The sequence below is a fragment of the Canis lupus genome, chromosome X, assembly GCF_011100685.1.
Source record: "Canis lupus familiaris isolate Mischka breed German Shepherd chromosome X, alternate assembly UU_Cfam_GSD_1.0, whole genome shotgun sequence".
Classification (NCBI taxonomy): Eukaryota; Metazoa; Chordata; class Mammalia; order Carnivora; family Canidae; genus Canis; species Canis lupus.
This window is the reverse complement of record NC_049260.1, coordinates 65,053,718-65,297,510: the sequence shown is the minus strand read 5'-3', so window position 1 is coordinate 65,297,510 and position 243,793 is coordinate 65,053,718. Positions and strand designations below refer to the sequence as shown.

The following is a 243,793-nucleotide window of genomic DNA, read 5'->3' as shown; positions in this document are numbered from 1 at the left end:
TCAGGGAAATAAATAAACAAATATCGACCATATGTTGATTGTTGTTATGAAGAAAAAAGCAGGGCGAAGTTAGAGTTATGGGGATGGTGTTTTAGAAAGGACAGTCATAGAAACACTCTGAAGGAACATTTATTTGAACAGCAAACTAGGTGGATGGTGGAGGTCATTAATTGCCTGGAGAAGTCCAGACAAGGAAAACCTTGGTTGAGGTTGAATCAAGAATTCGGTTTTGAGTAGATTAAGTTTGAGATACCTATTAGGTATTTAAGTAAAATAGGCAGTTGTGTATACAAGTCTTGACTTCGAGAAAGAGTTTGAGGCTGGAGATAAACTTTGAAAGGTCTCAGCATACAGATGAGATTTAAAGCCATGGAACTGGATGTGCTATGGAAATACCTAGGATATTGGGAAACATAGGGGTGGAGAATATAATACTGAAATTTCTACTTTTAGAAACTGGGAAAATGAGGGGTTGTCCTGCAAAGGGAACTGAGAAGAAATGGCCAGTGTTGTAGGAGGAAAATGAACAAACAGTTTTGTTCTGGAGGCCAAACAAGAAAATGTTTAAATAAAGAGGGAATCATAAAAAAAAAGAAGGAAAGACGAAAGAAAGAAAGAAAGAAAGAAGAAAGAAAGAAAGAAAGAAAGAAAGAAAGAAAGAAAGAAAGAAAGAAAGAAGAAAGAAAGAAAGAAAGGAGAAAAGAGTCCTGAACTGCATCAAACACTAATGAGTGGCTCAGCAAGTTAAGGTCAGTAACTATGCATTTTTGCGGATGGGAAAGGTCCAGTAGAGGAAAAAAACAAAAAACAAAACCATGATGCTAAGGGGAGTGGTGATGGAGAATTGCAGAAAACAAAGCTGAGTAGCAAGAAGGGATGAGATCCAATGCTCAAAATGATGGGTCTTTTTTTTTAAATATATGTTTTAAAGATTTTATTTGTTTATTCATGAGACACACACACACAGAGAGAGAGAGAGAGAGAGAGAGAGGCAGAGACACAGGCAGAGGGAGAAGCAGGCTCCATGCCCATGCTCCATTCAGGGAGTCCAGGATCAGGCCCTGGGCTGAAGGCGGTGCTAAACCGCTGAGCCACCCGGGCTGCCCAAAATGATGGGGCTTATTTAAGAACACTGCCAGTTCAGCCAAACAGGAATTCATGCAACTGTGTGCATGTGCACATTTTCACTGTTTATAGCTCCATGCACCCACTACCTGGAAAGTTTTCACTTTTACAAAATCATATTTTGTAAAGCTCACTTTTCCCCTGGGATTGTAAGCAGTGGAGGTGGGAGGGCACCATTAGTGATCTTTGTTTGCAATTCAATGCCAACCTCTGTGGCTTGCTTTTTACTTCCACAGTGCTGCACGCCAGATGGTGAAATAAATGGAGGGCATACTTCAGTGTTTTCCTCAAGCGCAACACCGCAGCCTTGGGTGTAGTATTGGGGAAAGGGTGCTTGCGTTTTATATTGATCCTTAGAAACCTCTCCAAGGTACTGAGCCTCCTTGTTGCTGTTACCTTTGCTATTTTAAGTCTCTTTGAAGTGTCAAAGGTGGAATCACTTTTTTTACGATGGGTTCTGAAGTGTTTCAATAAGGAGCTCATTGATCATCCCCGTGTGGTTTATTTACGTGTTATATTGCTGGCTCCTAGTACAGAGCAGAGTAGCAGACCGGTAAAGGTTTGATTAGAAGAAGACAGAAAAATGATTATTACTTTCACTACAGGTCTAATACCTTTAGAGCAGGGTAGGGGTTGAGATTAGCTTCCAACATTCTGCCTTCAATGCCACAAGTAGGGTCCAATAAGTGGCATATTTATGTGCACGTGTGTATGAACCCTAGAAATACTGTGTGCCATCAATACTATAAGGGCAACCAGAGGGAAGTGCTGAGAGGGACTGGGGTGGGGGGTGGAGGAGTTTGGGAGCATAGGTGTACTAATTTATTTTAAATGCATTTTCTTCCTGCCTCCTGCTTCTAGAGGCCCATTGTATACTGTACTAAATCCCCGCTCTACTATTCATCACTATACAAAAATGGGTGTGGTTCGGTGTATAGGACACCCGCTTTTGTGAGCCCTGCAAGCAGATATTCCTGGAGTCCTCCCCAGACACTAACTGCTCCAATGCTCCAGAGCATCTCCCTGTTTCTACATTCATTTTGGGAATCCTCCCGCCTGCAAGCCGCCTTCGTAGACTTGAGAGGGCCTGCTGAGCATGTGTGAACAGAGACGCGCATGCTCCATGAAGTGGGCAGGTTTACTGCAGCGCTAGCAGTGGCTTTTACTACTCTTCTCCTGCCTCCTAGCCCTGCGCGTCCTCCTCCCCTCTTACCCACCCCCAACCACGCGGTCCTCGGTATTCACCCCAGCTCTTCTTTCCCACCTCCTCTTCACCTGGGGCTGGGGAATCTCCATTGACGTTCGAGTGACGCTACTGTGCTGCTGCAGCCGCGGGGGAGGGGGGCGGGGGGTGGGGTCCAGGAGCTGCACAGGTGAAGCCGCCGCTGCCGCCATATTGACAGAGCTGGGTACGGGGAGGAGGCCCTAGGAAGCGGGGTGGGCGACAGAGTCAACGCCGAACGACCGTCGTGGTGGCGGCAGTGGTGAGCACAAGCCGAGGGGAACTCTCCGTGAGGCAGCATAGAGTTTTCTTGTCTATGGGGAGCAGCTGCCTGTGGAGACGGTCCTCCGCTCACAGCCTCTGAGGGGACCCTGAAGCTAGGGCAGCGGTCGCTGAAGGAGGGGCTAGGGTTTTCGCTGGTGGTGGCGGCGGCTGGCAAGCTCAAACGACGCGATGCGCGGTTGCGCCAGCGGTTGGCAGCTCCTGCCCAAGTGCTCCTGAAGGGGCTATGCTACCGTTCGCTCCTCAGGACGAGCTTTTGAACCAAGAAATGGAGGTTTTCGGAGGCGGCGCGAGCAGCGGCAAGGTTAGTTATGGTGGCCAAGGGCTGGAGCCATCCCCCTTCCTCTCAGGACCCTGGCTAGAGGCCCAAGAGAGAAGGTCTTGGGGCTAGGGAGCGGGGTGCCCAGGCAAGCCCCGTTGAGGCTGCGGGACAGCGAAGCATGCTCTGCTTCAACTGTGCTTTCGCTCGGGAGATGACGGGCTAGGGCTAGGGCTTGGGGAGTGAGCAGCCCAGATCTGGGCTCTGTCTCAGAAGGAGCTCCTGCCTCTCGGGCTGTGCTGGAGTTGTGACTAAGTTTCTTCACTTTGCGACCTGAAGTGGGACTGGGGAACGCGCCAGGTACAGCGCCCCGCTCAGCACTTTCCTCTTTCTCTGCTGCGCCAGGTTTGCTCTCTGGGGTCACTTTGAGGGACAGCTGCTGACTCCAGCTAGCTGTTTAATCCCGGATACTTTTAGGAACCCAGCGCAACAAAAACATACCTAGATGACAGAATAACTCTGGGGACATTTGCTCGTAGGAATGTGTACTCCTTACTTGGCTTTCTAGTTTCTCCATGGCATGTTGTGGTTTTTGTAAGAACCCATTTGGAGATTAATTGGCGGCTGGGTTTCATGATTTACTATGTGATGTTCTGTATTCTCCTCAATTCTACCACCCTCTTCCTCCTTTTTTCTTTCCCCAACTGCTGCCCCCGCTCTATTGGTCGGTAAAAGAAAACACAAAGTAAACCCTAGGCCTTATAAGATGAATCTTTGGAAGACTACGAGGTTCAACCAGAATATTTTTGCTTCTCCTCTCTTCCCGCTCTTCTGAAACTGTTCTGATTGGACTTAGGTCAGCTGTGCAGTGAAAACTTACATGTGCACAGGTACTCTATTTTTAGTGTTGTGGCTAGTAACGGGCAGCATTTAAACTCTAAAAACAAGACTTTGGGGATAGAAAGTCAGATCCTTTTCTGACAACTTAATAGATTGACAGCTTAATACTCCAGTAGAGGCCACAGTAGACCTCATAAAAAGTACTGAAGACCAAATTGATTCACAGTAGGATATTTTGCGGTAGGATTGGCAATCACAGTTCTCCACATCTCAAGATGCTAATTTGTCTTCAAGTACTTGCTCCATCCTTAAAAATACACTTTGGACTGTTCTCTGTTTAATTCATTCTTTTTTCTTTTTCACTTTTCCAAATAAATTGATGTTAAAATTCTGTGCCAGGATAACATTGAACAAGAAGTATAATAGAAATAAATTCAGAAGGAGTCTAAAGTTGAACCTTTTCCACTATAGTTAATATTTTACTAGTAAACTGAGCAGTTCCAAAATACATTTTAATATTCTACATCTCTTAACAGAATAAATGAAGAAAGGTAAATTTCTTCTTGGACTATGGCAATGTTTCATACTTGCAACAATTTTCTAGCAAGACTGTTCAAAGGGAGAGGGATGTTATTTTATTCACATATGTAATCAGTTGACTTACAGTTCCAGGTATCTGGTTTAGAAAAAGTTAAATGTTTGTATATAAGGATGGGGTGGGGGATGGAGAGCCTTTTGCATGCCTGCTATTTTATAATTTTTGTTAAATTTGAATTGAGAAATGTTTTGAATCATAATTACCATATAATGTTTGTCCTTCTCTGATTGACTTATTTCACTCAGCATAACACCCTCCAGTTCCATCCATGTCAAAGCAAATGGTGGGTATTTGTCGTTTCTAGTGGCTGAGTAATATTCCATTATATACATATACCACATCTTCTTTATCCATTCATCTTTTTTTTAATTTTTTTTATTTATTTATGATAGTCACAGAGAGAGGGAGAGAAAGAGAGACAGGCAGAGGGAGAAGCAGGCTCCATGCACCGGGAGCCCAATGTGGGATTCGATCCCAGATCTCCAGGATCGCGCCCTGGGCCAAAGGCAGGCGCCAAACCGCTGCGCCACCCAGGGATCCCTCCATTCATCTTTGATGAACACTGAGGCTCCTTCCACAGTTTGACTATTGTGGACATTGGTGCTGTAAACATTGGGGTGCAGGTGTTCTGGTGTTTCACTGTATCTGTATCTTTGGGTTAAATCCCCGGCAGTGCAATTGCTGGGTCGTAGGGCAGATCTATTTTTAACTGTTTGAGGAACCTCCACACAGTTCTCTGGAGTGTCTGCACCAGTTCACATTCCCACCAACAGTGCAAGAGGGTTCCTCTTTCTCCACATCCTCTCCAACATTTGTTGTTTCCTGATTTGTTAATTTTCGCCATTCTCACTGGGGTGAGGTGGTATCTCATTGTGGTTTTGATTTGGATTTCCTTGATGGCAAGTGATGCGGAGCATTTTCTCATGAGCTTATTGGCCGTATCTATGTCTTCCTCTGTGAGATTTCTGTTCATGTCTTTTGCCCATTTCATGATTGGATTGTTTGTTTCTTTGCTGTTGAGTTTACTAGGTTCTTTATTGATCTTGGATACAAGCCCTTTATCAGATAGGTCATTTGCAAATATCTTGTCCCATTCTGTAGGTTGTCTTTGAGTTTTGTTGACTGTTTCTTTTGCTGTGCAGAAGCTTTTGATCTTGATGAAGTCCCAATAATTCATTTTTGCTTTTGTTTCTCTTGCCTGCATGGATATATCTTGCAAGAAATTGCCGTGTCCAAGTTCAAAAAAGGTGTTGCCTGTGCTCTCCTCTAGGATTTTGATGGAATCTTGTCTCACATTTAGATCTTTAAGCCATTTTGAGTTTTTCTTTGTGTATGGTGTAAGAGAATGGTACAGTTTCATTCTTCTGCATGTGGATGTCCAATTTTCCCAGCACCATTTATTGAAGAGACTTTTTTTCCAGTGCATAGTCTTTCCTGCTTTGTCGAATATTAGTTGACCATAGAGTTGAGAGTCCATTCTGAGTTCTGTATTCTGTTTCATTGATCTATGTGTCTGTTTTTGTGCCAGTACCACACTGTCTTGATGACCACAGCTTTGTAGTACAACCTGAAATCTGGCATTGTGATGCGCCCAGATATGGTTTTCTTTTTCAATATTCCCCTGGCTATTCGGGGTCTTTTCTGATTCCACACAAATCTTAAGATGATTTGTTCCAACTCTCTGAAAAAAGTTCATGGTATTTTGATAGGGATTGCATTAAATGTGTAAATTGCCCTGGGTAACATTGACAATTTCAATATTAATTCTTCCAATCCATGAGCATGGAATATTTTTCCATCTCTTTGTGTCTTCCTCAATTTCTTTCAGAAGTGGTCTGTAGTTTTTAGGGTATAGATCCTTTACCTGTTTGGTTAGGTTTATTCCTAGGTATCTTATGCTTTTGGATGCAATTGTCAATGGGATTGACTCCTTAATTTCTCTTTCTTCAGTCTCATTGTTAGTGTATACAATTTTAGCTCTTTTTTTTTTTTTTCAATTTTAGCTCTTGAGTGGATTTTGTCAGGATGAAGAAGTGTTACCTAAGGTGTGATTGGATATTGGGCGCTCCTGGGTAAGGATTATAAAGAATAGCTTGATTTGGTAAAGTTTTCATGAGTTAGTGCTATGTACATTACAGTATGCATTTAACTGTTTTTTTTTTTTGTGAAAGTGTTTGCTTTCTGAAGAAGGAATTGATCATAGTTTTCAAATTGCATATTATATCATATTATATTGTATTGTAATTGCTACTTGTATTTATTTTTCTCCCAAGTTTTTATTTTAATTCCATTTACTTGACATACAATGTAATATTAGTTTCAGGTGTAGAATTTAGTGATTCAACCCTTACATACCACACCCTTACTCATTTCAAGTGCCCTCCTTAATACCCATCACCTATTTAACCCATTGTTCCACTCACCTCCCCTCTGGTAACCATCAGTTTGTTCTCTATAGGTAAGATTCCATTTCTTGGTTTTCCTCTCTTTTTTACCCCCATATTTGTTTTGTTTCTTAAATTCTACATATGAGTGAAATCATATGGTATTTTTCTTTCTTTCACTGACTTATTTCACTTAGCATAATACTCACTAGCTCGAGCCATACCCTTGCAAATTCTTTTTATAGCTGAGTAATATTTCTCCATATACATACACACACAGATATATGGAAAGTTTGAGTTCTTTGGATGCCTTTTTATTTCTTTTTGCTACTGTGGATAGGACTTCTAGTAACATGTTAAATAACATTGGTAAGAGTAGAAATCCCTGTCTTGTTCCTGACCACGGAGGAAAAGCTCTCAGTTTTTCATACATGAACTTTATTATGTTGATGTATGTACCCTCTAACCCTAATTTTTTGAGGGTTCTTATCATGAGGGTTAGATGTACAGATACTTTTTCTTTATCTACTAAATGGGTCATTTGTTTCTTATCCTTTCTTTTATAAGTGTGGTATCTCACATTGATTATTTTGTGATTATTGAACCACTCTTGTAGCCCAGGAGTAAATCCCACTTGATTGTGGTGAATGATTCTTTTAATATACTGTTCGTTTAGATTTGGTAGTATTTTATTGGGCATTTTTGCAACCATTTTCATTAGGGATATTGTCCTGTAGTTCTCTTTCATAGTGGAATCTTTGATCTTGGAATCAGGATAATGCTGGCTTCATAAAATGAGTTCGGAAGTTTTCCTTCTATTTCTATTTTTTAAGACAGTTTGAGAAGAATAGGAATTAACTCTTCTTTAAGTGTTTGATAGAATACTCCTGTGAAGGTATCTGGCCCTGGATTTTTGTTTGTTGGGAGATGTTTTTTATTATTGATGGAGTTTTTTGCTGATTCTTGGTCTATTCAATTTTTTTTTAATTCAAGTTTTCTATTTCTTCCTGTTTCAGTTTTGGTAATTTATATGTTTCTAGGAATTCATCCATTTCTTCCAGGTGGTCCAGATTTGGCATATAATTTTTTATTATATTCTTTTGTAATTGTTCGTATTTCTGTGGTATTGGTTGTTATTTATCTTCTGTAATTTGTTTTTTTTTAATTTATTTTTTATTGGTGTTCAATTTACTAACATACAGAATAACCCCCAGTGCCCGTCACCCGTTCACTCCCACCCCCCGCCCTCCTCCCCTTCTACCACCCCTAGTTCGTTTCCCAGAGTTAGCAGTCTTTACGTTCTGTCTCCCTTTCTGATATTTCCCACACATTTCTTCTCCCTTCCCTTATATTCCCTTTCACTATTATTTATATTCCCCAAATGAATGAGACCATATAATGTTTGTCCTTCTCCGACTGACTTACTTCACTCAGCATAATACCCTCCAGTTCCATCCACTTTGAAGCAAATGGTGGGTATTTGTCATTTCCAATAGCTGAGTAATATTCCATTGTATACATAAACCACATCTTCTTTATCCATTCATCTTTCGTTGGACACCGAGGCTCCTTCCACAGTTTGGCTATCGTGGCCATTGCTGCTAGAAACATCGGGGTGCAGGTGTCCCGGCGTTTCATTGCATTTGTATCTTTGGGGTAAATCCCCAACAGTGCAATTGCTGGGTCGTAGGGAAGGTCTATTTTTAACTGTTTGAGGAACCTCCACACAGTTTTCCAGAGTGGCTGCACCAGTTCACATTCCCACCAACAGTGTAAGAGGGTTCCCTTTTCTCCGCATCCTCTCCAACATTTGTGGTTTCCTGCCTTGTTAATGTTCCCCATTCTCACTGGTGTGAGGTGGTATCTCATTGTGGTTTTGATTTGTATTTCCCTGATGGCAAGTGATGCGGAGCATTTTCTCATATGCATGTTGGCCATGTCTATGTCTTCCTCTGTGAGATTTCTGTTCATGTCTTTTGCCCATTTCATGATTGGATTGTTTGTTTCTTTGGTGTTGAGTTTAATAAGTTCTTTATAGATCTTGGAAACTAGCCCTTTATCTGATATGTCATTTGCAAATATCTTGTCCCATTCTGTAGGTTGTCTTTGAGTTTTGTTGACTGTATCCTTTGCTGTGCAAAAGCTTCTTATCTTGATGAAGTCCCAATAGTTCATTTTTGCTTTTGTTTCTTTTGCCTTCGTGGATGTATCTTGCAAGAAGGTACTATGGCCGAGTTCAAAAAGGGTGTTGCCTGTGTTCTTCTCTAGGATTTTGATGGAATCTTGTCTCACATTTAGATCTTTCATCCATTTTGAGTTTATCTTTGTGTATGGTGAAAGAGAGTGGTCTAGTTTCATTCTTCTGCATGTGGATGTCCAATTTTCCCAGCACCATTTATTGAAGAGACTGTCTTTCTTCCAATGGATAGTCTTTCCTCCTTTATCGAATATTAGTTGCCCATAAAGTTCAGGGTCCACTTCTGGATTCTCTATTCTGTTCCACTGATCTATGTGTCTGTTTCTGTGAGCAGATCAGCGGCCCCGCCCCGGAGCCTCCAGGCCCTGCAGACGGAGTTCCTGCTGGAGCTGAATCCAGGTTTCCAGAGCTGCCCCGCCACTGGGGCTATTCCTCCTGTGGCCTCACGGGGTAAACAACCCCCACTGAGCCCTGCACCTGGCAGGGGCACAGCAGCTCCCCCAACTGCTAACACCTGAAAATCAGCACAACAGGCCCCTCCCCCAGAACACCAGCTAGACTGACTGACAACTTCCAGGAGAAGCCAAGGGACTTAAAGTACACAGAATCAGAAGATACTCCCCCGTGGTTCTTTTTTTTTTTTTTTTTTTTTTTTTTTTTGCTTTTTGATTTGTTTTCTCTTCTGTAATTTGTGATTTTATTTATCTGGTTCCTTTCTCTGTACTTTTTGATAAGTCTGGCTCAATGTTTATCAATTTTATTAATTTTTTCAATGAACCAGTTCCTGATTTCATTGATCTGTTTTATTGTTTTCTTCGTTTCTATATAATTTATTTCTGCTCTATTCTTTATTGCCCTTCTTCTGCTGGCTTTGGGCTTCATTAGTTTTACTTTTTTTCTAGCTCCTTTATATGTAATGTTAGGTTGTCTACTTTAGAATTTTTTTCTTCTTGACATAGGCCTGACCGGTTTTGCTGCATCCCAAAGGTTTGGACCATTGTGTATTCATTTTCATTTGTTTCCGTGCATTTTTTTGTTCTTTGATTTCCTGGTTCATCCATTCATTCTTTAGTAGCATGATGTTTGACCTCCATGTATTTGTGGTCTTTCCAAATTTTTTCTTGTGATTGACTTCCAGGATCATAGTGTTGTGGTCAGAAAACATGCATACTATGATCTCATTCATTTTGCACTTTTTGAGGTCTGTTTGTGACATCATATGTGATTTAGTCTATAGAATGTCCCATGAGCACTTGAAGAGAATGTGTGCCTTGCTGTTTTAGGGTGGAACGTTCTGTTAATATCTGTTAAGTCCATCTGGTCCAGTTTGTCTTTCATTTTTTTAAAAGATTTTTAATTTATTCACGAGAGACATAGAAAGACAGGCAGAGACATAGGCAGAGGGACTCCATCTCAGGACCTCAGGATCACTCCTTGAGCCTAAGGTAGACACTCCCTGAGCCACCCGAGTGTCCCCAGTTTGTCTTTCAAAGCCATTTTCTCCTTGTTGATTTTCTGCTTAGATGATTGATGTAAATGGAGTGTTAAAGTCTTTGACTATTATATTATTATTATCAATGAATTCCTTTAAGCTTGTTATTAATTATTTTATATATTTGGCTTGCTCTCATGTTTGGGGCATAAATATTTAAAACTGTTAGATTTTCTTGCTGGATAGTTCCCTTTATTATGATACAGTGCTTGTCCTCATCTTTGATTGTAGTCTTTGGTTTAAAATCTAGTTTTTCAGATATAAGTTTGTTACTCCAGCTTTCTTTTGACATCCATTTGCATGATAAATATTTTTCCATTCCCTCACTTTCAATCTGCAGGTATCTTTAGGTCTAAAATGCATCTCTTGTAAGCAGCATATAGATGTCTCTAGCTATCTTTTTTCACATCTGTTCTGACACCTTATGTCTTTTGATTGGAGCATTTAGTTTACTTGCATTCAACGATTATTGATAGATATGTATTAAGTGCTATTTTAGTATTTGTTTTGTCATTGTTTCTGGAGATTTTCTCTGTTCCTTTCTTGTCCTTGTCACTTTTGGTCTTTTCCAATCAAAGAGTCCCCTTTAATATTTCTTGCAGGGCTGGTTTAATGATTATGAACTCCTTTTGTTTTTGTTTTCTGAGTAACCCTTTATCTCTCCTATTTTGAATGATAGCCTTGCTGGATAGAGTATTCTTGGCTACAGATTTTTCTCATTCAGCACTTTAAATATATTATGCCACTCCCTTCTGACTTCCAAAGGTTCTTTTGAGAGATCTGTAACTAGACTTATGGGTCTTCCTTTGTAAAGTAGACACTGCTTTTGTTTTGCTGCTTTTAGGATTTTTTCTTTATCATTATATTTTGTAAATTTAATTACAATGTGTTTTGGTGTTGGCCTGTTTTTGATTTTGATGGGAGTTCTCGTACCTCCTGGATCTGAGTATTTGTTTCCTTCCCCACATTAGAGAAGTTTTCAGCCATTATTTCCTGAAATTAATTTCCTGTCCCTTTTTAACTCTTCTTTTTCTGGGATTCCTATGATACAAATGTAATTATGTTTCATGCAGTCACTGGGTTCCCTAAGTCTATTCTCACGTTCTGTAATTCTTCTTTCTTTTGCTCAGCTTCATTATTTTCTTTTATCCCTTATTCATTCCTTTACTTCTTCGATCTTTGTGTTCTCTGCATCCTGTCTATTTAAGATCTCAGTTACTGCATTTTCATTTCTTTTTGAAAAAAAATATTATTTATTTATTTTAGAGAGAGAGAGAGAGAGAGAGAAGAGAAGAAAAGAGAGAGAAAGAAAGGCAGAGACATGGGCAGAGGAAGAAACAGGCTCTATGTGGGGAGCTGATGTGTGACTCAATCTCAGGACCCTGGGATCACAATCTGAGCCAAAGGCAGATGCTCAACCACTGAGAAATGCACATGCCCTGCATTTTTCATTTCTGACTGTTTTTTTGACTCTTTTATCTCTACAGAAGGACATCCCTGAAGTCTACCATTCTTTTCTCAATCCCAGCGAGTATCCTTATGATTGTTGCTTTAAATTCTCTATCAGGCATGTTACATGTATCTGTTTCACTTAGATCTTTTGTTGTGACCTTATTTTGTTCTTTCATTTGGAATAAATTTTTCCATTTTGTCCTTTTGTCTAAGTCTCCATCTTCTTCTATATGTTAGAAATGCCTGTTATGTTTCCTGATCCTGAGAATAATGGCTTTATGCAGAAGTGGTCCTATAATGTCCAGGATCTGGTGCTTTAGGAAGTATCTTGGTGTGTGCTGTTTGTGCTTTTCTGTTTTAATTTGCTTGCTCTAGCCTTCAGACCTGTCTGCAGAGGCTCTCCTTACCTGCAGTGGGTGGTGTTTGGCCCTTGGCTAGAGTGTGATGAGTTTTAACTAGCTGTGCTCTGGTCTGCTTGATAAATGAGTCCTGATGCTACTGCCACTAGAACTGAAGCCTTGCAGATCTCTCTGTTTGGGAGATGTGGTGTGGGAAGAGATTTCTGCTGGTCTTCTGGGGGAAGAGGCCTCCTGCAACGGGACAGAGGCATACTTGACCTAATAGCTCTAAACCAGCACAGTACAGGGATGCTGAACCTCGTGTAAACAGGTTAGGCCACCAGTATTGGTGGTATGGTGCTGAGGGTGGTCCTGTGTTTATGCTGAGGGGTAGGGGAAGGAAATGGCCAACACATTTGTCCCTGGAGTGAGGTCTCTGTGCTTTCTGCTTTCGGGGAAGTACCCCAGGAAGAGCAAACAGTCTCCCTGCTGTGTGTCCATTTTCCCCCCACCTCCCATTGCTGTCTGTATGCTGTCTGTTTTGGGACTGTTTTACTGCCTTCTCTCCAGAAGTAGTGCAATACCCTCTAAGTTCTTTCCCAGCCAACCCTGGGGACATTCAGAACTCAATGCTCTAGTGGGTCTTGTCATCAGCAGCCTGTGCCAGTCCTCTGGCATCCATTTGGATGGAGACAGTTTCAATGTGCTGGGATTGAGGGAGGCTTGACCTGGAAGCACAGTTGTACCAGAGCACAGGGATGTGGGACCCAGAATAAGCAGGCTACACAGCTAATGTGGGGGCTGAGCTGCCCTTAGCAGGTGGCTCTGTGTTTATGCTGAGAGGTGGGGGAGGAAAATGGAGAGGCATGTCTGTGAATGCTATCTCTCATGGAGGAGCTCCCAGAAGAGTTAGTAATCTCCAGTCTGTGACCCAGGCAGTTCCTCAGATCCTCAGGTCACTCTTTCCATTCTGTCTGCACCTGGTGGTGTTTGCCTGCCTCTCTCTAGGAGTAGTGCAGCATCCTCAGGGTTTTGTCCCAGACTAGCTTGCTGACTTTTAAAACTCCATCCTTCAAGCCCTGCTGGTTGCAAAAACTCATGAAAATCAGCCCCTGTCATTTTTCTAGCCAGTGGCTACAGGGAACTGTTATCCTTATGAGTCCCCTGTATGCTTCTCTCTCTCTCTCTCTCTTTCTCTCTCTCTCTCTCTCTTATTATTTAAAGAAATTAATTTTGAGAGTAATAAAGTTCACTGATAAAAACAGTTTGGGATTAAAGGCACAGACTTGGGCAGCCCAGGTGGCTCATCGGTTGGGCACCATCTTCAGTCCAGGGCCTGATCCTGGAGACCCAGGATCAAGTCCCGCGTCCGGCTCCCTACATGGAGCCTGCTTCTCCCTCTGCCTGTGTCTCTGCTTCTCTCTTTCTCTCTCTCTCTGTTTCTCATGAATAAATAAATAAAATCTTTAAAAAATAAAATAAAGGCACAGACTTTAAATATTTAACCAGAATTTCTAATATATGGCAGATTAGGAAAAAAGTGCTAGTTTTAATTCAATGAGACCCTGTAGTAATAGAGGAAAGAACATGGGATTTGGTGGCTTAATCTGGGTTCTAATCTCACCACCAAGTCATACTAGATATGTGACCCAGTGCAAGTCACCTAACTTCTCTGAGACTGAGTTTCTTCATCTGTAAATGGGGGAAAAAATCTTTAAGCACTGTGTGTAAACAAATTCATTAATTACTGGGTGTAATACACTTATCAAGGTGTTTTGAAAACAAAACAAGATGAAATTATTTTTCAGTACCAACATGAAGGCATATGTTACAATGCAATTGTTTTAAGGAAGGGGGGAAAATCAATTCAATCTTACTTCAGGTCTACCAGCAAATTTTGTTTTTAGCTTGTTATAGCAGTATTATGCATAAATAATTAGACTTTTGATGCTTTGGGTTGTTTGTTCAGATGAGAGTGTGTAGGAGAGCAACAGAAATTTGTCTAGCTTAATTTCTTGGACAAGATACTCTGTTTCATTACAAAATGCTGGGGGTTGTTTTATAGATAGTGAATATAGTTTGACTGAAAAGGGTGTAATCTCATCAAATTAAACCATGGCTACTTTTGTTTAGAAAACCCAAAACTAAAGGTAACAATAAATAAAAGGTGCTTTGCATATAGTAGGTCTCTAATACACAGTAGTTTCTTCTGTTCTCTCATAGTCGTCATAATTCCACTTTCCTTGCCCTTAAACTCTGAATAATTGTCACCTATATTAAAACCTGGGGATTTAGATCACCTTGGTCATGGCCCCCAGCTTTCCCTGTTATGAGCAGTTTTTCTTAAGACTTCTTTCCTATATCTGAACATTTTATTGAAGTATAGTAATCACATCTGTAATCACAGATAAGGTGATTCAGGGATAAAATATTAACTTAGGAGCACTATGGGGAATATGAGACAATTCCATTTGCTGTAACTGGCTATTGAGGTGTTTCACTGACATTTACTTTTTACTTTTGTCATGGTGGGAATTGGTTCAGTTCATCAAGTGTTTATAGGGTACAAGGCAGTGTAGTACATAGTACTGTAATATGAAATGTCTGAAGATATTACCACCCTGAGTCTCACGCCAATCCCATGGGTTTACATTTAGGTGGACAAGGTAGGCATGTGTAGAAATTTATATTAATCACAAGACCATCAACAATGAGATGGTTGTGGTCATGGTTTAGGGATAGATCTGTTAATGCCTTGTTAAGGAGGTGGAATGTGAGCAGGGCATTAGAGAGGATAATATTTTCACAGACAGATATGGAAAGGAATAAGTTTCTGGTGGATGGGGACAATGTAAGCAAACACATGAAGACGTTCTTGGAGAAAGGAAGAATCTAATATGGTTAGGGTATAAGTCTGTGATGTGAAAATGAAGATATACTGTGAGATGAGGTAGGGGACATACTGAAGGTAGGCTAGGCCCTGATTGTATGGGATTTTAAAAGCCAGTTTAAGGGTTTGGTGTTAATTTGTAAAGGACAGCTGATAAAGGTTGTTGAGGACATGGGTAATATGACCAGATCTGTGCTTTGAAAAATAACTGACGTCAGTGTGTAGGATGAGTTAGAGTGAGGAAGGACTGAAGATGGGGAATACCAGCTAGAAGGGTATTATATTAGTGGAAGTAGTAGTGGAATTTTTGAACTAGAGAAAAAGGGGAAGAAAAGAGAGAACTGATGGGATAGAAATTGCAGATGAAATAGTTAGAATTTGGCAACTGATTAAAAGTAAGAGGGAAGAATAAAAAACAACAGATATTAGCAGTATTTTGATAGGACTTAATTTAACAGATATTTAATGCATGCCAGCCAATTTAAGTGTTTATGTTAGCCACTGAACTAATACCAAGTTAAGTATATCTTTACAGCATAGGGAGATAGAAAGCTAAAATGAACTTTCCCCCTCTTTCATATTGTCTTGAACAAGAGTGATACAAATATCACAAATATGATGATTTCTTAGTATGTTTAAAATTTTTACTACTATAGGCAAATTAATTACTTAGCTAAAGAAAAACAACTTTTCATGCTTTTTAAATGATCTTTGGATCTGTAATTCTTGCTTCATCAATATTCATATTAAATAGTCAGCAGCCTCTGGGTGTAGAGGGCTGTTCTGAAAATAGTGGTCAGTGCTACTTCCTTGAATGTAGAAAGAGAAGAGGGACATATGTATTTCTTAGGTGCTTTCACCAGGTTTATTTGGAATAGGAAGGGTGAAGGGCCAATAGGGTCCTGTTCTCTGCACCGCAGATATCAGTTTTCTCCCAAACTATTTTCCTTTAAACCAGTCTGATCTGGGAGTATTCCAGTCAGTTCCTTTAGGAAAGGACATCTGTATTTCCCTACCTTGATTATTTCATCAAGATAATTAATCATTATCTTACTATTCCATAATAAGCTCTGACTTTTGCTGTTGCTATTGTGGGCCATATTTTTACAGTATCACCCCTCTTATAGTCTCTTTCATCTCTAATGTTGAGAAGGAAATACAATATTTTTTCCCTTCCTGAAAACTTCTTTATTGGTGGATGCTGTCATTATCTTTAGTAGCAGTTCTGAAGATATGGTAAGCACTAGGAATATTGAGGTAAACTTTTTAGTACTTTGTCAGAATTTGGTATATAACGTTTTCACATACATGTTATTTTCAAAGATTATTTACTATTCTTGATGATAGTTTTGTTTATTTGTGTATTTTGTTTTCTTTTGGTTTGTTTTTAGGTGAGAAGTGGAAAAGGAGTTGGAAGTGGGAGAGATTTAGAGCTAAGCTTAATCAGGTCTTTGTAGATAATAGAAATGTTTTCTGAATTGCCCTGGAGACATTCTTTTTTTTTTAAATAATAAATTTATATTTTATTGGTGTTCAATTTGCCAACATACAGAATAGCACCCAGTGCTCATCCCGTCAAGTGCCCCCCCAGTGCCCGTCACCCATTCACCCCCACCCCCCGCCCTGCTCCCCTTCTACCACTCCTAGTTCTTTCCCCAGACTTAGGAGTCTTCATGTTCTGTCTCCCTTTCTGATAATTCCTACCCATTTCTTCTCCCTTCCCTTATATTCCCTTTCACTATTATTTATATTCCCCAAATGAATGAGACCATATAATGTTTGTCCTTCTCCGATTGACTTCTTTCACTCAGCATAATACCCTCCAGTTCCATCCACGTTGAAGCAAATGGTGGGAATTTGTAATTTCTAATGGCTAATATTCCAGTGTATACATAAACCACATCTTCTTTATCCATTCATCTTTCGATGGACACCGAGGCTCCTTCCACAGTTTGGCTATTGTGACATTGCTGCTAAAAACATTGCGGTGCAGGTGTCCCGGCATTTCATTGCATCTGTATCTTTGGGGTAAATCCCAAACAGTGCAATTGCTGGGTCGTAAGGCAGATCTATTTTAACTCTTTGAGGAACCTCCACACAGTTTTCCAGAGTGGCTGCACCAGTTCACATTCCCACCAACGGTGTAAGAGGGTTCCCTTTTCTCCGCATCCTCTCCAACATTTGTTGTTTTCTGCCTTGTTAATTTTCCCCATTCTCACTGGTGTGAGGTGGTATCTCATTGTGGTTTTGATTTGCATTTCCCTGATGGCAAGTGATGCAGAGCATTTTCTCATGTGCGTGTTGGCCATGTCTATGTCTTCCTCTGTGAAATTTCTCTTCATGTCTTTTGCCCATTTCATGATTGGATTGTTTGTTCCTTTGGTGTTGAGTTTAATAAGTTCTTTATAGATTTTGGAAACTAGCCCTTTATCTGATAGGTCATTTGCAAATATCTTCTCCCATTCTGTAGGTTGTCTTTAGTTTTGTTGACTGTATCCTTTGCTGTGCAAAAGCTTCTTATCTTGATGAAGTCCCAATAGTTCATTTATGCTTTTGTTTCTTTTGCCTTTGTGGATGTATCTTGCAAGAAGTTACTGTGGCCGAGTTCAAAAAGGGTGTTGCCTGTGTTCTTCTCTAGGATTTTGATGGCATCATGTCTCACATTTAGATCTTTCATCCATTTTGAGTTTCTCTTTGTGTATGGTGGAAGAGAGTGGTCTTGTTTCATTCTTCTGCATGTGGATGTCCAATTTTCCCAGCACCATTTAGAAGAGACTGTCTTTTTTGCAGTGGATAGTCTTTCCTCCTTTATCAAATATTAGTTGACCATAAACTTGAGGGTCCACTTCTGGATTCTCTATTGTGTTCCATTGATCTATGTGTCTGTTTTTGTGCCAGTACCACACTGTCTTGATGACCACAGCCTTGTAGTACAACCTGAAATCTGGCATTGTGATGCCCCCAGCTATGGTTTTCTTTTTCAATATTCCCCTGGCCATTTGGGGTCTTTTCTGATTCCACACAAATCTTAAAATAATTTGTTCTAACTCTCTGAAGAAAGTCCACGGTATTTTGATAGGGATTGCATTAAAGGTGTAAATTGCCCTGGGTAACATTGACATTTTCACCATACTAATTCTTCCAATGCATGAGCATGGAATATTTTTCCATCTCTTTGTGTCTTCCTCAATTTCCTTCAGAAGTGTTCTATAGTTTTCAGGGTATAGATCCTTTACCCCTTTGGTTAGGTTTATTCCTAGGTATCTTTTGCTTTTGGGTGCAATTGTCAATGGGATTGACTCCTTAATTTCTCTTTCTTCAGTCTCATTGTTAGTGTATAGAAATGCCACTGACTTCTGGGCATTGATTTTGTATCCTGCCACACTGCCAAATTGCTGTATGAGTTCTAGCAATCCTGGGGTGGAGTCTTTTGGGTTTTCTAAGTAAATGTATCAGGTCATCGGTGAAAAGGGAGAGGTTGACTTCTTCTTTGCCAATTTGAATGCCTTTTATTTCTTTTTGTTGTCTGATTGCTGAGGCTAGGACTTCCAGTACTATGTTGAATAGCGGTGGTGAGAGGGGACATCAGTGTCTTGTTCCTGATCTTAGGGGAAAGGCTCCCAGTGTTTCCCCATTGAGAATGATATTTACTGTGGGCTTTTCATAGATGGCTTTTAAGATCTTGAGGAATGTTCCGTCTGTCCCTACACTCTGAAGAGTTTTGATCAGGAATGGATGCTGTATTTTGTCAAATGCTTTCTCTGCATCTATTGAGAGGATCCTATGGTTCTTGTTTTTTCTCTTGATGATATGATGAATAACATTGATTGTTTTATGAGTGTTGAACCAGCCTTGTGTCCCGGCAATAAATCCTACTTGGTCATGGTGAATAATTTTCTTAATGTACTCTTGGGTCCTATTGGCTAGTATCTTGATGAGAATTTTTGCATTCATGTTCATCAGGGATATTGGTCTATAATTCTCCTTTTTGGTGGGGTCTATTTCTGGTTTTGTAATTAAGGTGATGCTGGCCTCATAGAACGAATTTGGAAGTACTCCATCTCTTTCTATCTTTCCAAAGAGCTTTAGTAGAATAGGAATGGTTTCTTCTTTAAACGTTTGATAGAATTCCCCTGGTAAGCCATTTGGCCCTGGACTTTTGTGTCTTGGGAGTTTTTTGATGACTGCTTCAATTTCCTCCCTGGTTATTGGCCTGTTCAGGTTTTCTATTTCTTCCTGTTCCAGTTTTGTTAGTTTGTGGCTTTCCAGGAATGCGTCCATTTCTTCTAGATTGCCTAATTTATTGGCGTATAGCTGTCATAATATGTTTTTAAAATCATTTGTATTTCCTTGGTGTTGGTAGTGATCTCTCCTTTCTCATTTATGGTTTTATTAATTTGAGTCTTCTCTCTCTTCTTTTTAATAAGGCTGGCTAATGGTTTATCTATCTCATTAATTCTTTCAAAGAACCAACTCCTGGTTCTGTTGATCTGTTCCACAGTTCTTCTGATCTCGATTTTGTTGAGTTCTGCTCATATCTTTATTAACTCTCTTCTGCTGGGTGTAGGATTTATTTGCTGTTTTTTCTCTAGCTCCTTTAGGTGTAAGGTTAGCTTTTGTACTTGAGTTCTTTCCAGGTTTTGGATGGATGCTTGTGTTGCGATATATTTCCAACTCAGGACTGCTTTTGCTGCATCCCAAAGATTTTGAACAGTTGTATCTTCATTCTCATTACTTTCCATGAATCTTTTTAATTCTTCCTTAATTTCCTGGTTGACCCTTTCATCTTTTAGCAAGATGGTCCTTAACCTCCACGTGTTTGAAGTACTTCGAAACGTCTTCTTGTGATTTAGTTCTAATTTCAAGGCATTATGGTCTGAGAATACGCAGGGGACAATTCCAATCTTTTGGTATTGGTTCAGACCCAATTTGTGACCCAGTATGTGATCTATTCTGGAGAAAGTTCCATGTGCACTTGAGAAAAATGTGTATTCAGTTGAGTTTGGATGTAACGTTCTGTAGATATCTGTGAAATCCATCTGATCCAGTGTATCATTTAGAGCTCTCGTTTCTTTGGAGATGTTGTGCGTAGAAGACCTATCGAGTGTAGAAAGCGCTAGATTGAAGTCAGCAAGTATAAGTGTATTATTATCTAAGTATGTCTTAACTTTGGTTAATAATTGATTGGTATATTTGGCAGCTCCCACATTTGGGGAATATAAATGAGGATTGTTAAATCCTCTTGTTGGATAGGTCCTTTAAGTATGATATAGTGTCCCTCTTCATCTCTCACTACAGTCTTCAGGGTAAATTTTAGTTTATCTGATATAAGGCTTGCTACCCCTGCTTTCTTTTGAGGATCATTTGAATGGTAAATGGTTCTCAAACCTTTTATTTTCAGGCTGTAGGTGTCCTTCTGTCTAAAATGAATCTCTTGTAGACAGCAAATAGATGGGTCCTGCTTTTTTATCCAGTCTGACACCCTGCACCTTTTGATGGGGTCATTAAGCCCGTTCACGCTCAGAGTTACTATTGAAAGATATTTTAGTGTCATCACGATACCTATTCAGTCCCTGTTTTTGTGTATTGTTCCATTGGACTTCTTCTTAAAGGGGAATTTTAAGAGTCCCCTTAAAATTTCTTGCAGAGCTGGTTTGGAGGTCACATATTCTTTCAGTTCCTGCCAGTTTTGGAAACTCATTATCTCTCCTTCCATTCTGAATGAGAACTTTGCTGGATAAAGTATTCTTGGTTGCATGTTTTTCTCATTTAGGACCCTGAATATATCCTGCCAGCCCTTTCTGGCCTGCCTGGTCTCTGTGGAGAGGTCTTCTGTTAACGTAATACTCCTCACCATGAAATCAGGGAATTCTTGTCTCTTGCTGCTTTAAGGATCTTCTCTTTGTCTTTGGAATTTGCAAGCTTCACTATTAAATGTCGAGGTGTTGAACGGTTTTTATTGATTATAGGGGGGAATCTCTCTATTTCCTGGATCTGAATTCCTGTTTCCCTTCCCAGATTAGGAAAGTTTTCAGCTATGATTTGTTCAAATACATGTTCTGGCCCTCTGTCCGTTTCGGTGCCCTCAGGAACCCCAATTAAACGTAGGTTATTCTTCCTCAGCTGTCATTTATCTCCCTTAATCTATCAGGGTCTTTCAATTGTTTCTCTCTTTTTTCCTCAGTTTCCCTCTTTGCCATCAACTTGTCTTCTATGTCACTCACTCGTTCTTCCACCTCGTTAACCCTCGTCGTTAGGACTTCTAGTTTGGATTGCATCTCATTCAATTGATTTTTAATTTCTGCCTGATTAGATCTAAGTTCTGCAGTCATGAAGTCTCTTGAGTCCTTTATGCTTTTTTCTAGAGCCACCAGTAGCTTTATAATAGTGCTTCTCAATTGGCTTTCTGACATTGAATTGTAATCCAAATTGTGTAACTCTGTGGGAGCGAGGACTGTTTCTGATTTTTTCTTTTGAGGTGAGGTTTTCCTTCTAGTCATTTTGCTCAGTGTAGAGTCGCCAAAAACAAGTTCTTTTGGGAAAAGGAGAAAGAGAAGAGAAAGAATGAAAGAAAAGAAAAAAAGAAAAAAGGAAAAAGGAAAACGGAAGAAAAAAAGAAAGAGAAGAAAAAGAGAAAAGAAAGAAAGGGTAAAAAGGGGTGGGGGAAACAAACAGAAATTAAAAAGCAAAAAAAAAAAAGAAAAAGAAAAGAAAAAAACAATAAAAAACAAAGGGGAGTATCCTCTGATTCTGTATACTGTCAGTCCCTTGACTTCCCCTGGAACTTTCCAGTGCTGCTTGGTCAATAATTTGTTTTTCCCCTGTCTGTCTAGCTGGTCTTCTGGGGCAGGGCCTGCTGTGCTGATTTTGAGGTGTTAACACTTGGGGGAGCTGCTCTTCCCCCTGCCTGGTGCAGGCTCAGTGAGTAATGTTTATCTTGTTTATCCTGTGAGGCCCCAGGAGGAACAGCTATAGGGGCGGCAACCAGCTCCCCAGCCCTGGAATCGGCTCCTGCAGTAACTACAGAGCTCTCAGTCTGCAGGTACCTGGATGCTCCAGGGGCGCGCGGCTGATCTGCTCACCTTAGGGCAGGAGCGTCCTTGCTGTCATGTGCCCTCCTGGCCTCTGCCTGTCCCCGGTGGAGGCGGGGTCCTAGGCTATGTGCCCGGTGCCTGTACTCCCGGGCCTGTGCTGTTGAATTAATGCTCTGGGCCGTGCATCCCCCTCCGCGCAGAGCCTCCACCCGAGCCCCTCGGAGCTGCTCCAGGGTCCAGCCGTGGGCGCTGCAGCCCTTTAGGGCGTTCAGCTGCTGGGTGTTGGGAACTCTCCCCAGGGCACAGGTATCTGTTAGTGTCCCAGGGAGCCTGAGGGCAACCCCGCCCTCCTGGGATCCTGCTCTAACTCCCTGTGAGCACCTTTCTGCCCGGGAAGATTGGTAAATCTCCTGCTTCTCCTGGACGGGGCTTTCCTGTCTGGGGACACTCGCCCTAGCCTTAGCCTGGCTGCTCGCGTCGCCCCTCCCCCTTGGATGCCTTTTGTTTCTTTATTTCTTTTTTCCGTCTTCCTACCTTGATAGAAGCATGAACTCTTCTCATTGTAGCATTCCAGCTGTTCTCTCTTTAAATCTCAGGCCGGATTCGTAGATTTTCAGGATGATTTGAAGGTTATTTAGGTAATTTGGTGGGGACAGGTGACATGGGGACACTACTCTTCCCCCATCTTGCCCCTCCCTCCCCTGGAGACTTTCTATATAACTGAATTTGCTGCTAGATTTCAACCTGTATACATTTGAATTAGGTCATGGTGTGTGTATGTGTGTGCATGAGTGAAAGAGAGAGCATTTTCATTAAACCTTACTTTATTTCATAAAATCTTTGAGATAGTTTATAGGAAATAACAAAACTATTTTGATAGGATAACGAAAAACATAAAGTAGGAGATCTATAGAAAGAATGGAGAATGGGGTTAGAGAGTGAAATAGAACATAAGTAAGCAGGATCTAAGGGTCTACTACACACTTAAAATATAGTTGAATTGCAAATGTGGCTTTGCATTTCCTTGGGGTGGTAGTACTCAACTCTGTATAGTTTATATACCTGAGAGGTTTTTTTAATGATTTATTTATTTATTTATGATAGACATAGAGAGAGAGAGGCAGAGACACAGGAGGAGGGCGAAGCAGGCTCCATGCAGGGAGCCCGACATGAGACTTGATCCCAGGTCCCCAGGATCACACCCTGGGCTGCAGACGGTACTTAACTGCTGCGCCACCGGGGCTGCCCTATACCTGAGAGTTTTAAAACCATTGCCCCATACTAGTGCCTCACAGAAATTGATATTTTGCTAATCTGATGGGGGCCTGGGCATCATTCCCCAAATGATTATGGTGTACAGCCAAGGATAAAGAACCACAGCTCTAGGCCAAAGTAAAAAGAGAAATAGTCATATAGTTCTCATTATCCAACAACAACAACAATAAGCATATCAGTTAAAAGCTAGCAGTTACCTCTAAAATAAATTTTCTGTGAACTCTAAGGTTTTTCCTCATGTTTCATTTTGTTGTTGTGTAGAAAATGGCTGGGATATTGAGAGTAATTGAGCTGTCATGTCTGCTCTTGCTGTGTAGTTTTGAGGAACATGTTTTCCCATAGAGTAAAAAAAAATATAAATGTCCTAGCTGATTTTTATATTGCCTTGATTTGGAGGTTAAATTATCTGTGTTCCTTATTACCAGCTAAGGAAATAGTGACTCAATTTTCAATAAAATATCCCAGCAAATATTCTAACAAATATTTCAAAGGCATTGGATAATTACTCTTACTTTAGGACTTACCTTCCTCTCCTATAAAGTGATTGGAGACAGATTTTAAGAAGGAATATAGTAATTCTAACACCTAATGCAATTTTTTTTTTACCTGAAAAGACATTGGAATCCATTCCATCTTAAGTATTTCTAAACTTAAGGGAGAAAGATATGACATTTATTGAGCATGTATTCTCTCTTCGGTTTTATTTACTCTTCAAAATCACTTGGTAAGTAAAAGGTGTGTCTTTTTAACAGAGGAGAAAAAGCCATAAATTAATAAGAGACATATTTCAAATTCGAGCTGGATCATTGTAATAATTCCATGCTCTTTCCTCTATGCATTGTTGTCTCCCTCCACCATAAAGACAATATTAAAGATAAGGAGGGGATATAGACAAATTGTTGGTAACCATATCAGATCAGTAAATCAGATCTATTGATTTAATAGCCATATCTACTCAAAATTATATAGGACCTAGAATATCTAAAACAATTTTGAAAATGAAGACTAAAATGCAAGGAATCACTCCGAAGGATTTTAAGGATTACTATATTACTGCAAGTAATTAAGACAGTATTGATGGAAGTATAGGTGCATAGATGAATGGAACATAATGGGAAACCCAGAAGTAGATCCACACAAATATGCTTAACTGATATCTGAGAAAAGTAAAGAAACAAATAAAGGTCTTCAGTTTCCTCATATGTAAGATGGAAAGTAATGTGTTTCTGATTATTTTGAGAAGTAAGACAGTTGTGCTTTGTGCATAATGTTTGAGAAGAGTAATAAAATTTTGTTGTTTTAACAAATGACTCTAAAATTTAAGTGTTCTAGACAAATTACTTTTTTATCCTAATAAATAAAGCAATGGACATTTAAACTTACTTCACAGTTTCCAAGTCAGTATTTTAGTGAAATTACGTGGACCTCATATCTCTAAGAGGGTATTACAATGAGAAGAATTACTACCAAAGAATGCCATGTTATGAACAAAGACTTTCCAGAGCTTGTGTGGCAGCTCATTTGAGATAGGCCAGATGGCCAGTATCTTGGCATTGGGAATACTTTGGAGCTACATTAATGTCATTAGCTCTGATTTCAAATTCCTGCCTGAAAAGTAACCAGGGAAGCTTCTTCTCTGTCACTGAACCAAAGTTTTAAAAACTCAAATGTTCCACAGATAATGTGTATATAATATTGATATGCTTAGTTCAATTAATAATGTAATTTGCAGAACTTACAGCATGGTGATATTGAGATTGGTTTTAATTGGTTCTAAATATTATTTTGCATGCATTTATTCAGATTATTTTAAATGCCTGTTTATGTGTAAGGTGTTATGTTAGTTACTAGATATAGATCATTTGGTTAATGCTCTAGGTTTCTACTAAAACCCAATTAACTGTATACATCCATACTTCCATAGTCACAAGGAAATATATGAAAGAACAATATATTATGTCAGAAAGACTATCAAATTAAGACTTTTCTTAAATATAATTTTTCTGGAGCATTAATACTTTAATTCTATACACTTGTGGTATTACTACTTGCAGATTACCTGGTAGTTCCTTTCTACTCTTTTCATTAAAAAAAAATATTGATAGTTTATGGTGCCTGGGTGTCTCAGTCAGTTAAGCATCTGCTGTCAGCTCAAGTCCTGATCCCAGGGACCTAGGATCAAACCCTGCATTGGGCTCTCTGCTCTGCGGGGAGCCTGCTTCTCTCTCTCCCTCTACACCTCACACACTGCTTGTGCACATGCTCTCTCAGTCATATAAACAAAATCTTTAAAAAATATATCGAGGAACCTCCACACAGTTTTCCAGAGTGGCTGCCCCAGTTCACATTCCCACCGAAAGTGCAACAGGGTTCCCCTTTCTCCACATCCTCTCCAACATTTGTAGTTTCCTGCCTTGTGAATTTTCCCCATTCTCACTGGTGTGAGGTGGTATCTCATTGTGGTTTTGATTTGTATTTCCCTGATGGCCAGTGATGTGGAGCATTTTCTCATGTGCTTGTTGGCCATGTCTATGTCTTCCTCTGTGAGATATCTGTTCATGTCTTTTGCCCATTTCATGATTGGATTCTTTGTTTTTCTACTGTTGAGTTTTATAAGTTCTTTATAGATCTTGGATACTAGTCCTTCATCTGATAGGTCATTTGCAAATATCTTTTCCCATTCTGTACGTTGTCTTTTAGTTTTGTTGACTATTTCTTTTGCCGTGGAAAAGCTTCTTATCTTGATGAAGTCCCAAGAGTTCATTTTTGCTTTTGTTTCTCTTGCCTTCATGGATGTATGTTGCAAGAAGTTACTGTGTCCAAGTTCAAAAAGGGTGTTGCCTGTGTTCTCCTCTAGGATTTTGATGGAATCTTGTCTCACATTTAGATCTTTCATTCATTTTGAGTTTATCTTTCTGTATGGTGTAAGAGAATGGTCCATCAAAAGGTGAATGAATAAAGAAGATGTGGTATATGTATACAATGGAATATTACTCAGCCATTAGAAACGACAAATATCCACCATTTGCTTCGACATGGATGGAACTGGAGGGTATTATGCTGAGTGAAATAAGTCAATCCGAGAAGGACAAACATTATATGGTCTCATTCATTTGGGGAATGTTAAAAATAGTGAAAGGGAATAAAGGGGAAAGGAGAAAAAATGAGTGGGAAATATCAGAAAGGGAGACAGAACATGAGAGACTCCTAACTCTGGGAAATGAACAAGGGGTGTTGGAAAGGGAGTGGGCGGGGGGTGGGGGTGACTGGATGATGGGCACTGAGGGGGGCACTTGATGGGATGAGCACTGTGTGTTATGCCTTATGTTGGCAAATTGAACTCCAATTAAAAATATGTAAATAAAAAATATATATTGATAGTTTAAAATTAAAAAAAATATTTTTTATTCATTTGACAGAGAGATAGGGCAAGAGAGCACAAGCAGGGGGAGGGGAAGAAGGAGAGAGAGAAGCAGACTCCCTGCTGAGCATGGAGCCTGATGCACAGCTCAATCCCAGCACCCTAGGATCATGACCTGAGCTGAAGGCAGAAGCTTAACCGACTGAACCACCTAGGTGCTGTGATAGTTAAACAAAAAATTAATAGATTTCCTTTTGTTTAAACGAGCTATCAAGAATGATTGTATGATAATTCAATTTGTGTCCTGTTCTTTTTTAAGTACTATTTTTTTAAAGATTTTATTTATTTATTTGTTTATTTATTTATTTATTTAAGAGAGAGAGAGAGCATGCACTAGCATAGGGAAGAGGTAGAACGAGAGGGAGAAGCAGACTCCCTGCGCAGGGAGTCCGATGCAGGACATGATCCCAGGACCCCAGGATTATGACCTGAGTTGAAGGGAGACCGACTGAGCCACCCAGGCACCCTTACTCCTGGCTTTTGATTATGGCAGTTGGAGAGGATTGTTATATTGATCGTATGTCCCTCTTGCTTTAATTTAATGTTCTTCTACAATCATTTTTGCTACATGGGAAAGAAGACTTACTTTTACTAATAGATTGTGTTTGAATTTGGATTTCTAAGTTCTTTGAACTTGCTGCATTGATGTTGAAATAATGAAGTTTCTAGAGGTTGCTTTTCTTGGTTATCAAGTCACCCTTCAAGTTGCCAGGGATATTTCTCAATTCAGTGATATTTGATTTTGTATATTTCATCTCCAACTTGCTTATATGTATGCTAAAATATGGAAGAAAGCATAAATTCCTATTCTAGTCATAATAGTAAAATTTTAAAATTAGGCTTATTCTCATTTTCACTGAGATTGTTTAAAATAGCAGGATAAATAATAGCTTATGTGACACATTTTAACAGATACATATTTATGGTTCCTGTGAAACTTAGGTTTGGCTAGATAATTTAAGACTGACTTTAGCACTTTTATTTAAAGTATCAGGTTCTGTGTTGCAGAAAGATTATTAAGAGGGCCATGGCATGGCTATTTTTATTTTTTTTCTAGAAAGAACATGTCTGAGGAGAGTGGTCTTGAATTAGGGTGTTGTTTTGGAGACTTATCCCAATGGGATAAATTTGTAACTTTAGATTCATTATCTCTTTAATTTGAGAGAAACAAAGTGTCATCATTTCAGTTTTTACATTCTTAGATTCTACATTTTTCAAAAAGCAGTGTGTTTGACTTTGTTTTAAAACTCTGTAGCATTTAGTATGGCAAAAGTAAAATATTGGAAGTTATTTAGCTTAATTAAGCAGGTTCCAAAAAGTGAACTAAATATATGTATGCAAAAAACAAACAAACAAAATATATGTATGCATAGGCTCTTTTTAAGACTATCTGCTTCTAAAATCTAATCTAATTCTTCCTGCCTTCAGGGAGGTGTTTTTCATAAGTTTCTGTCCATAAAGTTCTTGGTTTCAGAAAGCATAAAAAATAAGAATAAATTTTGTTGGCTTTTTAAAAAATTTACTGCAGTAAAATTCATTTGGATATACAGGTTAAAAAAGTTAAAAAGAAAATACAGGTTGACAAGGAGGTCCACACCAAGACACATAGGGCTTAAAGTGGTAATAATAGTGGTAATTAAATAAATTTAGGGCAGCCCGGGTGGCTCAGCGGTTTAGTGCCACCTTCAGCCCAGGGTGTGATCCTGGAGACCAAAGATCCAGTCCCACATCGGGCTCCCTGCATGGAGCCTGCTTCTCCCTCTGCCTGTGTCTCTGCCTCTCTCTGTGTGTGTCTCTCATAAATAAATAAATAAAATCTTTAAAAAAATAAAGAATTTTAAAGGTTGCAAGAGAAAAAAGAGTTACATACACAAGAAACACCATAAGGATATCAGCAGATTTTTCTTCTTTTTTAAAGATTTTTTATTTATTCATGAGAGACACAGAAAGAGAGAGACAGAAGGAGAGAGAGGCAGAGACACAGGCAGAGGGATAAACAGACTCCATGCAGGGAGCCTGATGTGGGACTCGATCCCAGGACTGGAGGATCACGTCCTGGGCTGAAGGCAGGTGCTCAATCGCTGAGCCACCCAGGGATCCTCTATCAGCAGATTTTTCAAAGCAACTTGGCTGGCTAGAGGAGTGGTGCAATATATACAAAGTGATGAAAAGGAAAAAATCTGCAGCCAAGAATACTACTCTGTCTAGCAAGGCTATCATTTAGAATATAAGGAGAGATAAAAAGATTCTCAGAGCAACAAAAATTAAAGGAATTTATGAACACTAAATCAGCCTTACAAGAAATATTAAAGGGGACTCTTTGAGGCGCGGAGGGGGCTGTGCAGCCCTAGGCACACCATTACAGCCATGCAGGACCCAGAGCCCAAGGCGCTGGGGTACACAGCCCAGGATCCGGCACTCACCTTGGGACAGGCGGAGGCCAGGAGGACATAGGACAGCTTGGATGCTCTTGGCCGCTGGACGGCCTCAAACTGTGCAAATCAATGCCCCCCACCCCTGGAGCATCCAGGCTCCTGTGGACTGCGAGACTACAGTTATTACTGCTGGAGCTGACTCCAAGGCTGGAGAGCTGGCCGCCACCGCTGTTGTTCTTGTTCCTCCTGGTGTCACCTTATGCCTGGGACAGAGCGGGTCCACCAGGGAGCAGGGCCCTCACAAGATAAACAGCTCCCACTGAACCCTGCACTTAACAGGGGGCGAGGCAGCTTCCCCAGGTGCACACACCCGAGAATCAACACAGCAGGCCCCTCCACCAGAAGACCAGCTGGAAGGACAGGGGAAGAGCAAGTTATTAACCAAGCAGTGCTGGAAAGCTACAGGGGAAGTCTAGGGACTTACAGTATATAGAATCAGAAGATACCCCTCCTTTTTTTTTTGTTTTTTCTTTCTTTTCCCCTTTTTCCCCCTTTTTCCTTCATTTTTTTCAGTACAACTTGTTTTTAGCTACTCTGAACTGAGCAAAACGACTAGAAAAAAGAACTCAACGCAAAAGAATCAGAAACAGTACTCTTTCCACAGAGTTACAGAATTGGGATTATAATTCCATGTCAGAAAGCCAATTCAGAGGCACAATTATAAAGCTACTGGTGGCTCTGGAAAAAAAAGCATAAAGAAATCAAGAGACTTCATGACTGCAGAATTTATATCTAATCAGGCCGAAATTAAAAATCAGTTAAATGACATGCAATCCAAACTGGAGGTCCCAATGATGAGGGTTAATGAGGTAGAAGAACGAGTGAGTGACATAGAAGACAGGTTGATGGCAGGGAAGGAAGCTGAGGAAAAAAGAGGAAAACAATTAAAAGATCATGAGGACAGGTTAAGGAAAATATATGACAGCCTCAGAAGGAAAAATCTACGTTTAATTGGAGTTCCAGAGGACGCCGAAAGGGATGGAGGACCAAAAAGTGTATTTGAACAAATCATAGCGGAGGACTGCCCTAACTTGGGGAGAGAAACAGGCATTCAGATCCAGGAGATAAAGAGATCCACCCCCTAAAAATCAATAAAAACTCTTCAACGCCCTGACATTTCCTAGTGAAAATTGGAAATTCCAAAGATAAAGATCCTTAAAGCAGCAAGAGACAAGAAATCCCTAACCTTTATGGAGAGAAGTATAAGGTTAACAGCAGACCTCTCCCCAGAGACCTGGCAAGACAAAAAGGGCTGGCAGGATATATTCAGGGACCTAAATGAGAAGAACATGCAGCCAAGAATACTTTATCCAGCAAGGATCTCATTCAGAATAGAGGGTGAGATAAAGAGCTTCTAGATAGGCAGAAATTGAAAGAATATGTGATCACTAAACCAGCTCTGTGAGAAATATTGAAGGGGTCTCTGTAAAATAAAGAGGAAATCCAAGGAAACAATCCACAAAAACAGGGACTGAATAAGTATTATGATGACACTAAATTCATATCTTTCAATAGTAACTCTGAACGTGAATGGGCTTAATGATCCCACCAAAAGGTGCAGGGTTTCAGACTGTATAAAAAAGCAAGACCCATATATTTGCTGTCTAAAAGAGACTCATTTTAGACCTAAGGACAGCTCCAGCCTGAAAATGAAAGGGTGGAGAACCATTTACCATTCACATGGTCCTCAAAAGAAAGCAGAGGTAACCATCTCTATATCAGGTAAATTAAAGTTTATCCCAAAGACTGTTGTAAGAGACGAAGAGGGACACTATATCATACTTAAAGGATCTATCCAACAAGAGGACCTAAAAATCATGAATATTTATGCCCCTATTGTGGGAGCTGCGAAGTATATCAATCAATTAATAATCGAAGTTAAGACATACTTAGATAATAATACACTTATACTTGGTGACTTGAATATAGTGCTTTCTACAATCAACAGATCTTCTAAGCACAACATCTCCAAAGAAAGAAGAGCTTGAAATGATATAACAGACCAAATAGATTTCACGGATATTTACAGAACTTTACATCCAAACGCAACTAAATACACATTCTTCTCAAGTGCACAGGGAACTTTCTCCAGAATAGAGACCACATACTGGGTCACAAATCAGTTCTTCACTGATACCAAAATGTTGGGATCGTCCCCTGCATATTTTTAGACCATAATGCTTTGAATCTTGAGCTAAATCACAATAAGAAATTTGGAAGGAATTCAAACACGTGGAGGTTAAAGACCATCCTACTAAAAGATGAAAGGGTCAACCAGGAAATTAGAGAAGAATTAAAATATTCATGGAAACTAATGAGAATGAAGATACAACCGTTCAAAATCTTTGGGATACAGCAAAAGCAGTCCTGAGGGTGAAATACATCACAATGCAGGCATCCGTCCAAAAACTGGAAAGAACTCAAATACAAAAGATAACCTTGCACCTAAAAGAACTGGAGAAAGAAGAGCAAATAAAACCTACACCCAGCAGAAGAAGAGAATTAGTAAAGATTCGAGCAGAACTCAATGAAATAGAGACCAGAAGAACCGTGGAACAGATCAACAAAATCAGGAGTTGGTTCTTTGAAAGAATTAATAAGAAAGATAAACCATTAGCCAGCCTTATTAAAAAAAGAAAAGACTCAAGTTAATAAAATCATGAATGGAAAATAAGAGATCACCACCAATACCAGGGAAATACAAATGATTTTAAATACTTATTATGAGCAGCTAAATGCCAATAAATTAGGCAATCTAGAAGACATGGATGCATTTCTGAAAAACCACCAACTACCAAAACTGGAGCAGTAGAAATAGAAAACCTGAACAGGCCAGTTACCAGGGAGGAAATTGAAGCAGTTATCCAAACCACCCAAGACACAAAAGTCCAGGGCCAGATGGCTTCCCAGGGGAATTGTACCAAACATGTACAAAAGAAACAATATCTATTCTTCTAAAGCTGTTTGGAAAGACGGAAAGGAATGGAATACTTCCAAACTCGTTCTATGAGGCTAGCATCACCTTAATTCCAAAATCAGAAAAAGACCACACCAAAAAGGAGAATTATACACCAATATCCTTGATGAACACAGATATAAAAATTCTCAACAAGATACTAGCCAACAGGATCCAACAGTACATTAAGAAGACTATTCTCAATGACCAAGTGAAATTTTCCCCACGGAATTCAAGGCTAGTTCAACACTCATAACGCAATCGATGTGATAGATCATGTCAACAAGAGAAAAACCAAGAACCATATGATTCTCTCAGTAGATGCAGAGAAAGCATTTGACAAAATACAGCATCCATTTCTGATCAAAACTCTTCAGAGTGTAGGGATAGAGGGAACATTCCTCACAATCTTAAAAGCCATTTGCGAATATCCCACAGCAAATATCATTGTCAATGGAGAAACACTGGGATCCTTTCTCCTAAGATCATGAATGCTACAGGGATGTGCACTCTAACTACTGCTATTCAACATAGTCCTCAAAGCCCTTGCCTCAGCAATCAGGCAACAAATAGAAATAAAAGGCATTCAAACCAGCAAAGAAGAAGTCAAACTCTTCCTCTTTGCAGATGACATGATAGTGTATAGATAAAACCCAAAAGACACCACCCCAAGATTGCTAGAACTCACACAGCAATTCGGCAGTGTGGCAGGATACAAAATTAATGCCCAGAAGTCAGTGGTATTTCTCTACACTAACAATGAATCTGAAAAAAGAGACATTAAGGAGTCAATCCCATTTAAATTGCACCCAAAATCATAAGATACCTAGGAATAAACCTAATCAAAGGGGTAAAAGTTCTATACCCTAAAAACTACAGAACACTTCTGAAAGACATTGAGGAAGACACAGAGATGGAAACATATTCATGCTCATGGATTGGAAGAATTAATATTGTGAAAATGTCAATGATATGCTGGACAATTTACACATTTAATGGAATTCCTATCAAAATACCATGGACTTTCTTCAGAGAGTTGGAACAAATCATCTTAAAATTTGTGTGGAATCAGAAAAATCCCCGAATAGCCAGGGGAATATTGAAAAATAAAACCAGAGCGGAAGGCATCACAATGACAGATTTCAGGTTGTATTATAAAGCTGTGATCATCAAGACAGTGTGGTACTTGTACAAAAACAGACATATAGATCAATGGACCCGAATAGAGAATTCAGGAGTGGACCCTCAACTCTATGGTCATCTTATGTTCGATAAAGCAGGAAAGACTATTTACTGGAAAAAAGACAGTCTCTTCAATAAATGTTGCTGGGAAAATTGGACATCCACATGCAGAACAATGAAACTAGACCATCTTCTTCCACCATACACAAAGATAAACTCAAAATGGATGAAAGATCTAAATGTGAGACAAGATTCCATCAAAATCCAGAGGAGAGCACAGGCAACACCTTTTTTGAACTTGGCCACAGCAACTTCTTGCAACATACATCCATGAAGGCAAGAGAAACAAAATAAAAAATGAATATTGGGACTTCATCAAGATAAGATGCTTTTGCACAGCAAAAGTAACAGTCAACAAAACTAAAAGACAACCTACAGAATGAGAGAAGATATTTGTAAATGACCTATTAGATAAAGGACTAGTAACCAAGATCTATAAAGAACTTATTAAACTCAGCAGCAAAGAAACAAACAATCCAATCATGAAATGGGCAAAAGACATGAACAGAAATCTCACAGATTAAGACATAGACATGGCCAACACACACATGAGAAAATGCTCTGTATCACTTGCCATCAGGGAAATACAAATAAAAACCACAATGAGATACCCCCTCACACCAGTGAGAATGGGGAAAATTCACAAGACACGAAATAACAAATGTTGGAGAGGATGTGGAGAAAGGGGAACCCTCTTGCATTATTGGTGGGAATGTGAACTGGTGCAGCCACTCTGGAAAACCGTGTGGAGGTTCCTCAATAGTTAAAAGTATATCTGCCCTACAACCCAGCAATTGCACTCTTGGAGCTTTACTCCAAAGATACAGATGCAGTGAAATGCCAGGAGACCTGCACCTCAATGTTTATGGCAGCCATGTACACAATAGCCAAACTGTGGAAGGACCCTTAGTGTCCATCGAAAGATGAATGGATAAAGAAGATGTGGTATGTGTATACATGGGATATTACTCAGCCATTAGAAACTACAAATACCACCATTTGCTTCAACGTGGATGGAACTGGGGTATTATGGTATTATGCTGGGTGAAGGAAGTTAATTGGAGAAGGACAATCATATGGTCTCATTCATTTGGGGAATATAAAAATAGTGAAAGGGAATAAAGAGGAAAGGAGAGAAAATGAGTGAAAATATCAGTGAGGGTGAGAAAACATGAGAGATACCTAATCTGGGAAAGGAACAAGGGATATTGGAAATGGAGGTGGGCGGGTTTGGGGTAACTGGGTGATTGGCACTGAGGGGGGCACTTTTTGTGTTGAGCACTGTGTGTTATGCTGTATGTTGGCAAATTGAACTCTAATAAAAGAAGAATCTAACTGAAAAAGAATAACCCTTTGAAATAATTTGTATGCAAAATATGAAATATCAAGCATTTATAACATCTAAAAATCATATGAATGACTCAACTATGTATTTTTAAAATGATTTTGAAAGAGCTGAATTTTTGTTGTCTCTTAGAATTTAAAATTAAGAGTTAAAAATGATAAGCAAAATGACTTACCAGAAATATTTTATGATTAAGTTTTAAAGTTTATTTTATATATTTCAATTAAGAAAATAAATTCTAAGGTAAGCCTATCACAGTTGTTTTTGAAGTTGTTTTTACATTGAAATCATTTATTTTTTATTTTTTTAATGATTTTATATATTCATGAGAGACACAGAGACAGAAACAGAGAGACAGGCAGAAGGCGGAGAAGCAGGCTCCATGCAAGGAGCCCGAAATGAGACCATTGTATCTAGGATCAGGCCCTCGGCTAAAGGTAGATGCTCAACCGTTCAGCCACTCAGGTGTCCCAAAAATAGGGACCTCTGATAACGTTTTAAAAATATTTTATTTATTTATTCATGAGAGACACACACAGAGAGAGGCAGAGGCATAGGCAGAGAGAGAAGCAGGCCCCATGTAGAGCGCCCGATGTGGGACTTGATCCCACGACTCCAGGATCATGCCCTGGGCCGAAGGCAGATGCTCAACTGCTGTGCCACCCAGGCATTCCTACATTGAGTTCATTTAGATTACAAATTCATTTATTCCATTCCAGATATATTATTCCATGATCTACTGTGTTTTAGACAATATCCTATATCCTGGGTTTAGTGAGGAGTTGTATTCCATGAGCCATTTCCTCAGGGAGCTTAAAGTATGATAGAGGGATGAAACAGATAGTAAGAAGACAGTATTTATAGATAGACGTTTACCTCTGGTAAGGTGGAAGGAAAAAGGGATGGTGTGACATTGAGTCTTGATGAGTTGATATTTGAAAGCACAGGTAACCCAAAATGGGAAACACTTCAAAGATCATTCACATTTAAATTTGGACTATTTCTATGCTTTATCAGCGTATGCATTTCATACTAGAACCTTATAATTGTTTTTAAATACTTAGAGGCGGGATCCCTGGGTGGTGCAGTGGTTTGGCACCTGCCTTTGGCTCAGGGCGCGATCCTGGAGACCCGGGATCGAATCCCACATCGGGCTCCCGGTGCATGGAGCCTGCTTCTCCCTCTGCCTGTGTCTCTGCCTCTCTCTCTCTCTCTGACTATCATAAATAAAAAAAAATAAAAAAAAATTAAAAAAAATACTTAGAGGCATAATAGCTTGGAGTTGGTAAACTCTCGGCCATCCTGAGACTCTTTAAAAGACAAGTCTTTCAGATTGATTTGGGATCCCTGGGTGGCGCAGCGGTTTAGCGCCTGCCTTTGGCCCAGGGCGCGATCCTGGAGACCCGGGATCGAATCCCACGTCAGGCTCCCGGTGCATGGAGCCTGCTTCTCCCTCTGCCTATGTCTCTGCCTCTCTCTCTCTCTGTGTGACTATCATAAATAAATGAAAAAAAAAATAAAAAAAATAAAAGACAAGTCTTTCAGATTGATTTGAAGTAGAATTATTGTTTTTCAAGTTGTCTTGAAGCAGTGACAGTGGTAGTGTGGGTCTTTCAAAGGACAAACTATTGGAATAAAAACAACATGAATATGGTATAAATAGAAAACCAGGATAGATTCAGCCGATCATTTTAGATGAATATTGTAGATGCTATCAAAGTTTCCACAAGTAGTATGTTGACTATAAAATTCCATCTAAAAGATTAAAAAGATAGTCTACTGGATAAATGGCTATAACACTTTTTATGGCTGCAACTATTTTTTTTTGGCTGTAACTATTAATGCAGGTTTCAAAATATTTAGTAGTTTAAATCTCAGTATGTAAGTGAAACCTTCCATGTGGACTTGAAAACAAAAAGACCTTTATTCTTTGAAATGCCCAACTAGGGATCCCTGGGTGGCGCAGCGGTTTGGTGCCTGCCTTTGGCCCAGGGCGCGATCCTGGAGACCCGGGGTCGAATCCCACGTCGGGCTCCCGGTGCATGGAGCCTGCTTCTCCCTCTGCCTGTGTCTCTGCGCCTCTCTCTCTCTCTCTCTCTCTGTGACTATCATAAATAAATAAAAATTAAAAAAAAAATGAAATGCCCAACTAACCGACTTAGTGAAATTGATAAAATGTGTTACAGAAAAAAATACAAAGATACTTTTCACTTCTAATTTATGATTCTTATAGCAAGGTGTATATTCATGATGCCTACATAGGTATCTTTATGGTTTAGAAGATTCTTTCCAAGCTGAACAAAAATGATTCCATCATTATTTTAAAAGTAATCTTCCCTGAAATGTGTGACATGTTTAGACTAAAACTATTAAATCAATAGCATATCATGTTGTAGTAGAAAGTTTTCATTCAGAAATGTTTTATTTTGCTTATAGGTAGCATCATTCATCCTTGGAAAATTATTATTTAAAATGTTTCCTCTATATGTTGCTTTTCTTTTTGGCAGGAAAACAATTACACATCAGGCATTTATTGAGCACATGTCAGAGAATGCTAGCTGTTTTATGTAAATTCTTAAAACCCTAAATTGCTTATTTTACAGATGAAGAAATTGAGACTTAGAAAGTTTAAGAAACTTTCTCAAGGCAGTAAAAGTAGAGTTTTAGAATTGGAATCTAGATTTGTTTGACATTACAACATTGCTCTTTTCATGATACTACTACTATGCCTCTCTCATGAATAAAACACAGTATCTGCCCTCACAAATCTTCATCCAGATAAATATGGCAAGAAATTTATCTGACAGATTGGAATTATTATTGTATTATTATTAAAGATTGTTTATTTTAGAGATTGATAGAGTGTGCACAAGCAGGAGTGTGGTCAAAGGGAGAGGGCAAGAGAGAATCCTCAAGCAAACTTCCAGCTAAGTGCAGAGCCCAACATGCGGCTCGATCCCAGGACCCTGAGATCATGACCTGAGCTGAAATCAAGAGTTGGTTGCTAACCAACAGAGCCACATAAGCACTCCTATTTTATTATTATTTTTATAGTATTTCAAAATTGTTACTCAACAGAAAATTTGCCATCTTAGCCAATTTTAAGTGTACAGTTCAGTAGTGTTAAGTACATTCACATTGTTGTACCATTAATCTTCAGAAATCCTCATCTTGTAAAACTGAAACTCTTTAATCATTAATTATCCCCCATTGTACCCTCTTCCCCACCCCAAGCAACCACCAATTCTCATTTCTGTCTCTGAATTTGACTACTTTAGATATCTTATATAAATGCAAGCATACAGTATTGGTCTTTTTGTGATTGGCTAATTTCATGTAGCATAAAATCTTGAAGATTCATCCATGTTGTAGCATATGTCAGAATTTACTTCCTTTGTAGAGGTGAGTAACATTCCATTGTATGTATGTACCAAGTTTTATTTATTCATTCATCTTTTGGTAGACACTTCTGTTGCTTGCATCTTTTGGTTTCTGTGATTAATGTTGCTTTTAACATGATATAGAAATATCTCTTTGAGATCCTGCTTTCAGTCCTTTTGGGTATATACTCAGATGTGTGGTTGCTTGATAATATAGTCATTTCATTTTTATTTTTTTAGGAACTACTATATTGTTTTTCAAGGGAGCTGTACCATTTTACATTGCCATTAATAGTGCTCAGAGGTTCCAATTTCTCCATATTCTCACCTGTGGTGGAATTATTTTGAAAAAGAAAATCCAAGAATATTTTCTGGGCTCATTGCATTTGTATTTTGGTAACTTATTTCATAGCAACAAAGCTGCATTTTTGATAATTCTTATTCTAAGGGATAGCTACTCATACACTGAAATATGCATGATTATTAAAGAAATATGACTTTATGTTCTCTATACTGTACTTATTAAGTAAGTAATTGATTTTTCGGAAAGCAGGTTTAGAAGACAAAAATATAACTGTTCAATCTTAAGTTAACTAAAACCCAGATTAATTAGGTCATGTTCTACTAACAAAAATTTGGCTTGCTTGATTATTTTTCCTAGGTCATTTACTAGCATGTAATTCATAGTGTTGTGTCTACCAAATGAGAAGACATGAATTTAATAAGTAACAATATAGTCTAAAAGTATTAAATAGTAAATGTTTTCTCCAGAAAGTTTTAGGAGGGAATTTTAAACCATATAGACTTTTGTCCAATAGTTTCTTTATTACATGTCCATTGTTGCTTGACAAATTCCCATAAACTTTGTAGCTTAAACCAAGACACATTTATTATTTTACAGTTTATATGGGCCAGATATCCAGGCATTGCTTAGCTAGGTCTTCTCCTTAGGGTCCCAAACATCTGAGTTGAAGTTTTCAGTTGTCCTATATTGTTATCTGGAGGCCTAACTGGGGAAGAACCTATTTCTAAACTCTCTCAGATTATTGGCAGAATCCCTTTCCTTGGAGTTGTAGGAATAAGGACCGTGGCTTCTTCCTGCATATTAACTGGAGGCTGCTCTCAGCTCCTAGAGGCTGCCATGTTTTATGGGCTTCCTCAGCATGATGACTTAGTTCATTCAAGTCAGCAAAGAAAATCTCTAGAGTCTTAAATAATGCAACAGAAGTGAAATCCCATCAAGTTTGCCATATTATGTTGATTGGAAGTAAGCACAGGTCCTGTCTACTCTCAAGGAGAAAGGGGTTAGACAAGGGCGTGAACACCAAGAGGCAAGGATCATGGGCCCCATTTTAAATTCTGTCTGCCACATTAATTAATTGGGAGGATTTGTTTTTGTTTTATTATGCCATGGGCTTAATTAAATATATAGACAACTTTATTCTAGGCAGATATGGCTACCTCTAAGTTTAGATATAATTTACTGGAGTTATGTAAATGAAGTGAAAAAATGAAAGAATTCTTTCCAAATCATTCAGTGCTTAACCTGTAAAAGTGAAGCTTATTTAAGGGAAAAAATTTTCTTTAGATGTGAACTTCTTAAATTTTAACATTAGGTATCACATAAATGAAATCCTTTCATTCACTATGTGGAATTGGGGGATCCTGAAGACTACTTGAAAGTTTATAATACTATCAAGTTTGTTGTGAAGACTGGTGCCCCGTGTATATTTTGTAAAACATTTACATCACCCATATTTCTTCTCACTTTGTAACTTGTTCTTCCTTACTTGTTTACCTCTCCACTTCCTTTTTGGTATATCTTTGAAAATTGAGCCATGAATTCTGTTAATTAGTCCTGAATTTAACACTGTGAAACAGGTATATGCTTAATAGGGTTATCATGGCTGGATAATAACTCTTTTACAAAACTATCTGTACCAATATGTTCGTTTTCCCACACTACCTCCAATTTTAAGGATCTGAACGGCCTTAAGAAAATATATTTTTCTCAGTTCAGTTTTCCATAACATGCTTTTGTTGCTAGTTTTAAGAAATCATTGGTTTAAGATGGGCCATATGATTTTCTGAAATCAGGTGAGTATTGCAACTCAGTTTAATATTCCTGTTTACCCAGAATCTTTTTTTCTCCAGAATCTTTTAAAATGATCTGTTCATTTTCCGAGAAAATGAAAATAGTTTTAAAGAATTGTTCACTTGGCTCTGATATAAGATTCTGTTTACTTGAGTTTTAGAATATCTGAATAAGTTATTACCTTATTGTTGCCAAGCTTTCCAGAATTTCTATAGAAACCGGTTTCTTCCCCTTTGGCCCTTAGTTGGTAGAAACAGCATGTCTGCTTGTCTTTTCAAATAACAAAGTTTATTTTTGATATAAAGATTTACTGTTCCAAAGAATTCTGAAAATATTTTTGTTTTCATACATGTCGAAAGGACTTAAATTTTAGTAAATCTTAATGAATGCTGAGGTCTTCTGTAGGCATGAATATTCTTATATTGAAAACTTGGTATTTTGTTGAAGGTAGATGAGGTGAGAGTAGTGGAATGTTATCTTATTAAAGATTTTTATAGACTGAAATGATTTTTTAGTATGCAGTGATTTCTTTGACTCAATCAGATTATGTTTTTAGTTTTTTTCATACCTACAAGTTCATGGTAAATTTGTTACAAGATGGTTTGAATAGGAAGTAACAAGTAACTAAGGTAAAAGAGGGAAGCAGTATTGCCTTTTCTCTGGATAATCCTGAGACTCGTTTGTAATAAAATTTCAGTTCTCAGGCTTCTGCCTTTTCTTTTTTTAATAGGCTTCTGCCTTAATATTGGTTTGTTACCTTTCTGGTTACTGTGCTTCTTTCTGTATGTTAATGATGAATCTGTCACAGGTTTTTTCTTTTTTTTTTTTATCCCCCATAGTATTATATGTGCCTTTGAGATAAGATAGTAGGTGGTGGTACTATTTATTGAAATTGAGAGCCCTGAAATAAAGCAGAGTTTTGCATGTTTTGTGTGAGGGTATCCTCAATTCTTTTTTTTTTGTATTAATTATTTTTGAGAGACTTGAGATAAGTAAGTGGAAATGTCAAGTAAGTTGTTGGAAATGTGGATCAGGAGTTCAGGAGAATAGTCTCTGAGTAAATGTGAATCATGTCAGTAAATAAGCTGTCTGGGGAAAGAGTGTAGAGTGAGATTAGAAGGTGACCCAAATCCATTTCCTAAGGATCTACAATGTTTCCTGGATAGTGAAAAAAAAAAAAACAAAGAAATTACAGTAAAAAAATAATAAAAGTGTGACATAACAGGATCTATAGACTCAGATAGAAAACAGTGGTCAACTGCAACATGCTGTAGCAGCATCAAGTAAGATAAGGACTGATGGATCTATTAGCAAAATAGACATCATTGGTGACTTTATTTGGACTCATTCAGTTGTTTTAGAAGAAAGGTGCTATGTCCAGGGTTCCTGGGTGGCTTAGTTGGTTAAGTGTCTGACTTCGGCTCAGGTTATGGTCTTAGGGTCCTGGGATCAAGCCCAACATCAGGCTCCTCACTCACCAGGGTGTCTGCTTGTTCCTCTCCCTCTACCCCTCCCCACTGCTCACGCTCACTTTCTCTCTCTCAAATAAATAAAATCTTTAAGAAAAGAAAAACAAGTAACAATAACAACAACAACAAAAAGAAAGGTGCTGTGTCTAGTTTAAGATGGCAATGAAAGAAAATCCTTATATTACCTCTTCCCATTGACACACTAAATTTGTAATAATACATGGAATAATTCCCACTAAAAAAGAACTGAAAACTAGCTGAAAAGCCTCCTCTATAATGAGAGGTAAAAGAGCCACATTGAGACAAATAGAGAGGTAGAGATGGAGTCTGGCCAAAAAAAAAAAAAAACCATCACTGGTACAGTAACAAACAATAGTGAGGAGTCTCACAGGCCCAGAGCCTCTCCCTGGGGAGTGAGGGCTTTGTGTCCCACATTGAGCATCCCAGCCTTGGGACATGCAGCAGAGAGACAATCCCCCAGGAACATCTGGCTTTGGGAACCAATGGCATTTACACCCAGGAGACCAAGGAGTCTATGGGGATCTGAGATACTCCTTTAAAGGGGCTTCCTCATAGACTCATTTGTCCTAAGAACCAACACAAAGCAGTTTGAGAGGTGAGTTGATTGTATGTGAAGGCGATTCAGTTGCTAATCTTAAAAAAGTCTGCTGGAGGGTCAGGGGTTTGTTGGGATTTTCCTCCAGGATAGAAAAGCTGAAGTGAATGATTTTTTTTGCATTCTTCTATTACTTCGTATAGGTGGTATGTGGATACAACCTTGCTAAAGCTAAGGACATGCCCTACTGCCAATGTTCCTTTCCAGCATTGCTGAACAGTGCACATCCCCCACTACTATTTCTCTTTTCCTGCCTTGCTAAATCTATGGGGAGCCCTATCTGCATGATATTTTATACCATCACTAAAATTGTAGGCATGCCCTGCCCCCAACACTCTTTCTTAACTTCAGTTAAGCCATAGTCATGCTTCCCCTACTCCCCCAGTGCTCCTCTCAAGACTTCCTAAAACCATGGACATGCCCCACCACTAGGTTCTCTTTTCTAGCATTCTAAAGCTGTGGGCATGCCCTGTTCCCAACACTCTTTCCTGGCCTCACTAAAGGCATGAACATACCCTGACCCCAATACTCTCTTGTAACCTTGCGAAAGCTAGTAAGTGAGTGTAGTCCACACGGAGGATCATCTTGATTTCCTGGCTCTGGAGGTCAGAGGAGATTGCACTCCTGTGTCCTGCAGCATTATAACAATCAGAAAGATAGTTCTTGGCAGGATACCACCCCAGGGTAATATACCGACAGTAGACTGAAACATACCTCCAGTTTGCACATGAAAAAGGCCCATTTCATTGTCCTGATACTTCAACCTGAGGGGTAGGCTTCAGGTTTGCCACAAATGTAAAGGCTACAGAAGCACTCTCAAGGAATACAGACAAGGAGACACCATCTGTATGCCCTCTTTTATTCTTGTCACAGCTCACTGATACCTCCCAGAAAGGAACTTATATACTCCTCTGAAGCCCTGGTTCTTGCAACATTGACCCAGGGACAAATCCAGAACTACTTGTCTGGAGGTGAGCAGGGTCTATGAGTGTGGTCTGACTGTATATATTTGCATACATTTAAATGCTTCCGTCTGAGGGACTGGCTTTCAATCAGCCTGAATCTAAGAGTTGAATGAAATCACTCCTTTTTAGACACTGCCAGTTTTTTTTCCTATTAAGGTAAATAAGGCTACTTAGATAATCACAATGGTTGAAAGATAGTTGAGAGTTAGGGCAAGATTGAATGACAAGTTTCACCTTCTATGCAAAGACACTCCTTCAAAACTGGGAGAAGTAGCTGTTTTGCCTAATGCATAAACACAAAGTCAAGCAAAATAAGGAAATTAAATGTGTTCCAAACAAAAGAACAACACAAAGCCTCAGAAAAACACCTTAATGAAATGGAAGTAAGTAATCTTCCTGATGAAGTGTTCAAAGTAATGGTCATGAAGATACTGAATTTGAGAGAAGAGTGGATGGATACAGTAAGAACTTCAATAAAGAGAAAACATAAGAAAGTATCAAGTTACAGAGTTTAAGAATACAATGACTGTACTGAAAAATACATGAGAGGGGTTCAATGGCAGACAGGATAAAGTAGAAGAATAAATCAGTGGCTTGGAAGATAGGGCAGCAGAAGTAACCCAACTAGAGCAACAACAACCAAAAAAGTCAGATAGTTGAAGAACTCCATAGGACAAGAAGTGGAATAATATTTACATCATAGGGGTTCCATAAAAAGGAGAGAAATTTACCTGAAGAAATAGAGGCTGAAAACTTTCCTAACCTAGAGAAGGAAACAGACATCCAGGTCCAGGAAGCCCAGAGAGTTCCAAATATAATGAACCCAGAGAGGTTTGCAGAGATACGATATAATTAAATGTCAAAAGTTAAAGAAAAAGTATCTTTTTTTAAAAAAGGTTTTATTTATTTATTCCTGAGAGACAGAGAGAGAAAGGCAGAGACACAGGCAGAGGGAGAAGCAAGCGCTTTAAGGGGAGCCTGATGTGGGACTCGATCCCAGCACTCAGGGACCACACACTGAACTGAAGGCAGATGCTTAACCACTGAGCCACCCAGGCACCCCAAAGAAAAAGTATCTTAAAAGCAGCAAGAGAAAAATAAGTTGTTAGGTGCAAGGGAACTTCCATAATTCTGTGCCCTGATTTTTGCACAGAACCCAGCAGACCAGAAGGGAGTGGCATGATAAATTCAAAGTGCTAAAAGGAGAAAACTTCCAGCCAGGAATACTCTATTTGGCAAGGCTATCACTCAGAACTGAATGAGAGAGAAAACATTTTCCAGAAAAGGAACTGCTAAAGCAGATCACCACCAATGAACTGGTCTTACAACTTTTTCTCTAAGTTGAAAATAAAAGACACTAATAACAATAAAACATGAAAAAAACAACCTCCTTGGTAAAGGCATATATATAGTAAGGTAGTGGATTAACCACTTATAAGCTAGTATGAAGGTCAAAAGATAAGAGTGGTATGGATGGATTAAAACACAAGATTCATCTCTATATTGCCACAGGATATTCGTTTAAGTTCTAATGACACATACAGTCCTAAAGTGAAGAGATGGAAAAAAGAGATAAAAATGGAAATGAAAAGAAAGCTGGTGTAACTATATTCATGAGACAAAAAAGTCTTGAGACAAAGACTAATAAAAGTCAAAGAAGTACATTACATAATGATGAAAGGGTCAATCCAACAAGAGATATAACATTTGTAAATATTTATGCACCCACATTAGGAGTATGTAAATATAAAAAGCAAATACTGACAGACCTAAAGGGAGAATCACAGCACACAATAATAGTAGGGGACTCTAATACCCTACTTCAAAGGATAGATTATCTAGACAGAAACCGCAATGAATAAACAATACTCTTAAAAGAACCATTAAACTGAATTGATTTAATAGATATATATGCCACATACCGTCCAAAAGCAGTAGAATACACTTTGTTCTCAAGTGCATATGTTCTTCAGGATAGATCACATGTTAGGCCACAAAACAAGTTCCAATATACTCAAGAAGACTTGAAATTATAGTAAACATATTTATGACCAGAATGGTAGAAACTAGAACTCAATTAAAGAAAATCACAAATATGTGGACATTATGCTACTGAACAACCAATGGGTCACTGAATACATTTAAGGGGAAAAATTGAACAAATGAAAATGGAAATACAACTTATCAAAATCTATGAGAAATAGTAAAAGCATTTCTAGAAATTCATAGTGATGGAAAAAGAAAAATCTCAAGTTAATAATTTAACTTTCACCTAAAGGAAATAGAAAAAGAGCAAACAAAGCAGAAGTTAGGAATGAAATAATAAAGACTAGAATGGAAATAAATGAGATACAGACAAAAGAACAATAGAAAAGTTCTAGGAACAGAGATCTTCACTGTTAATTCTACCAAACATTCAAAGATGATTGCAACCTATGTTAAAACCTATCCTCAAGTAAAACTGGTTCCAGGGATGCAACTAAGTTCACCAGGGATATTGACTTCAACAGTACACTGAAAGAATCATGTGATCTTCTCAATAGATACAGAACTTTTTTTTTTTTAATTCAACATTTATGTATGAGAAAAACTAAATACTGTGGATATACAGGGAATGTACCTCAACACGATAAAGGCCATATGTGGTGTCAAAACCATTGCAAGCGTCATACTCAGTGATGAAAAGCTAAAAGCTTTTCCATTAAGATCAGGAACAAGGCAAGTATACACACTTCCATCACTTTTATTAACAAAATGTTGGGAGTTTGGACATGGCTGTTAGGTAAGAAAAGAGAAAGAAATGGTATAGAAGTTGAAGGGGAGAATTAAAACTGTCACTATTTGATAGTGACAGCATGATGCTATCTATAGAAGACCTCAGGGCAGCCCGGGTGGCTCAGCAGTTTAGCGCCTGCCTTCAGCCCAGGGCGTGAGTCTGGAGACCCGGGATCAAGTCCCACGTGGGGCTCCCTGCATGGAGCCTCCTTATCCCTCTGCCTGTGTCTCCCTCTCTCTCTCTCTCTCTCTCTCTCTCTCTGTCTCTCATGAATAAATAAAATCTTAAAGAAAACCCTAAAGACTCCACCAAAAAATTATTAGAACTAATAAATAAATTCAGTAAAATTGCAGGATACAAGAGCAATATGCAGAAATTTGTTGTGTTTCTATACACTAATAACTGCCAGAAAGAAAAATTAAGAAAACAATCCAATTTACATTGGCATTAAAGGGAATAAAATACCTAGGAATAAATTTTTCCAAGGAGGTGAAAGACCTGTACACTGCAAACTATAAGACAGTGATGAAAGAAATTGAAAACAAAGATAAATGGGAATATAATTTGTGCTTATGGACTGGAAGAATTAATATTGTTAAGTGTCCATATAAGTCTACAAACTCAGTGCAATCCTTATCAAAATTCAATTGTATTGCCACCAAACTCGAACAAATACTATTAAAATTTATATGGAACCACAAAAGACCCCATGTAGTCAAAGCAATCTTGAGAAAGAACAAAGCTGGAGGAATCTCATTTTTTTTACTTCAAACTATATTATAAAATTATAGTAATCAAATCAATGTCTTATTACCATAAAAATGGACAATAGATGCAACAGAATAGGGAGCTGTTATATAGACCTACACATATATGGTCAATTAATTTGTGAAAAAGGAGCCAAGAATATACAATGGTGCAAGGACAATCTCTTCAATAAATGGTTTTGAGAAAACTGGACAGCCATATGTAAAAGAATGAAACAAGACTTCTGTCTGCCACCATACACAAAATTTAACTCAAGATGGATTAACATCTTCAGTATATGACCAAAAATCATAAAACTCCTAGGAGAAAACAGGGGGCAAGCTCCATGACTTTGCTCCTGGAGATATTTATTTGGATCTGCACAGTGAAGGAAAACATCAACAAAAAAAGGGTAAGTTTCTGAATGGGAGAAAATATTTGCAAATCATATATCCAGTAAGGGGCTAATATCCAAAATATATAAAGAATTCATAAAACTCAATAACAAGAAAAAATTTGTTTAAAACTGGGCAGAGGATCTGAACAATTACCAAAGAATGCATACATATGGCCGACAGGCCCATGAAAAGATGCTCGACATTACTAATCATCAGGGAAATGCACATCAGAACCACAATGAGATATAATCTCATACCTGTCAGAATGGCAATTATCAAAAAGATGATACAACATGCATTGGAGAGATAATGTTGATAAGGTAATCTCATATATTCTTGGTGGAAATGTAGATTTGTGTAGTCACTATGAAAAGCAGTATGGAGCTTCCTCAAATTAAAAATAAAATTACCATATTATTCCACTATTCCACGTCTGGGTATTTATTTAAAGAAAACAAGTACTAATACAAAAAGATACATGCACCCCTATGTTCATTGCAGTGTTATTTATAGTAGCCAAGATACCAAATCAACCTAAGTGTCATCTATGGGTGAATGGATAAAGATGAATGGATAAGTGTCACCTATGGATGACCTGAATATGGCTGTCCAGTTTTCTCAAAACCATTTATTGAAGAGATTGTCCTATACATATATATACCTTGAAATACCGATTAGTCATAAAAATTAAGGAAATCTTATAATTTGTGACAACATGGATAGCCATTGATGGTATCATAATAAGTAAAATAAGTAAAAGACAAATCCCATGTGATCTCACTTATATGTGGAACCTATAAAACAAATTAGTGAACCAAAATTCATAGACATAGACAGATTGTAGATTATCAAAGGGGAGGGGAGTTGGAGTGTAGGCAAAAAAGTATGAGGAAGGTCAATTATATGGTGATGGATGGGAGCTAAACTTATTTTGGTGATCATTTTTATAGTGTATGCAAATATCAAATATATTTGGTGTATACCTGAAACTAATAGACTGTTATATACCAATTTTACCTGGTTAAAAGAGAGGAAAAAATAAAATGAGCATGAGTTGTCACAGCATCCTCCAGTTCCCAGCCTGAATCCTATGTGTGTATTCACAAAGACTCTCTGAATTGTTGAAGCCTGTAGGTGCCTGAAGACATGTTTCCAACATTTACCTTCTGAAGCCTGAAATATGCCCCACCCACTGTATTCTTTAGCTGCATTGCTAAAGCCAGTAGGAGCATGCAGTCCACACAGGGATCAGCAATTCATTGCCTGGCCCTGGTGGCCAAGAGGGTTGGAATTTGAGAGCTTCATGGAACTGTAACAATTGGAAAGAGCATTTAGCAGGCCTCAGGGTACTATACATAGAGCAGACTGAAACATAGCCCCGGTTTTCCTGTATAAGGGCTCATTTATCTAGCCTGGAGCTTCAGCGTAAGGACAAGTTTTCTGGTTACCCACATATCTATAGGCTAAGAGGACACACCCAAGAAATATAAGCAGGAAAGTAGCATCTTGCACACCCCCTTGGCTTTGCTACAGCTTAATAAGACTTCCTAGAAAAGAGCTTATACACTCACCTGGAGCCCTGATTACAACTGTCATCCAAGGGACACCTCCAGATCTCCTGGTCCAGAAGCCAACAGGGATTTATGGTTATGGCTCCAGACAACTGTATATATTTGCACACATTAAAAGCTGCTACTTGAGGATCTGGCTTCCAGCCATCCTGAAACTAGGTGCTAAATGAGGTTCATCCACTTAGATTATTGGCACGTCTTGACATACTCTCAGTGATGGGGCATATAAAGATTAAATCAGGTGGTTTAGACCATCATAGAGGTTCAAGAGACAACTGAAGAACTAGGGAAGATTGAACAAGAAGGATTGTCACCTACTCAAGGCCACGTCTTCGAGGCTGAGAGAACTGGATGTTATATAGAAATGCATACATTAATTAATTTTAATTTTAATTTTAAAAATGAAAATCATTAATTTTTAATTAATTTTAAATTTCATTAAAATGAAAATACAGAGAAATATGTTCCAAATGAAAAAAGGACAAAGCCTCAAAAAAGACTAATAATATGGAGATAAGGTACCTACATGATAAAGAATTCAAAGTAATGTTCACAAAGGAGCACACTGTTCTTTGGAGAAGAATGGATGTACACAGAACTTCAGCAAAGAGATAGAAAACAAAATACCAAACAGAAGTCACAGAACTGAAGAATAACTGCACTTAAAAATATACGAGAGTGGTGCAACAGCAGACTAGATAAAATAGAAGTACAGATCAGTGAGCTGGAAGGTGAAGCAATGGAACTCACCTGGACAGAGCAGGAATTAGAAAACACAATAACAATAAATATGAAGATAGCTTAAGAGACTTCTGACAGAATATCAAGCAGCATAACATTCACATTATAGAGGTCTCAGAAGGGAAGAGAGATAGAAAGGGGGGCAGAAAACTTATTTGTAGAAATAATGGCTAAAAATTTCCCTAATGTAGGGAAGGAAACAGACATCAGGTCCAGGAATCCCAGAGAATTCCGAATAGAATGAACCTAAAGAGTGCCACACCAAGATGCATTATAATTAAAGTGTCAAAAGTTAAATATAAAGAGAAAAATCTTAAAAGCAGCAAGAGAAAACAATATGTTACATACAAAGGCTATCTCATAAGGTTATCAGTAGATTTCTCAATGGAAACATTGAAAGCCAGAAAGTTTCAAAGTAACATTTTCAAAGTACTGAAAGGAAAAAAAAGTCCAAGTAAGAATGTATTACCCAGGAAGATTATCATTGCAGCACTTTGAAGGAAAGATAAAGAGGGTTCCAGATGAGCAAAAGCTAGAGGATTTCATCATTGCTAAATCAGCCTTATTAGAAATATCAAAGGGGTTTCTGTACTCTGAAAAGAAATGGCAGTAGTTAACAACAAGAAAACATACAAAAGTAAAAATCTCACTAACAAATATATAAAGATAATGGTTAAGTCACATAAACTTATGAAGATTAGGAGGAAAACATAGTTAATTAAAACTACAATCATTAGTTATGGGGTATAGAGGATAAAAAGATGTAAAAAGTTACATCAAAACCATAAAATGTGGAGTGGGGACTAAAAATGGAGTTATGTTTTTAAGTAAAAGTTGCTAATAACTTAAAATAGATGGTTATATACACAGGATCATATATATGAACCTCATGATAACCATATTGCAAAATCTGATAAAAGAAGTTTTCACCTTTTAATGTTTGTGATCTCTGGCCCTAGGCTCCCACAGAAGCTATACTTTGTTACCAAGGTCAAAATGATTTGGCAAAACCTCAAAGCCTGGGTTCTGTTTCTGGCCCAAGCACATATCTGCTGCATTAAAAAAAATAACCAAACGGGAGCATTCTGAACACAAAAGATAAGAAAAGGTGAGAAACATCCCTGGTTTCCACAAGATTAAAGTCATATAGCCCAGCCTATACTAGAAACTAAAGGTCTACAACTTTCTGAAAAGTTCTTTGTGTAATAATTTGTAACTGTTTATGTAAAAAAATATATATAATCCTATACCAAATGTTCCCTTACTGAAGTACTCTCTCCTTTGTGAAGAAGATTGTGTATACCAGACAGTCCTAACTGGAGGTTGAATAAAACTCTTACTTTTTTAAAATAAAAATTCTAAAAGGGTTGTTCATTTTGTGTCAATAAACACAAAAAAGTAGTGTAGGAGTAAAAATGTAGAGTTGTGGAACATGTTCCAATGTAAATTGCTGTCAACTTAAAATAGACTTATTTATGTAGAATCATATATGTGAACCTCCTGATAACCACAATGCAAAATCATATAGCAAATACTAAAGAAAATGGGAAAGGAATCTACACATTAACACTAAAGAATGCCATCAAACCACAAGGAAAGAAGGAGAAAAAGAAGAAAGGAACATAGGGGAACCTATGGCTTGGCTCAGTGGTTTAGCGCCGCCTTGGCCCAGGGTGTGATCCTGGAGACTCAGGATCGAGTCCCGTGTTGGGCTTCCTGCATGGAGCCTGCTTCTCCCTCTGCCTGTGTCTCTGCCTCTCTGTGTATGTGTCTCTCATGGATAAATGAATAAAATCTTTAAACAAACAAAGATTGTAGTGAACAACAAAGAGAGGCTCTACATAATGATAAAGGTGTCTATCCAGCAAGAAGATCTAATACTTATATATGCACCCAAGTTAGGAGCCCCTAAATATGTAAATGTTAAGAGGGATAAATTATTAAATGAAGAAATTGACAGCAATATAATAATAGGGATTTTAACATGCCAGTTACGTCAATGGATAGATCATATCCAGACATATGTGAAACCTTGTTTCAGTAAGACTACATTGTTCTTCAATGATCATTAGACTAATACATTTAATACATTAGACTAGATAATTTAATATATATATAGAACATTCCATCCAAAAGCAGCAGAATACACATTCTTCTGAAGTGCACATGAAACATTCTCCAGGTGGATTATGTATTAGGCTACAAAACACGTCTCAATAAATTTAAGAAGAACAGAATAATTTGAAGCATCTTTTTTGACCACAGTGGTATAGATCTAAAAATCAATTACCAGAGGAAAACTGGGAAAACTACAATACATGGAGATTAAACAACATACTGCTGGACAACTACAAAGTCATAGGAAAAAAATCAAAGGGAAATAAAGTACCTAGAGATAAATGAAAACAGCATTCAAAGAATACTTACTACCTACCCTCAAACCCTTCCAAAAATTAATGCAGTGGGAAAGCTTCCTTATTCATTTTCCAAGAACAGTTTTAACCTGATACCAACACCAGACACATAGACTTAAAAAAAATATAGGTCAATATCCCTAATGAAATGAATGCCAAAACTCTTAACAAAATATTTGAAACTGAATTCAGCAATACATTAAAAGGATTATATGAGGTGCCTGAGTGGCACTGTCAGTTGTGTTTCTGGCTCCTGATTTTGGCTCACGTTGTGATCTTGAGGTCATGAGATTGAGCCCTGCATCTCGCTCAGCACTCAGTGCAGAATCTACTTGAGAATCTCTCTCCCTCTCCATCTGCTCCTCCTTCACATGTACTTTCTCCCTCTTAAATAAATCTTAAAAAAATTAATAAAGGTGGTGCCTGGGTGGCCACATTGGTTAAGCATATGCCTTTGGCTCAGTTCATGATCTTGGGGTCCTAATATCAAGTCTCATATGGATTCCCCACTTAGAGGCATCTGCTGGTTCCTCTACCCCTCCATCCGTCATGCTTTCTCTTTCTCAAATAAATAAAATCTTTTTTAAAAAGGATTATACATCATGACCATGTGGTGCAAGGATGCATGGATAATCCAACATCTACAAATAAATCAACATGATACATTGCATTAACATAATGAAAGATAAAAATCACATAATCCTATCAGTAGATGCAGAAAAAGCATTTGACAATATTGAACATTCATTTATGATAACTGTCAATAAAGTAGGTATTGAGGTAATGTGAGCCAATACAATAAAGGCCATATATAACCAACTCAGTGCTAATATTCAATAGTGAAAAGTTGAAAGATTTTCCTTTAAGATCAGGAACAAGAAAAGGATGACTATTATCCTTACTTTTATTTAACATAGTATTGGGAGTTCTAACCACAGCAAGTAGGCAAGTAGAAGAAATAAAATCATTCATATTGGAAAGAAAGAAGTGAAATTGTCACTATTTGCAGATGACATGATGCTATATATAGAAGACCCTAAGGACTCCATCACAAAACTATCAGAGCTAATAAGAAATCAAGAAAACAACTCCATTTTCAATAGCATCAAATGAGTAAAATAGAAATAAATTTAACCAAGGAGGTGAAGACCTGTATACTGGAAAATATTGAGCATTGATGAAAGAAATTGAAGAAGAAACAAGTGGAAAGATATTCTCTGTTCATGGATTGGAAGAATTAATATTATTAAACTGTCCAAACTATGCCAAATAAACTATAGATTTGATGTAGTCCCTATTAAAATTAAACTGAAATTTTTTTTTTTTTAAACTGAAATTTTTTACAGAACTAAACAAATAATTCTAAGATTTGTATAGGTCCTCCCCCCCCCAAAAAAAAAACCTGAAAAGCCAAAAACAGTGTTGAGAAAGAACAAAGCTGGAGGTATCATGCACCCTGAATTTATTTATTTATGTATTTTATTTGTTTTTAAAAAATTAGCTATGAGAGAGAGAGAGACCTAGAGAGAGAGAGAGAGAGAGAGAAAGTAGAGAGAAAGTGGTGGGGAGGGGCAGAGGGAGAGAGAGAAGCAGACTCCTGACTGAACAGGAAGCCTAGCATGGGGCTTGATCCTAGGACCTGGAGATCATGACCTGAGCCAAAGGCAGATGATTAACCAACTAAGCCACCCAAGGGCCCCCTTGCACCCTGATTTTAAACTGTATTGCAAAACTATAGTAATCAAAACAGTATGGTAATGGTGTAAAAATAGACACATTGATCAATGGAACAGTGATTCCAGAAGTAAAACCACCACGATATAGTCAATTTATTTATGACAAAGGTGGCAAGAATATACAATGGAGAAAATGCAATCTCTTAATAAATGATGTTGGGAAAACTTGACAGTTACCTGCAAGGAATGAAAGTGGAACACTCTTACACTATATACAAAATTTACTCAAAATGGAATAAAGACTTGACTGTAAGACAAGACACCATAATCCTAGAAGAAAACTTCGATGGTAATCTCTGTGATATCAGTTTTAGCGATATGTTTTTGGGATCTGACTCCAAAGGCAAGGGAAGCAAAAATAAACAGATGGGACTAATTCAAATTAAAAAGCTTCCACACAGCAAAGGAAACCATCAAAGAATGAATAAAGCAATGTAGTGAAAGGACAATGTAGTTCCAAATCATATATCTGATAAGGGATTAATATCCAAAATATAGAAAGAACTCATACAAGTCAATTACAAGAAACTAACAAAACAAAACAATTTAAAAAATTGGCAGATGGGGCACCTGGCTAGCTTGGTCAGTAAAGCATGCACTCTTAATCTTGGGGTTGTAAGTACAAGCCCCATGTTGGGTATAGAGATTACTTAAATAACATCTTGAAAATAATTTACAATATTTTTCAGGTGAATGGTCTTCAAATGGTTGATGAGCCAATGGAAGAGGAAGAAGTAGATTCTTGCCAAGTAAGTACTTTGATTAACTCATTATGCTACATTTTTAAAATATAAGGAAGAGAATAATGGGAAAGGAGAAAATAATCTGTCAATTAAAAAATTTATTGAGGTAAGTTAGTAATAAGCAAATTCAATTATAAAAAATAGCATTTAAAAATATAGTTTTTCTTGTCAGAAAATTTTACATGTGAAGTTTAAGACAAATGTATTGAAGCATAATTTACATGCCATGAAGTTCCCCCATTTTAAGGGTAATGAATGAAAATTCTACTTACTAGTATATAAGTAACTGGGTTGCTTAAATACAGAATCATCTAAATTAAAATAAGATTACCTTCAACTTTATGGTAGAAAAGAGATCTAATGTAGTAATATTTAACCTGAGTTCATTTAAAATCCATTTCCTGGCTTTGAAAAATTATTACATCTAAATTGTTTCAGAATTTTCTAACTAGTTTTAAAGACCACTCAGCTGGGCCACCCTGGCCCCGGCCACCGAGGCGGCCCAGCAGTTTAGCGCTGCCTTCAGCCCAGGATGTGATCCTGGAGACCCGGAATTGAGTCCCATATCGGGCTCCCTGCATGGAGCCTGCTTCTCCCTCTGCCCATGTCTCTCTGCCTCTCTCTCTCTATCTGTGTCTGTCATGAATAAATAAATAAAAAAATCTTTTTAAAAAATACATAAAGACCACTCAGCTATTGGGCCATTCTATGCTAGGCCTATGTACTAGTCCCTCACTGTACAAGATCTAGTTTTACAAAACAGTGTTCTTAAGATTTCAAGAAGGATCTAAGATGAACATTCACATTTATTTTATTTTATAATTGTCATTTAAATGGACTTTTTCACAAAATTATAGGTTGTTTAAGCTGGAAGGAGCCTCAGAGATAATATTTTGAATAATCTCATTGTATAGGTAAGTCTTTTGAAACCTCGAGAGGTTGTGATTTATACAAGGTCATCAAAATAACAAGTAGCAGAAGTAAGACTTATGGCCCAGTGTACCTCATGTTAAGTCATCTGTGTATTGTGTAGACTAAAAGATGTGGAAAATAAGGAAGACATCATTCTTTTCTTATTTAGTTATGTATAAAATCAACCTTGATGTCCTCTTTTCCCTCCAAGCTGGTTTATAAGAGGACTTTTTTCAGATAGGACCAGGAGAGATATTTAAATTGGGTTTGTCCAAGATTCTTCTTTGAAGTATTCTATGTAAAAATTCACTGTCTCTGTAGACTGTGATAATATAACAATAACCTTAGTTCTGATTAACAAGAGATAAAATGTCATTATGGCTTTTGCAATTTGCTTAATATTAACTTAATAATAACTTAAATTTGAGTACAACTAAATGTAAATTTCCATCAAAATCATCTAAAGCTTTATCTACAGACCATATGTACTAGGAAGTATGGTACTTATGTTACTAGTTTATAGAAGGTAAAGTATAACTGGAAAATACAAAAGGCAATAGGGAAAGGTAAATTTGAGAATTAATAATTTCACAGGGAAATACCATGCTCCACACCACAAGAGGCAGGAAAAAGCATATGTGTGTGCAAGTGGACATATATACATATATAGCCAACATAAACACATAGATGTATATATAGAGATATTATCAAATATTTACCTTCCAATTTTTAAAAAGGAAGAATCAAGAGGTATACTTCTAATGGAAAGACAATAAAAATATACAGTGATTGATGATCTAAATTAGACAGTCACCTTTCTAGCCAGAAAGGGAAATCTGAAGTTTTGGAGAATTAGAGACCTAGAATCAGTTATAAGGATTTGATTTAGTTTTTAAGAAAGATTTTATTTATTTATTTATTTATTTATTCATTCATTCATTCATTCATTGAGAGGAAGAGAGGAACAAACAAGCAGGGGGAATAGCAGGCAGAGGGAGAGGGAGAGGCAGGCTCCTGGCTGAGCAGAGAGGAAGGGAGGACCTGAACTGACGATGCTTAACCAACTGAGCCACCCAGAAGCCCCAGAATTTGATTTAGTTTATATTCTGAGTTATCTAAATTTTTTTTTATTAGAGTGGTATCTAAACTTTTAAAATAATGTATGTTTACTGTGTGATGGTTCAGGTACTCATTTGGTATCAGTTAAATCATATGAGTGATAAGAAACATTAACCCTATAAATTTATCTCTTTGTTTAATGTTTTCATATATAGGATTTTTGGGGATATGTATGCCTGTTCCAGTGTGATGCTGAGAACTGTGTTTTTTTTCTGGTTGTCCCTTTTTTAATTTTAATTTTTTTTAATAATGAAGGGTTGTAGAAATTGCCCTGTGATGCATAAAATCTTTAAACAGTATTCTTTAAATCTGAACTTAGGTATTGCCTATGTTGCCTGATGCTGTTTTGTTATTGACTGTTTTAGGCAACTAATCCACTTCATCTCACTTATAGCTTTGGACTTTCATGGTCTTCTGACCCTTTTTTTCAGTTAAAACTCTCTGTCTCATATATACATATATAAGAGATATGGGAAGCAATTTACTTAATTTATATAATGTATATATTATCGCCATCTGATTAACAAAACTATAGTTTGTATAATTTTAATATGTCCAGATTATTATAATGAATTTTTCCATTTCTCAATACAGTATTCATATTTGGTAAGTATTAAGTTGCAGGTCAGTGATAGAAGATATTTGATATTATATTTCAGTATCTAGTTCCCTATTTCTCCCAGTAATGTCCAGGATAGAAAAAATAGATGTTATTATTCTTCTTTAGTAGATTATTAACATGAATTATTTTATGTTGTCAAAATAATTAGAGATATATTTGGTAGTTTATGATCCACTCATATTTACTATTAAAGTTTGTATGGAATGGTTATGACTTCCTCAAGTTAATTAAATATTTTAATGCTACCAATGTTTTAGGAATTTCAAAAGAAGAATCATTTAACAGATTTATGTTAATTTGATTTTCACAACATCAGAATTATGTTTTGTCTCTAAATTGAAAGATATTTTTATTACCCAGAAATATAAAGGTTACATTTAACTGAAAATGTACATAAAAAACTGATTTCCTGATACTTTGAGGCCCTACATTTCTAATTTTAGAAACCGTTCTTGACATACATCTCTGTTAAGGATCCTTTAAGAAATATTATTTTACAAGTGTACTTGACTTAAACTCATGTGTAGCTATAAGTAGGAAATCCTTTAAGTTGGGGGGCTGATTCTTTTAGGGTAGATTTTTTCCCTCCTTTATTTCTCTTTCCATTCTAGACATTTATCCTTGATGCTCTTCAATATTTTTTCCCCTTGCAAAATTGGTTTTTACTACTGCTTTGTATTCATTTAGCATTTAAAAATAATTTGACCCTTTGCGAGTTGAGATGGCAGAGTAGTAGGGGTACCCCAGGCTTGCCTTATCTGAAAAACACAGCTAGATAATTATCAAATCCTTCTGAACATACAGGAAATTGATCTGAGGACTGAGAGAAAAAACCTGAGTAAATAAAAGGAGAAAAGACGCCACATTGTGGAGGGTAGGAAATGTGCAGATGTCATTTGAGGGACAAAAAAATCAGGATGATGCATAGGGAAGGGAGACCTGATCAAGGAGGGGGAGAGAGAGAGAGAGAGAGAGAGAGAGAGAGAGAGAGAGAGAGAGAGAGTAGGCTCAAGGCATTGTGCAAAAAACACTCTCCCCCACCAAACAATTGACAAGAAAAACAAGAGGGGCTGATTATCACAAGTTTTTACAAGCAGTGTTGCTCAATGTCTGAGGTTTTAGAAGTCTGCCATCACTAGTGTGGAGCCTGGTGGGCATAGAGGTGCTCCTGTGGAGAAAGAAGGGAGAGACCCAGGAGTGGCCATTGCAGTTTGAGGAGCTGAGAATCTCACTGGGAGAGGCAGTTCTCCTTCTTTAAGTGCATTTGGGAGAGTGGCACTGCCTCTAACAGGGACAAAAGAGCACGTGAGCACCACACCACTGAGCTAGCCTGTTTATTAGTATAGGAACTGAGGCTCCCACTGAGAGCAGCTACCCTGGATGCTGACTTTTTGCTGTGTTTTTACCATAAATTCCAAGCCCCTACATGTTCCTGTCACTGACCTTCTGGAAAAAAACCTACACCAGCTAGTGCACTGAGACCCTCTCCTGGAGGATCATTGAGGGTCTGTGAAGTGCCAGGTCCCTAAAATTTGGAATTTTGAAACCAAACTGGCATACCTGAGATAAAATACAGGAGCATTGTGCCACCAAATTGGCAGAAGGCTCAGACAAAGACAGGGTAAAGGCAGGGATCTGAGGGATGCATGGCACAAACTAGGGGAGATTGTTTGTTCTTCTGAGAGGGCTTCCTGAATAGCTGTTAGCATGAAATCCCCTCTTCAGAAATGAGAAAGCTGGTTGATGCCATTTTTATCTATGCCCATCAGGAAGGATGTACTTCAGTGAGCAGCACATCAACCATAGTGGAGGTTTGAACCACTTACATCAAGCCCACTCCCCTGCACTATGCAGGCACTTTTTTTAACTAGGGCAAATGTGCCTCAAACTCAGAGCATCAGTGGACCCTGCTGCCAGAAGACCAGCAAAATTGCCCACTTACACCAGTCTACTGACAATAAAGTGCTAAAAAAGCTGTAGGGGAAAAAGGATCTAGGAGAAATAGGAACTAGCCTCTTTTAACAAGCAGACTGAAACACACCTAGTTAAAACTTGCCACTCACTGGAGAAGGGACAAGCATTCCCCACTTGGGGGAAATGAGAAAGACAAAGAGAAACTCTGTAGGGCAATGACTTGAGGGAAAGAGCAGCCAAAACACAATAGTAGAGTGCACACAGAATACACCAGAAATATTTCCTGAAGCATGAGGCCCTGAGCAGTATAGGACCTCTTCTTCATAGAGCTACTACTTTTAGGAGCAGGAAACAGAATAGGCTTTCCTAAGACACAGAAGACAGAGAACTAGACAAAATGTCAAGATGGAGGAATTCATCCCAAAAGAAAGAACAAGAAGTCATGGATAGGGATCTCATCAAAACAGATGTAATAAACATGCCAGAACCAGAATTTAAAACAAGAATCACAAAGATACTAGGTGGGTTTGAGAAAAGCATAGAAGACATCAGGGAGTCCATTTCTGCAGAGATAAAAGACCTAAAGTCTAGCCCAGCTAAAATAAAAAATGCTATAACAGAGATGTGAAACTGACAGGATATAATGACTACAAGGAGGGAACAAGTAGAAGAATAAATAAGTGATAAAGAAGATTAAATTGTGGAAAATACTGAAGCAGAAGAGGGAAAGAAAAAATATTGGGTCATAAATCTAGAATTAGGGAGCTCAGCAACTATATGAAGCATAATAACATACATACCATAGGCGTCCCAGCAGAAGAGAGGGAAAAAAAGGGGGCAGAAGATTTATTTGAGGAAATCATAGCTGAAAACTTCCCTAATCTGGGGAAGGAAACAGACATCCAAATCCAGGAGGTTGAGAGAACGCCCATCAAGATCAACAAAATAAAAAAACCAACATCAAGATATATCATAGTTAAATTTGCAAAATATAGGGATAAAGGTAAAATCCTAAAAGGAGCAAGGCAAAAGAGGTCCCTAACTTACAAGGAAAGAAAAATGAGGTTAGCAGCAGATCTCTACACAGAAATGTGGCATATCTTCAACATGTTGAATGGGAAAAATATGCATCCAAGAATAATTTATCCAGCAAGACTGTCATTCAGAATAGAAGGCGATATAAACAGTTTTCCAGACAAAAACTAAAGGAGTTCATAACAACTAAACCAGCTCTGCAAGAAATATTAAAAGAGACTCTTTGAGTGGGAAAGTAAGACCAAAAGCAAGAAAGACTAGAAAGGAACAGAGGAAATCTCCAGAAACACTGACTTTACAGGCAATACAATGGCACTAATTTCCTATCAATAGTCGCTTTCAATGTAAATGAACTAAATTCTACAATCAAAAGTTATAGGGTATCAGATTGGATAAAACAAAACAAAACAAAACAAGACCCATCTATAAGCTGCCTAAAAGAGTCTCATTTTAGACCTAAGGACACCTGCAGATTGAAAGTGAGGGGACGGAGAATCATTTATCATGGTGATGGACATCAAATGAAAATAAAAATAACCATACTTATATCAGACAAACTAGATTTTAAACCAAATATCATAACAAGAGATGAAGGGCAGTATATCAATATAAAGGGGTTATCTAACAAGATCTAACAATTGTAAATATGCCCCAACTTTGGAGCACTGAAATATGTAAATCAATGAATAACAAACATAAGAAAACACATTGACAATAATACATTAATAGTAGGAGACTTCAATACCCTACATATATCAATGGACAGATTATCTAATCAGAAAATCATCAAGGAAATAATAGCTTTGAAGGACATGCTGGACCAGATCAACTTAATGGATATATTCAGAACATTTCATCCTAAAGCAGTGGAATACACAGTATCTTGGAGTGCACATGCAACATTCTGCAGGATAGATCACATACTGGGTCACAAATCAGCCCTCAACAATTTCCACAAAGCTATGAAACTAGAAGTCAACCACAAGAAAAAGATCGGAAAGACCATGAAAACATGGAAGTTAAAGAACATCTTACTGGAGTACGAATTGGTTAACCAGCAAATTAATGAAGACATAAAAATACATGGAAGCAAATGAAAATGAGAACAGGACAGTCCAACACATTTGGGATGCAGCAAAAGCAGTTAAAAGAGGGAAATATACAGTAATACAAGCCTACCCTCAAGAAGAAAAGTGTCAAATACACAACCTAGCCTTATACCTAAAAAAGGTAGAAAAACAACAGAAAGTGAAACTTAAAATCCGTAGAAGAAGAATAAAGATCAGAGCAGAAATAAACAATAGAGAAGCAAACAAAAATATAGACCATATCAATGAGACTATGTTCTCTGAAAGAATTAGTAAAATTGATTATTTTTACAATAGAAAGACTGGACACTAGCCCTTTATCTGATAGGTCATTGGCAAATATCTTCTCCCATTCTGTAGGTTGTCTTTTAGTTTTCTTGACTATTTCTTTTGCTGTGAAGAAGCTTTTTATGTTGATGAAGTCCCAATAATTCATTTTTGCTTTTGTTTCCCTTGCCTTTATGGGTGTATCTTGCAGGAAGTTGCTGTGGCCAAGTTCCAAAAGGGTGTTGCCTGCGTTCTCCTCTAGTATTCTGATGGATTCTTGTCTCACATTTAGATCTTTTGGTGTCTATCGAAAGATGAATGGATAAAGAAAATGTGGTATATGTATACAATGGAATATTACTCAGCCATTAGAAACGACAAATACCAACAATTTGCATCGACGTGGATGGAACTGGAGGGTGTTATGCTGAGTGAAATAAATCAAAGGGAAAAGTACAAACATTGTATGCTCTCATTCATTTGGGGAATATAAAAAATAGTGAAAGGGAATAAAGGGGAAAGGAGAGAAAATGAGTGAAAATATCAGTGAGGGTGACAAAACATGAGAGACACCTAACTTTAGGAAATTAACAAGGGGTAGTGGAAAGGGAGGTGGGCAGGGTATTGGGATGACTGGGTGATGGGTACTGAGGGGGGCACTTGGCAGGATGAGCACTGGGTGTTATGCTATATGTTGGCAAATTGAACTCCAATAAAAAAAGAACAAAAAAAAAGAATAAAAAAGGAAGACTGGCTCTTTGAAATAATTAATGAAATTGATGAATCCCTAGCCAGATTTATCACAAAGAAAAGAGAAAGTACCCAAATAATATCACAAATGAGAAAGAAGAGATCATGACCAATACCAGAAAAATACAAATAATTGTAAGAGAATATTATAAAACATAACATGCCAACAAATTTGGCAATCATGAAGAAATAGATAAATTCCAAAAACATACGAAATATCAAAAAAGAAACAGAGAAATACAAAACTTGAGCAGGCCAATAACCAGCAAAGAAACTGAATCACTAATCAAAAATCTACCAAGCATAAGTTCATGGCCAGATGGCTTCCCAGGGGAATTCTACCAGTTAGTTATTTAAAGAGGAGTTAATACCTATTCTTCTGAAACTTTCAAAAATAGAAATGGAAGGAAAATTTCCAAACCCATTCTATAAGGCCAGCACTACCTTGATTCCAAAACGAGACAAAGACACCACCTAAAAGGAGCAGGCTAATATCTCTGATGAACATAGTTGCAAAATTTCTCAACAAAATACTAACAAATTAAATTCAACAGTACATTAAAGGAATCATTCAACAACATGAAGTGGGATTTATTCCTGGGCTGGAAGGGTGGTTCCATATTCACAATTCAATCAACGTGTTATGCCACATTAACAAACAAAAGGAGGGATCCCTGGGTGGCGCAGCGGTTTGGCGCCTGCCTTTGGCCCTGGGCGCGATCCTGGAGACCCGGGATCGAATCCCACATCGGGCTCCCGGTGCATGGAGCCTGCTTCTCCCTCTGCCTATGTCTCTGCCTCTCTCTCTTTGTCTCTGTGTGACTATCATAAATTAAAAAAAAAGGGATAAGAACCTTAATGATCCTGTCAATAGATGGAGAAAAAGCATTTGGCAAAGTACAGCATCCACTTTTGATAAAAACCCTTGAAAAAGTGAGGATAGAAGGAACATATCTCAACATAGTAAAGGCCATATATGAAAACATCCACAGGTAAAATCATCCTTAATGGAGAAAAACAGCACTTACAAAACAGGGATGTCCACTCTCACTTCTGTTATTTAACACAGTACTAGAAGTCCTAACCTCAGGAATCAGACAACAAAAAGAAATAAAATGCATCCAAACTGGCAAGAAAGAAGTCAAACTTTCACTACTTGCAGATGACATAATACTTTGTAGTAAACTCAAAAGACGGGATGCCTGTGTGTCTCAGTGGTTGAGCGTCTGCCTTTGGCCCATGGCGTGATCCTGGAGTCCTGGGATCAAGTCCCACATCAGGCTCCCTGCATGGAGCTTGCTTCTCTCTCTGCTTATGTCTCTGCCTCTCTCTCATGAATAAATAAAATATTTAAATAAAATAAACTCAAAATTCTCCAAAAAAATTGCTCAAACTGATAAAAGAATTCAGTAAGTTTGCAGGACATAAAATCAAGGTACTCAAATTTGTTGCATTTCTGTACATAAGTAATGAAGCAGTAGAAAAAGAAATGAAGGAATCTATCCCACTTACAACCATAAGAAACCTAGGAATAATTTGAAGGTTTTCTAGGTAATTTGGTGGAGACAGGTGATTTGGATGTTTATAGCAGCAATGGCCACGATAGCCAAACTGTGGAAGGAGTCTCGGTGTCCAACGAAAGATGAATGGATAAAGAAGATGTGGTTTATGTATACAATGGAATATTACTCAGCTATTAGAAATGACAAATACCCACCATTTGCTTCAACGTGGATGGAACTGGAGGGTATTATGCTGAGTGAAGTAAGTCAGTCGGAGAAGGACAAACATTATATGTTCTCATTCATTTGGGGAATATAAATAATAGTGAAAGGGAATATAAGGGAAGGGAGAAGAAATGTGTGGGAAATATCAGAAAGGGAGACAGAATGTAAAGACTGCTAACTCTGGGAAACGAACGGGGTGATAGAAGGGGAGGAGGGCGGGGGGTGGGAGTGAATGGGTGACACGCACTGGGGGTTATTCTGTATGTTAGTAAATTGAACACCAATAAAAATAAATTAAAAAAAAGAAACCTAGGAATAAACCTAATCAAGGAGATAAAATATATGTATTCCGAGAAAAATAGTATAGCAATGCAGGAATACCTCAAGAAGCAAGAATAATCTGAAGTATATAACCTAACAGTACACCTAAAGCAGTCAGAAAAAGAAGAGTGTATAAAACCTAAATCCTGTAGAAGAAGGGAAATAATAAAGATTAGAGCAAAAATACATGATACAGGAATAAAAAAACAGCAGCATAGATTAATGTAACTAGGAGCCTATTCTTTGAAAGAATTACTACAATGGATAAACCTGTAGCAAGACTTATCAAAAAGAAAGTACCCAGATAAAATCATTAATGAAAGAGGACCGATCAAAACCAGCACCACTGAAATACAATTATAAGAGAATATTATGAAGAAGCATGCATCCAAAAATTGGGCACCTGGAGGAAATGGATAAATTCCTAGAAACATATAAACTACCAACATTGAAACAGGACAAAATAGAAAATTTGAGCAAATTCATAACCAGAAAAGAAATTGAATCAGTAATCAAAAAACCCACAAGAAAGAAGAGTCTATGGTCATTTGGGTTCGCAAGAGTATTCTACCAATCATTTAAAGAAGAGTTAATAACTCTTCTTCTCCAACTATTCAAAAAAATAGAATTGGAAGGAAAACTTTTAAACTATTTCTTTGAGACTAGCATTATCTTGGTTTCAAAACTACACGAAGATCCCACTACAAATCAGCCAAGATGCCTGATGTACATGGTTGCAAAAATTCTCAACAAGAGACTAACAAATTAAATCCAACAGTTCTTTAAAAAATATTCACTGTGATCTGGTCATGTTTAACCTGGCTTCAAGCATGGTTTAGTATTCACAAATCCATCAACGTGATATAACACATTAATCAAAGAAAGGACAAGAACCATATGATCCTCTCAATAGATATAGAAAATGCATTGATAAAATACAGCATCCGTTGTTGAAAAACTTCAACAAAGTAGGGGAATTGGTAACATACCCCAATATCATAAAACCCATATATTAAAGGCCCATATATATGGTCAGGAACAACACAGGGATTTCCACTGTCACCATTGTGACTTAACAAAGTACTGTAAGTCCTAGTCCCAGCAATCAGACAACAAAAAGAAATAAAAGGCATCCAAATCAGCAGAGTAGTAGTCAAATTTCCACTCATCGCAGACGACATGACACTCTAAGTAGAAAACCCTGAAGACTATACCAAAAATAGTTAGAACTGGAGGGGAAAGATGGCGGAAGAGTAGGGTCACCAAGTCACCTGTCCCCACCAAATTACCTAGATAACAAAATAATCCTGAAAATCTACGAATTTGGCCTGAGATTTAAAGAATCAACAGCTGGAATGCTACAGTGAGAAGAGATCACGCTTCTATCAAAGTAGAAAGAGGGGGAAAAAAGAAATAAAGAAACAAAAGGCATGCAAGAGGGAGGGGCCCCGCGAGGAGCCAGGCTAAGGCCCAGTCGAGTTTCCCCAAGACAGGAAAGCCCTGCCTGGAGAAGCAGGAGATTCGCCAATCTTCCTGGACAGAAAAGCGCCAGAAAGGGATGGCAGGATATATTTAGGGTCCTAAATGAGAAAAACATGCAGCCAAGAATACTTTATCCAGCAAGGCTCTCATTCAGAATAGAAGGAGAGATAAAGAGCTTCCAAGACAGGCAAAACTGAAAGAATATGTGACCACCAAATCAGCTCTGCAAGATATAATAAGGGGGAATCTTAAAATTCTTCTTTAATAAGATGTACATTGGAACAATCCACAAAAACAGGGACTGAATAGGTATCATGATAACACCAAACTCATATCTTTCAATAGTAACTCTGAATGTAAATGGACTTTATGACCCAATTAAAAGGCGCAGAGTTTCAGACTGGATAAAAAAGCAGGACCCATCTATTTACTGCCTACAAGAGACTCATTTTAGACATAAGGACACCTACAGCCTGAAAATAAAAGGTTGGAGAACCATTTACCATTCAAATGGTCCTCAAAAGAAAGCAGGGGTAGCCATCCTTATATCAGATAAACTAAAATTTTTCCCGAAGACTGTAGTGAGTGATGAAGAGGGACACTATATCATACTTAAAAGATCTATCCAAGAAGAGGACTTAACAATCCTCAATATATATGCCCCGAATGTGGGAGCTGCCAAATATTTAAACCAATTAATAACCAAAGTGAAGAAATACTTAGATAATAATACACTTATACTTGGTGACTTCAATCTAGCTCTTTCTACCCTCGATAGGTCCTCTAAGCACAACATCTCCAAAGCAACGAGAGCTTTAAATGATACACTGGACCAGATAGATTTCACAGATATCTACAGAACTTACATCCAAACTCCACTCACTACACATTCTTCTCAAGTGCACATGGAACTTTCTCCCGAATAGACCAATACTGAGTCACAAATCGGGTCTGAAACGATACAAAAGATTGGGATCGTCCCCTGCATATTCTCAGACCATAATGCCTTGAAATTAGAACTAAATCACAACAAGAAGTTTGGAAGGATCTCAAACACGTGGAGGTTAAGGACCATCCTGCTAAAAGATGAAAGGGTCAACCAGGAAATTAAGGAAGAATATAAAAGATTCATGGAAACTAATGAGAATGAAGATACAACTGTTCAAAATCTTTGGGATGCAGCAAAAGCAGTACTAAGGAGGAAATACATCGGAATACAAGCATCCATTCAAAAACTGGAAAGAGGGATCCCTGGGAGGCGCAGCGGTTTGGCGCCTGCCTTTGGCCCAGGGCGCGATCCTGGAGACCCGGGATCGAATCCCACGTCGGGCTCCCGGTGCATGGAGCCTGCCTCTCCCTCTGCCTGTGTCTCTGCCTCTCTCTCTCTCTGTGTGACTATCATAAATAAATAAAAAATTAAAAAAAAAACTGGAAAGAACTCAAATACAAAAGCTAACCTTACACATAAAGGAGCTAGAGAAAAAACAGCAGATGTACCCTACACCCAGCAGAAGAAGAGACTTAATTAAAATTCGAGCAGAACTCAACGAAATCGAGACCCGAAGAACTGTGGAACAGATCACCAAAACCAGGAGTTGGTTCTTTGAAAGAATTAATAAGATAGATAAACCATTAGCCAGCCTTATTAAAAAGAAGAGAGAGAAGACTCAAATTAATAAAATCATGAATGAGAAAGGAGAGATCACTACCAACACCAAGGAAATACAAATGATTTTAAAAACATATTATGACAGCTATACGCCAATAAATTAGGCAATCTAGAAGAAATGGACGCATTCCTGGAAAGCCACAAACTAACAAAACTGGAACAGGAAGAAATAGAAAACCTGAACAGGCCAATAATCAGGGAGGAAATTGAAGCAGTCATCAAAAACCTCCCAAGACACAAAAGTCCAGGGCCAGATGGCTTACCAGGGGAATTCTATCAAACGTTTAAAGAAGAAACCATACCTATTCTACTAAAGCTGTTTGGAAAGATAGAAAGAGATGGAGTACTTCCAAATTCGTTCTATGAGGCCAGCATCACCTTAATTCCAAAACCAGACAAAGACCCCACCAAAAAGGAGAATTACAGACCAATATCCCTGATGAACATGGATGCAAAAATTCTCAACAAGATACTAGCCAATAGGAATCAACAGTACATTAAGAAAATTATTCACCAAGACCAAGTAGGATTTATCCCCGGACTCAAGGCTGGTTCAACACTTGTAAAACAATCAATGTGATTCATCATATCAGCAAGAGAAAAATCAAGAACCATATGATCCTCTCATTAGATGCAGAGAAAGCATTTGACAAAATACAGCATCCATTCCTGATCAAAACTCTTCAGAGTTTAGGGATAGAGGGAACTTTCCTCAACATCTTAAAAGTCATCTACGAAAAGCCCACAGCAAATAACATTCTCAATGGGGAAGCACTGGGAGTCTTTCCCCTAAGATCAGGAACAAGACAGGGATGTCCACTCTCACCACTGCTATTCAACATAGTACTGGAAGTCCTAGCCTCAGCAATCAGACAGCAAAAAGACATTAAAGGCATTGAAATTGGCAAAGAATAAGTCAAACTCTCCCTCCTTGTCGATGACATGATATTCTGAATAGAAAATCCAAAAGCCTCCACCCCAAGATTGCTAGAACTCATACAGCAATTTGGCAGTGTGACTGGATACAAAGACAATGCCCCGACGTCAGTGGCATTTCTCTACACTAACAATGAGACTGAAGAAAGAGAAATTAAGGAGTCAATCCCATTTACATTTGCACCCAAAAGCATAAGATACCTAGGAATAAACCTAACCAAAGAGGTGAAGGATCTATACCCTAAAAACTATATAGAACACTTCTGAAAGAAATTGAGAAAGACACAAAGAGATGGAAAAATATTCCTCGCTCATGGATGGGAAGAATTAATATAGTGAAAATGTCAATGTTACCCAGGGCAATTTACCCTTTTAATGCAATCCCTATGAAAATACCATGGACTTTCTTCAGAGAGTTGGAACAAATAATTTTAAGATTTGTGTGGAATCAAGAAAGACCTCGAATAGCCAGGGGAATTTAAAAAAAAGAAAACCATAGCCGGGGGCATCACAATGCCAGATTTCAGGTTGTACTACAATGCTGTGGTCATCAAGACAGCGTGGTACTGGCAGAAAAACAGACATCTAGATTATTGGGACAGAATAGAGAATCCAGAAGTGGACCCTCAACTTTATGGTGAACTAATATTCGACAAAGGAGGAAAGACTCTCCACTGGGAAAAAGACAGTCTCTTCAATAAATGGTGCTGGGAAAATTGGACATCCACATGCAGAAGAAAGAATGAAACTACACCACTTTCACCATACACAAGGATAAAATCAAAATGGATGAAAGATCTAAATGTGAGACAAGATTCCATCAAAATCCTAGAGGAGAACACAGGCAACACCCTTTTTGAACTTGGCCACAGCAACTTCTTGCAAGATACATCCAAGAAGGCAAAAGAAACAAAAGCAAAAATGAACTATTGGGATTTCATCAAGTCAAGAAGCTTTTGCACAGCAAAGGATACAGTTAATAAAACTAAAAGACAACCTACAGAATGGGAGAAGATATTTGCAAATGACCTGTCAGATAAAGGGCTAGTTTCCAAGATCTATAAAGAACCTATTATACTCAACAGCAAAGAAACAAGCAATCCAATCCTGAAATGGGCAAAAGATATGAACAGAAATCTCACAGAGGACGACATCGACATGGCCAACAAGCACATGAGAAAATGCTCTGCATCACTTGCTATCAGAGAAATGCAAATCAAAACCACAATGAGATACCACCTCACACCAGTGAGAATGGGGAAAATTAACAAGGCAGGAAACCACAAATGTTGGAGAGGATTTGGAGAAAAGGAAACCCTCTTACACTGTTGGTGGGAAGGTGAACTGGTGCAGCCACTCTGGAAAACTGTGTGGAGGTTCCTCAAAGAGTTAAACATAGACCTGCCCTATGACCCAGCAATTGCACTGCTGTGGTTTTACCCCAAGGATACAGATGCAGTGAAACGCCGGACACCTGCACCCCAATGTTTAAAGCAGCTATGTCCACAAGAGCCAAACTGTGGAAGGAGCCTCGGTGTCCATCGAAAGATGAATGGATAAAGAAGATGTGGTATATGTATACAATGGAATATTGCTCAGCCATTAGAAATGACAAAATCCCACCCTTTTCTTTGAGGTGGATGTAACTGGAGTGTATTATGCTGAGTGAAATAAGTCAATTGGAGAAGGACAAACAATATATGTTCTCATTCATTTGGGGAATATAAAAAATAGTGAAAGGGAATAAAGGAGAAAGGAGAAAAATGAATGGGAAATATCAGAAAGGGAGAGAGAAAATTAAAGACTTGTAACTCTGGGAAACGAACTAGGGGTGGTGGAAGGGGAGTTGGGCGGGGGGGTGGGGGTGACTGTGTGTCGGGCACTCTTGTGGGCACTTGATGGGATGAGCACTGGGTGTTATTCTATATGTTGGCAAATTGAACACCAATAAAAATAAATTTTTTAAAAATTGTTAGAACTGATTTATGAATTCAACAAAATCACAGGATACAAAATCAAGTACATTTGCCTTTCTCTACACTAATAATGAAGAAGCAGAAAGAAAAATCAAGGAATCGATTCCCATTTACAATTGAACCAAAAAGCATAAGATACCAAGGAATAAACCTAACCAAGGAGGTAAAAGAAAGGCATTCTGAATACTATAAAACCCTGATGAAAGAATTTGAAGATGACACGAAGAAATGAAAAGACACTCTAGCCTTATTCATTGGAAGAATAAACCTTTTTAAAAGGTTTTTACTACCCAAATCAATCTACATATTTAATGCAGTCTTTTCAAAATACCACCATTTTTCACAGATCTAGAACAATATTAACATTTGTATGAAACCACAAAAGACCTCAAGTGGCCATAACAATCTTGAAAAAGTAAAGTGAAGCTGGAGGAAACACAATTCTGGATTTAAAGCTATATTACAAAACTGTAGTCATGAAGACAGTATGGTAATGGCACAAAAACAGACACATAGATCAATGGAACAGAATACAGAACCCAGAAGTGGACCCACAATGATACCAATTCATGTTCAACAAACTGGGAAAAAATATCCAATGGAAAAATGACAGTCTTTTCAGCAAATGACATTGCGAAAACTGGATGGCCCCATGCAGAAGAATGAATCTGGGCCACTTTCTTATACCATACACAAAAATAAATTCAAAATGGTTGAAAGACCTAAATCTGAGACAGGAAACCATAAAAATCCTGAAGAATAACACAGGTAGTAACCACTTTGACATTGGCTACAAAGACTTCTTACTGGACATTCTCTTGAGGCAAGGGAAACAAAAGCGAAAATGAACTATTGATTTAAAAAAATGAACTATTGGGGGGATCCCTGGGTGGCTCAGTGGTTTAGCGCCTGCCTTTGGCCCAGGGCGTGATCCTGTAGTTCTGGGATCGAGTCCCACGTTGGGATCCCAGCCTGGAACCTGCTTCTCCCTCCTTCTGTGTCTCTGCCTCTCTCTCTCTCTCCCTTTGTCTATCATAAATAAATAAATAAATAAATAAATAAATAAATAAATAAATAAATCTTAAAAAAATGAACTATTGGGGCTTCATCACAATAAAACTTCGGCACAGTGAAAGAAACAATCAACAAAACTAAAAGGCCACCTGCAGAATTGGGGAAGATATTTGCAAATGACATATCTGATAAAGCGTTATCCAAAATCTGTAAAGACATTATCACACTCAACACCCAAAAAGCAAATAATCCAGTTAAGAAATGGGCAGTACACATTAATAGACTTTTTTCCAAAGAAGACTACAGATGGCTAATAACACATGAAACGATGCTCAGCATCAGTCATCATCACGGAAAGACAAATCAAAACAACGAGATACCAACTTATCCCTGTCAGAATGGCTAAAATTAATAATATAGGAAACAAATTTTGGTGAGAATATGTAGAAAGGGAAACCCTTTCATACTGTTGGTGGGATTGCAAAGTGGTGTAGCCACTCTGGAAAATAGCATGGTGGTTCCTCAAAAAGTTAAAAATATAACTGCCACTAGACCAGCAATCACACTAATAGGTATTTATGCAATGGATACAAAAATACTATTTCAATGGGGCACGTGTATCCTGATTTTTATAGCAGCATTGTGAACAATAGGTAAGTTATGGAAAGATCCTGTGTGTCCATCAACTGATGATAGATAAAGAGGATGTCAGCTATAAAATGAACGATACTTGCCATTTGCTGTGATTTGGATGGTGGTAGAGTGTATTATGCTAAGTGAAAACAAAGAAAGATAAATATCATATAAAAAAAATAAAAAAAATATCATATGATTTCACTCACACGTGGAATTTAAGAAACAAAACAGATGAAATAGAAGTAGAAGAAAAAAACAGGGAGGCACGCCATAAGAGACTTAACTAGAGAAAGCAAACTGCGGATTGATGAAGACAGGTGGGCTGGGGAATGGGCTAAATAGTTGGTTATTAAGAAGGGTACTCGTGATCAGCACTTGGTGTTATATGTAAGTGATGAATAATTAAATTCTATTCCTGAAACCGTTATTACAATATGTGTTGACTAACTAGAATTTAAAGAAAAACTTGAAAAAAATATAATGCACTATAAAAAACTACAGCTAATATGATAAAGGGAAAAGTTTTGCAATAGAAAAATAATTTCATAAAAAAAAAAAAAGAAAAATAATTTCAAACCCTTGTACTATAGATATGCAAAACTCTTTGATAAACAATTACTGTTCATCTAAATATTGATGCCTAGTCAATAGTAGGTGCAGTTGTATGCTATGCCAGAAGCAATGCAAAGATAAATAGAATAAACAATTCAATAACTTCAATTTTATAGACATACTGTGTTTTTCTCAGTTCTCAGCTGACTCTGTCATGCAGGTCTGAAATAGATAGGGCAAATTTTATTGCCATTTTATAGATGAGGGAACTAAAGAGCTGATCCTAGTAAATAGAGTAATCCAAGCCAAGAGGGAACTAGTTTGCCACCCTTGTTTGGTTTTCAGTCAATACAAATTTATACTATTTTCCTAGCCTAAATATTCTGTAATTACTTTCCAATAAGTACATTATTTGAGGTGTTTCGTTCACCCTGGTGGTGTTTTGACATTTACATTATTATTACTGTTAGCCTTCTTTCAAAGTAAGCTGATACTTAGCTTGGTTTTCCTTGACCCTGGATTATTCACTGCATGTGAAGAGTACATCAAGCTGCTTTCCCAGATCTCTGCATGTACATTTTAATAAATCTATAACTAAATGCTTTTGGAATTTCTCGGTGATCAAACTGTCCTATCTACCCAGAAATATAGCAAATATTTGAACAGATGGATATTGCAATAATGTATAAAACCCATAAAATAATGCTGTAAAAATCTGTCTTCTTTATTTTCACTTTTTAGTTTTAATTCCAGTATAGTTAACATGCAGTGTTATATTAGGTTCAGGTGTACAATATAGTGACTTAACAATTCCATACATCACCCCTTGCTCATCATGACAAGTACACTCTATGTCCATCATCTATTTCACCTATCCCCTACCACCTTCCCTCTGATAACCATCAGTTTGTTCTTAATAATTAAGAGTCTGTTTATTGGCATATCTCTTTCTTTTTTCCCCCTTTACTCATTTATTTTGTTTCTTAAATTCCACATATGGGTGAATCATATGATATTTGTCTTTCTCTGACTTACTTCTCTTAGCATTATACTCTCTTGGTCCATCCCTCTTGTTTTGACCTGTTTTCTGGAGGTATCTATGCTTATAGGAAGCAGTCATAATAATATCATATAGTATGATTTCCTAATAAATTGTCTTCAGTTTCTTTTTCTCATTAACAGGTGATTTCAAGTCAGTTGTCAAAAGATTGGGGCAGTAGTGTACTTTGCATTTTGTTTTATATTCTATCAGTATATTTTTCCAGTATTAACAGCATTGTTGGCTCCTTGAATTAAAAAGATGATCACAGATTGTAGAGGTCAGAACATACTGTTTTGGTTGTGATTGAGCCTTCATAATTTTTGTATTTATTAACAATTACTATGATATTCCAACAAAAAACTAACTCACCTTCATTCTCGCCTGAGATTTGTCATGTTGTTTTGGAAAGAACAGTGGTTCCTATTTCAAAGTTATTAAATCTTAATTTCACACTATTAGCTTTCTTTACAGATATCAACTATGATTAGGTACTATGTATAAGTTTGTTAGGGCTGCCATAACTAAGTATCACAGACCAAGTAACTTATACAACAAATATATTTTCTCACAATTCTGGAGGCTAGAAGTTCAAGAGCAAATTGTTGGCAAAGTTAATTTCTTCTGAGGTCTGTTTCCTTGGCTTATAGATGTCAGTCTTCTCCCTGTGCTTTTATATGCTTTTTCTTCTGTGTGTGTCTATGTCTTAATCTTCTCTTCTTTTTTTTTTTTAATCTTCTCTTCTTAAAGGAACACTAGTCATATTTGATAAGGGTTCATCCTAATGACCTTATTTTTTTAACACCCTGTCTCCAAATAGTCACATTCTGAGGTACTGGGGGTTAAGACTTCAGCACATGAATTTTGAGGGGAAACGATTCAGCCCATAACATACTGTATATCTTTTTGTTTCATTAAGGGATGTGACATATCTGACAAAATTTGTTATCCTCAAGTCTACATTTTATCTCTGTATCCCAAGTAGGTAGCACAGTGTATGATACATAGCATGTGCTCCATGAATGTTGTTGATTTTTCTGAATGAGTGAGTAATTAAAGATAAAAGGCTGTGTGTATGGGAAGATTATGTAATACATCATGACTTTATTATACCAGGATAGAGAAAAGTATTTGAAGATGATTCACTCTTAGGAGAAAACAAATGGATTGTTGATAGGTACATTACTACCTTATTTCAGGCTAGAACACTACAAGTCTCAAGATTTTTGGAATGGTGCAGAACCAGAAGAAAGTGAAGTAGAAGAAGGAAAGAGGGCTACAGATGACACAAAAATAATGTTTTAGTATTAAACATCAATAAATATAGCCTTGGAGATGCTAAGAAATGTTAGGCAGTAGACAAGAATGGGTTGGGGAGGAGATGAAATAAGAAAGATGAATATTGGAAATGATGACATAGAGAGTATCAGAGAATTTGACAGTAAAAAAAGAGGTAGCACATGCAAATTATAAAACACTTGTATAATAAGTAACCATGTGTATGTATGTGTGTATATATGTGTATGACTATCTATATTTATATATCTATGTACCTGTATCTTAGAAGCACCTAAATACTACTTTTCAATACTGAGCATGTATCAGAATCATCTGGGAGGTTTTAAAAAATACTAGGTCTCACTCTAGTTCTACTGAACCATAATCTTTGAGGATGGAACTCAAACATGTGTATTAAATAAATATTTATTTTACTAGTGATTTTTATTTGCAGCTAAGGAATTATAAGCTACTCTTTACTTAAATGCAACCTAGCTATAATTTAGTAACATAGTACATAGTAGTTGTTTGCTTAGGAACATATGTGTGTTTATTAGAGAAGACAGATGGCCAATCAGTAAGTTAATGTCAGCATTTTTTAAAAAGTACAGATTCTGGAGTCATTGTGCCTTTCATTTATATTGAGTACAACACAGTGTAATAAAAGTACTGACCATGGATAATCTTGAAAAATGTTTATTTATATTCCTCACACTCTGAAGAAAAAATGCTTATTTCATTAAATTTAGATATAAAATCAGTTCTGTTCAAAACTGACACAATTCCATTATATAGGATGAATTTCATATTTCCTTATTTCCTTTGTATATTAAAAAATTAACTCTGGGGGAAGCCTGGGTGGCTCACAGGTTTAGCTCCTGCCTTCAGCCCAGGGCATGATCCTGGAGACCCGGGACTGAGTCCGGCATTGAGCTCCCTGCATGGAGCTTGCTTCTCCCTCTGTGTCCCTGCCTCTCTCTCTCTCTCTCTGTGTGTGTGTGTGTTTCTCATGAATAAATAAATTAAAATCTTTTAAAAAATTAACTCTGGATACCTATTTTCAGTTTTTCTTAAAGACATTTAAAAATAATTTTACGTGTTTTTTTTACTATTTATCTTGAAAATCTTTCTTTTTACAAGTGAGAATAAGCTGATGATTGCCAGAGGGGAGGGAAGCTGGAGGATGGGTAAAATGAGTGAAGTGAAGTGGGAGATACAGGCTTCCAGTTGAGGAATGAGTAAGTCATGGGAATAGGAGCTACAGCATTAAGAAGTATAGTCAATGGTAAAGTAATAGCATTGTATGGTGACAGTAGTTATACTTGTAGTGAGCATAGGATATCATATAGAATGGTTGAACCAATACCTTGTGTACCTGAAAGTAATGTAACATTGTGTGTCAACTATACACGAAATATAATAAATATTATATATTAAAATATATATTGTATATAATACTATCTATCCATATAAATTAAAACAACTTTTTCTTCATTCTCTAGTTATGAAATTGTGTGGATTTCCGTGGCTGTCTGCTTCCATAAAATCAAACAAGTATTATGCAAAGCCTTAGGAATGCAGAGATGAATGTGATAATATCTGCATTCAGGAAGCTCACAGTCTAGTGAAAGAGAAAGACAATGTGATTTATTAGGACACACAGTAACAATATTTTATGGTGGCTATCCCCTGGGAAAAGTGATCTTTTTCTAATCTAGTAGCATTTCTCATGTTGGAAACTTTTTATGGTAATGCTGCCAAAAAATGAAAGACATATTACATTTTTAAAGGCTGGGCATCTGGATTTTATTTTATTTTTTTTTATTTTTTATTTTTTTTGGCATCTGGATTTTAATTAAGAAAAGAGACATTGGGCAGACACTTTAATTTAGAAGACATTCTTAGCTTTGGTGAAACTAACTAGAGTATAATTGTTTCCTTGGTGACAGTAACTAGTACAGTACAGTTGTTTCCTAGCTCTGAACATTTTTTAAAAACTAATGTCATTATGACCCATGTTTATAATGATGGTCTTAAATGTCAGATACTAAAATACTTAGGCATAAAAATGCTGTATTGTGTTCAACATAGAATCACAGACCTATGGGGAACCTTAAAGACCCATGTAATGTAACCTGTTTGTCATGTGAGAACAGTGAAGTAGAGTAGTTTGTGATTTGGCTAAGGCCACTTGTCTTATGCATGGCAGAGCTAGGAGCAAATCTTAGTCTACTGACTCTTCTACCAGTGTTCTTTCAGGTGGAGAAGAATCCTAATACATGTTTTTATTATATGCTCTAAAGACCAGTAGTACATTCCTGGTATGTAGTGAAAACTCAGTTAACCATAATATTTAGAGTATACAGTCTGATGTTGCTTTTGGTATACACATATTCTATTGCAAAGGTGCATATAGATAAACCATATAGAATGGTAGCTGCAAAGCATATGTATTTGCATTAAAAAGTTTTTCTTAAAAGATTTTATTTATTTATTCATGAGAGACATACAGTGAGAGGCAGAGACACAGACCAGAGGGAGAAGCAGGCTCCTTGCAGGGAACACGATGTGGGACTCGATCCAGGGACTGGGATCACACCCTAAGCCAGAGGCAGACCCTCAACCACTGAGCCACCCAGGCATCCCTAAAAACAGTTTTTGACTTTTTGGGGGAAATTAACTCTCATAGCCACTTACAAGTCTGTTGAAATACCATCTTGATGTATAGCAAACAGCCATAGACATACTTTTAGAGCTGATTCTTCATTTCTGGCTGATTAGTGGTTACTGATACCTAAAGCTAAAATTACTCTCCTACCCTCATGACAGAGTGAATGTTTGACTAATTGTGTAACATGGAAGTTATTTTAGCTGCGAAGGAGTCTGGTTTACTTGGGATTATGCTTATGCCCACTTTGACCATAGTCAATATTTATTAATCAATCAATAAATGCATGACTTGACTGAGAATATTCTTGGTATCCAGACCAGAATTTGAGAATGCTCAACTGACTGGGCCAGTCAGGCACCCCTCCAGTGAGGGTCTTAAAACTATTATTAGTTGTTGATTTTTTTCTTCTATCACTACTAGTTGGAAGGGAAACCTGAAGCATAGATTTTATGTGCTTATGTTTATGTGTAATTATATAATAGAGGTGGTGGTGGTGGTTGATCTCTGTGTGAGAAAATAGGGAATTGAAATATACCAGTAGCCCATAAAACTCTGTGCTAAGGTGAAGGAGTTGGATAGTCAGTTATTTTCTGGTGTGATTTCTGGATCTAAATGGAGCTAATCATTAGATGTTGCAACTAGTTTTGAGAATTGTTTAGATTTTTTTTTTACAGGATGAAGGAGTTGTTAAAGAAATCCCTATTACTCATCATGTTAAGGAAGGATATGAGAAGGCAGATCCTGCACAGTTCGAGTTGCTCAAGGTGCTTGGTCAGGGATCCTTTGGAAAGGTAATAAATGCCTTATTCCACATTTTTTTTCTCTTTTAAACATTTAACAGAAAAAGTGTACACATAGAAATTTGGAAAATGTGCCATTTATAAATTTGTAAAAGAATACACATAAAGTTAACTCTCTAATTTTACTCCTTTTATTTCTGTGGTACTTTTAGTTCTATTTCTTGATATTTATCTATAATAAACAATGTTTTCCGGTACTGTGGGCTCACTCATTTCTTTGGAACAAAATAGAACATGCTGTTTATTAGTTGCCTATGTCAAAGTAGTTTGATTTTTTAAAAAACGTTTTCCTTTTAAAAATGCTGGCATAATCCACAGCTTGTTCTTTCTGAGTGATTTTAGCTATATTTTATTTTATCTATATTTATCTATATTTCTTAGCCCTATCACAAAAGTAATAATTATACACCAATTCATATATGAGTGCATGAATTCACCTATTATCATTAAAGAAGTGTGTGTACCTTACAGCAGGGATAGGGACTGGGTGACGTATGGATGATGTGAAACTCCTAAGCTCTAAGGAGCTTAAGTTTCAAGATAGAAACACTGAGAAATTCATGATTAATTCCATTATCAAAATAATGAAATTAATTATTAAATCTGTTTATTAAGTGCTTAATGGTATGATTCTTAGAAGTTTGTAGGTCTGGTTCTTGACTTTTGTACATCTAACATCTAAGAAGTGAAAGTTGAAAGTTACTATACACACAACAATAGATAACAGCCTTTAAGGAAACAATAGCAACAATTTAATGGGAGAAAGATAAGGAGAAACTACTAATTTGAGGTGACTGAGATTTAGTTTAAAGGGAGAAAAGTAGGGCAACTGAGCAGTGACTTTTATGACCTGAATCATTTTTTGTATATATATTTTTAAATAATTTATTTATTTATTCATGAGAGAGCGAGAGAGAGCGAGAGAGAGAGAGAGAGACAGAGGCAGAGACACAGGCAGAGGGAGAAGCAGGCTCTCTGCAGGAGCTCGATGTGGGATTCGATCCCATATCTCAGAATCACACCCTGAGCCAAAAGCAGATGCTCTACCGCTGAGCCACCCAGGCATCCCTTTATTGTATATTTTTTATTGGAATTCAATTAGCCAACATATAGTATAACACCCAGTCCTCATCATGTCCAGTGCCCCCGTCAGGGCCCGATACCCAGTTACCCCATTCCCCCACCCACTTCCCCTTCCACTACCACTTGTTCATTTCCCAGAGATACGAGTCTTTCATGCTCTGTCACCCTTTCTGATTTTTCCCACTCATTTTCTCTCTTTTCCCCTATAATCCCTTTGACTATTTTTTATATTCCCCGTAGAAGTGAAACCATATGTTTGTCCTTCTCCAATTGACTTACTTCACTCAGCATAATACCCTCCAGTTCCATCCACATTGAAGCAAATGGTGGGTATTTGTTGTTTCTAATGGCTGAGTAATAATCCATTGTATACATATACCACATCTTCTTTATCCATTCACCTTTCAATGGACATTGAAGCTCCTTCCACAGTTTGGCTATTGTGGACATTGCAGCTATAAACATTGGGGTGCAGGTGTCTCAGCTTTTCACTGCATCTGTATCTTTTGGGTAAATCCCCAGTAGAGCAATTGCTGGGTCATAGGGGTAGCTCTATTTTTAACTCTTTGAGGAACCTCCACACAGTTTTCCAGAGTGGCTGCACCAGTTCACATTCCCACCAACATCCCCTTCTTCCACATCCTCTCCAACATTTGTTGTTTCCCGTCTTGTAAGTTTTCACCATTCTTACTGGTGTGAGGTGGTATCTCATTGTGGTTTGATTTGTATTTCCCTGATGGCCAGTGATGTGGAGCATTTTCTCATGCGTTTGTCGGCTATGTCTATGTCTTCCTTGGCGAAATTACTGTTCATGTCTTTTGACCATTTCATGATTAGATTGCTTTTTTCTTGGGTGTTGAGTCTAATAAATTCTTTATAGCTCTTGGATACTAGCCCTTTATCTGATTTGAAAATATCTTGTCCCATTCTGTAGGTTGTCATTGAGTTTTGTTGACTGTTTCTTTTGCTGTGCAGAAGCTTTTTATCTTTATGAATTCCCAATCGTTCATTTTTGCTTTTGTTTCCCTTGCCTTCATAGATGTATCTTGCAAGAAGTTGCTGTGGCCGAGTTCAAAAAGAGTGTTGCCTGTGTTCTCCTCTAGGATTTTGATGGAATCTTGTCTCACATTTAGATCTTTCATCCATTTTGAGTTTATCTCTATGTATAGTGTAAGAGAATGAATGGTCTAGTTTCATTCTTCTGCATGTGGCTGTCCAATTTTCCCAGCACCATTTATTGAAGAGACTGTCTTTTTTTCCAGTGGATAGTCTTTCCTGCTTTGTCAAATTTTAGTTGGCCATAGAGTTGAGTGTTGTGCCCAAGATTAGGTATCCAAGAAACCACCAAAAAGCCGACACCAATGCAAATCCACGAGGGTTTATTTACAAGCTCGAGCTTGGGTCCAAGTATACCCGACACAGTGGAGCAGGGACTTGGACTCCGAGGTGGGTTTCAGCTTAGTTTTATGGGCTGGTCTAGGGGACCTCCAGAAGTGGTTGAGGAATTTCTCAAGTTCTGTTTACATTCTGATATGGGGCTTTCAAGGGCATTGAGCTCTGTTCTCATTCTAATATGGGACTTTCAAGGGCATTAAGCTGTAAATTTCAGCTCTTATTCACAGGGGCCTGGGATGGCTGTACTTGTGATAATGCTGAACTTAAAGTGGAATGGCCTTAATTTTCTCGGCCTCCACATTGAGGGCCCATTTCTGGGTTCTCTACTCTGTTCCATTGATCAATGTGTCTGTTTTAGTGCCAGTACCACACTGTCTTGATGATCACAGCTTTGTAGTACAACTTGAAATCCGGGTTTATGATGCCTCCGGCTCTGGTTTTCTTTTTCAACGTTCCCCTGGCTATTCGAGGTCTTTTCTGATTCCACACAAATCTTAAGATGATTTGTTCCAACTCTCTGAAGAAAGTCCATGGTATTTTGATAGGGATTGAATTAAATGTGTAAATTGCCCTTGGTAGCATGGACATTTTCACAATATTAATTCTGCCAATCCATGAGCATGGGATATTTTTCCATCTCTTTGTGTCTTTCTCTATTTCTTTCAGAAGTGTTCCGTAGTTTTTAGGGTATAGATCCTTTACCTCTTTGGTTAGGTTTGTTCCTAGGTATCTTATGCTTTTGGGTGCAATAGTCAATGGGATTGACTCCTTAATTTCTCTTTCTTCAGTCTCATTTTTAGTGTATAAAAATGCCACTGATTTCTTGGCATTGATTTTGTATCCTGCCACACTGCCAAATTGCTGTATGAGTTCTAGCAATCTTGGGGTGGAGTCTTTTGGGTTTTCTATGAACATTCTCATGTCATCAGTGAAGAGGGAGAGTTTGAATTCTTCTTTGCCCATTTGAATGGCTTTAATTTCTTTTTTGTTGTCTGGTTGCTGAGGCCAGGACTTCTAGTACTATGTTGAATAGCAGTGGTGAGAGTGGACATCCCTTTTGTATTCCTGATTTTAGGGGAAAGGCTCTCAGTTTTTCCCCATTAAGAATGATATTTGCTGTGGGCTTTTTGAACATGGCTTTTAAGATGCTGAGGAATGTTCCTTCTATCCCTACTCTCTGAAGAGTTTTGATCAGGAATGGATGCTGTAGTTTCTCAAAGGCTTTCTCTGCATCTATTGAGAAGATGATATGGTTCTTCTTTTTTCTCTTGTTGATGTGTTCTGTCAACAAAGGTACAAGGTGAAACAAGAAGTAAAAACAACATTGGTGGTGGCTGGATTTCCAGCTCTGTAATCAGTTCCCTACTAGTAACTAATGCAGTCTCCCAGTCCACACTGGCCTAGATGCTCCTGGGTCAGGTGAGGGTGTGCTGATCTGCACAGCTTGCAGGGTGCCCAGTGGAAGGAGAGTCCTCCCTGGCCTGTGCCCTCCCCACCTCTGCCTGTCCCAGAGGGAGTGCGGGATCCTTGGCTTTGTCCACTTAGATCCCTGGAATATGGCACCCTGTGCCGCTGGAATCGTGCTCTGGGGAGTCCTGGCTCCTGAAGGCAGTAGGGCGCAAACACCTCCATCCAGATCCGCCCACCTAACCAACCAGCTTCTTCCAAATTCCCTGCTGGCTGCATGCTCTAGCCCTTACAGAGATCAGTCCACAGTTTGTGATGCGCCTTCCTCTGGGTGCACTTCTTCTATTAGTGACTCTGGGAAACTGGAGGCTTCACTGCCCCTCCTGTGATTCTGCTTGATTTCCCAGCTAAGTGCTTTTCCATTTGGGAAGAATCCGCTGTGGATTTTCAATGTTCCCACTTCTCTGGGGCTGGGCTTTCCTGTACCTGAAGGTTTCACCAACTGGCTTTACCCTGGCTCCTTGGCAGTGCCCCTCCCCCACTTCATTCTTTTTTTTTTCCCCACTTTCCTACCTTGTTAGAAGTGAAAACCCTTCTCTCTGTAGGGTTTTGGCTATTCTGTCTTTAAATCTCAGGTCGAATTTATAGGTGTTCAGGATGATTTGAATGTTATCTAGGTAAGTTGATGGGACCAAGTGAGTTGAGGACTCCTACTCCTCTGCCATCTTGCCCTGCCCTATCGTGACCTGAATCATTTAAAAGAAAAAAAATATTTATTGAACGTCTAGTGTATACACTTATAAAAGCAGTATTAGTGGACATAAAATTGACATTGTCTTAAAGTAACCTGATGTCTACATGGTAAAGGATGTAACGTGAAATACAGAGAAATTTTTCTCAAGACACAGTAAAAACTAAGGTAGATTATAGTTTGACAGTAATTTGCTATAAGAAGTATATGAAAATAAGGAGATAGGACTTGAATATTTGTGCTGGGGAGAGTAAAAGTATAGGGAGCTTTTAATAGATTCTGTGTGGGGCAAGTGCTTATAAAACTGACGTATAGGGAAGGCATGTGCATTCTGCATACCTGTATTTTTAAAAATATATAGAAGTGCAATATTCTCTTAATTATTTTACATCGTATTTTTATGATGTTAATTTTAGAGGAACAGAGATTAATTTTTTATATCTCATATGTATACATGCTTAAATATCAACTTGGATAAAATTTCACCAGGTATTTTACCCCAAAGATACAAATGTAGTGATCTGAAGGGGCACCTACACCCCAATTTTTATAGCAGCAATGTCTACAATAACCAGACTGTGGAAAGAGCTAAGATGTCCATGAACAGACAAATGGGTAAAGATGTTGTATGTATATATACAATGGAATACTACTTAGCCATTAGAAAGAATAAATATTTTCCATTTACATCAATGTGGATGAAACTGGAGGATATTACACTGAGCAAAAATACTCATCAGAGAAGAATTATCATATGGTTTTACTCATGTGTGGAATATAAGGAACAGTGTAGAGGATCATAGGGGAAGGGAGGGAAAACTGAATGGGAAGTCATGAGAGAGGGAGAAAAATCTTGAGAGACTCTTAACTATAGGAATCAAACAGGGTTGTTGGAGGGGAGGTGAGTGGGGGGACGGAGTAATTGAGAGATGGACATTAAGGAGGGCATGCGATATGGTGAGCACTGGGTGTTATACGCAACTCATAAATTATTGCATAGTAAATCTGAAACTAGTAATGTACTGTATGTTGGCTAATTGAATTTAAAAATTTTAAAAAGTTCACCAGGCAAACATTTCAAGCCATTAAAAGTCATTGTTTTTCATTTGATGTATATATTTATTCCTATGTATGTTTATTTATATCCAGATTTGCTCCAGACAGGATTTACTATATTCATAAATGAATACCAAGTAAAATAAAAATAAGTAGAGAAAACGATTAGAGTAGGAAAGATTAGATGAAGCCAGTACTGCATTTTTGTTGTTTACAAATGCATGACATAAAAGCCTATGTGTTCTAGAAGGGGGAACAAAATGATGACTTAAAATTTCTGGCAGCCATTATAAAGAAGTTGATACATTTAATTGCAGGATTATTGGCAGTATCTGTAAGGTTGTAAACAGATCTAACAGACCAGAAAAAATTTTTCTCATGGGACTTCATAAAGAGAATACAGTATAACAAAATGTAATGTCTTTCATAACATCTTCATATCAAATATAGAAACATGTGGACAAGTCAATATAGTCCTTAAATTCAGGAAATACTCAGCTTTGTGCAGGAACTTCAGTTTAACAAGGATAACATAGAAGCCTTTTTAAAAATTTGTAATACTGGGAGGCAGGGCAAGATGGCGGAAGAGTAGGGTCCCCAAGTCAGCTGTCCCTAGCAACTTACCTAGATAACTTTCAAATCATCCTGAAAAACTATGAATTCGGCCTGAGATTTAAAGAGAGAAGAGTTGGAATGCTACAGTGAGGAGAATTCACGCTTCTATCAAGGTAGGAAGACGGAAAAAAAATAAAGAAATAAAAAACCATCCAAGGGGGAGGGGCCCCCACAAGGAGCCGAGATACGGCCAGGCCAGGAGTGCCTCCAGGACAGGAAAGCCCCCTCGCAGAGAAGCAGGAATTTTACCAATCTTCCTGGATGGAAAGGCGCCTGCAGGGAGCTCAGGCAGGATCCCAGGAGGGGTAGTGATGCCCTCAGGCTTCCAGGGTCACTAACAGAGGAAGTGTGCCCCAGGGGAGAGCGCCCCACACACCCTAGGCTGAGCTCCCCAAAGGGCTAAGGCATGCGCCCGGTGGGGCCTTGGGAGCAGCTCAGGCAGCAGCTCCACAGGGGGGCTGCTTGGCTCCAAAAGCAGGATTCCAGCAGCTCAGGCCCCGGAGCACAGGGCCCCAGGGGACACAGCCTAAGATCCAGCGTTCCCCCCGGAACAGGCAGAGGCCGGGAGGACACAGGGCAGCGAGGATGCTCCTACCACCAGGCAGCCCCGAACTGTGCAGATCAGCGCCCCCTGCCCTCGGAGCATCCAGGCCCCTGTGGATTGGGAGACTGTGGTAGTTACTGTGGGAGCTGACTCCAGAGTTGGATAGCTGGCCACCGCCACTGTTGTTGTTCCTCATAGTGTCACCTTGTTCTTGGGACTGAGCAGGACCACCAGGGAGCAGGGGCCTCACAGGATAAACAGCTCCCACTGAGCCGTGCACACACCTGAGAATCAGCACAGGAGGCCCCAACGCCAGAAGACCAGCTGGAAGGACAGGAGAAGAGCAAGTTCTTAACAAAGCAGCACTGGAAAGCTCAAGGAGAAGTCCAGGGACTTACAGTATATAGAATCAGAGGATACCCCTCTTTGTTTTTGGTTTGTTCCCCCTCCCTTTTTTTCTCTTTTCCTCCTTTTTCCAGTAAAACTTGATTGAGCCACTCTACATTGAGCAAAATGATTAGACGGAAGAACTCTCCACAAAGAAAGAATCAGAAACAGTCCTCTCTCCCAAAGAGTTACAGAATTTGGATTAAAATACAATGTCAGAAAACCAATGCATAAGAACAATTATAAAGCTACTGGTGGCTCTATAAAAAAGCATAACAGATTCAAGAGACTTCATGACTGCAGAATTTAGATCTAATGAGGCCGAAATTAAAAATCAATTAAATGAGATGCAATCCAAACTGGAGGTCCTAATGATGAGGGTTAACGAGGTAGAAGAATGAGTGAGTGACATAGAAGACAAGTTGATGGCAAGGAAGGAAGCTGAGGAAAAAAGAGAAAAACAAAAGATCATGAGGATAGGTTAAGGGAAATAAATGACAGCCTCAGAAGGAAAAATCGACCTTTAATTGGGGTTCCAGAGGGCGCCCAAGGGACAGAAAACCAGAAAGTGTATTTGAACAAATCATAGATGAGAACTTCCCTAACTTGGGAAGGGAAACAGGCATTTAGATCCAGGAGATAGACAGATGCCTCCCTGAAATTAAGAAAGACCATTCAACACCCGACATTTCATAGTGAAACTTCCAAATTCCAAAGATAAAGAGAAGATCCTTAGCAGTGAGAGACAAGAGATTCTTAACTTATATGGGGAGGAATATGAGATGATCAGCAGAGCTCTCCACAAAGACCTGGCAGGCCAAAAAGCTGGCAGGATATATATTCAGGGTCCTAAATGAGAAGAACCTGCAGCCAAGAATACTCTACCAGCAAGGCTCTCATTCAGAACAGGAAGAGAGATAAAAAGCTTCTAAGATAGGCAGAAACTGAAAGACTATGTGACCACAAAACGAGCTTTGCAAGAAATATTAAGGGGGACTCTGTAAAAGAAAGAGGACGTCCAGGGAAGCAATCCACAAAAACAGAGACTGGATAGGTATCATGACGACACCAAATTCATATCTTTCAATAGTAACTCTGAACATGAATGGAAATCATGACTCCATCAAAAGGCGCAGGGTTTCAGACTGGAAAAAAAGCAAGACCCATCTATTTGCTATCTACAAGAGACTCATTCGAGACATAAGGACACCTACAGCCTGAAAAAAAAAAGATTTGAAAACCATGTACCATTTAAATGGCCCTCAAAAGAAAGCAGGGGTAGCCATCCTTATATCAGACAAACTAAGTTTATCCGGAGACGGTACTAAGAGATGAAGAGGGACACTATATCATACTTAAAAGGTCTATCCAACACGAGGACTTAATAATCATCAATATTTATGCACCGAATGTGGGAGCTGTCAAATATATCATCAATTTATAACAAAAGTTAAGGGGATCCCTGGGTGGTGCAGTGGTTTAGCGCCCGCCTTTGGTGCAGGGCGCGATCCTGGAGACCCGGGATCGAATCCCACATCGGGCTCCCGGTGCATGGAGCCTGCTTCTCCCTCTGCCTGTGTCTCTGCCTCTCTCTCTCTCTCTCTCTCTCTCTCTGTGTGACTATCATAAATAAATAAAAATTAAAAAAAAACAAATAAAAAACAAAAGTTAAGACATACTTAGATAATAAAATACTTATACTTGGTGACTTGAATGTAGCGCTTTCTACAATCGACAGGTCGTCAAAGCACAACATCTCCAAAGAAACAAGAGCTTTAAATGATACACTGGACCAGATGGATTTCACAGATATTTACAGAACTTTACATCCAAACGCAAGGGAATACACATTCTTCTCAAGTGCACATGGAACTTTCTCCAGAATATACCACATACTGGGTCACAAAGCTGGTCTTAACCGATACCAAAAGATTGGGATCGTCCCCTGCATATTTTCAGACCATAATGCTTTGAAATTTCAATCACAAGAAGAAGTTTGGAAGGATTTCAAGCACGTGGAGATTAAGAACCATCCTGCTAAAATATGAAAGGGTCAACCAGGAAATTAGAGAAGAATTAAAAAGATTCATGGACACTAATGAGAATGAAGATACAACCATTCAAAATCTTTGGGATACAGCAAAAGCAGGCCTGAGGGGAAAATATATTGCAACACAAGCATCCATCCAAAAACTGGAAAGAACTCAAACACAAGAGCTAACCTTTCACCTAAAGTAGCTGGAGAAAAGAGAGCAAATAGATCCTAAAGCCAGCAGAAGACAGTTAATAAATATTTGAGCAGAACTCAGTTAAATAGAGACCAGAAGAACTGTGGAACTGTGGAACCAACAGGAGTTGGTTCTTTGAAAGAATTAATAAGATAGATAAACCATTAGCCAGCCTTATTAAAAAGAAGAGAGAGAAGACTCAAATTAATAAAATCATGAATGAGAAAGGAGAGATCACTACCAACACCAAGGAAATACAAAAGATTTTAAAAACATATTATGAACAGCTATACGCCAATAAATTAGGCAATGTAGAAGAAATGGACGCATTCCTGGAAAGCCACAAACTACCAAAACTGGAACAGGAAGAAATAGAAAACCTGAACAGGTCAATAACCAGGGAGGAAATTGAAGCAGTCATCAAAAACCTCCCAAGACACAAGAGTCCAGGGCCAGATGGCTTCCCAGGGGAATTCTATCAAACGTTTAAAGAAGAAACCATACCTATTCTCCTAAAGCTGTTTGGAAAGATAGAAAGAGATGGAGTACTTCCAAACTCATTCTATGAGACCAGCATCACCTTAATTCCAAAACCAGACAAAGACCCCACCAAAAAGGAGAATTACAGACCAATATCCCTGATGAACATGGATGCAAAAATTCTCAACAAGATACTAGCCAATAAGATGCAACAATACATTAAGAAGATTATTCTCTGTGACCAAGTAGGATTTATCCCCGGGATGCAAAGCTGGTTCAACACTCGTAAAACAATCAATGTGATTGATCATATCAGCAAAATAAAAAACAAGAACCATATGATCCTCTCAATAGATGCAGAGAAAGCATCTGACAAATACAGCATCCATTCCTGATCAAAACTCTTCAGACTAGGAACGAGGGAACATTCCTCAGTGTCTTAAAAGCCATCTATGAAATGCCCACAGCAAATATCATTCTCAATGGGGAAACACCGAGAGCCTTTCCTCTAAGATCAGGAACACCAAAGAGATGTCTACTTTCACAACTGCTATTCAACATGGTATTAGAAGTCCTAGCCTCAGCAATCAGGCAACAACAAAAAGAAATAAAGGGCATTCAAATTGGCAAAGAAGTCAAACTCTCCCTCTTCACCAATGACATGATACTCTACATAGAAAACCCAAAAGACTCCACCCCAAGATTGCTAGAACTCATACAGCAATTTGGCAGTGTGGCAGGATACAAAATCAGTGCCCAGAAATCAGTGGCATTTCTATACACTAACAATGAGACTGAAGAATGAGAAATGAAGGAGTCCATCCCATTTACAGTTGCACCCAAAAGCATAAGATACCTAGGAAAAAAACTAACCAAAGAGGTAAAAGTATCTATACCCTCAAAACTATAGAACACTTCTGAACGAAATTGAGGAAGACACAAAGAGATGGAAAAATATTCCAAGCTCATGGATTGGAAGAATTAATATTGTGAAATTGTCAATGTTACCCACGGCAATTAACACATTTAATGCAATCGCTATGAAAATACTATGGACTTCTTCAGAGAGTTGGAACAAATCATCTTAAGATTTGTGTGGAATCAGAAAAGACCCCGAATAGCCAGGGGAATATTGAAAAAGAAAACCAGTCCCGAAGGCATCACAATGCCAGATTTCAGGTTGTATTATAAAGGTGTGGTCATGAAGACAGTGTGGTACTGGCACAAAAAGAGACACATAGGTCAATGGAACAGAATAAAGAATCCAGAATGGACCCTCAACTTTATGGTCAACTGATATTCAACAAAGCAGGAAAGACTATCCACTAGAAAAAGGACAGTGTCTTCTATAAATGGTGCTGGGAAATTTGGACATCCACATGCAGAAAAATAAAAATAGACTATTCTCTTACAGCATACACAAAGATAAACTCAAAATGTATGAAAGATCTAACTGTGAGACAAGATTCCATCCAAATCCTAGAGGAGAACACAGGCAACACCGTTTTTGAACATGACCACAGGAACTTCTTGCACGATACATCCATGCAGGCAAGAGAAACAGAAACAAAAATGAACTATTGGGACTTAATCAAGATCAAAAGCTTCTGCATAGCAAAAGTAACAATCAACAAAACTCAAAGACAACCTAAAGAATGGGAGAATATATTTGCAAATGACCTGATAAAGGGCTAATATCCAAGATCTATAAAGAACTTATTAAACTCAACACCAAAGAAACAAACAATCCAATCATGAAATGGGCAAAAGACATGAAAATAAATTTCACCAAGAAGATATAGACATAGCCAACAAGCACATGAGAATATGCTCCTCATCACTGGCTATCATGGAAATACAAATCAAAACCACAATCAGATACCACCTCACACCAATGAGAATGGTGAAAATTAAGACAGGAATCAACAAATGTTCGAGAGGATGTGGAGAAAGGGGAACCCTCTTGCACTGTTGGTTGGAATTTGAACTGGTGCAGCCACTCTGGAAAACTGTGTGTTGGTTCCTCAAAGGTAAAAACAGATTTGCCCTACAATCCAGAAATTGCACTGCTGGGGATTTACCGCAAAGATACTGATGTAGTGAAACGCTGCAACACCTGCACCCCAATGTTTATAGAAGCAATGTCCACAATAGCCAAATTGTGGAGGGAGCCTCAGTGCTCATCAAAAGATGAATAGAAAAAGAAGATGTGGTCTATGTATACAATGGAATATTACTCAGCCATTAGAAACGACAAATACCCACCATTTGCTTCAACGTGGATGGAACTGGAGGGTGTTATGCTGAGTGCAATAATTCAGTCGGAGAAGGACAAACATTACATGGTTTCATTCATTTGGGGAATATAAAAATTAGTGAAAGGGAATAAAGGGAAAGGACAGAAAATGAGTGAAAATATCAGTGAGGGTGACAAAACATGAGAGATACCTAACTCGTTCATTTCTGGGAAACAAACAAGGTGTAGTGGAAAGGGAGGTAGTTGGGTCGGGGGTTGTCATGACTTGGTGTTGGGCATTGAGGCGGACACTTGCCGGGATGAGCACTGGGTGTTATGCTATATGTTGGTAAATTGAACTCCAATAAAAGAAATTAAAAAAATAAAGTTCTTTTAAAAAATAAAAAAACAATAGAAATTTGTAATATTAAAATACAAAGTATTGATCTTCATATATTTTATCAACCAAAGAAATATTAAGGAGTTCGCTTATTTTTTCCCCTAGGTTGTTAACCTACTTGCTTGTCAGTATTACATCATTTACATGGGCATTGGGTAGATGTGACTTGTTATATGCTGAATCTATGCAGTAATTTGGCCAAGCCTGTGAATCAGAGAAGCATGGGAGAAAATTGAAGAAACTTTGAGCTGTGGTGTTATTTAGTTGTCTGTAAAAGTTCCATTGTTAAAATGCAATAAATGGAATTTTGGGCTATGTAAAACATTGCAACTAGATATCTTTGTAAGATAATTAATAGGGGAAAAACACTACTAAAACCATTTGTAAGATTGTACTTTAAAGAAATTTGTATTATCATGTCTGTACTGGACAGCAAATATGATGTCTGTACTGGACACCAAATATGATGCTATTAATGATCACTAATGTATGGATTGAAATTTAGTGTACAAAACAACTTATATTACTCATTTTAAAACGCAAATAAATACATGAAAACATGCCTTAAATTGTCAGAATACCTTTCCTTTATTTCACACGCCAAGTAATATTTTTGCAAAGCATACATTTTAAAATTCATGGATTATAAATTTTCTTTACTTACATGATAGTAAAGTATATGACTTAAAAATGAATTTTAAAAAAGATTTAATTTTTATCTGAGAGCACACGTGTGTGCAAGTGGGGGGAGGTGCAGTGGGAGAGAATCTCAAGCAGACTCCTTGAGTGCAGAGCCAAATACTGGACTTGATCTCCCCACCCATGAGATCATGATCTGAGCTGAAATCAAAAGTCAGGTGCTTGGGGCTCCTGGGTGGCTCAATATGTTAAGCATCTGCCTTCAATTCAGATCATAATCTCAGGTTCCTGGGATCAAGCTCCATGTCCGGCTCCCTGCTCATCAGGGAGTCTGCTTCTCTCTCTCTCTCCCTACCCCCATCTCATGTTGTCTCTCTCAAACTAATAAATAAAATCTTTAAAATTTTTTTTAAAAAGTCAGATGCTCAACTGGTTGAGCCATCAAGCTGCCCCCAAAAATGGGTTTTTGAAAATATTAAATCCTTGCCTTCTTATATAATTATTGGCATACTTTTCAAAATATATGTTTACACCTTAGAATTTATTAGACTTTTTTTTCTCTTCAATCAGTATTAAAGCTGGCTCATCTTTCAGTTCTCTTTAACAGATACTGAGTACTTTTTTAATGGAAAATATAAAAGTCCATATGACCCAAAGAGGTATGTTGGAGTAACTCACTCACCCATTTCTTCTCTGAACTGCTTCCAAGAATTGGATTAATGTGACTGAAAGGAAACCTCTTTGATCATGCTAAATATGTTTTTAGCTACAGTAGTTTTTTTTAGTTTTTATTTATTCATTCATGAGAAACAGAGACACAGACAGAGACAGGCAGAGACACAGGCAGAGGGAGAAGCAGGCTCCTTACAGTGAGCCCGACATGCGACTTGATCCTGGGTCTCCAGGTTCACACCCTGAGCTGAAGGTGGTGCTAAACCGCTATGCCACCCAGGCTGCCCTAGATACAGTAGTTTGAAGCCATGCAACTTCTCTAGTTGACCATTGGAAGAGAGCAGAGTGAGAAGACATTTTCTTATGATAGTTTAGTCCATCTAAGATCTGAAAAGAACAAATCAGTTGATGAACAAATAATTATTTCTCTAGACTATAAATGATGGCTTCTATTAGATGCCATATTAGGAGTAGAGTGGAGTAGAGTGTTAGAAGAGCTAGGGAAAAAGTGACTACTTTGTGCAAGTGTCTTCCTGAAAGTCTGGACCATTTTTTTCTTGTTTCCTTGCTTCTTTTTGCTCTCTATATTCCATTCTTTCCATCCTTACTAAGGGCTGTGCTTTAGAACAGTGGTTCTCAGTGTATAGTCTGTCCATTCCTGGGCATCCATAAGACATGTTCAGGGGGTCCTCAAGGTCAAAATTATTTTATAATTCTAAGATACTGTTCTAAAACTTCTGGCACCCTGGCACAACTGCAGCAGTGACTACAAATTATGTCAGTAGTCATTGTATTCACTGCTAAATACTTGGCAGTTTAAAAAACGCGAGTTTTACTTCAGAATGTCTTTGATGATGTGCTATTATTTTTAAAAAGATTTTATTTATTTATTCATGAGAGACAGTGGGAGAGGCAGAGACATAGGCGGAGGGAGAAGCAGACTTCTCACAGGGAGCCTGATGTGGAACTTGATCCCAGAACCCCAGGATCACACCCTGAGCCAAAGACAGATGCTCAACCACTGAGCCACCCAGGCATCCCTTGATGATGAAATGTTATTATTAAACTTCTCAAATCTCAACCCTTGAGTGCACTTCAGTTTACCATTGTGTGATGAAATGAGAAGTATAGATAAAGCACTTTAACTGTATACCAGATGTTGCATACCATTAAGGCAGAGCAGTTGTTTGATTTTTGAGTTGTAAACTGAACTAGCCACTTTTTCCATAAAACACCATTTTTACTTGAAAGAATGATTGACAAACAATGATTACTTAAACTTCATATTTTTGGTACATGTTTCCACAAGAATGGAAATGATCCTCTTATATTATGGAAAACAACTTGCAACATCTTTGTTGGTGATAAACTTTGGGCTGTTGAGCAAAAAATTAGTTTTGGAAAATTTTTATTTGATGCTATGAACTTGACATCTTAATACTCAAATTTTTCTGATGAAATCACTGCTGTTCAACATTTGAAAGATTTGCATATCTCAGTAAAGCAATATTTTTGAGATGACCAACACATGGTATTATCAAATCAGATACTAGTACAAAGTCCATTAAAAGTGTTAGGTAGACCAATGGATTATTATGTAATGGAATATGGACAGTTAATTGATATGGTTTCAGATTGTTGTACCTAAATTTTAAGAAACTGCCACTTTCTAAGTTCTTGTGACATATCAAAGAAGAATAAGCACAATTATATGAAAAAGCTATTATAATACTCCTCCCTTTTCTACATACATGTCTGTGTGAGGCCTGACTTAATTACAACAGATTGAATGTAGAATCAGATACAAAAATCTGATTCTTTTCTGTTAAGTCAGATATTAGAGATTTGCAAAAACATTTATTAATGTCACTCCTCAATTTTTTTGCTTTGGAAAATATAGTTACCTTTATAAAAATATTTATGCTCACATGTAATAAGTTTATTATTTCTTAATGAATCAATACAAAGTTGTTTTTCTCTGTTTTAATTTCTAATATGGTAAGTATCAATAGATAGGACCCACATTAAAAAAAACACTTTGGAGTTTTCACTAATTTTTAAGATTGTAAAGGATTCCTGAGACCAAATGGATTGAGAACTGCTTTCCTTCAAGAGACTGATAAAAATGGTTCTCCTTGGGCACCTGAGTGGCATCTGCCTTTGTCTTAGGTCATGATCCTAGGTCCTGGGATCAAGCCCCAAATGGGGCTCCCTGCACAGTGATGAGTGGGCTTCTGCCTCTGCTCCTCCCCTCTGCTCTATACTTTCTGTTCCTGGAATTCTCTTACTTGCTCTCTCAAATACATAAAATCTTTTAAAAAATAGTTCTTTTTGATGTGGAGTCATCATTCATGAAATGACTTGATTCCCTTGTTATTATATTGGTCATGTGGATATTAGGAAAAAGGAAACTGGGTATCTGAAACCTTTGAATCCAGTGCTTAGGGTTAATGCTATTTGTTTAGCTGAAGCATGTGTGCACGTGTGTGTGTGTGTGTGTGTGTGTGTGTTGTGGCAATTAAATTAATCTGTTTTTTTTTCTTTTTTTAAGTTTTTATTTTGATTCCAGCTAGTTAAAATAAAATATAGTGTAATATTAGATTCTGGTGTACAATACAGTAATTTATCACTCCCTTACAATACCTGATGCTCATTACAAGTGCACTCCTTAATTCCCATCAAACTATTTCACCCATCCCCCCACCCACTTCCCCTCTGGTAACCATCAGTTTGTTCTCTGTAGTTAAGAGTTTGCTTCTTAGTTTGCCTCTCTGTTTTTTTTCACTTGCTCATTTATGTTGTTTCTTAAATTCCACCTATATTTGAAATCATATGGTATTTGTCTTTATCTGAGTCTCTAATTTTGCTTAGAATACTACTCTCTAGCTCCATCCATGTCCTTGCAAATGGCAAGATTTCTTTCTTTTTAATGGCTATGTAATATTCCATTTTGTGTATCAAATTGTATATATATATTCCACCAGAGACCTCTCCAGAGAGATAAGTTTAGGGTTAAGGCTAGGGTATAGTTAGGGTTGGGGGTTAGGATTTGTGGTTGGGTTAGGATTAGGTCTTCACTTAGTATAATACTCTTTACCTTGATCCGTGTCTTTGCAAATAGCAAGATTTCATTTTTATGGCTGAGTATTGTTCCATCGTGTGTGTATGTGTGTGTGTGTGTGTGTGTGTTCCCCAAATCTTCTTTTTCCTGAGATGAAGGATTAGGGTTCAGTGTAAGACTAATATTAGGGCTAGGGTTAGAGTTAGGGCCAGGGTGAGTGAATGTGCCTATTTTCCTGCAGTTTAGAGACCTCTTCTCAGCAATCCATTTAGAATTAGAGTTAGAGTTGGGGGTTAGTCGTTAACAGTTAGGTGTTAGGGTTAGGATTAGGTTTAGAGCTAGGGATAGGGTTAGAATCAATCTATGTCCCTCATGTCCTGCAGTTCAGAGACCTCTCCAGAGGTTAGGTTTAGGGTCTGAATTCAGTTTAGAGGTAGAGTTTAGTAGTTATTGGTAAGGAATAGGGTTAGGTATAGGGACAAGGTTAAGATTAGGGTAAGGATTAGTGTTTGTGCTTGTGCTTGGCATCCTGCAGTTCAGAGACCTCTCCAGAGACAAACCTCAAGCTTCTTTTGGGGTGAGAATAAATAAGGCAGCCATCCATGGAGCTGAGGTACCGAGGGGACTTGGTGCTCTAGATACTCTTGGAGTGGAAATTCAATTGGTCATTCTGTTTCTGTTTCTTTTTGGTCTTTTTTACTTCCTTTTTTATTTAAATTCCTCTTAGTTAACATACAGTGTGATATTACTTTCAGGAGTAGAATTTACCAATTCAGTACTTACATACAATAGCCAGTGCTTAGCTCAATGAATGCCCTCCTTAGTTCCCATCACTTATTTAACCTATTCTGCTGCCCACCTCCACTCTGGTAATCAGCAGTTTGTTCTCTATTATTTAAGAGTGTGTTTCTTGGTTTTTATCTCATATTTTCCCCTCTATGTACATTTGTTTTGTTTCTTAAATTCTACCTCTGAGTGAAATCATATGGTATTTATTTTTCTCTGACTTATTTTGCTTAGCATAATACTTTCTAGATTCATTCACATTGCTGTGAATGGCAAGATTCCATTTGGTTTTATTGCTGAGTAATAACCCATTGTATGTGTATACCAACTCTTCTTTATCATTCATCAGTCAATGGATGTTTGGGCTCTTTCCATAATTTGGCTATTGTTGATAGTCCTGCTATAAATATTTGGGTACATGTATTACTTCAAATCAGCACTTTGTATCCTTTAGGTAAATACCCAGTAGTAAATTCAGCAATTGCTGGATCATTCTATTTTTAACTTTTAACTGGTAGTTCTATTTTTAACTTTTTGATGGACCTCCTTAATAATGTTTCTGAGTGACTGCACCAGTTTGCATTCCCGCCAACAGTGTAAGAGAGTTTCCCGTTCTCCAAATCCTTGCCAACACAGTTATTTCCTGTGTTGTTAATTTTAGCCATTCTGACTGGTGTGAGAGTATGTCTCATTGTAGTATTGATTTATATTTCTCTGATGATGAGTGATATTGAGCATTTTTCATGTTTCTCTTGGCCATCTAGATATGTTCTTTGAAAAAATGTTATTCATGTCTTCTGCCCATTTGTTAACCAGGTTATTTTTTTGGGTGTTGATTTTTATAAGTTGGTTATGTAATTTGGATACTGCCCCTTTATCAGATATGTCATTTGCAAATATCTCCTCCCTTTTATATGTTACCTTTTAGTTTTGTTTGTTGTTTCCTTTGCTATACAGAATCTTTTTATGTTGATGAAGTCTTAACAGTTAATTTTTGCTTTTGCTTCCCTTGCCTCAGAAGACATATCTAGTAAGAAGTTGCTATGGCTGATGTCAAAGAGGTTACTGTCTGTGTTCTCCTTTAGGATCTTGATGGTTTCTGGTCTCATATTTCCTTCTTTCATCCATTTTGAATTTATTTTTGTATATGGTATAAGAAAGTGGTCCAATTTCATTCTTTTGCATGCTACTGTCCAATTTTCCCAACACCATATGTTGAAGAGACTATCGTTTTCCATTGGATATTCTTTCCTGGTTTGTGGAATATTAATTGATCATATAGAGTTGTGGATTCATTTCTGGATTTTCTATTCTGTTCTATTGATCTATTTGTCCTTTTTTTTGTCCCAGTGCCATACAGTCTTGATCATTACAGCTTTCTAACATAACTTGATTGCCTTTGGTAATATAGACATTTTAACAATATTTGTTCTCCCAATCCATGAGCATGAAATATTTTTCCCAATTCTTTACTTTCTTTCATCAATGTTTCATAGTTTTCATAACCTCTTTGGTTATATTTATTTCTAGGTATCTTATGGTTTTTGATACAATTGTAAATGAGACTGATTTCTTGATTTCTTTTTGAGGATGACATTAGCTGTGGGTTTTTCATATATGGTTTTATGATATTGAGGTATGTTCCTTCTAATCCTACTTTGTTGGGGATTTGTTATGAATGGATATTGTATTTGATCAAATGCTCTGCATCACTTGAGATGATCATATTTTTTATCCTTTCTTTAATTAATGCTTTATATAATGCTGATTATGAATATTGAACCACCCTTGCAATCCAGGAATAAATCCCACTTGGTCGTAGTAAAAGTTTTTTTTTTTTTCATTTTAGGTTAATTTTTAAGTAATCTCTCTACCAAATGTGGGGCTCAAACTCACAACTCTGAAATCAAGGGTCACATGCTCTACTAACTGAGCAGGCCAGGAACTCCTGTTTTTTTTTTTTATTATTATCTTTTGTGGATTAGGTTTGCTAGTAGTTCAGTGAGAATTTTTGCATCTGTATTCATTTGTAATATTGGCCTGTAGTTCTCTTTTTAGTGGTGTCTTTGATTTTGGTATCAGAGTAATGCTTCCTCATAGAATGAATTTGGAAGTTTTCCTTTCTTTTCTATTTTTTGGAATAGTTTGAAAAGCATACATATACATATTAACTCTTCTTTAAAGACTTTGAATTTGCCTGTGAAGCCATCTGGTCCTGGATGTTGGGTTGTTGGCAGTTTTTTAAATGATTCAATTTCATTCAATTTCATTCCTGGTAATTGTTCTGTTCAAATTCAAATTTTCTATTTCTTCTTGTTTCAGTTTGTGTAATCTATATGTTTCTAGGAATTTTTTCATTTCCTCCAAGTTGTCTAAACTTTTGGCATAGTTTTTCATCATATTCTGTTATGATTGTTTATATCTCTGTAATGTTGTTATTTCTCTTCTGTTATTTGTGATTTTATTTATTTCAGTCATTTTTCTTTTTGATAAGTCTGGCTAGAGGTTTATCAATTTTATTAATTTTTTTCAGGAATGCAGCTCCTGGTTTCAGCTCCTTTTGTTTGTTTTAGTTTCTATATAATTTATTTCAAAGCAGTGTATAACTTTTGCTAGTTTTTAAAAATGAAACAGCCCTTTACTGATAAATAACTGCTATTAAATTTTAATCTATTCATATTTATTTTCATAACTGAAGCTTTTAAAAAATTAGCTTTTAATGAGTCATAATCTTAGTTTGAAAATATGAAGTAGTATTATCTTAAGCTTGCTCAGTAATCTTAAAGATTTTAATTTTAATTTGTTTATTGTGATAGTTTGCCATCTTGATTCTTCAGCCTGGCAGAATGGTATCATTTTCTCTGTTCTTTCTTCTTAGAAAACAAAATGCCTGGTAACTTCCAAAATGGACCAATAAGGCAGTAGAAATGAAGTTATCAAATTAATAGTCATCACATTTCTTTGGTCTTTATTAAGGTGCTTGGGTCTTGAAAGTAGTTCCCTTAGATCAAATTGCCTCTCACTATATTGCTTATCTCATATATCACAAACTTTTTAAAGTCCATGATCATGTCATCTATTTTAAAATTTTTCTTTCCTATGTATGTATGTATGATAGTATGATTTACTAAATGAATTAAAATGAGCAAAACTTGAGTGTAATTTATAGAGAAAAATATATCTTTATAAAATTAGAGAAAATGCATGGACATATATATGTGCTAACGTGTGTATAGCAAGAATGTCTTGAAACATGATTTTTACTTTTTAAAAAAATTCCTCTATTAGGTTTTTCTTGTTCGAAAGAAGACTGGTCCTGATGCTGGGCAGCTCTATGCAATGAAAGTGTTAAAAAAAGCTTCTTTAAAAGGTAGAAAATTACAAACCTTATTAAAATAGAATTTGAAAAAAATAGAATTTGATAAAGCTTGTTTTAAGACACATGCTGTGTATTGCTTGTATAAGTTGAATAGACTCAGTTTCCTTTAAACATTAGTAATTGTTACAGTTTTCTAACCTGTAAGTGATATTTCTAGGTTTGATATTGGCATATGCTTTAATTTAATGATACTGTACCCTGGTAAAAAAAATCATATAAAAAGTGACACATTTTATTTAATATTTAATATATTTAATATAAAGTAAACTTAGTAGGCTATATTCTTTTATTTCAAAATTCATATTTTTTCTCTTCACCTGTGCTGGTTTTGTATACTGAAAAATCACAACCACCTGGATAGAATTACATACACCATCTTCTAGGATGTGATAGCAATAACACTGTGCTCAGTTTTTATCAGAAAGTCATTTGAACAATTGGAGACCAATACATAATAAATACATGCTAGCCAAATACTTATTCATGTCACTTTAATCCATCTAGATCTAAACTGAATTTGATGACTTTCTGAGAATATGGTAATTACTGTCTAGGAATATATAGATTGCAAATTTAGGCACTTATAAAGTTATATTTTCATACTTTTATTTGGTGAATTATTGATGAGACTTCTACTGAAATTTTATATAGAGTAATATATTCTACCCTTCTATAATTTTTAGTTCGAGACAGAGTTCGGACAAAAATGGAAAGGGATATACTGGTGGAAGTAAATCATCCATTTATTGTTAAATTACACTATGGTATGTAATTTTTTTAATTTATGGAATTAGAGAATATTTCCTTTCAAACAGTAATATAACAAAATAAATACTTCAAATTATTTAATACATTTAACTATGTAAAATATATTTATCTGAAATAAGAATAAGAATAGCTTGCTTTGAATTGTATTTTCTGAATCTGTTGGTTAATTTGTCTAAGGTAATAAGATAGTATCTTCTGATTACTTGTCTGGTAATATTTCTTTACTCTGCTAGGCTATACCTTTAATGATCTTAGGCCCTAAACTGTGATAATTTATTCAAAACATCTGAAGTTTGGATGTGTTCCTCTTACATGTTCATAATGAGCATATTATTTTATTTCCTAGCTCTACTGAAGAGTACCATATAGTTATATTAGTCCCTTTGAGTTATTCTTTCTTATATTTGGGGGAGGAGGAATACCTGTAAGAAGCAGTAAATATAATGGCAAGAACATGAATTTGGAGTCAGACAGTTCTGAGTTTGAATCATGGCTCCATTGATAATTTAATGCATGTGTGAGATTGTGAAATTTGGCTTTTCTGGATAATTCAAAGGTATATGCATAATTAAATCACTTATACATTCTGTGATGTCACTTTAAGTTTTCAAGATTTAAAAAACTAGCAGCTATTGATTTTATTCTTAAGTAATTTTGAAAAATAATGTGTTAAGGTATATACTAAATTATTTTTATAGAAAGCCCTCAAGAAATTTCCATTCATTATTCTTTCACTCTCTGTTACCCTAAATCGAAAGTAGTAGTATCTAAAGTCCCCCTTCCTTGAATCACCAGGATGTCATTACATTAATAACTAAATACCAACTGTATGCAAAACAGTATTGAATGCAGTAGGCTCTAGAGGTGAAACAATCTCTGATCTTAAAAAACTTATAATCTCTTGGAACAAAGACAAATTAATTTTGTATAATTTAATTGTACAAATCAAAATGGAGTAAGTTCCATAGAGAGACATAAATAAAGAACAATGAAATCTCAAAAGTAGTAAGTAATTATTATTGAGAAGAGGATAAGGATGCTATAAAATGTGAAAAGAGAGAAATCTTAAACAGAGGAAAATTTAATGTAGGAGGTGGAATTTTTGTTGAGCTTGAAAGAATTAGTAGACTTTCGGTAGATAGGGAGGTAGAGTACAGGCAGTTTGCAATAGAACGTAATACTCCATAAATAAGGAAAATGACAGTAGAAGTCTCTGAGTAAAACCATATGTAAAGCTGATTATGTTCTAGGAAGGGGTTTATAACTATTTTAACACTAAATTCAATTTTGAGATAATGTTATACAATACTATTGAGCCATGTGAATAAATGCTTAATTCCTTTATAGTATTTAATGATAAAACTCTAAACATACATATTAATTAAAAATTATACTAAGCCTGTTAAGCCTTTAAGATTGTTCTGTTACTACATTCTAATTTATAATTAGCCTTTCAGACTGAAGGGAAGCTGTATTTAATACTGGATTTTCTCAGGGGAGGAGATGTCTTCACAAGATTATCCAAAGAGGTGGGTATCTGTTTGTAAATTTTTACTATATTTTATTGAAACAAAACTAAGAAAAATCATTTGTGTTCTGCTAATTAATTTTTCTATACAAATTTTAAATACTTATTCTGTTTGCTTCACTGCAAATATGTTAATGGCATTCTCTGTCTGCCTGTCATTTAGATCATTTCAATGTGCTTCTCATGATTTTATTAGACACAAGATCAATAAAATAAATGGATGAAGTAGATAGGGGCAAGCCTAGGATTTTGGCTACTCAAGCTACCAAAATACCTCTGGGAGTAGTTTTTAATTTATTCTAAAACAGCTTTATGGAGATATAATTGACATACAATGAATTGCATCTATTAGAGTATGTACTTTGATAGAATTTGACATTTGTATATATCTGTGAAATCATCATCACAAGATAATAAACTTATCCATCATTCCCAACCATTTTCTTGCACTCATTTGTAATGCCTCCTTCTGCCCTTCCTCTACTGAATCTGCTTTCTGTCACTGTTTGGTTTACATTTTCTAGGACTTTATATAAATGGAATTATATAGTGTCTATTCTTTTTGACTAGCTTATTTAACTAAGAATAATTATTGTGAGATTTAGCCATGGTGTTTTATGTATCAGTGGTTCATTCACTTTCATTGCTGAGTGGTATTCCACTGTATGGATATACCACGATTTGTTTATGCATGAACATATGATGGATATTTGGGTTTGCAATTTTTGGATATTACTAATAAAACTGCTATAAACATTAATGTTCAAATGTTTGTATGGACATATGTTTTTATTTTCATGGTTAAATACCTAGGAGAATAATGACTGGGCTATTTGGTAGGTGTATGTTTTAACTTATTTTAAAGACACTATCAAATTTTTTTCTAAGGTAGGATTATAATTTTTACAATCCCACCAGCAGCATATGAGAGTTTCAGTTGCTCCACATCATTGCCAACCCTTGATATGGTCAGTAGTCTTGTTTTTATTTTGGACATAAGTGTGTAGTGGTACCTTATTGTGGTTTTGAATTGCATAATCCTAATGACTAATGATGATGAGCATCTCTACATGCACTTATTTGGCATCTATTTATCTTCTTTGATAGCATGTCTGTTTAAATCTTTGGCTCATTTTTTATTAAGTTGTATTATTTATGAGTTTTAGGAGTCTTTATATATTTTGGATGGTAAGTCCTTTTATCATGTATGTTGTCTGCAAATATTTTCTTCTGGTCCATGGTTTGTCTTTTCATTCTCTTAACAGTGTCTTTCAAAAATCAGAAGTTCTTAACTTTGATGAAGCCCAACTTATAATTTTTTCTTTAATAAATTTGGTGTCCTATTTTAAGAATATTTGCCTAATCTCAGGTCACATAGGTTTTCTATGTTTTCTAGACATTTTGTAATTTTAGGTTTTACATTTAAGTTTATAATCCGTTTTGAGTTTATTTTAGCGTATGTCAAGGGGTATGCGTTGAAGTTGTAGTTCTTTTTTCTTTTTGCATATACATAGCCCATTGTTCTAGCATCGTGATTAGCAAAGTCTGCTTTCTTCATTGAATGATGTTGCATTTTGTTGAAAAATCAATTGACCATATATGTGAAAGTCTATTTCTGGACATTCTATTTTTTTCCATCAATCTATCTTTGTTTCACTACCACTTGATTTTTTAATTGCTGTACCCTTATAATATGTCGTAAAGTAAGGTAGAGTAAATCCTTGAGTTTTGCTCTTCTCTTTCAAAGTGGTTTTGGGTCTTCTGGGTCCTTTGTATTTCCGTATCAATTTTATTTATTTATTTTTTAATAAATTTATTTTTTATTGGTGTTCAATTTGTCAACATACAGAATAACACCCAGTGCTCATCCCGTCAAGTGCCCATCTCAGTACCCGCCACCCAGTCAACCCCACCCCCCCCAGCCCACCTCCCCTTCCACCACCCCTAGTTCGTTTCCCAGAGTTAGGACTCTTTCATGTTCTGTCTCCCCCGTATCAATTTTAAAATCAGCCTTTCACTTTCTACAAAAATCTTGCTGGGATTTTGACTGGGATTGCATTGAATCTATAGGTCAATGTGCAGATAATTGACATTTTGACAATATTGAATCTTCAATCCATGAATATAATATTTTTTCTCCAGCTTTTGAGTCTCCTTTAATTCCTCTCAGCAATTTCTTGTCATTTTCAGTGTATAGGTCTTGCACATTTTTAATCAGATTTATCTTTATGTATTTCCTTTTTAAAAATGCTATTGCAAATAGAGTTGCTTTCTTATTCATTTCATTTTTAAGTTGGATGGAAATACAGCTGACTTTTTTGCACATTGAACTTGTATTCCACAATTTAATTGAACTTACTTATTATATCTAACAGCTTTTGTGGGTAGATTCCATAGAATTTTCTACTTATAACCTACAAATAAGGAGATTTTGTTTTTTGTTTTTTGTTTTTTCCATTATGGGCATCATGTATTTCTTTTATTTGTCTTTGTTGCACTGGCTTGACCCTCCAGTTCAGTGTTCTGTAAAATTGATGAGCAGATATTCTTGCCTTATTTCTGATCATAGGGGAAAAGCATAATTTTAGCATAAGTTACAAAGTTCAGTATAGGTCTTTAACATGTTCTTTATGAGATTGTGAAAGTTCTCTTCTGTTACTAGATTGTTGAATTTTTATCAGGTATGTACATTCGATTTTGTAATATTCTTTCACATCAATTATTGAGATAATACTCATTTGAGTGTTAGACCTGTTACATTTAATGTGATTATTGATATGGCTGTGTTTAAATATCCAATTTTGCTGTTTGTGTGGAGTTTTTTTTTTGTCCCATCCATTCTTTATTTTTCCCTCTTTTTCTGCATTATTTTGTGTTAGTTTTGATGTACAACACAATGATTTGACACTTGTATACAATTCAAATTGATCACCACCATACTCTAGTTATTATCTGTCACCACAAAAAGTTACAAATTTTTTTCTTGTGATGAGAAATTTCAAGATCTATTCTCGTGGCATCTGTAAATATGCACTAAAATACCATTGTCTATAGCCACCATGCTGCCCACCACCTACCCATGACCTATTCATTTATCACAACAAAAATTTGTACCTACTAATCCCCCTTATCCATTTCCCTGACCCACCAGACATCCTTTCCCAGGCAGCCACCACTCTGTTCTCCATATCCATAACTTTTATTTAATTTTTATAATACACATATAAGTGAGATAAAACGGTATTTTTACTGGGGCACCTGGGTGGCTCAGTGGTTGAGTATCTGCCTTTGGCTCGGGTCATGATTCCAGGGTCCTGGGATCAAGTCCTGGATTGAGCTCCTGGCAGGGAACTTGCTTCTCCCTCTGCCTATGTCTGTCTCTCTCTGTGTGTCTCTCATGAATGAATAAATAAAGTCATTTTAAAATGGTATTTGTCACTCTGACTTATTTTACTTAGCATAACACATGGAGGGTCCACCCATGTTGTTATGAATGGCAAGATTTCCTTCTTTTATATGGCTAAATAACAATCCATTGTATATATACACTACATCTTCTTTATCCATTCATACATCATTGGGCATACATGATTTCTGTATATTGGCTCTTTGAAAGAATACTCCAGGGAACATAGGGGTGGACATATCTTTTCAAATTGGTGTTTTTATTTTGCTTCAATAAATGTCCAGTCCCAGAATTGCTAAATCATATGATATTTCTATTTTTGCTTTTTGAAGGAAACTTCATATATTGTTTTGCATATTTGCTATACCAATTTACATTAATACCTATAGTGCACAAGTGTTCCATTTTCTCTGCTTCCTCCTCAACACTTGTTATTTTTGATGATAGCTGTTCACTTTTGATGATAGCTGTTCTAACAGGTATGAGGTGATAATTCATTGTGGGTTTGATTTGTATTTCCCTGATGATTAGTGATATCTTCTTCAAAAATATGTCTATTCAGATCCTCTGCTCATTTTTTAAATTGAATTATTTAGGGTTTTTTTGGTGATGAGTTGCAGGAGTTCTTTGTATATTTTGAATAGTAATAACTTATCAAATTTGTGACTTGAAAATATTTTCTTCCATTTAGTACGTTGCCTTTTCATTTCATAGATGTGTTTCATTGCTGTGCAGAGGCTTTTTACTTTCATGTGGTTCCACTTGTTTATTATTGTTTTTGTTACCATTACTTTAGGAATCAGTTAAAAAGAAAAAGGCTTATGGCAAGTTTACTTCCTAAGTTTTCTTCCAGGAGATTTATGGTTTCAGATCCTACGTTTAACTCTTTAGTCCATTTTGGTTATTTTTTTGTGTATGGTATAAGAGAGTAGTCTAGTTTCGTTCTTTTCATGTGACTGTCCAGTTCTCCCATACCATTTATTAAGTAGACTATCTTTTCCCCCTTATATATATTTACCACATTTATAATAAAATAATTGACCATATTTAAGTGAGTTAATTTCTGTGCTCTTCTTTCTGTTCTATTGAGGCATATGTTTGTTTTTATGCCAATACCATATTGTTTTGATTACTATAGCTCTATAATATAGTTTTAAATCAGGGAGCTTGATGACAATTTTTATTTTTTCTTTATCAAGATCGCTTTGGCTATTTGGGGTCTTTTATGATTCCAAACAAATTTTATAATTGTTCATTCTATTCTTTTTTGAATAATGCCATTGGAATTTGGTACAGATTGCATTGAATTTGTCCATTTTTTGGCATTATGGACATTTTAAAAATATTAATTCTTCCAATACATAAGTATGGAATTATATTTCTATTTATTTGTGCCTTCAATTTTTTTCATCATTGTTTTATAGTTTTCAATGTAGAGATTTTTCACTTCTTTGGTTAAGTTTGTATCTAGATATTTTATTCTTTTTGATATAATGTAAATGGATATTTTTCTTAATTTATCTTTCTGAGAGTTCATTATTAGTTTGTAAAAATATAACAGAGTTTTGCATGTTGGTTTTGTACCTGCATTTTACTGACTTTGTTCATTAGTTCTAACATTTTCTAAATGGAGTTTTCTGTATTTTCTATGTACAAACTGATGCTGTCTGCAAATAGTGACAGTTCTACTTCTTTCCAGCTTGGATGACTTTTTTATTTCCTTTTCTTGCCTAATTGCTCTGGCTAGGATTTCTAATGCCTATGTGGAATAAAAGTGGAGATAGTGGACATGCTTGTATTGTTTCTGATCTTAGGAAGCTTTTCACAGTTGAATATGATGTTAGCTGTAGAATTATTATGTTGAAGTATGTTCCCTATACACCAACATTTTTGAGAGGTTTTATCCAAATGGATATTGAATTTTGTCACTTTTTCTGCATCTAGTGATATGATCATATAAATTTTATCTTTTATTCTGTTAATGTTGTATATCATGTTGATTGATTTGTGGAAGTAGAAGCATTGTTATATCCCTATAATAAATCACCTTCGATCATGATACATGATCTTTTTAATATATTTTTGAATTTGTTTGCTAATATTTTGTTGAGAATTTTTGTATCTATGTTTATTAGGGATATTGGCTGCCATTTTCTATGTTTTTCTATGTCTTTCTTTTTCTCCCTTTCCATTTTTAGTGTTCTGTGTGGTTTTGTTACCAGGATGAAATAATTTTGAAAACTTCACTTCCACTTCAATTTTTGAAATGGATCTAGGATAGTTATTATCTCTTCTTTAAGTGTTTGGTAAAATTCCCCTGTGAAGGTGTCTGGCTTTTGTTTGTCTATATTTTTTAATATAAAAGATTCAATTTTACTACTACTTAATTGGTTAGTTCAGATTTTCTTTTTTTCTTGATATAGTCTTGGGTTATTACAGGATTATAGGAATTTATCTTTTCTTCTAAGTAGTCCAAAATGTTGGCTTGTAATTGTTCATAGCAGCCTCTTATAATGTTCTATATTTCTGTGATAACGGTTGTAATTTCTCTTTCATTTCCCTTTTTTGGTTTTGTATTTTTAAAATGTTATTGTATTTAAATTCAATTAATTAACATGTAGTGTATCATTAGTTTGAGAGTTAGATTTCAGTAATTAATCAGTTGCATATACCACTCAGTGCTCATAACGTGATATCACGTACCATCCTTAATACCCATCACCCAGTTACCCAATCCTTTCACCCCCTGCCCCTTCAGCAACTCTCAGTTTGTTTCTTATAATTAAGAGTCTCTTATGTTTTGTCTCCCTCTCTGATTTTGTTTTATCTTATTTCTCCCTCCCTTCCTCTATGATCCTCTCTGTTCTTTTCTTTAAATTCCACATATAAGTGAAATCATTTGATAACTGTCTTTGTGTTATTAACATATTTAGCTTACCATAATACTTTCTAGTTCCATCCACATTATTGCAAATGGTAAGATTTATTTTTCTAGATATCTGAATAGTATTCCAGTGTGTGTGTGTGTGTGTGTGTGTGTGTGTGTATGAATCTCATCTTCTTTGTGCATTTATCCATTGAGAAACATCTGGGCTCTTTTGATAGGTTGGCTATTGTGGAAATTGCTGCTATAAACATTGGAGTACAGGTACCCCTTAAGATCACTATGTTCATATGCTTTTGATAAATAGATAATAGTGAAATTCCTGGGTCATACAGTAGCTCTATTTTTTAACTATTTGAGGAAACTCCATACTGAGAGTGTCTATGCTAGCTTACATTCCCACCAACAGTGTAAAAGGGTTTCCCTTACCCTGCATCATTGCTAGCATCTGTTGTTTCCTGACTTGTTAATTTTAGCCATTCTGACTGGTGTGAGGTGGTGTCTCATTGTGGTTTGGATTTGTATTTCCCTAATGCCAAGTAGTGTGGAGCATTTTTTCATGCTTCTGTTGGCCATTTGTATGCCTTCTTTGAAGAAATGACTGTTCATGTCTTCTGCCCATTTGTAGACTGTATTATTCGTTTTGTGGGTGTTGAGTTTGATAAGTTCTTTATAGATAGATGCAAGCCCTTTATCTGATGAGATATTTGCAAATATATTTTCCTATTCTGTAGGTTGTCTTTTGGCTTTGTTGGCTATTTAATTTGCTCTGCAAGAGTGTCTTATTTTTTTTATGAAGTCCCAATAGTTTATTTTTGCTTTTGCTTCCCTCGCCTTTGGTGAAGTATCTAGCAAGAAATTGCTGTGTCCTAGGTCAAAGAGCATGCTGCCTGTGTTCTCCACTAGAATTTTGATGGATTTCTGTCTCATATTTAGATTTTTCATCCATGTTCAGTTTACCTTTGCATATGGTGTAACATAAAGGTCAACTTATTTATCTACTTGTGCCTGTCCAATTTTCTCAACACCATTTGTTTGAAAACACTTTTTATCTAATGGATATTCTTTCCTGCTTTGTTGATGATTGGTTGACCATAGAGAGTTGAGGGTCCATTTTGGGATTCTCTCTTCTGTTCCATCGATCTATGTGTCTGCTTTTGTGCCAGGACCACACTGTCTTGATGATTACAGCCTTGTATGTAATATAGCTTGAAGTCAGTAATTGTTATGCTATGAGGTTTGGATTTCTTTTTTAATATTACTCTGGCTATTTGGGGTCTTTTATAGTTCCATACAAATTTTAGAATTATTTTTCCCAGGTCTGTGAAAAATCTTGATGGAATTGGTATTTTGATAGGGTAAATGATATATGTAGATTGCTCTGGGTAGCATAGACATTTTAACAATATTTGGTCTTCCAATCCATGAGTATGGAATGTTTTCCTATTTCTTTGTGTCTTCCTCTATTTCTTTCATAAGTGTTCTATCATTTTCAGAGTACAGATCCTTTACCTCTTTGGTTAGGTTTATTCCTAGGTATTGTATGGTGTTTGGTAAAATTGTAAATGGGGTCAATTTCTTAAGTTCTATTTTTTTTGCCTCCCTATTAGTGTGTAAAAATGCAACTAATTTCTGTGATTGATTTTATATCCTGCCACTATGCTGAATTCCTGTGTGACATCTAGCAATTTTGGGGCAGAGTCTTTCAGGTGTTCCATGTAGTTTGTCATGTCATTGCGAAGAATGAGAGTTTGACTTCTTTGCCAATGTGGATGTATTTTATTTCTTTTTGTTATCTGATTGTTGAAGCTAGGACTTCCAGTACAATGTTGTACAACAGTGGTGGGAATGGTCATCCCTGTCATGTTCCCGGCATTATGGGAAAAGCTCTCAGTTTTTCCCAGTTGAGAATCATATTTGCTGTAGGCTTCTCATACATGGCTATTATGATATTCAGTTATGTTCCCTCTATCCATACACTGGAGAGTTTTAATCAAGAAAAGATGCTATATTTTGTCAACTGCTTTTTCTGTATCTATTGAGAGAATCATATGATTCTTGTCCTTTCTTTTATTAATGTGTTGAATTGCATTCATTGATTTGTGAATCTAAAACCACCCTTGCAGCCCAGGAATAAATCCCACATGGTCGTGGTGAAGAATCCTTTTATTGTATTGTTGCATCTTACTGGCTAGTAACTTGGTTGAGAATTTAGGCATCCATGTTTATCAGGGATACTGGTTTGTAATTTTCCTTTTTGGTGAGGTCGTTGTTTTGGGGATCAAGGTAATGGTATCCTCATAGAATGAATTTGTGAGTTGTCCTTTCATTTCTATTCTTTGAAACAAGTTCAGAAGAATAGGTATTATTTCTTCTTTATCTTTTAAAGGTTTTATTTATTTATTCTTGACAGACACACACACACACACACACACACACACACACACACAGAGAGAGAGAGAGAGAGAGAGACAGGCAGAGAGAGAAACAGGCTCCATGCAGGAAGCCCGACATGGGACTCAATCCCCAGTCTCCAGGATTACACCTTGGGCTGAAGGTGGTGCTAAACCACTGAGCCACCGGGGGTGCCCTAATTCTTCTTTAAATGCTTGGTAGAATTCCCCTGGGAAGCAATTCCATCCTCAACTCTTATTTGTTTGGAAATTTTTAATTACTATATCAATTTCCTTCTGGTTATGAGTGTGCTCAGGTTTTCTATTTCTTCTTGTTTCGTTATTGGCAGTTGATATGTTTCTAGGAATCCATCCATTTCTTCCAGATTACCTAATTTGCTGGCATATAGTTGTTCATAATATATTCTTCTAATTGTTTGCATTTCTCTGGTATTGGTTGTGATGTTTCCTTTTTCATTTAAGATTTTATTAATTGGGTTCCTTTCTCTTTTTTTGATGTTTGGCCAGGAGTTTATCAATCTTCTTAATTCTTTCAACAAACCAGTTCCTAGTTTTGTTTATCTGTTCTACTGTTCATTTAGTTTCTATTTCATTAATTTCTGCTCTAATATTTATGATTTCGCCTCTTTTCCTGAGATTAGCCTTTATTTGCTATTCTGTTTCCAGCTCCTTTAGGTGTAAGGTTAAGTTGTATATTTGAGACTATCTTATTCTTGAGAAAGGCCTCTATTGTTCCATTCTTCCCTCTTAGGACCTTCTTTGCTGCATTCCAAAGATTCTGAAATGCTATGAGAAAAATAGGCCAATACTGCTGCTTTATTATTTGTGTGTAGGAATGAAACACGTTTCTTCACATGTATTTCATATCCTGCAACTTCACTGACGTTGTTTATCAGTTATAGTGTTTTTCTGGTGGAGGCTTTCTGATTTTCATCTGATAGAGTATCATCTCAACTGCAAATACTGAAAGTTTTATGTCTTCCTTGATGATTTATATTCATTTTATTTCTTTTTGTTTTCTGATTATTGTGTCTAGGACTTCCAGTAATATACTGAATAAAAGTGGTAAGAGTGGACATACTTTTCTTATTCCTGATTTTAGGGGAAAAGTTCTCAGGTTTTCCCCATTGAGTATTATGTTTGCTGTGAGTTTTACATATAAACCCTTTATTATGTTCCAGTATGCCTCCTCTAGACCTAGTATGTTGAAATTTTTTTTTTTTTATCAAGAATGGACATTGTAAGAGGCGAGGCAAGATGGCGGAAGAGTAGGATCCACAAGTCACCTGTCCCCACCAACTTACCTAGATAACTTTCAAATCATTCTGAAAACCTACGAATTCAGCCTGAGATTTAAAGAGAACAGCTGGAATGCTACGTGAGAAGAGTTACCGCTTCTATCAAGGTAGCAAAAGGGAGGAAAATAAACAAATAAAAAAGCATCCAAGGGGGTGGGGCCCCCATGAGGACCGGGCTAATAAGGCTGGGTGGCGAGAGCCTCCAGGACAGGAAAGCCCAGTCCCGGAGAAGCAGGAACTTTACCAATCTTCCTGGATGAAAGGCGCTCGCAGGGAACTCGGGCAGGATCCCAGGAGGAGCAGTGGAGCCCCCAGGTTCCCGGGATCACTAACAGAGGAAGTGTGCCCCTGGGGAGAGCCCGCCACACACCACGGGCGAGCTCCCTAAAGGGCTGGCGGATGCACCCGGAGGGGCCCTGGAAATAGCTCCGGGAGCAGCCCAGGCAGCAGCTCAGGCAGTGGCTCCCCTTGGAGGGGGCTGCATGGCCCCAGGAGCAGCTCAGGCGGCAGCTCAGGTGGATGATCTGCACAGAGGGGCCTGTGGAGTCCCAGCAGTGCAATTCCAGTGGCGCAGGCCCTGTAGCACAAGGCGCCAGGGGACACAGCCCAGGATCCAGTGCTCCCCTTGGGACAGACAGAGGCTGTGAGGACATAGGACAGTGAGGATGTTCCTGCTGCCAGGCGGCCCCGAGCTGTGCAGATCAGCGCCCCTCGCCCCTGGAGCATCCAGGCCCCTGTGGACTGGGAGACTACGGTAGTTACTCCTGGAGCTGACTCTAGAGCTGGAGAGCTGGCAGCCACCACTGTTGTTCCTCCTGCTGTCACCATGTGCATGGGAATGAGCTTGGCAACCAAGGAGCAGGGGCATCACAGGATAAACAGTTCTCACTGAACCATGCATCTGGCAGGGGGCGGGGCAGCTCCCCTAGGTGCACACACCTGAGAATCAGCACAGCAGGCCCCTCCCCCAGAAACCAGCTGGGAGGACAGGGGAAGAACAAGTTCTTAACCAAGCAGTGCTGGAAAGCTCCAGGGGAATTCCAGGGACTTGCAATATATAGATTCACAGGATACCCCTCCTTGTTTTTTGTTTTTGTTTGTTTGTCCCCCCTTTTTTTTCTTCCCTTTTCCAGTACAACTTGTTTTTAGCTACTCTGAACTAAGCAAAATGACTAGAAGGAATAACTCACCAAAGGAAAGAATCGGAGTACTCTCTCCCACAGAATTACAGAAGTTAGATTACAATTCGATGTCAGAAAGCCAATTCAGAAGCACAATTATAAAGCTGCTGGTGGCTCTGGAAAAAAGCATAAAGGATTCAAGAGACTTTATGACTGCAGAATTTAGATCTAAACAGGCCAAAATTAAAAATCAATTAAATTAGATGCAATCCAAACTAGAGGTCCTAAACGATGAGGGTTAATGAGGTGGCAGAAAGAGTGAGTGACATAGAAGACAAGTTGATGGCAAGGAAGGAAGCTGAGGAAAAAAGAGAAAAACAAATAAAAGACCATGAGAAAGGTTAAGGGAAACAAATGACAGTCTCAGAAGGAAAAATCTACGTTTAATAATTGGGATTCCAGAGGGCGCCAAAAGGGACAGTGGACCAGAAAGTGTATTTGAACAAATCATAGCTGAGAACTTCCCTATCTTGTGGAGGGAAACAGGCATTCAGATCCAGGAGAGAGATGCCTCCCTAAAATCAATAAAAACCATTCAACACCCCGACATTTCCTAGTGCAACTTGCAAATTCCAAAGATAAAGAGAAGATCCTTAAAGCAGCAAGAGAAATAAATCCCTAAACGTTATGGGTAGAAGTATTAGGTTAACAGCAGGCCTCTCCACAGAGACCTGGCAGGCCAAAAGGGACTGGCAGGATATATTCAGGGTCCTAAATGAAAAGAACATGCAGCCACGAATATTCTATCCAGCAAGGCTCTCATTCAGAATATAAGGAGAGGTAAAGAGCTTCCAAGATAGGCAGAAATTGAAAGACTATGCGACCACAAAACCAGCTCTGCAAGAAATATTAAGGGGGACTCTGTAAAAGAAAGAGGAAGTCCAAGGAAACAATCCACAAAAACAGAGACTGAATAGGTATTATGATGACACTAAATTCATATCTTTAAATAGTAACTCTGAACGTGAATGGGCTTAATGACCCCATCAAAAGGCGCAGGGTTTCAGACTGGATAAAAAAGCAAGACCCATCTATTTGCTGTTTACAAGAGACTCATTTTAGACCTAAGGACACCTCCAGCCTAAAAATAAAAGTTTGGAGAATCATTTAACATTCAAATGGTCCTCAAAAGAAAGCAGAGGTAGCCATCCTCATATCAGTTAAATTAAAGTATATCCCGAAGACTGTAGTAAGATCTGAAGAGGGACACTCTATCATACTTAAAGGATCTATCCAACAAGAGGACCTAACAATCATTAATATTTATGCCCCTAATGTGGGAGCTGCCAAGTATATCAATCAATTAATAACCAATGTTAAGACATACTTAGATAAAAATACACTTATACTGGGAGACTTTGGGATAACGTTTAATTTATCTGATATGAGGATTGCTACCCCTGCTTTCTTTTGAGGACCATTTGAATGGTAAATGGTCTCTCTTTTACAGAGACCCCATTAATATTTATTGCAGAGCTGCTTTGGTGGTCACATATTCTTTCAGTTTCTGCCTATCTTGGAAGCTCTTTACCTCTCCTTATATTCTGAATGAGAGCTTTGCTGGATAGAGTATTCTTGGCTACATGTTCTTCTCACTTAGGATCCTGAATATATCCTGCCAGCCCCTTTTGGCCTGCCAGGTCTCTGTGGAGAGGCCTGCTGTTAACCTAATACTTCTACCCATATAAGTTAGGGATCTCTTGTCTCTTACTGCTTTAAGGATTTTCTTTATCTTTGGAATTTGCAAGTTTCACTATTAAGTATTGAGGTGTTGAATGGTTTTTATTGATTTTAAGGGGTATCTCTCTATCTCCTGGATATGAATGCCTGTTCCCTCCCCACGTTAGGGAAGTTCTTGGCTTTGATTTGTTCAAATACACTTTCTGGTCCACTGTCCCTTTCGGTGCCCTCTGGAATCCCAATTATTAAACGTAGATTTTTCCTTCTGAGACTGTCATTTGTTTCTCTTAACCTTTCTCGTGGTCTTTTAATTGTTTTTCTCTTTTTTCCTCAGCTTCCTTCCTTGCCATCATCTTGTCTTCTATGTCACTCACTCTTTCTGCCACCTCATTAACCCTCATCGTGTAGGACCTCTAGTTTGGATTGCATCTAATTTAATTGATTTTTAATTTTGGCCTGTTTAGATCTAAATTCTGCAGTCATGAAGTCTCTTGAATCCTTTATGCTTTTTTCAGAGCCACCATTAGGTATAATTGTGCTTCTGAATTAGCTTTCTGACATCGAATTGCAATCCAAATTCTGTAACTCTCTGGGAAAGAGTATGGTTTCTGATTCTTTTTTTTTTTTTTCGTGCGTTCTTTCTAGCCATTTTGCTCAGTCCAGTGTGGTTAAGAACGAGTTGTAATGGAAAAAGGAAGAAAAAAAAAAAAAACAAGAGAGAAAAATTAAAAACAAACAAAAAAACAAGGAGGGGTATCCTGTGATTCTGTATACTGTAAGTCCCTCGACTTCCCCTGGAGCTTTCCAGCTCTGCTCAGTCAAGAATGTGCTCTTTCCCTGTCATTCCAGCTGGTCTTCTGGGGGAGGGTTCTGCCATACTGATTCTCAGGTATGTGCACCTGGGGGAGCTGCCCCACCCCCTGTTAGGAGCACGGCTCAGTGGGAGTTTTTAATCCTGTGAGGCCCCTGTTTTCTGGTTGCTCCCTTTTGTCCCAGGCAGAGGGTGACACTAGGAGGAACAATTCCACTAGCAGCGGCCAGCTCTCCAGATCTGGAGTCAGCTCCCGCAGTAACTACAGCAGCTCCCAGTCCACACTGTCTTGGATGCTCCCAGGGACAGGGGTCACTGAGCTGCACAGCTTGGGGTCGCCCAGTGTTGGCGGAATCCTCCTTGCTGTCCTGTGCCCTCCCAGCCTCCGTCTGTCCCGAGGGGAGTGCACGATCCTGGGCTGTGTCCCCTGGCACACTGAAATCAGGGACCTGCACCGCTGGAATTGCGCTCCCAGGGCCGTGCAACCCCGTCCACCTGGAGCCGCTGCCTGAGCTGCTCCCGAGGCCTCGCTGTGTGCATGCTCCAGGCCTTTACCAAGATCGGCCTACCGTCTGTGGTGCAGTCTCCCCCGGGGCGTGCTTCCTCTGTTAGTGACCCCGGAACCTGGAGGCTCCACTGCCCCTCCTTGGATCCTGCCCAAGTTGTCTGTGAGCGCCTTTCCTACCGGGAAGAATCTGGTGCGGATTTTAAAAGTTCCTGCTTCTCCGGGACTGGGCTTTCCTGTCCCGGAGGCGTTCACAGTCAGGCTTTAGCCTGGTTCCTCGCAGGGGCCCCTCCCTCACTTGATCCTTTTTTACTTTTTTCCCCACCTTCCTACCTTGTTAGGAGAGCAAACTCTTCTCTCTGTAGCATTCCAGCTGTTCTCAGGCTGAATTCATATGTTTTCAGTATGATTTGAAAGTTATCTAGGTAAGTTGGTGGGGACACATGACTTGGGGACCCTACTCTTCCGCCATCTTGCCTCGCCCCGTTTTTATGTTTAAAGTGAGTCTCTTGTTGGCAACATATAGGTGGGTCTTGTGGTGTTTCTTTTTTAAATCCATTCTGACACTGTACACCTTTTGATTCAAGTTTTAATCCAATTACATTCATCATAATTATTTATAGATATGTACTTAGTGCCATTTTATCGCTTGTTTTCTCATTGTTTCTAGAGATTTTTTTCTGTTTCATTCTTGCCTTTTTGACTTTGGTTTTCTTTCCACTCAAAGAGCTGCCTTTATTATGTCTCATAGAGCTGGTTTAGTCATCACAGTGTCCTTTAGTTTTTGTCTAGGAAACTCTTTATCTCTCCCTCTATTTTTAGTGATAGCCTGGAAGGATATTCTTGACTGCATATTTTTCCCACTCACTACTTTGAATATATCATGCCTCTTTCTTCTGGCTTGCCATGTTTCTGTTGAAAGATCTGCAGCTAGTTTTATGAGTCTTGTGAGTTGGGGACTGTTTTTGTCTTGCTACTTTTAAGATTTTTTTCTTTGTCACTATATTTTGCAAATGTAACTACAGTATTGTTGATGTTGGCCTACTTTTGTTGAATTTGATGGGAGATCTCTGCCTTCTGGACCTAGATGTCTGTTTCTTTCACCATATTAGTGATGTTTTTAGCTATTATTTCATGAAATAATTTTTCTATCCCCTTTTCTCTCTCTTCTTTCCTTGGGACTCCTGTGATATAAATGCAATTATGTTTGATGGAGTCCCTAAGTTCCCAAAGTCTCTACTTGTGTTCTATAATTTTTTTCCTCTGTTTTGCTCAGTTTCATAGTTTTCCATGCTTTTATCTTCTGTAAAAAAGATGCTTTTTCATGCTTGTTTTCATTGCATCTAGTCTATTCCAAATCTCGGTTGTTGCATTTTTCATTTCTGAGAATTGTTTTTGGCTCTTTTACATCTGCAAGAAGAAACTCATGAAGTCCTACATTCTTTCCTCAAATCCAGCTCACATCCTTAGTTTGTTGCTTTAAATTCACCGTCAGGCATGTTACTTCTATCTGTTTCACTGAGGTCTCTATGACCTTTTCTTACTGTTTCATTGGGATGATGGCACCTTCTGGATCCTTTGTCTCTGGAGATGTATCTTCTTGAATACTACCTATCAGAGACATGCTCTAAGATGAGCGAATAATCTCCCTACTCTTGGTTTCAGAAGTTCCTTAGATTGTTCCATCTGCCCCCTGGCTCTGATTGTTTGTCTGATTTCTCTCCAGGAGTAGGGCAGTACCCTCAGGGCTCTATCCTAGCCAAGCCCACAGACCTTTAAAACTCCAGTTTTCAAGCCTCCTGGTTCCAAAAACTCAAGAAAATAAACCCCTCTCATTTACCCAGCCAGTGGCTTTAAGAAAGTGTTCTACTTGAGCACTGTGTGCTCATGTCTATCTCCCCTTTCTATTATTTTTCCCCATTTTCATAGTACTCTCTTAAAATTGTTTTTATTTGTGTGATTTGGGATGTTATTTCTCCTCTTTCATTTGTAATTTTTTTATTTTAATTTTTTTTATTTTTTGATGAGCCTGGCTAGAAGTTTATCAATTTTCTTGACCTCAGGGAACCAAATCCTGATTTCATTTATCTGTTGTATTGCTTTTTTTGCTTTCTATGTCATGTATTTCTGCTCAAGTATTTATTATTTTCTTCCTTCTACTAGTTTTGGTTTTTGTTTGTTCTCTTTTTCTGGCTGTTTAAGGTATAAGGTTAGGTTGTTTATTGGTGATTTTTCTTGCTTCTTGCAGTTGGCCTTTATTGCTATTACCTTCCCTCTTATACATGCTTTTGCTGCATCTAAAAGATTTTGGATCATTGTTTTCCCTTTTATTTGTTTCCCCATAATTTTTGAAATCTTCTTGAATTTTTTGGTTGACACATTCGTTATTTAGTAGCATGTCATTTAACCTTAATGTTTTCATGCTCTTTCCAGATTTTTCTTGTGGTCGATTTCTAGTTTCATAGTGTTATAGTCAGAAAAGATGTATGGTATGACTGTAATATTTTTCAATTTGTTAATATTTGTTTTGTTGCCTAATATGTGATCTGTTCTGGAAAATATTTCATGTGTACTTGAAAAGAATGTGTAGTATGCTGTTTTATTTTGGAATGTTCTGAATATATTTGTTATATCTGTCTGAATCTGTGTGTCATTCAAAGCTACTATTTCCTTCTTGGTTTTGTTTAGAATATTTGTCAGTCAATGTCAGTGGGGCGTTAAAGTCCACTACTGTTGTATTACTATCAATGTGTTTCTCTTAAGTTTGTTAACTATTTTATGTATTTGGGTGTTCCCATCTTCAGTGCATAAATATTTGCAGTTATTACATCTTCTTGGTGGATTTTCTTCTTTATTACTATATAGTTTCTTTGTTGTTATCCACTGTTTTAAAGTCTTTTTGTTTGATATAAATATTTCTATCCCAGCTTTCTTTTGGCATCCATTTGTATGGTGTTTCTCCGTCCTCACACTTTCAACATTTAGGTTTCAAATGAGTCTTTTAGGGAGTTTATAGATCGTTTTTTTTTATTCCCTCTGTCACCCTATACCTTTTTATTTGAGCATTTAGTCCATTTATATTCAAAGTAATTTTTGGTAGGTATGTATTTATTGCCATTTTGTTATTTGTCCATGCCTTCACTTTTAGTCTGTGTATACTTACCCTGTGTGTGTGTCCTTAGGTTTAAAATGAGTCTCTTGTAGACAGCATATAGATGGGTCTTGTTTTATATTTATTCAGCCACTCTGTGTCCTTTGATTAAAAAAATCCATTTATATTTAAATAATTATCGATAAGTATGGTACGTACTGCCATTTTGTTAATTATTTTCTAGCTCTTTTATGGTTTCTCTCTTTTTCTTCTTCTTCTCTTTTCCTTTGTGGTTTGATGATTTTCCTCAGTGTAACACATACATGCCTTTGTTAGTATCTTTTTTATCTACTATAAGTTTTTGCTTTTTGGTTACCATGGGGCTCACATATAAAAGCCTTTCTCTGTTTCCCTCTTTCTCCCTTTCTTCCTTTTTCTCCTTCTCTCTTCTTCTTTCTCCCTCTCTCTTTCTCCCTCTCTTTATACATATGTATTTTATAATGTTTTACTCCTTATGCCACATTTTATGTTTTTGATGTAACATTTTACATCCTTTTATTTTGTATATCACTTAACTGATTATTGTATTTATCTTTATTTTTACTACTTGTGTCCTTTATTTTTACAAAGGTAAACAATTAATCCCCTACCCTTATTATATACAGTCCCTCATTATCTGCAATTTCTTTTCTTTGTTTGGTTTCATTTACCCATGGTCCAGAGGCAGATAATCCTACTTAAGACATATCCTCAGAAGGTCAATATTAGGTTAATGCTATGGCATAATGCCTATATTATTCCATTTAATTCATCTAACATCACTAGGCATTTTATCATCTCAGATCATCACAAGAAAAAAGGGTGAGTGCAGTACAGTAATTATTTTGAGAGATACAGAGACTGCATTCATGTAACTTTTGTTATAGCATAATGTTTGAATTGTTCTTGTTTCATTATGTTATTGTTGCTCATCTCTTACTATGCTAAAATTAAGTTAAACTTTATCATAGATTTGTATGCATTGAAAAAATATAGTATATACAAGGTTTGGTACTACTTTTAGCCTCAGGACTATGTTGAAACATATCTCTTGCCAAAAAGGGTGGGGGACTCCTCTATTTACTTTTACTAGTGAGAGTTAAAATTTCACATATTTTCTTGTTAGTAATTAACACATATGTTTTTTTTCTACTTAAAGAAATCTCTTGTCATTTTTTATAAGGCCAATTTAGTGGTGATGAACTCTTTGGCTTTTTCTTGTCTGGAAAACTCTTTATTTTTTCTTCAATTCTAAATGCTGATCTTACCGGATAGAGTATTCTTGTAAGGTTTTTGTTTTCCTTTCAGGCTTTTGAGTATATTGTGCTACTCTCTTCTGGCCTGCAAATTTTCTGTTGAAAAAATCTATTGATAGTCCTATAAGGGTCCCTTGGTGTAATAAGTCATTTTTCTCTTGATGATTTTAAGATTTTCTCTTTATTTTTAACTTTTGAAATTTTATTTATGTGTCTTTTGGTCGATCTTTTTTGGGTTTTTCTTATTTGGAACTCCGTGAGCTTCCTTTATCCAGATGTTTCCTTCCCCAGGTTACAGAAGTTTTCAGCTGTTGTTTCTTCAGATAAATTTTCTGCCATTTTCTCTCTCTCTTTCTCTCTCTCTCTCTTTCTCTCTCTGTCTCTCCTCCCTCCCTCCCTCTTCCTCCTCCTCCTCCTTCTCTTTCTGGGACCCCTATAATGTGTTGTCCATAGAACACAAAAGCTATCTTCACTTTTTTTTTAATTCTTTTTTTTCCTTTTCTGCTCTTTTTGAATGAGTTCACTTGTCCTATCATCTAAATAACTATTTCTTCTGCTTCATCTAGTCAGCTGTTGAACCCCTCTAGTATATTTTTCAATTTAGTTCTTTTGTTCTTCAGCTCTATGATCTTTGTTTGGTACTTTCTTATTTTTTCTTTCTCTTGAAGTTTTCACTGTGTTTCCATTTTTCTCTATAGTTTGGTGACCATCTTTATAATTATTACTTTAAACTCCTTATTAGGTAAATTACTTATCTATGTTACATTGAGGTTTTTTCCTGAGTTTTTATCTTGTTCTTTCATTTGGAGCATATTCTTCTATTTCCCCATTTTGTGTGGCTTTCTGTGTTTTATGTATGGGGTGAAACATATACTTCTCTCAGTCTTGAAGAAGTGCTCTTGTGTAAGAGATGAATCTTATCTTTCAACCGTACCCTAGTGCATGCTTGTCTCCTAAACCTTCATGATTACTTTGGGCACCTGTGTGGCTCAGTTAATTAGGCATCTGACTCTCAATTTTGGCTCAAGTCATAATTTGCAGTTTTGAAGTCAAGCTCCACATCAGGATCTGCATTCAGCATGAAGTATGCTTGTGATTCTTCTCTCTCTATCCCTCATTTCTCTCTCTCTCTCTCTCTCTCAGTAAATAAATAAAATCTTTAAAAAAATTCATTATTGTCAAAGCAGCCTGATTTATACTTGATAGGTCCCATTTATTGAGGATGTGCCAAAACCTGTGAGGGTTCCAAGTAGAAAGATCTCAGTCAGTACCTAGTTTCAGTCTGATTGAAAGCCAGATCTTCAGGCAGGAGTTTTAAAGCATGCCAATATATACACTCCTTAGGGCTACAATTGTAAACCCTGCTAGCCTTCAGACCAGGCAATTTGGAGGGGGTTCCCTGAGCTATAGTTGCAAAAATCAGAGCTTTATATGATCGTATAAATTCCTTTCTGTAAGGTACCAATAAGCTGTAGCAAGACTAAGAGAGAGCACAAAGATGGTATCCCCTGGCCTAATTTCCTCAGCCCACTTCTATAGCCACTAAGTGTATGGGCCTTTTGCCATTTCTCATGAAGAATATGTTTAGCTAGTTTTCAGGTATTTTTCATAGGGAACTTTTCCATATGTAGCCATAGATTTTGTGTGTCCACAGGAGGAGATTAGTTCTGGATCTTCCAATGGCAATATCTTGGACCACCATTCCCCTTTTATTGCCTTATTTTTAATTGAACTGTTATTTCCTTATTTTTAATTTAACCGTTTTTATCTATAACACTTTTTGTGTTACTTTAGTAGTTGTTTTAGTGTTTATCATATAAATCTATAAATCAGGAGTCTGGAATCTGTGGTCTCAGGCCAAATGTGGCTAGTTGCCCATTTCTGTAAATACAGTTTTATTGGAACACAGCCATACCCATTGGTATAAATACTGTCTATGACTGCTTTCATGTTTCAATAGCAGTGAAATTGCATTAATTTTTTTATTGGATGTTAGGTCTTACTGAATTTATTTTTCTTGTATTCTGGATACTATTGTTTTCTTATAAGTAGTATTTAGCTTTGTTCTTGGATGCAGTTAACCTTTTGAATCTTGCTTTTAAGCTTTATTATGTGAGACCAGAGCAGAATTTAGTCCAAAATTAATTTTTCCCAATACTGAAGCATGACCCTTCTTAGTATTCTAAACTAATACCCTGTGAATTATAAAGTTTTTCACTCTCACTTTTGAGAACAGGACCAATCCTGTTACTTGTGAATTCTGTGGATTCTTGTTTTTAATCCTTTAGGATTAACTGGGCTCAGGTAGTTTCCTCAGATGCATGATTGGCAATTTTTTATTGGATGGCAGACTTTCTGAAATTTATCTTGTCAGGTGATCAAATTTTTGTATCTTTATAAAAATTGAGAATTGTTCTGGAATATAAAACTAATTTGATTTTTTTAGGTTGTTAAACTGGACCAGAGCAGCATTTCATCAGGGACTAATTTTGCACCACTCTGAAGCAAAACACTTTGGATTACTCTTTCTAATACCCTGTGAATTATGAATTTTTCGGCTCTGGTTGGAGGTAACAGGAAGTATTCCTGGCCCTGTGTAAGTTCCATAGAATAGTCCCTTTAATCCTTTCATTGATTGTTTCCTAGCTCAGGATAATTTCCTCACTCCTATGTTCTAAGCATTTCTCTGCTAAATATTTGAAGGAGACCTCTACATAACTCTATACTTCTCTCTTTCCCTGGAATTATCCTTTCTATATCTTATAAAGTCCATCCTTCTTGTCTCCCCCGCCTCTCATTAATTCAGGGAGTCTTATAGGCTCTGCATGACTTGGCCTCCCTGCACTGCTTCTTAGAAACTCTTTCTAGATAGCAAGGTAGGACAGCTCTAGGACTTACTTTGTTTCCCATTTTTTAATATCCTTTGTTGACGATGGCTAATATCTTGAAAAGTGTTATTTCATAGATTTTGTACTGTGTTTTGTTTCAGGCAGGAAATGTATCCTGTCTTTGTCTACTTCATTGTGTCTTAAAGTGGTGGTCTGGAAATAGCATTTTAATTGGGTGATAGTGTATCAACATCTCACTTCCAGAATTAAGATGTTGAGTATGGGAGATCTATTATAGATTCCCAGAACTCTGGAACTTGCTATGAAAAAAGAATAGTATGCTAGCCAGTGCTTAAGTGGCTAAGGTCTCTGACTTGTATCTGTCTATATCCAGTGCAGAACATGCCATGCATGAATATACATTATTATCTTGGCATATTGTTTATTATAGAACAGAATTCAGTTTATGGTAGGGTCTATTTAGAACCCCATTCCAAGGAGGGTTTTTAAAGGACCTTGTTAAAAGCTGGTCTCAAGACACAGAATGGCAACAGTGAAACAAGACCCGAGTCCATGATTTTTTGTGTTATAGTGTAGAAGTTGCAAGAATGTGTTTGAGAAATTTTTACTTGTAGTCATTTCTAATTTTCTTTTAAGCTCTTGAGACCTTCATTCTAGATGTGGGGCTATCTAAACCCATACTTGCACAGAGATGCAGTCAGTAAGTTTTGATTCCTAAGTCTGGAGTATTAGGTAAGAGCAAGCATTTTAAATGCATTTCCAAAAAGGCAATAAATTAGTATATTCATTGAACAGGCTTTTAGAAAATGATTTATTACTTCTATAGATAGCTTAATAATAATAAAAGTTTTTTTATTATACTTCACTTGTGTATACAATAAAACTGTTACATCATCTAAAGTGAGGTCATATAATTTATGCCTTGTAAGAGACTTTAAAAAGTATATTTTTGTATGTGTTAAAGAATATATAATATATATCATATATATTTTTTAAATGGAAAAGTACCCCCCAAATTTCTCTCCCCTGAAAACTACTTACCCCCCACACATAGACAAACACACAAAACCCTTAGGTCATGTTTACATTGCTAATATTAAGAAAATATATTTGGATGAATGGCTGATAATTGTAAAGATCCCAATTTTTCCAGAATTAATTTATAGGTTTAAAAATTTTTTTCAGGGCACCTGGGGTGGCTTAGGGGCTGAGCATCTGCCTTCGGTTCAGGTCATGATCCTAGGGTCTTGGGATCGAGTCCCACATCAGGCTCCCCACAGGGAGCCTGCTTCTCCCTATCTATGTCTCTGCCCTCCCCCCATGTCTCTCATGAATAAATAAGTAAATTATTTAATAAACAAATAAATGAATAATATTTTTTTTCAAACAGAGCCCCAATAGGAATTTTTGTTTGTTTTAAAGTGACAGAATAATTTTACTAGCCTATCTAGAAAAGTAAAGAAATGGAAAAAAACTAAAACATTTTGATAATAGCACCCCCTTCTTACCTTACCTCTTGTTTAAAACCTTATAAAGCTACTGCTTTAAGCAGAACAGCATATCAATGCAAGTTTAGACACATACTGTATAACCCAAAAATATTCTGATATATACGATTTACCACATGTTTCTATGATAAAGGATGAATCACAAGTTAATGGCAAAGGGATTGATTGTTCAGTAAATACTATATGATAAATCAGTTAGATATTTCAGAAAAAGTTCATTTTAAATTCTCATCTCTACCACATACAAAGATGAATTTTACTTAAAGAGTTAAATCAAGAAAAACAATTGTCTTAAAAGAAAATGCAGCCAAATTTGTAGTTTACCATTTAATGGAGGTTACTGCTTAATCATTAAAATAATGAAGGAAAATCATACAGAAAAGATATATAAATTTGACTACATAAAGTTAAGAATTCCTGAATGTCAAAAACAAGCACAGAATGGCAAAAATATTTACAAGTAATGTGATAGGGAACTGACATTTTTAACACTTAAAGGGCTTATATACCTTATGGAAAAAAACAGTAAGTAAATAATGAAAAAGAGACAAATTTATTACTGATAATTCACTTACAAAATAGAAAGGCCTAAAGACATGGAAAGAATGTTTAGCCTAGGGATCAAAACTTAAGTTAAAACAATTGGTGGCGGTTTTGTGTATCAAATTAAAAAGAATATTTTTTGAAGAGCAATATTCAGTACTCTTGTGGATGTGGTAAGATGAATGCTTTCATAAATTTCTGATGGGAGGAGAAATTTTTGTAAACTTTTTGGAAAATAAGTTTATTCTATATGTCAACATCTTAGATTATTTATTTTCACAGACCCAGTATTTCCTGTTTTATTTCTTAGGAATCCTTTTTGGGGAAATAATCATAAATGTAAAAGATATATATGCATATTACAAAGTTACTTAAAAAATGAAAAGCTGGAAATAATCCAAATGAACATTTAGGTAAATTATAGTAAATTTGTATGTTGATATTGTGCAGATGTTGAAAACTATAAATTAATTTTAAAGATATGGGAAAATGCTTATGTTATTAAGTGGGGAAAAAGGAAGCCACTAAATAGTATAAGTGTGATCTTAAATATGTTAAAACACACATGCACTCATACATACACAACAATTTGAAAAGCAGACAACAAAAAACTAGCAGTGCTTACCTCAGGGTGCTAGGGTTTAGATGATTTTCTTTCAGGTTCATTTGTGATAGGATGATTAGTGAATATGGAAGCATTAATGGTGGGAGTGAAACTAAAACCAAATTGAAACAGCGTATGGCAGAAGTAGGGGAAGAGGCAGTTATTAGAAATAAGTATTCCTGAATTCAAATTGTGGACCTGCTTCTTCCTAGCTATGTTATTCTAGCTATTCTGATTCTGAGTCTCTTTTTTCCAGATGTAAGGTGGTGATAATACCTACCACATAGGGTTGTTTGAGAGGTTGTAATAACATAATAAATGCAAAGTTACTCACATATAATTGCTACTTAGTAAGTTTCTTACTTGTGTCTATCATGAGGCTTTTAACAGAGACAGCTTCATGACAAAATAAAATGCTTGTCATAAAACTATAACCTGGGCAAAGCTTCTTCCTGAGAGTTTGAAAGATTTTTGTTTAGGGTTTTCTTATGTATTAGGTTTAAATGAAAATTTTGATTAGCCATCCTGAGAAGTTAAATAAAAAATATTTTCATTCTTAATAATGTATCAAGTGAAAATTATTTTTATAATTTTACCATTATAATATTCAAATGAACTACCTGAAACTTTGATAATTCATAATCTTTGTTTTTTTATTTCTAATAGGTTTTTTAAGGTTTTTATTTATTTATTCATGAGAGACACACACACAGAGAGAGAGAGAGACAGAGAGAGAGAGGCAGAGACACAGGCAGAGGGAGAAGCAGGCTCCATGCAGGGAGCCTGACGTGGGACTCGATCCCGGGACCCCAGGATCACGCCTTGAGCTGAAGGCAGTGCTAAACCGCTGAGCCACCCAGGCTGCCCAATCTTTGTTTTTCTATAGATCATTTTAAAAAGTAGGTAGAGTTTCAAAATTTATCTTTAACTGCTCATTCTCTGCAATTTTACTAGTAACCTGAGTCTGTATTACATAATTCAGTATCCATAATTCCAAATGGGCAAGTCAGTTATAAGATTTAATGATGTGTCATTCAAATTTTGAGTTTTCTTAATAATCCAGTGATTTTTTGTAATGAAAATAACCAATTTCTAGACAAGTTACTTGTTTTGCCAATCAGAAACCTTTGATAAATTTTGAAAATTACACCTAATGAAAAAAAATACATCTAATGATTGAGTAGGACCTAATTTTTTGTATAAATTTAACACTCATGAATAATATAGATGTAAACCTATAATAATTATGTCTCATGGTTACACACATAGCATTTTATAATTTACAAAGCTTTTTTCCACATAAACTAATTTGATTCTTAAAACAACCTTATTAGGTAGATATAGCAAGTGTTATTATCCTTATTTTACAGCTTTAGAAACTAAAGCCCAATGGCTAAGTGACATGTCAAACGTTACACTGTTAATTCTAATTACAGTACTCTTTTCACTTCACCATGGCAACTCTATTCCCAGGCACAAAATGATTGAGAAATAAAATGTCATTAAACTTAAGTACTTTACTAGCAGAAGACGCCTGGAAGTACCCTTTAAGTCAGAGATTGGGTTTAAAACTGTGTTTTGGAATGCCTGGGTGGCTCAGTGGTGGAGCATCTGCCTTTGGCTCAGGGCGTGATCCCGAGATGCAAGATCGATTCCCAAATCGGGCTCCTTGCGAAGAGCCTGCTTCTCCCTCTGCCTGGGTCTCTGCCTCTCTCTCTGTGTCTCTCATGAATAAATAAATAAAATCTTTAAAAGAAAACCTGTGTTTTGTTTAATATAGGAGTTAGTAATTTAACATCTTGTGTTGGTATATTAGAAGCTTTGGGTTATTAGAGCTGCTAAAAGCAAAATACCTGGGAAGTGATAGTAGACAGTGAAACAGAATATGTAGAAATAGTGGAATTACCAATGGTAGACCAAAATATCTTATATACTGCAGAGATCCCGAGAATATGACCATATTGTAGTAGTTTACTAAAATTAATAATTGTACTGCCACGCTATAGTGTTAACAGGTACATCCTGTGCAGTATATTCAGTGTAGAAGATACATAAACTCCCTAATATATTTTAGGAAGATTTACATTAAAACAGTTAATATCGAAGAGAATTCTTAGAGGGTTTACGTTCATCTATTTACATTTTTTATGTACCTAGATTTGTCTATTTATTGGTTTTTAATGAAGTAAATTTTAAAAATTCAATATTGAAAGAAGGATCAAATGGTAAATTGTTGTATTCTAGGTACTGTTTACAGAGGAAGATGTGAAATTCTACCTTGCAGAACTGGCCCTTGCTTTGGATCATCTGCACCAATTAGGAATTGTATATAGAGACCTGAAGCCAGAAAAGTAAAGCTATATTCTCCTTATGAATCCCTGTAACCAGTATTTCTATAACTATTTTTTTCTCCATTAAGTCTCTTATCTATTTTATTTTATTTAAATATTATATGAAAAAATATATGAATTATACAATTATATGAAACTTATAAAAAGTAGTCTTTATGAGATACCATTGATTTTATTTTTCCCGTGGGTTTTAAATTAATAATTTAAATATTTTCTAGTACATGAAATATATTTTAAAATTTATGAACATTTTTATGTAAATGTTATATATAAAAATATTTTATTCTATTTTGTTGAATGTGATTTTTGATTTACAGCATTCTGCTTGATGAAATAGGACATATCAAATTAACAGGTATGCGAATGTTCTTATTTTGCCCTAAGCCCATTTTATAGTTTTCTATATTCTAATATATATATTTGTCTCAGCCTGTTTTCTTTTTCCTTGACTTGTATTTTATTCATCTCTTTAGTGAACTCAAATTCATTTAAAAGGTAGATAAGATAGCTCTCAATATGTTCTAATGTTATACCAAAAAATATGCAATAGAGTTACTGTCCTAATTAACAAATGGCATTTGGCTTTCTAGGTAAAAACACATCATCTTAGTTTTATTCTAGACTGAAAAATTTACCCTAAGTAGTTATCACCCTGAAATGTAGTGAATTATAAACTTTTAAACCAAGTGTTTCAGAATCAGAGGTTCAATTTTTTCTGTATTTATAAAGACATTTTATTTTTCTTTATTTTGAATATTGAGGGTTTATTATAACACCAGATGCTAATCCTCACAGGATTCTTAAGTATAAAATATCTTTATTACACCATTTTTAAAAACTTTTATTTTTAAATAATTTTGGACTCACGGTATGTTGCAAAAATAATATTGAAAGGTCCTGTGTACTAATAACCCAGTTTCCCTCAATGGTGACATCTTATAAAACTGCAGTGTATTATCAACCCACAGAAATTGATTTGTATAATACAACTCACTGGACTCTATACTTTATTTGGATTTCACTAGATTTTGCATGAATTTATTTTTGTTTGTATATAATTCTATGACTTTTTATCACATGCACAGATTTGAATACCACCACCACAATCAATATGCAAAATTGTTCTACAACTACAAAAAAACTCTCTTGTGCTGCCCATTTACAATTATACCCTCCTTCCCCCTACCCAAACTCCTGGCAACCACTTATCTATTCTACATATCTGGTTTTGTTATGTTGAGAATATGATATAAATAGAACCATACAGTACCCATCCTGGGCATTTGTCCTAAAGAAATAAAAACTTATGTCCACATAGAACCCTATACATGAATTTTCATAGCAGCTCTATTTATAATAGCCCAAGACTGGAAATGTCCCAAATGTCCTTCAAAGAATGAATGGATAAACAAACTGTGATACAACCATACAATGGAATACTACCCAGCAGTAAAAAGGAAAGAATTCTTGATATATGCAACAACTTGGATGGACTCAAGGGCATTATGCTGAGTGAGCCAATCTCAAAAGGTCACTTATGTTATAAATAGATAGTAAAATCTTTATTTAATTATCAGAATGTTAAAATGAAGATGTGGTCTTTACAGAGAATTTTGGACCAGTACACTTTAAAGGTAAGTTGCTTTAAATTCTTAAGTATACTGCTTCAGTGTAAAACTAAAGTATAACAAAGCTGTTAACTTGAAAGCTCAGGCAGTTGTGATAAAGTTCAAATAAAGTTTAGTAAATCTTTCTTAGTCATAACCTGATTCTCTTTTTCATATATAAAAGAAGAAAAGTTGATTTAAAGGGATTTAAAGAGGAAAAGGAAAGAAAAATAATAGAACAGTAGAGTTTTTTAAGATTTTATATATTGCATAATTTTTTATACCAATCAACTTTTGTTGCAAAGCTAATTAGAATTTAATTCTTTTCAATTTTTTTAAATAAATTATGCCTGTTTTGTCAGGGGTTGAGGAAGTTAAGTGGGATAAAAGTAGAATAAATCCTACCTATATCTCTTTTCTACATTATGATTAATTGGTGAATAATGATGTCAAATTGTTTTATATTTAGTCTTGTAATGTGAATTCTGCTTTTATAGCTTTTGGACTTAAATTGGCTGTGGAGAAAGGAATAGTTAGAATAAATGCAAACTTATAAACAAAGGACAAAGCTTATAAAAATATAAAATGATTTATATATATTTTTTAACAATTCAGTCTATTTTCTTTAAAATGGCATAAATATTTCTTTAAAGAAAGTAGACAATAACAAATATTAGATAATTTATACTGTTTTATAATTACAGCCTAATTCAGAGTTTTTTAATGAGTAATAAACATATGGGTTTAACCTTACAACATTCCAGTAAGGTTGGTTAAAGTATGACCATTCACAGCAAATATTCTAATACTTTACTTTTTTTTCATTATTTCCTTTAACTTATTTTCCTTCTTTCCTTCCTTCCTTCCTTCTTTCTTTCTTCCTTCCTTCCTTCCTTCCTTCCTTCCTTCCTTCCTTCCTTCCTTCTTCTTTCTTTCTTTCTTTCTTTCTTTCTTTCTTTCTTTCTTTCTTTCTTTTTCTTTCTTCTTTCTTCTTTCTTTCTTTTTTCTTTTTCTTTTTCTTTTTCTTTTTCTTCCTTTCTTGCTTTCTTACCTTTTGTGTGTCTTTTCTTCCCTCTTCCTCTCCCTCTTTTCCTCTTGTCCTTCCTATCTTCTTCCTTCCATTTTGAATATTACAGTCAAAAATACCAGATTGATTGCTGTTTACATTGAAACCAGTGGGCTCTAATGATTTAGGAATGTCTCATATAACAGAGTCTTTCTCAACATTGTTTCTTCTTAGGCTTAGGAGGAAGAATTAGGTTTTCCTTAATCATAAGAGAGGGACAATATCTTTCTTTTTACCAGTCCATTTAAAAAATTCTCTGAATAAAAGGAATAGATGCAATGTTTAACAAATTACTCTAGAATGGCAGTGAACTATACAAAGGTTCCCTGATATGACTATGGTTTGAGCCTAATTGACCTCATACCAAGAGTATGATTGCATAGCAAAAGACCAATAGAATGAGAATAGCCCCAAAATATCTGCATAAATGTCAATATATTATTTATATTGTTTGTTGTGTCTCATTTTTTTCTGTAATACCCCACCTCATAGTCTATATAAAAACTAAATAATATGATTTACCTGGTTCATAAAAAAATGTTTATTCATAATATTCCATTAAAAGCTTTAAATTGAACATACAATTGATTTCAACTGTCTCTGGTTACTATAATGTGTTTTTGGAGGGACAAAATTCAGGGTAATTTCTATAAAGAGAAGGGAGAAAAATATACAGTGTCAGAAATTTATATCACACAGTACTTGATTGGATATTTAAGAGAGAATGTATACATAAAATTAATTTTAATAATTTTATGGTTATGCAAATTATTCACTGAGATTACTTTTACTCATAGTAAATATTTATGAAATCATTGTCTCTAGGCACATTTTGAAAATTTGAAGTCAGAGTCATTTAAGTGTACAAAGATATACTGACCTCCTCCTCAAAAAAAAAGCTCTTATAAAGCTGCTTTCTGTATTTTGTTTTCAAATTAGTGGCTTGGAAAAATCACTGCTTAACTTATATATCTTATTTAATCTTGTAGCTAACTCTTATTGTAAAACTTTTTGTCAATTGATTACTGAGCAAATTCTAGTGTTAAATGTCAGTTTTGTCAGACAAGTACAGCAGAGGACCTGTATGGAGTGGTATAAATCTGTGAAAGGTAATGGAGGATAAGAAAATTCTCTTCCCTTTCTCCTCCTCTCTGGAATGGCCAAAGAAGCCAGTGTTCTTCTCTTACAAGGTATGTTGTTATATTCAGCTGAACTGACCTCAAACACTAGCTTTCATTACATTTAATCTTTGAAATGGAATGCACAAGAGTTTAAACATGGTTAGAAAATTAATTTTGAGGGACCCTAAAATTAATTACTCATGTTGATATTTTATTTTAAGAGAGCAATTTAGGACTTAAAGATTTATTTTCCTTTATAGAATTAAGGTATAATTTACGCAGGGTAAAACTCATTCTTTGGATCCTTGTGGTGATGGAATTTTCCTGTATCTTGACTACACCCTTCTCAATACTGTGGTTGTGATATTGTAATATAGTTTTGTAAGATTTTACCATGGGGGAAACTGGGTAAAAGGTAAATAGGATGTCTTATAGTATTTCACATGCATATGTGAATTTGCAATGGTCTCAAAATACAAGGTTTACTTTTTAGAAATCACTTTTTAATCTATACTTTTGCAAACTTTGACAAATACATTTATTTTATTTCTACCACCAACGTAGAGATAAGAAACAATTCTATCACCCTCCAAAATTTCCCCATTACAAGTCGATACTCCTTTTTATCTTAGACAAATATCAGTCGGCTTTCGGTCCCTAAGGTTTTACCTTTTCCATGATGTAATGTAAACAGAGGCATAGGAGTAAATTGCCTTTTGAGTCTGGCTTCATTTACTTAATATACTGCATTTGAGATTAATCTATATTGTGTGTTTTATTTTTTATTGCTGAATGGTGTTCCATTTTATGATGATGCCATGGTTTGTCTAATCCCCAAGTAAGGGGTATTTGGCTTGTTTCCAGTTTTTGGCAGTGATGAATAAAGCCACTGTAAATATTCATGTGCAGGTTTTATCTGAACATAATTTTTTTTTATTTCACTTGAGTAAATACCAAAGGAGTGGGATTGCTTGGTCATATGGTAAGTGTATTTTTAACTTAGTGAGAAACCTGTAAACTGTCTTCCAAGTGGTTGCACCATTTTGCATACCCATCAGCAGCATATGAGACTAGTTGCTCTGCATCCTTGCCATTACTTAGTATTGTCAGTTTATTTAGCTCTACTGATAGATATATAGTGGTATTCTTTGGGGTTTTAATTAGAATTCCCCTAATAACTGATGAGAGTGAGCATCTTTTTATTTCTTTGGAGAAGTATCTGTTCAGATCTTTTGCCCTTTTAAAAAGAGTGGGTTTTTTGTTTTCTTATTATTGAATTTTGAGTTTTTAAAATATATTCTGAATATAAGAGCTTTATCATATATGCAGTTTGCAAATATTTTCTGCAGTCTATAACTTCTTTTTTTCTTCTCTGAACAGTATCTTCTGAAGAGTTTTGATGCTGGTAAAGTCCAGTTATCAACTTTTTTCTTTTATGAATTATACTTATGATGTTGTATCTCAGAAATACAAGATCACAAAGATTTTATTCTTTTGGAAATTTTAAAGTTTTAGGTTTTACATTTTCTGTGATTCATTTTTGGTTAATATTTATGTTACAAGGATTTTTTATATTAATATCCTATTGTTCTGGAACCATTTGTTGAAAAGAACTTAACTTTCTTCAGGGAATTGCTTTTACTCCTTTATCTATATCTATCTATCTATCTATCTATCTATCTATCTATCTATCTATCTATCGTCAGATGTAATGCAGCACATATGATCTTAAAAAATCACTCCACTTTGAATAATTACATAATAAAATGCAAATGACTTAATGGGGAAACTGACGTTAGAGGTTTAACATTCAGATATATAATGAGACCACAAAAGAAAGACAGCAAGTTGACAAAAATGACAGCATTACTTTACACTTCTAAATGTGTAAGAATATATAAACACTACAATAAGTAGGAAACTTACCTCGAAAATATCCTGAAATTTGCTTGTAGAATTGTTTTCAGAAAGGTTACAGTTTGTTTAGTTATTGTGAAGTAGTAGAAGATAGATTATCGGGAATTGTGAGGAAGGTTGTAACACTACAGGTAGATAAGAATGACTCATAATACACCTGGTGAGCTGAAATAGCTGGCAGATGTTTGGGGTATGTGCATGTGTCTATTTCTACTTGGTTGCTTCAGCTAGGTGCAGCTACAAAACAGCTAGTGTTTTCTTGTAGACAAAATTGCAGGTAAACCACACATTAGCCAACCCCATTTGAAACTTATGTTATGCTCAAATTGTTTCCTAATGTATCAATCATATTGTAACAAATTTACATTTTCAAAACAAGCATTATAGTAGACCTATATGTTTTCTATTCTTGGACTTAGTCTACTCACTGTCCTTTTGCATTGATATATATCAACATGTATATCAATATATATTGTCATGTATGTATGACATATCTATGTCTATACTTTCTCCAATGCCAAACTGTCTTGATTACTATAGCATTATAGTAAGTATTGAAGTGAGGTAGTATTAGTCCTCAGTGTTTTTCTTCTTCAAAATTATTTTGGCTAATGTATTTCCTATAGTCTTTTTTATAAATTTTAAATTTAGTTTTTTGATTTTTATAAAAGATATCTTGCTGGAAGTTTCATTGACTCTGGATATTGGCTTTTAGTAGAATTGATATATTTAACAATATTGAATCTCCCAAACCATGCGTACAATATGTTTCTCCATTTATTTAGATTTACTTTGATTTCTTTCATCAGTGTTTCTAGTTTGCAGTATACATATCTTACATATACTTTGTATATTTATACCTGTGGATTTCATGTGTGGATTTTTTGGTGGTATTATAAATGCTACTTTGTGAATTTCAGCTAACAATTTTTCATTGCTATTACATAGGAATAAGATTGATTTTTATATATTGGTACCTTTAGCTCTTGAAAGCGTTAAACAAATGGAAGCTTACCAAAGCCAAAGCATAATTGGTTTTTTAGTGTTTTAAAAAAATGTAAGTTACTCTCTTCTTTTTGTCTTAGTCTGTTTTAAAACTTAGATCACTATGAAAGCTTTGATTTAATTATTGACCTCTTGGAGGAGGGGCAAGATGGCGGAAGAGTAGGGTCTCCAAATCACCTATCCCCACCAAATTACCTAGAAAACCTTCAAATTATCCTGAAAATCTATGAAATCGGCCTGAGAATTAAAGAGAGAACACCTGGAATGCTACAGTGAGAAGAGTTCGCGCTTCTATCAAGGTAGGAAGACGGGGGAAAAAAGAAATAAACAAACAAAAGGCATCCAAGGAGGAGGGGCCCTGCGAGGAGCCAGGCTAAGGCCGGGGCGAGTGCCCCCAGGACAGGAAAGCTCCGACCTGGAGAAGCAGGAGCTGCACCAACCTTCCCGGGCGGAAAGGGGCTCCCAGGGAGTTGGAGCAGGACCTCAGGAGGGCGGGGATGCCCTCGGGCTCCCTGGGACACTAACAGAGCAACTGCGTGCCCAGGAGAGTGCTCCGAGCTCCCTAAGGGCTGCAGCGCACACGGCGGGACCGGAGCAGCTCGGAGGGGCTCGGGCTGCGGCTCCACAGAGGCGGCTGCGCGGCTCCGGGAGCAGCTCCGAGGGGCTTGGGCAGAGGAAGAGGCTCCCTGCGGTGGGGGCTGCGCAGCACCGGGAGCAGCTCGGGGGTGCTCGGTCGGCGGCAACGCGGAGGGGGCTGCGGGCTTGGAGCGAGAATCCAAGAGCCCAGGCCCCGGAACACAGGGCGCCAGGACACAGCCCAAGATCCGGCCTCCCCCCGGGACAGGCAGAGGACGGGAGGGCCCAGAACAGCAAGGACGCTCCTGCCCCAGCTGAGCAGATCAGCGTCCCCCGCCCCAGCTTCCAGGCCCTGCAGACGGAGAGCTCCGGAGTTACTGCGAGGGCTGAATCCAGGTTTCCAGAGCAGGCCCCGCCACTGGGGCTGTTCCTCCTGGTGCCTCACGGGGCAAACAACCCCCACTGAGCCCTGCACCAGGCAGGGGGCAGAGCAGCTCCCCCAAGTGTTAACACCTGAAAATCAGCACAACAGGCCCCTCCCCCAGAAGACCAGCTAGTAGGACAAGTTCCAGAGGAAGTCAAGGGACTTAAAGTATACAGAATCAGAAGATACTCCCCCGTGGTTTTTTTTTGTTTGTTTGTTTGTTTTGTTTTGTTTTGTTTTGTTTTGCTTTTTGATTGGTTTCCTTCCCCCACCTTTTTTTTCTTTCTTTCTTTTTCTTTCTCTTTTTCTTCTTTTTTCTTTTTTTCTTCCTTTTTTTCTCTTTCTTTTTTCTTTCATTCTTTCTCTCCTCCCTTTTTCTCCTTTTCCCAATACAGCTTGCTTTTGGCCACTCTGCACTGAGCAAAATGACTAGAAGGAAAACCTCACCTCAAAAGAAAGAATCAGAAACAGTCCTCTCTCCCACAGAGTTACAAAATCTGGATTACAATTCAGTGTCAGAAAGCCAATTCAGAAGCACTATTATACAGCTACTGGTGGCTCTAGAAAAAAGCATAAAGGACTCAAGAGACTTCATGACTGCAGAATTTAGAACTAATCAGGCAGAAATTAAAAATCAATTGAATGAGATGCAATCCAAACTAGAAGTCCTAACAAGGGTTAATGAGGTGGAAGAATGAGTGAGTGACATAGAAGACAAGTTGATGGCAAAGAGGGAAACTGAGGAAAAAAGACAGACAACTAAAAGACCATGAAGACACATTAAGGGAAATAAACGACGGCCTGAGGAAGAAAAACCTACGTTTACTTGGGGTTCTTGAGGGCACCGAAAGGGACAGAGGGCCAGAATATGTATTTGAACAAATCCTAGCTGAAAACTTTCCTAATCTGGGAAGGGAAACAGGCATTCAGATCCAGGAAATAGAGAGATCCCCCCTAAAATCAATAAAAAACAATCAACACGTCGACATCTAATAGTGAAGCTTGTAAATTCCAAAGATAAAGAGAAGATCCTTAAAGCAGCAAGAGACAAGAAATCCCTGACTTTTATGGGGAGGAGTATTAGGGTAACAGCAGACCTCTCCACAGAGACCTGGCAGGCCAGAAAGGGCTGGAAGGATATACTCAGGGTCCTAAATGAGAAGAACATGCAACCAAGAATACTTTATCCATCAAGGCTCTCATTCAAAATGGAAGGAGAGACAGAAGAGCTTCCAAGACAGGCAGGAACTGAAAGAATATGTGACCTCCAAACCAGCTCTGCAAGAAATATCATGATGACACTAAACTCATATCTCTCAATAGTAACTCTGAATGTGAACGGGCTTAATGACCCCATCAAAAGGCGCAGGGTTTCAGACTGGATAAAAAAGCAGGACCCATCAATTTGCTGTCTACAAGAGACTCATTTTAGACAGAAGGACACCTACAGCCTGAAAATAAAAGGTTGGAGAACCATTTACCATTCGAATGGTCAGCAAAAGAAAGCAGGGGTAGCCATCCTTATATCAGATAAACTAAAATTTACCCCAAAGACTGTAGTGAGAGATGAAGAGGGACACTATATCATACTTAAAGGATCTACCCAACAAGAGGACTTAACAATCCTCAATATATATGCCCCGAATGTGGGAGCTGCCAAATATACCAATCAATTAATAACCAAAGTGAAGAAATACTTAGATAATAATACACTTATACTTGGTGACTTCAATCTAGCGCTTTCTATACTTGATAGGTCTTCTAAACACAACATCTCCAAAGAAACGAGAGCTTTAAATGATACACTGGACCAGATGGATTTCACAGATATCTACAGAACTTTACATCCAAACTCAACTGAATACACATTCTTCTCAAGTGCACATGGAATTTTCTCCAGAATAGACCACATACTGGGTCACAAATCGGGTCTGAACCGATACCAAAGATTGGGATCGTCCCCTGCATATTCTCAGACCATAATGCCTTGAAATTAGAACTAAATCACAACAAGAAGTTTGGAAGGACCTCAAACACGTGGAGGTTAAGGGTCATCCTGCTAAAAGATGAAAGGGTCAACCAGGAAATTAAGGAAGAATTAAAAAGATTCATGGAAACTAATGAGAATGAAGATACAACCGTTCAAAATTATTGGGATGCAGCAAAAGCAGTCCTAAGGGGGAAATACATCGCAATAAAAGCATCCATTCAAAAACTGGAAAGAACTCAAATACAAAAGCTAACCTTACACCTAAAGGAACGAGAGAAAAAACAGCAAATAGATCCTACACCCAGGACAAGAAGAGAATTAATAAAGATTTGAGCAGAACTCAACGAAATCGAGACCAGAAGAACTGTGGAACAGATCAACAGAACCAGGAGTTGGTTCTTTGAAAGAATTAATAAGATAGATAAACCATTAGCCAGCCTTATTAAAAAGAAGAGAGAGAAGACTCAAATTAATAAAATCATGAATGAGAAAGGAGAGATCACTACCAACACCAAGGAAATACAAACGATTTTAAAAACATATTATGAACAGCTATATGCCAATAAATTAGGCAATGTAGAAGAAATGGACGCATTCCTGGAAAGCCACAAACTACCAAAACTGGAACAGGAAGAAATAGAAAACCTGAACAGGTCAATAACCAGGGAGGATATTGAAGCAGTCATCAAAAACCTCCCAAGACACAAGAGTCCAAGGCCAGATGGCTTCCCAGGGGAATTCTATCAAACGTTTAAAGAAGAAACAATACCTATTCTCCTAAAGCTGTTTTGAAAGACAGAAAGAGATGGAGTACTTCCAAATTCGTTCTATGAGGCCAGCATCACCTTAATTCCAAAACCAGACAAAGACCCCACCAAAAAGGAGAATTACAGACCAATATCCCTGATGAACATGGATGCCAAAATTCTCAACAAGATACTAGCCAATAGGATCCAACAGTACATTAAGAAAATTATTCACCATGACCAAGTTGGATTTATCTCTGGGACACAAAGCTTGTTCAACACCCATAAAATAATCAATGTGATTCATCATATCAGCAAGAGAAAAACCAAGAACCATATGATCCTCTCCTTAGATGCAGAGAAAGCATTTGACAAAATACAGCATCCATTCCTGATCAAAACTCTTCGGAGTGTAGGGATAGAGGGAACATTCCTCAACATCTTAAAAGCCATCTACGGAAAGCCCACAGCAAATATCATTCTCAATGGGGAAACACTGGGAGCCTTTCCCCTAAGATCAGGAACAAGACAGGGATGTCCACTCTCACCACTGCTATTCAACATAGTACTGGAAGTCCTAGCCTCAGCAATCAGACAACAAAAAGACATTAAAGGCGTTCAAATTGGAAAAGAAGAAGTCAAACTCTCCCTCTTCGCCGATGACATGATACTCTACGTAGAAAACCCAAAAGCCTCCACCCCAAGATTGCTAGAACTCATACAGCAATTTGGTAGCGTGGCAGGATACAAAAATCAATGCCCAGAAATCAGTGGTATTTCTATACACTAACAATGAGACTGAAGAAAGAGAAATTAAGGAGTCAATCCCATTTACAATTGCACCCAAAAGCATAAAATACCTAAGAATAAACCTAACCAAAGATGTAAAGGATCTGTACCCTAAAAACTATAGAACACTTCTGAAAGAAATTGAGGAAGACACAAAGAGATGGAAAATTATTCCATGCTCATGGATTGGAAGAATTAATATTGTGAAAATGTCAATGTTACCCAGGGAAATATACACGTTTAATGCAATCCCTATCAAAATACCATGGACTTTCTTCAGAGAGTTAGAACAAATTATTTTAAGATTTGTGTGGAATCAGAAAAGACCCTGAATAGCCAGGGGAATTTTAAAAAAGAAAACCATATCTGGGGGCATCACAATGCCAGATTTCAGGATGTACTACAAAGCTGTGGTCATCAAGACAGTGTGGTACTGGCACAAAAACAGACACATAGATCAATGGAACAGAATAGAGAACCCAGAAGTGGACCCTCATCTTTATGGTCAACTAATATTCGATAAAGGAGGAAAGACTATCCATTGGAAGAAAGACGGTCTCTTCAATAAATGGTGCTGGGAAAATTGGACATCCACATGCAGAAGAATGAAACTAGACCACTCTCTTTCACCATACACAAAGTTAAACTCAAAATGGATGAAAGATCTAAATGTGAGACAAGATTCTATTCAAAATCCTAGAGAAGAACACAGGCAACACCCTTTTTGAACTTGGCCACAGTAACTTCTTGCAAGATACATCCACGAAGGCAAAAGAAACAAAAACAAAAATGAACTATTGGGACTTCATGAAGATAAGAAGCTTTTGCACAGCAAAGGATACAGTCAACAAAACTAAAAGACAACCTACAGAATGGGAGAAGATATTTGCAAATGACCTATCAGATAAAGGGCTAGTTTCCAAGATCTATAAAGAACTTCTTAAACTCAACACCAAAGAAACAAACAATCCAATCATGAAATGGGCAAAAGACATGAAGAGAAATCTCACAGAGGAAGACATAGACATGGCCACCATGCACATGAGAAAATGCTCTGCATCACTTGCCATCAGGGAAATACAAATCAAAACCACAATGAGATACCACCTCACACCAGTCAGAATGGGGAAAATTAACAAGGCAGGAAACCACAAATGTTGGGGAGGATGCGGAGAAAAGGGAACCCTCTTATACTGTTGGTGGGAATTTGAACTGGTGCAGCCACTCTGGAAAACTGTGTGGAGGTTCCTCAAAGAGTTAAAAATAGACCTGCCCTACGACCCAGCCATTGCACTGTTGCGGATTTACCCCAAAGATACAGATGCAATGAAACGCAGGGACACCTGCACCCCGATATTATAGCAGCAATGTCCACAATAGCCAAACTGTGGAAGGAGCCTCGGTGTCCATCGAAAGATGAGTGGATAAAGAAGATGTGGTATACAATGGAATATTACTCAGCTATTAGAAATGACAAATACCCACCGTTTGCTTCAACGTGGATGGAACTGGAGGGTATTATGCTCAGTGAAGTAAGTCAGTCGGAGAAGGACAAACATATGTTCTCATTCATTTGGGGAATATAAATAATAGTGAAAGGGAATATAAGGGAAGGGAGAAGAAATGTGTGGGAAATATCAGAAAGGGAGACAGAACGTAAAGACTGCTAACTCCGGAAACGAACTAGTGGTGGTAGTAGGGGAGGAGTGCGGGGGCTGGTGTGAATGGTTGACGGGCATTTGGTGTTATTCTGTATGTTGGTAAATTGAACACCAATAAAAAAAAATTAAAAAAATAAAAAAATAATAATTATTGACCTCTCAGAATTGCTGAATGATATTTTAGTATAGATATGAAAACATGTATTTTGATGATGAAATGAAAGTAATCTTTAAATGCTCTTAAAGTGTATCTTTATGAAATATTGGCTGCATTCCATTATTTGTCTCACAAGAGAGCTTTCTTAAGAGTAATTATAGGCCATCCATGAATTGTTTTAAGGTCTAACATATAATTTTATTTCTTTTGGTATATTCTATTTTCTGAATATCTTTAGATATATTTTTGTGACACATTGTTATTACAGATTTTGGTCTCAGCAAGGAATCAGTTGATCAAGAAAAGAAGGCTTACTCATTTTGTGGTACAGTGGAGTATATGGCTCCTGAAGTAGTAAATAGGAGAGGCCATTCCCAGAGTGCTGATTGGTGGTCATATGGTGTACTTATGGTAAGTACTGTTATTTTTAAAAATTTTCCCAATATAAAGTTAATATTATTTAAAATGTTAATAAATTTTGCAATATGTCAGGAGAGAATAGAGTTTTTATAATTTATGATTACTAAAAAACTTGTGACTGGCTAGGTGTTATACAGTAAGAATTGAGGATTTAGTATTCTGATTTCTTTAAAGTTCCTAGATTAAAAGGTAAAATGGCAGCATTCTTTTATAAGCCATTCAAATATAAAAGTTAGAAAAAGGCTTACCAGTTTTTAGATTTCAGAATACTATGTTTAATTCTCGCATGGTATTTTTATTAGATATCACAGAATTTATCACTTTACCATAAAGTGTCTTACTGTCTAATTGTTCCATGCATGTCCCTAGAAAGATTGTAAACTTCTTGAGGAGAGCAATCATATTTCATACTACTTTTCATCTCCCATGATACCTAGCATAGTCAATATACAAACTGACTAATCTGGTATAAATTAAGAATAGAGGGCACCCGAGTGGCTCAGCTGTTTAGTGCCGCCTTCAGCCCAGGGCCTGATCCTGGAGACCTGGGATGGAGTCCCACATCAGGCTCCCTTCATGGAGCCTGCTTCTCCCTCTGCCTGTGTCTCTCCTCCCGCCACGCCCACCCCATGTCTCTCATGAATAAATAAATAACATCTTAAAATAAAGAGCTTGTGACCTTTTAAAAAAAAAGAATAGAATTTGCAGTATTAAGTAGGGTGATAAATGAATAGCTATTGAATCAATTTGCCTGTATAATCCATCTTGCTGATAATCTATTTTGATGATAATCCATTTTCCCTATTTACTACTAAATGACATACTATATATTAAAAAAATAAATGACATACTATATAACACATCAATATATTAAGGCCTATTATAAACCTGGCATTGGGGAGGGCAGTGGAGTAGGAATAAACTGGCAGTACAGTACTTGATGTTTTTCATCACCTAAGAAAGCATACAATCTGGCTGGGGAAACAATTGGAACAGCTAAATAAACTGTCTGACAGTATACCTTAGGAATTCAGGCAAGAAATCATATAAGTTGATTTAGGAAAAGCGGAAGAAGTGGAACTTAAATTAAGAAGTATGGAGTGCCCCTGGGTGGCTCACTGGTTGAGCGTCTGCCTTCAATTCAGGTCATGATCCCGGGGTCCTGGAATCCAGTCCCACATTGGGCTCCCTGCAGGGAGCCTGCTTCTCCCTCAGCCTGTGTCTCTGTCACTCTCTGTGTCTCTCATGAATAAATAAAATCTTAAAAAAAAAGAAGCATGGATAAAATTTAAATATCTCCAATTCAAGAAGGATAGTATTGTGATCATATTAGCAAAGAACTGTAGAACCAATTAGAATATTAGAATAGTAGTGGAAAATGAGGGTCATGGTGGAGGAAATGAGACGATAAGCCTATCAACATATGTATGCAATTCTCTGAGTAGTAGGAAACTTTTGTAGATTCTTTAACGAGATGGTAATTAGAGAAAATGTATTTTAGGAAGGAAGAAGTGACTGATTTTAATACCTGATTTAATGTTACAGATGAAGGAGAAGGAAAGGGTCAAAGATAATGAAACCTTTACAATTTATGAACTTTAAGGAATTGAAAGAATAAAAGTTCAGTAGAAAAGAGATAGTTAGGATGGAGAGCTGGTTTTAGAAGTGGAGAAATAATTAATCTATAACATGTTGCATAGGTTATTATAGGTTTGTGGTTAACCCCTTGGTGGTAATAAATTAGGAATAGGAAGTAGAGAAAGGATCAGAATCATCTGGAGATGTTAAGAAAAAAAAAGCTACTCAGTCAGCCAACATAAGTTTAATTTAAGGGGGAGTTTTGATTCCAATATAATATATTCCTTCCTTTTGTCCTTGCCATTACCACCTCTACTCCTTCAGTCCCGAGTGGAGAGCCATAACTTTAGGTTTGGACGTAGGGGACTGGAGCTTGAGAGCAATAATCCCTCTATACGATACTTTCTTTTATCTTCTTTCACTTTCTGTGGCTCCTACCCCTACTTCTTAAGTATCCAGTTGAAAAATATTACTATAGATTTGGGAGGGAGAACTGAGACTTGAGAGAGATTGAAGCCGGAACAGATTTGAAAGTCATCAGTATATAGGAAAGAGTTGAATGGATAAGCTAACTAAGGTTGTAAATTCAGATAAATGAGCAGAGAACTGGGGTGCCTGGGTGACTCAGTGGTTGAGCCTCTGCCTTTGGCTCAGTGCGTGACCTCGGAGCTCTGGGATTAAATCCCACATTGGGTTTCCTGCATGGAGCCTACTTCTCCCTCTGCCTCTCTCTCTCTGGGTCTCTCATGAAGAAATAAATAAAATCTTTAAAAATAAATAAATAAATGAGCAGAGGACTGAAGCCAAAGCCATTATTGAATCTAAGTTCAATATTTAAATATTAGAGAAATAAAAGGTTTTCCCTTTAGTGAAATCTAATGATCTTAATTTTAGATCCAGTCTTTTTTATACCATTATTTAATGTTCTAATTACCACATTGTTGTTAAATCTCTTAGGGAAAATGCTTTTTAGCCATGTGCAACTGTCTCAATTTTTTTTTTCAAGATATTGGTGTTTGTGTTGTAGCCTCTTGTTCTTTTTTGATTGGTTTTTCTTGGAGGGGGCAGTGAGGAGAATGAGAATGGTTAATCTTTTTTTTTTTCTTTTCTTTCACTAAAGACTAGTGATATTGAGCATCTTTTCATGAGCTTATTAGCCTTTTGTAGAGCTTCTTAAGTTTTTATTTAAATTCCAGTCAGTTAATATATATTGTAATATTAGTTTCAAGTGTACAAAGCATGTATGGATTTGAAATGGTTCAGGGCTTATCTTTATCTTTATCTTTATTTTCCATTCATTGTTAAATGTTTGCTTTAAAGGCATATTTTTTTAAAAGAAATGTTGTGTGTCTATTTTCAGATTGCTTTGATTTTGTGAACTTAGCCAAATTAGACAGGACTGAAAAAATTGGTTGGTTTCATTTCCTACAGGTCACCTATTAATTGGGCTACATGTAATGGGGTACCAGAAGTGTATTTCTTTATTTGTGACTTTTCTGGTCTTATTTTGACTTATCATGTATATCCTTCATGATTTGATAATCATGTATTAGATGTCTCAAGTTTTTTCCTACAAAATTTTATTGTATATTCTAAATTCTGTGTTACTTTTTGTTTGTTTTAGTTTGAAATGCTTACTGGTACTCTGCCATTCCAAGGTAAAGACCGAAATGAGACCATGAATATGATATTAAAGTAAGTGTAAACACTAGTTTTTCTTTTGGGAAAAATTCCTTGCTTTCAGTTTTGAGAAACTTGTTTTCAATTGACAGAAGAGTATTTTTTCACACTGTCATATTTTCTTCTCCTACCATATAAAGGACATTATTTGTCATTGTTAAAGCATTCTTTTAAATTCTTTTTGCGGTTTGTCAATGTAAAGAATGGCTAAATTTAAGTGAACTTTTTTTTAAATCTTCTTTTTCAGAGCAAAACTTGGGATGCCTCAATTTCTTAGTGCTGAGGCACAAAGTCTCCTAAGGATGTTGTTTAAAAGGAATCCAGCAAATAGATTGGGTATTCTTTATTGTCTTAGCTTTTATAACAATACACTGCATGTTTTAGGAGGATAATTGTAACTTCAAGCTCTCTGGCTTAATTCATTTACTGATGCTATATATTTATACCTAGAAGTTTGCATTTTGTATGTACTGGATCTAAACTCTCTTATGGCCATAATTTAAAAATGGAGTAGTCTACTTATTCAAAACTACTGTTTAATATCATTTTGTATATTATGTGGTTTGCCTTTTTAAAAATAATTCACAGAATTATCCCTTATATAGGTAATCCTTTTGATATTTGAAGATAGTTATTTTGTACCTTCCAGTACTCTTCGAGTTAAATATGTCCATAGCCTCTTGTTATTTGCCCAGTTTCTGGTAGCCTTTCCCTGGATCCAGCTGTGATCCTATTATTTATGTACTTGTGTTTAAATTTCAATGTCTATTCTGTTGAACTTTTTAATTTGGCATTGAGATACAGCTGTAAGTTGAATTGTGAAGAAAAGAAACTATACTTCAATTTTGATTATGTTAAATATTATTTTGATTCAATTTGGAAGGCATTTCAGTATTTCATGATAGTTTATGTGCTTCAATGTGTACATCAGATATATTTTACTGTATTAAATTTAAAAAATCACAATAAAATATCAGATAAAAATCATAAAATTTTCACTGCAAGGAATCTATGATATGTGTATATTCTTGAGATAACAGCAGAGAAGCCAGGTAGAAACATTAAAAGTATTATAGTAGTAAAAAATTATTTATTTTTTTATAGGTTCAGAAGGAGTTGAGGAAATCAAAAGACATCTTTTTTTTGCAAATGTTGACTGGAATGTAAGTTCAGTAGAAACTCTGTTACTGAGTGACTAATATGAATTAACAATGAAGAATAAAATGGTCATATTAGGACTTTGTTGATAAACTTAATCCTATTATTTTGTTTTTGGTGTGAGATTTTTATTTAGAGATATAGATGTCATGGCAATTACCTTGAACCAAATGTGTGTGGATGATATTTAGTAAATTTCTATTACCCATATGTTTTATCTATTAAGTATGGTTACTGTTCTCCCCTATTCTCAATTGGGGAATGTGGAGAAGAAATAGAAAGGGGTAAGGGGGTGAATGATAAGGCAAATTCTTAAATGAATTCTAATTCAAAGAGGAGAGTAACCACACTTAACTGATAAATAGCTTCTGTACAGCAAACAATCAACAAAACTAAAAGGCAATCTAAGGAATGGGGAAGATATTTGCAGATAACATAACTGATAAAGTGTTAGTATCTAAAATATATTAAAAAAACATATAAAAATCAATACCCAAAAAAATGAATAATCCAAAATCTGGACAGAAGACATGAGTTGACATTTTTCCAAAGACATCCAGATGGCCAGCAGATACAGAAAAAGATGCTCAACATCACTCAGTGAAATATCACTTTACACTAGTTCAGAATGGCTAAAATCAACAACACAGGAAACAACAGGTGTTGGCAAGGATGTAGAGAAAGGGGAACCTTCTTAAATTGTTGGTGGGAATGCAAACTAGTGGAGCCACTCTGGAAACAGTATGGAGGTTCCTCAAAAAGTAATAAATAGAACTACCCTATGACTTAGCAATTGTACCACTAAATATTTACCCAAAGGATACAAAAATACTGATTTGAAGGGATCCATGCACCGTAATTTTTATAGCAGCATTATCAACAGTAGCCAAAATATGGAAACAGCCCAAATGTCTATCAACTAATGAATGGATGACGAAGTGGGGTATATATGTATATATTACTATATATATATATATATATATATATATATATATATATATATGTAATGGGGTACCAGGGGTGTATTTCTTTATTTGTTACTTTTATATATGTATATATAAAATAGAATATTAGTCATCAAAAGGAATGAAATCTTGCCATTTGCAACTACATGGATGCAACTAGAATGTATTATGCTCAGCAAAATAAGTTAGAAAAAGATACCATATGATTTCACTCATATGTGGAATTTAAAAAAAACAACACAAATGAACATGGTTGGGGGAAAGAGGCAAAACAAGAAATAGACTCTTAACTATAGAGAACAAACTGAGGGTTGCTGGAGGGGAGGTGTGCGGGGGGTGGGGGGTTAAACAGGTGACGGGTATTAAGCAGGGCACTTGTTAGGATGAGCATCAGGTGTCGTATATAAATGATGAGTCACTAAATTCTACACCTAAAACTAATATTGCACTATATGTTAACTAGCTGGAATTTAAATAGTTGGAAAAATTATTTTTTATAGTTGTAAACTGCATAACATAAGCCATCAATATTAATACTCTAAAAGGGGGAATCCCTGGGTGGCACAGCGGTTTGGCACCTGCCTTCAGCCCAGGGCATGGTCCTGGAGACCTGGGATCGAGTCCCACATTAGGCTTCCTGCATGGAGCCTGCTTCTCCTTCTGCCTGTCTCTCTCTCCCTCTCTCTCTCTCTCTCTCTCTCTCTCATGAGCAAATAAATAAATCCTTAAAAAAAAAGGAGTCTGCCCTATGTCATATGTGTTTGCATCCCTTTTTTGGTGTCCTTGTATCCTCTTGTCATTTTTTTTTCTAATACTTGTTTACTCATCCTTTCTCCTTAACTAGACAAAGGGCAAAGTCTTTGTTTCCATCATTCTTATATCTAAATAGTTTATGTTAATTTCTCTTAAATTAAATAACAAAAGAATGGAATGTTTATATATTAAATCAATGAAAACCAAAGTAATTCTCTATTAATTTACCCCCACTATGGGACTGTGACCTTTAGAAAAGCCGATTTTAAAAGAGAGGAGTAGATTTTCATGTATTATAAAATGTTTTAAGAGTCTTTCAAAAATAAATTTTAGGAAGTTAAATTATTGACAAATTATATTTTTGTTATAGAGTAAGAGCCCTAAATAGTGTTTTTTAGGCATGTTTTTATGTAAAAAAATATTTTAGGTGAAATATATACTTCTTGAAGATAATCTATTAGTTTTGAAATTCTTGAATGTTATTAGTATTTGTTTATGGTTGCATTGTGATATATTCTACATGGTTATTTTATCTGTGAAAATTCAAGTCAGTTTTTGATATTCAAAACTGAACATCCTTCATTGTGAATGCAACTTTTGGCACCATTGTTGTTTCTTGGTCTCATTTGGGCACATTATTTCTCAAATTTTTAGAATTTGGTTAACAGGTATCTGAAGCCTTTTAAAATTTTAGTTATTAAATTGTGAGTCTTCTGTTAAGGACTATGAATTTTATCTTCTGCTTTCCTTTAAAAAAATACAATAATTTTAAAGTGTTAATATGATTTTGTATTATCTTGTTGATATTTTTTCTAGAGATTATATAGAAGAGAAGTTCAACCTCCTTTCAAACCTGCTTCTGGAAAACCAGATGATACTTTTTGTTTTGATCCTGAGTTTACTGCAAAAACACCTAAAGGTAATGCATGTTTATATGTAACATCAGACCTTTTAGTTCAATTAAATGTTTAAAAATAAACTAGGGGGGTACACCTGGGTGGCTCAGTGGTTGAGCATCTGCTTTGGGCTCAGAGTGTGATCCTGGAGTCCCAGGATCCAGTCCAGTATAGGGCTCCCCTTGGGGAGTCTGCTTCTCCCTCTGCCTATGTCTCTGCCTCTCTGTGTGTCTCTCATGAATAAATAAAATCTTAAAAGTAAACTAGCTTCTTAGATAAAAACTAAATGAATTTTAAGTTTGCAGAGGGTTGATTTGTTCTATATGAAAGTGTGGATCTTATATACAGCATTGCTTGGGCATCATTCAAGCAGAGGATTTAAATAGGAAATATTTATCAGGGAAGCAAGGGCTAGAGCAAAGGGTAAAAATCTTTCCTGTTTTAAAAAGTCCTTTGACATGCTAATACTTTATAGGGTAAGGGGTAGGAGGTAAGATGAGATATATCAGTGATTCTTTCTTTTAAGATTTTATTTATTTATGAAAGAGAGAGAGAGAGAGAGAGAGAGGCAGAGAGGCAGAGGGAGAAGCAGGCTCCATGCAGGGAGCCTGAAGTGGGACTCCATCCCGGGTCTCCAGGATCACGCCCTGGGCTGAAGGTGGCGCTAAACCGCTAAGCCACCAGGGCTGCCTATATCAGTGACTTAAAATTTATAATTTAATGAGGTCTACTTATAGTAGCATCTACTTCATATATTCATTTAACAATTATTGAATACCAACAAATATTGAACCTATTAAGCAGTGAAAATGCAGCAGTAAACAGAATGGGCAAAAATTGTAATCCATGGTGCTTGCATACTAGTGTGGGGAGACAGATAAATATGCAATAAATGAAACACATGATATACTATGTCTGATGGAAACATTTAATGGTTTCTTTTATACTTAAAGAAATGCTAACATTTAATATCAGAATTCTGTGTAGTTCTAATTGAATATAATTATTTGGACATTAGATTCTCCTGGTTTGCCAGCTAGTGCTAACGCTCATCAACTCTTCAAAGGATTCAGCTTTGTTGCAACGTCTATTGCAGAGGAATATAAAATCACTCCTGTCACAAGTGCAAATGTGTTACCAATTGTTCAGGTAAATTCCACTTAATCAGATAATTCAATATAGGGATAACTATGTTTTTCAGTTATTGCTAATGGATTTACACGAATTTAGGTGATTTTTAACTTCTTAATTTATCTCTGTATATAATATGATTTAAATATGTCTCTATGATTTGAGAAAAATACATTAGTAGTATCCTTTAATTAAATTTATGTAGTGTCTTCTGACAAAAATAATGGAATAACAGTGTTTAAGCTAGTTGGTTTGTTGTTTTGGCTTTGGGGATCTAAAAAACCTAACATTTAGGATCAGCTCAGAATCTCCTTAAACAATTTGCAAATACTGATAAAACCTCTCTCTATAATGATTTTTTAAAAGATTTCAGGCTGATGCATATTTAGGAGAGAAGATAAAAACTGTGAAAATATTTCATTCTCCTTAATATTTTACCTTAAAAAATAGATAAATGGAAATGCTGCACAATTTGCTGAAGTATATGAATTAAAAGAGGATATTGGTGTTGGCTCCTATTCTGTTTGCAAGCGATGCATACATACAGCTACCAACATGGAATTTGCAGTGAAGGTATTATCTCTGAGCCTAACTTGTTTGTTTGTTTTTATATATATAAGTTAAATTAAAGGTTAACTGACAAACATTTTTCAATGGAGCAAGTGGAGATAGCAAAGATGAGAGAGGAAGAGATTTTTCTCAAGTATCTAAATTCCAGTCAGTTAACATATATGGTAAAATTAGTTTCAGGTGTAGAATTTAGTGATTCATCACTTACATATATCCCCCAGTGCTCATCAAGATGGGGGAAGAGTCTTAAGACTTAATATTGTCATTTGAATTTATTTTGGAGGAATGGTATATTTCATAATAGTCTTGTTTTAGATAGCTTTATTTTAATATAGTATAAGATTGTGTAATTATGATAATTACTGTTAAATTTGGATTACATTATCAGTTGGCATAGCTTCAGTTAAGTGGAATATAATTTTAAGGAAAGTGTTCTGGGTTTTTTTAGTGTTCTGTTTTTTTTTAAGTTTCTGTTATAGGAAATTTTTAAATGTTAAAATAATGTGAAATAAGCATCAGTCTTGAGTTTTAAGTGTTTGCTTAAAATATAATTATATTGACTATATTTCATTCATTTTTAGACAAAGACAATAATTTGGTTTTCTCTGAGAATTTTCTTAACTTATTTCTTAGATCATTGACAAAAGTAAGAGAGACCCCTCAGAAGAAATTGAAATTTTGATGCGCTATGGACAACACCCCAACATTATTACTTTAAAGGATGTAAGTATTTAAAATCTATGTATCAGCTAAGCTAATGAAGTTTTGACACTTTTTCTTTTTGAAATTATTCATTTTTATGGTATATTCTACTTTTATACTATAAAACCTCAAAACTCTTAAATTTGCCACTTCACTTCTTTTTTTCCCCTGTGATTCTGTACTCCTACCCTTCTTTTACAAGATCAAAAGGGAACATGATGGTTGGTAAATGACAGTGTCTTGACGGCTTGAATATATTCTGGCTGGTCAACTAATCAACATTATAAACAGCACCATTTATTATCCTGTAGTAGCTTAAATATAGAAGATATAGGAGAATTAGAATTGCCAAATTCTAAAATATTTTACTTTCTTGATTATATAGCAAATGGCTATAGCATTGTGGATTGCTCCTTGAGTGAAACAGTATTATGCATTTTGATTAGTAATTTGTAAGCAGTATTTTGTTATAAACACACACACACATATATGCACACATATCTGTATACACAGATATCTCACATGCACTGAATGAAATGGTACACGTAGTTTTCTTATTTATTCTCCTTAACATAGTATTTGAATTTGACAAATATTTAAGACACCATATTAGATAATGGACTGTGAGGATGATATTTAAAAATGATGTATTTACTGCCAGAAGGAAGATGGTTATTGGTAGAGAAGTGGCTATAATATAGTCAAATAGAGGATAGATGCCATTTGACAGACGCAGAGATCTGTTGTTCCATTTATATCAGTTGATGAAGCATAATGCACAACTTCAAAAGTTAATGCAATGATATGTTTAACATGGTTTCAAGACAGTGTAGAAAGTTATTTAGCCATTTTAATCTTCAGTGTAGACTATACTATATTAACAGTAACGGGATGATGTCCTTTAATAACAATAGAGGTTCACTAGAAAAGGAAAGTAAATATAATTTCAAAATTTCATATTTATAATAATATTAATTTTTTTTAGGTTTATGATGATGGTAGATATGTTTACGTTGTTACGGACTTGATGAAAGGAGGAGAACTACTTGACCGTATTCTCAAAAAAAAATGTTTCTCAGAACAAGAAGCTAGTGATGTACTGATTGTAATAACTAAGACAATTGACTATCTTCATTGTCAAGGAGTAAGTTGTAGTTATATTCTCCTCTTCAATTTTGGGACTTATAAATCTTCATAAAATTATATCTAGGAGATGCCACACAAAATGAGTTTTTGAACAAATGAACTGTTTCCTGTAAATATATTTTTTAAATTTTATTATTGGAGTTCAATTTGCCAACATATAGCATAACACCCAGTGCTCATCCCACCAAGCGCCCTCCTCAGTGCCTTCCCAGTCACCCCAACCCCCCGCCCACCTCCCTTTCCACTACCCCTTGTTCATTTGCCAGAGTTAGGTGTCTCTCCTGTTTTGTCATCCTCATTGACATTTTCACTCATTCTCTCTCCTTTCTCCTTTATTCCTTTTCACTAATTTTTATATTTCCCAAGTGAATGAGATGATATAATATTTGTCCTTTTTCGATTGACTTATTTCACTCAGCATAACACCCTCCAGTTCAATCCACGTCAAAGCAAATGGTGGGTATTTGTCATTTCTAATGGCTGAGTAATATTGCATTGTATACATAGACCACATCTTCCTTATCCATTCATTTTTGATGGACACCAAGGCTCCTTCCATAGTTTGGCTATTGTGGACATTGCTGCTACAACATCGGGGAGCAGGTATTCCAGCATTTCACTGTATCTCTCTCTTTGGGGTAAATCTCCAGCAGTGCAATTGCTGGGTAATAGGGCAGATCTATTTTTAATTCTCTGAGGAACATCCACAGAGTTTTCCAGAATACACCAGTTCACGTTCCCACCAACAGTGCAAGAGGGTTCCCCTTTCTCCACATCCTCTCCAACATTTGTTGTTTCCTGTCTTGTTAATTTTCCCCATTCTCACTGGTGTGAGGTAGTATCTCATTGTGGCTTTGATTTGTATTTCCCTGATGGACAGTGATGTGGAGCATTTTCTCATGTGCTTGTTGGCCATGTCTATGGCTTCCTCTGTGAAATTACTGTCCATGTCCATTGCCCATTTCATGATTGGATTGTTTATAGATCCTGGATACTAGCCCTTTATCTGATAGGTCATTTGCAAATATCTTCTCCCATCCTGTAGGTTGTCTTTTAGTTTTGCTGACTGTTTCTTTGGCTGTGCAGAAGCTTTTGATCTTGATGAAGTCCCAATAGTTCATTTTTGGTTTTGTTTCTCTTGCCTTCGTGGATGTATCTTGCAAGAAGTTGCTGTGGCCAAGTTCAAAAAGAGTGTTGCCTGTGTTCTCCTCTAGGATTTTAATGGAATCTTGTCTCACATTTAGATCTTTCATCCATTTTGAGTTGCTCTTTGTGTATGGTGCAAGAGAGTGGTCTAGTTTCATTCTTCTGCATGTGGATGTCCAATTTTCCCAGCACCATTTATTGAAGAGACTGTCTTTTTTGCAGTGGATAGTCTTTCCTCCTTTATCGAATATTAGTTGACCATAAACTTGAGGGTCCACTTCTGGATTCTCTATTCTGTTCCATTGACCTATGTTTCTGTTTTTGTGCCAGTACCACACTGTCTTGATGACCACAGCTTTGTAGTACAACCTGAAATCTGGCATTGTGATGCCCCCAGCTCGTTTTTCTTTTTTAATATCCCCATGGCTATTCGGGGCCTTTTCTGATTCCACACAAATCTTAAGATGATTTGTTCCAACTCTCTGAAGAAAGTCCATGGTATTTTATAGGGATTGCATTAAATGGGTAAATTCCCCTGGGTAACATTGACATTCTCACAATATTAATTCTGTCAATACATGAGCATGGAATATTTTTCCATCTCTTTGTGTTTTCCTCAACTTCTTTCAGAAGTGTTCTCTAGTTTTTAGGGTATAGATCCTTTACCTCTTTGGTTAGGTTTATTCCTAGGTATCTTATGCTTTTGGGTGCAATTGTCAATGGGATTAACTCCTTAATTTCTCTATCTTCAGTCTCATTGTTAGTGTATAGAAATGCCCACTGACTTCTGGGCATTGATTTTGTATCCTGCCACGCTACCAAATTGCTGTATGAGTTCTAGCAATCTTGGGGTGGAGTCTTTTGGGTTCTCTATGTAGAGTATCATGTCATCTGCGAAGAGAGAGAGTTTGACTTCATCTTTGCCAATTTGCATATCTTTTATTTCTTTTTCTTCCTTGATTGCTGAGGTGAGCACTTCTAGTACTATGTTGAATAGCAGTGGTGAGAGTGGACATCCCTGTCTTGTTTCTGATCTGAGGGGAGAGGCTGTCAGGTTTTCCCCATTGAGAATGATATTTGCTGTGGGCTTTTCATAGATGGCTTTTTGGATGCTGAGAAATGTTCCCTCTATCCCTACACTCTGAAGAGTGTTGATCAGGAATGGATGCTGTATTTTGTCAAATGCTTTCTCTGCATCTATTGAGAGGATCATTTGGTTCTTGTTTTTTCTCTTGCTGATATGATGAATCACATTGATTGCTTTACGAGTGTTGAACCAGCCTTGCATCCCGGGGATAAATCCCACTTGGTCATAGTGAATCATCTTCATAATGAATTGTTGGATCCCATAGGCTAGTATCTTGTTGAGAATTATTGCATCTGTGTTCATCAGTGATATTGGTCTATAATTCTCCTTTCTGGTGGGGTCTTTGTTTGGTTTTGGAATTAGGGTGATGCTGGCCTCATAGAATGAGTTGGAAGTATTCCATCTCTTTCTACCTTTTGGAACAGCTTTACTATAATAGGTATTGTTTCTTCTTTAAATGTTTGATAGAATTCCCCCGGGAAGCCATCTGGCCTTGGACTTTTGTGTCTTGGGAGGTTTTAGATGACTGCTTCAATTTCCTCCCTGGTTATTGGCCTGTTCAGGTTTTCTATTTCTTCCAGTTCCATTTTTCATAATTTGTGGTTTTCCAGAAATGCACCCATTTCCACTAATTTAGTGGCATATACCTGCTCATAATATGTTTTTTTTATTATTTTTTTATTTTTTATTTATTTATTTTTTTTTCATAATATGTTTTTAAAATCGTATGTATTTCCTTGGTATTCATGGTGATCTCTCCTTTTTCATTTGTGATTTTATTAATTTGAGTCTTTTCACTTTTGGTTTTAATAAGGTTGGCTAAAGGTTTATCTATCTTATTAATTCTTTTAAAGAACCAACTCCTGGTTTTGTTAATCTGTTCCACAGTTCTTCTGGTCTCTATTTCATTTTGTTTTGCTCGAATCTTTATTAATGCTCTTCTTCTGCTGGCTTTAGGATCTATTTGCTGTTTTTTTCTCTAGCTCCCTTAGGTGCAAGTTTTATCTTTTGTATTTGAGTTCTTTCCAGTTTTTGGATGGATGCTTGTATTGCGATGTATTTCCCCCTCAGGACTGTTTTTGCTGTATCCCAAATATTTTGAACGGTTATATCTTCATTCTTATTAGTTTCATGAATCTTTTTAATTCTTCTCAAATTTCTTGGTTGACCCTTTCACCTTTTAGCAGGACGGTCTTTAACCTCCACATGTTTAAAAACCTTGCAAATTTCTTCTTTTGATTTAGTTCTAGTTTCAAAGCATTACAGTCTGAAAATATGCAGGGGACAATCCCAGTCTTTTGGTATCAGTTAAGACCTGCTTTGTGAAGCAGGTCTATTGTGGTCTATTCTGGAGAAAGTTCCATGTGCACTTGAGAAGAATGTGTATTCAGTTGCGTTGGGATATAAAGTTCTATAAATATGTGTGAAATCTATCTGGTCCAGTGTATCCTTTAAAGCTCTGGTTTCTTTGGAGATGTTGTACTTAGAAGATCTGTCCATTGCAGAAAGCGCTGTGTTCAAGTCTCCTAGTATAAGTGTATTATTATCTAAGTGTGTTTTAACTTTGGTTATTAATTGATTGATTTACTTGACAGCTCGCATAAATATTGATTATTGTTAGGTCCTCTTGTTGGATAGATCCTTTAAGTATGATATAGTGTCCCTCTTCATCTCTTACTACAGTCTTTGGGATAAAGTTTAAATTATCGGATATAAGGATGACTACCCCTGCTTTCTTTTGAGGACCATTTGAATGGTAAATAGTTACCCAACCTTTTATTTTCAGGCTGTAGGTGTCCTTACATCTAAAATGAGTCTCTTGTAGACAGCAAATAAATGGGTCTTGCTTTTTTATCCAGTCTGAAACCCTGCCCCTTTTGATGGGGTCATTAAGCCCATTTACATTCAGAGTTACTATTGAAAGATATGAATTTAGTGTCATCGTGATACCCATTGAGTCCCTGTTTTTGTGGTTGTGTCCTTGGACTTCCTCTTTCTTTTACAGACTTCCCCCTAATATTTATTGCAGAGCTCGTTTGGTGGTCACATATTTTTTCAGTTTCTGCCTATCTTGGAAGCTCTTTATCTCTCCTTGTATTCTGAATGAGAGCCTTGCTGGATAGAGTATTCTTGGCTGCATGTTTTTTTCATTTAGGACCTTGAATATATCCTGCCAGCCCTTTTTGGTCTGCCAGGTCTCCGTGGAGAGGTCTGCTGTTAACCTAATACTTCTTCCCATAAATTTTAGGGATCTCTTGTCTCTTGCTGCTTTAAGGATCTTCTCTTTTTCTTTGGAATTTGCAAGTTTCACTATGAAATATCAGGGTGTTGAGCGGTTTTTATTGATTTTAGGGGGGATCTCTCTATCTCCTGGATCTGAATGCCTGTTCCCCTTCCCAAGTTAGGGAAGTTCTTAGCTATAATTCGTTCAAATACACTTTCTGGCCCTCTGTCCCTTTTGGCACCCTTTGGAACCCCAATTAGAGTTTTCCTTCTGAGGCTGTCTTTACTTCCCTTAACCTTTCCTCATGACCTTTTAATTGTTTTTTTCTTTTTTTCCTCAGCTTCCTTCCTTGCCATCAACCTGGCTTCCATGTCACTCACTCGATCTTCTACCTTTTTAAGCCTCATCATTAGGACCTCCAGTTTGGATGGCATTTCATTTAATTAATTTTTAATTTCCACCTGATTAGATCTAAATTTTGCAGTCATGAAGTCTCTTGAATCCTTTATGCTTTTGTCCAGAGCCACCAGTAGGTTTACAATTGTTCTTCTGAATTGGCTTTCTGACATTGAATTGTGATCCAAATTCTGTAATTCTGTGGGAGATAGTACTGTTTCTGATTGTTTTGGGTGGATTCTTTCTTCTCTTCATTTTGCTTGGTGCAGAGTGGCTAAAAACAAGTTTTACTGGAAAAAGGAAGGAAAAAGGGAAGAAAAAAAGGGGAGAAACAAACAAAAAACAAGAGGGGTAGCCTCTGATTCTGTATACTGTAAGTCCCTCCACTTTCCCTGTAGCTTTCCAGTGCTGCTTCGTCAAGAACTTGCTCTTCCCTGTCCTTCCAGCTGGTCTATTGGGGGAGAGGCCTGCTGTGATGATTCTGCCAGGTGTACAGTTCAATGCTAGCTGTTTATCCTGTGAGGCCCCTGCTCTCTGGTGGCCCTACTCAGTCCCAGGCACAAGGTGACACCAGGAGGAGGAACAACAGTGGCTGTGGCCAGCTCTCCAGCTCTGGAGTCAGCTCCAGCGGTAACTACCGCAGTCTCCCAGTTCACAGGGAACTGGATGCTCCTGGAGCAGGGGCAGCAGGAGCGTCCTCACTGTCGTGTGTCCTCCTGGCCTCCACTTGTCCCAAGGGGAGCGCCGAATCCTGGGCTGTGTCCCCGGTGCCTTGTGCTCCGGGGCCTGTGCTGCTGGAATCTCGTTCCCAGGTCCAGGTAGTCTCCTCTGTGTGGAGCTGCCGCCTGAGCCGCTGCCTCAGCTGTTCCCAGCCATGCTGTAACATATATTTCTATAAAGAATATTCTAATAAAACTCATAATATATTAAAAGTTTAGATATTGGAAATTGGGTAATACTTTATTCTCTTCACTCTGCCTGTTTCCCTGATTTAAAAGCATATTAATTTAAAAAAAATGGTTTGAATTTAATTGTATCTAACCTTGACTTTGAAATTATTAACCTTAATCAAACTTAAATAGTCAAAAGAAGTGTCCAGGGAAATGTTGTATTATTCAAATTATGCTGTATCTTATATATAAATTTCTGGCAGTAAAAGAACTCTGTATCTTTTGGGGGGTTTAGGTGTCATTCAATGTTACATTATTTTCATGTGTACAACAGTGATTCAACAACTCTATACATTATGTTGGACTCACCACTACCATTCTGGTAGTTTTAAGGTGATACCTCATTGTGTTGATTTGCATTTTCTTGATGATGAGTGATACTGAACATCTTTACATGTGCCTGTTGGCCATCTATGTCTTCTTTGAAAATATGTCCAGAGGACTATATATCTTGACCTTGCCAACCCCTCTTCAAAATACAGTAACAAATTTGGATTCTAAACATTTGAAATATTAATATATTAAAATTTGTGGTGGATGAGCAGGCCTGTTATTTTGCTTCCAATATCTTCATAAAGAAAGCAAATGAATTATGAAAAAAGGTCAATTTTATTATATACAGCTATACAAGGAAACAGTCACAAATAATTTAAAATTTTAAATTTGAATAAGTTGTAATAGTATATATGTACTCACTTAAGTATAAACAGTTAAAAAATGGACAATTCAGAATTAGCACAGTGAAAATTCAATAGAGGCCCTTCTTAAAATTAAGAAAAATAAGCCAGTACTTATTGTGTGGTTTAAGAGAGAATATTTTCAATATTTTGAAATATAAACTACATAGTGCTAAAGGAATAATTCTACTATAGTTTAATCCTTGATTGTCTTCATCAACACTATAAAATAAAGGGTGATCAGGATTTTTGAGAAAAGTTAAATAACTATTTTTTATTATTTTAGAAACCTTCAGATTCTTACATCAATTAAATAAACCAATGACATATTGAGCATTTCTACATGCCAGGCATTGTAAAAAGTGTTGCAGATTCAAGCATGAGTAAGACTTGGTCCTTGTCTTTTAAAAACGTTTAGTGTAGTAAAGTGCTGATCAAAGATACATGAAGTAGATAATATTAGTAGGAAAATCATCACATAGAGAAATTCAGAATATTTTCCATTTCTAGCATTTCATTTGGTTTTAATTGTTTTTGTTTTTCTTCTGAGAGTTTCTTTTTTTTCCTAAAGATTTTATTTATTTATTCATGAGAGACACAGAGAGGGAAGCAGAGACATAGACAGAAGGAAAAGTGGGCTCCCTGTAAGGGGGCCCGATTTGGGACTCAATCCCCAGACCTGGGATCAGGACCCGAGCTGACGGCAGCTGCTCAACCACTGAGCCATCCAAGGGTCCTTTTTCTGAGAGTTTCATGCATTGAAAACATGGCTGTGTTTTACTTCATTAATATAGTTATAATAGCCACTTTATTTTTAATATTTATTTTATATTTATTTGTTTTATGAATTTTGAATCATACCTTTTCATTGAGATATAATTGGCATGCAACGTTATGTAAGTTTAAGATGTATAACGTGTTGATTTGGTACATTTATGTATTGCAATATGATTACCACCATGACATTAATTAGCACCTTCATCACTTGTAATAATAACCATTTTAAAATCCTTGTCTGTTAGGTCCAATGCGGTTCATCATGGGGTTGAGATTGCTTTATTTTCTCTTTTCTTGAAACTTTGTTCCATTTTCTCAGTTCTTTGTATATCAGATAATTTCGGATTATATACTGCACATTTGAATATTAAATTATGGAAGTTTTTTGTATTGTTATTTTTTCTTCAATGATTGTTTTGTTTTGGTGGATAATTTTCAGGTCAGGGTTTGCACTGGAAACTCTCCTTTTTGAGCAGCAGCTCTGGTTTTTGTATCTTTTGTCTTTGTATGATTTACATTGAGCCTCTTCTATACATTTGTGATTCAAGGGTCAGTTGTAGCTCTATTCCTTACAGACTTCCTCCCAAGCATTCACTGTTTCCTAGCATCTCTTTTCCATTCCTCCCAACCAGAAAGACTGTGGGCTTTCCCATATGTGTTTTCACCATCTCTGTGTGACATAGGAATTGCACTTAACCCTAGGCTAAGAGCCACAGATATAGGAAACATACTTATAGCTCCCTATGTTCTTTCCTTCAACAAAGTGCATACTTCCCATTAGAGTCAGTCTGCCTCTCTTTATTCTCCAGTACCTTCAGGTAGTTGATTTTTTAATTGTATGCAAATTTTAGAGCTGTTTACTGTGGAGCGGAGAGTGTTGAGTAGGGTCTTAGTCCATTATTTCCAGAAATGGAACTGAGAATTAAGTTTTGATATTCTGAGAGTGGAAATGATTTAAAAAATTGATGGCTTGGATGGAAACTGGGACATTTATTGGACAGAGATCATTTCTTCTGTATGCTTCAGGCTGTCAAGGCTATCAAGGTTGGAGAAAGTGTCATTTTTAAAATTTTATGATTTAGAAAGTTCCTTCTCCTGGAGTTATTTTAACTTAAAATGTTTTATTTCATAGATGTTTAGTTCACTATAGAAATTTATTTTTTTCTTTTGTGTTTAAGGTTGTTCACCGTGATCTTAAACCTAGTAATATCTTATATATGGATGAATCAGCCAATGCAGACTCCATTAGAATCTGTGATTTTGGGTTTGCAAAACAACTTCGAGGAGAAAATGGACTTCTCTTAACTCCATGCTACACTGCAAACTTTGTAGCACCTGAGGTATTCTTTAAAATCTTAATATTGGCTTTCTGTTATTTTCCTTTAGCTGAATATATATGATGTCTTGGATATGTTACAATTGATAGGTAAAAGCTGAGTTATCTTATCCTTTCCCAACTATAAAGCTCTTTAAGTCAGTGAATTCTGATAACCCCTAATGTAAATATTCAGACTAGTAACTTGCATCTGGAAACAGCCTGAATGTATAATCATCAGACTACTCTTTTCTGTAGGGTTATATAATAGCATCAGAGTCATACCTTTTTAGAGCTGGGATGAAGAATAGAGATAACCCCATCTTCAACATATTAAATATTCTAAATGAAGAAATTGATGCTAAAAGTACTTAAATGACTTATTCAAGACCCAGCATTCATATAGTAATAAAGCCGGGATAGATTTTCAGATATTTTGGTTTATGCTGAGCAAGAGGTAATTTATGTTATTTAACATTATACATAACATATAAGGGCAATGCCACCCCTGATTATCTTTAAGATATAATTCCTGGAGAAAACAGCTTCACAGGGATCTTTATAAGCGGAGGGTTTTTTCTTGGCAAATAACATTCATATGTATATCTTACAGGGAAGAGTAGGAAAGGTGAGTCTGGAGAGGTTAAGGGGTATAAGCTTCACATTTTCAAGCTCCAACAGTCAGTTCTAATACTGGGGGTGGGAGCTTTGACAGTAGCAATCCCCACAGCAGTGAAAGTATATTTGACAAAAACTGAATTGGGGGCACTTGGTTGGCATAGTCGGTTGGGTGATCAACTCTCGGCTTTAGCTGGGGTCATGATCTCAGGGTTGTGGCATAGAGCCCCATGTCAGGATCCTGCTCAACACGGAGTCTGCTTAAGACTCTCTCCCTCTCTTCTGCCTTGCCCATTTCTCTCTCACTCTAAAATAAATTTTATTTTTTATTTTTTAAAAGATAAACAATTTTATTATTGAATAAGCATTAAACCAAAATGACACATTCATGGATAAGCAATTTGTTCAAGAGACCAAAAAGAAATCTCACTCTTTTATATAACTATATGGACACAATCCATTCAATAAATAAAGTAGATTTTGCAATTTGGAGTCAAGTGGCAGCTGAAATTATGCCCATCTCCTCCCCGGAAATCAGGAGATACAGCATTACTTTCCTTGGTGATTACATTTCAAAGAGAAGGATCTCACCTCCTTGTGGAAGTATTCCAGAGTTTTGAGACTGTCTAGAGGTTTATTTAGCCATTAAAAATATTTATATGCATTCGAAAAGGACAGAGAAAGGAATTCCATGATATATTATCATACAGAAAGTCTTTCTTTTCCAAAATTTCACTTGACCCATTTTGGATTTGATCTTGAAAACTGAGTTCTTTCCTGTTCACTGATCCTTTGCTGAAGAGGAGAAGTTTGAAAGCATTTCATTTTGCACATCCATTTAAAAATTATCCAAAAATCTCATTCATTAGCATTAGGTATCCTTGTACTCACATTAATTAGTTCAAATTAGTTTTTCCACATACACAAATATTTTAAAAAAGGGAAATGGATATTTTAAACTGAGGGACACGTTCCAGAGTCTCAGCAGTTTCTATCATTCCCTGTAAGATTTTTTCATTATAGTCATCCAGTCTTTGTTTAGACTATAGAATTTGAAGCAAGTTTTCACAAAGAAGCTTCATTAATTGCAAAAACCTTTTTGTGTGTGGTTGTGATGTTTTTTTTTTTCTCCAAAACACATATATACACACTCTCTCTCCCTGGTTTGCCAGGAAGGAAAACTTTTAAAAATTTTCATTGTCTCTTCAATCCATCTGTTAGTGAATCAGTTCAGGCTTCCCTTTGAAAAGAACGGGGAAAATGTCAGCAGCTGGTGGAACATCTGCATGTAGAGATGGGACATACACATTATTCTACATTTTTAAGGATTTTTTATTACCGTGATGAGTCAAATATGGGCCTTTTAAAATTTTTTTATCATTGGAGTTCAATTTGCCAACATATAGCATAACACCCAGGACTCATCCTGCCAAGTGACTCACTCACTGCCCATCACCCAGTCACCCAATCCCACGCCCACCTCCCCTTCCACTACCCCTTGTTCATTTCCCAGAGTTAGGTGTCTCTCATGTTTTGTCACCCTCACTGATATTTTCACTCATTTACTCTCCTTTCCATTTATGCCCTTTCACTAATTTTTATATTCCCCAAATGAATGAGACCATATAATGTTTCTCCTTTTCCAATTGACTTATTTTACTCAGCATCAATACCATCCAGGTCCCTCAAAGTCGAGGCAAATTGTGGATATTTATTGTTACTAATGGCTGAGTAATATTCCATTGTATACATAGACCACATCTTCTTTATCCATTCATCTCTCGATGGACCAAGGCTCCTTCCACAGTTTGGCTATTGTGGACATTGCTGCTATAAACATCGGGGTGCAGGTGTCCCGGCGTTTCACTGCATCTGTATCTTTGGCGTAAATCCCAGCACTGCAATTGCTGGGTCATAGGGCAGATCTATTTTTAACTCTTTCAGGAACCTCCACACACTTTTCCAGAGTGACAGCACCAGTTCACATTCCCACTGAAAGTGAAAGAGGGTTCCCCATTCTCCACATCCTCTCCAACATTTTTTGATTCTTGTCTTGTTAATTTTCCCCATTCTCACTGGTGTGAGGTGGTATCTCATTGTAGTTTTGATTTGTATTTCCCTGATGGCCAGTGATGCAGAGCATTTTCTCGTGTGCGTATTGTCCATGTCTGTGTCTTCCAACGTAAAATTTCTGATCGTGTCTTTGGCCCATTTCATGATTGGATTGTTTGTTTTTTGCTGCTGAGTTTAGTAAGTCCTTTATAGATCTTGGATACTAGCCCTTTATTGGATAGGTCATTTGCAAATATCTTCTCCCATTCTGTAGGTTGACTTTTAGTTTTGTTGACTGTTTCTTTCGCTGTACAGAAGGTTTTGATCTTGATGAAGTCCCAGTAATTCATTTTTGCTTTTGTTTCTCTAGCCTTCATGGATGTATCTTGCAAGACATTGCTGTGGCCAAGTTCAAAAAGGGTGTTGCCCGTGTTCTTCTCTAGGATTTTGATGGAATCTTGTCTCACATTTAGATCTTTCATCCATTTTGAGTTTATCATTGTGTATGGTATAAGAGAATGGTCTAGTTTCATTCTTCTGCATGTGGCTGTCCAATTTTCCCAGCACCATTTATTGAAGAGACTATCCTTTTTCCATTGGATAGTCTTTCCTGCTTTGTGGAATATTAGTTGACCATAAAGTTGAGGGTCCAATCTGGATTCTCTATTCTGTTCCATTGACATATGTGTCTGTTTTTGTGCCAGTACCACACTGTCTTAATGACCATAGCTTTGTAGTACAACCAGAAATCTGGCATTGTGATGCCCCCAGATATGGTTTTCTTTTTTAAAATTCCCCTGGCTATTCAGGGTCTTTTCTGATTCCACACAAATCTTAAAATAATTTGTTCCAACTATCTGAAGAAAGTCCATGGTATTTTGATAGGGATTGCATTAAATATGTAAATTGCCCTGGGTAGCATTGACAATTTCATGATATTACTTCTTCCAATTCATGAGCATGGAATACTTTTCCATCTATTTGTGTCTTCCTCGATTTCTTTCAGAAGTGTTCTGTAGTTTTTAGGGTATAGATCCTTTACCTCTTTGGTTAGGTTTGTTCCTAGGTATCTTATGCTTTTGGGTGCAATTGTAAATGGGATTGACTCCTTAATTTCTCTTTCTTCAGGCTCATTGTTAGTGTATAGAAATGCCACTGAATTCTGGGCATTTATTTTGTATCTTGCCACACTGCCAAATTGCTGTATGAGTTCTAGCAATCTTGGGGTGGAGTCTTTTGGGTTCTCTATGAACAGTATCATGTCATCTGCAAAGAGGGAGAGTTTGACTTCTTTTCCAATTTGAATGCTTTTTATTTCTTTTTCTTGCCTGATTGCTGAGGTGAGCACTTCTAGTACTATGTTGAATAGCAGTAGTGAGAGTGGATATCCATGTCTTGTTCCTGATCTTAAGGGAAAGGCTCCCAGTGTTTCCCCAATGAGAATGATATTTCCTGTGGTCTTTTCGTAGATGGCTTTGAAGATGCTGAGGAATGTTCCTTCTATCCCTACACTCTGAAGACTGTTGATCAGGAATGGATGCTGTATTTTGTCAAATGCTTTCTCTGCATCTATTGAGAGGATCATATGGCTCTTGTTTTTCTCTTGCTGATATGATCAATCACATAGATTGCTTTACGAGTGTTGAACCAGTCTTGCATCCCGGGGATAAATCCCACTTGGTCATGGTGAACCATCTTCATACTGAATTGTTGGATCCCATAGGCCAGTATCTTATTGAGAATGTTTGCATCTGTGTTAATCAGGGATATTGTTCTATAATTCTCCTTTTTGGTGGGGCTATGGGGCTATGTCTGGTTTTGGAATTAGTGTGATGCTGGCCTCATAGAATGAGTTTGGAAGGACTCCATCTCTTCCTATCTTTCCGAACAGCTTTAGTAGAATATGGTTTCTTCTTTAAACCTTTGATAGAATTCCCCTGGTAAGCCATCTGGCCCTGGACTTTTGTGTCTTGGGAGGTTTTGAATGACTGCTTCAATTTCTTCCCTGGTTATCGGCCTCTTCAAGTTTTCTATTTCTTCCTGTTCCAGTTTTGGTAGTTTGTGGCTTTCCAGAAATGTGTTCATTTCTTCTAGATTGCCTAATTTATTGGTATGTAGCTGCTTCTAATAAGTTTTTAAAATATTTTCTTTTTCCTTGTTATTGCTGGTGATCTCTCCTTTCTTATTCATGATTTTATTAATTTGAGTCTTTTCTCTCTTCTTTTTAATAAGGCTGGCTAATGGTTTATCTATCATATTAATTCTTTCAAAGAACCAACTCTTGGTTTTGTTAATCTGTTCCACAGTTCTTCTGGTCTCTATTTCATTGAGTTCTGCTGGAATCTTTATTGACTTTCTTCTTCTACTGGTTTTAGAATCTATTTCCTGTTTTTTCTCCAGCTCCTTTAGGTGCAAGTTTTATCTTTTGTATTTGAGTTCTTTCCAGTTTTTGAATGGATGCTTGTATTGCGATGTATTTCCCCCTCAGGACTGCTTTTGCTGTATCCCAAGGATTTTGAATGGTTGTATCTTCATTCTCATTAGTTTCCATGAATTTTTTTAATTCTTTCCTAATTTCCTGGTTGACCCTTTCACCTTTTAGCAGGATGTGTTTGAAATCCTTCCAAACTTCTTCTTGTGATAGAGTTCTTGTTTCAAAGCATTACATTCTGAAAATATGCAGGGGACGATCCCAACCTTTTGGTGTTGGTTAAGACCTGCTTTGTGACCCATTATGTGGTCTATTCTGGAGAAAGTTCCATGTGCACTTGAGAAGAATGTGTATTCAGTTGCATTGGGATGTAGAGTTCTGTAAATGTCTGTGAAATCCATCAGGTCCAGTGTATCATTTAAAGCTCTGGTTTCTTTGCCGATGTTTTGCTTAGAAGATCTGTCGTCTATAGAAAATGCTGTGTTCAAGTCTCTCAGTATAAGTGTATTTTTATCTAATGTGTTTTAACTTTGGTTATTACTTGATTTATTTACTTGGCAGCTCGCACAATAGAGGCATAAATATTGATGATTGTTAGGTCCTCTTGTTGGATAGATCCTTGAAGTATGATATTCTGTCCCTCTTCATCTCTTACTACAGTCTTTGGGATAAACTTTAGTTTATCTGATATAAGAATGGCTACCCCTGCTTTGTTTTGAGGGCCATTTGATTGGTAAATGGTTCCCCAACCTTTTTTTTTCAGGCTGTAAGTGTCCTTACATCTAAAATGAGTCTCTTGTAGACAGCAAATAGATGGGTCTTGCTTTTTTATCCAGTCTGAAACCCTGTGCCTTTTGATGTGGTCATTAAGCCCATTCACATTCAGAGTTACTCTTGAAAGATATGAATTTAGTGTCATCATGATACCCATTCAGTCCCCGTTTTTGTGGATTGTTTTCTTGGACTTCCTCTTTCTTTTACAGACTCCCCCCACTTAATATTTCTTGCAGAGCTCGTTTGGTGGTCACTTATTTTTTCAGTTTCTGCCTATCTTGGAAGCTCTTAATCTCTCCTGGTATTCTGAATGAGAGCCTTGCTGTATAAAGTATTCTTGGCTGCAAGTTCATCTCATTTAGGACCCTGAATATATCCTGCCAGCACTTTTTGGCCTGCCAGGTCTCCATGGAGAGGTCTGCTGTTAACCTAGTACTTCTCCCCATAAAGCTTAGGGATTTCATGTCTCTTACTGCTTTAAGGATCTTCTCTTTATCTTTGGAATTTGCAAGTTTCACTATGAAATATTGACATGTTGAGAGGTTTTTATTGATTTTAGGGGGGATCTCTCTGTCTCCTGAATCTGAATGCCTGTTTCCCTCCCAAGTTGGAGAAGTTCTCAGCTATCATTTGTTTTACTATACTTTCTGGACTTCTGTCTCTTTCAGTGTCCTTCGGAACCCCAATTAAACATAGATTTTTTCCTTCTGAGGCTGTCATTCATTTCCCTTAACCTATTCTCATGATGTTTTAATTGTTTTTCTCTTTTTTCTCCAGCTTCCTTCCTTGCCATCAACTTGTCTTCTGTGTCACTCGTTCGTTCTTCTACCTCGTTAACCCTCATCGTTAGGTCCTCCAGTTTCTCTTGCATCTTATTTAATTCATTTTTAATTTCTGCCTGATTAGATCTAAATTCTGCAGTCATGAAGTCTCTTGAATCCTTTATGCTTTTTTCTAGAGCCACCAGTAGGTTTATAATTGTTCTGCATTGGTTTTCTGACATTGAAGTGTAATCCAAATTTTGTAATTTTGCGGGAGAGAGTACTGTTTCTGATTCTTTCTTTTATGGTGAGTTTTTCCTTCTAGTCATTTTGCTCAGTGCAGAGTGGCCAAAAACAAGTTGTACCGGAATAAAGAGAAAAAAAAGAGGATAAAAAGGGGCGGGGAAGGAAACAGAAAACAAAAAACAAGGGGGGAGTATCCTCTCATTTTATATACTGTAAATCCCTCGACTTCCCCTGGAACTTTGTAGCATTGCTTGGTCAATAACTTGCTTTTCCCCTGTCCTTCCAGTTGGTCTTCTGGGGGAGCGGCCTGCTATGCTGATTCTCAGGTGTGTGCACCTGGGGGAGCTGCCCCTCCGCTGCCATGTGCATAGCTCAGTGGGAGCTGTTTATTTTTTCAGGCCCCTGCTCATTCCCAAGTACAAGGTGACATTAGGAAGGGGAACAACAGTGGTGGTGGCTAGCTCTCCAGCTCTGGAGTCAGCTCCCACAGTAACTACCACAGCTCCCAGTCTGCAGGGGCCTGGATGCTCTGGGGCGTGGGGGCATGGATCTGCACAGCTTGGGGCTGCCCAGTGGTAGAAGCGCCCTTGCTGCCCTGTGTCCTCTCAGCTTCCGCCTTTCCCGGGGGGAGCACCAGATCTTGGGCTGTGTCCCCCATCGCCCTTGGCTCCAGGGCCTGCACCGCTGGAATGCGCTCCTGGGCCGCATAGCCCCCTCCACACGGAGCCCCTGCCTGAGCCGCGGCCTGAGCTGCTCTCGAGGCCCGGCTGGGCACTCTGCAGCCCTTTAGGGAGCTCAGCCCACGGTGTGTGGTGCGCTCTCCCCCGGGGCCCAGTTCCTCTATTAGTTCCCCTGGGAGTCTGAGGGCATCCCTGCCCCTTCTGGGATCCTGCCCGACCTCCTTGCGTGTGCTTTTCTGTCCAGGAAGATTTGTAAAGCTCCTGCTTCTCTGGGACTGGGCTTTCCTGTCCTAGGGGCACTGGCTGCAGGGCCTTAGCTCGGCTCCTCGCAGGGGCTCCTCCCCTTTGGATGCTTTTTTATTTCTTTTTTTTTCCGTCTTCCTACCTTGATAGAAGCGTGAATTCTCCTCACTGTAGCATTCCAGCTGTTCTCTCTTTAATTCCCAGACCGAATTCGTAGGTTTTCAGGATGATTTGAAAGTTATTTAGGTACTTTGGTGGGGACAGGTGACTTGGGGGCCCTACTCTTCCGCCATCTTGCCCCCATAAAGTATTCTTGGATGCATAGTTTTCCCATTCAACACATTGTAGATATCATGCCCCATTTCTGTGGCAAGATCTGTTGCTAACCTCATTTTGCTTTCTTTGTAATTTAGGGACCTCTTTTGCCTTGCTCCTTTTTTTTTTCCCTTGCTCCTTTTAGTATTTACCTTTATCCCTATATTTTGCAAATTTAACTATGATATATCTTGATGTTGGCTTTTTTATTTTGTTGATCTTGATGAGTATTCTCTTAATTCCTGGATTTGGATGTCTGTTTCCTTCCCCAGATTAAGGAAGTTTTCAGCTATGATTTCCTCAAATAAATCTTCTTTCCCTTTTTACCCTCTCTTCTTCTTCTTCTGGGATGCCTATGGTATGAATGTTATTATGCTTCATATAGTTGCTGAGTTCCCTAAGTCTGTATTTCTGATACAATATTTTTCTTTCCTTCTTCTTTTCAACTTCAGTATTTTCCACAATTTTCTCTCTTCATCCTTATTTCCTGCTTGTGGTCTTTATATCTAGTCGTTTCACATCTCAGTTATACAGTATTTATTATATTGGTTGGGCTAGATTTTAGGTCTTTTATCTCTGTAGTAATGGACTGCCTGATGTCTTCTATGCTCCTCTCAAGCCCACCGAGTTTCTTTGTGATTCTTGTTTTAAAATATGGCTCAGACATATTACTAATATATCCGCCAATTAGTTCCTTGGCTATGACCTTTTCTTATTCTTTATTTTCACATGAATTCCTCCATCTTGGCATTTTGTCTTCTGTGTCTTAGGAAAGCCTATTATTTTTCCTGCTCCTGAGAGTAATGGCTATATTAAGAAGAGATCCTATACTGTTCAGGGCCTGGTGCTTCAGGAAGCATTTCTGGTTTATGCTGTGTGTACTCTGCTATTGTTTTGGCTATTCTTTTCTCCAGGTCTGTCCTCTGCATAGTTTCACCTTACCTTCCATGGAGAGTGTTTAGAACTTGTCCAAGGTGTGGTGAGTTTTAAGTAAGTATGCTTTATTTTGCATGTTTAAAGAGGACAGATCCCATTTCCACTAGATCTGAAGGTTTGCAATACTTTATGGTCAGTCAGTTTGGTATGTACTTGGGAGGGGGTGTTGTATTGATCTTCTAGGGTAGGGGCCTACTCCTACTTTGGTTCTCAGGAATACTTGCTCTTGTGAAAAAGCACCTGTAGAGCACATGGAAGACAGGGCTCAGTGTAATTAGTTCATGCATCTACTGTGATTGCTATGCTGCTCACTGAATCCCAACTATGCTGATGGTTGGGAGGGAGATGATATCAGTTAGTACTCTTGTCCTCTGAAGAGGGATGTTTTCACCCATAGCTGTTCAGTTCACCCTCACAGAAGAATTAACAGTCTCTCCTTGTGTGTCCTAGGCATCCCTCATATCCCTGCTTTCCCTCTTTCTCTGACCTGTCTGCCCACCTGGTGGTACAGTGCTCCTGTGTTTTATCCACATACCAGCTGGTTTTCAAGACTCCAATGATAGGAACCCAGCATGGCCTTGAACCACACTGATCCTCAGAAGAGTGTCTGGTGCTGGATTGTCTCAGAAGGGCAGTCATACAAGTATACAGGGGCTTAGAATTTACAAAACAGCAAATGCTGGTGTCTAGGTTAGCTGACCTCAGCAGGTGTCTTGGCTCTTATGCTAATGAGCAAGGCAGTGCAATGGCACCTGCCAACTCTTTTACCCCTGAAGGGCAGTGCCATTTCTTCCAAATGCACTCCATAAAGGGTAACTGTCTCTCCCTGTACAATCTCAGCTCCTCTTGTTTTCCCAGTCAGTGGTTTTCAGGAAGTGTTCTTCTTGTACAATCCCCTGTGCATTCCTCACTCTTTCTTTCTTTCTTTCTTTCTCTCTCTTCTCTATCACCAGGGCTCCCTCCATTCTGCAGCTCCCGTGATTCTTTTCTTCCCCAAATCACGTCTCTGTATTTCCCAGCATCCATGACATGGCCTCTTTTCTCCCTGTAGTTGTGCAATTTGTTCTGTCAGTCCTCTCATTGATTCCTAGGATGTTCAAAATAATCAATTTGAGATTTATCTAGCTCTTTTAATGAGATGAGGCAAGCATGGGATCCCCTTACTATCCTACCATTTTAACCCTTCTCCCTTTAGCTGTGAAGGTTTTCAAGTGGGTACCTGGAGACCACTTCTCCATAACTAGTGCTTCAAATATGTTTGGGTAGTATTTGTATTTTTCAGAATACTTTGGTGTTTTTTTAATTATTTATTTATTCATGAGAGAAAGAAAGATAGAGAGAGAGAGGCAAGGACACAGGCAGAGGGAGAAGTAGGCTCCATGCAGAGAGCCCGACATGGGACTTGATCCCGGGACTCCAGGATCAAGCCCTGGGCTGAAGGCAGGCACTAAACCACTGAGCCACCCAGGGATCTCTGATTTCAGAATACTCTAAAAGGTTTTATTAGCAGTGCTAAAGCCTCTGCTAGCAATAAATTAATATCTGTAATTTTTATGAATGAAATACAGAAGTTCTGGGTAAGATTTGTTTCTAAAGTTTCAAACCTTTTCAAAAATTGTGATAAAGTATATGGAACGCATTATCTTTTAAATTAGAATCACAAAGATTCTAGTATCCATGCAGATACTTGAATAAGTAATAGCACTTATGGGGGTGTAAATTCACTATTTCATCACAGTAAATAGCGTCCTTATTTGCTAAGAGATATTCTTTTTTAAAAAGATTTTATGTATTTGACAGGAGGACAGGGAGGGGTAGAGGGAGACGGACAAGCAGACTCTACACTGAGTGGAAGCCCAATGTGGGGCTCAATCCCATGACCCTGAGATCATGACCTGAGCTGAAACCAAGAGTCGGATGCTCAACTAACTGAGCCAATCAGGCTCCCTGCTAAGAGATATTCTAATTAATACAATTTTTGTTTATTAGTAAGGAAGAAATATTTGTTCACTTTTTGATATGCATCAATTTGATCAACCTCCTAAGGTTTACTTCATGGATGTCCTTTTCTTATACCTGTGTTGCAAAAATTAATATATCTCCAGAAATACTTTATTCTTTATAAAAGCAAACACATGATATTTATCTACTAATATTTTTTGTCTCCTGAAGTCTAAAAATGATCCTGACTTAAAGAAACCTAAAATAAATTGGGTGGAATTTGTTTGATGTGAATTGTTGAGCTATACCTCATTTTTTATTAGAGCCTTTGTGGTCCCTACTGTTATTTACATAAACCAGTTATATAAGTATTTTGATATTAGCTTTTCAGGTTTGTACTCGTTTGTTCTTATAGTACACTTCAACTAGGAAAATTATATCTTGAATTTTATGTCAAGTAGGTACTCGTTATTCACGTCTAGTAATTGTTAAAGCCAAACATTAGTATTTTTAGCCTTTTATAAATGAAATGTCCATGCTGCTTGTTATGTAATTCCTACTGTTAATGTATTATAATATTTTCATTCTTTTTATGCCTAAAAATTTTAGCAGTGGGTTTATTTTTAAGTTTTAAGTTTTTATTTAAATTCCAGTTATTTAAAAAATAAATAAATTCCAGTTATTTAACATACAGTGTAATATTAATTTCAGGTGTACAATATAGTGATTCAGTATATCCATATAACTTTTGTATTTTCAGAATACTTTGAGCACCCAGTGCTCATCAAAAGTACACTCCTTAGAATATAAATAATAGTGAAAGGGAATAGAAGGGAAGGGAGAAGAAATGGGTAGGAAATATCAGAGAGGGAGATAGAACATAAAGACTCCTAACTCTGGGAAACGAACTAGGGGTGGTGGAAGGGGAGGAGGGCGGGGGGTGGGGGTGAATGGGTGACAGGCACTGTGGGAGGCACTTGACGGGATGAGCACTGGGTGTTATTCTGTATGTTGGCAAATTGAACACCAATAGAAAATAAATTTATTATTAAAAAAAAGTACACTCCTTAATCCCCATCAACTATTTAACCCATTCTGCCACTCATCTCCCCTCTAGTAACCATCAGTTTATTCTCTATACTTGAGTCTGTTGCTTATTGTGCCTCTTTATCTCCTTTTTCACATTTTGCTCCTTTGTTTTGTTTCTTAAATTCCACATATGAGTGAAATCACATGTTATTCATCTTTCTCGGACTGACTTATTTTGCTTAACATAATACTCTCCAGTTCTAGCCATGTCATTGCAAATGGCAAGATTTCATTCTTTTTATAGCTGAGTAATATTCCATTGTGTCTATATACCATAACTTCTTTATCCATTCATCAGTTGATGAGAACATGGAATGTTTCCATAATTTGGCTGTTGATAATGCTACTGTAAAGATCAGGATGCATGTATTCCTTTGAATTAGTATTTTTGTATTCTTTGTGTAAATACCCAGTGCAACTACTGGATCATAGTGTAGTTCTATTTTTAACTTTCTGAGGAACTCCATACTGTTTCCAGAGTGGCTGCACTCGGTTGCATTCCCACCAACAGTGCAGTTGCACTCCCACCAACAGTGCAGGAGGACTCCCCTTTCTCCACATCTACATCAACACCTGTTATTTTCTGTGTTGTTGATTTTAGCCATTCTGACAGGTATGAGGTGATATTGCAGTTTTTATATATATTTTCTTGATGATCAGTGATGCTGAGCATCTTCTCATGCATCTGTTATCCATCTGTATGTCTTCTTTAGAAAAATATCAGGATCCCTGGGTGGCACAGCGGTTTAGCGCCTGCCTTTGGCCCAGGGCGCGATCCTGGAGACCCGGGATCGAATCCCACGTCGGGCTCCCGGTGCATGGAGCCTGCTTCTCCCTCTGCCTATGTCTCTGCCTCTCTCTCTCTCTCTCTCTCTCTCTCTCTCTCTGTGTGTGTGTGTGTGACTATCATAAATTAAAATTTTTTTTTAAAAAAAGAAAAATATCTATTCATGTTTTCTGCCTATTTCTTAACTGGATTTTTTGGTTTTGGGGTGTTGAGATTCTTCAGTTCTTTATATATTTTGGATGGGACCCCCTTATCTGATAGGTCATTTGTGAATATCTTCTCCCATTCCATAGGTTGCCTTTTAGTTTTGTTGATTGTTTCCTTTGCTGTGCAGAAGTTTTGGTTTTGTTTTGGTTTTTGTTTGTTTTTGGGCTTTTTAATGTAGTCCCTACAGTTTATTTTTGCTTTTGTTTCCCTTGCTTCAGGAGACATATCTAGAGAGAAGTTGTTTTGGCCAGTATCAAAGAGGTTACTGCCTCAGTTGTCTTTTAGGATTTTTATGGTTTCCTGTCTCACATTTAAATCTTTAATCCATTTTTTGGTCTTTAATCCATTTTGTGTATCATTGTGTATAGTATTAGAAAGTGATCCAGTTTCATTCTCTTGAATGTTACTGTCCTGTTATCCCAACACAATTTGTTAAAGACACTCTTTTTTCATTGAATATTCTTTCCTGCTTTGTCAGAGATTAATTGACCATATAGTTGTGGGTTCATTTCTGGGTTTTCTATTCTGTTCTATTGAACTTTGTGTCTTGTTTTTGCCAGTACCATATTCATCACTACAGCCTTGTAATATCACTTGATGTCTGGAACTATGATGCCTCCAGCTTTGCTTTTATTTTTATGATGGCTTTGGCTATTTGGGATCTTTTAGGATTCTATACAAATTTTAGGATGGTTTGTTCTAGCTTTATGAAAAATGCTGGTGGTGTTTTGCTTGATTGCATTAAGAGATTGCATTAAGTGTGTAGATTGCTTTAAGTAGTATAGACATTTATACAGTATTTGTTCTTGCAATTTATTTTTCAACAAACTCTATTAATTTCATGAGGAAACTCACATGAATATGTGATAAACATATTATTTGATATTATCATCACTAGCTCCAAGACATGAAACAGCCACATCAATTACTACATGAAAAATTAATGAAACCTTCAGAATGTATCAAATAGGTTTTTGTCATCCAGAAATATACTACTCTTTCCAAAACATATAAGGCTTGGATGTAAAATATAAGTTCATCTTGCTTTCATTAAAGTATATATTGTCTTACAATCTTTTGCATGTTAAGGAAGTAGTTATCATAGATATTAAAAGCACAAGCTCTAGAGTAAGAATACCTACTATACTACTTACTAATTTTGTGATATTGGATAACTTACATTTACCTTAGCTTCCTCATCTTCAAAATTAGAAATAATACCTACCTTATAGAGTCAGCATCAAGATGAAAAGACAGTATTCTGTGTAGTACAATATTAATCTTAAATTTTGATGTGTGTGTTTGGTTTTTCTAAGAGAAGGAGTGAAAACTCATTGGAGTCAGAGATCATATCTTCAATCTTCAAAGTTGTTTTTTTTTTTAATGACCCATCTGACTCAGTCACCCTATTAATAGCCATTTATTCAGTGCTTGCTAATTGCAAAAGACTTTGCCTTTAACATTACAGTAATCTATTATTGAAAAGAGTTAAATGATCTAAGCTTTTACATTGTTAATATTTGTGAGATTATTGGAAATACAACAACTATCTTTTGGTTGAGAAAACTGAGTTTCTACTGAATAATATCAGATAATGAATATTTCTTTCTCAGGTTCTCATGCAACAGGGCTATGATGCTGCTTGTGATATTTGGAGCCTGGGTGTCATTTTTTATACAATGCTGGCTGGGTAAGAAGCTTATATATTTAAAATAATATACATCATAATTTGAATTTCATCTATCTACTTTTATCTGGAAAGAAATGGACAGGTAAAAATAGCCTTGAGTAAAATGCTACCAACATTTTAAAATATTAGCTATTATTTATTTATAGAAAGTGAAAACAAAGTAAGGTGTTTGATGAGGCACTATTCAGATTTATAATTAAAAGAATTTTCAATTCGAAATAAAACATTTAAAAATAAAGCATATATTTTTATTTTGGTATTTTATATTCCATGCATTAAGTATTTGAATTCTGGCTCTCCTGGTGATAGAGATTAAGTAAGACTGAGCTTTACAAAAAATATAAATAGTAACAGAATACTAAACTATGGAAACATACACAGCAGCCTTCCAGAAAAAAGATAAATACTAAAAAATGTAATAATTGGATTATGTTAATGTTGGTAATTTACAAATAATATAAGTGCTGTTTTAATAATGAGTAGCACATTTATTTAGGAATAAAGATTTATGGCTCTAGAAAAAGGTTTAGCAGTCTATTATAAAGAATAGAATTTGAAGAATTATAATATACTTATATACTTAAGTCTGACTTTTTAAAGAAGGCATTTAGTGTAATTTAAATATACTTGACATAATAGGAACATTATAAATATGTTATGAATATTGTTTCTTTTTCAAAGATTTTATTTATTTATTCATGAGAGACAGAGAGAGAGAGAGAGGCAGAGATATAGGCAGAGGGAGAAGCAGGTTCCTCATAGAGAGCACAATGCAGGACTTGATCCTGAAACCCTGGGATCACACCCTGAACCAAAGAGAGACACTGAACCGTTGAACCACCCAGGCATCCCTGTTATGAATAATGTGATTCTGAATTATTTATGGACTTGGTGGTAATTACATATATCAGCATATTTTACTACTTTTAGATATATTATATACTTATGCCAAATATTTAGTTCTAGAGCACAGGAAGTACTAAAGCTAAGAGTAAAGTTTGCATATGAACTGCAGTTAGCCCTATTGTTTTCAAACCATGGGATACCCTTTCTAGATTGCTGCTTTCAAATATTTACTTTATAACTAACAAAAAAATGAACTTCTGTAGTAGATGTATTTAGATGTGTTTAGTGTTATCTCTACTTAATTGTTACATGAGAGAATTAAGGTATTAGCATATTAAGATATCTTCCTCATACTTCTTAACCATAAGTCTTTCTACTCCCAAATTTGAATACCATTTTCAGTTCCCTCTGTTAGAATGTTACAAAACTGGGGATCCCTGGGTGGCTCAGCGGTTTAGCGCCTGCCTTCGGCCCAGGGCGCGATCCTAGAGTCTCGGGATCGAGTCCCACGTCGGGCTCCCCGCTTGGAGCCTGCTTCTCCCTCTGCCTGTGTCTCTGCCTCTCTCTCTAGATCTATCATGAATAAATAAATAAATCTTTAAAAAAAAAAAAAAAAGAATGTTACAAAACTGATAACTTGTTATTCTATAATTAATTTTAAGCAACTTTAACTATATAATCTGTTTTCAACTATAGTTATATTGATATAAATATTTAACCCATTGTTTATAGACATTAATTAAAATATTATTAACCTGTTCCCATGGATAATACTGATAAAATGCTAAGGAATACATTTTAACTAATCAATAAATACATTCTAAATATATAAACTTGACAATTTCTTCATAGGTATATTTGGTTTGCTAACTTATGCCTGGGAGAATTAAAAATTTACCTATTTTATTCTGGTCCAACTTTAAGCCTATAGCTTTACATGAAATGCCACCTTTATTTTACATCGATTAACTGATCAAAGTAAAGATTGATGTAAACAAGACTATTAAATAATTCATTAGGATTAAGTTAAATGAAATATAAAATTTGATATGAAGAGTGAAGGAAAATATTAAATGATACTCTTAATTTACTCTAGTAAATATTTGCATGTTGTCTTATACTCATCACTTTCAACTAGATTTAATTTGTATGTTAGGCTCTAATGTCTATTAAAATCTATTTTATTAATAGCTACACTCCATTTGCTAATGGCCCCAATGATACTCCTGAAGAAATACTGCTACATATAGGCAATGGCAAGTTCTCTTTGAGTGGTGGAAATTGGGACAATATTTCAGATGGAGCAAAGGTATAAATCATAAATATCTTTGGTTTTGTTGAATTCAAATTAAATTGCTAAAATCTTTAAGTTACAGCTTACTCTGTATTTACAGATTCTGATGGTGTTATATGTCAGTATTTGTTTTTAAGTCAAGTCACATTTATATGTGGATTGAACAAGGTGAAGGCTGAATTTTTTTTCTGACACACTTGAGGACCATATTTCTGTCATATCAGTTTATATGTTTTCAAGTAGTATAAACCATTTTCAGTATTAACCAAAACTAAAAATGTAAGCCTACTGGAGAAAAATATATATTTAACAACTAAAGCTGATTTATGTATTTAGTGTAATTTTACATATCATTTCTTCTTTTGCACGTTGACTAGTAATTATGCAGTTGTTTTTAAGATTTTATTTATTTATTCATTCATGAGAGACACAGAGAGAGAGAGAGAGAGAGAGGCAGAGACACAGGCAGAGGGAGAAGCAGGCTCCATGCAGGGAGCCCGACGTGGGACTTGATCCCGGGCCTCCAGCATCTGGCCCTGGCTTGAAGGCGACGCCAAACCGCTGAGCCACTGAGCCACTCGGGCTGCCCGCAGTTTTTATAATGTTAATTTATTCTTTGAAAAGATACAAACTTTTTCTCAGTAGCTCCTAGATATTTCTGATTGATAATTTAAGGCTGTCCAATAGGGATATAATGCAAGCCACATATGTAATTTAAAAATTTCTGGTAGCCACATTATAAAACAAAAAAGAAACAGGTGAAATTATTTTAATGATATGTTTTATTTAACCTGGTATATCTTTAATATATCATTTCAATATCTAACCAGTATAAAAAATTAGGAAGATATTTTAATATCCTTTTTTATACTAAATCTTCAGAATCTGGTTTACAGTTTATATTTAGAGCCAATATAAATTTGGACTACACAATTTTTTTAAACCTTTAAATTTTTTTTCATTAATTTTTATTTTGCATGTAGTTGACACACAATGTTACATTGGTTTCAGGTATATAGCATAGTGATTCAGTAAGTTTATAAATTATGCTATACTCACCACAAGTTGGACTACACACATTTTATTTATTTTTTTTAAAGATTTATTTATTTATTTATGATAGACATAGAGAGAGAGAAAGGCAGAGCCACAGGAGGAGGGAGAAGCAGGCCCCATGCCGGGAGCCCGATGTGGGACTCGATCCCGGGACTCCAGGATTGCGCCCTGGGCCAAAGGCAGGCGCTAAACTGCTGAGCCACCCAGGGATCCCCGGACTACCCACATTTTAAAAGGCTTAATAGCCACAATGGCTGGTGGCTTCCATAGTAGACAGTATAGTTTCAGTGTAACTGGCCTTATTTATTTTAGAAAAAAAAATAATATTGATAAAACCTTGACTATGAACTCTTAACATTTATAATTTAAAAATTTTGAATTTTAAAACAAAAATCCAAAGGTAGTCAATATGTGGCATATAAGGGCTCTGAAGCTTTTAAGCTGCTATTTGAAGTTAGAAAACCATTTAAGAAGAAGGAATTGCTTGTGTTTAATATCTGCTAATAATTCCATGTATGAGTAAAATAATGAAAGGGATTATAAGGGAAAGGAGGGGACGTAGTGGGAAAAATTAGACAGGGAGATGAACCATGAGAGACTCCTAGTTTTAACTAGATTTAACTAGATTTAACTCCCCTAGTTAAATCACAGAAAAAGAGACAAAGCAAATATTACAAATTTAACTCTGGGAAACAAACAAAGGGTTGTGGAAGGGGAGGTGGTTAGGTAGATGGGGTAACTGGGTGATGGGCACTAAGGAGGACATTAAATTAAATTTAAATAAAAAATAATCAATTAAAAATATGCTAATAAAACATAACTGTCAAGAATACTAGTTTATCCGTATATTATGGAGTAAATCTCATATCCTAATTATAGAGTAAATAAATCACCTGTAATTACCTTCTAATCATTAGAAAAACACAGAAGGGATTGTGTTTGGAGCTTAACCATAACACAGGTTTACTTTGTGGTATAGTAGAAAAAACACACATGATCAGAAACCAGGAGTACTGAGTACTGTAGTTTTTGATCCACTAACTAGCTGCCTCAGTTTTCTCATCTATAAAATTTGGGAACTAAATTATCCAAAATTCCTTCCAACTCCAAAATTCCATTTCTTCACAGCTTGGTTTATTTGTAATTTATCATATTTCTTTTTGTAAAGTGATTGAAACTTTATATATATGATTGAAATATATATATATATATATATATATATATATATATATATATATATATATATTCTTATCAGTTTGTGTGTCAGAAAATGTATTTTCCCAAAGAGTAAATCCAATGTTTAAAGCTATACATATGATCCTCTTGCATTTCTTTTAAAAAATAACTAGCAATGGTGACTGTAATGCTGAAATGGAGATTCATATGACAATTATGCTTAGATTTCAGTTTTCCCTGTTTTTTTATGTTTAAATCTGTATAGTGCTTAAGAAATAATAATACATAGTAAAGTTTAATTTTATTTTATTCTCACCTCCTCTTTTAGTGTGATATTCTGGAATAATAAATAATAAACATAGGAAAATATATTTGGAGTTATTGTTGAAATATTTCACAGTCTTTCATGTATTCCGTTTTTATGGGTCAAGAGACTTTAGTTCTATCTGAAACCTCTGCAAGTGGTGGCAAGTGCTGAGCAAAGGAACTATAGGAAACCTCTAAAAAAAACTTATCTCCTGTACATGTTAATTTTTGTTTTGTTTTAAATTAGTGATGAAGATAAACTATTTTTCAGTTTCCAATAATTCCTTAAGCTAGCACCCCTTAGTTGTGAGAATTGTGGCATTTACTATCATCTCTTTAAAAAAAATACTTATTTGAGAGACAGAGAAAGCATGAGCAATGAGGGACAAAGGGAGAGGGAAAAGCAGACTCTCTATTAAGCAGGGAGTCTGTCTCAGGCCTCAATCTCAGGAGCCAGGATCATAACCTGAGCCTAAGGCAGATGCCTAACCAACTGAGCCACCCAGGAGTCTGTACTATCATCTCTTGACAGTTGCTTTATTTAATTATAGTTCATTACAAGCTACTTTTTTTCTCTTTTAAATAATCTTTTGCTATTGGTGAATACCACCACCAGAAACATATAGATGATTCTATTTGTCTCCTATCAGTACAGAGTTCATAAACTTTGTCCATTCAGTTAAATGGTAGTGGTAGTAAGAGGTAATAGTTGTGTGTGTTTTATTGCTACAATAGTTTCAGATAACTCCTCACCTCCAAACTGCAGGCTTGGAGAACATTGGAATTTCTGCTTCCCTTTTGTAAAACAGAGAATACGAGAAGTATCTGGTAAACAAAGCAAAAGTAGAAGAGGCAAGAGTAATGAAAATCTCATGGTGTCACTCCATATAACACAATAATACTTGATTAATTAGAAAATTGTTCTATCTGAATTTTATATTTTAAGTAAACAAAGTGTTACTAATTTCAAGTACATATACCCTTGGCCAATGAAGAATTGACCAGTAGAAACTCCTATGGGATAATTATTTATGACCTCTTCCCTACCTCCTATAAAAAAAGCAACTTCTACTCTTCCTCTACTGTGTTACCATTACTATGTTGTATGTACTTTATTAGAGCGCTTACAACATTCTCCTTTGCCATGTATTTGTTTGCATTGCTATTCTTCCTACTCAGCATTTAAATGTCATACTCATTTTTACATTTACTGACATACCTAGCATAATAAATACTTAATTGAATACCTTTTCATAAACTAATCTTTTCTTCAGATATACCTTCCATTGTTAATTTACACAGTAAGCTTTTTCTGTCCATTGTATAAATATTTTCCTTTTTCATACACTAATGAATGACAGACCTGAAATTAATTTTCAGTCCAGTACTCTTTTCATTCCACTACATGTTAGGGAAGACTCTCTGGAGAAAGAAAGGCTTTATTAGCTTGGCTTATGTGAGTTGAATGAAAGAGAGAGGTCTATAAACCTTTAATAATAATAGCAAAGGTGTTCTTGTTCACCAAATTCTTTTATATAATATAAAATTAAGTATGCAAAACTTAACCTTTGCATAATCTATATTGCAGAGCAGTTTAACACTTAAAACCTTATACTGAAATCCTTCTAGAACTTCTAGTACAATAATTTTTATTTTGTTCTATTTTACTTTTTAGCCAAGCATAGCAATTTTAAGTCCAGGATAGTTAATATACATTGTTATCTGAGTTTCAGGTATACAACATAGTGCTTCAACAATTCTGTACATCATTACTCAACACTCATCATGATAAGTGTACTTTTAATCCCCTTCACCTATTTCACTCACCCTCAACCCATTTCCATTCTGATATACTTTGTTTTTTAAACAAGTACTCTAAGTTGAAGTTTTTTTCTCAACAAGAACATTTTTTAAGATTTTATTTATTTATTTGACAGAGAGAGAGAGAGAGCACAAGCAGCGGGAGCAGCAGGCAGAGAAAGAAGGAGTAGTGGGCACCACAAGGAGCCTGATGCAGGCTCAGTCCTAGGACCCTGGGATCATGACCTGAGTTGAAGGCAGATGCTTAACTGACTGAACCACCTAGACACTCCTCAATAAGAACATATTTTACTTGACACATACTTTACAATAGATGGTTCTTTTTAAAAATAATAATTATTGGGATCCCTGGGTGGCGCAGCGGTTTGGCGCCTGCCTTTGGCCCAGGGCGCGATCCTGGAGACCCGGGATGGAGTCCCACGTCGGGCTCCTGGTGCATGGAGCCTGCTTCTCCCTCTGCCTGTGTCTCTGCCTCTCTCTCTCTCTCTCTCTCTCTCTCTCTCTCTCACTCTCTGTGACTATCATAAATAAATAAATAATAATAATAATTATTATTATTCATGAGATACACAGAAAGAGAGGCAGAGACACAGGCAGAGAGAGAAGCAGGCTCCCTGTGAGGAGCCTGATGCAGGACTCGATCCCAGGACCCCAGGATCATGCCCTGAGCCAAAGGCAGACGCTCAACCACTGAGCCACCCAGGTGTCCCACAATAGATAGTTCTAAAAGATATATATAAAACATTCCATTTAAGAAAAGTAGGATATACATTTTCTTCAAATATAGAAGAATCCCCTAGTTAAATCACAGAAAAAGAGACAAAGCAAATATTACAAATTTAAGAAGGCTGAAATTATACCAAGTCTATTCCAACCACAGGGCACAGAACTAATGATCAAAAATAAAACCAAGCTGGAAAATCTATAATGTAATTATTAAATATTTATTATGTAAATATTAACACACTAATGCACAAGTAATGAATCAATTAAGAAATAAAACAGCAAATCAAAATATGTCTCCAAACCAAAGAAAAAGAAAACATAATATTCCAAACCTGTGAGATGCAGCAAAAGAAGATATTAGACTAAAATTTCTTCTATAAATGCTTGTATTAAGGAAAGTTCAGCTCTGCCCAAGTACCAAACACTGCCCCTGCAGGCAAGGAAAGACTCTGCAGCTGACTGGCCCAGAGGATAAAGCAGCCAAAACAGCAGCAGAGTGTATGTAGCACACACCAGCGACACTCCCTGAAGCACCAGACCCTGGAGACTATATGATTTTTTCTGTATAAAGCCATTACTCTCAAAAGCAGGACATATAACCGGCTCTTCTAACACAGAGAAGACAGATTTAGACAAAATGCCAAGACAGAGTAATTCTTTTCAAATGAAACAACAAAATAAGATCACAGCCAGATATTTAAGCAAAACAGGTATAAGTATTATGCCTGATATAGAATTTAAAGCAACAATCATAGGGCTGCTTGCTGGGTTTGAGAAAAGAATGTAAGACTTCAGGGAGACCCTTACCACAGAGATAAAAGAAATTTAAAAAATCAGAAATGAAAAATACAATAAATGATATTTGAAACAGACTGAATGCAATGAACACAAGGAAGGAAGAGGCATAGGAACAAAAAGTGATAGGATAAAATAAGGGAACATAATGAAGCTGAACAAAAGAACAAAGAATTATGGAGCTCAAAAATGGACTTAGGGAACTCAGTGACTCCATCAAACATAGTAACACTGGTATTTATAGGAGTCTTAAAAGAAGAAGAGAGAGAAATAGGGACAGAAATTTTATTTATTTAATAATAGCTGAAAACTTCCCGAATATGGGGATGGAAATAATCATCCAAATCCAGGAGGCATGAAGAAATCTCATCAACAAATCAACAAAAGTAGGCCATCACCAAGACATATCATAGTTAAATTTGCAAAATTTGCAACAAAGAATAAAATCCTACAAGCAAAAGACAGAAGTCCCTAATTTACAAAGGAAGACACATAAGGTTAGCTGTAGATCTCTCAACAGAAAGTTGGCAAGCAAGAATACAGTGGCATGATGTATTCAGTGTGCTGATTTGGAGAAATCTGCAGGCAAGAATAGTCAGAATAGAAGGATAGAGAAAGTTTTTCAGACAAACAAAAATGAAAGGAGTTTATGACCACTAAACCAGCCCTGCAAGAAATATTAAAGGGGACTCTGAGTGGAAAGAAAAGACCAAAAGTGAAAAGACTAGACAGGAACAGAGAAAATATCCAGAAATAATGACAAAAAAGTAACAAAAATGGCACTAAATACATATCAATAATTACTCTGAATGTAAATAGATTAAATACTCCAACTAAAGGCATAGGGTATCAGAATGGGGGAAAAACCCACAATAAGACCCATCAGCATGCTGCCCACAAGAGACTCATTTTAGACTGAAAGACAAGTGGAGATTGAAAATGTGGAGATAAACAGTTATCTTTGCAAATGGACATCAAAATAAAGCTAGACTAACAATACTTATATCAGACAAACTAGAATGTAAACCGAAGAGAATAACAAGAAATAAAGAAGGGTACTCTCTATATAAATATAAAAGAGACTATCCAACACTTGTAAATATTTATGTCCATAACTTGGGAACATTTAAATATATAAAACAATTGATAACAAAGTAAAAGGAACTCATTTACAATAACATAACAATAGTAGGAGACTTTAACACTCCACTTAGAGTAAAGGACAGATCATCTAATGGACAGAAACAGTGGCTTTGAATGACACACTGGACCTGGTGGACTTAACAGATACATTGAGAACATTTCATCCTAAAGCAGCAGAGTACACATTCCCTTCAAGTGTACATGGGACATTTTCCAGAATATATTGCATCCAAATCAGGCCTTGAAGAATACAAAAAGATTTGGATCATACAATGCATATCTTCAGACCACAACATTATGAAACTTGACGTCAACCACAAGAAACAAAATTGGAAAGATCACAAACACATGGAAGTTAAACAACATGCTACTAAACAATGAGTGGGTCAACCTGGAAATCAAAGAGGAAATAAAATAAATAAACAGAAACAAATGAAAATGAAACATAACAGTTGAAAACATGTGGGATGCAGCAAAAGTGGTTATAAGCAGGAAGTATAGAACAATACAGGCCTATATCAAAAAGAAAAAAAAATCCAAAATAAGCATCCTAACAATACACCTAAAGGAGCTAGAAAAAAGAAATATCTAAAAAAAAAGAAGAAGAAGAAGAAGAAGCCTAAGCCAGAAGAAGCTAGGAAATAGTATAGAGCCAAAGTAAATGATACAGAAACAAACAAACAAAAAAAGCCTAAACCCGAAGAAGCTAGGAAATAATATAGAGCTGAAATAAATGATACAGAAACAAACAAACAAATAAAAAAACAAAACGAAACAAAAAAACCCCACAACAGAATAGATTAATGAAACCAGGAGCTGGTTGTTTGAAAAAATTAATGGAAAAAAAAAACTAACCAGACTTACCAAAGAAGAAAAGAGAAAGGGCAAAAATGAATAAAATCACAAAAGAGTGAGGAGTAATAACAACCAACACCACAGAAATACAATTATATGAGAATATTATGAAAAATTTATGCCAAAAAATTGGACAACCTGGAAGAAATGGATAAATTCCTGGAAACACATAAACTACCAAAACAAACAGGAAGAAAAAAAAAACATGAAGAGACTAATAACCAGCAAAGAAATTCAGTCAGTAATCAAAAATCACCCAACAAATGTCTAGGACAAGAGGACGCCACAGATGAATTCTACCAAACCTTTAAAGAAAAGGAAATACCTTTTCTTCTCAACTATTCCAAAAAATAGGAATGGAACCGAAACTTCCACATTCATTCTATGAGGCCAGCATTACCCTGATACCAACACCAGATAAACACTCCACTAAAAAAGAGAACTATAAGTCAATATTCCAGATGAAAATGGATGCAAAAACTCTAAACAAACTACCAACAAATCAAATTCAATAGTACATTAAAAGAGTCATTCCAGGGCACCTGCTCGGAAGTGGGTTAAGCATGAGCCTTTGGCTCAGTTCATGATCCTAGGGTCCTGGGATTGAGCCCCTCATCAGGTTCTCTGCTTGGTGGGGAGCCTGCTTCTCCCTCTCCTCGTGACCAAATGGGATTTTTTTCCTGGGTTGCATGAATGGTTCAATATTCACTGTACTCTGAAAACTATGACACACTGATGAAAGAAATTAAAGATGACACAAAGAAATGGAAAACATTCCTGCCCATGGATTGGAAGAATACATATTATTAAAATGTCCATACTACCCAAAGCAATCTACATTCAATATAATCCCTATTAAATACCACCAACAATTTTCATAGAGCTAGAACAAACAATCCTAAAATTTGTATGGAATCACAAAAGACCCTGAATAGCCAAAGAAACCCTGAGAAAGAAAAAAAAAGCAAAACTTTAGGGGTTACAAATCCAGACTTAATGTTATATTACATACTCAATAGTGTAAGAGAGTTCCCCTTTCTCCACATCCTCACTAATACCTGTTTCTCATGTTGTGATTTTAGCCATTCTGAGTGATGTGAGGTGATATCTCATTGTAGTTTGATTTGTATTTCTCTGATGATCAGTGATGTTGAGCATTTTTTCATGTATCTTGGCCATCTAAATGTCTTCTTTGGAAACATTTCTAGTCATGCCTTCTGCCTATTTTTAATTGGATTGTTTGCTTTTAGGGTATTGAGTTTTATAAGTGTTTTACATATTTTGTATATGAATCGTTTCTTAGATCATTTGCAAATATCTTCTCCTACCCCATGGGATGCCTTTTAGTTTTGTTGATCATTTACTTCACTGTGCATAAGCTTTTTATTTTGATAAAGTCCCAATAATTTATTTTTGCTTTTGTTTCCCTTGCCCCAGGAGACATATCTAGTAAGAAGTTTCAATGGCTGATGTCAAAGAGGTTTCTGCCTGTGCTCTCCTCTAGGATTTTGATGGTTTCCTGCCTCACATTTAGGTCTTTCTTTCATTTTGAATTTGTTTTTGTGTATGGTAGAAGAAAGTACTCCGGTTTCCCTCTTCTCATTGTCACTGTCCAGTTTTCCCAACACCATTTGTTGAAGAAATTGTCCTTTTCTCCGTATAGCTATGGGTTCATTTCTGGGTTTTCTATTCTGTTCCATTAATCTATGTGTCTGGATTGTTTTGTTTTGTTTTGTTTTGTTTTGCCAGTACCATACTGTCTTGCTCACTGTAGCAGTATAATATATTGAAGTCCACAACTGTGATGCCTTCAGCTTTGCTTCACTTTTTCAAGGTTGCTTTGGCTATTCAGGATTTTTTTTTTTTTTGTTCCATACAAATTTTAGGATGGTTTGTTCTAGCTCAGTGAAAATTGCTGATGGTATTTTGATAGGGATTGTAGTGAATATGTAGATTTCTTTGGGTAGTATGAACATTTTAAAAAATATTTATTCTTTCAATCCACTAGCAAGGAATGTTTTTCCATCTCTTAGTGTCATCTTCAATTTTTTTCATCAGTGTTTCATAGTTTTCAGAGTTGTTGAGTACAGATCTTTCACTTCTTTGGTTAGGTTTATTCCTAGGTATCTTAATGGCTTTGGTGCAATTGTAAATAAAATTGATTCCTTGATTTCTACCTCTATTTTTTCATTATTGGTGTACAGAAAAGGAACAGATTTATTTGTATTAAATTTGTATCCTGTGATTTACTAAATTCATATATCAGTTCTGGCAATTTTTAAATTTTAGATTTTCCATATAGAGTATCATGTCATCAGCAAATAGTGGAAGTCTGACTTCTTCCTTGCAGATTTAGATGCTTTGTATTTCATTTTGTTTTCTGATTCCCATGGCCAGGACTTCAGTAACATGCTAAATATAACATAGAGAGAGTAGACACCCCTATCTTGTTCCTGACTATAAAGTAATGATTTTCAGTTTTTCCCCGTTGAAAATGATATTAGCTGTGCATTTTTCATATATTATCTCTATCAGGTTTGGTATGTTCTGTCTAACCCTATTTTGTTGAGGACTTTTATCATGAATGGATGTTCTACTTTGTCAAATTTTTTTTACGCATCTATTGAAAGATTATGTGGTTCTTATCATTTTTTATTAAAGTGGTATATCATGTTGATTGATTTGCAAATATTGAACCACCCTTACAATCCAGGGATAAATCTAAATTTTTCTCTGCCTTGGATTTTAAGAAATTTGGTTTGTTATCTTTAATATATTGTTTTTCTTGTATTTGGATTTCATTGAACTTTTTGGATCTGTGAGTTTATGGTTTCTGTAAAATTTGGAAATTTTGGTAACATTATTCCCTCACATATTTTTTCTTCCTTTCTTTCCTTTTGGGACACCAATTGCATTTGTGTATTATGGTGCTTGATGTCTCACAGCTCACTGATGCTCTGTTCTTTTGTTTGATTTATACTATGTTCCTTTTTGATAGTATCTATTGCTGTGTCTTTACCAATTTTTTTCTGTCATATCAAATTTTCATTCATTTTATTTTTTGTCTCAGATTTTTGTTTTTATCTCTAGAAATGTGACTTGTGACTTTTTATATCTTCTATGTCTCTACTTTTTAACATATGGAATGGAGTTATAATGACTCTTTTAATGTCCTTATCTGCTAATTCTAACGTATGTATCAATTATAGGCCAATTTTGATTGATTGATTGATTGGTTTCTTCTCATATGTTATTTTTCCTCTCTTCTGTATCTCTGGCAATTTTTTATAAGAAGCCAGATATAGTGAATTTTACCTTACTTTACGCTGGACACCCTTGTATTCTTATACATATTCTTGAGCTTTATACTGGGGCACAATTAAATTAGGTGAAACAATTTGATAATTTGGGTTTTTTTTAATATTTCTTAGGCAGGACCAGAGCAGTGTTTAGGGCTGCACACTACTTAGGCAGGTTGCATCCAAATACTCTACCAAATACTCCATTGAATTTTGAGATTTTCCTGTCTGGCTTGTGAGAACAGGCAATATTATCTATCCTCATGAGTTCTGATATCTCTCTAACACTTTCAAATAGTTCTTCCCACAGATATGAGTTTATCAGTAATCTTCTGAATATTTGAGGAAGACCCTCTATAGGTCTGTAGTCTTTTTTTCTGCTCCTCTCACCACTCTAGGAGTCACTCTTGTAACTCTGTCTGGTTGGTCTTTCCTGACTCTCCATTCTGTCTCATCCACTCAAGGAAACTGCCAGGCTCTTCCTGGGTTTCCTTACCTACACAACAGCCTGAAAACTCTCAAGGTGGTAAGTTTGGGCAATTATAAGGCTTACTTTATTTGTTTCTCATCTCTTAGGAATCACTTGCATTGCCTAATATCTGATCTCTGGAAATCTATTGTTTCCTCTATTTTATGGTTGTGTTTGTGGGGGGTGGGGGGGTTTGTTTCAAACAGGTGGAAGAATCCAGTCTCTGGTATTCTATGTTGGCTAAAGGCAGAATTCCTTTGACTATTGAATTTTTATTATTTTTATGACTATCAATTAGGTCTGTTTTATTGAAGTAATTTAATGTTATTTTCTAAATTATTTCCCCATCATTTTTGCATATCTGTCCTTTTTCCAATAGATTTTTTTATTGGTTGTTTTATTCTTCCACATACTTCCATTATTCTTCAAATTCTGATATTTAGATTCTACTTAGAGGTTTTAGTTTCACTACTTATGCTATTGATGAAACATTCACAAATGATGACTATTTTTTGAGATGATGCTTGTTAAAGAGATTTTACTTTTCCTTTTTCTAAAAGATGCTTGATAGAGGTAGTCTATATTTAAAATTGTATTTTATTATCAGGTTATATTTATGACTTGTTATTGCAATAGAGATAAAGTAAGCATATCCATAGTCTATGAGAGACATATGATACTCTGACCACTAGAATGCCAGCAGTCATCTGCCAACCATGAATCTATGTTTTCCTCTCTTTAGTATCTTATATTTAAACCCTTAGCTATTGAGTGTATTAACAACATGGGACCTTCCCTTTATGTTGTTTGATTCTACACATACCCTTATACTTTAGGACCCAGCTTATTAGCACAAATCTATACCTCTTTTCTCCTCTTGACTATTTAGCACATTCCAGGATAACCCCTGCTACTTTACATTTTCTTCCTCTCTTATTAACCACATTCCAGTTGCACAGATTTGGTATCCTCTGATTTAGAAATTATAAATATGGGTTTACCATATGTCAAAAAATCTATTTGGAGATTCTGATAGTTAACTGTGCAGAGTATATAGGTTTGGTTTTTCCTACATATAGGTCAAACAAAATAGATCACAAAGCTACCGATGCTTTTATATTTTGAGAAAATGTGAAATAATGTATTTTACTAAAACCTTTATTGCTATATATTTCATATGTGTGTATATACATATATATATTGACATATATATATATATATATATATATATATATTGTCATTTTCATTTAGGATTTGCTGTCCCATATGCTACATATGGACCCACATCAGCGTTACACTACAGAACAAGTATTAAAACACTCATGGATAACCCACAGAGACCAGTTGCTGAATGATCAGCCAAATAGAAATGATATGTCACATGTCATTAAGGTAAAACAAACATATCTTTTATGCACCCCCTGAATTCCTGATAAAGCCTGTATACTATTCACTGACAACACATATGATGTTCTTAAATACCTTTATTTTTTACAGGTGTATTTATAGATTGTTTTTGGTTTTATTATTGCTTCTTTTAAATAAAAAAACATGGATTCTTATTAATCTTCTCTACCTATTACCTTTCTGATGATTAATAAAAATTATTTGTATTTGACTTACTTTTGAGATACTGGGGCTAGAAGTGTATTAAATGCAAGTTTCATATGGAAAGAAAATGTTGCTATTGGTTCCTAAATTAATAACCATGGTGCAAATTCCCATATTTACAGACAGTGAACCTAGATTTAAGATTTTAGTTTTTTATGTATTCATCTGTTGATGGATACTTAGGTTATTTCCATGTCTTGGCTATTGTGAATAATGCTGCACTGAATATGGGAGCATGGAGATTCTTTGAGGATAAATGAATAGTGATGTACATATATACAATGGGATATTTTGCAGCTTTAAAAAAGGAGATCCTACCATTTTCAACATGGATAAACCTTGAAGACATTATGCTAAGTGAAATAAGCCAGACACAGAAAGAAAAAGAATACACAAGCTCTCTAATATGTGGAATTTTTTAAAAGTCAAATATATAAAAGCAGAGAGTAGAAAGGTTGCTACCAGGGGCAGGGAAGAGTGGAAATTGGGGATATATTGGTCAAAGTACAAAGGTGTAATTATATAGAATGAATAAATCTAGATATCTAATATGCATTATTATCAACTACTGTTTTAATATTGGAAATTTGCTAAGAGTAGATTTCACATGCTTTCATCACAAAAAAATGATAACTATGTAAGGAGAAGATATGTTAGTTTGACTATAGTAATCACTGTACTATGTATATGTACATCAAGATATGTTCTATGTCTTAAATATATACAACTTATATTAAAAATTAAATTATTAAAATATTTAAAACAAATATTTCAGTGATGAAAGACTGATAAAAAGAATTCATTTTAATATTTTAAAAATTTGGAGTAGACATAGTCATTGAAATGAAAAAATATACAAGTAAACAGGTATTAATGCATGAAGGGAATGTCAATGCATAGATCAAGTATACGCAATTATTTTCCTCAGAAATAAGGTTGTAGTCTACTGAAATCTCTAATGATATAAGGTGGAATTTTTTTACCTCCAGAGATTGTTACTCAATTTCTCTTATTTCTCCTTATTTTAGGGAGCAGTAGTCACCGCATATTCTGCCCTGACTCACAAGACCTTTCAACCAGTCCTTGAGCCTGTTGCTGCTTCAAATTTAGCTCAGCGACGGAGCATGAAAAAACGTACATCAACTGGCCTGTAAGATTTCTAGTGTTTCTCAGCCATACTGGATGAAGAAAAATTAAATGTGTGGCTTTTTGCCTAATCTTAAATCAAAGGCATCATATTCTGCTGTATCACTTGAATATTCTGTTTAAACCTCCCTTTTTTTAGGGAGATGAGATTAAAAAAAAAAAAACACAGGCCAACAGTATTCAAACAATGTTGTTTTGCAGTGGTGACTAAGTGTTTAAGTATATAATTGGTGTCTACAAGGTCCTAACAATTTCTCTGCACACTAACTTGTAAAGTTCCTTTCATAAAAAATTCTTAATAGTTTTTCTGGTCTCATAAAATAATGATTTAGGGAATCATTATCAATTATCAGGATGCAAATATAATAGTGTAATGCCAACCAATGCCAATATTTTTGAACATCAGATCCTGAAGAACAGACTTTTTAAAAAGGAAAAAGGAACAAAAAATGTATTGTAGAAGCTTGTTATCACATACAACCAAGAGGCTACATTCATTTGTGCTAATATGTAACTCCTCATATGGTTGGTGCCAAAGTTTTTACAGAAGATTTAAATCACAAATTATGTGTGCACACAGACATATGTATTATCCATACATGTCCTCATCTAGAAATAAAGGTTTCCACAAGTCCTCTGTAAATTTTACATCTAATTGAATTGCAGTACAAGTGAGGAATTTTTTAGCCAAAGGCTTTATATTGGTCTTGTAATCTACTAAATAGGTAATAGTTAAGCCTTTGAAAATAAAGTACATGTGTTGCCACTACGTTCATGATACGAATAAGCTGAATAAGCTGAATTTCAAGTTAATCAATTGGATTTAACCATTACCTGTCCCTTTTATAATGAACTACACTGGTTTTTTTTTTTTTTTTTTTGGACTTACAAAATTGAATTACAGTATAGCATATTAGTTTACCTGGAATCCTATGGTAATATAGTTTAAATTTTATTGTAATGGACTTGTGGGCTTAGCATACATGATACAGTATAATGCATTTCAGTTAACTTTAGACAATGCTACAAAGAGATAAAATTTGAAAAGGAAGTAATATTAATGATTTACACAAAATATGAACACATTTTTAATCATATTTATAAAAAAGGTCTGACAAAATTGGTCTTATTAAACTTACTCAGAACCACTAGATAACATATATCGTTTTCTCTAAATGGTGGAATTTTAAAAAATCTTTTCATGTTGTTGAAGAAAATACCGTTACTACTAGTACTAGTACTTCTACTACTACTACTAACAGAAAGAACTCATGAATGTAAACTGGAGGATGTTATAGTTTTGTTTAGTGAATATAAGTGAACTACTTGTTACGTGCTAAGTGTACTGTTTACTGTGTATTTTATTTTGCTTAATTCAGAGAGAAAGTTGATTACTGAGCACTGAAGTATACCATTTAGGCTAGAAGACTTGTAACTTTGGTATTCAATAAAGGAAAACTACATGTATTCTCTTTATAATGTAAGTGATATATATTCTACATACAAAGTCTGTCTATTGGATGTAATGTATAAAAGTATATACCATTAATTTGAGATGTCTTTTTGCAATAATTGAAAGACATTAAAAAATCTAATGCCACATGGAAAACATTACTTAGAAATAGACCAGTATCATATCTTGTGGATTTTTATTTCCCAATTTGGCCTTTTCCTTCCTCATTTTGCTTTATTACTAGAAGTACTTGCATGTAACAATCTGTGTCCATATATTCTGACTTACTTTCCTCTTGTCATCTTGTTTGTGCTGTTATGACTTCTTATCACAATTAATATGACAAAGCAAGGTATGATTTTGGTATGAACTTTTCAGAACAGAGACACTATTTCCATGTATGCTTTTCTATTAATACCATTAGGAAAAGTAGAATTGGAAAGTGTAAAATATCACAAAATAACTTGCAATCTTTCCATAATCAATATATTTTTAAGTGGCTGATCTTTATTAATTTTTCAGTGAGGTTGCTCAGAAGGGTAATAGCATACAGTCCTTTAATGAAGGGAGCACAATTAGAATTAAACAATGAATAGCATGATTTTTCATTGCTCAGTGAGGACTGACAAATGATAAAAAATACAGATAAGCTAGTGGATTTTCCCAATAATTGTGTAAACCATTTCTGCCGGAAAGTTCATATAAAGTAGGTTAAAAACATTAGTAAGGACAACTTTATTATAAGGGAAATCTTCAAACTACATACTCTTATTTTATAGAAGGAAACCAGGTAGGGATGCCTAATCATGTCCATTTATTTTGTCTAGAGAAAAAATGTAGATGTGAAGAGGAGCTTTTTTGGAGGGGCTTCTATAAATGCTTAACTAGTAAAAACAAATCCTTTCTATAAAATTTTAGAATATTGTGGTTTCTAATGGATTCATGAACAATTAATTTACATTGCTTTTCTTTTCTTTCTAGTTGATGGTTCTTGCTAGTATTTAATGATAGCACAATTTGGAGTTTTTATCGTTCTGGAAGGGAGAGGATATTGTATTTTTTTCCTCAGAGGGAAAACACCAGGTTTGCCCAAGTAGACTAATAATTTATTATCCTAAAGCACATATTATCATGAATAAACTCAGGAAACCTTTAGTAAGATAATTTAAATGCAGTGGTGATAATTTTCTGGGGAATAATGGTTTCAGTTATTTCATGAAAATCAAACTTGAGCCTATTTTGTTAGACCTAGAAATGCCTAAACTTTAGTTTTTGTAATTTATTGCCATTGGTAATTACACATACACATTTGATAGAACCTCTGGCTAACTCAAAGGGATTTCTCATGTATAGGCAACCCACAAACTTAAGAACAGATGCTTGGTATTTACAGTGTCTCCTTATTGAAACATTATGTTAAGATAGTACTGCTCACAGAAAGCTACTCATACTGATTGAATAGTATTTTCCTGACAGTATGAGACCCTTCGTTTATGAAAAGGAAAAGAACTGCCTAACTTGGCCTTAAGATCAACCAGAAAGCTTGGGTTTTAAATTAGGCAAAGAATGTCTGTGGCATTCTATGTATTCTCTTTCTCCTGGCTTTCTAGTCCCATGTGCTATCCTACTTGAGCACCTCATAGAGGACTCCATAATTAAAGCTTCCTCCAGAAGGATTCTGTGCCCCAAAAGCACCTCATACCCTTCGCCTTCCCCAAATCAGAACTTTCATTCTCACAAAGCAGCTATATTCAGCTAAAAGGGTGAGAGTGATCTCATTTAAATTAATTCTTTTTTTTTTCTGTTAGTGGCTAATAAATAATTGGCATTTTTCAAGGAAAATTCCCATTAATCAATTTCTAATTGCTGGACTTTTAGGCCATCTAACCAGATAAGAATAATTGTTTATTATTATTATAAGGGAAGCTATTTCTAGGCAAGGAATTTACACAGTATGCCCAGGATCAGATTATCCCACAAACTGTTTCTTTTCTATTTCACCCTTTCTACTTCTCAATATACTTTTTCCCCTCCAAGAAACTTTTAAGCTTTTTAATTACAATGAACTTATATGACAGAATGGTGTGGAGGGAGACAGTTGTTAAGTGCATATTTATTTGTACTCTTATTTCACATATTACATAGCCTATAACATAAGGAATCTCCAGCTACCCTAGCCTCTACTCCTATTGTATCGATAAACAAGAGTACAGAAAAGTTGAATGGAAACTATCAGTGGAGTTTAAGTGTGCAGATCCTTTGTCTGCATTTCAGGACACAGAGATCCTCAACATTACTTCTCAACAAGAATGTAAGCCATATATAGTCAACTGCAATTAAACTCCTTTAGGAAAATTTCTTATATGTTGAAGCTTATTTAGGTATTTTTGGTGTATATCTCAGTATAAATAATTGCTGAAATTAACAGAAGAATTCAGTAGTCTGCTATCTGCCTTCCTATGCAAGAGTGCAGTGGAATTGATAGTGGTTATTCACAAAGACATTATACTCCTGAATGCACTGTTCCTGGTTTTATTCTTACAATATAGTGAAGTCCATCATATCATTTGAATAAACTGATAATGCTTGATCATCTAAAATTCAGTTTGGTTGCTAATACTTGAAGGTATGAAAGAAAAATACAAAGGGAAAGTATTTTTAGGATATAGAAATTCAAATTTGTTTATATATATATTCTACAAATTATATACCTTTTTATTGACCAGCAAGAAATCTTAGGTAAATGCTCAGAAATAAATATATATGTGATTGGCAAGTTAAGATTTGTTCTATATTCATATTTCTGAACCTTGGACAATAGAGCCTTTTTTGGATGGCCATTTAACTTTCATACTATTTATCTAATTATGTGAACTAATTTACTCTTCAAAAGGTATTTATTAAACATCTAATTTTATGTAGAACAGTTTTAGAGAATGTACTAAGTGCATTAGTTTATTAATAAATTTCCATAATGTGACTAATTAGATTTATTTGCTTTTTTTCTTTCCTATCAAACTAATATTACTCAGGTCATATTTGAGTCCTCTTTTTATATCCACTCTCTCTGAAATTGATGCCACTAAAAGCAAAAAACTGTAAGTTTGTATTTTAGTACAATATTTTTTTTAACTTCACAAAATCATTCTAGCAAAAACAACCACCCATCCATTTTAAAAGTTATACAAGAAAACTTGCCAGCATGGTTTGGAAATGAGAATTTATTTTGTATTAAATTCCATAGTACAAAAAAAGAATATGGTTTTTCTGTATTTGTTTTTTTAATAAAAAAAATAAGTATTATTGGTAGTTGTGAGTTATGTAGGGTTTATGCAGAGAGAACAAAGTTTGAGATTATAGTTACTATAAAAAAATGTCTTCCCTACACTTTCCATATACTTCGGGATTCCTAAACTTATTTTCTGGTATAGAAAATATGTTTATTGGCATTTTATTGCACTTCTCAAGGCAGAAATTGAATTGTGTGTGTTAAACTGAAATTGTGTGTACTTAAAAACATGTACTTTAAAAGTTGCAAGTTTTAGAACAAAGGGGTTCCCGTTGTTCAGATAACTGTATTTTCTTTTTCTGACTACATTATGGAGTTTATACTATCATTTCTTTTATAAACGTTTTCTTTAAAGCACTATTTCTTTTCACATTACAGTTTTCAATGTACTTTTTTTCGTGTAAAATCAAATGCAGTAGTGCATTTTACAGTGTTTCTTTCCCTCACAGTGCTGCTAAAGAAATGGCTAACATTTTGAATTTAAAACATGCCAAAGATGACATAGAAATTATGTTTATTTTTGTTCTTGTTAAAACTCTGTGAGCAACATTTATCACAATATAATGTTATATTACTGACATTCTCTGGGTACTAAATAAAAAGGCTGCAACTTTCTAACATTTTACAGTTGACCTTGCTTGATTACTTATACATGTAAAACTGTGTCTGCTTTTATAGACACATGCAGCTATTTGCAGATTTTATTCAAATTATTAAATATTGCCTAGGATCCAATTGTTTAAAAAATTGTTTCAAGATATTTGATTATACATATGCCTTGATATTTCCTGAGCTATAATATATCCCACTTTAGAATTACTCTTCTCATGTTCCATAAGGAAGGTAATTTAAGAAAATGAAAATGAAACTTACGATATTTTAGGACTTATCAGGAGAATCCATTTGTCTGCAAGTTAGTTGAGGTGACAGCCTTTTTTTTTTCTTTTATTTTTGCATTGTATCTATCTGTTAAATCTCATTGTATTGAGGAAAACATCGAATATTAATAACAATGCAAGTTGAATCACATTTGTTTTTTGTCTTTTGTTTTTCCAGTTTTTCTATTTTTATTTTTTATTATTTTTTATTGCAGTTCAATTTGCCAACATATAGCATATCAACCAGTGCTCATCCTGTCAAGTGTCCACCGGAGTGCCCGTCACCAGTCACCCCAGCCCCCCACCACCTCCCATTCCACGAGCCCTTGTTCATTGCTCAGAGTTTGGAGTCTCTCATGTTTTGTCATCCTCACTGATATTTTCACTCATTTTCTCTCCTTTCCCCTTTATTCCCTTTCATTATTTTTTATATTCCCCAAATGAATGAGACCATATAATGTTTGTCCTTCTCCGATTGACTTACTTCACTCAGCATAATACCCTCCAGTTCCATCCACGTTGAAGCAAATGGTGGGTATTTGTTGTTTCTAATTTATCCTTGGGGTAAATCCCTAGCAGTGAAATTCCTGGGTCATAGAGCAGATCTATTTTTAACTGAGGAACCTCCACACAGGTTCCCAGAGTGGCTGTAGCAGTTTACATTTCCACCAACAGTGGAAGAGGGTTCCCCTTTCTCCACACCCTCTCCAAAATTTGTTGTTCCCTGTCTTGTTAATTTTCACCATAATCACTGGTGTGAGGTGGTATCTCATTGTGGTTTTGATTTGTATTTCCCTGATGGCCAGTGATGCAGAACATTTTCTCATGTGCTGGTTGGCCATATATATGTTTTCCTCTGAGAAATTTCTCTTCATGTCTTTTGCCCATTTCATGATTGGATTGTTTGTTTCTTTGCTGTTGAGTTTCATAAGTTCCTTAGAGATCTTGGATACTAGCCCTTTATCTGATACGTCATTTGCAAATTTCTTCTCTCATTCTGTAGGTTGTCTTTGAGTTTTGTGGACTGTTTCTTTTGCTATGCAGAAGCTTTTGATCTTGATGAAGTCCCAATAATTCATTTTTGCTTTTGTTTCTCTTGCCTTCATGAATGTATCTTGCAAGAAGTTGCTGTGGCCAAGTTCAAAAAGGGTGTTGCCTGTGTTCTTCTCTAGGATTTTGATGGAATCTTGTCTCACATTTAAATCTTTCATCCATTTTGAGTTTATCTTTGTGTATGGTGTAAGAAAATGGTCTAGTTTCATTCTTCTGCATGTGGATGTCCAATTTTCCCAGCACCATTTCTTGAAGAGACTGTCCTTTTCCCAGTGGATAATCTTTCTTCCCTTGTCGAATATTAGTTGACCATAGAGTTGAGGGGCCATTTCTAAGTTCTCTATTCTGTTCCATTGATCTATGTGTCTGTTTTAGTGCCAGCACCACACTGTCTTGATGACCACAGCTTTGTAGTACAACCTAAAATGTGGAATTGTGATGCCCCCAGCTCTGGATTTTTTTTTTCATATTCCCCTGGCTATTTGGGGTCTTTTCTGACTCCACACAAATCTTAAGATGATTTGTTCCTACTATCTGAATAAAGTCCATGGTATTTTGATAGGGATTGCAATAAATGTGTAAATTTCCCTGGGTAGCATTGACAATTTCACAATATTAATTCTTCCAATCCATGAGCATGGAATATTTTTCCATCTCTTTCTGTCTTCCTCAAATTCCTTCAGAACCGTTCTGTAGTTTTTTGGGTATGGATCCTTTACCTCTTTGGTTAGATCTACTCCTAGGTATCTTATGCTTTTTGGTGCAATTATAAATGGGACTGACTCCTTAATTTCATTTTCTTCAGTCTCATAGTTAGTGTAGAGAAATGCCACTGATTTCTCGGCATTGATTTTTGGATCCTGCAACACTGCCGAATTGTTGTATGAGTTCTAGCAATCTTGTGGAGTCTTTTGGGTTTTATATATACACTGTCATGTCATCTGCGAAGAGAGAGAGTTTGACTTCTTTGCCAATTTGAATGCCTTTTATTTCTTTTTGTTGCCTGATTGCTGAGGTGAGCACTTCTAGTACTATGTTGAATAGCAGTGGTGAGAGTGGACATCCCTGTCGTTCTCCTGATCTTAGGGAAAGGCTCCCAACTTTCCCCATGAGAATGATATTTGCTGTGGGCTTTTTGTAGAGGGCTTTTAAGATCCCGGGGATAAATCCCAGTTGGTCATGGTAAATAATCTTCTTAAAGTACTGTTGAATCCTATTGGCTAATATCTTGTTGAGAATTTTTGCATCTGTGCTCATCAGGGAAATTGGTCTATAATTCTCGTTTTTTTTGGTGGAGTCTTCATCTGGTTTTGGAATTAAGGTGATGCTGGCCTCATAGAACGAGTTTGGAAGTATTCCATCTCTTTCTGTCTTTCCAAACAGCTTTAATAGAATAGGTATTGTTTCTTCTAGAAACGTTTGATAGAATTCCCCTGGGAAGCCATCTGGCCTTGGACTTTTGTGTCTTGGGAGGTTTTTGATGATTGCTTCAATTTCTGCCCTGGTTATCGACCTGTTCATATTTTCTATTTCTTCCTGTTCCAGTTTTGGTAGTTTGTGGTTTTCCAGAAATGAATCCATTTCTTCTAGGTTGTCTAAGTTATTGGCATATAGCTGCTCATAATATGTTTTTAAAATCGTTTATATTTCCTTGGTGTTGGTGGTGATCTCTCCTTTTTCATTCGTGATTTCATTAATTAGAGGCTTCTCTCTTGTTTTTAATAATGCTGGCTAATGGTTTTCTATTTTCTTTCAAAGAACCAACTCCTGGTTTTGTTGATATGTTCCACAGTTCTTCTGGTCTCTATTTTATTGAATTCTACTCAAATCTTTTTTTTAATAAATTTTTTATTGGTGTTCAATTTACCTACATACAGAATAACACCCAGTGCTCATCCCGTCAAGTGTCCCCCTCAGTGCCCGTCACAAATTCACCCCCACCCCCCGCCCTCCTCCCCTTCCACCACCTCTAGTTCGTTACCAGAGTTAGGAGTCTTTATGTTCTGTCTCCCTTTCTGATATTTCCCACACATTTCTTCTCCCTTCCCTTATATTCCCTTTCACTATTATTTATATTCCCCAAATGAATGAGAACATACACTGTCCTTCTCCGATTGACTTACGTCACTCAGCATAATACCCTCCAGTTCCATCCACGTTGAAGTAAATGGTGGGTATTTGTCATTTCTAATGGCTGAGTAATATTCCATTGTATACATAAACCACATCTTCTTTATACATTCATCTTTCGATGGACACCGAGGCTCCTTCCACAGTTTGGCTATTGTGGCCATTGCTGCTATAAACATCGGGGTGCAGGTGACCCGGTGTTTCATTGCATCTGTATCCTTGGGGTAAATCCCCAACAGTGCAATTGCTGGGTCGTAGGGCAGGTCTATTTTTAACTCTTTGGGAACTTCCACACAGTTTTCCAGAGCGGCTGCACCAGTTCACATTCCCACCAACAGTGTAAGAGGGTTCCCTTTTCTCCGCATCCTCTCCAACATTTGTGGTTTCCTACCTTCTTAACTTTCCCCATTGTCACTGGTGTGAGGTGGTATCTCATTGTGGTTTTGATTTGTATTTCCCTGATGGCAAGTGATACAGAGCATTTTCTCATGTGCATATTGGCCATGTCTATGTCTTCCTCTGTGAGATTTCTCTTCATGTCTTTTGCCCATTTCATGACTGGATTGTTTGTTTCTTTGGTGTTGAGTTTAAGAAGTTCTTTATAGATCTTGGAAACTAGCCCTTTATCTGATAGGTCATTTGCAAATATCTTCTCCCATCCTGTAGGTTGTCTTTTAGTTTTGTTGACTGTATCCTTTGCTGTGCAAAAGCTTCTTATCTTGATGAAGTCCCAATAGTTCATTTTTGCTTTTGTTTCTTTTACCTTCATGGATGTATCTTGCAAGAAGTTACTGTGGCCGAGTTCAAAAAGGGTGTTGCCTGTGTTCTCCTCTAGGATTTTGATGGATTCTGTCTCACATTTAGATCTTTCATCCATTTTGAGTTTCTCTTTGTGTATGGTGAAAGAGAGTGGTCTAGTTTCATTCTTCTGCATGTGGATGTCCAATTTTCCCAGCACCATTTATTGAAGAGACTGTCTTTCTTCCAATGGATAGTTTTTCCTCCTTTCTCGAATATTAGTTGATCATAAAGTTAAGGGTCCACTTCTGGGTTCTCTATTCTGTTCCATTGATCTATGTGTCTGTTTTTGTGCCAGTACCACAATGTCTTGATGACCACAGCTTTGTAGTACAACCTGAAATCTGGCATTGTGATGCCCACAGTTTTGTTTTTCTTTTTTAAAATTCCCCTGGCTATTCGGGGTCTTTTTTGATCCCACATAAATCTTAAAATAATTTGTTCTAACTCTGTGATGAAAGTCTATGGTATTTTGATAGGGATTTCTTTAAACGTGTAAATTGCCCTGGGTAACATTGACATTTTCACCATACTAATTCTTCCAATCCATGAGCATGGAATATTTTTCCATCTCTTTGTGTCTTCCTCAATTTCTTTCAGAAGTGTTCTATAGCTTTTAGGGTATAGATCGTTTACCTCTTTGGTTAGGTTTATTCCTAGGTATCTTATGCTTTTGGGTGCAATTGCAAATGGGATTGACTCCTTAATTTCTCTTTCTTCCGTCTCACTGTTAGTGTATAGAAATGCCACTGACTTCTGGGCATTGATTTTGTATCCTGCCATGCTACCAAATTGCTGTATCAGTTCTAGCAATCTTGGGGTGGAGACTTTTGGGTTTTCTAAGTAGAGTATCATGTCATTGGCAAAGAGGGAGAGTTTTTCTTCTTCTTTGGCATTTCGAATGCCTTTAATGTCTTTTTGTTGTCTGATTGCTGAGGCTAGGAGTTCCAGTACTATGTTGAATAGCAGTGGTGAGAGTGGACATCCCTGTCTTGTTCCTGATCTTAGGGCAAAGGCTCCCAGTGCTTCCCCATTGAGAATGATATTTACTGTGGTCTTTTCGTAGATGGTTTTTAAGATGTTGAGGACTGTTCCCTCTATCCCTACACTTTGAAGAGTTTTGATCAGGAGTGGATGCTGTATTTTGCCAAATGCTTTCTCGGCATCTAATGAGAGGATCCTATGGTTCTTGGTTTTTCTCTTGCTGATGATGAATCACATTGATTGTTTTACGAGTGTTGCACCAGCCTTGTGTCCCGGGATAAATCCTACTTGGTCATGGTGAGTAGTTTTCTTAATGTACTGTTGGATCCTATTGGCTAGTATCTTGTGAGAATTTTTGCATCCATGTTCATCAGGGATATTGGTCTGTAATTCTCCTTTTTGGTGGGTCTTTGTCTGGTTTTGGAATTAAGGTGATGCTGGCCTCATAGAACTAATTTGGAAGTTCTCCATCTCTTTCTATCTTTCCAAACAGCTTTAGTAGAATAGCTATGGTTTCTTCTTTAAACGTTTGATAGAATTCCCCTGGGAAGCCATCTGGCACTGGACTTTTGTGTGTCGGGAGGTTTTAGATGACTGCTTCAATTTCCTCCCTGGTTATTGGCCTGTTCAGGTTTTCTATTTCTTCCTGTTCCAGTTTTGGTAGTTTGAGGCTTTCCAGGAATGCGTCCATTTCTTCTAGATTGCCTAATTTATTGGCGTATAGCTGTTCATAATATGTTTTTAAAATCGTTTGTATTTCCTTGCTGTTGGTAGTGATCTCTCCTTTCTCATTCATGATTTTATTAATTTGAGTCTTCTCTCTCTTCTTTTTAATAAGGCTGGCTAAAGGTTTATCTATCTTATTAATTCTTTCAAAGAACCAATTCCTGGTTCTGTTGATCTGTTCCACAGTTCTTCTGGTCTCGATTTCGTTGAGGTCTGCTCGAATCTTTATTAACTCTCTTCTTCTGCTGGGTGTAGCACCTATTTGCTATTTTTTGTCTAGCTCCTTTATGTGTAAGGTTAGCCTTTTTATGTGAGTTATTTCCAGTTTTTGAATGGATGCTTGTATTGCAATGTATTTCCCCCTTAGGACTGCTTTTGCTGCATCCCAAAGATTTTGAACAGTTGTATCTTCATTCTCATTAGTTTCCATGAATCTTTTTAATTCTTCCTTAATTTCCTGGTTGACCCTTTCATCTTTTAGCAGGATGGTCCTTAACCTCCACGTGTTTGAGGTCCTTCCAAACTTCTTGTTGTGATTCAGTTCTAATTTCAAGGCATTATGGTCTGAGAATATGCAGGGGACGATCCCAATCTTTTGGTATCGGTTCAGACCCGATTTGTGACCCAGTATGTGGTCTATTCTGGAGAAAGTTCCATGTGCACTTGAGAAGAATGTGTATTCAGTTGATTTTGGATGTAATATTCCGTAGATATCTGTGAAATCCATCTGGTCCAGTGTATCATTTAAAGCTCTCGTTTCTTTGGAGATGTTGTGCTTAGAAGACCTATCGAGTATAAAAAGAGCTAGATTGAAGTCACCAAGTATAAGTGTATTATTATATAAGTATTTCCTCACTTTGGTTGTTAATTGATTGATATATTTGGCAGTTCCCACATTCGGGGCATATATATTGAGGATTGTTAAGTCCTCTTGTTGGATAGATCCTTTAAGTATGAGATAGTATCCCTCTTCATCTCTCACTACAGTCTTCGGGGTAAATTTTAGTTTGTCTGATATAAGGATGGCTACCCCTGCTTTCTTTTGAGGACCATTTGAATGGTAAATGTTTCTCCAACCTTTTATTTTCAGGCTGTAGGTTTCCTTCTGTCTAAAATGAGTCTCTTGTAGACAGCAAATAGATGGGTCCTGCTTTTTTGTCCAGTCTGAAACCCTGCACCTTTTGATGGGTCATTAAGCCCGTTCATGTTCAGAGTTACTATTGAGAGATATGAGTTTAGTGTCACCATGATATCTATTCAGTCCTTGTTTTTGTGGATTGTTCCCCTGAACTTCTTCTTAAAGGGGAATTTTAAGAGTCCCCCTTAAAATTTCTTTCAGAGCTGGTTTGGAGGTCACATATTCTTTTAGTTGCTGCCTGTCTTGGAAGCTCTTTATCTCTCCTTTCATTTTGAATGAGAGCCTTGCTGGATAAAGTATTCTTGGTTGCATGTTCTCATTTAGTACCCTGAATATATCCTGTCAGCCCTTTCTGGTCTGCCAGGTCTCTGTGGAGAGGTCTGCTGTTACCCTAATACTCCTCCCCATAAATGTCAGGGATTTCTTGTCTCTTGCTGCTTTAAGCATCTTCTCTTTATCTTTGGAATTTGCAAGCTGAACTATTAAATGTTGAGGGGTTGAACAGTTTTTATTGATTTTAGGGGGGGATGTCTCTATTTCCTGGATCTGAATGCCTGTTTCGCTTCCCAGATTAGGAAAGTTTTCAGCTATGATTTGTTCAAATATATATTCTGGCTCTCCAGCCCTTTCTGCGCCCTCAGGAACCCCAATTAAACGTAGGTTTTTCTTCCTTAGGCTGTCGTTTATTTCCCTTAATCTATCTTCAAGGTCTTTTAATTGTTTGTCTCTTTTTTCCTCAGATTCCCTCTTTGCCATAAACTTGTCTTCTATGTCACTCACTCGTTCTTCCACCTCATTAACCCTCGTCGTGAGGACTTCTAATTTGGATTGCATCTCATTCAATTGATTTTTAATTTCTGCCTGATTGGATCTAAATTCTGCAGTCATGAAGTCTCTTGAATCCTTTATGCTTTTTTTTCTTGAGCCACCAATAGCTGTATAATAGTGCTTCTGAATTGGCTTTCTGACATTGAATTGTAATCCAGATTTTGTAACTCTGTGGGAGAGAGGACTGTTTCTGATTCTTTCCTTTGAGGTGAGGTTTCCTTCTAGTCATTTTGCTCAGTGCAGAGTGGCCAAAAACAAGTAGTTTGGTTGAAGGAGAAAAAGGAGAGAAAGAAGGAAAGAAAAGAGAAAAAGAAAAAAGGAAGAAAAAAAAGGGAAGAAAAAGAGAAAGAAAAAGAAAGGAAAAAAAGGGTGGAGGAAGGAAACAAATCAAAAAGCAAAACAATACAAAAAAGAAAAAAAAACACGGGGAATATCTTCTGATTCTGTATACTTTAAGTCCCTTGACTTCGCCTGGAACTTGTCCGTCTAGGTGGTCTTCTGGGGGAGGGGGCCTGTTGTGCTGATTTTCAGGTGTTCGCACTTGGGGGAGCTTATCATCCCCTGCCTGGTGCAGGGCTCAGTGGGGGTTGTTTACCCCGTGATGCCCCAGGAGGAACAACCACAGTGGCGGTGGTCAGCTCTGGAGCCCTGAATTCAGCTCCCGCAGTAACTCCAGAGCTCTCTGCAGGGCCTGGAGGTTCCGGGGTGGGGCCGCTGATCTGCTCAGCTCGGGGCAGGAGCGTCCTTGCTGTCCTGGGCCCTCCTGGCCTCTGCCTGTCCCAGGGGGAGGGCGGATCCTGGGCTGTGTCCCGGCGCCCAGTGCTCCGGGGCCTGCGCTGTTGGATTCCCGCTCCTGGCTGCGCAGCCCGCTCTGTGGAGCCGCAGCCCGAGCCTCACCAAGTTGCTCCCGGATCCGCGCAGAGGCTCTTCCTCTGCCTGAGCCCCTCCGAGCTGCTCCTGGCTGCGCAGCACCCTCTCCGTGGAGTCTCTTCCTCTGCCCGAGTCCCCCCGAGCTGCTTCTGGCCGCACAGCCCCCTCTCCGCCGTAGCTGCCGTTGGAGTCCCTCCTAGCTGCTACTGGGACATGCAGCCCCCTCCACGGAGCTGCTGCCCGAGCCCCTCCGAGCTGCTCCCAGAGCCGTGCAGCCCCCTCCGCATGGGGCCTCTTCCTCCGCTGGAGCCCCTTCGAGCTGCTCCCGGAACCACGCAGCCCCCTCTGCACGATCCTCTTCCTCTGCCCGAGCCCCTCCGAGCTGCTCCCGTGTCCAGCCGTGTGCGCGCTTCAGCCCTTCAGGGAGCTCGGCGCACTCTCCCCGGGGCTCAGTTCCTCTGTTACTGTCCTAGGGAGCCTGAGGGCATCCCTGCCCTCCTGGGGTCCTGCTCCAAATCCCTGCGAGGCCTTTCTGCCCGGGAAGATTGGTGTAGCTCCTGCTTCTCCGGGGTGGAGCTCTCCTGTCCTTCTAAAGGAAATTCTTTAAACTGAAAGGAAATGATACTAATTAAGAAGAGAACATATGAAAATAAGTATCTCCCTAGAAAAGGTAAATATAAAAAAAGAAAAGGTAAATATATAATAGAAGTAGTGCATGAATTATTTATAAAGCTACTATGAGGGTTAAAATTCAAAAGTAGTAAAATTGGAACACCTGTGTGGCTCAGCGGTTGAGCATCTGCCTTTGGCTTAGGGTGTGATCCTGGAGTTCTGTGATTGAGTCCCATATTGGGCTTCCTGCAGGAAGCCTTATTTTCCCTCTGCCTATTTCTCTGCCTCTCTCTCTCTGTGTCTCTCATGAATAAATTAATAAAATCTTTTTTAAAGTAGTAAAATTAATTAAAACTGTGGTAATTAATGAATTATTATATAATAATAAATATATAATTATATAATAATATGTGAAATAAACATAAAACATCGGGATGTATAAAAATTAGTGTCTTGGAATGTGTTCAAATGTAAGTTGCTATTAATTTAAAACAGACCATTATATACATAAGATATGTGAACCTTGTAGTAATTACAAACCACAAACTTATATTGAATACACAAATGAAACAAAAAGGAATATAAATATAGCACTTAAAAAAGTCTTCAAAGGACAAGGGAAGAGAGCAAGTGAAAAAGAAAGGAACTGAAATAATCTACTAAAAGAAGACAATAAAGAAAATGGCATTAAATACCTATCAACCAATAATTACATTAAACTGAAGTCAACTAAATTCTCCCATCAGTATAAATATAGTGGCTGAAGGGATTTAAAAAAAGCCTGGGCACATCTATACACAGCCTACAAGAGATTTGCTTCATTATTAAGGATGTACACAGACTAAAACTAAAATAGTGAAAAATGATATTCCATGCAAAGGAAACTAAAGTTGGCATAGCTATACTTATTTCAGACAAAATGACATTAAAATAAAGATTGTAATAAAAGCCAAAGAGTAGCACTATATAATATTAAAGGGGTCAATTCAGCAAGAGGATATAACATTTATAAATATATATGCACCTGAGAGAGAAGCACTGAGATATAAAAAAATAATAGTAGGACTAAAGGAAGAAATTGATAATCCAGTAACAGTAGGGCACATCATCACCCAACTCACATCAATGAATATATCATCCAAACATAAAATCAGTAAGAAATCATTGGCCTTAAAAAAACATATTAGACCAGATGGGCTTAAAAGATATATACAGAATATTCCATTCAAAAGCAGTTGAATACATATTCTCTTCAAGTGCATATGGTATATTTTCTAGGATAGATCATATTTTGGGCCACAAAACAAGTCTCAATAAATTTAAGAATATTGAAATCATATCAAGAGTCTACTCTGATCACAAACTAGATGGTTTCACTCATAAGTGGAATATAAGAAACAGCGCAGAGGATCATAGGGGAAGGGAGAGAAAACTCAATGGGAAGTCATCAGAGAGGGAGAAAAACCATGAGAGACTCTTAACTATAGGAAATGAACTGAAGGTTACTAGAGGGGTGGTGGGTGGGGGGATAGGATAATTGGGTGATGGGCATTAAGGAGGGTGCATGATGTGATGAGCACTGGGTATTATATGCAACTGATGAATTATTCAACAGTACATCTGAAACTAATGATGTACTATATGTTGGTTAATTGAATTTAAATTTTAAAAAATACTGGGAAATTACTGGAAAAACTACAAATACATAGAAATTAAATGATATGTTACTGAACAACTACTGGATTATTAAAGAAATAAAAGGAGAAATAAAAAATACTGATAGACAAATAAAAACAGAAGTAAAATATACCAAAATCTATGGGATGCAGGAAAAGCTGTTTTAAGAGGGTACTTCATGGCAAACAGGCGTACCTGAAGAAACAAGATACTATCCAAGTAATGCACAGATTAAATGCAATTCCTGTAAAAATTCCAATGAAATTTTTCTCAGAACTAGAACTAATAATTTTAACATTTGTATGGAATCATAAATGATCCCAAATAGCCAAAACAATCCTGCAAAAGAAGACAAAGCCAGAGGTACCACACTCCCTAATTTCAGACTATACTACAAAGCTATAGTAATCAAAACAGTATGGTTATGGTACAAAAATAGACCTATTGATCAATGGAACAGAATAAAGAGCTCAGAAATTAACCTATGCATATATGACTAACTTTTGACAAAGAAGGCAGGAATATACAATGATAAAAGGAAAGATTCTTCAATAAGTAGTGTTAGTAAAACTGGACAGCAAAAAAAAGAAGAGAATAGAAAAGAATGAGACCAGTAACCTACAATATGTACAAAAATTAACTCTAAATGAATTAAAGACTTGAATGTAAGAACTGAATCCATGAAACTTCTAGATGAAAATATAGGCAGTGAATTCTAAATGTAGATCTTGGTGATGTTTTTATGAATCTGACTCCAAAGGCAAGAGAAGCAAAAGCAAAAATAAATAATAAACGTGACTACATCAAACTAAAAAGCTTCTGCATAGTAAAGGAAACTATCAACAAAATGAAAATGCATCCTATTGAATGGGAGAAGATATTGACAAATCATATATCTAATAAAGTGTTAATATTCAAAATATATAAAGAATACATTCAAATCAATAATAAAAATAGCCAATTTAAAATAGACAGAACATCCGAATAGATACTTTTTCCAAAGAACACATATAGATGGCCAACAGGTACATGGAAAGTTGGTTGATGTCACTTATCATTCAGGGATATGCAAATCAAACCCTCAATATGATACTGCTGAACACCTGTCTGAATGGATACTATCAAAAAGACAAGAAGTAACTGTTGGTGAGAATGTGGAGAAAAGAAAGCCTTTGTGCAATGTTGGTGGCAATGCAAATTGGTGCAGCCACTATGAAAAACAGTAGGACAGTTCTTCAAAAAAATAATAGTAGAACTAACATAAGATCTAGAATACCACTAATGGAGATGTAGCCAAAGAAAATGAGACCACTAGTTCAAAAATTTATATGCATCTAAAAATGTTTATATACCTCTATGTTCATTGCAACATTATTTACAATAGCCAAGACATGAAAACAACCTAAGTGTCAATTGATGGATGAGTGGATAGATGTGATATATACATACAATGGAATATTAGCTGCTAAAAATATTCTTGCCATCTGTGGCAACATGGATAGACTTAGAGGGTATTATTCTGAATTAAATAAGTCAGACAAAGATAAATATCATAGAACTTCATTTATATATAAAATCTAAAATGCTATCCAAAGAAACAACACAAAACCCATACTGATAGATACAGAGAACTGTTTGGTTGTCAGAGACGGTGAGATTAGGGAGGTGATGAGGGTGAAGGGTATATGGAAGTGCAAACTTCCAGTTATAAAATAAAAGTCATGGAGATATAATGTACAGCAAGGGGAATATAGTCAATAATATATTAACTTTGTATGGTGACAGATGGTAACTAGACATATTATACTGATCATCTCCCAATGTATAAAAATGTCAATTCATTATGTTGTACACTTAAAACTGATGTAATACTGTGTATCAATGATGTCTCAATATAAAAATCCACTATTTCTACAATTCTGCCTTTACAGTTTTATCACCCTATTAATAAAATAAATTGCCCACTTAAGGTTGCATGATACTTGGTTATACATATGATAAATATGTGTATATCTATGATATATGTGTATATCTGTGTGTGTGATATATATAGCATATCTCCCTTATCCATTCATCTCTTGATGGATCCTTCAGTTATTTCCATACTAGGCTATTATAAATAATGCTTCAATAAGCATAAGGATGCATATTTTTTTACATTAGTGTTTTTGTTTTATTTGGATAAGTAACCAGTAGTAGAATTATTGGATAATATGGCATTTCCATTTTTAATTTTTTTGGGGAACCTACATACTGTTTTCCACAGTGGCCTTACCAATTTACATTTCTAACAGTGCTTGAAGGTTCCTTTTATACTTGCCAACACTTGTTATTTCTTGTCTTTTTTATTTTTGGCATTCTAACAGGGGTAAGGTATTATCTCCTTGTGGTTTTGATTTTCATTTCCCTGATGATTTGTGACAGCATTGTTTCATGTCTCTATTGACCATCTGTATATCTTATTTTGAAAAAAGTCTATTCAGGTCCTCTGCCCATTTTTAATTGGATTATTTATTCTTTTGATGTTGAGTTGTATAAATTCTTTGTATATTTTTTATATTAACTCCTTACTAGATATATATCACTTGTGAATAACTTCTCACATTCAGTAGTTTCCTTTTTTCTTTTGTTGATGTTTTTCTTTGCTGTGCAAAAGCTTTTTATTTTTTTTTATTTTTTATTTTTTTAAATTTTAATTTATTTATGATAGTCACACAGAGAGAGAGAGAGGCAGAGACAGAAGCAGGCTCCATGCACTGGGAGCCTGATGTGGGATTCGATCCCGGGTCTCCAGGATCGCGCCCTGGGCCAAAGGCAGGCACCAAACCGCTGCGCCACCCAGGGATCCCAAGCTTTTTATTTTTGATGTAGTCTCAATAATTTCTTTTTGTTTTTTCCCCTTGCATTAGATTTAATTTTTTAAAGATGTTATTTATTTATTCATGAGAAACACAGAGAAAGAGAGAAAGGCAGAGACACAGGCAGAGGGAGAAGTAGGCTCCATCCAGGGAGCCTGAGGTGGGACTGGATCCCAGGTCTCCAGGACTGCGCCTTGGGTTGAAGGCGGTGCTAAACTGCTGAGCCACCCGGGCTGCCCTAGATTTCATTTATAAGTGGAATCTTTAAGAAAAGACAAATGAATAAGTGAACAGAAGGCAGAATCAGACTCATAAATACAGAGAACAAATTTATGGATGCCACAGGGTAGGACGGTAGGGGATGGGCAAAATGAGTGAGGGGAAATGAGAAATACAGGCTTCCTGTTATGGAATGAATAAGTCATGATAATAAAAGGCACAGCATAAAAAACATAGTCAATAATATTATAATAGCAATGTATGAAGACAGATGTTAGCTACATTTGTGGATGTAGTATTATTTATTAACTTGAAATCTTCTAATGGAACTGAAATCTTTCACTGCTTGAACATAATAAGCAGTAAGTGCCAAGAGTTGACCCAGATGGACCTAGGCCTTATCTCAACCACTTTCTGACAGCCCACAGGCTTTGTGTTGGGTTTGTTAACTTCCTATTATCTTGTTTGTCTTGTGGTTTGTCTTATATCCTGTTCTGTGTGCTATGTGAGAGGCCAACTTTAATCACATGGTGAAATGTCATTGAGTTTGGAATCCTGAACCTGCTTTATAATTGTAATTGAACTTTACTTAAATTGATTGAATAGAGCTGGCATTGTGGAAAGAAACAACTCATGTGTGCACCTTCATAGCATGCTCATGACACATGACATTAAAAAAATTAAGCCTACTTCTGAGCAAATAATATTGGCTTTAAATAGGGGGCAGGGTGGATTACATTCAATTCTGGTTGATAAGCAAAATTATTCATTTTTATTTCACCAGTAAAATGAGAAGGCCCAGCAAAGTGGAGATTGACTCAGGACAAAGTATTGGAGGGCTAAAAACCCCTCATTAGCCTAATTAGCAAGATAGTAGCTTGCATGGGGAAAGAAAGGGGAAATTGTCCTTAGTTCTTTTTCTGAAGAAGTAAACTTCTAATCAGAGCTTCTTCTTAGATAGTGCCTTTATTGTATCTCCTAGATGTGTTACTGCTTTCGGAGAAAAGGGTGCATTTCAGAAAAAAATCCCCTTTAGGTTTCTATACTTGTGAAATAAATTATAATGCCAATGGTAACTCAAGTAGAATTAAACCCTTCTTACATCATTGTACTTGATTTAACTTGTTCTGGCACTGAAACATAGACTTGGGCAAGGTTTGAGGGGGGGAAGTGTAATGGTGTGCATGAAAGTTCTGTACATACCAGGAAAGTGAGTCCTGCCAGTTATTTCTGAAATGTACTCTTTAGCCCTCCGATTCCAAACAGCAGAATGTTTGGCATCCCTGAAGTTTCTCCTTTTTCTTTTTCACCATTCAATTCTTTCCACATTCCCTCCTTCTCCTTCAAAGCTTTGTCCCCAAAATTGCCTAAGGTTATTTTCTCATACAGAAGAGAAAGCAATTAAATAATTGCTATTTTTTCTCCTAAGGGAGACTAAGTTTAACTTTTGTAGGAAATTTTTGGAGTGTTTCTAGTAAGAAACTTAATATCAGATCAAAGTAAGTGCCTCTCAATGTAAATTATAGATATTGACATAAGACAACATTTCTTAGAAAAAGAAACGTTGTGGGTTACCTGAGTGGGGCAATTGGTTAAGCCTCTGACACTTGGTTTCAGCTCAGGTCATGATTTCAGTGTCTTGACATGTAGGCCAGTTGGACTCTGCACTCAGTGTGGAGTCTGCCTGACTCTTTGTCCCTCCCCCTGCCCTCTGTCACTCTTTCTTTCTAAAGTAAATAAATAAATCTTTAAAACAAAAAAAAAAAAGAAAAAAGAAAAATTCACTTTTACCATCAAAAAAGGATACCATATGGATTTCAAGGTTTCTTTTGGACACTTTCAACTTTGTTTCCCATTCTTTTATAGACAATAAGGGATATAGAGTCCCTATACTTTTCTTTCAGTGTACAGATCAATGTTGAGACTTTGTCTTAAAATGTGACACTATTGTATTTTTTCTTAGAAAAGAATGTATGCTTGGTGTAACAAATTCAGATAATACTGAACTGTTTTAGTAAGGAGTCAAATCTCACCCCAACTCCTCTCCATTCTACCCCTCAAAGTTAACCTGTATTAATAGTTTACAGTGTAACTTTCAAAATACTTCCTTATGCATAAAAATTAGTTTTGTGAACATTGTTTTTCTGCAAATATAACATTATATATTTTATACTTGACTTTTAAAAAAACTTAACAAGATTTAATGTACTTAACAATATTTATTTCCATGACAGTACATACCTGTACTATGTTCAATAACCACTCAGCATTCCATTTTGTGGATTTGCCCTAACATATTTAATTTGTTTGTAATTGATAGCCTTTTGAAATACATTCAATTTTCCCATGTTAAAACAATACTGGAAAGAATAACCATGTGAATTTACCCCAGTACTCACATAGAATTCCTAGAGTGAGATTTCTGAATCATAGAGGCATCAAGTATATACTTCTAAAATTTGTATAGCATTGCCCATTTGTTCTCCAGGAAGTTGTCAAGTTTTGCTTCCACCCGGTATGTATAAGTATCAAGTGTTCAGTGTTGAAAAACTTGAACTATATATTTTAAATACCAATAGCTATGATATTTAATTTCTGAGAAATTGGTACCTCATGTGCATTTTCTTCCTAGCTCAGGATTTCTAGGATGCTCTACAGCCTGGGGACCTGAGTGATAAATGAGGTTACTTGGATACTACTTGGGGACAAAAATGAATAAATCTAGATACTACTGAATACACTATTGAAATGTTATACTTTGTCTAGGTTGGTTGGAAGGGAAAGCAAGACCATAAGGGGAATAATATAGTGGGAAAATAAAGCATGCTCAAGGTCCTGGATATAAATAGGAGAGTGACATGGGAGTAGGGATGGTTAAAGGAAAAGGATAAGAAGTAGTGGATAGATTATGAAAATCAGAAGTTGGATATTTTAGATGTGTGATGTGACTGCATCAAAGTTACTTACAGGAGACAGGAGGGTAGTTTAATGTAAGACTTTTACTTGGGATTCTTGTGATACAAAATTATGTTATTTTCACTAGGAATTTAAGCTGCAAGGTTTTGAGGGGGTTTCTTTTTATCTTTAGAGTGACAAGTTCTGGACAAGATCATAAAGGTAAAATTGTGGAAAAGCTTGTTTTTAATGGATTTTCTAGACTGCCTCTCATCTTGAGAGGACTCCACTCCTTTAAACCCAGGGCCCTTAGCTACTAGAACTGTCTTCATAGGGACTCCCATCTGTTTACCTAACTCCTCAAGCTAGGATGAGACTTTTATCTCATTCTAGCTCTTCAAAGAAACAACTAGTTTAATGTTCTAATCTCATTAGACAACCGTTTAACGTGATAACCACATCTGCCATAATTTGTTTCTCTCCAACACTCACCTATACTTCAGCCCTAATAAGGCATGCATTTCAAACACTTGGTTTGTCCAGTATTTTTTCGTCAAGAAATGATCCTTCCTTTTTCTTCTGTCATTCCATCACACCATTTAGACAGTCATTGATTCTGAATAAGGATATTTGAAAATCATTATTTAAGGCTTCCAGATACTATAAAAAGTAGAAAAACTGTTTATCTAACTACAAGGACCCATATGCTTTCAGCAAATTTCAATAGTCAGTAATTATAAATTTTCTTCTCTAAGTCTTTTTGTTCTGATGCTCCATTCTCCAAAATTTCTATAAAATTCAAGTTGTTAGAGCTTTAATGAAGTAAGGATGGTTATTAAAATAAATACATTATTTTAATTTCAAGATCAGATGTAAACATGAAAACAGCACATACCTCACTTATAGCTATTAACTTGGCAGTATTGTGTCATTCTCTTTGTTCAAACAGCCTACAGAGTTTTTTTCCCCCCCTGGATATTCTTTGGTTAAGGCCTTAGTCTTTAGTGTATTTCCAGGCCAGAATACACATATTAATAATTAATTTCTAGATTTTTTCAGGAATATTTCACAGAGGAAATACACCATAAAAAGAAAACTTGTCCAAATTTCATTATTGAATATGTGCTTACAATACCAATTTGTACTTCCTTGGCAGTGTCAGAACTAAAAGGTCTATCACAATTTATCTAGACAAGATTTTGGCTTTACATTTAACATAGAAAACAAAAGATGATGCAAAACAGAATATATAACAAATTTTTGCACTGCAAATATTGTAAGGAGGACGTCTGGATAAGCATAAACCTTCAAGCAAAAATAGTAGACCCTATAACTTGAGATGAGTAACAATAACAGTGACGATTTATTGATTTCTACTTGCCAGATACCAAAGTGCTTTAAATTACCTGATTTAAACCGCATGACATCCCTATAATTTAGGTACTGTTATTATCTCTATTTTTTTTCTTATGTGGAAATTCAGTCTCAGAGAAGTCAAGTAAATAACCTAGGATAACACAGCTAAGGGGACTAAGCTGGAATTTCAATTCAGTTGTCTTTGACACCAATGCCATTGTGTGCAAACACTGTCTCATATGACTTCCCTCATGTGAGCCTTTGACGAAATATATAAAGAAAGAGAATAGTTTAACAGAACATGTACAATTCCCTGAAGGCCTAAAGTAATTTGTGAGTGTGTGTGTGTGTGTGTGTGTGCATGTATACACGTAATAAGGAGTAAAGGGACCCAGCCTGAGTGGCAATAGTTTTAGGCAATGGTCCCTTTTCGTAAGACAGTTATTCGATATTCCATAGGAGGCTCTACAAAGGCTGCTATTTCCCTGTTTTCTTTCCACAAGTGAGTGAAACTACCTTTTAAGTTTATACCACCAAAGAAGTAAAACTAATAAAGTAGTAAAGCTTGTTTTGGGGGCTGGGGTTTTGTGATAAAAGAAACATTTGATCTCACTATATTAGGACTGTTGAATTTAAAGCAAAATTAAAATGTACAATCTCAAAACCTAAATTAGCCCATTTCCTTTCAACTGATTTGAAGAATGGTATTATAGAGTAAGGGAAAAAATATTAAGTAGTATAGTTTAAATTTTTTCTAATTAACTTATAACCAATACATTTTCTTTTTTTAAAAAGATTTTATTTATTTATTCGTGAGAGACACACACAGAGAGAGAGAAGAGAGAGAGATAGAGAGAGAGGCAGGGACACAGGCAGAGGGAGAAGCAGGCTCCATGCAGGGAGCCCAATGCAGCACTCAATTCTGGGACTCCAGGATCATGCCCTGGGCCAAAGGCAGGCACTAAACTGCTGAGCCATCCAGGGATCTCCCCTCAATACATTTTCATAGCTAGATTTTTATTTTAAAGGAGTCAGGTTATGATTCCAGAAATCTGCGTAAGTCAACTTAGTCCCTTCTGTCTTCCTTATACTGAATTAATTCATTGGTGGGACTTAAATAAAGGTCATTTAGGAATACAATCTAATAAATATTGTTTTTCTCACTAACCTACACAATAAACACAAAGTTAGGAATGTCAGTTTTAATCCGATAGGTAGTGAAAGAAAATAGAGAGGCCAGACAAAAGTTGGTCGAAACAGGCTTTTAATGGAACGTGCTCTCGGGTGAGGTTCTGTGACCTGCAGGGAGGGAGAGAGCAGGGAAATCGCGGGCTGGAGAAGTCGCGTCTAGGCAAATGGCAGGAGGGTCTATAAAGAGTTTTCGGCGGGAAGATGGGGGCAGGACGGCATTCCTGTTAGGGCAAGGGTTACAGGTCTTTGTAAGCTAAGTTAGGTAGGGCGGCAAGGTGGCATTATTGGGAGATTGCTGGCCTGGGGTTGGCCATTTTGAGGTCCCCAGTCTCGCCAGCCCAACAAGGAAGTCCTATAACCTTTTGGTTTTCTAAAGAGCCAGTCTCCTTTACTGGAATGATCTGAAGGAATCCTGAAAAATCCTAACCTACCTATTATAAGTGTTGGTCTTGAGCAGAATCTAGGATTAGCTCTATGTCTCTCAGCCTTTTTTCCTCCAGCTTAATTTAATTGATTGATGTGGTTTAACTTTTCATTTTCAGAATAAAGGATGTAACAATGCCATTGCCTCACTCAGTTTCAGTTAGGTGGGTAATTGTGGTCCATTCCATCTTGTATGGGTGGTCTGTAGTCTATTTCATCTTGAAAGCTCTGAGATGCCCTTCCATGACTATAATTTGACTGTTAAAGTGCCACACTAATTATGATAGCATCTTTCACCATTTAAAATGGTGGTTAAATGTTGATTAAATGTATGGAACTTGCCTACTCAAGTTCAATTCCTATTTCTACCATTTACTATCTATGTGGCATTAGGCAAATCACTTAATATCTCTATGTTTTGATTTATTTGTAAATGAGACTTTCATAAAAGGACTGCTGTAAAGTTTAAATGAAATAATGTATGTAAAATACAGTGACTGAACATAATATAAATTCAATAAATATTAGCAATTGTTTGGGAAATTAAACATATCAAAGAGATTTTTTCCCAATGATTGTCTTTAGCCATGTGTCTTAAAGATTCTCATTTAGGGAGGAGGAGTTAAGATGGAGTAGTAGGAGAACCCTTTGCTTGCTTGTTTCATCCCTCAAACACAGCTAGATGAATGTCAAATCATTGTGAACACACAGGAAATCAATTTGAGGACTGAGAGAACAAATTGCACAGCTAGAAGGAGAAAAGAGGCCACATATGGAAGGTAGGAAGTACACAGATATGATTTGGAGGAGAAAAAAATCACCAGTACTGTAAAGGGAAGAGAGCCCTGATCAGGGAGAAAGGAGAGAAAGAGAGAGACAGAGAAAGAGAGAACAGAGCACAGGGAATTGCACAAGAAAAACACTTTGTTAAAACCATTGACAGGGAAAACAAGAGGGATTGATTATTGCAAGTTTTCACAAGCAGTGGAGCTCAAATCCTGAAATTTTAGAAGCCCATGCCAACTGCTATTTGGAGCCTGGTGGGCATAGAGTTCCTCCTGTGGAGAATGAGCGCAAAGATCCAGGAGCAAACAGCTTGGTCTGAGCATCCCCTGAGTCAAACTGGGAAAAATAGTTCCCCATTTTGGAGAGCATTTGGGGAAGTGGTGCTGCGGATCCAGGAGAGTTGGAGGCAATGATATGAAGAAAGACTTGGAATATCACTGAATTTTAATCTGGGGTACAAGGGGACTAACACTCAGACTCAGACACAGAGGCTTTGTCTCCTCCAGTCTTTATTAAGAGAGCTAACAGGTTGGCTATAGGAATGATTAACTTTGGGAAGCAGATAAATATTTGTTTACTTCAAAAGGCAAAAGAATAGGCTATTGACTCAAGGAGGGTGGAACAAAGGAGCTGAATCTGGAGAATAATGTGGCCAAGAGTCAGTGTGCTGACTCAGGACTTCCCATATCCCCAGTGTGCTGAGGACTTAAGAGATTCAGTTCTCAGATGGCCTCCACAACTGGTTCCCCACAAGGTGGCACTGCATTTTCAGGGACAAAAGAGCTGGAGGATGCCATTGAGCTGTTCCATTCATTAGCATATGAGCAAAGATGCATGCCAAGTGCAGCTAACCTGAACACTGGCTTTTTGCCTTGCTTTACCATAAACTCCAAGCTCCTGTGCATTTGTGCAACTGCCCTTCAGGGACAAACTGTTAGCAGTCACAGCTTAGACAGACCCTCTCCCAGAGGATCAGCATGATCCATGCTGAGCCAGGTCCCTAAAATTTGGAGTTTTGAAAAACAACTGGCCCACCTGAGATAAACACAAAACAACACTACACAACACAACAAAACAAAAACACATACCAGGAGCATTTTGTTCCAAGGTGGGCAGATGGCTCAGACACAGAGAGGGTAAAGGCAAGAATCTGAGGGATTCCTGAAACAAATGAGAAGAAATTGTTAGCTCCTCTGAGGGCTTCCAGAAGAGTTGCAGGCACGAAATCCCCTCTCTGGGGATGAGACAGCCAGCTGACATCATTTCCCCCCTCAACTATCAGCACAGATGAACTTCAGTAAGCAATACACTGCCCACAGTGGAAGCTTGAGCTGCTTGCAGTAAGCCCTGCCCCCCTTGGGCTACACAAGTGCATTTGAATTGGGGCAAGCATGCCTGAGAGCCAGGGTAGCAGTGAACCTCTCTCCCAGAAGACCAAAAACCCCACACATGTGCTGTATCCGTGAACCTTAGAGTGCTGCAAAGTTTCAGCTCTAGGGGAAATAGGATCTAGCCTCTTTTAAGAAGTAGACCAAAACACACGTAGTTAAAACTTGCTACACAGTAGACAAGGTCCAACTCTCCCCACTGCAGGTAAGGATAAACTGTAGAGGACTGATTTGAGGGATAGAGCAGCCAAAACACAACAATAGAGTGCAAACAGCATATGCCAGAAACACTTCCTGAAGTGTGAGGCCCTGGATACTATACGACTTTTTCTTAATATAGCCATTACCCTCAGGAGCAGAAATCATAACAGTATTCCTAACACAGGGAAGACAGAGACCTAGACAAAATGCCAAGATGAGGGGTTCCATCCCATAGAAAAAACAAGAAGAGGTCATAGCCAGGGAACTAATCAAAACATATAAGTAATATACCTCATCCAGTATTTAGAACAACAATCAGAAGGATACTAGCTGAGCTTGGGGAAAACATAGAAGATACCAAAGAGCCCATAACGACAGAGATAAAAGACCTAAAGTCTAGTCAGGCTGAAATAAAAAAATGCTATCACCAAAACATAAAACCAACTGGATATAATGACCATAAGGATAGAAGATGCTGAGAAATGAATAAGTGATATAGAAGATAAAATTATAGGAAATAAAGAATCTGAAGAGTGGAAGAAAAATATTGGATCACAAATGTGGACTTAAAGAACTAAGTGACTCCCTAAAGCATAATAACATTTGTATCACAGGAGTCCCAGAAAGAGAAGAGAGACAGAAAGGAGCATAAGATTTATTTGAGGAAATTGTAGCTGAAAACTTCCCTAATCTGGGAAATGAAACAAACATCAAAATCCAAAAGGCACTGTCATCAAAATCATCAAAAGCAGGCCAACACCAAGATATATCATAGTAAAATTTGCAAAATACTGAGATAAGGAAAGAATTCTGAAAGCACAAAGGAAAAAGAAATCCCTAACCTACAAGAAGAGATAAATAATGTTAGCATCGGATCTTTCTACAGAAATTTAGCAGGCCTGAAGAGAGTGGCATGACATGTTCAACACGTTGAATGGGAAAAATATGCAGCCAAGAATACTTGATCAGTGCAGTTGTTATTCAGAATAGGAGGAGATGTAAAACAAAAATTTTCCCAGACAAAAGCGAAAGGAGTTCATGACTACTAAACCAGCCTTGCAAGCAATGTTAAAGGGGACTCATTAAGTGGGAAATAAAGACCCAAAGCAACAAAGACAAGAAAGGAGCAGAGGAAGTCCCCAGAAACAATGACTTCAAAAACAATGCAATGGCACTAAATTCATACCCATCAATAATCACTCTGAAAGTAAATAGACTAGATTCTCCAATAAAAAGACATAGGGTACCAAATGGACTTTAAAAAGACCAATCTAGGGATCCCTGGGTGGCGCAGCGGTTTGGCGCCTGCCTTTGGCCCAGGACGCGATCCTGGAGACCCAGGATCGAATCCCACGTCGGGCTCCCGGTGCATGGAGCCTGCTTCTCCCTCTGCCTGTGTCTCTGCCTCTCTCTCTCTCTCTTTCTGTGACTATCATAAATAAATAAAAATTAAAAAAAAAATTAAAAAAAAGACCAATCTATATGTTGCCTACAAAAGACATATTTCAGATCTAAAGACACCTGCAGGTTGAAATAAGAAGAAGGAAAAATATTTATCCATGCTAATGGATATCCAAAGGGCGTAGCCACCCTTATATAAGACAGGTCAGATTTTAAACCAAAGACTGAAACAAGAGATGAAGAATGGCACTGTATCACAATAAAGGAGTCTATCCAGGAAGAAAATCTAACAATTGTTAATATTTATGGACCTAACATGGGAGCACCCAAACACATAAATAAATTCATAACAAACATAAAGCAACTCATTGAAAACAATTCCATAATATGAGGTGATGTTAACACCCTCACTTACAGCAATGGGCAGATCATTTAAGCAGAAAATCAAAAAGAAAACAATGGCTTTGAATGACACACTGGACCAGATGGACTTAACAGATATATTCAGAACATTTCGTACTATAGTAGCAAAATAAACATTCTCTTCAAGTGCACATAGGTTATTCTCAAGAATAGATGATGTACTGGGTAATAGAATAGGCCCAGTGCAAAAAGTGCAAAAATATTGACAACCATAAGAGACCCTGAAGTCTCTGCCTATATCTCTGCCTCTCTGTGTGTGTCTCTTGTGAATAAACAAATAAAATCTTAAAAAAAAGAAAAACCAAGCTGGAGGTACCATAATTCTGGACTTCAAGCTATATTATCAAGCTGTAGTGATCAAGACATTATGGTACTGGCACAAAAACAGACACACAGATCCATGGAACAGAATAGAAAAACCAAAAGTGGACCCACAACTATATGGTAAATTAATCTCCCACAAAGCAGGAAAGAATATCCAATGGAAAAAAGAAAGATTCATCAATAAATGGTGTTGGAAAAACTAGAGAGCAACATGGAGAAGAATCAGACTAGACCATGTTCCTATGCCATACACAAAAATAATTCAAAATAGATGAAAGAACTAAATGTGAGCCAGGGAACCATCAGAATCCTAGAGAACACAGGCAGCCGCCTCTTTGACATGGATAGTAGCAACTTCTTACTAGACATGTCTCTGGAGGCAAGGGAAATAAAAGCAAAAATAAACTATTGGGATTTAATCAAGATGAAAAGCTTCTGTACAGTGAAAGAAACTATCAATAATACTAAAAGGCAATCTATGGAATGGGAGAAGATATTTGAAAATGATAAATCTGATATGCTGTTTAGTATCCAAAATATGTAAAGAACTTATCAAACTCAACATCCAAAAACCAAATAATGCAATGAAGAAATGACAGACGACATGAAGAGACATTTCTCCAAAAACATAAAAATGGCCAATAGACACATGAAAAGATGCTTAAAATCACTCTTCATCAGGGAAATACAAACCAAAATACAATGAGATACCACCTCACACCTATCAAAATGGCTAAAATAAACAACACAGGAGTAGCAGATGTTGGTATGAATGAGGAAACCTTTTATACCCTTGGTTGGAATGCAAACTGGTGCAGTAATCTGGAAAACAGTATGAAGGTACCTCAAGAAGTTAAGAATAAAATGAACCCATGACCCAGCAATTACACTAGTAGGTATTTACTCAAAGGATACACAAATAGTGATGTGAAGGGGGCACATGGACACAATGATGTCTATAGTAACATTATCAACAATAGCCGAATTATGAAAGGAGCCCAAATGTCCATCAACTGATGAATGGATAAAGAGGAAGTTGTGTATATGTACAATGGAATATTACTCGATCATCAGAAAAGAATGAAATCTTGCCACTTGCAACAACTTGGAAAGAGCTAGAGTGTATTATGTTAAGTGAAATATGTCAGTCAGAGAAAGACAAATACCATATGATTTCATTTATATGTGGAATTTAAGAAATAAAACAGATGAACATAAGGGAAAGGGAAAAAAGAGAGGAAGGGAAACCATTATAACTTCTTAGGTAAAAAAAAAAAACTGAGTGTTTCACTAGAAGGGAGGTGGGCTGTGGATGGGCTAAGTGGCTGACAGGTATTAAGGAAGGCACTTGGGGATCCCTGGGTGGCGCAGCGGGGGGATCCCTGGGTGGTGCAGTGGTTTAGCGCCTGCCTTTGGCCCAGGGCGCGATCCTGGAGACCCGGGATTGAGTCCCACATCGGGACGCAGATTTCTGAAATCATAACCTGACTCCTTTAAAATAAAAATCTAGCTATGAAAATGTATTGAGGGGAGATCCCTGGATGGCTCAGCAGTTTAGTGCCTGCCTTTGGCCCAGGGCATGATCCTGGAGTCCCAGAATTGAGTGCTGCTTTGGGCTCCCTGCATGGAGCCTACTTATCCCTCTGCCTGTGTCTCTGCCTCTCTCTCTCTCTGTGACTATCATACATAAATTAAAAAGAATAAAAAAAAATAAGGAAGGCACTTGTGACGAGTGCAATGTGTTATATGTAACACATGATGAGTCACCTAAATTCTACTCTCCAAAACAATATTACACTCTATGTTAAATAACTAGAATTTAAATAAAAAATTAAGTTTGTAAGTAAAAAAAAGATTCTGATTTACAATGAAAGGCTTTTATCCTAGTGTCAAATCAAATCATACTGCCAAATCTAAGGAAATTAAACAGATCATTGCTGCCCGTTAAGGGCAGATTCATCTGCTTACTCAAAAACCTAGGCTGAAATCAAGGTTGATGCTCACTTATCAAGCTTTAAAACACTTGTGCAAATAAAGAGAGTAATTTACACCAATATTGCTTGCTACCAGTAATATAGGGAGACAATGTGAACAATTCTGTACATTTCAGTAAACAATATTTAATGTAAAATTTATTTAAAAACCTCAGCTTGGGAAGAAAAACCTACGTTTAATTGGGGTTCCCGAGGGCGGCGAAAGGGACAGAGGGCCAGAATATGTATTTGAACGAATCATAGCTGAAAACTTTCCTAATCTGGGAAGGGAAACAGGCATTCAGATCCAGGAAATAGAGACACCCCCCCCCCAAAATCAATAAAAACCGTTCAACACCTCGACATTTAATAGTGAAGCTTGCTAATTCCAAAGATAAAGAGAAGATCCTTAAAGCAGCAAGAGACAAGAAATCCCTGACTTTTATGGGGAGGAGTATTAGGGTAACAGCAGACCTCTCCACAGAGACCTGGCAGGCCAGAAAGGGTTGAAAGGATATATTCAGGGACCTAAATGAGAATAACATGCAACCAAGTATACATTATCCAGCAAGGCTCTCAAACAAAATGGAAGGAGACAAAAAGAGCTTCCAAGACAGGCAGGAACTGAAAGAATATGTGACCTCCAAACCAGTTCTGCAAGAAATTTTAAGGGGGACTCTTAAAATTCCCCTTTAAGAAGAAGTTCAGTGCAACAATTCACAAAAACAAGGAATGAATAGATATCATGATGACACTAAACTCATATCTTTCAATAGTAACTCTGAACGTGAATGGGCTTAATGACCCCATCAAAAGGCGCAGGGTTTCAGACTGGATAAAAAAGCAGGACCCATCTATTTGCTGTCTACAAGAGACTCATTTTAGACAGAAGGACACCTACAGCCTGAAAATAAAAGATTGGAGAACCATTTACCATTCAAACGGTCCTCAAAAGAAAGCAGGGGTAGCCATCCTTATATCAGATAAACGAAAATTTACCCCGAAGACTGTAGTGAGAGATGAAGAGGGACACTATATCATACTTAAAGGATCTATCCAACAAGAGGACTTAAAATCCTCAATATATATGCCCCGAATGGGGGAGCTGCCAAATATTTAAACCAATTAATAACCAAAGTGAGGAAATACTTATATAATAATACACTTATACTTGGTGACTTCAATCTACCTCTTTCTACCCTCTATGGGATTCAAGCACAACATCTCCAAAGAAACGAGAGCTTTAAATGATACACTGGACTAGATGGATTTCCCAGATATCTACAGAACTTTACATCCAAACTCAACTGAACACACATTCTTCTCAAGTGCACACGGAACTTTCTCCAGAATAGACCACATACTGGGTCACAAATCGGGTCTGAACCGATACCAAAAGATTGGGATCGTCCCCTGCATATTCTCAGACCATAATGCCTTGAAATTAGAACTGAATCACAACAAGAAGTTTGGAAGGACCTCAAACACGTGAAGGTTAAGGACCATCCTGCTAAAAGATGAAAGGGTCAACCAGGAAATTTAGGAAGAATTAAAAAGATTCATGGAAACTAATGAGAATGAAGATACAACCATTCAAAATCCTTGGGATTCAGCAAAAGCAGTCCTAAGGGGGAAATACATCACAATACAAGCATACATTCAAAAACTGGAAAGAACTCAAATACAAAAGCTAACCTTACACATAAAGGAGCTAGAGAAAAAAAAGCAGATGGACCCTACACCCAGCAGAAGAAGAGAATTAATTAAAATTCGAGCAGAACTCAATGAAACCGAGACCAGAAGAACTGTGGAACAGATCAACAGAACCAGGAGTTGGTTCTTTGAAAGAATTAATAAGATAGATAAACCATTAGCCAGCCTTATTAAAAAGAAGAGAGAGAAGACTCAAATTAATAAAATCATGAATGAGAAAGGAGAGATCACTACTAGAACCAAGGAAATACAAACGATTTTAAAAACATATTATGAATAGCTATACGCCAATAAATTAGGCAATGTAGACGAAATGGACGCATTCCTGGAAAGCCACAAACTAACAAAACTGGAACAGGAAGAAATAGAAAACATGAGCAAGCCAATAACCAGGGAGGAAATTGAAGCAGTCATCAAAAACCTCCCAAGACACAAGAGTCCAGGGCCAGATGGCTTCCCAGGGGAAGTCAACGTCATCAAACGTTTAAAGAAGAAACCATACCTATTCTCCTAAAGCTGTTTGGAAAGATAGAAAGAGATGGAGTACTTCCAAATTCGTTCTATGAGGCCAGCATCACCTTAATTCCAAAACCAGACAAAGACCCCACCAAAAAGGAGAATTACAGACCAATATCCCTGATGAACATGGATGCAAAATTTCTCAACAAGATACTAGCCAATAAGATCCAACAATACATTACAAAAATTATTCACCATGACCAAATAGGATTTATCCCCGGGACACAAGGCTGGTTCAACACTCGTAAAACAATCAATGTGATTCATCCTATCAGCAAGAGAAAAACCAAGAACCATATGATCCTCTCCTTAGATGCAGAGAAAGCATTTGACAAAATACAGCATCCATTCCTGATCAAAACTCTTCAGAGTGTAGGGATAGAGGGAACATTCCTCGACATCTTAAAAGCCATCTATGAAAAGCCCACAGCAAATATCATTCTCAATGGGGAAGCACTGGGAGCCTTTCCCCTAAGATCAGGAACAAGACAGGGGATGTCCGCTCTCATCACTGCTATTCATCATAGTGCTGGAAGTCCTCGCCTCAGCAATCAGACAACAAAAAGACATTAAAGGCATTCGAATTGGCAAAGAAGAAGTCAAACTCTCCCTCTTCGATGATGACATGATACTCTACATAGAAAACCCAATAGCCTCCACCCTAAGATTGCTGGAACTCATAAAGCAATTTGGCAGTGTGGCAGGATACAAAATCAATGCCCAGAAGTCAGGGGCATTGCTGTACACTAACAATGAGACTGAAGAAAGAGACATTAAGGAGTCAGTCCCATTTACAATTGCACCCCAAAGCATAAGATACCTAGGAATAAACCTAACCAAAGATGTAAAGGATCTATACCCTAAAAACTATAGAACACTTCTGAAAGAAATTGAGGAAGACACAAAGAGATGGAAAAATATTCCATGCTCATGGATTGGAAGAATTAATATTGTGAAAATGTCAATGTAATCTAGGGCAATTTATACATTTAATGCAATCCCTATCAAAATACCATGGACTTTCATCAGAGAGTTAGAACAAATTATTTTAAGAGTTGTGTGGAATCAGAAAAGACCCCGAATAGCCATGGGAATATTAAAAAGGAAACCATACCTGGGGCATCACAATGCCAGATTTCAGGTTGTACTACAAAGCTGTGGTCATCAAGACAGTGTGGTACTGGCACAAAAACAGACACATAGATCATTGGAGCAGAATAGAGAATCCAAAATTGGACCCTAAACTTTATGGTGAACTAATATTCGATAAAGGAGGAAAGATTATCCAATGGAAGAAAGACAGTCTCTTCAATAAATGGTGCTGGGGAAATTGGACATCCACCTGCAGAAGAATGAAACTAGACCACTCTCTTTCACCATACACAAAGATGAATCAAAATGGATGAGTGATCTAAATGTGAGACAAGATTCCATCAAAATCCTAGAGGAGAACACAGGCAACACCCTTTTTGAACTCAGCCACAGTAACTTCTTGCAAGATACATCCACAAAGGCAAAAGAAACAAAAGCAAAAATGAACTATTGGGACTTCATCAAGTTAAGAAGCTTTTGCACAGCAAAGGATACAGTCAACAAAACTAAAAGACAACCTACAGAATGGGAGAAGATATTTGCAAATGATGTGTCAGATAAAGGGCTAGTTTCCAAGATCTATAAAGAACTTATTAAACTCAACACCAAAGAAACAAACAATCCAGTCATGAAATGGGCAAAAGCCATGAAGAGACATCTCACTCAGGAAGACAGACATGGCCAAGACGCACATGAGAAAATGCTCTGCATCAGTTGCCATCAGGGAAATACAAATCAAAACCACAATGAGATACTACTTCACACCAGTTAGAATGGGGAAAATTAACAAAGCAGGAAACCACAAATGTTGGAGAGGGTGCAGACAAAAGGGAACCCTCTTACGCTGTTGGTGGGAATGTGAACTGGTGCAGCCACTCTGGAAAACTGTGTGGAGGTTCCTCAAAGAGTTAAAAATAGATCTGCCCTATGACCCAGCAATTGCACTGTTTGGGATTTACCCCAAAGATACAGATGCAATGAAACGCCAGGACACCTGCACCCCGATGTTTATAGCAGCAATGTCCACAATAGCCAAACTGTGGAAGGAGCCCCGGTGTCCATCGAAAGATGAATGCATAAAGTTGTGGTTTATGTATACAATGGAATATTACTCAGCCATTAGAAACGACAAATACCCACCATTTGCTTCAACGTGGATGGAACTGGAGGGTATTATGCTGAGTGAAATGAGTCAGTCGGAGAAGGACAAACATTATATGTTCTCATTCATTTGGGGAATATAAATAATAGTGAATGGGAATAGAAGTGAAGGGAGAAGAAATGGGTAGGAAATATCAGAAAGGGAGACAGAACATAAAGACTCCTAACTCCGGGAAACGAACTAGGGATGGTCAAAGGGGAGAAGGGCGGGGGTGTGGGGGTGAATGGGTGATGGTCACTGAGGGGGGCACTTGACAGGATGAGCACTGGGTGTTATTCTGTATGTTGGCAAATTGAACACCAATAAAAACTAAATTTATTATTAAAGAAGAAAGAAGTAAGATGTCAGAACTAGAATTCAAGAAATGATTATTAAGAATCTAATTGGGCTGGAAGGAAAGCATAGAAGACACTAGATAATCCCTTAATAGTGAGATAAAAGAAATAAAATCTATTAAGGTGAAATCGAAAAGGCTATTACTTTTGCAGTCAACAATGGAGACTCTAATTGCAAGAAAATGAGGCAGAAGAGAGAGTCAAAAGAAGAAAAAGGACAAAATGAGGGATCCTTGGGTGGCTCATTGGTTTAGCACCTACCTTCGGCCTAGGGTGTGATCCTGGAGTCCCGGGATTGAGTCCCATGTCAGGCTCCTTGCATGGAGCCTGCCTCTCCCTCTGCCTGTGTCTCTGCCTCTCTCTTTCTCTGTGTCTTTCATGAATAAATACATTTTAAAGCATTATAAAATAGAAGACAAAATGATGGAAAATCAGGAAGCTGAGAAAAAGAGAAAATCTATAGGATCATGAAGGAATGTTTCAAGAGAGCAGAGATACCATACAAGAGAGCAGAGATACCATAAAGTGAAACAATATTAGAATAATAGGGTCCCCAGAGAAAGTGGAGAGTGAGGGAAGGGTTATTTGAAGAATTTATAGCTGAGAATTCCCGTAATATGGTGAATGAAACAGGTGTTCAAGTCCGGAAGGCACCAAAGACCCCCCTCAATATCAATAAAAATAGGTTAACTACTCAGCATATAATAGTGAAACTTGCAAGTTTCAGAGATAAAGAAATCCTGAAATCAGTTTGAGACAAGAGTTCCTTAAATTTCCAGGGTACAAACATAAGGCTGGCAACAGACCTGTCTTCAGAGAATGGGGAGGCCAGAAAAGACTGGCATCATATATTCAAGGTGCTAAATGGGAGTAATATGCAGACAAGAATACTTTATCCAGCAAGGCTGTTATTCAGAGTGTAAGGAAAGATAAAGAGCTTACAAGAAAAACAGAAACTAAAATAATTTGTCACCACTAAACCAGCCCTACAAGAAATACTAAAGGGGATCCTTTGAGGGAAGACAGCTTAAAAGTAACAGACCAAAGAAGAACAGCAATCTACAGAAACAGTAACTTTACAAGTAATACAATGGCATTGAATTCGTATCTTTCAATAGTTACTCTGAATGTAAATGAGCCAACTGTTCCAATCAAAAGACACAAGGTATCAGAATAGGATGCAGCAGAGGTGGTTCTAAGAGGGAAGTATATAACAGTAATAGGACACTCTCAAGAAACAAGAAATGTATCAAATGCACAACCTAAAATTACAAGTAAAGGAGCTGGAGAAAAAACAGCAAATAAAACCTAAATCCAGCAGGAGAAGAGAAATAATGAAGCTCAGAATAGACATCAAAGAAATATAAATAATAAGAACAATAGAACAGCTCAATGTAACTAGGATAAATAAGAATAAATAAGATCAATAAACCCCTAGCCAGACTTTACAAAAAAAAAAAAAAAAAGAGAGAGAAAGGAGCCAAGTAAAACATGAATGAAAGGGCCAAGTAAAACATGAATGAAAGATCACAACCAACACCAAAGAATTACAAACAATTATAAAATCATATTATGAGTAACTATATACCATCAAATTGGGGAACCTGGAAGAAATGGATACATTCCTAGAAATATAACCCACCAAAATTGAAAGAGGAAGAAACAGAAAACCTGGACAGACCCATAACCAGCAAGGAAATTGAAGCAGTAATCAAAAATCTCTCAACAAACAAGAGCTCAGGATCAGATGGCCTCCCAGTGGAGTTCTATCAAACATTTATGGAAGAAATAATACCTATTCCTCTGAAGCTGTTTTTTTTTTTAAATAGAAATGTCAGGAAAACTTCCAAACTCATTTTATGAAGCCAGCATTACCTTGATTGCAAACCAGGCAAAGACTTCATGAAAGAGAATTACATACAAATATCCCTGAGGAATATGAATGCAAAAACTCTCACCAAGATATGAGGTAATAGGATCTAACAATATATTAAAAAGTTTATTCACCACAAAGAAGTGGGATTTATTCCTGGGCTGCAAGATTGATTGAACATTCACAAATCAATCAATGTGAAACATCACCTTACATAAAGACAGGACAAAAACTATATGATCCTCTCAATTGATGCAGAAAAAGCATTTGACAAAACAAAGCATCCATTCCTGATTAAAACTTTCCATAGTGTAGGGATAGAGGGAAAATACCTCAATATCATTAAAAATATATATGAAAAACCAAAAGTGAATATCATCCTCAATGGGAAAAAACTGAGAGCTTTCCTCCTATGGTCAGGAACACAACAGGAATGTCCACTCTCACCCCTGTTGTTCAAAAATTACTGTAAGTTCTAGCCTTAGCAAACAGACAACAAAAAGCAGTAAAAGACATTCAAACTTGCAAAGACATCAAACTTTCACTCTTTGAAGATGACATGATACTCAATCTAGAAACCCCAAAGTCACCAAACAAAAATTGCTAGAACTTATATAGGAATTCAGGAAAGTCCAGGATATAATATCAATGCACAGGAATCAGTTGGATATCTATAAACTAAAAATGAGACACAAAAAAGTTAAATCAAGTAATTGATCCCATTTAAAATTGCATCAAAAACCATAAAATACCTAGTAATAAACTTAACCAAAGAGGTAAAAGATCTGTACTCTGAAAACTATACAACACTTACAAAAGAAAAAGAGGAAGACACAAAGAAATGGAAAAACATTCCATGCTCATGGATTGGAAGAACAAGCATTGTTAAAATGTCTATTGTACCCCCAAGTAATATACACATTCATTGCAATTCCTATCAAAATAGTATCAGTATTTTTCACAGAGCTGGAACAAATCCAATTTGTATGGAACCAGAGAAGACCCTGAAGAGCCAAAGGAATGTTGGAAAAGGAAACCAAAACTTGTGGCATCACAGTCCTGGACTTCAAGCTATATTACAAAGCTGTAATCATCATGACAGTATGGTCTTGGCACAAAAACAGAAACATCAATCAGTGGAACTGAATAGCAAACTCAGAAATTAACCCTCAATTCTGTGGTCAACTCATCTTCTATGAAGCAGGAGCAAATACTCAGTGGAAGAAAGAGAGTCTCTTCAACAAATGGTGTTGGGAAAATTGGACAGCCAAATGCATTAGAATGAAACTGGACCATTCTCTTACACCATACACAAAAATAAACTCAAAATGGATGACAGACCTAAATATGAGACAGGAATCCATCAAAACCATAAAGGGGAACACAACAACCTCTGTGACTTGGGCTGCAGAAATGTTTTACTAGATATGTCTTCAGAGGCAAAAGAAAGAAAAAAAAATGTACTATTAGTACTTCATCAAAGTAAAAAGCTTTTACACAGAAAACAGTGCACAAAACTATGAGACAACCTACAGAATGAGAAAAGATATTTGCAAATGTCTTATCAGACAAAGGGCTAGTATCTAATATCTATAAAAAACTTATCAAACTCAACACCCAAGAAACAAAAAAACCCAGTCATGAAATGGACAGAAGACATGAACAGACATTTTTCAAATAAGACATACAGATGGACAACAGACACATGAAAAAAATGCTTCACACCACCTGTCATCAGGGAAATACAGATCAACACCACAACAAGATACCACTTTACTCTAGTCAGATTGGCTAATATTAACAAATCAGGAAACAACAAATTTTGGCAAGCATGTGGAGAAAGGAGAACACTGTTGGTGGGAATGCAAGGTGGTATAGTCACTCTGGAGAACAGTATAGTTTCCTCAGGAGGTTCAAAATAGAGCTACCCTATGTCCCAGCATTGGACTACCAGGTATTTATCCAAAGGATACAAACGTAGTGATTGCAAGGAGCACCTGCACACCAGTGGGTTTTTTTTGCACCCCAATGTTTATAGCAGCATTGTCCACAATAGTCAAAATATGGAAAGAGATGTCCATTGATAGATGAATGGATGAAGATTTGTATATATATTAAATGGAATATTACTCAGCCATCAAATAAAAGAAATCTTAACATTTGCAACAACATGGATGGAACTAGAGGGTACTATGCTAAATGAAATAATTTAGTCAGCGAAAGACAAATACCATATGATTTCATGCATATGTGGAAATTAAGACACAAAAGAGATGGAAATATGGGAAGAGAAGGAAAAAAATAAACAGTTAAAAACAAAGAAGGAGGCAAACCATGTCAGACTGTAGGGAACAAACAGAGTTGCTGGAGGTGAGGTGGATGGAGTGATGGGATAACTGGGTGATAGGCATTAAGGAAGACACTTGATGTAAGGTGTATTGGGTGTTATATACAACTGATGAATCACTGAGCTCTACCTCTGGATTGAATAATACACCATATATTAATCAATTGATTTAAAATAAAATATTTCCACCTACAAGGTGCTGACAAGGACCACCATCATTATTACCTCAGACAATGGCCATTATGCCATATCATACCCTAAGGCATACTTAGCAGATTACACACATTGTTTCTTTCTAGTAAGAAAATTCCACAGACCCTTTACCAGTTTTCAAAATGCACAGATGTGCACTGACCTGCAGAGACACTTCCAAAGGATTTGTGCATGCCTTTGCCTGTGGCAGAGCCAGTTGGACTACAACTATAAAGAGATTAACAAAAAGCTAGAGATCTTGTGAGGGATGCCAACTGATAGTGATCAAGAGACACATTTTACCGGGTATGAGGTTGAAGAGTGGGCAGAATCCTGGGATGTACCATGGACTTTCCACCTGACATACAATCCCACTCCTGTAGGCATAATTAAAAGGATGAATGGAGTCATAAAAAACACACTAAAGAATTTTTTGAAGTTTTTATTTAAATTCCAATTCGTTCACATACAGTTTAATATTAGTTTCAGGTGTACAACTTGGTGATTCTTCACTTTTACACAACACCCAGTGTTCATCACAGCAAGTGAACTTCTTAATCCCCATCACCTATTTAATCCATTCCCCCACAGACATCTCCTCTCGTAACCATCAATTAGTTCTCTATAGTTGAAAGACTGTCTCTCTCTTTTCTGCAGTAAGGAATTTTCTAGTGTCTTCTATGCTTTTTCTAAGCCCAGCTTGTATACTTATAATTCTTGTTTTAAATTCTGTTTCAGACATCTTACTTATATCTGTATTGATTAAATTCCTGGCCATTACTTCTTGTTCATTCTTTTGGGATGAATTCCTCCATCTCTTCATTTTGTCTAGGTTACTGTGGGTTTTTTGTGATTGTTAGGAAAGTCTTATATTCCTGCTCTTGAGAGTGATGGCTGTTAAGAAGAGGTCCAAGGAAAAAAAAAGAGGGGTCCTATAGGCACTCTGCTGCTATATTTTGGCTACTCCTACCCTCAGGTCAGTGCTCTGCAGAGTTTCTCCTTTCCTGTAGGGGTGGGTGAGTGGGTGATTGGACCTTGTCCCTGTGTGGCAAGCTTTAACTAGATGTGTTTTGGTCTGTTTGTTAAAAGAAGCTAGATTAAAAAAAGAAGAAAGCTAGATCCTATTTCCCCTAGAGCTGAAGCTTTGCAGCATTCTATGATCAGGAGACTTGGTGCATGTGAGAGATTTGTGCTTGTCTTCTGGGGCAGGGACCTTCAGTGCTGATTGTCAGGAAGCATTGCCTTTAGTAGAGATGCACCTGCATGGCACAGGGGGCAGGAACTGATGTAAAGAGCTATCTTATCCACTGGGGGAGGGGGCGCACTGTGTTGCTCACTGAAGTTGGTCAGTGCTGATGGGGGTGGGAAATAACTGATCACCTTGTTCTCTTGTCCGGAGCAGGCTTGCTCCCACCGCTCTTCAGAAAACCACTACAGAAGAGCAAATAATCACCTCTCATGTGTCCCCAGCTTCCATCAGATCACTGCCTTTATCCTGTCTGTGTCCAAGCTGTCTGCCAGGTGACACAGTACTCCTGTGTTCTATATCAGGTGGCCATCTAGGTTTCAAAACTTCAAATTTTAGGGACCTGTATGGCGCAGACCTAAACTGTTCCTCTGGGGGAAGGTCTTGCCGTACTTTTTTCATTTGCCAGTTTGTCCCAGAAAAGCTGTCACATGACTATGCAGTAGTTTGGAGTTTATATGAAGCACAGCAAAAGCCAGCACCAAGTTTTCTGCTATCAGTTGGTATATTGTTCCAATGCTAGGGAATGGGGCACCACATTGGCACTGTCATTTCTTTTATCCCTAGAGAAGTCTTGCCACCACCCCTGATTGCATTCCAAAAAGGGGAATTGTTTCTCCACATGTGACCCAGGGGATCCTCAGACGTAGCTGCCTGATCCCAGGTCTCTGCCCTCCTACACAGAAGTAGTGCCTCAAAGCCCACCAGGCATGATCTCAGCGATGGCACAACCACCTAAAACTTAAGATTTTCTGCTCTGCTACTTATAATAACTTACTGTAGGAAGCCCCTCTCCTCACGGTCAGTGGTTTTAGAGAAAAGCTTTTCTTGTGTAATCCCCTGCCTGCTGCTTCTCTCTCTCCAACTCTCTCTCACCCCTATCTCCTGAATCAGGGCTCTCTCTCCTCCACAGCACCTGTGGTACTTTTCTCCCCCCAAATCAACTCTCCACAGCTCCTACTTTCCACTAGATGCTTGTTTTTCTACTTGGATATGTGCAGGCTTTTTTTTCTCTCAGTCCTAAGATTGATTGCTTTGATGTTCAGAGTGATTTGATATTTATCTAGATGTGTGTGAAGGAAGACACAAGCTTAAGGTCCCCTTACACCTTCACCATCTTAACTCTTCCTCCCAAAGTCCAAACTTAGTAGAAGAAAAATAAATAAATAAATAAAGATCAGTATGGAAATAAATGACAGACCAAAAACACAATAGAAAAGATCAGTGAAACAAAGAGTTGGCCTTTTGACAGATAAACAAAATTATAAACATTTAGCAAGATTCATTAGGAAAAAGAAAGGATACTCAAGTAAATAAAATTAGAAATCAAAGAGGAGAAGTTACAACTGACACCACAGAGATAAAAATGATTATAAAAGACTACTCAAAAAATGATATGCCAACAAATTGGAAAACATGGAAGAATTGGATACATTTCTGGAAACATGCAATCATCCTAGAATGGAACAAGAATAAATAGGCAATATGAATACAGATTACTTGTAATGGAATTTAATCAGTAATTTAAAATCTCTCAAAAACACAATTCGAGGACTAGTTGGCTTCATGTGTAAATTCTATCAAACATTTAATGAAGAGTTAATATTTATCCTTATTGAACAATTCCAGAAAACTGAGGAGTAGAGAATATTGCCAAATGTATTCTGAGTCCAGAGTTAGCCTAATATGAAAACCAGACAGGGAAAATTTATTTAAAAGTTAGTAAACTGAATTCAACAATACATTAAAAGGATTATTTGCCATGAGTAAGTGGGATTTATTATAGGCATGCAAGGATATTTCAATGTCGACCAATGAAACAACGTGATACCCTGCATTATTCAAATTAAAAATAGGAGGAGGGGCAAGATGGCAGAAGAGTAGGGTCTCCAAATCACCTGTCCCCACCAAATTACCTAGATAACCCTCAAATCATCCTGAAAATCTACGAATTCGGCCTGAGATTTAAAGAGAGAACAGCTAGAATGCTCATTGAGAAGAGTTCGCGCTTCTATCAAGGTAAAAAGATGGAGAAAAAAGAAATAAAGAAACAAAAGGCATCCAAGGGGGAGGGGCCCCTTGAGGAGCCGGGCTAAGGCTGGGGTGAGTGTCCCCAGGACAGGAAAGCTCCGTCCTGGAGAAGCAGGAAATTCACCAATCTTCCCGGGCGGAAAGGGGCTCCCAGGGAGTTGGAGCAGGACCCCAGGAGGGCGGGGATGCCCTCAGGCTTCCTGGGATAGTAACAGACACCTGCGACCCGGGGAGAGTGCGCCGAGCTCCCTGAAGGGCTGCAACATGTGCTGGACCCGGGAGCAGCTCAGAGGGGCTCGGGTGGCGGCTGCGTGGAGGGGGTTGCGCGGCCCAGGAGCAGCTCCGAGGGGCTCGGGCGGCGGCTCCGCAGAGAGGGGGCTGCGCAGCCAGAGGGCGAATCCAACAGTGCAGGCCCGGGAGCACTGGGCACCGGAACACAGCCCAGGATCCCGCCTCCCCCTGAGACAGGCAGAGACCGGGAGGGCCGAGGACAACAAGGACTCTCCTGCCCCGAGCTGAGCAGATCAGTGGCCCCGCCCCCGGAGCCTCCAGGCCATGCAGATGGAGAGCTCTGTAGTTAATGCAGGAGCTGAATCCAGGGCTCCAGGGCTGGCCACCGCCACTGTGGTTGTTCCTCCTGGGGCCTCACAGGATAAACAACCCCCACTGAGCCCTGCACCAGGCAGGGGTCAGAGCAGCTCCCCTAAGTGCTAACACCTGAAAATCATCACCACAGGCCCCTCCCCCAGAAGACCAACTAGAGGGACAAGTTCCAGGGGAAGTCAAGGGACTTAAAGTATACAGAATCAGAAGATACTCCCCATGTTTTCTTTTCTTTTCTTTTTTTTTTTTTTTTTTTTGCTTTTGGATTTGTTTGCTTCCCCCACCCCTTTTTTCCTTTCTTTTTCTTTCTCTTTTTCTCTTTTTTTCTTTTTTTCTTTTTTCTTTTTCTCTTTTCTTTCCTTCTTTCTCTCCTCTCTTTTTCTCCTTTTCCCAATACAACTTGTTTTTGGCCACTCTGCACTGAGAAAAATGACTAAAAGGAAAACCTCACCTCAAAAGAAAGAATCAGAAACAGTCCTCTCTCCCACAGAGTTACAAAATCTGGATTACAATTCAATGTCAGAAAGCCAATTCAGAAGCACTATTATACAGCTCCTGGTGGCTCTAGAAAAAAGCATAAAGGACCCAAGAGACTTCATGACTGCAGAATTTAAATCTAATTAGGCAGAAATTAAAAATCAATTGAATGAGATGCAATCCAAACTAGAAGTCCTAATGATGAGGGTTCACGAGGTGGAAGAGCGAGTGAGTGACATAGAAGACAAGTTGATGGCAAAGAGGGAAACTGAGGAAAAAAGAGATAAACAATTAAAAGACCATGAGGATAGATTAAGGGAAATAAACGACTGCCTGAGGAAGAAAAACCTACCTTTAATTGGGGTTCCTGAGGGCGCCGAAAGGGCCAGAGGGCCAGAATATGTATTTGAACAAATTCTAGCTGAAAACTTTCCTAATCTGGGAAGGGAAACAGGCATTCAGATCCAGGAAATAGAGACATCCCCCCCTAAAATCAATAAAAACTGTTCAACCCCTCGACATTTAATAGTGAAGCTTGCAAATTCCAAAGATAAAGAGAAGATCATTAAAGCAGCAAGAGACAAGAAATCCCTGACATTTATGGGGAGGAGTATTAGAGTAACAGCAGACCTCTCCAAAGAGACCTGGCAGGCCAGAAAGGGTTGGCAGAATATATTCAGGGTACTAAATGAGAAGAACATGCAACAAAGTATACTTTATCCAGCAAGGCTCTCATTCAGAATGGAAGGAGAGATAAAGAGCTTCCAAGACAGGCAGGAACTGAAAGAATATGTGACCTCCAAACCAGCTCTGCAAGAAATTTTAAGGGGGACTCTTAAAATTCCCCTTTAAGAAGAAGTTCAGTGGAACAATCCACAAAAACAAGGACTGAATAGATATCATGGTGACACTAAACTCATACCGTTCAATAGTAACTCTGAACATGAACGAGCTTAATGACCCGATCAAAAGGTGCAGGGTTTCAGACTGGATAAAAGTGCAGGACCCATCTATTTGCTGTCTACAAGAGACTCATTTTAGACAGAAGGACACCCACAGCCTGAAAATAAAAGGTTGGAGAACCATTTACCATTCAAATGGTCCTCAAAAGAAAGCAGGGGTAGCCATCCTTATATCAGATAAACGAAAATTTACCCCGAAGACTGTAGTGAGAGATGAAGAGGGACACTATATCGTATTTCAAGGATCTATCCAACAAGAGGACTTAACAATTCTCAATATATATGCCCCGAATGTGGGAGCTGCCAAATATATCAATCAATTAATAACCAAAGTGAGGAAATACTTATATAATAATACACTTATACTTGGTGACTTCAATCTAGCTCTTTCTATACTCCATAGGTCTTTTTTTTTTTTTTTTTTTTTTTTACTCCATAGGTCTTCTAAGCACAAAATCCCTAAAGAAACGAGAGCTTTAAATGATATACTGGATCAGATGGATTTCACAGATATCTACAGAACTTTACATCCAAACTCAACTGAATACACATTCTTCTCAAGTGCACATGCAACTTTCTCCAGAATAGACCACATACTGGGTCACAAATTGGGTCTGAACCGATACCAAAAGATTGGAATCATCCCCAGCATATTCTCAGACCATAATGCCTTGAAATTAGAACTAAATCACAACAAGAAGTTTGGAAGGCCCTCAAACACGTGGAGGTTAAGGACCATCCTGCTAAAAGATGAAAGGGTCAACCAGGAAATTAAGGAAGAATTAAAAAAATTCATGGAAACTAATGAGAATGAAGATACAACCGTTCAAAATCTTTGGGATGCAGCAAAAGCAGTCCTAAGGGGGAAATACATCGCAATAAAAGCATCCACTCAAAAACTGGAAAGAACTCAAATACAAAAGCTAACCTTACACATAAAGGAGCTAGAGAAAAAACAGCAAATAGATCCTACACCCAGCAGAAGAAGAGAGTTAATAAAGATTCGAGCAGACCTCGATGAAATCGAGACCAGAAGAACTGTGGAACAGATTAACAGAACCAGGAGTTGGTTCTTTGAAAGAATTAATAAGATAGATAAACCTTTAGCCAGCCTTATTAAAAAGAAGAGAGAGAAGACTCAAATTAATAGAATTATGAATGAGAAAGGAGAGATCACTACCAGCACCAAGGAAATACAAACGATTTTAAAAACATATTATGAATAGCTATACGGCAATAAATTGGGCAATGTAGAAGAAATGGACACATTTCTGGAAAGCCACAACCATCAAAACTGGAACAAGAAGAAACAGAAAACCTGAACAGGCCAATAACCAGGGAGGAAATTGAAGCAGTTATCAAAAACTTCCCAAGACACAAAAGTCCAGTGCCAGATGGCTTCCCAGGGGAATTCTATCAGAAGTTTAAAGAAGAAGCCATAGCTATTCTACTAAAGCTGTTTGGAAAGATAGAAAGAGATGGAGTACTTCCAAATTCATTCTATGAGGCCAGCATCACCTTAATTCCAAAACCAGACAAAGGCCCCACCAAAAAGGAGAATTACAGACCAATATCCCTGATGAACATGGATGCAAAAATTCTCAACAAGATACTAGCCAATAGGATCCAACAGTACCTTAAGAAAATTATTCACCATGACCAAGTAAGATTTATCCAGGCTGGTTCAACACTCATAAAACAATCAATGTGATTCATCCTATCAGCAAGAGAAAAAACTAGAAACATATGATCCTTTCAGTAGATGCAGAGAAACCTTTTGACAAAATAGAGCATTCATTCCTGATCAAAACTCTTCAGAGTGTAGGGGTAGAGGGAACATTCCTCGACAACTTAAAAGCCATCTCTGAAAAGCCCACAGCAAATATCATTCTCAGTGGGGAAGCACTGGGAGCCTTCCCCTAAGATCAGGAACAAGACAGGGATGTCCCCTCTCACCACTGCATTTCAACATAGTACTGGGAGTCCTAGCCCCAGCAATCAGACAACAAAAAGAAATAAATGCATTCAAATTGACAAAAAAGAAGTCAACCTCTCCCTCTTCACCAATGATATGATACTGTGCATAGAGAATCCAAAAGACTCCACCCCAAGATTGCTAGAACTCATACTGAAATTTGGCAGTGTATCAGGATATATAATCAATGCCCAGAAGTCAGTGGCATTTCTATTCACTAACAATAAGACTGAAGAAAGAGAAATTAAGGATCAATCCCATTTACAATTGCACCCAAAAGCATAAAATACCTAGGAATAAACCTAACCAAAGTGGTAAAAGATCTATACCCTGAAAACTACAGAACACTACTGAAAGACATTGAGGAAGACAAAGAGATGGAAAATTTGTCCATGCTCATTGATTGGATGACTTAACATTGTGAAAATGTCAATGCTACCCTGGGCAATTTACACATTTAATGCAATCCCTATCAAAATACCATGGACTTTCTTCAGAGAGTTGGAACAAGTTAAGATTTGTGTGGAATCAGAAAAGACCCCGAATAGCCAGGGGGGATATTAAAAAAGAAAACCGTAGCGGGGGCATCACAATGCCAGATTTCAGGTTGTACTACAAAGCTATGTTCATCAAGACAGTGTGGTACTGGAGCAAAAAGAGACAAATAGATCAATGGAACCGAATATAGAATCCAGACGTGGACTCTCAACTTTATTGTCAACTAATATTCGACAAAGGAGGAATGACTATCCACTGGAAAAAAGACAGTCTTTTCAATAAATGGTGCTGGGAAAATTGGACATCCACATGCAGAAGAATGAAACTGGACCATTCTCTTACACCACACACAAAGATAAACTCAAAATGGATGAGAGGTCTAACTGTGAGACAAGATTCCATTAAAATCCTAGAGGAGAACAAAGGCAACACCCTTTTGAACTTGGCCACAGTAACTTCTTCCAAGATTCATCCGTGAAGGCAAGGAAACAAAAGCAAAAATGAACTATTGGGACTTCATCAAGATAAGAAGCTTTTACACAGCAAAAGAAACAGTCAATAAAACTAAAAGACAACCTATAGAATGGGAGAAGATATTTGTAAATGATGTATGAGATAAAGAACTAGTATCCAAGATCTATAAAGAACTTATTGAACTCAACACCAAAGAAACAAAGAATCCAATCATGAAATGGGCAAAAGACATGAACAGAAATCTCACAGAGGAAGACATAGACATGGCCAACAAGCACATGAGTAAATGCTCCACATCACTGGCCATCAGGGAAATACAAATCAAAACCACAATGAGATACCACCTCACACCAGTGAGAATGGGGAAAATTAACAAGACAGGAAACAACAAATGTTGGAGAGGATGTGGAGAAAGGGGAACCCTCTTGCACTGTTGGTGGGTATGTGAACTGGTGCAGCCATTCTGGAAAACTGTGTGGAGGTTCCTCAAAGAGTTAAAAATAGACCTGCCCTATGACCCAGCAATTGCACTGCTGGGGATTTACCCCACAGATACAGATGCAGTGAAACGCCGGGACACCTGCACCCCGATGTTTAAAGCAGCAATGTCCACAATTGCCAAAATGTGGAAGAAGCCTTGGCGTCCATTGAAAGATGAATGGATAAAGATGTGGTTTATGTATACAATGGAATATTACTCAGCCATTAGAAATGACAAATACCACCATTTGCTTCGACGGATGGAACTGGAGGGTATTATGCTGAGTGAAAGAAGTCAATTGGAGAAGAACAAACATTGTATGGTCTCATTCATTTGGGGAATATAAAAAATAGTGAAAGGGAATAAAGGGGAAAGGAGAAAAAATTAGTGGGAAATATCATAGAGGGAGACAGAACATGAGAGACTCCTAACTCTTGGAATCGAACAGGGAGTGGTAGAAAGGAGGTGGGCGGGGGGTGGGGGTGACTGGGTGACAGGCATTGGGGAGGCACTTGTTAGGATGAGCACTGGGTGTTATGCTATATTTTGGCAAATGAAATTCCAATTAAAAATACGTAAAAAGGGGATCCCTGGGTGGCGCAGCGGTTTGGCGCCTGCCTTTGGCCCAGGGCGCGATCCTGGAGACCGGGGATCGAATCCCACATCAGGCTCCCGGTGCATGGAGCCTGCTTCTGCCTCTGCCTATGTCTCTGTCTCTCTCTCTCTCTCTGTGACTATCATAAATAAATAAAAATTTAAAAAAATACGTAAAAAGAAAAAAGTAAAAGAGGGAAGAAAAATGATATGCCAGAAATATGGAGAAACTGGAAGAAATGGATAAATTTCTAGAAACATAAAGAGTACCAAACTGAAAGACGAAGAAATGGAAAACGTGAATAGACAAATGACCAGCAAAGAAATAGAATCAGCACTCGAAAAAAAAATAAATAAATAAAAAAAAAAAAAAAAAAAAAGAATCAGCACTCGAAAAACTCCTAACAAACAGAAGTACAGAGTCACCTGGCTTCACAGATGAACTTCATCAAGCATTCAAAGTAGAGTTAATACCATTCTTCTCAAACTATTCCAAACTTTAGAAATGGAAGGAAAACATCCAAATTCATTTTATGTGGCCAGTATTACCCTGATTCCTAAACCTGGCAAGCCTACACTGAAATATAACTGCAGACCAATATCCCTTTTGAAAATGGTTACGAAATCTCTCAATAATATACTAGCAAACTGAATCCAACAGAACATTAAAAAGTCCCATGATCACCGTAATCACAGAATATCCACTGTAATTCACTGTAGTACAAGAGAGTTTTATTTCTGGGTTCCCAGGGTGGTCAATACTCACAAATCAGTCGTGATACACCACATTGATAACAGAAAGGATAAGAACCATAAGACCATTTCAATAGATGCAGAAAAAACCATTTGACATAAGACAACATCGATTCATTATAAAAACCCTCAACAAAGTAGGGTTAGAGATAACATAGCTTAGCATAATAAAGACCATCTATGAAAAACACATAGCTAATACTTTCCTCAATGGGGAAAATTAAGGGCTTTTACTCTATTGTCAGGAACACATCAGGGATGTCTACTCTCTCCACTACTTATTTTTTTAAAGATTTTATTTTATTTTTTATTCATGAGAAACAAAGAGAGAGCGCACACGAGAGAGAGAGGCAGAGGGAAAAGCAGGTTCCTTGCAGGTTCCTTGCAGGGACCCCAATGTGGCACTTGATCCTGGGACCCCAGGATCACTCCCTGAGCTGAAGGCAGATGCTCAACTGGTGAGCCACCCACGTGTCCCTCTCCACTACTTTTAAGATAGTACTGGAAGTCTTAGTCACAGTATTTAGTCAACAAAAAGAAAAAAAAAAGTATCCAAATCAGCAAGGAA

General features: G+C 36.9%; 1 protein-coding gene across 4 annotated transcripts; it reads left to right on the top strand.

Moving 5' to 3' along the window:
• The first annotated feature begins 2,262 nt into the window (after positions 1-2,262).
• RPS6KA6 (ribosomal protein S6 kinase A6) lies at positions 2,263-197,795 on the top strand. 4 transcript variants are annotated; one of them, XM_038587788.1, is made up of 23 exons: positions 2,263-2,933; positions 54,385-54,444; positions 78,121-78,237; positions 99,275-99,356; positions 100,049-100,129; positions 101,583-101,662; positions 127,975-128,081; positions 128,399-128,436; positions 129,689-129,715; positions 141,409-141,551; positions 144,763-144,833; positions 145,066-145,154; positions 145,923-145,981; positions 148,511-148,613; positions 149,609-149,739; positions 150,172-150,294; positions 150,925-151,014; positions 151,979-152,137; positions 160,575-160,736; positions 175,405-175,481; positions 177,519-177,636; positions 190,519-190,659; positions 191,907-197,795. In XM_038587788.1, exons 1-23 carry the CDS (start codon positions 2,856-2,858, stop codon positions 192,030-192,032), a joined length of 2,262 nt encoding a protein of 753 aa, XP_038443716.1. In that variant the 5' UTR covers positions 2,263-2,855; the 3' UTR covers positions 192,033-197,795. The 4 variants fall into 4 exon arrangements, with proteins under 4 accessions (XP_038443716.1, XP_038443717.1, XP_038443718.1 ...); XM_038587789.1 differs by lacking the exon at positions 129,689-129,715 and having other exon boundaries at positions 191,907-192,043; XM_038587790.1 differs by lacking the exon at positions 151,979-152,137 and having other exon boundaries at positions 191,907-192,043.
• The last annotated feature ends 45,998 nt before the right edge of the window (positions 197,796-243,793 follow it).

Bases quoted from the DNA above. Each gene is read 5' to 3' on its own strand.
- RPS6KA6 (XM_038587788.1), top strand. From the start codon at position 2,856: ATGCTACCGTTCGCTCCTCAGGACGAGCTTTTGAACCAAGAAATGGAG. The intron at 150,295-150,924 runs GTATTATCTCTG...CTTATTTCTTAG, and splicing joins ACATGGAATTTGCAGTGAAG to ATCATTGACAAAAGTAAGAG. The intron at 152,138-160,574 runs GTAAGTTGTAGT...TTTGTGTTTAAG, and splicing joins ACTATCTTCATTGTCAAGGA to GTTGTTCACCGTGATCTTAA.